Genomic DNA, 239,640 nt, shown 5'->3' on the forward strand with positions numbered 1-239,640 from the left:
GGGAAGTACTCAGCCCCAGCCCACTCAGTGGGGGAGGTGCACTGAGCAGCATCTGGGAGGCTCACAGTCCAGAGGCACTGGCTGGCTAAAAAACTGAGACCTAATCTTTGGACTATAAATGCTCCCCCTCCCCGACACTTTTGCACCACATTACTAACGGCCCATTACAGCAGTGCTTTTACTTGGGGCATCGTGTGTAGCCATCAAGACAAAATTACAAGGCATACTAAAAGGCAAAAAAACAGCTTGAAGAGACTGAACATTCATCAGACCAAGAACCAGATGTGACGGAAACGTTGGATTATCAGACCAAAAAATTTTCAAAACTGTGACTAATACGGTAGGGACTTTAATAGAAAGGGAAGACAATATGGAAGAGCAGATGAATAATGTAGGCAGAGCAATGGAAACTCTCAGAAAGAATAAAAGGGAAATACTAGAAACCAAAATCACCACAACCGAAATAAAGAACGCCTTGGACAGGCTTATTGGTAGACCAGACACATCTAAGGACAGAATCCGTGAGTTTGAGGACATCTCAGTAGAAACCTCAAAAATTCAAAAGCAAAGGAGAAAAAAAGGAATGAAAAACCAGACTAGGATATCCAAGAACTATGTATATAAAATTGACATAACATATATGTCATGGAAATGCCAATAGGAGAAGAACAAGAGAAGGAATATTTGAAAGAAAAAGGAGAATTTTCCAAAATTTATGTCACACACCAAACCTCAGATCAAAGAAGCTCAGAAAACACCAAACAAGATAAATGCCAAAATGCACACAAATAAATAAAGAACAAAAAAACTATCTAGGCATAACATATTCAAACTTAAGAAAATAAAGAAAAAAATCCTGGAAGAAGCCAGAGGGGAAAAATCAATTTTACCTATAGAGGGAAAAAGATAAGAATTAATCTGACTTCTCAGAAACCATGCAAGCAAGAAGAGGATAGAGTAAAATATTTGAAGTGTGAAAAGAAAAATAACCCACCAATTTAGAATCGTGTAACCTGCAAAATTATTCTTCAAAGGTGAAAGGAAATTAAAGACTCAGACAAATGAAACGGAGGGTTTTGTTGTAAATAGACCCACCCTGCACGCTTAGGCCATTAGACAATCACAAATTGAAACAACGATGAGATACACAATGACCTCACATCTCTCAGAATGGTCGAAATCCAAGACTGAGAACCCCAAATGCTGGGGAAGATGTGGAAGAGTGGGAATTCTTCGTTCACTGCTGGGGGGAATGAAAAATGGTGCAACGGCTTTGGAAGACAGTTAGGCACTTTCTTTTAAAACCAAACATAGTCCTACCATATGAACCAGCAATCACGCTCTTTGGTATCTACCCAAAGGAGTTGAAAACGTATGCCTATACAAAAACCTGATTTTTATAGCAGCTTTTATCATAATTGCCAGAACCTGGAAGCAATCAAGATGTTCTTCCATTAGATGAATGCATAGATAAGCTGTGGTCCGTCCAGACCATGGAAACTTATGCAATGCTAAAAGAGAAACGACCTATCAAGCCATGGAAGGACATGGAAGAACCTTAAATGCATACTACCAGGTGAGAGGAGCCTATATGAAAAGGCTGCATACGGTAGGATTCCAACTACAGGACATTCTGGAGAAGGTGAAACTATGGAAACAGGAAAAGATCAGCACTCGCTGGGGTTAGGAGGGAAGGGGGGATAAACAGGTGGAACACAGAGGGTTTTTTTTTTAAGATTTTATTTATTTATTTGACAGAGATCACAAGTAGGCAGAGTGGCAGGCGGAGAGAGAGGGGGAAGCAGGCTCCCTGCTGAGCAGAGAGCCCTATGCGGAACTCGATCCCAGGACCCTGAGATCATGACCTGAGCCAAAAGCAGAGGCTTAACCCACTGAGCCACCCAGGTGCCCTGAACAGAGGGTTTTTAAGGCAGTGAAAGAATTCTCTACAATACTACAGTGGTAGATAGATGTCAATATACGTTCAGTCGATCCCGTAGAACGTATAACACCAAGCATGAACCCTAAGGTAAGCTATAGACTTTGGGGTTATTCTGATGTGTCACTGTGGGTTCATCAATTGTCACATGTGTTGCTCGGTGGTACGGAATGGTGGTCATCGGGGAGGTTACTCTTTTTTTTTTTTTAAGATTTTTTTTATTTATTTGACAGAGACAGAGAGATCACAAGTAGGCAGAGATGCAGGCAGAGAGAGAGGGGAAGCAGACTCCCTGCCAAGCAGAGAGCCCAATGTGGGGCTCGATCCCAGGACTCTGGGATCATGACCTGAGCCAAAGGCAGAGGCTTAACCCACTGAGCCACCCAGGTGCCCCGAGGCTACTCTTATACACAGACCACTACTCTATGCACAGGTGGGAACAGAGCGTATTTGAAACTCCCTATGCTTTCCATTCAAGATGCTATGAACCTAAATCTGCTCTTAAAAAAAAATTTTATCAGTTATGAGGCACCTGGGTGGCTTAGTGTGTTAAGCCTCTGCCTTCGGCTCAGGTCATGATCTCAGAGTCCTGAGATCGAGTCCCATGTCGGGCTCTCTGCTCAGCAGGGAGCCTGCTTCCTCCTCTCTCTCTCTGCCTGCCTCTCTGCCTACTTGTAATCTCTCTGTGTCAAATAAATAAATAAAATCTTAAAAAAAAAGTTGTGGGGGCCTGAATGGCTCAGTCGATTAAGCGTCTGCCTTTGGCTCAGATCATAATCCAGGGGGTCTTGGGATCGAGTCCCGCATCGGGCTCCCTGCTGGGTGGGAAGCCTGCTCTCCCTCTCCTTCTGCCTGCCGCTCTGCTTACTTGTGCTCTCCATCTCTCTGTCAAATGAATAAATAAAATCTCTTAAAAAAATAAAAATAAATGACCTTTCCTAGATCAAAGGACATCCCAAGAGCCTGGCCGGCCAGGTCACGCACCAGCACTCCTGATTCACATGAACTGATGACTTCCTGAACACTGGCCACCGTACGGATTGTCTCCACGCAGGATTTGTTGGATTCTCACTGCAACCTGGGAGACAGGTATGGTTAGAAACTCTAATTTACGAATCTCTAATTTAGTGAGGTTTAGAGGGAATGAAATGACTCATGCAGACTCACGCAGTTAGAAGCCAAGATTAAAAATTCAGCCTTTCTGGGGCGCCTGGGTGGCTCAGTGGGTTAAAGCCTCTGCTTTCGGCTCAGGTCGTGATCCCAGGGTCCTGGGATCCGGCCCCGCACCGGGCTCTCTGCTCAGCGGGGAGCCTGCTTCCACCTCTCTCTCTATCTGCCTGCTTCTCTGCCTACTTGTGATCTCTGTCAGATAAACAAATAAAATCTTTTTTAAAAAAACTCAGCCTTGGGACGCCTGGGTGGCTCAGTGGGTTAAGCCTCTGCTTTCGGCTCAGGTCATGATCTCGGGGTCCTGGGATCGAGTCCCGCATTGGGCTCTCTGCTAGGTAGGGAGCCTGCTTCCCCTTCTCTCTCTCTGCCTGCCTCTCTGCCTACTTGTGATTTCTGTCTGTCAAATAAATAAATAAAATCTTAAAAACAAAACAAAACAAAAAAACCCTCAGCCTTTCTGAATTCAAAGCCAGCATGCTGGAGGATGATGCTCTATCGTTCACACCTGGATTTTCAGCCTCAACCCAGAGCAGAAGAGGAGAGTAGAGAGAGTAGGCGCGAAACAGAAAACTTTGTTGGTTTCTTCTTCAAGATACCAGTTGTGTTACATTATATATTAATTTAAAACAAAATCCCCGTTTATCTAGAATTTCTAGCCTATGAACTTAAAACTCATTTGAGGGAAATACCCCTTCGAAAGGTTAATGGTGACCGGGCTTCCCACATAAGCATGTGGGAAGGAGCAGGGGATGGGGGGTTGGAGGCAACACCACACACACATGTACTTATCAATAACACTCCTGGAAAAATTAACAAAGGTGTAACAGTACCTAGTTTCTTCTGCTGAATGTACTTTTCCATATAAGCTAGGCATTTTGGTCTCTGTTCCTGCTTTAACTCACTCTCTGCACCTGAATGATGTTGAGTTGCATTGGGATTTCATCTAGGAGAACTCTCTGGTAAATGCACGTGACCTTCAGGTGAATCTGATGAGTCTCCGTCAGAAGGGACAAAGGGAAAATAGCTACCGAAACAGGGATATTTTGCAAAATAGTAAGATGCTAGTTTATTTTGCACAACTCTATGCCAATCAATTAGTAAACCCAGAACTCCACGCAGAGATTGGGAAACTTACAAGAAATTTATAGTTGTCTAGAAAGATGCCATTTATCGAAATTGACCCCACCAGAGACAGGAAGCCTGAATAGATCAATTACCAAAGAAGAAACAGGGGAAAATAACTGAAAGCACCAGGTCCACATTGTTTATTAATAGAGAAATTATACCAAACCTTTAATTAAAAAAAATTGGGGCACCTGGGTGGCTCAGTGGGTTAAAGCCTCTGCCTTTGGCTCAGGTCATGATCTCAGGGTCCTGGGATGGAGTCCCGCATCGGGCTCTCTGCTCGGCAGGGAGTCTGCTTCCCGTCTCTCTCTGCCTGCCTCTCTGCCTGCCTCTCTGCCTACTTGTGATCTCTCTCTCTCTCTGTCAAATAAATAAATAAAATCTTTTTTTAAAAAAATTAAGTAGATTCTAGGCCCCATGTGCAGGTCAAACCCACAGCCCCAAGATCAAAAGTCACACACTCCACTGATCGAGCCAACCAAGTGCTCCTAAACCAAACCTTTAAAGATCACATGATTCCTGTTGTTCTCAAGCCTTTCCAGAACATAGAAAAAGTAGGAAATTTTCCAAAATTTATCTATGAAACAAGTATGTCATTTATGCCAAATGTTGGCAGGCATTACACAGCAGAAAGAAAATTTCAGACCAACTTTGTTTATGAACTATTCTAAAATCTTAAATAGAATATTAGCAAACAGAATCCTATTTTTAAAGTAAGACATTGGGAGCATTTGGCTGCCTCACTCAGCAGCCCATGTGACTCTTAATCTCCAGATTGCGAGTTTGAGCCCCACGTTGGGTATAGATATTACTTAAAAATAAAATCTTTGGGGCGCCTGAGTGGCTCAGTGGGTTAAGCCTCTGCTTTGGCTCATGTCATGATCCCAGGGTACTGGGATCGAGCCCCGCATTGGGCTCTCTGCTCGGCAGGGAGCCTGCTTCCCCCTCTCTCTCTGCCTGCCTCTCTGCCTGCTTATGATCTCTGTCAAATAATGAATAAAATATTTTTTAAAAAAATAAAATAAAATCTTTATTTTTTAGACAATTTTATTCATTTATTTGAGAGAGAAAGAGACACAGAGATAGCGACAGAGAGCAAGAGCCAGGAATAGAGGGAGAAGTGGGCTCCCCGCTAAGCAGGGAGCCTATGCGGGGCTCGATCCTAGGATCCTGAGATCATGACCTGAGCCAAAGGCAGACACTTAACGACTGAGCTACCCAGACGCCTCAAAAATAAAAGCTTTAAAAAATAAAATAAAATAAGACATTGTATCAGGTGGAATTTCCAACAGGATTGTAAGGATGGTTCAATGTGGGAAAAGTTGTTACTATATTATAATAATAGGACTAAGGAGAAATTTTGTATGACCATTTTCATAAGAAGTAGCATAGGGCATTTTTTTTAAATTGACACCCATTCATGATAAAAATGCTATAAAAATAGGAATTAATGAACACTTCCTTAACATGATAAAAATATATCTACTTCATCCCAATGAGAAAATACTGGAAACTTGCCCACTAAGCTAAGGCCACTTTCCCGCTCCTTAACACTGTGCTGGAGTTATTTGCTGCAATGAAACAAGAAAAAGCAAATTACAGCAAGGAAAGAGATAAAACTACAATTTCAGATGGTGTAATCAAATGAAGCATTTGGGGGAGTGTCTGGGTGGCTCAGTTTGCTCAGGTCATGATTCCAGCATCCTAGGATCGAACCCCATGTTGGGCTCCCTATCTCTATCTCTCTCTCAAATAAATAAATAAAATCTTTTTAAAAGGATCATTTTGTAAAAGATGCAAGTATTAAAACCAGCATGCAAAAATCTATATAAACATAAATCATTCGAAAGATACATTGGAAGAAAAAAGGTATAATGGGAGAGATGACCCTATTAGTGATTTTATAAAAAAATAAAATATAAGCATAATCTTAAAAAGAAATATCTAAAATCCATATAAGAAGCTATAAAAACACATTTGGAAGGCAAAGGCAAGCTTGAACAAATGAAAAGTCGTGTCACATTCCTGGATTGGGTCATCACGAAGATGTCAGTTGTCCCCAGGTTAATCTATACATATTACAGGATCTCAAGGAACAAAACAAAACAATAAACCATTCGTTTTCTTCTCCTGGGATTAAAAGCAAGTAGATTATAATTTGGGCAAGAAGAAATAAAACAGCCAGATAGTGCTTGAAATACAGCCAGATTCCAAGGTATTCGAACACATATACAGTCTCTGTCATTAAAATGAGACACTGGGGCGCCTGGGTGGCTCAGTGGGTTAAGCCGCTGCCTTCGGCTCAGGTCATGATCTCAGGGTCCTGGGATCGAGTCCCGCATCAGGCTCTCTGCTCAGCAGGGAGCCTGCTTCCCTCTCTCTCTCTCTCTCTCTGCCTGCCTCTCCATCTACTTGTGATCTCTCTCTGTCAAATAAATAAATAAAATCTTAAAAAAAAATAAATAAAATAAAATGAGACACTGGTCTTGTCACAGACAGAAGGGCACAGAAATAGAAGAGAAAATCCAGAAGCAGAACCAGGTACAGACTCAAAACAAAGCACAAGACACAACATTTCCAATCAGTGAGGGGGATAGAGGACTTTTCTTTCTTTCTTTTTTAAAGCTTTAATTTATTTATTGGATAGACAGAGATCACAAGTAGGCAGAGAGGCAGCAGAGAGAGGAGGAAGCAGGCTCCCTGCTGAGCAGAGAGCCCGATGCGGGGCTCGATCCCAGGACCCTGGGATCATAATGTGAGCCAAAGGCAGAGGCTTTAACCCACTGAGCCACCCAGGCGCCCCTATAGAGGACTTTTCAACGTGTGATGCTGGGACAGCTGGCTGGCCTAATGGAATTAGATATAATTAAATCCATTCCTCACACCATACACCCAATAGGTTTCAAATGAATCAGAGATTTCAATGTCAAACAAAAAACAAAACCATATGAGTATTAGAGGAAAACATGAGGAAATTTCTCTGTAACTGGGAATGAAGAAACCTCCTCTATAAATATGACTCAAAATCCAGACACAATAATGGGAAAAAATAGTAAACTTGACTGAATGAAAATAGGAAAGATTTACAAAGCTTAAAATACCATAGCCAGAATAGAAAGGCAATTGATGTACCAGGGGAAATATTTGCAGTGTAGGTCCTAGACCTACAGGGTCTACGGACCTATAGGGTTGCTCTGCCTAATACAGAAAGAGATCCTAAAAATTAGAAGATAAAAAGACAAAAATCCTATGTAAACATGGATAGTTCTCAGAAAAAAAGCAACTTCCTTAAACATATGAAAAATTGCTCAATCTCATTCATTATAAGAGATATGTGAGGGGAGGCCATTTCTCACCTTTTGGGTTGGCAAATCCACGTTTGCCAAAATATTCCAGAAATATTTGTTAATCACCTCTGGAAGATATTAGGAGACCAAGTCATTATTTTGAGAATGGGTATATATAGGAGTTGAAATTATCCTGTCATTCCTATATAAATAGTATCCTTGGGTAAACAAATAACTGATAAGGAGTAATCTGTAAATTCAGAACTGATCGAATCATACTACTTATCATTTTTACAATCCTTAATGAGCCCTTAGGCAATGATCACCCACCACCAGCGACATCTTTAAAAAAAAAAAAAACAAGCAAGCCAGATGTTCTGTTCCTCTATCTGGTATTAAGGAACATCAGCTGTGAGTAGTCCTGAAAATAAACAGAAAAAACAAACCAAAAAACACCACAAAAAACCTGACCACGCCTGTGGATCTAACTACCCACACTACAGGAAAAACAAGGAGCAGCAGAGAAATATGTCGGATGACCCCACAATGAGACAATCCACAAAATCCAAGCTGTGGGAAATTCCACAGTTTCCTTAACGCTTACACTCACTTCTCCGCTGCCTTCCCCTCCTCCTCTGAATTTTTATTATTGCGCTTTTGATTTCACGGTTGTGTAAACCGGGGACCAGAGAGCTTTGGCACTGAACACTTGGGAGATGTTGGAGAAATAAAAGAATGACTCGGCCCCATCATACAAGATCAGAAGTGGCAAAGCTAGAATGCGACTTGACCATCTTGTTCTGAAATGTTGCCCCCCGACACACACACACACACACACACACACACCCCTGATTTGTTTCTTGATTCCCCACCCCCGCCCCCAGAATGGAAGCCACGGAGCCCCTGAGTGCCTGAAGCGACAAGCATTTTACACTACACCTACTGTTTATGGGGTCTAAACAGGCTCAGAGCTCCTCCTCTCCTTGGTACAAAGACCTCCAGGGTGCTTCGTCCCCTGAGCTCCGGTAGCCGCATTATGCCCCTGGGTTGAGTGGCAGCCCAGAGAGTTTAGTGGTGCGTGAATTAGTGCCCAGTTGGGGACTAGAACCTTGCTCCCTAACTCCTACTCCAATGCTATGCCCTCCCCACAAACACCTTTCCCCACCATCTGGAAGGTTCTGACACCTTCTGGAACACTTGAACCTTCTAGGTCCCGCCTCCACCTAGCACAATACCAGCATGCCCCTGTGAAATGGCCATCACCGACTTGTACCCTGGCACTCGCTTGCTAAAGACACCTGCCACCACGCCATCCATGTTTCCAGCGTCACCAGGGGACTGCCCTGGTCAACCACAGGTGGAATTTTTCATTGCCTGCAAAACCTCCCACAGAGCTGATTTTCCCCACTCTCTCTCGAGGCACCTGAGGCCCCATGCTTATTTTGTCCCATGGCTAGTATCTGTGACAAAGCAGGCCCTGAGAGAGGGTGAAGCTGCCCTTGATTACCTCAGCAACAGAACACGCTGTGCCTGTGAATCATATAATCCCATCCCCATGGCAACAGAGAATCACAGAATCACGATCCTTTGGGGCCCGGTGGCAATAACACCCACTTTAGCCCAACCCCTTGGATGAAAACAGAAACACAAACAAACGCGCCTCGCAAATGTCATTTACTGTTCAGATAGCCTTCATTTCCTCATCTGTATTCTTTGTTTGGATTGTTTTGAATGAGTGTTGATTCAGAGAGGATAAGCCTCTGCGTGTCCATTTTGGCTGCTGATTTGGGGGCTGATTTCAAATATGAAGCTTTGTCCCGCAGCGCAGCCTGTGGAGCAAAGGAGCGTGGCTTGATTGATGGAGGTCGCCCAAGGCTGCAAGAGAAGAATGGAGATACGTTGACACCAAAGACCACAGAGCCAAGGCAAGGACTTCTCATTCATTTATCTCTTGATGCGTCTTCCTGCGGAAGAGAGCACCATCCTTCTGCCTCCGAGGTTGGCATGCAAGGAGTGACTTTCCCTGTTATCAGCTGGAGGCACAGCTGGTAATGGGAAAATATTTCTCTGCAGTCAGGACACCTCGGACTTCTGGCCTCTCACTGCAGCTCTCCAGAAGCTCACCACTTCTTCCTGGTGTCGGAAGAAGTTGGAAGAAGTGTCCTGCCTCGTCCGTGGGTCTGGGCCTCATTCAGCACAAAGAACTCTGGAATGGGACGATGTCTCTGGGCCCACGGGAGGAGCTTGCTGTCAGCCGAGATTCACAGAGCAGGGAGCATGGGGGCTTGGCACTCAAAAGATGAGTGTGTCCTCCTCCAGGCAGACGAGTGCCGGGAGGGAGGGACAGGGTCTTACTCGCTGCTGCAACCCCAGTGGTTAGCCCAATTCCTGGCATATATTAGGCATTGGGGAAAAAATATTTTCATGTGGCAGGAACATGGGGAAAGGTTGGTTTCCAGTCTTCCTGCTCTTAAAGAAGTGAACAAAACAACAAGGATAACGGGGGAGGATCCCAATGACTCTGCCCCACAGGATCCCCATAAACTTCCGCACATACATAAAGGAGGACAAACATGTCACGCCAGAGGGACAGAACTCTGGTACACAAGGAGCTCGGAAGGTGCCTCTCCATCCTAACGAATAAAAAGCTGAACAAACTGAAAACAACTTTTCCTCGGCCCATGAGGTCGTAGGGTAAGCCACTGCCCCCCAGATGAGACAGACACACACAGGCGATCAGATGAGACAGACACACACAGGCCAATGAGAGAAAGAATCAAGCTCACTCCAGCAGAAACCCACAAGCAGAGACATTGGAATTATCAGACCAGGAATTTAAAAGGACAATGATTCATATGCTAAGGTTTCTAAGGGATAAAGTAGACAGCTTATATTATTCCAGACAGTGCAGTATTGCCGAAGAAAAGACAAGCTATTATACATTTTTATCTCCTACTGTTAAGAAAGAGGATGAGCATTTGATAGGCCTCTCCGAATCTGAGAGACAACGCACGTCACCCATGAGAATAGTGCTATAATTTGTTTCTTAGGTGACTCAGGAGGCTGACATTTATGACTGCTGCCTGAGCGAGAGCGAGCTCTGTCGCACGTCCCAGCTGGGGTCCATGATGCTAGAGATAGCAACGGGACGTGACGTCTATGGCAAGCCCCTATGGAAAAGTCACAGTGCAGATACCTAGGATTCTAGAACAAAGCTCTGCTGTCTTCAGCACATTTGTAATTCAAAGGCTGCTCTTTTCATGCTACCAGCTTCTAGCCCAGACTAAGCCCTTGACCATGGGGCATCAAGTGAGTAGAAGACCAGAGCTGCCCATCACAAATTGTGCATGACTAGACCCACCAAGTGATAAAAATTGAGTGGGCAAAGCCATACTCCATGCTGGGATGGAAATGGTATTTTCTAGATTAGTCCTGAGCAGGCTCACAGGGCAAAAATAAGTTACATGAATGAAGAAGCCAGACTAGCTCTCACATTCTCCTACATTTGTTGCAACCACGCCTGTCACTCAACTTCACATCTGTGGCCTAATTGGGGTCACCTATAACCAGATGATGGAGGGGGAAACACTAAGCCTGGTTCACTGCGGGTGCCGTCTGGAAAGGGACCACCGTCCCTCTGTTGTGTTGTTCAGGGGTGACCCTGGAATCAGGCAGTGATGGGAACTCCTCCAACGGAGCAGTGTTTCTAAAGGTGCATTTGCTGGTAACAGGGTGTGCGAGGAGCATTGACCTGAAGTTAGTGTTTACACAGACCCCCTGGGAAACAGCAAACGCCTTGTCTGGTCACACAGGAGCTGGAGGGACATAATTTAATTTTATGTTATATGACTATTACTTTAATTTTTTTTAAAGATTTTATTTGTTTATTTGACAGACAGAGATCACAGGCAGGCAGAGAGGCAGGCAGAGAGAGAGGGGGAAGCAGGCTTCCAGCTGAGCAGAGAGCCCAATGCGGGGCTCAATCCCAGGACCCTGGGATCATGACCCGAGCCGAAGGCAGAAGCTTTAACCCACTGAGCCACCCAGGAGCCCCTAAAACTCTTCTTTTCTTGATCAGAGTTATGTTCATCTTAATTGTTTTTCCAAAAAAATCGGTTTCAAAGAATACTCTCCTTTTTTAATTTTCTTCTGATATCTCTGTGATTGATTCCTGAGTTGACCCTATCTTCATTAATTTTTCTTCCTGCTGCTTTGGGTTTGCCTCTAGAGTTCACCACTTAGCTGTTTTTGTTTCCTCATAAATGTGCTTAAACAGCTGCCATTATGTAATTGCCAGTGGTGTTGCACAAATGTTGATCCGAAGTGGCTTTTATTCCCATTCTGTTCTAAATATTGCTCGATTGCCTCTGGAGTTGCCATCGTAATTCTTGAATTTCAGATCCAGAAGTGTAGGCCATTTTAATGATCTCAGCTCCAGAAACTCGACTTGATTAATGACATTGACCAAGAAAGTTAGGATGAGATTAGCTCAAGCCTGACCTGAAGCAGCAGCGGGAACATTCACACAGAGCAGGAAAATGGCTCAGTCTCGACCCAGTGGCAAGTGAGAGAGAGATCTGAAAATGAGATAAACGGTTCGGAGGTCAGTCATTGCCTGCAAGGAAGACCGCCTAATGATTTAACGGTACCGGGAAAAGTTTAGCAACTGGGGCGCCTGGGTGGCTCAGTCGGTGAAGTGTCCAACTTCTGATTTTGGCTGGGGTTGTTATATCTGGGTCACGGGATTGAGCCCCGAGACAGGCTCTGTGCTGGGCGTGGAGCCTGTTTAAGATTTTTCTCTCTCCCTCTGCCCTCCCCCATCTCAAAAAAAAGATACCTTCTCAAAGCAGAAGGGTAGGGAGAGATAGTGGACCCTTCTAGAAATTTCTGGAGGAGGGAGTCTGTGTTGTGTCTCTCCATTGACGTAAATTAGGCAATGTGTGATTTTCCTGAGCATCATGGAAAAGTAAGGTCAGATAACAGGCAGGCATGAACAGATATGGAGCACTGGAAAGGCTGGTGTGGGAGATGTGACAGCAGTGACCGAGGACAAATGAGGACTTGTGGAATGCCTCTGAGCTCGCAGCGGGGACCGTGACGGGACAGTGAGGGACCGTGAGTCGCAGTGGCCTCCATCCACACCGCTGGATGTATTCAGTTAACAGCTGTGCAAAGTCAGGCTGTGCAGCCTCATGATTCCAGAAAGCTCCCGAAGTGCCATGCTGATGGAGCCAGCCCTCCAGGATTGAGGAGCAGCTATGAGTTAGGGGTGGAGGTAGGGACTAGGGGGAGGGGCAGGAGGTGAGGACGGAGGAGGAGGTTCACAGGGGTGATCAGGGCTTAGCCTAGTGTATTAAGAACATGGCCTGAGGCAGCAGGAATCGTTGGAAGACTCCAGAACAGGAGATTCCAAAATACCCACGTTCCGCCCTGGTGTGCTGGATCCAGCTCACGCCAGCTTGCAAGAGATGGCTTTTATTTTTCTTTTTAAGATTTTATTTATTTGTCAGAATGAGAAAGAGAGAGAGAGAGCACAAGCGCGGGGAGCGACAAGCAGAGGGAGCGGGAGAAGCAGGCTCCTCGCTGAGCAAGGAGCCCAGCGCAGCACTCAATCCCAGGACACTGGGATCATGACCTGAGCCAAAGGCAGATGCTTAACCAGGTGTCCCATGGCATGCATTTATTTATTTATTTATTTAGTTATTTATTTATTTATTTGGCTTTTACATTTTTAAGAGTTTTGCAAGTCAGTCGGCAATAAGTTGGTGGTTGAGATCAGCCATGGAGGAAGGATTTACCCATGGAAATCATCCAACAATGCAAGTCATCCCCCTGCCCCCCCCCACCTCCCCAGAGCAGCTTGTAAAACATTCCCCAGCAAACCACTGTGCTCTGGTACAAAGTTGGCCCCAGGGAAAACAGGAAGTGTGGACGTGTCAAAGAAAAGGTCCACAGCTGATCCTACTAGAGAAAACCCCTCATGTCATGTGCCTATCACAGCTGGGGAGAGCCCAGAACACACTTGAGCATGAGGACCAGGATATCTAGGCCCAGTGAGGGCACACATGCATGCCGGCCACACACTAGCTCCCCTGATCTAGCCAACCCTCCTGAAAGGGCTTAAGAGTTAAGTGTCCAAGAAGCCATTAAACACGATGAGGTGTGCCGCCTCTAGGGAAAACCTTGAAGATCCTGAGAAAAAGGACATGCATGCTTGCTCACAGAACGACTTTTGCTTGCACGACCCAGCCTCGGGCATTACCCAGCTCGGTCCATCCCTACAACACGAGCCTGCCCTTCAGAAAATTTAAGAAATCAGCCCTCTGCTACTGCGTTGATAGAGACCCCGAATCTTCTTGGGTCAGATGACTTACTTCTAACTCTGTCATTGGCATTGGGACCCGAGGCTCCGCCCACCCCAGCCAATCTTGTTGGTTTCATGAGCAATCTCCAATAAGAATCCTGGATCCAACTCTGGCCTTAGGGGTGCATACAGCTCTCCCTTAACCCTGGGCTGCCATCCCAGCCAACTTACCCACACATCACCAAGGTAGGCAAGGGATGGTGCTGGAGGAGCCTTCAGTAATTCTTCCAGGAATCTGGTTCCAGAGTTCAAGCTCTCCTCCCTAGGAATGTTTTTAAAGTGACGACTGCACAGTGTCCCTTCTGTGGCATTCTGCTGGTCTCCAGGTCTGCCCAGATCCAGGGACAAAGTCACACCACAAATGGCGTGGGAAGGAGGGCGGGCTGTCATTATTCTAACAACCTGTTACAGTCCTTAGTTTCCATTTCCATAGCTGAGCCCACTCTGAGAGGAACTCCCCTGGATCCAGTACCCTCAATTTGGCTCAGGACCTGGTGTTGTCCTCAACTTCTGCACCAGCTGGACCCAGAATTGAATGATGGCCTTTTCCCCAAGGTAACTGAAAAAAAAATTAACTGGAAATAAATGCTTTCTGCAGTTAAAATTTTACTTTCATAAAATGTGGTGCAGCACGCTTTCTCAAACTTACTTGCTTCCTAAGCCCTTCATGCAAATTGTGAGACCCCAAAGCCCTATCATGTTTACCACATTAGGAACTGAAACTGAGAGTTCTTTAAATGTTGACTTATTAATTCATTTAGAAATAACAATGATGAACTCATTACAAAGTAACAAAAAATGATAGCGAACTCATTACAGAGTAACATAAATTTTTATTGCTATGGAAAACGACTGTATTTTCCAAAACAGCCCCCTGACCCCCCCAAAAACATTAGAGCTTGAAGAATGGCATTGTTTTTGCATTTTTGCAAATCTCCTTAATGTCAGATTTCGGAGGAAGCCGCTGTATTTTCATATCTGCTTCTGCATTCAGTCTGTTGCAATATGTTGTTTTAGTTGAAGTGTGTGAAGAAATTATGGACTTATACATATATATGTGATGGGAGAGGAAAGGAGTATTTTAACAGCCATGTCAAATAATTGTGTATATTCTTCTTTGGGAATCTTACTAAAACTTGACAAATGGTGGTTTCTTAAAGGTCAGTCGGCTCAGTCAGTAAAGCATATGACTCTTCTTCCCGGGATTGTGAGTTCAAGCCCCACGCTGGGAGTAAGGTCACTTTTAAAAAAAAGGGGGGGTTAACTGTAACAAGTAATCTAAAACCATATCCACATACATAAATCTTTTGGTTTATCTCCCATTTTGCAATAGATCTCTTATATATGCGTGATTTTGTCATATCAGGCTTTGCTCATTTAGAGACTATTTCTTCACTGAATTATGTAACTTTTCCAAATGTTGACACATTTCATAAAGTAGGAGAGAATCACATTCATTAATATCACCCGCCATCTCATCAAAACACGTTTTAAGTATTGGGAAACTGTCAATCTCACAGTGGCAGATAGAAATATAGAATATAGAAAAATTAGAATAAATTCTAATTTTCTCTCAAAATCTCAAGTTTTATCACTGGCAATAAATACACGGTGATTTTCTTGCACTCACTTTCTAGAAAATGTCTGCCAAGTACTCGAGTCTGAAGAATCATAGTTTGTTGGCCAGTCATTCTTAAAAGATGATGTTCCAAAAAAAAAAGATGATGTTCCAAAAAAGAAAAAAAAAAGTGGCCAGTGCAGCTCGTGACTTAAATGATGATGCCAAAGCTTTTCCTCAAGACAACCACTGCGTTCTGTGCAAATTTCGCATCTCACCATTCACAGTATGAAAAAGACATACATACTCAAGTGTCCAGATTGAAGGAAATCTGTACCTTCACTGCTTTTAATAAAGCACATTCTTAAGTGAAGCTGGATTTTTTTTTTTGTCCTAGCAAGTGTGTGGTAGTAAATAATACAGTGACCATGGCTTTAGTTTGGTGCCATTGTCTTGATTCGTGCTAAGACACCCACCGTCTTACCTATCATTGCCTTTACACCATTAGCAAGAGTGGAAAATAATGCCAGATGTTATGATGAAAGAAGTTTTGACCTCAGACACTCCCTGAAGGCGGTCTTAGGAAGCCCCAGAGTTCTCCAGACCACACTTTAAAAAAAAAAAAAAAAAAGATTTTTATTTATTTATTTGACAGAGAGAGAGAGAGAGAGAGAGATCACAAGTAGCCAGAGAGGTAGGCAGAGAGAGAGGAGGAAGCAGCCTCCCCGCCAAGCAGAGAGCCCAATGCGGCGCTCAATCCCAGCACCCTGAGATCATGACCTGAGCTGAAGGCAGAGGCTTAACCCACTGAGCCCCCCAGGCGCCCCTCCAGACCACACTTTTGAGAACCACTCTACGATAGTGACGATGACTTACACCCACATAGGAAGGAACCTCACAATTGTAATGTTGAAGGAAAGAAGCCAAGCTCAGAGGAGTATGTCAATATAATTCTGTACATACATAGGAAATAAAGTGTCCAAAAACCTAGAGAACCTGGTCCATGGCATTGAACGTCAGGATGACAACTCCCCTTGCAGTGGTAGGTAGTGCCTGGAAGAGAGCATGATGGGGGCTTCTGGAGTGCTGGTCAAGCCCTTTTTCTTGTTTTGGATGACAGGGATGGAAATGTGTTCACTCTGTGAAACTGATCAAGCTCATGATATGTGTACTCTCCTATATGTATATCATCCTCAAATTAAGAGGTGTTTCTGGGGCGCCTGGGTGACTCAGGGGGTTAAAGCCTCTGCCTTCGGCTCAGGTCATGATCCCAGCGTCCCGGGATCGAGCCCTGCATCAGGCTCTCTGCTCAACATGGAGCCTGCTTCCTTCTCTCTCTCTGCCTGCCTCTCTGCCTACTTGTGATCTCTGCCTGTCAAATATACAAATAAAATATCAAAAAAATAATAAAAGGAGCTGTTTCTAGCAAGATTTCCAGTAGTACCAAGTGTAAAAAACTACCTCCTGCTGAAAATCACCACCACCAACAACACAAGAAACCTTGAAAGATGTCCCTAAATGAAAACAAAACACAACTGTCCCCAGCAGTAATCATGACCAAATATGTACAAAATAATGTGTCCATGAAGGTACTTCCATGACAATTCTTTGACTCCTTAGGTAAAGCTTCCTACGTGCCAAACGGGCAGGAGAGAAATGTCGAGAGAGAGGAAGGGATGTTCTGGACCCAATCTGGAATGTTCACGTAATGTTAGGCAAGGATATCTTCTTAACATTAGCATTAGAGCTTTAGTAAGAAAAATTTAGGACGTGGAGTACATCAGCTGCTTTTGCGCTCCCTTCCCAAAGGTCCTTCAAGAAAGAGACAAGCTGAGGCTAAAAATGACTCACACGAGAGCAGACAAGATACAGTTCTGGGAGAAGAGGGTTTCTTGCTGGAGGCCTGCTTTCTAAAAAAGGGCCAGAGTGCCAAGCCCAGGAGAGGAGCAGAGTTGATGCACAAACCATACCCCAAGTTCAGGGTAAAGCGTTAGGGACACAGAACGGCAGAAGAGAGCCTGGGGGAAGGTTGACTGTGAGGCTCTTCAAAAACTCCTCCCTTTGTGAACCCTCTCTGACAGGGGACCAGCTCACTTGTGGTGAGGGAGCCCCGAGGTTTGTGGGGGCAAGCATCTCACGCAGAAAGCCCCTGCTGAAACTCGTGGCCTCACCCTCTAGAATGGACGCTCTTCTGTACCTCATCTGTCGAGTTTCCCAAGTCAGCACATCCATTCCCTCCCTGGCCCCGTGAAGCCCTCCGAGTCTCTCCTAGGAAATGGCCAGGAGTGACCTCAGCCCGGGGCAGCCCTGAGTACGTGATTGATCCCTCAGGATGACTGTCTTCTCTGGATCTCAGCCCACTAATGACTCAAGATCTTGTCAGCCCTTTGATTATTTCAGGAAGCTGTTTTATTTCATGTGACATCTGCACCGGTTCATGTTGTCGCCCGTGGAAGGCTTGCCTCAATGACTTCACTGTTACTAAGGGGACGCAGCCGTTCTCCAAGTGGGGTTTTTTAATTTATTATTTTTTTTAAGAGACAGAGCGCATGCACGCACAAGCAGGGGTGGAGAGGCAGGGCGAGAGGGAGAGAGAGAAGGAATCTTAAGCAGATTCCACACTCAGTGCAGAGCACGAGGCAGGGCTCGATCTCACCATCGTGAGATCGGGACCTGAGCCGAAACCAGGAGCGAAACCAGGAGTCAGATATTCAACTGACTGCACCCTGGTGCCCCTCCAAGCGGGTTTTTATTTTTTTAAAGGTTTTATTTATTTATTTGATACAGGCAGAGAGAGATCACAAGTAGGCAGAGAGGCAGGCAGAGAGAGAGGGGGAAGCAGCTCCCTGCTGAGCAGAAAGCCCGATGCCGGGCTCGATCCCAGGACCCTGGGATCATGACCTAAGCTGAAGGTAGAGGCTTTAACCCACTGAGCCACCCAGGCGCTCCGCAAAATGGGTTTTTAAAGGAAGTGCACACCTCCACCGGCTTCCAACCCTTCCACGGCGCTCCGTCTGCCCCCTGGAGGAAGGCTCGGATTCCTCAGCCTGGCACTCCGAGCCTTCAGGGATTTAGTTCCAGCCTTTCTCATCCCTTGCCCCCACCTACCACCTCCTTGTCTGTTCCCTGCTTCATTGGCCAGCCCCTAGCTCCTCTGCTCCCTGGGTTCTTTCTCACCTTCAGGACTTTGCTTCTGAACATCCTTCACATTCTTTCAGCCTCTCCCCTCCTCCACCAACTTTCCCCCAACAAATGGTTGCTCATCCTTCCAGAATCTGCCTTGCCCACTATAGATGGAGCCTTCCTCTTTACCCCTCCGCCAGGAATGACTGAGCACCCCCTTCTCTGTGCCTCTACAGTTAACTGCTACATTACATATTAATGCAATTTTTTTAGGACATGCATCTTGTTTTTTTTAGTACATGCACCTTATTAACAGAGCTTTTCCCATGGGAGTACTTCCCATCGTTTCTTTACTTGGTTAGTACTGCTGGTTACCTCTATCGGTGGTAGCTGGGGCTACCATCACAAGTACACAGACTGCGCAACTTAGACAACAGAAATGTATTTTCTCACAGTTATGGGAAGGCCAAGATCAAGGTGTTGGCAGATACGGTATCTTCGGAGGCCTCTGTCCTTGGCATGAGATGGCCACCTTCCCTCTGCACCTTCTCTTCACGTGGTCTTCCCTCTGTGTCTGTGTCCTGATCTCTTCAGCCATTGTGGAGTATGGCCCACCCTAATGACCTCATTTTCACTTAACTACCTCTCTAAAGACCTTATCTCCAAATACGGTCACATTCTGAGGTCCTAGAAGTTAGGACGCCAATATATGAATATTTGGGGGACACAGCTCAGCCCATAACATCACCCTACTAAGAACTTGACACTAAGCTTATTATCAGAGAGGATGGATGTGCAGTGCTCTTACCTTCTGAAGTCTCACCCAGAACATCTGTTGCCTGCATTGAATTCAAGCCAGAGCAGGAAGGAAATCATTTCAGCACCTCCCAGGGGCCTCGTTGTCTCTCAAGATGAATGGGGCGGTGGTGATGCCTCTGTAGAGTTTCCAGTGGGCAGGCAAAGCACTGGGAACCACAGGTGTACAATCAAAATAGGCAGTTTGGTGTCCTGGGAGGCAAACCCCTCACGTGGGCATCATCCTAGCAAGGTACTTTGAGTGCCAGCAAGAAGTCTTTTGTCTTTCAGAGTTTTGTACCCACTTCCTCTTCTGGGATGGCCAATGAGCAAGAAAAGTCACAGGATCACTGTCAGGATGCCAATCTGTGTGGCCTTTCTTTCACAAGATGGGCACTCTTTCTGGTGGTACGTTATAAGGATTGTTTCTCTGGTTCTCAATCCTTCCCCCCACCCCCAATGTTGAGTCCCATGACAGTCATGGGTTTGGATTTCTGGTGGGCAGTCTGTGATGGCTGGATCTCAGGGCAATGCTGAGGCTCACATCCCCTGGTGATGTCAGCTGATTCAGGGGGCTTGAGAATGGCCTGGCATCCTTCCAAGGTGGTCACTGAAAGATAGTGGCATTGTCTGGCCGGGAGACTGCATGTGTAGGACCACACCTCACACACTGGGGTCACTTTGATGGATCCAGGAACATATTCTGCTCATTTTTTGCTTTTTGGAGCTCAACCAGCAAGACCCGATCACATCTTATTCAGGCATCTCTTTGAGACCTTGAGGGCTTTACGGCTTCTCTATGGATGCTATTTTTATCAAATGTATTCAACAAATATTTATTGAGTGTCTTCAATGTGCTGGGTGCTGGGCACTGGGCACTAGAGAAGAGTGGGGAGAAGAGAAGAGAAGAGAAGAGAAGAGAAGAGAAGAAAGAAAAAGAACCCAGCCCAGCACCTGTCCTCATTCAGTGTGCTGCACTGGAGGAGAGAGCATTAATCAAACAATAACTAATCACTAATCTATACATAATAACAAATGGTAAATGAGCTAGAAAGGGATGTTTCAAAGGGAAAACTGATCTGTCAGAGAAGGTTTCCATGACAAAAATAACTTTTGATCAAATAACTGAATGATGAACAGAAAAGGTGTAGGCACTCGGTACACATCTGTAGAGTCAGAATCTTCCCCCCAGAAGCTTCCTTTGAAAACGTGGATGTGAAAAGAGATAGAAAACAAGCAAGAGCGATGGGGCGGGGGTGGGCGTTGCAGTGGAAATCACCTGGAAATCGGCAAACTTTCAGGGTTTCAGATCAGAATCAGACATTAACAGTCTGTGTGACCTTGGGTATGTCACTCGCCCTCTGTTTCTCCCCTATTTATAATACTTTGAGATTAGACTGGCTTCCGGTTTTTCCAAAGCAGAGGCATATACCACCAGTTCTGGGCAAAATCATTTTAACAGATACATGTGTGCATGTTAATAGAATGCAAGCAACACAAAACCCTGATTTCAAAAAAACATTATGGCTCAGGAGAAGGGTGAAGTAAATAAGTAAATAGTGCTAAGACTTCCACTTCCTAAGCTGGTGAGTCATCTTCCCACAGCAAACAACTGGAAAACTGGAAAAAAAAAAAGAAAATAAAAATATATGAAACAGAAGTTTCTAGACATTGGGCAGCATACAAGACAGGACAGGATGCCCAATAGTAGGATAACAAATGAGCTGAGCCCTATAACCACCCCAGCTTCTGCCTGGAAGCAATTTCCGGACCCAAGAGGCATGAGGAAGGCAAATCTAATCAGAACCCAGGAACCTTACTGAGTGGAGGAGATAGAGATCAGAACTCAGAGAGACTCAGGCAGCTAGGAATCATAAGGCATGATTTTAGAAAGGGCAGAATCATGGAGTTCATATTATATGTGGAAGTAAGAGCACAAAAGGTAGAGGAAGAGATGGTAGTATATTCTTGTAAGGATCTCAGATTAAACGTAAAATGGTGCAACGTTTGAAGAGGGTTGTGATAAGGTCAGCATGCGTGTTATGAACTTAGTGAAATCATTAAAATAGTAAGACAAGGAAGAATAGCGAAGAAGCCAACAGTAGGGAGAAAATGGAAAACTCGACATTGCTCAATTAAATCCAAAAGAGGGCAGGAAAAAAAGAATCAGAGGGTCAAATAGAGAACGAACACAAGACAATCTGGATAGATTTAGACTCAATCACGTCAAGAATTATATTAAATTTGGGGCACCTGGGTGGCTCAGTTGGTTAAGACACTGCCTTTGGCTCAGGTCATGATCCCAGGGTCCTGGGATCGAGTCCCACAGCGGGCTCCTTGCTCAGTGGAGAGCCTGCTTCTCTCTCTGCCTCTGCCTGCCTCTCTCTGCCTGCTTGTGCTCTCTCTCTCTCTCTTTCTGACAAATATATAAATAATAAAATCTTTAAAAAAAAGAATTATATTAAATTAAAATGGTCAGAGCACTTCAATTAAGTGACAGAGATTGTGAGATTGGATAAAAATGCAAGAGCCAGCTATCGGCTGTCAACAAGACTACAGTTACAGGTGGAAGTTTCAAGACTCAACTCTCACTAGGTTCAAGAACAAAGGGATGGAAAATCAGTAAGGATGTAAATTCTAACATGGACCTAGTTGGCATGCATAGAAGGTTCCCTGAAGAACAGCAGGATACACATTTTTTCCACGTGTCCATGGAAAATGCACCAAAATTTCCCCAGCCATATGATGAGTCTTAATGAATTTTTAAAAGTTGGACAGCATACAGAATATGTTTTTTAGCCACAAAGAAATTAAATTAGAAATCAAAGAGAGGGGCGCCTGGGTGGTTCAGTCGGTTAAGCGTCTGACTCTTGATCTCAGCTCAGGACTTGATCTTGGGGTCCTGAGTTCAAGCCCCGTGCTGGGCTCCACACTAGGCATAGAGCCTGCTTAAAGAAAAAAAAAAAATTAATTGGAGAAAGATATCTAGAAAACTCCCCAACTAAAAGAAAAATTTTAAACACAATTCTGAATAACCCATGAGTCAACAAAGAAATCACAAGGGAAATAAGAAAATGTTTAAATTGAATGGAAATTTTTAAAAAATACATCAAAACTAAAATCTCCTTTTTTGAAAGTAGATTTCTGGTGGCTCAAACTCACGACCCCGAGTTCAAGACCTGAGGTGAGATCTAGAGTCTGATGCTTAACCAGCTGAGCCACCCAAGAGCCCCAAAACTGAAAACTTCTGCTCTTTTAAAAAAAAAATTAATATTTTATTTATTTATTTGGGAGAGGCATAAGTGGAGGGAAGGGCCTAGGGAGAGGGACAAACAGACTCCCCGCTGAGCAGGGTGCCCAATGCAACATGGGGCTGGAGGATCCCAGGACCCCAAGATCATGACCTGAGCTGAGGGCGGAAGCTTAAAGGACTGAGCCCCCCAGGCCTCCCTAAAAACTTCTACTCTTCATAAGACACTATTAAAAATGACAAAATGTTCCTGCCCCACCCTTGCTGGGTGCTTCTATTGCTCCCTTCTGGGGGCTAAGGATCCAGATGCCCCCCCCCACCATCTCTGCAGCTGTGGTGGTCTCAGAGAGTCAGTGCAAGAAAGTCAAGTTGAGCAATAACATGCAGAAAGGAGGGATGCACAGAGCAGTGAATGTCCCCATCAGGCTCACCCTATCAGCAGGAACAGGAGAGGTCAGGTGGTGGGGACCAGAGATGGTTTCTATGTTTACACAGTCTGGCCAATGGGAGCTTTCCTTTCATCATCTGGATGCCTGAAGAATTGTTTCTTTTCCTAGACTTTCTTCTAGAAATTTTGCCTTTCTCATTTGGGCCCTATCTGCAGTTGATTTTTGTGTGTGTGTATGAGGGAGGGATCTGTATTCTTTTTTTGTTTTCCCTCCATGGGGATAATCAGTTTGTCTCAAGAGCATATATTGTTGAGGCATCCTTTTTTTCTCCCCAGCTATCCTGTGTCAGGTTTCCACTTATGCAAGGATTTGTTTCTGGGCTCTCTGATCTATTCCACTGGTCTCTTCCTCTGTCATTGCCACACTGTCCTACTTACTGTGTATTAATAAGTCTTGAAATCCAGGGAAGTAAGTCCTCTTACCATATTCTTCATCAGAAGTGTCTTGACCTTCTTTTTTTTTTTTTTCTTCTCTTTGCATTATTGTATAAATTTTGTAATCGGTTTAACCAATTCCTCCAAAATCCCACAGGGATTTAGTTTGGGATTACACTGTATCTAAAGGCCAATTCGGGGGGAAATTGGTCTTTGGAATATTGGGTAATCCTTTTCTTGAACAGAGTATGTTCCATTTATTATTACCACTAATGATGCTTATAAATACTGTTTATCTGAGTTTTTGGTGCCTGCTTTATGCTCAGGCACATAATTAGTTTTCATATGTATATGTGAAAAAAAAAAACCTCTTCCTCTGCTATGTGCACTATTCTACATATGTTTATTTGCTCAAGCCTGTTAATTATGTTGTAAAAAAAAAAACAAGAAAGAAAGAAAATGAAATGTCAAGAGAGTGAGAGAAAATATACACAATACTAAGGACTCATATCCAAAATATAAAAAGAACTCTCACAACTCAATTATAAGAAGACAAACAACTCAATTTCAATAATGGGCCAAGGGGCACCTGGCTGGCTCAGTCATTGGAACATGGAACTCTTGATCCCAGGGTTGTGGGTTCAAGCCTCAGTTGAGTATAGAGATTGCTTAAAAATAAAATCTTTTTAGGGAGGACCTTGGTGGCTCAGTCAGTTGAGCAACCAACTCTTGATTTTGATTCAGGTCATGATCTCAGGGTTGTAAGATTAAGCCCCACGTGGGGTCTGCTTGAGATACTCTCTCCCTCTGCCCCTGCTCTCTCTCCCTCTCCCTCCCTCCCTCCCTCCCTTTCCTCTCTCTAAAATAAATCTTTAAAAAAAATAAAATATTTCTAAAAAATAATGCCTTCCTCCCAGAAAACCCCAAAAACTTCACAAGAGAAGGTGTAAAAAGGCCAGCAAGCGCAAGAAAAGATGCACCACACAATTAGCCATCAGGGAAATGCAAACTAAAACCACACCAGTACACCACCATACATCCATCACAATGGCTGGAATTAAAGACTGCTGATGAGGAGAAGGAGGACCTGGGACTCTCCTTCCTTGCCAGTGGAAAAGCAAAATGGCACAACCACTTCGGAAAACAGTCGGACACTTAATACATGACTCAGAAATTCCACACCCAGAGAGATGAAAACACATATTCTCCCAAAATCATATACGTTAGTGTTCCTAAGAGCTTCATTCAAAATAGCCCCAAACTGGAAACAATTCAGTGCCCATGCACAGGTGAGTGGACAAACAAAGTGTGCTATATCCATGCAACGGAATTCTACTTGGCAACAAAAGGAATAAACCACTGGCACACATCAACAACACAGAGAAACCTAAAAGCACGTGCTGACATAGCCTTGTCCAATGAACCCTGCAAAACATTGCTGAAAGACATAACCAAATGAAAACACATCCCAGGTGCATGGATCTGAACCACTGATATTGTGAAGATGTCAATATTACCTAAAGAAATTTATAGGTTCAATGCAATCTCCATCAAAATCCCAGGAAAATTTTTTAAGCAAACAGAAAAACCCATCCTAAAATTCATATAGAATCCTGATTGGACCTAAACAGCTGAAGCAATTTTGAGAAAGAAAAACAAAGCCCAGAGGAGTCACACTTCCTAATTTCTTTTTTTTTAAAGTTTTTATTTATTTAATTTGAGAGAGGGAGAGAGGAGGGGAAGAGGGAGAAAGAATCTGAAGCAGACTCCACACTGAGCACAGAGACCCATGTGGGGCTTGATCCCACAACCACCAAGATCATGACCTGAGCTGAAACCAAGAGTTGGATGCTCAACCAACTAAATTACCCACACTTCCTAATTTCAAAATTCACTACAAAGCTGCAGTACTCATAACTGTGTGGTCCTGGCATAAAGACAGACATACAGACCAATGGAATAAAAAGTCCAGAAATAAATTCTCAAATATATGGTCAAATGATTTTTAACAAAGATGTCAAAGCCATTCAATGGGGGAAATGAGTGTTTTCAACAAATTGTGCTGGGAAAAGTGCATATCCACATGGAAATTTTTAAAAAATGAATTACCTAATTCCATATGTGAAAATGAACTAAAAATGGATCAACCTAAATGAAAGACCCAAAATTATAAAAGTAGGAGAAGACATAGAGCAAAAGCTTCATGACATTGGATTTGGCAGTGATTTCTTGGCTGTGATACCAAAGGTACATATAACAAAAGAAAAAAGAGACAAATAGGAATTCATGAAAATTTAAAAATTGTGTGCATCAAAGACAGTATCAACAGGGTTAAAAAAAAGGCAACACAGGATAGGAGAAAATATTTGGAAACCATACATCTGAAAAAGGATTAATATTCAGAATATATAGAGAACTTCTGAAACTCAACAACCAAGAAACAAACAAATCCACACAAGAATGGCCAAAAGATTGAATGGACATCTCTCCAAAGAAAATATACAAATGGCCAATAAGCCCATGAAAAAATGCTAAAGATCTTTAACCATTACAGAAATGTAAATCAGAACTACAAAAAGATATCATCTCACACTCACTAAGATGGCTACTATTAAAAACCAGAAAATAATGAGTACAGGCAAGAGTGTGGAGAAATTGGGACCCTTGTACCCAGTCCGTGGCAATGTCAATTAAAAATAGAATTACCATATGACGCAGCAATTCCACTCTGGAAATATGCTCAGAAGAATTGCAAGCAGGGTCTTAAAGAGATCACTGAACATCCGTGTTCACAATAATTGCTAAGACATGAAAGCAACCCAAGTGTCCATTGACAGATGAATGGCTAAAACAAAATGTGTCATGCACACAATGGAATATGATTCAGTCTTAAAAAGGAAGGACATTCTGAACCTTGAGAACGTTATGCTGAGGGACATAAGCCCGTCACAAATACTGCATGATTCCACTTATGTGAGGTTCTTAGAGCGATCACAATCACAGTGACAGACAGTGGAATGGTGGTTGCCAGGGGGAGGTGGGGGTATCATTCAACGGTTACAGAATTTCAGTTTTGCAAAATGAAAAATGTTATGGAGACGGATGGTGATGGTGGTTGGCACAATGTACATTATGAATGTGTTTTACACCACTGAGGTGTCTGCTTAAAAATGGTTAAGATTTAATATTTTGTTATGTGTGTTTTGCCACAATGAAAATAATGAAGAAAATAAACATGCATTGAGCAAAAGAAACCAGACACGAAGGTACCTGCTTTGTGATCTCATTTATCTGAAACTACAGAGAAAGCAATTCTAATCTAAAGTGACAGAAAGCAGATGAGTGGTTGCCTAGCACCAGTGTTAGAGATGGTGGAAAGAGCACCATAGGTCGAGGAAGAAATACCAGAGAATATTTTGGGGTGATGGGAATGATCTCTATCTTGATGGTGGTGGTGGCTGCACGCGTGGGCATATAAATCTGTCAAAACTCAGAAATGTACACTTAAACCAGGCACCTTGTACTGCATATAAATCATTCTGCAATAACACTGATTAAAAAAAAAAAAAGCAATGTGGTAGAATAGCAGGAAATTACTGCTTCTGAAAGCAGACAGAGTTCGGGAATAATTTCCTCCACGGCCAGACTAGCACAGCTTCATTTAGATAAAAGCGATGGCAGTACTTACAGCTCTTGGGAACAAAGTGAAGATGATTTACAAATTGTGGAAGTGGCAGTCCTCTGTGATTATAAATGGTTTTACAAGCGGCCGGCACATTCCACTAATTGTAACCAGAAAACTTAATAGAAGCAGCGGTCCTGCGATGACTCACAGAGGTGTGTGAGTTGTACCCCCAGCTTTCTGGAATGCTCATAGCGCTCGTAGGGGTCATATCTTCCACCACGACTGCATGGAAGTAAAACCAGTACACACGATACGAATTTCCATAGATGGAATCCACATGCTTCTACCCAGGAAAACAGGAAAGCATCGCTTCTTGACAACAGTTCTGTCCGCAAGCAGGTATCTTCCGCCCTTTCTGATTGCTGGTGCTGATGAACATTAAGAGAAGAAAAAGAGTGACCCCCTCTTATTGACATCGGACTTCATTTCTCTTTAAACTAAAAACATGGAGCAAAAATCCCTTTACTGCCGACTGATCACAAATTATTCCATCCTTCTCTCTCTCTCTCTTTTTAAATTGAGATTAAATTTTACTTTCTGTTTGTTTCTTAAGCAGGCTCTACACCCAAGGTGGGCGCGAACTCACGCCCCTAAGATTGAGTCGTTTGCTTTACTGACTAAGCCAGCCGGGTGCTTTTTTTAAGTTTTTATTTTAATTCCAATTAGGTTTTTTTTAAAGGTTTTGTTTATTTACTTGTCAGAGAGAGAGCACACGCACAAGCAGGGGGAGGGACAAGCAGAGGAAGAAGCAGCCTCCCCACTGAGCCGGGAACCCTATGTAGGACTCGATCCCAGGACCCTGGGATCGTGATGTGAGCCGAAGGCAGGCGCTTAACCGACTGAGCCACCAGGTGTCCCTCGTTCCAGTTCGTTAACATACAGTGTTCTATTAGTTTCAGATTCCCATCCTTGTCTTGAGGAAGCAGATTTTCAGGTCTATGCTTCACACCTTGATTTTAATTTTTGTAGTTTATTTGTTGGTTTACTCTAATTTTAACTTTTTAAGAATTCAACAACATTGTTGTATTTCATGGACTCCATTTTTATGGTCATTTTCCACTTAATCAAAGTGAGACTTGTTTTCTATTTATGGAGCGAAATAAGGCTTCCTTTTTAAAATATATGTTGACAAAAATGAATTCATCTAAAGAACAAAATAATACTTATGGGTCATGGGTTTTTAAATTTTTAAAATATATTTTGACAAAAATGAATCCATCTAAAGAACAAAATAATACTCATGGGTCATGGGTGGCAAATGTTGCAGTGTTGCTGTACTGCTCATATGTTTGAGGTCTGTTAAAGACTGTTCCCTGTCCTGCTCTGCTGTCTTGTGGTTCAATGAGAGGACAGGTGTGAACTCATCAGTGGCATCCTGATAAGAGGGACCAGTGCCAGGGACACCTAGGTGGCTCAGTCGTTTAAGCGTCTGCCTTCAGCTCACGTCATGATCCCAGAGTACTGGGATCCAGTCCTGCATGGGGCTCCCTGCTCATGGGGAGTCTGCTTCTTCCTCTGCCTATTGCTCCCGCTGCTTGTGAGCTTGCACGCTCTCTCTCTCTACCTCTCTGACAATTAAATAAATAAAATATTTTTTTTAAAAAAGATGGAGCAGGGTCCACATATCACTAACAATGACCACAATTAACTAAATCTTCAGAAGCCTGTGCCATCAGACCTTACCACCCTCTTCCTTGTGCAACTGGTCTTTCCTTCTCATTCATTGAAGATTTTAGGACTTGTCTCATTCTGTGCCCTGCCCCTGTTTCTGACATATTTCTTGGTGATTTAATATCCTTTTAAATAATCTAGCTACGTCCATGCCTTTGTTTCTTGGTTCCTCCCCTTGGAGGATCTACACCTCCTCCCCACGTCAGCCATGCTCATAGTTGCCCGTGGGCTTTATCATTACCGACAAGTGCATCATCTCCAAAATCTCAGTGTCAAGCATACTCCTCTTTGACCCCCTCTTATCTCTCCAACTCCTTCTTCCCCCTGCACATAAGCAGGTTGCTGGAGAAAGATCCACATCCTTGCTGCCTGGCCTCATTTCAAATTTCGGATCACAGAACTCCACTACTGCATTGGGCTGGTCATTTCGCCCTTTGCTCTTTCCTTCACCAAACTCCCAGATCTTCTCCCTGACCTCACTATCAGCTAACATCCCTCCTTCTCCTTTCCCGAAGGTTCAGTCCCATAGTATGGCTTCTCTGAGCAGCATTTGGAAACGCCAATCATTTCCTTCTTATCGAAATACTTTCTCTCTTTGGCCTCTGAGATACCACACTCTCCTGGTTTTCCTCCGCAGCATCCTTCTCTAGATTCCAGATGTTGACATGACCCTGAAATCCATCCTCAGCTTTCCTCTCCTCCCTACCTACACTCATTCCGTAGGTGTGAGTGTACTAGTCCCATGGCTTTACACATTATCTCTATCTCAGTGATTCCCAATTTAAACTCTAGTCTTGAGTTAACATTTGTTTTTATGAAGCTGCAGACATATACCCAACTGCCTACTGATGTCTCTACTTGAAGAGCCAGTTGGCAATTTCACGTGCCCAAAACATGTTCACTTCTCCCTACTCCAACTAAAATCTATCCCTCCCAATCCCCCCTCCCGTATTTGTGACCGAAACCACCATTCACCCAGTTGCACACACCAAAAACCTTGTATTTACCCTTGACTCCTTTCCCTCTCACCTCACATCCAATCCATCTGCAAATCTCTCTGTTCCACCTGAAAAAAAAAAACAAAAACCTAATCTGATCATTTGTCCCCACTTCCTTCCTGACGGTACTAGTTAAAGTCACCATCCAATATTACCTAGACTCCTGCAGTCTCTTCCTAACTAGCATTCCTGCTTCTACTCTGAGCTCTCTAGGACCAGGGTCCTCTTTGTAAAAATCAACCCACGCCCCCACTCCCAATTCTCTAGTAGTTTCCCATTGCAGAATAAAGTACAGATTAGGTATTAAGACCTTCTCTGATCTGGCCCCCCACCACCTGGCCCACCCCCATTCCCTACCACTCTTTGTCTCATTCCCTACATTGCAGGCACCCACAGTTTCTCTAACACACCAGGCATATCCCCTCTGCTTGAAGTGTGTTTCCTCCCAGCGGTCGCCATGGCTCACCTCCTTATGTCATTCCATTTTCTGCTCAAATGTTCCCTCTTCAGAAGACTCCCTGACCACACTTGTACTTCCATCACTCTCTACCCCTTCTGCTGCTTTATTTTTCCTGTGGGTCCCACCCCCCCCACAACACTTCCTGCTTAGGCTAATATTTAGTTCGTTTGTTAGTGAGTTCGCTAGTTGGTTATATACTTACCCACTAAAACATCGCTTTGGGAGGACAGGGACCTTCCATGCCATTGTATCCCCAGTTCCTAAAACAGTGCCTGGCACACAGGAAGCTCTCCAAAAATATGCGTTGAGTGAATGATTTGCCAAAGGCAAGGGGTGCAAATAAGTGCATAGATTTCCATGGGCACCTGCTCCCTCCCAACATCCCCCCCAACACACCCCCTTTTCAGCTCTAGGGAGAGGGCGACACTTCCTGGGGTTGGGGGAGGGGCGCCTCAGTTTCCTTCGTCCTCCCACCTCGTGGGGGAGTCAAGACTCAGTGGGCGGTGAGCGGACAGAGGTCCCTCTCTATGGTCCTACTCCCCAGGCCCCTCCTCCCTAGCACCCGGCGTGCCTCTATGGTTCTTCCTGTCATTAGTCGGGAGGGGGCGCTGTGCGCAGGCGCGGGGTGAAGCCGCGGCGGGGCCGGAAGGAGTGCAGCGGCGGCCTCGGCGGCGGCGGCGACGAAGCTGTCGGCGGCCGCTCCTGGTGACTAAAAGCTGTGGCGACAGAGGCCGCCGAGCCCGCCTGGCGAGCCGGCGAGCTGAGTGGCGAGTAAGTGTCGGCTGCGGGGCGCACCCGGCTCCTCGGCAGGCCGCGTGAGGCGAGTGGCGTCTCAGCCCGGCGCCTCCATTAAGCCCCGGGGTGGGGGCGGGGGCGGGGGCCACGGCCGTGAGGGGCGGCGGGGCCGCAGAGTCGGGGGCGCGGGCCTGGCCCGGCGGCCGCCCGAACGCGAGCGGGCCCGGGGCCGCGCGGGGCGCCGCTGAGCGCCGGGCGGCTCGAGCAGCGGGGCCGGCGGCGAGGCGGGAGCCACAAAGGCGCAGGCGGCCGGCGGACCCTCCCCCGCGCCCGCCACTTCGGGAAGTTTCGCGGGCCGGTCCCTCGGCCTGCTGCGCGAGGGCGAAAGCGCGGAAAGACCGAGTTTCCCTGGCGGCACCTCGCGGGAGGCGGCGTCGGTGGAGCCGAGCGCGGCCTGGAGCGCGCGGGCGGCGATGCCCTGTGACTCTGAACTCCGGCGCCCCCAACTCAGGGGCGCCGGGCCTCAGTCCCCAGTCCTCCCGACTCGGTTCAGGAGGGCTGTCTTCTCGAGGAAGCCGGCGACTCCCACCCAGCCCTCGTGAGGACATCCAAGTGCGTCAAAACCCCGTGCAGCGCGGGGAACGCAAGCCCGACAAAATGTGCCTGGAGCGCCGCGCAGTGAACGAGACCGGCGTTCCCTCGTGGGATGTGGCTGGAGGCTGCGTGGAACGATTGTCTCAAAACTTTGGGCCACTTCAGTCCTGTGGGAGACCCCTCCCCTCCCCCAGGGTGCCTGCGGGGTCCCATGTAAACCAGCCAGGGGCCCTGTAAATAACCCGAATATCGCCCACGTGATAAGTGCCTGGGTCGAGCTGGTCCTAAGCACTTTGCTGATGCAAAGAGAAGATTTATTTACCCTGCTGGGAGCTGGGAGAGATAGGGAAGATTTTAGGACCGACCTCAATTTTAGCACGCTTGCGTGAAGAAAGACTGCCGAGGAACAGCCGTGCTTTGTTGTGTTTGTTGTATGGGTAATTTATTGGGGCTGGGGATAGGGAGTGGTGTGAATCTGAGGAGAACCTGGGGCCAGATTTGGGATCTCCCCCGTAATCCCAAATAGAGGTTAGCGGGCAGCAAGTGAAAAAGAAGCCTTCCAGCCCCTGTGGAGGAAATCTAATAAAGGAAGTTGAATTGTGAGTCAAGGAGACAAAGTTTATGAAATAGGGTAGACGAGAGCACCTTTGCTTGCTAACTCTGATGGTTTCTATTTATTTATTTTTAGATTTATTTATTTGAGAGAGAGAGAGATCACAAGTAGGCAGAGAGGGAGGGGGGGGGAGCAGGCCCCCCGCTGAGCAGAGAGCCTGGATCCCAGGACCCCAGGACCATAACCCGAGTCTCAACCCACTGAGCCACCCAGCGCCCCTGATGGCTTCTATTTAATCAGCGTTCGTTATATTCTAGACTGTATTAGGGACTTTTCAGACCTTATAGCTAGTTGTCACAGCTGGCGATGTTATTTTCATTGTCAGTAAGACAAAACATGATGCCAGTTACTATGTCCTAGACACTGTTCTAAGCATTTTATATATATTAACTCCTTTAATCTTCAGTGATGGGGGTTCTGTTCTTCTTATCTTAAAAAGGAAGAAAGTGAGGTACTGAAAAATAACTTACACAGTCGCAAAGCTTGTAAGGGTCAGAGCTGGTTCTTGAACTCAGTTTGGTTCCATAGTTTATGCTCCTAATTATTTTGCTATACCTGTGAATGATACTTACTTGAAAAGTTCTGGAGTATTTACTTGGGGCCAGGCAGTGTGCTATGTCCTGTGGCTATGGGAGTCAGTAAGATGTAGGGTCCTACATCTTTAGAACTTGTTTTAGCAGAGGAGCTAGCTATCTAACATAGCTTCCTAAGTAATTGTAGATTATTGTTGTGCCAAGAACTCTGAAGGATTGTGATATGTTGTGTGAATGAACAGTGGGGGATAGTCAGGAAAGGTCCTCCTTCTGAGGAGGTGATATTTAAGATGAGAAACTCAAGGATGAATGGAGTTTATTTGGTCAGAGGCAGTGAAAAATAGCCAGCCAGCTAGAGGGAAGAGGAAGGAGTATGGCATGTTCAAGGGACTGAGCCATGGTCCCTGCAAAATTGTGAATGGGGGAGGGGTGCAAGCTGAGGCTAGCTGTGTCAGCAAGGGTCCTCCGAGGCAGCATTTCACAGGCCTGGGATTTTGGTCCTCCCATGATGAGATTTTATGATTCACAAACCAACCTCCATGCTACATGAAGATATGTCAGACACTACTGAGATAGAAGGGGTCACGTAACATGAGTTCACAGAGGATTCACCTGTAAAAAGATTGTTGAAAACGATTTTTTTTTTCCTTTTGTGGATGAGGCTGTGCTTGCTTATTCCAGTTTCTGAATCAATTTTTACTCAACATTTGAGGAAAATCTTAGGTTATATGTTAAACATTTTAGCCAACCCAGTGAAGATTTTGAGTTTAATTTTTGGTTTAAAACCTTTCCTATTGTAGAAGGACACTGATACGAGGATTTTTAGAGCTCTTTTAAACTCTGCTAAAACTGCAGACTGATTGTTCACATAATTCTCTCTTTGGTTATGAATGCCATTTTATCTTAATTCTTTAACTTTGTCTATATATTAAAATATACACCCATTGCATTTTTTTTTTTTTATTCTGAACTCCTCACTTGCCTTGTTCCTTCTTAATGGGATTGCCATCCTTCAGTCACCCAACATCTAGGTGTCCTCAACATCTAAGTCAACTTTGACTCCTTTATTTTCTTCTTGCCTCATGGCTCTTTACATACAAAAATCCCATTGAATCTAACCGTAGTTGGTATCTGACATCTTTTTCTTTTCCCTGCTTATTGTTATCTCTAGTTCATACTTCACTGCCTCTTGTTTCCTGGGTTTCCTGCTACTAGATGTTTTTTATAGTCTTACACATTGCAGTTAGGTTGATTTTCCTAAAGTACAAGTCTCTGTATTACTTCTTATGGGTTAGAAAATAAAATTTGACCTGTACTTCAGTTATCCATAGATGCACAGAGCAAACCACTCTCAAACATATAACTTAATATGACAATTTTATTTGTCAGCAATTTTGTGAGTCAGGAGATTGGGAAGGACTAATGTGGGCTTTCTTTTTTTCCCCCCTGGTCCACATGTTGCTAACAGAGGTGGTAGGGCTGGAGGTTCCACTTCCAAAATGCTTTTTCACTCCATGCCTTGTCAGGGACTGCAGGGAGGCAGGGCTCAGCTATGTTTTATTTCTTCGGGTAGTGTCGGCTTTCCGTGTGCTCTCTCCATCAGGAGGCAGACCTCTTAATGGTAATTCTGACCTCCAAGAGCCCTAGGTGGAAGCTACCTAAAGTTGTTCTCTTAAAGGCAAAGCTTGGAGCTAGCACAGCATTCATTTTAGCTTAAATACAACTATCTGGGCGAAGCTTCCCTCACTACCTGCCCTCTCCCAACTGGAATAGTGTCTTTATTGTGCTATTTCTTTTTATTTTGTAGTGTGCTTCATTGTATGCTGAGTTTCTCTCACTGATTTTACTCCCCAAGTTTTTTGAGGCAAAAACCATGTTGGATTTTCTTTGTATGTATTCCCCATGGTGCATAACACTTTTTTTTTTTTTTTTAAGACTTGATATATTTGAAAGCGAGAAAGAACACAAGGTGAGCATCAGAGGGACCAGCAGATTTCGCGCTGAGCACAGAGCCTGATGCAGGGCTTGATTCCAGGATCCCCAGATCATGACCTGAGCCAAAGTCAGATGCTCAATGAACTGAGTCACCCAGGCACCCCACAACTGTTTTATACCACATGGCAAGATGACAGTAGTATTTGCTGAATTCTTTAATGTGTTTTAATTTTAAATAGTCATGTAGGGGTGCCTGGGTGGTTCAGTCAGTTAAGCATTCAACTTGATTTCTGCTCCTTGATCTCAGGGTCCTGAGCTCAAGCCCCATGTTGGGCTCCACACTGGGCATGGAGCCTACTTAAAAAAAAAAAAAAAAAAAAGATAATATAAATAATTCAGCATAGAAAAGTCAGGAAATATAACAGCAAAAAAAAAAAAACTACTTTAAACTTAGTACTTATAAATAACCATTATTAACTTTTTGTTGTGTTGATTTAATATTGATTTAACCTTAGTATAGGCTTACAACGAATGAATATCCAAACGACGGTTAAGATGAGGAGCTAGGATTTGAATGCAGAACAATAATCACTTACAGTCACTCAGAAAACCATGCTGGGAAACAGTGTTATGGAGTGGTACGATGTGGGCATGTACAGCTTCTTGCAGCCTCTGCCTGGCTCTGCTTCTCCCACCTTCCGCTGGAATGTTCACAGAGATTAACTCATTAACTTGGAAACCTACTACCCCAAGACCAGTGTTGCAGATGTGACAGACATATTTATGGCGATTACTCTGGAAAGCAGGAACATCACAAACCCCAGGACCATGCAGTATTATTAGCATGTGGAAGGAAAAATGGAGATGTAATACAAATAGAAGGATGAGAAGAAATTTATAACCGAAGAAAATCCTGATAAACTGATTGTTGTCACTTAAGCCTAACTCTGGTTATATATGGCTCTGATGGATGAAGAGGTCTTTGGAGCCACTCATTTACTCAGCAAATGTGCCAGACACAGGAAATACCACTCTGAATAAGATGTAGTCAAGGGCATATGGAGAAACAGTTCACATGTAAACTTTGTCACGTGTTGCTATATCCATCCAAGGAAGAGGAGATTTTTAAAAAGGTAATAAGGACAATTGTAGGAGGTGGAAGAGAATATAGAATTGTCACCTCATTTTTCTTAAGTTTTTACAATACAGTAGTACTACATACGATTCTCTGTGGGGTGAGGAAGTGCTAAAATGTATGCTAATTTTTGTTTCTAATCTGGAAGCATTATCTGATGTATTGACTATAAAGTATAGTCACAAATGTACATATGATAACTTTTACAATAAAAGGAAGAGGAAAAACTATTCTGTTAGGTAGCATTTCTCATTTCTGGATTCCACATTTGTTGAGCCATTTTCTTCAGCTGTCTGATGAAGAAGCTACTTCCAGAGGAAAAATGAAGTTTCTTATAGAAGGAAGTAAAAGTTTAACTGAATAGTTATCATGAAACTAGCAAAAAGTAACCTGGAAGAGGAAAATAAAGCCCTACCCCCACATTTGGCTGTATTGTCAACTTACTAATAAACACTGTACATCTACTGTGTACTTTTGATAACAAGCTCCTGTTTTGATGACATTTACCATTTACAAAGCGGCTTCTCATATTCCAACACAACCTTACAAGGTAAGAATAGCAATTACCATTTCATAGGGAATAATAGTAGCCATAATGTGACACTGGGCATGTGCCACACACTATGGTAAATATATTCAATTTTAAAACAACTATCCTCATTTTACAAATAAACTAGGTCCAAGAGATTGAGCAATTTATGCAGTCACTGGGTCACTAAATGGTGAAGCCAGGGTTCATGCTTAGGTAGTTTGATCTGAAGCCCAGATGAGAGGACTGAATGTCAGGAACTTTAATGACCTTTGCATAGAAGCTAGTAAGGAGTAGAAATTCCCTCATCAGACTACTTTTCTCACTGAAGTTTGGGGACATTGAATGTACCACTTGCTCATGAGGAATCTTGCTTTTAAAGCACCGCCAGTAATGTGTTTAACTACAAGCTTGACATTCTAGCTAAATTAGGTATATGTAAAATGAGTCACATTTCCCTTTGACTTCCAGTATAAAATTGAAAGAACTTTGTGGTAAAAGAAGAAACAAGAAACGTGGCTAGTGGGATTATGTTCACAATACTTTTTTAAAATTGTATTTGAAAGAAAAGTAAAGATTTGAATACAGTTTAAATGTGACATTAGAACTCTTTTACCATGCTGTTTATAAATGATGCCACTTTTATTTCAAGGGAGATTTGTAAATTTTTAAAAATTGAGATACCTTTGTCCAGTTACAGATATCAGAAAGTTTTACTGTTAAACTTAGTCTTGATACACAACTTAGTATTCTCTATATTGGAAAAATGCTGATGTTATTTGATTTTTAACTTTGTATAGGCATCATTATATGAGAAGCTAGAGTCTGGGGTCTACTTTTTCTAAAGCATGTTGTTTCTCCCAGAAAGGTGGAAAAAATTGAGATTTTCTTGAAACCAAGAACGTTGGTTCTTAATTATTTTCATTAAAACAAGAAAATGGTTCACATGGTTCAAAACACTACTGTTTTACAGAGGCTACCACTTTTTTTCTCAGAATGGCTTTTGTTCCCCTAACTTTCCCATTTTGAAATAGAGTACACACAAAGAAGTTTGACCCCAAACTCAGTTTAGGCCTGTGCCTAAACTTTATCTAAATGAAGTCATTCGAGGTATATTCTCTTACATTTGGGTTCCTTCCCTCAACCATTATGAATGGCTTAATGAATTAAAAGATGCTTGTATCCACCACCCAGTTTAAGAAGTAAACTCCCATCTCTAAGCCATATCCATTAGCCATTATCCATTAGCCATTATCCCATCCTGATCATAACTCATTCCTTCCCCCAAAATTAACTCTTAATCTGACTTTTATAATCATTTTTTCATGTTTATTTTATCACCCAAGAGTACATTCCTAGATACTGTAATCTCATTTTAAAATTTTGATGTTTTTTTTAAATCTAAGTTTCCTCTTCCTTTTTTTTTTCCTTATAATTTATCTGGTGTTGAACCTGATCCATTTGACCTATAATTCCCACAGCCTAGCTAGGTGTTCATCAGACTTCTAAAAAAATTATCATCCCCATATAGAGCCTTTTAAAACATTTTTATTTCTAATCCTTTCTCTTTAAATACTAAGGAATAAGATTTTACTGGGTGGGACTGAATTTTCGAGGGTCACAAACCACTATAACATCTTAAGATCTTTTCACACCCTTGCAAAAGCACTCCCATTGAGAATACATGGTCTGGGTTGCATAATTATGGTGCAGTTCAAAAATTTCATTTTCTGTCTAGCCTCTATTTTAAAAGGGGTTGGGTCCAGATCCTTGTCCAAACTCTGGTTCCATCTCTTTCACAAGACTGTAGATAGTGTTCTTTCCTTGGAAGGCACTTAGTTCTTGTCTCTACAATGTTAGCAGCCAGTGATATTTAAGGTCCAGATTTAGTAATCATTGAGGATTGCAAAATGGTATTTTAGTTGGATTTTTAAAATTAATACTGGAATATTTTTATAAAGAAACCATTTTCTTGTGTACTGTTTGTCCAGTTACATACAGTTTATATAGAAAAGGCAAGAAAGTACCAGATTCCTTGCCTCTATTTCATCTATATTTTATTTGTTTGCTCGCTTATTTATTTATCTATAGAGAGGAAGAGGGAGACACAGTCTTAAGGAGGCTCCACACTCAGCGCAGAGCCCATTGTGGGACTTGATCTCACAACCGAGTTCCTGACCTGAGCCAAAATCGAGACAGATGCTTAACTGACTGAGCCATCCAGGCATCCCTGTTATACCAGTTTTAAAGATAAAGTTTTGGTTGATAATATCCTTTGAAAATGACCTTTTGGAAAATAATTATGACCATTTTTATTTATGTTTTTTTAAGAGACTCATGCCATATTATTATCTTTCTTGGAGCTCAAATTGTCCCATGTTTGGCCAGTGGGAGCCTCTTCAGGATTTTCTTTTTCTGTGTTATTCTGACTGAACCCAGTCTTTGATAAGTAGTTTTTGATTGCTTTCTTGATATTTGGTATGACAAGGTATTGTAGGCTCGTTTTGTAATATTCCTGCTCCAGAATTGGAATTAGTAATTTCTAAAAAATCCTGGTTTCTTTTGGTGGGAAATAGTATTTTAAGACATAATCTAGGCATTGTTCATTGCTACAAGTAATTGGTTTTCAGGCCTTTGGGGGTGGAGGGGGGCAGGACAGAACTAAAATATTTTATGAGTTCACACTAATTCAGATTTAGGGCTATTGAGCCCTAAATCTTCTTTTATAGGTTTTTTCTATAGGCTTTTTCTTCTATATTATAAATAAGATTTCTTTTTTTACACTGAAATTCTTCATTCTCGAGGGCACAGGGATTAATAGAATATGCCATAACTGCTAATCTTTTAACTTGTTACAAAAGTGTCAGAATGAAAGTCTCAGAATGTCACAACCATTATGATTACATGACTTTAAAATTTTGCATATGCTTCCCCCCCATAATTTTTATGATTGTACTATATTGCTTAATTTTAGTTCTTATTTAATCTTTGTGCTACAAGTAATTATATATTTAATGTTTACTGCCAGCCTTTGTGGTGTTGTCTTTAGTCATTTTGGTTGCCTGAAGTTTATTTTTCTGTCCGATTCCTTAGGAAGGTCCTATAGAAACAATCAGTAATCCATAAATTCTACATGTTGATAAATTTGTGCTCCTTTTCTTTGAAATTATTTTTTGCTGGATATAAAATCTCTGGTTCATATTTTTTTTTAAAGATTTTATTTATTTATTTGACAGACAGAGATCACAAGTAGGCAGAGAGGCAGGCAGAGAGAGAGGAGGAAGCAGGCTCCCCACTGAGCAGAGAGCCCGATGTGGGGCTCGATCCCAGGACCCTGGGATCATGACCTGAGCTGAAGGCAGAGGCTTAACCCACTGAGCCACCCAGGCGCCCCTCTGGTTCATATTTTTTAAAAAAGTATCTTACACCATTTTCTAATGACATAAAGCGTCACTATCAAAGTCTGCTAATCTAATTTTCTTTCTTTTCAGTGGCTCAAGCCCAGCTCCTAAAAGGATTTTTTTTTTTTTTTCTCTTTAAAGTATGTGTGTCTTGGTAGTTGTCATTTTGGGTGGTTTTGTTTTGTTTTTTGTTTTTCTTGTTGTTTTTTAGGTATTTACTGTATTCTTTTGAAATGTAGCCTTAACATTTTTATTTTAGGAAAAATAAAATTTTTTTCTGTTACAATTTTTAGTATTCTCTTCCCTTTTGATTTATTCAAGAGCTGCTGTTTGTTATGTTGGACAGTCTTTGTCTTGCATATTTGTTCCTTATCTCTTTATTTTTCTATTTAAAGTTTTCCTCCTTTCACCTTCCAGTTCTCCTAAGCAGTATGTGTTGTGTTTATTCACACTTATGTTCCTTCTAATTTAGTCTTCACTCCTAAAACTTCTTAAAATTTTTATTTCTTTCCTGAGATCTGCCATGCCATTTCTGAGTTTTCTTGTTCTGATTTATGTTGTTGTTTTATGTCTAGTATTATTTTCATAGTGTCCTTTAGGTTGTTTTTTCTGGCATGTTTTTGTTGTTTATAGGGATGTTGTTTTGCTACTGCTTGTTTTTCTTACAACTTTATAGGAGTTTTGACATCAGTCCTTTTCTAACTCATTTTTTCAGCAGAAACTTTGCAGGCCAGAATCTTTGCTCATTTTTAATGAAATTGGGTGTTTTGGGACTTTTAGAAGGAGGGCAGTTTAGGATAGCTTTTCCAACTTCACAGAAATCCCTTTTCATGCAGTTTTCAAAATATGACAGCTGCTTCCCCCAGTGGCTTGCCTTTTCACTCTTAATAATTTCTTTTGTGAATAGAATTTTTTATTTTTAATGTACAAAATTTTATTTTTAATGTACAATATTTACAGTAATACAATATGTACTACTATGTTTCCCAACCCCAAGTTTGTGAAGGCATTTTTTTTAAAGTATCTTCTAGAAACTCTTCTACCTTTCTGTTTAAATCAAGAATTCACCTAAAGTCATTTTTGTCTAAGGCATGAGGAAGAGACTTAGTTCCTCATTCTTCCTGCCCCCCCCCAGCTTTCTAGTACAGCATACAGTAAAAACATGTTTTCCACTGCTCTGCAATGCCAATTTTGTCATAAATCAGACATCCGCATGTGAATGAATCAGTTTCTGGACTCTATTCCTTTCGTCTGTTTTTCTCTTTTGCCAATACTGCATGGTCTTAATTAACTGTAGCTTTGTATTAATAAGACTTAACTATCTAATAGTTTAAGTCTTCCACCTCTTGTTTTTCTTTATGAACGCCTTGGTTATTCTTGGCTCTTTGCATTTTCCTGTAGATTTTTTTTTAAATTTATTTATTTGACAGAGAGATCACAAGTAAGCAGAGAGGCAGGCAGAGAGAGAGGGGGAAGCAGGCTCCCTGCTGAGCAGCGAGCCCGATGTGGGGCTTGATCCCAGAACCCCGAGATCATGACCCGAGCCGAAGGCAGAGGCTTAACCCACTGAGCCACCCAGGTGCCCCTCCTGTAGATTTTAAAATCATGTAGTATATAGCCACTTTTTAAAAATCTGATTAAGGCTATATTAAATCTGTAGATCAGTTTGGGAGGAATTGACATCTTTACAAAATGGAGCTTTCCAGTCCATGAATGTGGTATGTGTCTCCATTCATTAGTGTTCTTTGGTTTCGCTCAGTGATTTACAGTTTTTTATATAGAGGTCTGGCACATCTTTCATTGCATTTATTCCTTGATATATGATAGTTTTTGATGCTACTCCAAGGAGTATCCTTTCAAAATACCATTTTCTAATTGTTTCTTACTAGTATAGCATTCATTTTTGCATATTGGCCTTGTATCTGTAGACTTTGTTATTCATTCCACTTACTCATTACAGTGGTGGTTCTATGTACCGTCACATATATGTATTTGTCCCACCGTTTCGTTCCCCTGTTATCTTCCAGTATTTTTATCCTTTTATTTATTTTCTTTTAAGTAGGTTTCATGCCCAACGTGGGACTCGAACTCGAGACCCCAAGACTGAGATCTGAGCTGAGATCAAGAGTTGGACACTCAACCGACTGAGCCACCCAGGTGCCCCTGTTTTATCTTTTGATAATCCTTCTGGAACTAATGTTTATGTGTGGTATAAGAAATGAATCAAGGCTCATTTTCTTCCTCTATAGATACCCACTTGGCCCAGCAATGTTTATCGGGAGACCATTGTTCCCACTGCATTGCAGTAGCACCTTTGTTTTTATATAGATGACCAAACGTATATGGGTCTGTTTCTGAGCCCTCTAGTCTGTTTTTCTGTCTGCATCAATAGACAATCTTGGGGCCCCTGGGTGGCTCAGTGGTTTAAAGCCTCTGCCTTCGGCTCAGGTCATGATCCTGGGGTCCTGGGATTGAGCCCTGCATCGGGTGCTTGGTGGGAGCCTGCTTCACCCCCTCTCTCTGTCTTCCTCTCTGCCTCCTTGTGATCTCTGTCTGTCAAATAAATAAAATCTTTTTTAAAAAATGTATGTATATATATAAAATCTTATCATCTGCAAATAATGCCACTTTAATTTCTTCCTTTCGGCTTGATATTTTATTTCTCTTTATTGCCCTACTGCACCTTCTACAACCTCCAGTATAGTGTAGATGAGAAATGGTGCAAACTGTCCTCAATTTTAGGGAAAAAGCTTTCCATTGTTATACTGTTAGGTGTGAGGTTTTCTCTAGTGTTTTTGAAATGTCTTCAACTTGGCAAAGGTAGTCTTTAATCAGTAGGCTGAGAGGTTTTAATCGTGAATAGCTGTTAAATTTTAATGCTTTTTCCTCTAACCTACTGCAATGATGATATAGTTTTTTCTTTATTCCAATAACATAACTTACTTTGCTTTGGTTATGTTTTTTGCATCTGTGTTCATGAGAGAGATTGGTCTTTCTTGTGCTGTTCTAATGAGCTTTTAGTATCAGAATTATGCAGACCTCATAAAATGATTCAGAAATAATGTTTGTTCTTTTTCTGTTCTCTCAGTTTTTGTAATACTAGTTACACTTCTTCCTCGGATATTTAGAAGACTTTACTGGGAAAGGTTTCAGGGCTTTTACAGTATTCTTTGTGGGAAAGTTATTAGTTACTGATTCAGTTTCCTTATTTGGTAGAGCTCTGTTGAGATTTAGTTTTCTTTGTTCAGGGGCACCTAGCTGGCTCAGTCCACAAAGCATGTGACTTTTGATTTCAGGGCCATGAGTTTGAGCCCCACAGTGGGTGTAGAGATTACCTAACTAAATAATTTTAAATAAATAAGTAAAAACTTTTCTTCACCTATGGTAAGTTGGATCTCAAAGAGTTTGTCCAGTCACAATTTTAAATTGATTGGTATAAAATTATACATAATATTCCTTTTATATTGTAGAATCTGTGGTGGTGTCTTCTTTTACATTCCTGATAATGGTTGGTTGTGTTTTCTCCCATTTTCCCTTGATCAATTATGAGGGAGGTTTATCAGTCTTCTTAATCTTGTTAGAGAAACAACTTTTTGTTTGGATTTTTCTTTATGTGTTTGTGTCTATTTTGTTGATTCCTGCTGTTAGGATTGCCTTCTATTTTTCTGGTTTGATTTACTGTGCTTTTTCTAGCTTCCTGAGATTGAGGCTTCAGTCATTGATTTCTTGGTCCTTTTTCTTCTCTAAACTAGCATTTGGATGTATAAATTGACTTCTAAACACTGCTTTAACTCCAGCCTATGAATTTTGACATATTTTGTTTTCATTACTGTTTGATTCATCCAGTCAAAATACAGGAGTTTCTAATTTTTGTCATAATTTCTTCTTTAATCCATGAGTTGTTTAATTTGCTTAATTTCCAGTATTTAGAAATTTCCTGGTTATCTTTTACTCACTGTTATCAGGTAACAATATACTGTATGATTTCAAGCCCATGAAATTTGTTGAGACTAGCCTTATGACTCGGGATATAATCCATTTTGTAAATGTTCTCTATATACTTGAAAAGAATATGTGTTCTGTAGTTGTTAGGTAGAGTGGTCTATCAGTGTCAATGAGGTCAAGTGGTCTGATAGTGCTCTTCAGATCTGTCCGGCTATAAGTGTGGATTTGTGTTACTTCCTTAAGTTCTGTCAGTTTGAGGTGTATGTATTTTTGAAACTGTATTATTAGATTCATACACATTTAATACTGTATCTTTTGTGAGTTGACCTTCTTAGCTAGATGAAATCTCCCTACTCATCTCTAATAACTACTTAAGTCAATTTTGTCTGATCCTAGTCTATTCATAGAATTTTTCATGGGTTTTGTTGTACCCCTTCTGCCCCCCCAAAAAGAAAAGATTAGTTGAAAAGAGAGCTTCAAAATAGAATTGGAGTTTATTTAAAAAATCAGATGGAGGGGCGCCTGGGTGGCTCAGTGGGTTAAAGCCTCTGCCTTCAGCTCAGCTCGTGATCCCGGGGTCCTGGGATCGAGCCCCGCATCGGGCTTTCTGCTCAGCAAGGAGCCTGCTTCCTCCTCTCTCTCTCTGCCTGCCTCTCTGCCTACTTGTGATCTCTGTCTGTGAAATAAATAAATAAAATTTAAAAAAAAAAAATCAGATGGACATCTTATGACTGAAAAATAAAGTATCTTATTAGTTGACCAGTATATTGCTTTCCATCCTTTGCTTTAAAGCTTTTTCTTAGCAGTGTTTATGTTGTCTGTTTATGTAATACAGTTTCCAATATGATTGTATTTAAGTTGTACAAGATAACGACTTACATAAATTGCGAAGTAATTACCTTGGGAAGTTTAGTTAACATCATCATCTCATATGGGTAACCCCCCCAAAAAGAGAAAAATGTGTTTTCCCTTGCGATGAGATCTTTCAGGATTTACTCTCTTAGCAATTTCCAAATAAACCCTACAGCAGTGTTAACTGTAGTCCTCATGTTGTACCTTCTGGTCCCATTACTTACTTATTTTATAACTGGAACTTTGTTCCTTTTGACCTCCTTTATCCAACTCTCCTACCTTTGGTAACCGTATGTGATCTCACTTTCTACGAGTTTGGGTCTTTGTGGGGTTTTGAGTTGTTTTTTGGACTCTACATGTGAAATCATATCTTGTTTGTTTTTCTCTCTCATTTCACTTAGTGTATAATGCTTAGTGTATAATTCATCCATGTTCTTGCAGATGACAGGATTGCCCTCTTTTTTACACCTTAGTAGCATTCTGTTTTCTAGCATTTCTTATTATTTTTTTTCTTTTTAAAATTTACTTACGAGAGGGAGCAGAGGGAGAGGGACAAGCAGATTCCATGCTCAGTGCAGAGCCCAACGCAGGGCTCATTCTCAGGACCCTGAGATCATGACCTGAGCTGAAACCGAGAGTTGGACACTTAACTGAACTACCCAGGTGCCCCTCTATTTTCTTTACCCATTCACTGGATGAACACTTGGGCTGTGTCCACATCTTGGCTGTTGTAAATAATGCTGCAGCGAACATGGGGGTGCAGATACCTCTTCAACATTAGTGATTTCTTTTCCTTCAGATACATACCCAGAAATGGAATTGCTAGATCATATGGTAGTTTTATTTTTAATTTTGGGGGGGGTTATTTGTTTTTTTGTTTTAAATATATTTGAGAGAAAAGCACAAGTGAGGTTGAGGGTGGTGGAGGCAGAGGGAGAAACAGACTCTCCACTGATCAGGGATCCCAATGCAGGACTCAGTCCCAGTACCCTGGGATCATGAAGTGAGCCAAAGGCAGAGGCGTAACTGACCGAGCCCCCAGGTGCCCTTTTTTAAATTTTTTGATGCAACCCCATACTAGTTTGCATGAAGGGAATTTACATTCCCTCCAGTAGTGTACGAGGGCTATCTTTTATCTGTATCCTCGCCAGCATTTGTTATCTCTTTATCTTTTTCTAACAAGGGGGAGGCCATCACTCTTGGTTTTGATTTGCATTTCCCTGGTGATTAGTGATAATGAGCACGTTTTCATGGACCTGTAGTCCATTTGAGTGTCTTACTGGAAAAATGTCTATCTAGGTCCGTTGCCCATTTTAAAATTGGATTATTTGCTTTTTGGCTATCGAGTCGTGGAAGTTCTTTGTATATTTTGGATTTTAACCCCTTACAAGATACTATGAGTTGCAAATATTTTCTCCCATTCTGTAGGTTGCTGTGATTGAGGTTTTTTTTTTTTTTTTAAGATTTCGTTTATTTACCTGACAGAGATCACAAGTAGGCAGAGAGCCAGGCAGAGAGAGAGGACGAAGCAGGCTCCCTGCTGAGCAGAGAGCCCGACACAGGGCTCGAGCCCAGGACCCTGGGATCATGACCTGAGCCGAAAGCAGAGGCTTTAACCCATTGAGCCATCCGGGCGCCCCTGTGATTGAGTTTTTAAGTTCATTTTATTCTTTATGTGTTCCATTTGTTATTTGATCCTTTATTCCTCTGTTCTTTTACAATAATAGGTTATGTTCTTTTATAATAATAGGTTGTTGTTTTTTTTTTTCTCCCCCCTCCCATCAGCTTTTTAGTTACGCATTCTTTTATTTTTCCCATCAGTGGTTTCACCATAAGCTTAGAATGCTACCTTCAAATATCTGGGAAGAGTTCTGACAATCCCTCATTCTTAATGTGGTGTTTTTTGTTTTTGTTTGTTTTTTTTTTTCAGACCCTTTTGAACAGATAGTCACCATGTTTAGATATTAGCAAGCACATATGTGTATGTCTGCATTTGAAAATGGCAGAGGGAAACAATAATGAAGAAGTCATTCATTTGAACAACTTTCACTGCCACAGGGGACAAGGTAAGTGTTTGTTCTCACTTTCTCCCTTTTATTATTGCTTTTTCTCTTTATGGTATAGTCATAGTTTCTTTAAAATGAACCTGTTTTGCACCATGTGGACCCCAGAGACATTTCATTTTTAGACCTCAAAACATCTGGTGTAATGGGCTCATTAGACTGGAATTTTGTGTCAGATGGTGACACATACTGGCATGAATGAAGTTTTAAGAATCTTTCATCAGAAGTGGATTATTAAAGCTATTAAGGAGCAAGCCACAATAATCTGTGAATGTGCAGTCATTGGATCTTAAGAGGTGGGAGTGTGGGAATTGTGACAGTTCCATTTTTGAAGGAATGGGGTCTTCAAAGGAGTGCTTCTCCAGGGCTGTATGATCTGAAAGTGCTGCTATAGCATTTTTGTCCCTTCATATGATGCTTAATTTTTTTTCCCAAAAAATTCTGGTTGCCTTATAGGGAATTTTAGAATATATATTCTTTCATTGTACAGTGTTTAAAATTTGGGGAAGTTCATTGATTCAAAAAGGGAAGGGAGCCTGCATTTCTGTAACATTCCTAAATGCATGTGAAATTTCCTGTCAAATCAGAATTTACATTTACACCTAGGCTGAAAGGAAAAAATTCATGCTGCTGAATAGGAAAAGTATTTTTCGCAAGTATAAATTCCATGGAAGGGAACTCCTGGATGACTCAAACAGTGAAGTGTCTGTTCAGGTCACGATTTGGGGTCCTGGGATCAAGTCCCAAGTCGGGTTCCCTGCTCAGTGAGGAGTCTAATTCTCCCTCTCCCTGTGTCACTCCCCCTCCCCACTTGAGTGCATACACATTCTCAAATAAATATAATCTTTTTTAATTTCCATGGAAGAAATTGTACTATATATTTTTTGAGGTTTTTTTCCCATGGTTAATATTTTGTGCTTATGAAGATGATTTTTTTTCCCAGTAGAGGGTAAATTATATACATTTGGCTTTCAGAGAATATTTAAAGTTGAGCAGATTTTTTTTTTAAGATTTTGTTTATTTATTTGACAGAGATCACAAGCAGGCAGAGAGGCAGGCAGAGAGAGAGGAAGGGAAGCAGGCTCCCCACTGAGCAGAAAGCCCAGTACTGGGCTCTATCCCAGGAACAGGGATCATGACCTGAGCAGAAGGTAGAGGCCCAGCCCACAGAGCCACCCAGGCATCCCTAAAGTTGAACAGAGTTTATTAAGCAAATAGAGAAAAATAAAATGCTTAAACTATGCAAATTATTAATGCAAAAGAAGTACTAATTTTTAAGGATTTTACGAAGAGTTTATTCTAGCTTGGTAGTAAGAGAGCCGTAATTTATTACGATTCAGAAAGTTTTAAATCTTAGCTATAATTTGTATATGGGGTCGTTTCCAAATCTTTTAAACATGTATATCAAATTAATGTTGTAGTTGTCTTTTAACTGGGTTTTAAATATACTTGAACAGGGTTTCAGAACAACTAATTCCTTTGGGGAAATTATTCACTTCGGAGGTATATTTTTCTGTTAGACAAGTTTTGTGTATTTTGCACTCTGCATGAGGATTTTTTTCAGGATTGCAGAGTTTTGCTTTTATGAGCCATATTAATAATTTTTATAGTGCCAACTCCTGTAGATTTCTTTATTTTTAAATCTGCTTTATGAGGTATAATTTACTTAAATAAATGCACACATTTTAAGGATATAGTTCAGTGAGCTTTGAAAAATGAAAATACCCATGTAATCACCCCCTTTATTCATGATGCGGGACATTTTTGTCATCCCAGAAAGGTTCCTCTTTGTCCTCTCTGCAGTCAGTCCTCACCCTACTCTCAGCCTAAGGAAACTACTGATCTGTTTTTTGTCACTATACAGTTTCATATAAATGGAACCATACAGTCTATATTCTTTATGCCTGAATTTTTCTGTGCAGTGTGATGTTTTGAGATTCTGCCATGTTGCATTAAATTAAATCCTTTTTAATTGCCGTGTAGTATTCAGTTGCAAGAATTCCATACCCAGTAAAAATAGACTTAAAGATGAAGGTAATGGTCGGGTGCCTGGGTGGCTCAGTGGGTTAAGCCTCTGCCTTCGGCTCAGGTCATGATCCCAGGGTCCTGGGATCAAGCCCCACGTCGGGCTCTCTGCTCAGCAGGGAGCCTGCTTCTCCCTCTCTCTCTCTGCCTGCCTCTCTGCCTGCTTGTGATCTCTCTCTGTCAAATAAATAAATAAAATCTTTTTAGAAAAATGAAGGTAAGGAGCACCTGGGTGGATCAGTTGTTGGGCATCTGCCTTTGGCTCAGGTCATGATCCCAGGGTCCTGAGATCAGGCCCCACTTTGGGCTCCCTGCTCTACGGGAAGCCTGCTTCTCCCTCTCCCACTCCCTCTGCTTGTGCTCTCTCTCTGTCAAACTAATAAATAAAATTGTAAGAAAAAAAAAAGTTAAAAAAAAAAATGAAGGTAAAATAAACAAAGGTTAAAAGTACAGGAATAGAAAAAGGTTATGCAAATAGCACAAAAAAGAGATGGTACATCTATGTATTACCAGATAAAGTGGGACACTTTAGCCAGAAGTATTAATAAATAAAGAGTTTATAATGATAAAGGGGTCAATGGACCGGAAAGATAAAACAGTTCTAATCTCTGTACACTCAGTAACATGTTGTGAAAATACACAAACAAAAATTGACAGAACTAAAAGAAGAAATGGGTAAATGCACAATTATAATGGAGATTTTAAACATGTTACTTTCATTAACAGAGCAAGCATACACAAACATTGGTGTGAATATAGAACACAATCAACAAATTTGACATAATAGACATAAATGGAGTATTGCACCCAACGTATTTAACAAAATTGGCCATTTTGGACCACAAAACAAGATCCAGGTTTCAGAGGGTTGAAATCATATAGCTTATATTCTCTAACCATGTTGGAATTAAGTTGTAAATCAATTACAGAAATATAATTAGAAAATCCCTCTATGTGTGGAACATAGGAATACATTTCAGAATGACTTACGGTTCAAAAAAGAAATCACAGTGGAAATAAAAATATTTTGAATTGCGTGATAATGAAAATATAAATTGTTGAAGCTTATGAGATGCATCTAATATCATGTTTGAAGAAAACTGAATAAATGAGGACCCCACAAACTTCTGAAAGTCAGATAGTCACTGTTTTTGCCTTGGAAGTCTTATGCTGTCTGGCAGTTACTCAGCTATACCATTGTAAGATGAAAGCAGCTGTATATGATATATAAATGAATGAGCATGGCTATGTTCCACCAAGGACATGAAGTACAGGTACCATCCCACCCCACACTGCTGGCAGGAGTGTATATTAGCACAATTGAGAAAATGATTTGGCGTTGTCCACTGAAATTGAACATATGCTTTCCTTATGGTTTAGCACTTCCCTCCTAGAATGTACCCAACTAAAATGAGTATACCAAGAGACATGCATAAGAGTGTTCAAGACAGCATTAGGGGCATCTAGGTGGCTCAGTCACCTAAGTGTGCAACTCTTGATTTTGGCTCAGATCATGATAATCGGCCGTGGGATCAAGCCCAAGTTGGGTTCCGTGCTGGGCGTGGAGCCTACTTAAGATTTTTACTCCCTCTCTCTCTTTAAAAAAAGTGTTCAAGACCGTGTTATCCAAAATAGCCAAGACTGGAACTAACCCAAATGTCCATTGACAGAAAAATAAATAACTTGCGATAGAGTCATATAGTGGATTACATACAGCAGAGAGCTACAGCACATGCCATAGCATGGATGCGTGGGCCTGATATTTGCAAGAAAGCCAGAGATGAATGTATACTCAAAAAACAAGCAGAACTAGTCTGTGGAGTTAGGAGACTATTAATGTGCTAGAAATGTATTTACTGACCTTGGTGATGGTCACTCAGGTATGGGCCTTTTGATTAATTCATAGAGTTTGACATTTATTTCATAGATTTTGTTATACTTTAATTTTTTAAAGGCTAATGTATTTATATATGGTGCGTTGGGGAATAATCTTGTCAACCATTGGGCTTCCACTCTGAGATGATAGGTTTCAAGCCAGCTTTTTCATTGGGTCTTCCAAGGGTGTCAGTAAGTGTTCTGTTCTTGGGCCAGTTTTTGCAGAGAGGAATGTACATTTCCTACCTCAGGAATCAGAGACTGCCAGCATTCTGGGAGCGAAGCAATAGAAGGCGGCCGGAGGCTTGTTCATTATGCTCTTGCACTGGCCCTGGCACTCTCTTGACCCTGTGCCTGGTGCCTCTGCCTTAGTGTCTCTTCATAGTGGACCTCCACAGGGTGGGTTTTTTTGGAATGGCCGACTGAGCTTGACATTCTCTCCAAAACCAGTGGTAAAATTAGACGAAATTGTCCGACACTCCATTCTGCTTGCTAGATGGGGTGTTGCCCAAATCAAGAATTGCTTAATAAAGCCAATTAGATTCTTCCAAAGAAAATTAAGCAAAATCGTAAAAATCAACAACAAAAACAAAAATTATTCAGTATCTGAAAATGACCAAAGGAATATAATGATCAGGAACACTCAGGAAAATGTGGAATTCTGTCATGAATTGGGCTATCTCTGGTTGGCTGTCCACCCTGTAGGCTGTGGGTGTGAGCCTTCTCCCCTCAAGCCATCATTGTTAACTTTTTTTTAATGTTGAGGAAGTGGATGCTTGAGGAAGTTAGGTAATAGCATCACGCGGCTTTCATATGGTGGAGCGGAGACTCGAACCCGGGTAGTCTGACCTTAGATTCAACAGACTGCTGTCCCTGGCTCACCACAGCTCTGTTACAGGGATGAAGTTAGATAATTGACTTTAGATTGCTTTTCAAATTGTTGGATACCGTAAAAATAAATGAGGCATTTGCCTTGAGAAAGATATTAGAGCTTTAATGGAGAAATTTCAAGATTTGTAATTGATGGTGCCTCTTTTCTCATTGTGTTTTTTTTCCCCTCTCTAACCTAGGACTCTCAAATGCATTTGCTCTTTTTTACCTGTTTTAACCTTTAATGTTCCCATGAGCCAGGCAGAAAAAAATTAACAGTTTCTGTTACCTAGTAATTCATAGACATGCTCTATTTTCTTTTTTTTTTTAAGTACCATTTTCTTTCTTTTTTAAAAGATATTTATTTATTATTTATTTATTATTTATTTGATAGAGGGGGAACACAAGCAGGAGGAGTAGGAGAGAGCGCGGCAGGCCTCCCCCCAAACAGGGAGCCCGATGTGAGGCTTGATCCCAGAACCCTGGGATCATGACCCAAGCCAAAGGCAGACACTTAACTACTGAGCCACCCAGGTGCCCCAGCATGCTCTGTTCTCAGACAAATAAAAGGAGTTAGAAACTTCCAACATAATTACTATATCCAGATAGCTTAACTCTAGCTGTACTTAAAAGGATGGGGCACCTAGGCTCAGTCAGTCAAGTGTCCAGCTCTTGATTTTGGCTCAGGTCATGATTTCAGAGTCCTGAGTTTGAGCCCCACATTGGGCTCCATGCTCAGCAGGGAATCTGCTTCTCTTCTCCCTCTCCTTCTGTCCTTCACCTGCTCCAGCGCTCACTTATGTTCTCTCTTTCTCAAATCTTAAAAAATAATAATAAAATTAAAAAATAAAAAGAAATTAGAAAGTTTCTGTTGTTTGTGGTCATAGATGATAAATGGGTTTTTGAAATATTGAACTGTGTATAAATTGTATCTAAAGTTTATGTCTAAGGTGAACAAATTAAATGAAAATTTTATTAGTTTTGAGTGAAAGTTTTTTCAGATTAGTCAGTTGAATAATAAAACAATGTTTTATTCCCTGGGAAGAATAGAGATGAGGTGGGAGACCGTGATTTCACTTTTTAAAAACTGGCAGTCAAGATTTCACCAACAGATTTCTCAGACCTAGTATAAGAAAAGGTTGATAACGTTGTTAGATTTTCTCTATTGATTCCCAAAATGTATTATTGGCAAAGCTCACCACAGAAACCTAGCTGTGAATATTTGGGCATGTGTGCTGCTTGAGGAGATAAGCTAACACTCCAGTAGCCATGAATTTGGCTTTAAGCTGGACCCTTTTCATGCCAAAATTGAATTAAAAGACTGAAGATCATGTTCATCTCCTGGTAACCATGTTCTCTGCCTCCTTTTAGACTGGATCAATCTCAGAGATGGACCCATCACCATATCTGACTCCTCTGATGAGGAAGGGGTTCCTATGCTGGTCACCCCGGCTCCTCAGCAACACGACGATGAGGACCTGGATGATGATGTCATCCTGACAGAAGTGAGTTTTCTTAACTTACCATGATGAGGCATTATTGCAAGTTAGTGATCTGATTCTTCGGCCCTGTGCTAGTGGTTTTTGGGACCTCGTAGGACAGCTTGAGAGCAGCATTTCTGTTGCACTGTGGCTCTGTGTGTGCTGTGGTCGTGCATCTCTGAGAATAGCCCCTTTCTGCTCTGACTGATGCTCCCGTAACTTTTGAAACCAAATGTTTGGTCAGTTTCTCAACTTCTGCATTATTGCTCTGTTTGTGCACCGGTCTGCACTGTTGGAATTACTAAATCCTTCTTGTAGTGTATCTCCCCTTTTTACTCTACATTTTTCAGAATCATCCTGGATATCTTTGTGCTTAATATTTTTATATAAATTTTGAGCTCAGCTTTTCTAATTCCAGTAGGTAGCTTGATGATGAAATTCAAAACAAACCTTATTGTTAAACTTAAATTTTTTATAATACTGACCCTTTCTAACTTCTGTTCCATTTGGCCTAGCCTTCCTTTATATCTCTCCGCTAGAGCATATTGAATTTTTTTTTTTAGTTTAAATGTTAAACATTTTTTGTTAAGTTTCTTCCTGGTTATTTTATCTTTTCTGTCACTTTTGTAAATGGTATCTTTTCTTCCACTGTACTTTCTAACCATTTTTTTTAAAATTTAGAAGTGTGGTGGTTTTTATATTAATTTTATATTAATTTCACCTAATCTTTATTGTCTATAGTTGTTTTTCAGTTGACCCTATGACCCTCTCAAGGGATGGCAGCTGCAAATAATGATACTTGCAGTTTCTTCCTTTCCAGTTATTTCTGTCTATATCTTGTCTAATTATATTAAATAATGCCTTCTCAAAAATTTTAATAATAGGAGTAGGAGTGAGAAAAATATCCACTGACATAAATGGGAATACTTATTAATGTTTCTTTGCTAAGTGAGATAGTAGGTTTTTGCTTGAGTTACCTTTTTTTTTTTTTTAAAGATTTTTATTAGAGAGAGCATGAGCAGGGGAGGAGCAGAGGGAGAGGGAAAAGCAGACTCCTCCCTGCGCAGGGACCCTGATGCAAGGCTGGATCCTGGGATTCAGTGATCATGACCTGAGCCAAAGGCAGACTCTTAACTAGCTGAGCCATCCAGGCACGCTGAGATACCATTTTTTAAAGTATGTTACGGAAATAGCCATCTACTTTAAGTTTTTATTGGTGAATATAGAATTCTGTCAAATTCCATTTCAGCATCTGTGGAGATTGTCATATAATTTTTCTTCGATCTGTTAATATAAATTTTTCTGCTATCTCTGGATCAACTGTGCTTGGTAATGGTATTATAATGTAATGGTAATACGCCCTTGGATTCCATTTGCTAAGATTTTATTTAGAGTTTTCTCCATAGTTCCTATGAGGGAGAGTGGCCTGTAGGTGTATATGTGTGCACCTCTGCTGTCTTTGACAGGGTTTTTACAAACATGATTGATTCTGATTTCATGAAAATAATTTAGAAGTTTTCTTCCTTCCTCTTCTTTGTGTTGACATTACTATTTTAAATAACATCGGAGTTACGTGTTAGAGATTTGATAGAATTTACCCTATAGGCATTTGGGCTGTTGCTTTTCTTGAGGACCAGTTCTTTGAAACTGACTCCGCTTCCTCTGTGGTAATTAACATGTTTAGATTTTCTGTCACTTTTGTTTTGTTTTGTTTTTTTTAAAGTAAGCTTTACACCCAGCATGGAGCCCAATGCAGGGCTCGAACTCAACAACCACAAGATTAGGACCTGAGCCAAAATCAAGAGTCAGACACTTAACCAGACCCCAAGATGTCCCCTCTGTCACTTCTTTTTTTTTTGAAGATTGATTTATTTTAGAGAGTGGGGGAGGGGCAGAGGGAGAGAGAATCTCGAGCAAACTCTGCACTGAGCATGGAGCCCAACACAGGGCTCGATCTCAGGACCCTGAGATTACAACTTGAGCCAAAACCAAGAGTTGGATGCTTAACCGACCAAGCCACCAGGCACCCCTTTTGTCACTTTAATACCAGTTTTGTTCTGTGACACTTTCCTACAAAATAAATTCTTTAAGGTATTTTTTTTTTTAGTCTATTAAAAAAAAATTAAACCTCTTCTCTCTCTGTCCTCTGAGTCTGTCTTTCTTCCTTTCTTTCTTTCTTTCTTTCTTTCTTTCTAAGATTTTATTTATTTGAGAGAGAGCATGAGCAGGGGAGGAGCAAAGAGAGATGCAGACTTCCCACTGAGCAGGGAGCATGATGCGGGGCTCAGTCCCATGACCCTGGGATCACGACCTGAGCTGAAGGCAGACGCTTAACTGACTGAGCCACCCAGGTGCCCCTCACTTTTGTTTTTCAAATACAGTTGGGGAACGAGCAATTTCAGATGGAGGGATTTAAACTCTCCAAACAAGGATTCATTTCCAGAGAGGTCCAGCACACCTCCAGTTCACCCCTGAGCTTGAGATTTACCAGAACACTTCCCCATGGTGAGTTCTAAATGCCACCTTTGGTGCCCATAGCTCCTCAGTAAGGATGTCAGAAGTGTTGTTTATCTTCTCCTCTTCAGCTGGGTCTGGAATTAGCAAATGCAGCTATAAGAGAAAAGTACTACAGTGTGGGGCTCATTTTACTGGACTACTACTTCCTGGTCCCTGTCCCACTATATCTCTGAGGCCTTCAAGTAGATGTTTGATGTTGCTTTTATATTTTGACCCAAGTTTTCTGCTTTTTACTCAGTAGAAGCGTTGTTCTGAATGATCTAGTATGTTGTTACTAGAAAAAGAAGTCCAGGGGCACCTGGGTGGCTCAGAAAGTTAAGCCTCTTCCTTCGGCTCAGGTCAAGATCTCAGGGTCCTGGGATCAAGCCCCACATCAGGCTCTCTGCTCAGTGGGGAGCCTGCTTCTCCCTCTCCCTCTGCCTGCCTCTCTGCCTACTTGTGATCTCTCTCTCTGTCAAATAAATGAAAAAAATTTTTTTTAAAAGAAGTCCATTTTTTTGTCTTTAACCATGTGCTTTCTGAATCATTGTGTGCCAATAACTTGGTTATATGTGAGTGTGTGGTTGGGTTTTGCTTTAGGGGATCTTTTTAAAGAGACTTTTAAATTTAATAGGAGCATTGATCTTGTTTATATTAAATTATTTATTTAATCACTACATCCAAGGTAGGGCTCAGACTCGTGATCCTGAGATCAAGAGTCCTTCACTCCCCTGACTGAGCTAGCAAGACACCTCTCATTTATATTTAAAATGTGACTATTAGGGCGCCTGGGTGGCTCAGTGGGTTAAGCCGCTGCCTTTGGCTCAGGTCATGATCTCAGGGTCCTGGGATCGAGTCCCACATCGGGCTCTCTGCTCAGCAGGGAGCCTGCTTCCCTCTCTCTCTGCCTGCTTCTCTGTCTACTTGTGATCTCTCTCTGTCAAATAAATAAATAAGATCTTTAAAAAATAAATAAATAAAATGTGACTATTATAATTTGTTTTTAGTTCTCTTGTAATTATTTTGCTTTACATTTTTACTCTTTTAAAAATAATCTTTCAGGAACACCTGGGTGGCTCAGTCAGTTAAGCATTTGACTCTTGATTTCAGCCTGGACCATGATTTCATGGTCATGGGCTCAAGCCTTGTTAGGCTCTACATTCAACAAGGGGTCTGCTTGAGGTTCCCTCTGCCTCTCTCCCCAGCTCATGTGCTCGCATGCTGTCTCTCAAAAATAACTAAGTTGTTTTTATTTTTTATTTTTTTAAATATTTTATTTATTTATTTGACAGAGAGAGATCACATGTAGGCAGAGAGGCAGGCAGAGAGAGGGTGGGGAGCAGGCTCCCTGCTGAGCAGAGAGCCCAATGCGGGGCTTGATCCCAGGACCCTGAGATCATGACCTGAGCTGAAGGCAGAGGCTTAACCCTCTGAGCTACCCAGGCGCCCCATAAGTTGTTTTTATTATTTATTTATTTATTTATTTATTTATTTTTTTAAAGATTTTATTTATTTATTTGATAGAGATCACAAGTAGACGGAGAGGCAGGCAGAGAGAGAGAAAGAGGGAAGCAGGCTCCTTGCTGAGCAGAGAGCCCAATGCGGGACTCCATCCCAGTACTCTGAGATCATGACCTGAGCCGAAGGCAGCAGCTTAACCCACTGAGCCACCCAGGCACCCCATAAGTTGTTTTTAAAGAATAATCTTTCACTATATATTCCTGGCATCTTGGAGGTTTTGTTTTGTTTTTGTTTTATTTATTTATTTATTTATTTATTTATTTATTTTCAGCATAACAGTATTCATTGTTTTTGTACCACACCCAGTGCTCCATGCAAGGAGGTTTTGTTTTTACTTATTTTGGGGCTGTGGTGTAGCTGGTAGTTTGAAAACTTTTTTTTTTTTTTAAAGCTTTTTATCCTTAGTTTTATTCTTTTTAGTCCTTCTGCTGTTACTTTTATAGTTTCATATGCTGTGCTTACATGTATCAGTTGATTAATCAGCTTTAAGTGTATTTTTGGACCCCTGGCTACTTCACCTCCCATTTTTTGACAATTATCTTATTTCTACTCAACCATGATTTAAAACATTTATATTAAAGAGATAATTATTATATTACTAATTTGTGTTCTTGTTTCTGTTTTGTCATTATTTTACCTGCTGTGTAGTACTAACTTTCTAATTGTGTTATTCATCTGCCATTTCTTTTTTTTTTTTAAGTTGGGTATCTTTCTATAGTTTCTAGTAGGTTTTTATTACTCAACTTTGAATGCAATTGAACTTTTCCTGGACCAGGCAGTTATGTTGGGGAAAGGCTCAGGGACCGTTGTTGGCTAGCGGGAGTTCTGTCTTACCAAAGGGTGGGTGGGTGTATGGGTATGTGTGGGTGTGTGTAGGTGCGTAGGCAGGGAGTGTTTGTGCACATGGACTTACATTTATTTAGCGTTCTCTTCTTAGGACCTGGCAGAGATTGCTGGCTCCAGAGAAGCCCATTTCAAAGTTTCTGTCCATCCCGTGTCACTGACAGCCTGCCCCCCCTACAGAGGTGTTTGTCCCCTTATAGTCTAAGATCCTCAGAAACTCCTGTCAATGGAGTGGCCGTTCCCCATGTTCCAAACAAGGCACTGGTCTTGTCCTCCTAGGGCACACCACCATCTTTGGAAAACTTTCTGCCTTTCTGAAGCTTTCTCTTCCTTGCCGGAAATCTGTAGTTCTACCTCGGTCACAGCATTTATTGGCTCCTTCTCTTATATGCTGTGATTTGGGATTGCACATGTCTGCTGGTTTCATCAAAGATTTTCAGTTCTGTGTCTCATTCTTCTGCCTGGATTGGGGTGATTTCAGAGAAGAGAAGGGACAGAGGACCTCTATTCCATTACCTTAAAATTGGACATCCATTTTAATTTAACCACTTTCTCGGGCATAAACTGTAGAATGTCTCCGATTTTTTTTTCTTTTTATGTTTTGAGCAGTGTGGCAGTGAATATCTATTAAATATGTGCCCTTTAGCTACATAAGGGTTTATAGAATAGATATAAAAAGGTTATATTGATAGATCCTAAGGATATGTATTTTTAATCAGTAATGCCAAATTGCTCTCCTCAGTTCACCAGCAGTGAATGATAGCCTGAGAGTTTTCCCACATCCTTATCAGTGTTCTGACTTACCTAACTAAAAGCTCTGCCAGTCTTATGAGGGGGTGGAGGAGATCCTTTTTTAATTTGCATTTTGCTAATTACCGATGAGGTTTAAATTGTTTTCATGTTTTTTGAACAATCCTTGTTCTGCTGTTTTCTTGTTCTTTCATTATTTCCTCTGCAATGCAGTTGCATTTTGGTGGTGTCAGGTGAAATTATAGCTGTAACTATATAAACTATATATGTAGATTTTTATAAGTTTTTAATAATTTAAATCAATTTTTAAACTTTATATATATAAATTTTATTATATATAAACTATGTGTAACTATATAAGCAAACTAGAACTCAGGTTCCAGTCTATGAATTGGCTGTGTTGATTCTTAGAGTTGTGATCAAATTTCGGTGTTAAGAGAAATGTTAAGAAGAGTAGGTTTTGTGGGGTAGGGTGTTTTGGGTTTTGTTTCTTTCCTGTCCTGTCTCCAGAGCTCAACATAATTACACAAGGAGACATAGATCCAGGAAAGAAATTGAATTATTATTAAAATTTCATTTTTTCTTAGACAAATAAACCTCAGACATCACGACCCAATCTCATCAAACCAGCTGCCCAGTGGCAAGATCTCAAAAGATTGGGAGAAGAAAGGCCTAAAAAGTCTAGAGCAGCCTTTGAATCAGATAAGAACGGCTATTTTTCAGTGTGTAACAGCTCATTGTTTGATTCTGGGGCACAGGATGATTCTGAGGATGACTACGGTGAATTTCTGGATCTTGGGCCTCCTGGAGTTTCTGAATTCATTAAGCCAAGTGGCCAAACAGAAAGAGAACCCAAACCTGGACCAAGTCATAACCAAACAGCAAATGACATCATCAACCCGAGGTCAGAGCAGAAAATCGTTATCTTGGAAGAAGGTAGCCTTCTTTCACCAGACAGCGATCCTCTGGACACTCAGAACCAGTCATCTGAAGATTCAGAGACAGAGCTTTTATCAAACCTTGAAGAATCGACTGCTATCCTGGATGATCAAGCCATCGAAGAAGACTGCTGGTTAGACCATCCTTACTTCCAGTCCCTAAACCAACAGCCCCGTGAGATAACAAACCAGGTTGTTCCTCAGGAACGGCAGCCTGAAGCAGAACTGGGCCCATTGTTGTATCAGCATGAACCCCCGGGGCTCACTTTTCCAAGACCAGCTTTTCCAAGACCAGAACCCCAACAGGATGGGATTCCAGGCCCCTCTTCTCCTCAGCCTGCCCATCCTCTAGGAGAGCTCGAAGACCAACAATTAGCAATAGACGATGAAGAGCCCGGGCCAGCTTTTCCACTCCAAGGATCTCAGGAGCCCAATTTGGAAAACCTTTGGGGGCAGGAAGCTACTGAGGTAGATCAAGAACTCGTTGCACTTTTAGTGAAAGAAACAGTAAGTTTTATTTTATTTAAGTGAGTAATTACAGACACTAAATGTACTGGGTTTTCTTTTACTGCAAAATCACAGCAGGGTGGTGGGGGCACTTCATTTTCATCAGGGATCTAGAGCTGGATACATAAAACAGAAGAAAGACTCTGAAGAATAAGATTACCTAGAGCTGCACTGTCCAGTGTGGTGGTTTCATGTACCTGTTCAAGTGCCTTAAAACTAGATAAATTTTAAAATTCTGTTTCCAGTGGTACTAGTCACATTTAAAGTGCCTGGTAGTCACATGGGTCCAGAGAGCTACCATACTGGAAAGCACAGAATAGAATATTTCCATCACTGTTTGAAGTTCTGTTGGATATCCCTGATGCAGAGTGTAATGCAGGGCTGTGGGTTCTGGCTCAGCTGCTCATTGCCTTTGAACAGGCTTTCAGACCTTTCCCCTGGGTGTTTTTGTCTGGCACACAAGCTCATGTGCATCTTAAGAGGTAGTACTTTCTCCTTTTTGGACTCCTTTGGCCTGGGCAGAGGTGTTCAGTATTAATTGAAAGAGTGAAGAACAGATACGCAAAGTGGCAGAGGACCAGGTAATCTCTAGGGTCCTTTCTGGAGTCCACACTCCATGTAGACACATTAAGTTTGGGCACAGACTTGCCTTACAGCCTCTCTCTCGTCTTGAGTTATTTTACTTTTTGCCATCTGGTTTTTATTGCAATTTGAAAGCATTCTAGTGGATGAAAAATAATGTTTTTATCCCTTTTCAGGAAGCAAGATTTCCAGATGTCGCAAATGGGTATATTGAGGAGATAATTCATTTGAAGAATTATTATGATTTGAATGTGTAAGTACACCACATGCCTTTTGTTTTTCTTACTGTAGTGAAATACACATAATATAAAAATCTATGGTTTTTACCATTTTTAAGTATACAGATCAATGGTATTAAGTATCTCCACATTTTTACACAACCATCCCCACCATCTCCAGAGCATTTTCATCTTCCCAAATTGAAACTGTCCCCATAAACAGTAACTCCTTATCCTCCACCCCTGCACCCCCAGCCCCTGGGACCTACACTTCTACTTTCTGTCTCTCTGAATTTGACTACTCCAGAAACTTCATAATAGTAGAATAACACAGTATTTGTCCTTCTGTGACTGGCTTATTTCATTTAGCATTATGTTTCCTTTAATGATCCTGTTAGAAGAGTTCTAATTTTAGTCATATACAGACTTTCTGGGTTTTACTTAGTGCTGCATGGTTATGGAATTAAGGTGTTTTGTTAATTCTGAGCACTGATACTACATGTTCTGGTCAGGTTGTTAAAAGACATTTTCTTCCCTTTATTTGTAACAGAAAGTGTTCTGCAGCTACTCTGCCTGTTTGGAGAAGTGCATGGAAATGTTTTCTTTAGTGTTTATCATAAAAATGATAAACAGGGGCGCCTGGGTGGCTCAGTGGGTTAAAAGTGGGTTAAAAGCCTCTGCCTTCAGCTCAGGTCATGATCCCCGGGTCCTGGGATTGAGCCCCACATCGGGCTCTCTGCTCAGCAGGGATCCTGCTTCCCTTCCTTTCTCTGCCTACTTGTGATCTCTCTCTCTGTCAAATTAAAAAAAAAAAAATGATAACTACAATTTTCTAAAAAATTGAAGCGTCCCAAAAAAACCAAGTAAGTCCTTCCTCTTTTACACTCTTGCCCCCCCCCCTTCTAGTCTGCAGAGGTGAAATAGTTGTAAATTTGTGAAGAACAGTAGAATACTGAAACTAAGAAAATTTTCAGTTAATACAGATCACATCCATTAGACAGAAGAGGTAGTATACCTAAAGCTCTATCCTCAGAAGATTATGCCCAGTACTATAGTACTCAGCCAAGAGTACAAGTGAGAGCTTTTCCCTGCCATGGCCAAATGGGAGAAGCCCCATTTCCCAGGTCAGCAGCCAAAGGAGATGCTCTTTTCTAATTCATACAAAGACTGTTGGTGCCAGGAACCACCTTGTCCGTCGCCCTCTATCCAGGGACAGCCACTAACCAGTTTCTGGTTTTCTGTTTGTTTCTAGGATTTTTTTTTTTTTTTTTTCTTTGAGAGACAAAGACAGATAGTGAGGCAGAGCACAAGTGGGGAGGTGAGAGAGAAGCAGCCTTCCTGAGGAGCAGGGAGCCCAACTCGGGGCTTGATCCCAGGACCCCGGGATCATGACCTGGGCCGAAGGCAGACTCTAAAACGACTGAGCCACCCAGGCACCTCTGTGACCAGTTTTTAAACCAGAATTGAGTCAGAGTTTTATAATGTGTTTATCTCTTTAGCTTCTTAATCTAGAACAGTCCTCCACTTAATTTTTTTAATGTCACTGATTTTCCTCCCAGTATTTTTTTTTTTTTAAGTAAACACTTCTTTTTTTTTTTTTTTTTTTTTTTTTTAAGATTTTATTTATTTATTTGACAGAAACACAGCAAGAGAGGGAACACAATCGGGGGGAGTGGGAGAGGGACAGTCAGGCTTCCCACTGAACAGGCAGCCTGATGTGGGGCTCGATCCCAGGACCCTGGGATCATGACCTGAGCTGAAGGCAGACACTTAACAACTGAGCCACCCCAGTATTTTTTAACATAGGTTGAAAGACTGTATGATGAACCCCATATATCCACCACCTGGATTATTATCTGGTGTTCCTCTGTAAGATTTTGTCCTTTTACTTTTTGGTCTTTTTCTAAGTTACTGTGGATTTTTAAGTTTTTATATAAGTGATATTTTACAATCAGTTACAGCCTTTTTTGTTTTTGGTACTGAATTATCCTAAGTTTGACCAGTAGGAGCCTCTTAAGATGAATCTAAGTCATTTTGACATGACCCTATTAGTCTGAGCATGTCCTTGCTTTCTGAAATACAGAGTTGCTTGGGCTTACCTTGAACATTTCTGCCCTAAACCAGGAATAGGGTTATTTATCCATGAAACCCAGGTTTTTGCCACTAGCATGTCATCACTTGTCAGCTCTTACAGGGGACATACTAAGAGAATATGGGATTTTCTAATCATATGTTCATAATTTTACATTCAAGTTTAACATTAAATTAATGTTAATTAAATTAACATTAGCCTGCTTCCTCCTCTCTCTCTGCCTACCTCTCTGCCTACTTGTGATCTCCGTCTGTCAAATATATAAATAAAAATCTTTTTTTTTTTAAGATTTTATTTATTTATTTGACAGACAAAGATCACAAGTAGGCAGAGAGGTGGCAGGGGAGCGGGAAGCAGGCTCCCTGCTGAACAGGGAGCCCGATGCGGGGCTCGATCCCAGGACCTTGAGATCATGACCTGAGCCGAAGGCAGAGGCTTTAACCCACTGAGCCACCCCGGCACCCCTCCCTCAGTCGTTCTAAATTTTATGTTTATGTGTTCCTCCACTAAAAATATAGTTTCTAGTAACATTAATACAACTTTTTATCCTACAATATACATAAAATTGTAGTAGCAGTGTTACTACCGATGACTACTACAGAGTGAAGTAAAAAATGTTTTATAGTTATTTTATGCTTAATGCGTATCTCACTAAGGCAGTACAGTTAGAACATAGGCTATCAGGGAGCCTGGGTGGCTCAGTGGGTTAAAGCCTCTGCCTTCAGCTCAGGTCAAAATCCCAGGGTTCTGGGATCAAGCCCTGCATCAGGCTGTCTGCCCAGTGGGGAGCCTGCTTCCTCCGATCTCTCTCTGCCTGCCTCTCTGCCTGCCTCTCTGCCTGCTTATGATCTCTCTGTCAAATAAATAATTAAAATCTTAAAAAAAAACCACAAAACAAAACATAGGCTATCCTAGGTGGTAGAATGATGACATTCCTCAGTTCTAGAAATTCAGTAGCCAGTATATCCTCAAATAATCCTGTTCTCATCCTCCTGTCCCACTTCTCCCCCGTCCTCTGTGGCTCTTGACCCCATCTCTTGCCTCTGTGATGTACTCTGGATGATTTCTTCAAGGCAATCATCTAGCTCACTAATTTTCTTTTTAGTGGGGTGTAATCTGCCACTAAACTCATCCACAGTGTTTTTAGTTCCATTTCGTATATTCTTCTCATTCTGGCATCCTTATTGGTAATTCTCCAGATCATTTTTCTAGTGTCATTTTATTTTGCCTATATTTTTAATCCATTTAGTTCTTTAAACACAATAAACATAGCTTCTTTGTGTTCTGAGTATGATCATTCTGACACTTGAGGTCCTTGTGACCCTTATACTGTTGTTTCTGCTGACTCTTTGTATCTTCTTTTCCTTGTGCATTTTGTAAATTTTGACCCTCAGCTCTTTCTTGGGGTTTTGATAGAAATGGTTCCTTCAGGAAGAATTCGCTTTGTCTTTCAGCACGTGCCTAGGGGCAGTGTTGGTCTAACACTACTTTATCCTTTAGATTGTTGTCTGTAAGGCTTTGAGTCATCGAGATAGTAAGAATTTAGTCCTGGATGAGGACTGGGTATAATATTCACAAATTCTCAGAGTGCATTTTGTTTCCTCTCCATCCACTCATCATCAGTATTAAGGCATGTTTCTCCTTATGGCCTGTGAGCTTTGTCTCTGTGCCCTGTGAAGTAAGGACTTAAGAAGATGATTATCATTACGTTTATTTTCTTTTTGAATATGTAAGTGACTTGGTGAGTACACTCAGGAAAATCTTGCTTCTGTTTAGCTTTCCTTATCTGGGATTTCACTTTCACTTAGGTTTGGACTCCTAAGAACTTCTAATTTTAATTTGATGTACTTTTTTTTTTTTAAGATTTTATTTATTTACTTGAGAGTGAGAGAGAGAGAGAGCATGAGAGGGGAGGGGATCAGGGGGAGAAGCAGACTCCCTGCTGAACAGGGAGCCTGATGCAGGACTCGATCCTGGGACTCCAGAATCATGACCTGAGCTGAAGGCAGTCACTTAACCAACTGAGCCACCCAGGCGCCCCAATAGTCAGCATTTTTAAAACCTTTTTTATTGTGGACTGTAATACACATACAGAAAAATGCACAAAATAAAGATAGCACGCCTAATAATTTATTACAAACCAGACATTCATGTAACTACCATCTAGAAATCCTCAAAAACAAAAGGACATTGCCACCATCTTCGAATACTGAAGATTTTGTGATTTCATGCTGTCTCTATCCTTTAGTGACTGGCTTCTTTCACTCAGCATTATGTTTCTGGGGTTTACCCATGCTCTGTATAACTATAGTTCATTCATTTTCATTGCTGTGTGGTATCCCATTTGTATCAAAATCCTATAACTTTTCCCTCTGCTTTTGATAAGCATTTGAGTTGTTTCCACTTTTTGGCTTTCACAAATGATGCACCTTTGAACCATTCTTCCATGTCCCTCCCGAGCCTCCAGTATTTACCAGATTTGGCCTTCTTTGCCATCCTGTTGGCTACTGTATTTTCTTTCTCTCTCTTTTTTTTTTAAGATTTTATTTTTTACTTGAGAGAGAGCATAGAGGGAGAGGGAGAAAGGGAGAAGACAATTCACTGCAGAGCAGAGAGCCCAATGCAGGGCTCAATTCCAGGACCCTGGGATCATGACCTGAGCTGAAGGCAGATGCTTAACTGACTGAGCCACCCAGGTGCCCCTGGCTACTGATATTTTCAAGCAGAAATTTTTTATTTCTGAATTTTTGGTCTTATTTCTCATCTTTGGGAAGATTGGTCTGCCATTACTAAAAATGAAAGTAATGACTTCATAATTACATTATTTTTAACTAATAAACTTTGTTTTTAGAGCATTTTTAGATTCATAGGAAAATTGAACGGAAATATCTAGTACATTTTTGCAATAAAAAGTATCTCGACTTCCCCTCAACTAAAAAACAACTAATTTTATTTGTATGCAAGCTTTTAGTTCTTCTTGGAATGCAAACACCGTTTTTTTCAGAGAGTTGATGCAATTCTGGATATCTTGTTTATGAAATAATGGTGACGTTAATAATGATCACCTTTAATAATAGTTATTGAGTTTTCCTCTTTGCTAAATACTTTGTTCTTCGTTTTCACATTGTTCTAAGGAACATAATTTTCTATATGGCACTTTCCCTTTTCTTTCTGTATACTCACTACCTGCTGAAACCCTAAAAGTTAAAATTCAGGGTTGGACATTATTAACAAATTCATGGTCACTGAAACATATTTCCCCATAGGTTTCCAGTGGAGTCATATCACTTTATGTTGCTGTTGGAGCTGTACGTGAATTGCTTTAGTAATGTCTCAGTGATGATGCATAATGGTGGTGTTAACTAGGCATAAGGGAGCTTACTGTTTATTTCTTTGATAAGGGGGGCTGCATGGGATTTTTCATGTATTTGTTTACTAATTGTATTTCTCGTGTGAATTGTTTGCACCTTTTCTCACTGAATTCTTTTGTTGTTGTTCATGTTTTCCTGATTAGGAAATGCAATACTTGTTTTGTTCCATTTGGAAAACATAAATGATTAAGTATAAACCCAGCACATGTAGCTAATACTGTAGGATATACTGAAGAATGTAGAATACGGATTTGAATAGGAAATGCCAAGTTTAAGTATTTTTTAATAATATATAGTAAATATTAAAGTAACCCTTTAGAAATTTAATATACTTTAATGTTTCCCGCTCATTCTACAAATGTGAATGTGTTATTTTTCAACTTTTGCAGGATTAATTTCTGTGAAATTGACAGATTCTGTGACAGTTTGTTCTCTTACCTCCTGAGTCTCATACATATCCTTTTTCCTAGGGACTTATTCTATGCCTTTAACATCACTCAGATGCAAATATTCATTCTTTTTTTTTTTTTTTTTTAAGATTTTATTTATTTGACACAGAGAAATTACAAGTAGGCAGAGAGGCAGACAGGGCGGGGGGGAAGCCATGCCAAGCAGAGAGCCCAATGCCAGGCTCCACCCCAAGACCCTGAGATCATGACTTGAACTGAATACAGAAGCTTAACCCACTGAGACACCCAGGCGCCCTTCAAATATTCATTCTTAAACATATAAAAATACTTGTGAAATCCAAAGAAAGGGGACTGTGTGGTAATTGTATTAAATCTTTTCACACCTGTAGTCTTCTGAGTTTCCTGTTACGACTTTTATCCCTGGGCTCTTGGGACCTAAGGTGTTAATTCCCACAACAGCTAAGCTAAATATTGTTAATACAGACCCAAAAGGAGGCACAAAGCAGAGTTGAGCAAGCTGGCATTGTGGGTGGCTGACACTCTCGGTTACTTTATGTGCAATCTTTAAATCACCTATAGACATAACCATCTGGTCATTTTAGCACAAGGGATTTATTCACCAGAGAACCAACCTCCTGTGCTGGTAATCTCTTTGAGCTGATTACTAAGACTTTTCACTCACATGTGGTGAATCTTAAATTAGATCGAGGCAGCAGCAGCTATCTAAGGAATAAAAGCTTGGAATACTAGCCCGGCTCATTTAGTAGCAGTGCTTTCTTGAGACCCCTCAGCTTGTCAGGTCAGATCAGGTGTGAAATAATATACATGGGTGGGGAGATTTGATTCTGACAAGCCTCCCACTGCCTTTGCCCCAGGCTGTACATATTGATGTCTTGGGTTATAGTTCCATTTCTACAGAAAAGAAACTTTGTATTTAATTACCTATGCCACTGAATATCATTTAACCTTCAAGAAAGTTCTGTTGGTAAGGGTAAAGATATTAAAATACAAATGACTTTGACAGTTCAAAATGAGAGCCTCCAGGGCACCTGGGTGGCTCAGTAGGTTAAGCCTCTGCCTTTGGCTCGTGATATCGGGGTCATGGGATCGAGTCCCACATCAGGCTCTCTGCTAAGCTGGGAGCCTGCTTCCCTCTCTGTCTCTGCCTACCTCTCTGCCTACTTGTGATCTCTGTCTAATAAATAAATAAAATCTTTTAAAAAGGGGCGCCTGGGTGGCTCAGTGGGTTAAACCCTCTGCCTTCGGCTCAGGTCATGATCTCAGGGTTCTGGGATCAAGCCCCGCATCGGGCTCTCTGCTCAGCAGGGAGCCTGCTTCCTCCTCTCTCTCTGCCTGCCTCTCTGTCTACTTGTGATCTCTTTCTGTCAAATAAATGAATTAAAAAAAAATTTTTTTTTTAATCTTAAAAAAAAAAAAAAATGAGAGCTTCCAGGGGCCTCTGTCTCAATCAGTAAAGGACCTCCGACTCTTGATCTTGGGATCATGAGTTTGAGCCCCATGTCAGGTGTACAGATTATTTAAAAATATATTGCATCACAAACAAGTTTGACTTGAGATTGAAACATAAGTAAGTAACCGAACACAAACCTCTGATTTCTGCCATGTGGAATTCCTTCTCTTGCAGTGTTTCTGGGTGCGATCTTCCTAATACTGAAAATACGAAATGAATTGGTCAGAGAAGAACCCCTAATACATGGTTGGCTTTTGTTTTGTTTTCTAGAAATTACACCTACTATTCTACTTCTGTGTCATATGCTGTAATTCTGTATCATGTACTTTAGAAAATACTTCAAAGTAGAAAATTGTAAAGGATGAGATTTTTAAAAATAGGAGTTGTAATACTTTCTTTCTGCTAGTACTCTAGCAGATCATCTGCCGTGCGCCCCACGTAGATGCCACTGGCTGCACCCATGATAGCTGTGCTGTTAAAGAAGATTCTTCACTGAGTGACCTTTTTATCTTTCCCCAAGTTCCTGATATCTGGCCTTTCATTGGGTTGTGGTAGCCGCACTTAACCAGAACGTTGTAAACAGGCATGTTTGAAATGAAGGAGGTGCTCCACATCTGGGTTGTAGTTTGTCTAGATGTGCATGTGAACAGAGTTGTTTCGACCTTGAGGCTTTTCCCCAGGGACACTAGATTCTTGGTAGTGTGGCTAATTCTCAGGTCAGCCTACAGAGGTCTGTATAACCTGCAGAAGGAGCTGCTGAAGAAGCCCGCCCACCCCCGGACTCTGTTCCCACTTCTCCCCTGTGGGGGAGAAGAAGAGCTGGAGGGGAGTGCTTTTTCTTTCCTCTTCCTGCGGGACCTGTCCTTCTGTTAAAGGCTCCACTGTTGGTACTGGACAGGAGAGACCTGGGAAGAAGGGATTCAAGAATCCTGGGGTGGAGTCATCCTAAAAACCTGCAGGAGCAAGGAAAGGGAGAGAGGTGGAGTGGGGAATCTCCATGACCCTTTGCACTGAGAAGCTTTCCTGCTACTGAAGCAGTGAGAGCTACACACCCCCCAGCCTGTCCTCACCTCTGTGGCGTCATCCCAAGAGCTCAGTATGTTGTATTTGGTTGTCGCAGGGTGAGGGACTTCGCTGGTTAATATTCGTTCAGTCGACAGTGATGTATCAGCACGTGTTATGTTACTCTATATCCTTACCTTTAAACGTGTTTCATAATAGTGATAAAGGGACAAAGCTATGCGTTTGGCGTGAAGAGAGTCTGTTCTTAAGCAGACACGGTCTGTTCCTTCAGCCTTGCAGCTGGGCAAACTGAATGTCACTGAAATTCTTCATGGGGACCGATACTACCAGAGGGTTACAAAAAGTATTAATGAATTAACAGAAGATTCATCAGTCTTACATAATACCCAGTGCTCATTACGTCACGTGCCCTCCTTAATGTCATCACCCAATTACCCCAACCCCCCAACCTCTCTCCCCTCCAGCAACCCTCAGTTTGTTTCCTATGATCAAGAGTCACTTATGGTTTGTCTCCCTCTCTGATTTCATCTTGTTTTATTTTTTCCTCTCTTCCCCTATGAGCCTCTGTTTTGTTTCTTAAATTCCACATATCAGTGAGATCATATGATAGCTGCCTTTCTCTGATTGACTTATGTCAGTGAGCATAATATCTAGTTCCAGCCACATCGTTGCAGATGGCAAGATTTCTCTTTTTTTTTTTTCTGATGACCGAGTAGTATTCTGATGTGTGTGTATGTATTATATTTACCACATGTTCTTTATCCATTCATCTGTCGATGGACATCTGGGCTCTTTTCACAGTTGGGCTATTGTGGAAATTGCTGCTACAAACATTGGGGTGCAGGTGCCCCTTCAGATCACTACATTTTATCTTTAGGGTAAATACCCAGTAGTGCGATTGCTGGGTCATACAGTAGCTCTATTTTAAACTTTTTAAGGAACGTCCATACTGCTTTCCAGAGTGGAGCGAACTGTTTTTAATTGCGAATGTGAATACATTTTCCCATCCCTTGTCTGTTACAATTTTCTCACAGACTGTAGATACTTTTCATCTAAATTTCCCAGCTTCATACAGTTCAACCAGTAAGAATTTCAGTGACTTCATGACATTGACACCTGACGAACAGGGAAGTGTGCATTAATTAGTATGTTTATTGCTTTTTAAAACTAGAAGTAAAAATAGGAATTAAGTATATCTGTTTTTTGTCTGTTTCATTTTTCTGATCTGCAAACAATTTAATAGGCCAATCATAGCATATAACGAGGCACATTATTTTTCAAACATTGTATTTAAATCAATGGCAGGTGTGGGATTTGGAAGTACTGTGAAAATAACATCATTTATTTTTGCAGACTTTGTAATTTTCTTCTGGAAAATCCAGACTATCCAAAGAGAGAAGACCGAGTCATTATCAATCCCAGTAGCAGCCTGCTTGCCAGCCAAGATGAGACAAAGGCAAGTGTTGTGCTCTTTGTTTTGCAGTCTGCCTCAAAGTCCTCTGCTTTTTTCATCTTTGTGGTAAGAAAATGCCTTATTGGGACCCATTTTTTAAAGACCAGCCAGGAAAATAGGATTTCAGAATACACTTACCCCTTCAATGGGTTTTCCCAACCTGAGTCGCTTTGGATTCTATATTTAACTTCTTTTGTTGTAACTCCAGCGTCTCTTCCCACAAAAAAACAAACCTTCCATATCTTTAGTCTTACAAAGCAAGTTTTTAAGATGAAACAAGAATTGGCCAGGATTCTTTGTATCATTTTGGTAGTGGTTGTTGTTTTTTCAATATTTTATTATGAAAATTTTCAAACATAAAGCCAGAAGAATTTTACACTGATCACGTGTGTATCTACCAGCAATACTATTAGAAGTTAACATTTTATTATATCCACTTCGTCACATACCCATTCCTCTGTCCATCAGTGCATTTCTCTTCTATTTCTTATATAATTCTTAGATTTCATTATGATACATTCTTGTGATACATAAATCACAAGAAAATCAACACACTGCCCCATACCTACATACTTCAGCATGCATTTCATCACCTAGAGTTCAATATCTGTTGATAGTTTTTCTTTTATGACTTATATATAATGTGTGCACCTGTATAACCAAATCCTGTATTAAAATAAAAAGTTTAATTTTTCTAATTTTTTTTTTAAGATTTTATTTATTTGAGGAGGGAAAGAGAGAGCAAGCACAAGTGGGTGGAGAGGCAAAGGGAGAAGCAGACTCCCCGCTGAGCAGGGGACCTTACCCCTGCCCCCCACCTGCCCCACTGATGTGGGGCTCGATCCCAGAACCCCAGTAGCATGACCTGAGCCAAAGGCAGATGCTTAACCAGCTGAGCCACCCAGGCGCCCCTGATTTCTTTTTAAATCTTAATCATCATTTTTATTGCAATCCTAACTAGCATTTAGTGTGTCAAGTGGTGAAGGAAAAGTGTAGATCAGAACTGCTTCATGGCTGCTTGATCCTTCTGCTCCCCATACTGTCTTTTGACAGTCTCTTTTATGTATGCTGTAGCAGGAAAAATGCTAGTTTTTTTCTGAACATTGTGTGGACAGAAGCTGGCTGAAAGCTCGGTTTCAAATCTGTAGCTATAATTTTTTACTGGTTCTGGCACATACTCGTCTCCAGACTCCAGACGGCTGATTTAATATCTCCGAACTACCAGTTCCTTCATTTCTGTACAGGACTGGTACCCTCTGTGGAGTAATCATGAATACAAGTGAGATGATTCTGTTTTGTAATAAGCAGTTCTTAAAGTGATGCCCCTTGGTGGGAAATGCGCTATCTGGCTTCCTAATGTCGTGCCCCCCACCCCCTGCCTTCTCGTTCCAGTCGCCTGAGATAGACTTCTTTGATTACTCTCAGTTGGTTCCTCTCGACCAGCGCTGCTTCATCCAGGCTGCTGACCTCCTGATGGCCGACTTCAAAATGCTCAGCAGTCAGGACATCAAGTGGGCCCTGCATGAGCTCAAAGGACACTATGCAATCACCCGAAAGGTGCTGTGCTTGGTCTTCTGGTGGGGTCACACCTCTTGACTGCTTCTTCCTGTGATAACAGAACGAAGAGTTCAGCTTGTGGAAATTGGGATGATTTATGATGGCAGAGCACTAAGGAGTTTGTCAGGGTGAAGATAAATAGACAAAGGTATTTACTGATCAGGAGGAACTGGATGAAAAGAAATCATAGTTTAGAAGCAGGGAAGTTCTGAGGGCACCTGGCTGGCTCAGTCAGTAGAGCGTGTGACTCTTGAACTCACAACTGTGAGTTCCACCTTGGGCATGGAGCCTACTTTAAAAAAAAAAAAAAGTTTCAAAAAAGCAGCAGGAAAGTTCTGGTTGGCCCATGAGGACATGACGGGTAATGAATGTTACTGTGGATGGCAAGATGACTAGGAGTGAAAAGTGTGTTCCGGCACCCCTCCTTGCTTTTCTCTCCAGCTGGGAGCAGGTCTCCTGATGAATGTGGCCTCACCCGAGTTTAGACCCCTTCCCCCTTATATGGCCAAGAAGATCCAGGCAGCTGTCAACAAACTCCTCTAATTGTAGGTTAATCTTGGGAAAATTACTGTGAGGGGAACACAGTTAGTGCTTCTATTTCTGAATTTCATTCCTCATGCCAAATAGGGAATGCTGTGTTGTCATTGAAAAATGAATGAGCTCCCTCCCCTTCACCCAAAAAAAAAAACAAACCAGTGGCCGCATCTTGAGGCCTTCCTAGCATCTTCATTGCTCCAGAGGTTCCTGACACCTTTGCCAAGCTCCCAGGGAGCCCAGATGAAAAGGGAAAGGGCAGCAGCAGGAGGTGGCTCCTGTGGCCCGGAGGGTGGGTTGGTCCTATTAGCAATGTTCCGGCTACTGTTCTGGGACCAGTAAAAGGAATTTGACTAGCAGATGCTTCTCCCTGGTCATCCCACAGCCCGCTCATCATTTGGGTGGGAAGTTGGTAGGATTTTGTGGTTCGCCTCTTTCTTATATCTTCTTTACCCCTTTCCTTGTCTTTCTGGTCTTATTTTTTTATAGTGTCTGCTTGTTTCGGTGAGTAGTTGGAAAATTTACAGCATTTTAAAATGGGGTTGGGGTGGACTGTTTGAATGAAAGTGGGCTGTTTAAGGGGCAGTACTATTTGGCAGAAGCTAAAACCTGTTGCATTCAGTTAGAACTTCTCCCTGCTGTATGCAAATCATGCCCAGGGGTTTTGCCCTGTGGACAGTGATGCTCTTGTGGACTGGATTTGGGAAGCACACCCAGAGATGTTTTCTAATTATGGCCATAGCACATCTTCCCTGTGCCACTCCCCAGACATGATGATAGCTTGGTCTCCTGATATATATATATATATATATATATATATGCGTGTTCACTGGAGACCATCACATTTCCCTGGATTTTTTCCCTTTGTGTTATAAACATCAAACACACGTAAAATTAGCAATTGTACTATAATGAGCCCTGCTTACCCATCACTCAGCTTCAGTAACTCTCAGCTCCTGCCCGGTTTTTCGTCCCATGTGGACCCACTTCCTCCCCCCCGTTTTGTAGCAAACTCCAAGAATTGTTTCATTTTCTTTAAATCCGTAACTATTTCAGTGTTAACCTTTAAAAGATGGATTCTTTTTTGAAAAACAAAATACCGATATCACACCTTAGAAAGTGATGTTATTAGATATCCACTCATTTTGTTCAAACTTCTCTGGATGTGTCAAAAACCTTTAGTCATATTGCGTTCCAAGTAAAAGTCTTTCTTGCAGTTGGTTGATAGGTTACTTAAATCTCTTAATCTCTTAATCCTTCCCCCTTTACTTTTTCTTGCTGCTCATTTATTGAAAAAAATCAGTTTATCTTACTGGTTTTGACAGTCTAGATTTTGCTGACTGTACCCTGTGGCATCATTAACTGGTTCTTTGGTGTACTGTATTTCTTATAACTTGATAGTTAGATCTAAAATCTTGATCAAACTCAGGTTTAATTTCTGTCCCCCCCTTGAATTTTAATTCCATTTCTGCCAGTTGGGTCTTTGACTTTGAGCCTGTGTCTTGAACATGCAGGGCTTCAGTTCTCTTGGTAAATAGCGGATGTTTTACATGGCTTGAGAATTAGATGGGTTACAGTGTAGAGCGAGCCCAGCACAGTGCTTCGTGTGTATGAGGTTTCAGTGATAAGTTCCCTTCCTTTGCACTTCCTTCCATGTACTGAGGAACAATTGTCAAGCCGCTGTATTTAGAAATTTCCCAGTAGCCCACCTTCAGTGTGATCTTAAGAGTCAGTTCTTAGAGTAATACTACAAGACCACATTCTCTGATGTGGCCTCCTTAGGTTCACGGTGCTGAATTCACTCTAGAGGGGCCTGTGACCTGAGGACCTGCTCTGGTTTGTTGCCAGCCGGTGGTATGGAGCCTTGGGGTATAGGAAGACTCTGCCCCCAGTGCGTGTGGTTGAAGATATGTTAGCTCAGCTCTTCGTGGATGAGTGCAGCTGCAGTAATGTTTCCTTTGGTTGTTAGCTCTGTAGGGACCAAAGTGCTCCCAAAAATAAATAACTTCTAACTAGAGGGAACAGATCATTATTAAAACTCATGGCAGGAGCTCCTTGTTAAAATGAATGTTGATTTTCATCAAAGTAATTTATGGCCATAAATTTAAAAATCAGTTAGTGCCAAAATGCTTATTTGTAATTTTTTTTTTTTTTAAAGATTTTATTTATTTATTTGAGAGTGAGACAGTGAGAGAGAGCATGAGCGAGGAGAAGGTCAGAGGGAGAAGCAGACTCCCCATGGAGCTGGGAGCCCGATGTGGGACTCGATCCCGGGATTCCGGGATCATGACCTGAGCTGAAGGCAGTCGTCCAACCAACTGAGCCACCCAGGCGTCCCTATTTGTAATTTTTTAAACCACAGGCTGAAGCCCCCTTCTTCACCCTCTTCCTCTGTTTTCCAGACATGACTCTTAATTTTTTTTTTTCCTAGTACTTATCTCCACATTTATGAACACATGCTTATCCTTGATTAGTTTCAGAAATTACTTTAGTTCTTTTTTTTTTTTTTAATTTTTATTTATTTATTTGACAGAGATCACAAGTAGGCAGAGAGGCAGGCAGAGAGGAGAGGAGGAAGCAGGCTCCCTGCTGAGCAGAGAGCCCGATGCGGGGCTCAATCCCAGGACCCTAAGATCACGACCTGAGCTGAAGGCAGAGGCTTAACCCACTGAGCCACCCAGGCGCCCCTACTTTAGTTCTCTTAAGGTAGATCGGGCTCTGGATCTTACACACCCATACACACTACATTTTTAGTATACAGTTTTTGTTAAATCTGTTTTTAAAGTTTTATTATTATGACTGTGGAAGTATTCACTGCTGGGGCAAGTAAGGTACTATGATAATGTCTTCTTTCTTGAATTTTCTATTTTTCTTGGAGTTAACATTGGTTTCCTCCATCTTTTCATTTACTTTTTTTTGTTTTTGTTGCTTTGTTTTTTGATGCTGTGGCTGACAAGTCTAAAACACTGTTCTCATCTCAGTTTGTCTGTTGTCAAACCTGTCCATCAACACTCAGTTCATTTTTTTCCCTTCCTCCTCCATGCCTGTGTATAGCTTTCTGCTTGGGAGTGCCCTTTGCCTTTGGACAGAGTTTGATCCTCTGTGTTCTAGATCTTGACCGCTTTTTCTGTCTTGGTTTACACACTCACACTTGGCTTATAGTTCCCTGGGTTTAAAATTATTTCTCCACCAAGTTTCTCCTTAATAATCCTGCCCCAGATACAACTGTCTCTTTCATTCAGACAGCACATTGAGTGCCTGCTATGGGCCATGCCCTGGGAGAGTCACGGTGAACAGTGCAAGGCCCCTTCCCTTATGGAGCTTAATACTAGTGGACAGCGTTCTCTCTTTTAATCACCCCTTAACTTCTGTTCCTCTGACATGTGCTCGTTCTGAGGGTCTCCACTTCCCAGCCTCCCCAGATTTCTCCCTTGTGTACTTTAATGATCACCTCGGTCTCCTTATAGGTGACAACGTCTGCATTTTTGGACCTGACCCTCACCAGGCTCCACAGAGGAGTCTGTGGCCTCTTCTCAGCTTTTATTTCATCAGATGCCCATTGTAGTATTTCTAGGTCATGCCTTAAAGGAATTTTGGCCATTGTCAAGTTATCCTAAGAATCTTAGCAGACTATATCCTTGGTTCTCAGAACCAATACCTTGAGTGGGGATTTGATTTGTGAATGTGAGCAAGCTGGAGGGAGAAATACCAGATAAGTGTAAAAGGAAAAATTATCTTCGATATCTGTTGTTCCTGTGTTCCTCCTGGTCGGTTTTTTTGAGTACTTTGTGATAGTTATCAGCCAGACCCTGAAAACAATGGCATCTGTAGAACACAGATTAGCTTCCTTCCAAAGAGCTTTCAGTCTATTTGAGAAGATTAAAGGGAAAAGAAAATTAAAATGGTGTGATGAGTGTTACAGAAGAGTGAATAAATGTACATGAGAGCACTAGGAAAGAAAGGGTGGGTGTCATTTGAACAAGGTCTTAAGGGAAAGTTGTTTTCACTAGAGAAATCTTGTGTGCAGAGGCAAAAACAAGTAACCATGGTGCCTTTGAGCAAGTATGAATTTATAACTAGCAGTTCTTAAAAGGGAAGAACTTTGATTTATAATTGTATTTGGTCTATTTAACTAGATCTTTAGTTAATATTAAGATAAGGGGCGGTTGTCGTAACTACTGAACTAAGATTTTGGAGTCTCCTTTAATTGGCCAGCCACATTTGTTTTAAGATACAGTTTTCCTGACAAGGGCCAGTATGGATTTTTTTTCCTTCTAACAGAAATAGTATTTAAATGGGACCAAGGTAATGACCTCATTTCACCTCCAGACAAAAGGGTGGTGTGGTTGAAGACCCAGTGGGCTACCAGGTAAAAGTTCTGAACTAAGTTCACATTCCCATTTCATTAGTTACTTACAAATGACATCTACCCTTTAATCACCACATTTGTAAATTTAGGTTATTTTAACCTGTCCTGCCTTCAGCAGATAACCCTGGTTCAAGGATGGAGTGCTTACCTCTAGGTAAAACTGATAGAAATTAGTGGTCTTGCCGTGGAGTACAAACATGTCACTTTAAGACTGGTACCTAAGTGTTTGTGGGAACAGAGAGTCATAGGGAGGATGTTGATCAGGAAGATGGAGAAGTAGTAGGATGGCTTCTGCTGTCAGCCAGCCCTCGGTGGGTTTCCCTGAACCGCTCTGTGAGGGCAAGGCGATGTCAGAGAGAAGAAGGAGGCTTAGTTCTGCGATGGCCTGAGTTCATATCCTAGCTTTAATTAATTTGACTGGAGCAGTGTCCTTCTCTGTAAGCCTCGCTTCCCTCTGCTGTGAAAGAAGACCTACCTCAGAGGGTTGCTGTGAGAATCCCATGACCTGAGGGGTCGCCAGACCCACACAGGATGCGTCATTCACAGAGGTGTATAAGCCCATGGCGATTCCCTTCCTGTTCCCAAACTTAAGAACTTTGGGAAGGAGGGGATAGAAGGTAGATGAGGGTGCAAAGATGATCTGTCCCTCTTCTGTAGCTAAAACACTTGTTTTCTCTTGCTTTCATTTTACCAGCGGGGGACACAGCCGTTTTCCTAAGATAAACATTCAGAATGTGACTTACTGGCAACATTCCTGTAACACACCAATATCCCCGTAACCTTTTGTTATTCACTGAGAGTATGAAATGCAAACCCCGCAGGTTGCCAAGGTTACACCCCGGGCTTTGGTCACCTTCTCTGGCCTCCAGAAGCCCATCGTCCAGCAGAGGTGCTGACATGAAACAGAATCAAATAAGTGTATCATTACTGTTACCAGCATCTCAAAGAAAAATAAAAGGTACTCAGAAAGCATGTAGCCTGAGGACCCAGGGTGGACCAAGAGGCTCCAGGAAGGCCTCCCTGAGCAAGAGACATTTAACCACAGACCTGAGTGTTGTATAAGTAGGAGTTCAATAAGCGGGGTTTGGGGGGTGTCCCTTCCTAGAATGAGGGAATACTGTAGAAGAGCTAAGTTAGAGGGAAAGGATCATTAATTCAGCCTGGGAAGCGTTGAGTTGCCAGCCTGTTGAGTGAAGCTTGTGAGACATCCAAGTAGAGAGAATTCATTTGGGTGCTTGAATGGCCAAAGGAAATGGGCTCATGAGGGTCATTGGCACTTGCAGGGTGACCTCCCCGCCTGTACGAGGTAGGCACAGGGAGAGCCGAGGCTGCCTGGAGGCCTCCAAACTTGTGAAGACCAAGCGGAGGGAGGGTGGCGAGGAGTGGGCAGAGAGGAGGCGGGACGCCAGGCGTGGGGAGCAGTCAGTGTTATCAGTACTGCTGAGAGGCCAGGTGAGATGAGGACTAAAACGTAGGGGCTGGCGTTTGCCTCCTGTTACCAAGGAGATGAGCTAATGGAAAGATGGGCTTCGGGGCCCGATTGGAGGGAGCTGGGAAATGCACACAGGGTGAGATGAGCAAACAGGGCAGGTGGCCTCTTCAAGCAGTTCGGGGTGGGGTGTTGTCGCTGGTGCCTAAAAAGGGAAGGAGGCCAGGGAGGAGGGATTTTTTTTTTTTTTTTTTTTAAGATTTTTTATTTATTTATTTGACAGAGACCGCAAAAGAGGGAACACAAGCAGGGAGCCCAATGCTGGGTTCGATCCCAGGACCCTGGGATCATGACCTGAGCCTAAGGCAGATGCTTAATGACTGAGCCACCCAGGCACGCCCCCTTTTTTTTAAGATGGCAAGACTTGAGCATATTGAAATGTCAGTTGGAAAGATTTAAAAAAGAGGGAAGCTCAGAAGGAAAGGAATTATCACTGGCATAAAACTTTTGTCCTCCAGTGTGCTGTACAGAGAGGGGACACAGGTGAAGCCACAAGGAATATGGCAGTGTTGGTGGAAAGTGGACGGGAGAGTGTTGGCCAGAGGTGTGCCATTTAGGGTATGCCTGTAGAGTGTGACTCCAGCCATCTGTTAAGTGGCCCAACCTGCACACAGCCGAGACAGCTTGCCCACTTGCTGTTTTCTTATGTTGCTTTGTCAGTAAGCGTTCGGTTCTGCCCTTGTAGCAGTTTGTGAAAGTCAGAAAGCGAAAATAATGAAAACACTCCCTGTTCACTTTGCTGCAGCCTGTTTCTGGTAAGCTGTGCAGGGGAGCTAGCTGAAACTGAGAGTCAGAATGAGATTTGGGGTTGCCTGGGTTTCCCGTATTCTTGTGTCCCATGTACAGCAGTAACTTTTCTTTTTCTAAATTTTCAGGCCTTTTCTGATGCCATTAAAAAATGGCAGGAGCTATCACCAGAAACCAGTGGAAAAAGAAAAAAGAGAAAAGAAATGAATCAGTACTCTTACATAGATTTCAAGTTTGAACAAGGTAATAGCCAACTCTGAATTTTGCCAACTGTGTGAAGCAGCTCTGTAGAGCCCTCTGCTTCCCACACAGCCCATAAAGGCTGCTGTTGGCATGGCCACCCTGCCAGGCCAGCCCAAGGACTGGCTGCGTGGCCTTCTTTGGGGACGCAGCCATATGTTTAGGAAGGGCTGTGGTTGCCACCCTCCTTCTTTCTGCCTAGGGTACACTGTGACCAGAACATCGTGTACAGTGGCAAAGAACTCATGTGTGGGAAAGTGGGGACGCTCTCAAGCTGGGGGGTGGGAGGCTAATCTTGAAGGTTTGACAAGAATTAGCTTTATCTTTAGGAAAATTACCTAGGCCAGAGATTGATTGCTCCCTGCAGAGGGACCACTTGTGCGCCTGAGAGAGTGGCTTCTGCACAGGAGAAACCAGCTCCTAAACAGCCGCTAGTGTGCTGAACATTGTGTTATTGATGACGTAACTGCCGAGAGCCCTTCCAGAGACTTTACCTTGGGTCTAATCCCTACCCCCAGGGTAAACGTGTTAAATTTTACATCAAATCTGATACAAGTTGCTTGTGTCTGAGAAAAGAGCCCACTGTCACTTCTCCTATAGATGGTGTCATAAACAGTAATATTTTCCTTTTGTTTTCTGTGTCTTTCTCTTAAATCAATACTTAGTTATGTAACTTGATTTCAGGTCTGACTAAATGGAAAATCTGTGAGCTAACTGTGGAGTTAGAAAGTTTTGGGGGTTCTGAGCTCCTCGGGATCTAAAATGAATCCCCTAGGCTCTGACTCCTGAGGTCCCCGAGCTAGTCTGTGGAGCAGCGCTCTCCTGCCGTGACACTCTTACAGGCCTGCCGGAGAACGGAAAAGTGGGGGCAGTGCGTAGGTGGTTCTTCATTCAGCTAAATTTATCCAGTTTAGACTCGGCATCCCAAATACATAGCCGTTCCATATTTGTTTCTGTCAGTGGTAGAGAATAGAAAGTACCACTTTGCAAAATGGTTCACTCCCTTGTTGGTCACCTCTATCTTTTAGAAAATTCTTTTCTATCAGGTCAAAATGTACCTTCCCAAAATTTCTTGCCATGGGTGTAGTTCTTGTCTCTGAAAAGACGTGGAATCTGTCTCTTCCTCCTTTGTCTTTCTGAGTGCCTTTCTCTGTGTGTCTCCTCTAGCTTGTCAGAATCTTTGAAAGTCTGGGTGGGCAGGGTACTCCAGATGAGTCTGCTGTGTGGAGACAACTCTCAGCACTAATATTTACGGCTTACAGATACATTTAACCTTCCTTGACAGCAGTTTACAAGTATAGATTGTCTCAGAGTCTTCCATGTGCTCCAGGAATCTAACTTTTCACCTATTCAGCCATTTTTCCACCCAAGCACCACTGTTGGGGTTACATGTTGCTTGGCTCAAAGAGGGAGTCAGGATTCTCCCTCCCACTGTCCTTTCAGTGGTTTCATGAGCTGACCAGTAGACTGTCTTCTCATGAAGAGTCTGGGTAGAATCTGGATCTAAACTGAACATCAATAAAAAATGCAACATACTATCTCTCAAAACTGACCAAGGAAAAAGACACAAATTACCAGTATCAGGAGTTTTCACCCCTTATAGGGCCTCTCACCATAGACCTTACAAACAGCCAATGCAGAATACTGTGAACAACTTTACACCCATGAATCTGACAACTTAAATGAAATGGACCAGTTCCTCAAAAAACAAAATACCAAGACTTACCCATGTTTAAATAGATAACTTAGATAGCCCTGTAGCTCTCAAGGAAAGTGAATTAATAATTTTAATAATAAAATTAATAATTTTAATAAATAAATTTAATTAATAATTAAAGAAATCTCCAGCCTCATTTGGTTTCACTGGAAAAGTCTTCTAAAATAGTTTAGAAGAATTGGGCGCCTGGGTAGCTCAGTGGGTTAAAGCCTCTGCCTTTGGCTCAGGGCGTGATCCCAGGGTCCTGGGATTGAGCCCTGCATTGGGCTTTCTGCTCAGCAGGGAGCCTGCTTCCTCCTCTTTCTCTGCCTGCTTCTCCGCCTGCTTGTGATCTCTGTCAAATAAATAAATAAAATCTTTAAAAAAAAAAGTTTAGAAGAATTAATACTAGTTCTGCATAGTAGCTTCTAGAAAATAAGAGTAGGAAGCACTTTCCAATTCATTTTATGCAGTCAGTATTAACCCAGATAACAAAAGCCAACAAAGACAGCACAGAAAACTATAGACCAGTATCACTCATGAATAGGCATGCAAAATCCGTTAACAAAAGACCAGCAAATAGGAATTAGCAATATATAAGAGAATATGTGCCATGACCAAGTCAGGTGTATTCCAGGGGTATAAGGCTCATTTAGTATTTTGAAGAGCAGTCAGTATAATCCACCATATTAACAGGTTAAAAAAGGAAAATTACATGAAAATTACATGACTGTGTTAAATGATACAGACAAGTCATTTAACAGTATTTAACACCTAATCATGATTAAAACTCAGGAAATTAGGAACTTGAGAAGAGCTTCTTCAACTTGATAACATCTATAAGAAAAATCTAAAGCTAATGTTGTATTTAATGGTGAATCCTTTTCCCCTCAGTCAGTAATGGGGGAAGGATGCCATCTGTTTACTGCTGTTCAACATGAATTGGAAGTTATAGCCAATGAGGAAACTCCACGGAATCTACTGAAAATACATCTTCTACAATCATTAAATAAGTTCAGTGTCATTGCAAGGTATAAGGTCAACCTGGAAAAACTGATATTTCTATATACTGGTAATCAGCATGTGGAGATCGCAGTACAATACTATTTATAATTACTGCCTCTCCCATTAAATACTTGGTCTAAAGCTAACAAAACATGTATAAGACTTGTCATTTAAAAAAACAAAAAACTAGAAAACACTGAAGAAAGAAACCAAAGGTAGATGGCAGTGGAGACCTGTTTTGTGATCATGGACAGGAAAACCCAGCATTTTAAGGATGTCAGTCCTCCCCAAATTGATACATAGTTCCCAGCAAAACTTTCTGGTAGCTATAGGAAAGTTTATCCTAGAATTTTTATGGAAAGGCAAGGTACTGGACTAGCCAAAAAAAATTTTTTTTAATAATTTTTTTTAAAGATTTTATTTATTTATTTGACAGAGATCACAAGTAGGCAGAGAGGCAGGCAGAGAGAGAGAGAGAGAGAGGAGGAAGCAGGCTCCCTGCAGAGCAGAGAGCCCGATGTGGGACTCGATCCCAGGACCCTGGGATCATGACCTGAGCCGAAGGCAGAGGTTTTAACCCACTGAGCCACCCAGGCGCCGTGGACTAGCCAAAATTTTTGAAGAGAGTAAGTGGGAGAAGTGTCAGGAACCTAATAGAGTAAATCTTGAGAAAGCCAAAATGAAGAGACTATGAAGAAGAGACTTTAGAGAGTGAGTAGATGATCTGGGTAGAACAGTTTTCTAGAAAACATAAATTACCATATGCACAGAAATAAAAAAGCTGAACAGGCCAATAGCATTGTCTGATATTTATCATTCTGTTATCTTTTACTCTAAATATTTGTTACTTATTGTAGATTTAGGTGCTACTCTTTTCAGCTTTTCTATATGAAGTTTTTCAAAGTAAAAAGTTTAAAAAACATTCATCAGACACATGTTGCCCTACCAGAATGACTACGATTACAAGCTGACAGTTACAGGTGGTAGGGACATGGTATGACACACTGCCAGTGTGTCATACTTTGTCATGCTTTGGAAAACTGGCATTATTTTCTAAAGCTGCAAATATGCCTATCTCTGATCCAGCATTCCCCACTCCCTCATGTATGCTCTGCTGAATTGCAGACACATTCAACAGCCCTGTTCACAGTAACCCAAAACTGTACACCCAGCTGTCTTCAGTAGAATGAATAATAAAGTGTGGTATATTCACACGGTGGTGTACTGCCAGGATAGGAGGGACCTTCCATTTGGAGCGTAACAAGGAAAAGGAAAATGAAAGTCAAGATATATGCATGATAAGTTAGGAAATGGTAAGGGGCTGAATTTTCCTGAACGTAGACTACATTATTGGAGTTAGAAATGTACTGTTGGGGGATACGTGGGGGATTGGGCCGCAGGAGGCTGGAAGGGACGCCCTGGATTCCTCGCAACAGTTGTCTGCATGATTTTGCATTGTCATATGCCTCCTAGGTGACATAAAAATAGAAAAGAGGATGTTCTTTCTGGAAAATAAGCGGCGACATTGTAGGTCCTACGACCGGCGTGCCCTTCTTCCGGCTGTGCAGCAAGAGCAGGAGTTCTATGAGCAGAAAATCAAAGAAATGGCAGAGGTAGGAGGATGGGTTTGGGTTGTATTTCTGACATTCTGGTTTGGTCTTAGGGCTTAGTATAAAACTATCCTTTAAGATTTACGTTGTCTTTGAAGCAGTTGGTGTAAATAAACTAATAAACTATAAAGCTTAAAAAAAAAAAAACCTGGGTTTTGTAAGGATATTGACGGAAGGTCACCATTTTATAAATTAGGTGCTTGTTAAGAGAATTTAATTTGGAGCTTGATGAACATAAGTATTTCACCTCCCTCAGCCTCTAGTAATGGAGAACAACCAGAGAGAGAGCCCACTTAGCTCTTCAGTTCTTCCAGTTAAACTGTCAAGTGTACAGGGCAACCTGATATATATATACTGGTGGTAGATATACCAGTTTATATACTGGTGGTTTACTACGTATTACTACATATTTAACCCACTGAGCCACTCAGGCGCTCCTGCACTCAACATTTAAAAAAGAAGTCTGTGAGGGGCACCTGGGTGGCTCAGTGGGTTAAGCCTCGGCCTTCAGCTTGGGTCATGATCTCAGGGTCCTGGGATCGAGCCCCACATCAGGCTCTCTGCTCAGCAGGGAGCCTGCTTTCCCCTTTCTCTCTGCCTGCCTCTCACCTACTTGAAATCTCTGTCAAATTAAAAAGAAAAAAATCTAAAAAGAAGTTCGTGTTACCTAAAAATGCCTTTGATGAGGGGCACCTGGGCAGCTCTGTCCCTTAAGCATGTCTCACATCGTGATCTCAGGTCTTGAGATTGAGCCCCGCCTACCCCTTTGCACTGGGCATGGGCCCTGCTTGAAACTGTCTCCTCTCTCTCTTTCCCCGCACTGCATGTGTATGTGTGTGTGCTCACTCACTTGCTCTCAAAAAAAAATAAGTAATGAGGGATTCCTGGGTGGCTCAGTAGGTTAAACCGCTGCCTTCGGCTCAGGCTATGATCCCGGGGTCCTGGGATCGAGTCCCACATTGGGCTCCCTGCTCAGCAGGGAGCTTGCTTCTCCCCATCCTTCTGTCTGCAGCTCCCCCTGCTTTTGTGCTTTCTCTCTCTCTCTCTGTCATATCAATAAATAAAAATCTTTAAAAAAAAAAATTAAAATAAAACTGCTTTGTGTGCCATTGTTTGCAGTAGCGGTGTGGATTTGGTTATTCTCCTTGATAGATGTCCGGGGTTGTTTCCATTGTTTTTGCCATTAGAAATAGTGCCATGGTGAATAACTTTGAGCATCCCGTATTTCCTACTTCTGCCCCCTAGTATCTTTGCGATACATCCCTAGAAGTGCCTCGGGTGAATCAAAGTACCTAAATACGTAGGTAATGTGTTATACATAGTGCCAGGTCTCGTCCATAGTGCTTGCGTTGGTTTGCACTCTGAGCAGTGTGCAGCAGTGCACTGGTCACCCGCCTCACCGACAAAAGATATTGTTAAACTTGGTTTTTACCGTGTGGTTTATTGTTTGCTTATGCTATTCTTTGCTATTCAAAAGTGTTTCTATATACTTACCTTTTCACTTATTCCTTCTGCACTTTGAGTCAGATTCAAGAAAGCTTCCCTTATATTTTCTAGTATTTGTTTGGTTTTCTTTTTTTTGTATTTAGCTTTCTCGTGGATTTTAAATTTACTCTGAGGTACCTTTTTAAACTACTAAATTATAACTGAAGAGATGATTATTCATAATCAAGTTCTTTTATGTCCATGGAAATAAATGCTAAATGTTTGTGGCAGCTTTGCTAACTTTGTATCTGCTTGTATTATTTTTGTTCTTCAGCATGAAGACTTTTTGCTTGCCCTCCAGATGAATGAAGAACAGTATCAAAAGGTAGTTTGAAATCTCACTAATTCATTTATTCTGGGTATTTACATGACCTGTTTTCTTTATCACATTTCCTGGTGGCAAATTGGTGTCCGTGTGACTCCCTGTTCATCTGCTGGGTTTATGGTTCAGCCAACTTACTGTGGATGCTTGAACCGTGATGGGTGCTCCTGATCCCAGACTGGATCAGAATTGAAGCACAGATGACGACATAATTGTCTCTCTTAAAAAAAAAAAAAATCAAAAAACATTTCCTAGAATCCATCGAATAGACTTTTAGAGGAAAATTCAGAATTCTGGTGCCAAAAAGTTAGAAGGAAAAGATGTGGTGTTTAACCTTAGGACCAGGTGGCTCTTGTCCACTCTCTGCCGTCCTCACCTCGAGGCCTTTTCTAGCATGGTGGGGATGGCCTGGGGGCTGGGTCTGTCTCTGCCAGTGAGAAGAGCTGGTTTGCTTCTGGTTTGCTCAGAGTACTGGGGGTTGCTGCTCTAGCTGGCTTTGTGGTCCAATGAGATACAGTGTGGGTTGAGACACAACCCCCTTACACACCTGCTTTCTAATAGGGAGAACAGAGTCCAACTTCAGCGGCTTTTTGGGATGACATCCTTTATGCCACTTCCTGACTCTCACAGTCCTATTACCATCTGAGTATAGATGTTACAGTTCTACTGACACCATGGAGCTCATGATAAGATCACTTTATACAAAGGATGACTCCAAAGAATAAAAACCCGTGAAAATTCTCACTGTCTTTAGTTATATATTGATATTTGTACTAGCACCTCAAGCTAGATTTGCAGAGCCGAAAACAGCTCTTCGTTGTCTTACGGCTTCTAGAGGTGACTTCTGACCTCAGCGTGTGTTTGGGAATGGGGGAATATGAAATCTAGCTGCCCCTCTGCCTCAGTGCTTAGCATCTCATGTGTCTCCGACGGCCCACAGGACGGCCAGCTGATCGAGTGCCGCTGCTGCTATGGGGAGTTTCCATTCGAGGAGCTCACTCAGTGTGCGGATGCTCACTTGTTCTGCAAAGAATGTCTTATCAGATATGCCCAAGAGGCGGTCTTTGGATCTGGAAAGGTAAGACTCAACAGAATATGTCCGCACACACAGGAAATGTTCACAGAGTATGAGACCCCATCTATAGACGAGTGTAAATGCCTCGTGGAATTGCCCTTTCTGGGGTGAGGTGGAGCTTTTGAGACATGCTGGTAAGTGTGTGATTCCTAGACAATGCCTGGCTGGTGTGATTGTGTTGGTTGTAAAGCAGAGCAGATTTCTTCTTGGAATGGCACTGTTCCTCTGTGCCCTCATGCCTATTCCAGGAGCTCCGCGACTTCTTCACTCATCAAACCTTTTTTTTTTTTTTTTTTTAAGATTTTATTTATTTGACAGACAGAGATCACAAGTAGGCAGAGAGGCAGGCAGAGAGAGGAGGAAGCAGGCTCCCTGCTGAGCAGAGAGCCCGATGTGGGGCTCGATGTGGGGCTCGATCCCAGGACTGTGAGATCATGACCTGAGCCAAAGGCAGAGGCTTAACCCACTAAGCCACCCAGGAGCCCCACTCATCGCACCTTTTTGTAATAAAAATGAGATCCTTACAGCTGTTTGAATGAGAGTGCATTGTTGGGCTTTTTTTACACAAAATTTTTAAAGGATTTTATACTTGTAGTTAAATGAATAATTATTGGGATGCCTGGCTGGTTCAGTCAGAATAGCATGTGACTCTTCATTTGGGGGTCATGAGTTCAAGCCCCACGTTGGGTGTAGGGGACTACTTAAAAGTAAATAAGTGAACTTTAAAAATAGACAAAAAAAGAACTAGAAGCTTTGTAAAAAGGTAACTGTCCAAGATCATATTTCTCTGTCCGAAGTTAGTGTCTGTTGATACCAGCATAACATAATACAAAAAGGTGTTTTGTTTTGTGTTAAGGAATGCTTGAAAACCAGAACTACTTTTCATAAATAACTGACCAGTAATCATTCAACATCAGTTATGCTAAAGTCAGTTGCAGTTTTAGTGAAGAATGGAGTAACCATTATGAGCAGAATAATTGTTCCCCAGAGATGTCCCCATCCTCATCCCAGAACCTGTGGTTAGTTACCTTAATGACAGAGGAGAATTAATTAAGGTTGCTAGTTGGGTGGCCTTGAAATGGGGAGAGTATCCTGGATTATTTAGGTGGCCCAGTGTAATCACAAGCATCCTTAAAAATGGATATGAGAGGCAGAAGAGGAAGTGAGACTGATGTGGCATGGGAAGGACATCTGCTGATGGCTTTTGAAGATGATGGCCAGCGCCCACTGGGGCAGCTGTCCTGAAGGTTGTCTTCCTTTTTCTTGGAAGAGTTAGTCCCTTGACTCTGTCTGATGGGGTTAGGATCAAGACAGAGGCTTTTCACACAATCCCCTTGGATTTAGTCTGTATTCCTGTCCCCTCTTCTATCACTCGCCTTCTGCCTTCCTCGAGGTCTAGACGTCCAGCCTTTTTAGAGTGTCTGGAGGAAATCAACTCACTTCTCACAAATACCACCTTTTCAGACACTGCACGATAACCTTCCTTGTTGCTCTGCACCTTACTGTGATTCGGACTGATGGAGGCCCTCTGGTGCTGTATCATAGATGGACTTTGTGGGGTTTTATCACGGTTTCCTTGTTTTGAGCATGGCCTCTTTCTTTTCTTTTTTCTTTTTTTTTTTTTTTAAGATTTTATTTATTTATTTGACAGGCAGAGATCACAAGTAGGCAGAGAGGCAGGCAGAGAGAGAGGAGGAAGCAGGCTCCCTGCTGAGCAGAGAGCCCGATGTGGGGCTCGATCCCAGGACTCTGAGATCATGACCCGAGCCGAAGGCAGAGGCTTTAACCCACTGAGCCACTCAGGCTCCCCAAGCATGGCCTCTTTCTTAACCACTGTTTGCTTCCTGTTGAGGGATGCATCAAACCCCTGAGGCTTTTGTTTATCTAAAAATTTGGTTGAGTTTTTTTTTCTTTCCTTCTTTCTTTAATTTAATTTTACCTTTTTTTTTCTTTTTTTTTTTGCCTCCTGCCCTTATAATTCCAGTCAGAACTCAGCTGCATGGAAGGCAGTTGCACATGTTCGTTCCCAACCAGTGAGCTGGAGAAGGTGCTTCCCCAGACCATCCTGTATAAATACTACGAGCGGAAAGCCGAAGAAGAAGTTGCCGCAGCTTACGCCGATGAGCTTGTCAGGTGAGTTCTCAGAATTGGAGAGTGTTGTCTGTCACCTCATTCTCCATTATGAAGACTGCCTGAACACTTTCATTAGACAGTGAAAATCTCTAACAAAGCTGGATTTTCCAGGTCTTCTGGTCTTCTGAGCATTAAGGAGATAATTTTATTAATGGGAAAATCCACATTTCACATTTTTACTCACATTCCTTGGTACCTCTTAATCACTTAGCTTATAGGTACAGTCCTTACACATTGGGTTGGAGGATGGAGGAAGGGTGACATGGGCAAGGAGTTCTCACAGAGGTAGGGGTCTATGTTTATTGAGCAGTTTGCACTGAGGCAGGACCCAAAATGGCACCTGCATTTCCTGGTAAGAGCCAGCACAAAGGAGATCCTCGGTCTGTGTTTTCATTAAAAATAAGGAGATAAGGCTGTCCAAGTTAAACTCTATTTTAAAAAAGAAGTAAGAACAACAACAACAAAAAAAACAACAAAAAATAAAACTCTATGTTATTATGAACATGGAATCAATTTAATATTCTGGGTAATATTCCTTCTGCTGTTTTGATTATAGGTGCCCCTCCTGCAGCTTTCCTGCTCTGTTGGACAGTGATGTGAAGAGGTTCAGTTGTCCCAATCCTCGCTGCCGGAAGGTAGGGAAGCATATTTTTTCCTAGATTTGTTTTCTAGATTTTGATGTTACAGACCACTGATGGCCAGATATCTGCTGGTTATCTGCCTTTTGATCTGTGAGAAGGATTTGTGTGCCTCTCCTTTTCATGAAAGCAAATGAAGTTTGGTAGTTGGTGAATCATAGTTGACATGGTTGCAGAGATGGGGCCACCTGTGGAATTCCAGTCATCTCTTGGAGGCCTTCCTGTGAGGGCAAATGTTGTGATGTAAAATGTGAAGGGATAAAGGCCTCGGCATCATGGTGGCATCTCTGTTGCATCTGGTAGATTATTCACTAACTGATCTTATAAGAATTGATTGTGTTGGGTGTCAAAGCCGTCCAGTCATTTTGCTGCTGAAAATCTTTTTAAGTAGACCGCACTGTGAGCTAAGAACATCTTCAAATGTGTCAGCTATTTACAAGCCACTTAGAGTTTTTAAATGTCTAGCATCAACCTAGACAAGTATGTTGTAAGCCATTTTCCTAAAACAGCATGATCAGGGTGCCTGGGTGGCTCAGTCGGTGAAGGGTCTGCCTTCGGCTCAGGTTGTGATCTCAGAGTCCTGGGATCGAGCCCTGCGTCGTCGGGCTCCCTGCTCAGCAGGGCATCTTCTCTCTCCCTCAGCCCCCCTTCCTGCCTGGGCTCGTGTGCTCTTTCAAATAAATAAATAAGATCTTTAAAAAGAAAATAGCATGACCAGAGTGGAACATTATAATATCTCTGCCTTGTTGCGGGAGTGAAGAAATGAAAGTAGTCATTGGGAAAGGAGGAAGAAACCAAACTAATGGACTAAATTTTATTCCTTTTGTTTTCAGCATTCACATTTCTTTGTAAAACCTGAGTGTATTCTTAGAACTTACGTGTCCCCACCCTAAGGCTGTTGCTATAACAATTGTCCCAACAGTCTCTGGCTTTTGGAACTAAGTGGAGACCCTGACTGCCATTTGTGTCCCCTGAGCGCCCAGCACTGGAATGCCTGGGGAGGCAGTAGCCAAGGGAAGGAAGGGGAGAGTGGGGGGAAAGTGGAGATGCTGGAATGTTGTAGGTCTGAAGATCAGTAGTCCCGAAGGCTCACAAGCTGGGTGGGGCCAGGTTATGCAGGTCTTGAACACCAGTCTGAGGTGTCGGAGTGGGGACGACAGGGGGACTGAGATACCAGGGAGAGCTCTTTGGCTGTTGTAGGCCAGGTCAGAGACCCCCATCACTGCCACCTCCTGTGGAGTCTCCATGAATTGCTAAGATGGAGCTGGGAACTACATTTCCTCTGAGAATTCCAAATTAGACTCCCAATAAAACTGCTCATAAACAATTTGGAAGACCAAAGAGAAGGTGAGGTCAGTATTCTCCGGAGACAGTAACAGGCAGTCATATGGGCATATGTGAGTCTGAAACAGTGTCCTGTTAGTGTCTTCAGAACATCAGCCTGTGAAGTCAGTGAAAGTGTCTGAAGCAGAAACATCAAATATTCAGCGTCCTCTCCGTGAAAGGGATATACATATGTTCTTGAACTTGGAGGTGGCCATGTAGCTTCTTTTGGTCAATGAAATGTCTATGTGGATGAAGTCAGTCACTTGGAGAAAAAGTGGTAAAAACATGATTTGGGGTGACGTCAACAAGTAAGCAGCCCCAGACCTTCATTCCCCAGCCCCCTACAGATACACTGATCGATAGTACACAGACCAGCTCCCTTTACGAGAAACTTAGAAACCAATTAAGAGGCTCCTGCATTACAGACATTGCAAAGTTGGCTCCCTTGAAGCCTGTAGGAAAATTCATGAAACTCACTTGCCAGAGACCCATCTGCACATACAGGAAACCCCTAAATCCTAGCTTCCCCCCGGATGGAAGGAGAGGGAAGACTCGAACATAATCTAGTGTTCAGACTTCTTGAGCAGCTACCCAAGGGGCTGGCTTTGGTCTTTCGTGACACTAAGCATTGACAGGAAGGGGCACCAGGTTGGGGATTGCTGAGAACAAAGGCAGCATTTTATTTATTTACTTATTTAAGTAAGCTCTATACCCAACATGGGGCTTGAACTCAAGACCCAGAGATCCAAGAGTCACATGTTCTACTGACTGAGGTGCCAGGTGCCCCCAAAGGCAACATTTTAAGCTGACATACACTTGCTCACCACTGCCCTTCCCCTTAGTTTAGTGTTCAAAGAATTGGAGAAAACCCCCAACTCCTTGCTTCTGCCTGAGGAGGGAAAGAGCTGAAGCATAGGTCCGGTGTTCTGACTTTGGGAGTACTGCCTAAAGGGCTGGTTATTGTCTCACCTGACTCACCGCACTGACAGGACCCAGCGGACCCTAGATGCCTTGAACGCTAGAGCTGGGAGGCTCGGTGCTGCCCCAGAGGACCCACGGTTCAGACAGAGACAGCAGTTGATACGGTTTGACAGCTTCTCCCTTGGAGAAGGGAAGAGTGGAGCATGCACCCAGTGTTCTCGCTTCTTGGGGGAGGAGGTTTTTGAAGGGACTGGTTTCTCTTGCCTGCTTCAGCACTGATGAGACCCACCGTGCTCTAGATAACTGGGGGCTGCTGAGAACAAAAAGAAGGTGGACTGTGTATAGCAGTCCTGCGGTACTGTAGGCAGACACCAGAGATTTATAAATATTTATAAAAGATTTATAAAAGAGATTTATAAGCTCCTGAAAATAAGCTAGCAAAACTTCTCTAATTGGGAATTTACATTTGTTAAGTCCAGAGAAGACACATCCAAAGTAAAGGTTCCCAGAATCTATAGCTAGGTTGACTGGTAAAGGTCTTTCCCTATGCAAAGCCAGGGACTGTTTCTTCAAATGTATGGATCCTGCCACAAAGCAACAAGGCACAGGAAGAAATACAATGCAGTGATTTCGTGGATATAATGAAGGCACAGACAACAAAAACCAAAATAGACCAATAGGACTGCATCAGACTGAAAATCCTTTGCACAGCAAAGGAAACCATCAACAGTGAAAAGGTAGCCTGTGGAATGGGAGAAAGTATTTCCAAAGTATTTCTCTGATAAAGTGTTAATATCCATAGTACACAGGAATTCCTATAACTCAGTAACAGTCAGAAATAAGTTAATTTAAAAATGGGCAAAGGATTCAAATAGACATTTCTTCAAAGAGGACACGCAGATGGTCAGCAGGTATATGAAAAGGCACTCAGCATCACTTGTTGTCCAGGAAATGCAGATCAGAGCCACAGTGAGGTCGTCTCATATCTACTAGGACTCTCACTGACACAAAAAGGGGAAAAAGGAAATAGTGTTGATAAGGATGTGAAGAAATTGAAACCGTTGTACATTGCTGATGAAATTGTAAAGCAGTACATCCCCTATGGAAACTAAAAATTAAAAATACGGGCAGCTGGCTGGCTCCGTTGGTGGAGCGTGTGACTTTTGACCTCAGGGTGGTAAATGCCAGCCCCACATTAGGCAGATCACTTAGAAATAAAAATCTTGGGGCACCTGCGTAACTTAGTTGGTTAAGCATCCGATTCTTGATCTCAGCTTCTATCTTGATCTCAGGGTTGTGAGTTCAAGCCCCACATTGGGCTCCACACTGGGTGTAGAGGTGGGGAGGAGGGGGTGGTAAATAAATAAAATATTTTTTTTAATTAAAAAATATAAGTACCGTACAATCTAGTGATCCTACTTCTGAATATTTGTCCATTGAAAACGGGATCTTGAAGAGCTATTTGTGCTCTTGTTCATTACATTATTATTCACAGTAGGCAAGACATAAAAGCAGCATGTCTATCCATGGACGAATGGCTAAAGGAAGTGTCTTTCCGTACAATGGAATAGTAGTCAGGATGTTGAAGGAAAGAAGTCCTGTCATGCTACAACATAGGTGAACCTTGAGAACATGATGCTAATGAGATAAGCCTATCACGGCAAGACAAATTCTGTGTGATCCCACTTACTGCAGGTAGTAGTCACTTACAGAAGCCGGAAAGAGAATGGTGGTTGCCAGGGACTAGGGGAGGCGGGAACAGGGAACTGCTATGCAATGGCTGTGAAATTTCAGTCACCCAGGATGCAAAACTTGCCGAGATCTGCTTTACACCAGTGCATATGTAGTTAGCAGTACTGTACTGTACACTTTCAGATTTGTTCATAGGGTAGATTTCATGTATTGTGGGTTTTTTTAACCCAACAAAAAAGAAAGCTAATGGTTCATTGTCCCTTCCTTCTGCCAAGATGGACATGTAGAAGTAAGTCTCTGTTTGGAGCTACTGAAGTTTGAGTTGGTTCCAACAGCATAACCTAGCGTGTCCTGACTGGTACAGATCTTGAGAACCAAAACAGATGATGGGGGTGGAGAAAAGGAACAGATTTGAAAGATAATGGAGAGATAGGATTCGAAGGACACACTCTGGCTGGAGGGGTAGGGAGAAGTCCAGATGACTGACTTCTCTGGTTTGGGCGGTAAGTGGGTGATGAGGCTATTCACGCGCAGTTGCAAATTGAGTAGACGAAGAGGGGCGCCTGAGTGGCTCAGTTAGCTGAGCATCAGACACTTGATTTTGGCTCAGGTCGTGATCTCGAGGTCATGAGATTCTGCCCCATGTTGGGCTCCACACTGGGCCTGGAGCCTGCTTAGTATTCTCTCCCCTCCCCTCTCTTAGAAAAAGGAAAAAAAGAACAGAATAAGATTCCAGGAGAGAAGGTTGGTCGATTTTGTTTTAGACATGTAGAGTTTTGAGGCTGGAGGTGTTCAGTTTGTGTATGTTTGCCTGGCACATAGTAGGTGCTCAGTAATTACTTAGAAAGTGATTGGAGTCAGGAACATGAGGCAGGATCTAGGCTAGAGGAAAATTCTGTAGTCAAGAGTAAGAAGCATTGGAAGGAGGGAGCCCTGGGGACAGGGAACACATATGGGAGCACGGAAAGCCTGAGGCAGGCCATCTAAGTTACAGGAGTTAGAGAATGAATGGTGACAGCATTTTGCTGTCTCATCAAATTCATAGATGAGTTTAGGGAAATAATTATCATTAAAGTGAGTCCTGATAGGTTCAAAGCATGTATTTACATTTTTTCAGATCCTTTTATGTCCCTTAGTAATGTTTTCCAGTAAAGAGAATGCATCATAAGGCTTTCTCAATGACAGTGTGCTTCAGAACTTGACCCTCCCTGCATATGAGAGCATCCACGTTCTGGACAGTTTCCACCTTCGGGTAATGTCTGCAGAGTTTGGCCCACCATGGAAAATAAAGTAAAAACTGTCTCTTGGGAACCTGAGGCAGAGACAGCAGGTTGGGAAGTTCCTGCCCTGTTCTTCACTGGGGAAGGGAGGGATAGCTTACAATTAGGTCTAAAGTGGTCCCTCCTTATTCGGCACTATGGAGAGTCACCACTAGGTGGCACTGACACTCCATGAGAAATCGTTTTCCTCTTGAGCAGTTGAGAAGTATGTCAGTCAGCAAGACTGTGTCTCATAAACAGAATTCTTTTAGGCTCAGTACCAAAGCAAACCACTGTGTGCATTTGGAATTTAATATCAGAGATGTCAGTGTTTTTAGAACCTGTGCTTTTACCTTTTTCACTTAAATTAATTCCCCTTATGACATCGTTTCTTTTCAGCTAGGTGGCTAAACCAGCCATTAATCCTTGTGGATTGCTTATGTTTAAGAAATGAGCCACAAACTGATTTTTGGCCCGTGTGAGACTAAGGGCATCTGCTTCCTCATTGCAGTGTCTTTGCCAGTAATCTAAACTCCGGTTAGATTTCCAGGAACTTGTCACTCTGAGATGAGGCGTTTATATTACTGCATTATCTAGAGGCGGGCTTGAATGCCTGGAATCATTCCTCTAAAATCCCTGAAGAGAATAAGATACTGTATCTTTGATGAAATGGGGAGAGAGTCTTTGTTTCATTGATATGATGGAATGCTTTTGTCAAGGCCCTCAGAGCCCTCTGTGTTTGCAGATAAAGGATTCATCGGTTTGTTTTCAGCATGGTGCTTTTAGGAATGAATTGAATGTGTTTGGTGTGGGACTGCAGAGTGTCAGATAAAAGGAGATTTGAAAATGATGCATTTGGAATATTTATTCTGAGGGTCAGAATTTCCCTGTTGAGTCTTTCTGTACTTTTCCAGAATCCTAGCTTTGCTCCATAAATTCAGAGTTTTGTACGTAGAGCTTTCCAGAAAGGTAGCCAGAGCTAGAAGGTGGAGGTTTAAGACTATTCATGAAGTAAGTGCCAAGGGAGGGAGCCCTATCAGGTGGCAAGACTTTAGTCGAAGAACTGTGAAGGACCCCTGGCTGGGTGTTCCGTAGTGAAACCAAGAGGGTGAGCGTGGCTGGACAATCACACGTCTTTTCCTGGTGTGACTTGTACTTGTTTTCCTGTGTCTTTCTCACCTTTCTTTCCTGTGTTTCTCTTGTCTCTTCCTTACTCCTCTTTTTCTACTGTTTCCAGACCCCATCCTGTCCTTTGTAGCGTTCAGTGTTATTGACTCCACAGCAGTGAAATATAACCAGAATTCACATCTGCAGTGAACCAATTTGTTGCTAAAAAACCAGCATCTGCGGCCGCCTACCGTAGCTGGATGGTTGCGTGAAGAGAATGTAAATGAGCCTGGACCAGCTGTCAGTGCCAGGGAGGCTCCAGCTGTGACAGTGGACGCTTGGCACTTACTAGCACCACTATAATTTGAGGCCCAGCCAGTCAGCTGACGCCTGTGCTGAGCAGAGGAGTTTACATTTATCTAGATCGGAATGAAGCTTGATCCTCTTGTTCTCACTATCAGGAAGGATCTTTATTTAGGAAGTTATGTTGACAAGAGCCGAATGTTTGGGTAACAAAAGGATTTTTTAAGTCCCAGAGTAAGCGCTCATTCTCTGGCGTGGAAGTCCAGGCTTCATCATGCAAGTCCACAAAAGAAGTGGGGTGAGGTGGGATGGGAATTCCCTCCCGGGGATTTGGCATGCCCCTGTTCACAAGGTGAGTCACTTCCTTCAGAGCCGGAGGGTTCCGGCGGAATAGTTTAAGACCACAGGCTGCGTGGCATGCAGGCATGTTGGGTAGGTGCCTTTCAGGGCTCTCAGCTCCCGGCATTTCCCCTAGCCACCCAAAAAAGTGACCTCTGAGGCGTGGAGTGGAGGGACAGTATTTACCCAATGATGAGAACCCAGAGGGAGGCCTCCCTGCCTCAGACACAGTCCCAGAGTAGATCTCAAGCAGCATCCCAGTGGGTGCCCTCCCGTCAATCCTGGAGCAGAGCTGGCATCGTGGCAGTGAGGTTTCAGGATCTAACTCTGTTTTTAACTTAATATTTTTGTTATTTTCCAGTTTTTAAAATTCCTTGTAGCAAACAGCTACAGTGTTTGTGTTCATCATCGGCTTCTTGATCCTTAGAAGATTTTGGTCGACAATTACACTTCGTTACTTAACATCTTCACACATCTAACACTGTGACTAGAGAGCCTGGTTCTTTCAGTGGATGTGCGTGTGTGTGTGTTCCCAAGAAGAATAAAAACAACAAAAGGCAAATACTGTTTACCTTTTTTCCTATACTGCCTTCCCAGTAAAAGTCCTATAAAATACGGTGTCTGCTGCTGTTTGCAGCACTTACCTGAAAAGGAGAGAGAGATCTACTCAAAGGGAGGAAAGGTAAAATGTATACATGGGAGACGGTTGCGCTTGGCAGCTCAGTCAGTAGAGCTTGCGGCTCTTGGTCTTGGGGTTGTGAGTTCAGTCCCCATGTTGGGTGTAGAGGTTGCTCAGAAATACAAAATCTTGGGGTGCCTGGGTGGCTCAGTCCTTAAGCGTCTGCCTTGGGCTCAGGTCATGATCCCTGGGATCATGTCCTGTGTCAGGCTCCCTGCTCTGCTTCTCCCTCTGCCCCTCCTCCCACTCATTCTCTCAATCCCTCTCTCTCAAATAAATAAAAATCTGTATACACACATGTATACATACGTGTGTACACACAAGTTAAAGAGAAAAGCTAATATAAATAAAACGGGTTTTTTTTTTCGTTTCTCCTTGGTCCTATGGGAGTAGTTTTTATTCCTATATTTAATCTTTTCTGTCCCTTGACACTGGGCATTGAGCAGTGAAAACAACTGCCTCCCCTTCCTGGCCTGCCTTCGAGGAGGCTGACAGGATGGTAAATGGGCACCGGCAGGACAGCGGGGTGGCCCCTCCAGCAGGCCGGGGCAGCCCTCGTACTTCTACCCTGGGAACTCGGGTCGGCGCTGCCTCTTCCGCACACAGAGGAGCGCATTTCAGAACCCAGGCAGTCCAGGCAGGCTGAGCTGTCCGTGTGGACTTGGGTGTTCGCCCATTTCCTTGACACGCACCCCACCCCACCCAGGAGGTGGGCATGACTCTGCCTTGCCCCCAGAGAGCATTCCGGGACTTCTTTTCTCACCCGGGGAAGCTGCTCTAGATGCTTAAAATGTTGCCACCTTCCAGGAGACAAATCACAGAACTCTCCGTTCCGAATGAAGAGGCTTTGTGTTCCTCTTCCGTCAGCAGTGCTTGGAACACACACTTGTGCTGGGCTTTATTAGGAAGTTCGGAATTTGGAGAGTTCTCTGGAAGACCGCTGTGTGAGAAGCATTCGCTGGCGTGCGGCTCTGGACCCAGCGCTGAGCCCCGCGCGCCGTGAAGCCGCAGATAGTGAGGCGCCCGTGGCTGCCGCCTGCGCTGCGGCTCAGAAGACAGCCTGGCGTCCCGGAGAAGACAAGGGATTTTGACGTTAAACCGGCTCAGGCTTTCGTCCCAGCTCTTCTGCTTCTTGGCTTTGTGACTTAGGGTAAATACGCCCCTTCCCTGAGCCACAGCATTTAAATCTGTAAAATGAGACCGGTTGCACCTACCTCACAGACGTCTGGGGAGAAGTCAGTGTCGTGCTGGGTGTGTCTCAAGGCGGGGGCAGGGGAGTAAGCGGGACGGCGCCAGCTCCGGTGCATGGCACGTCTTGGGTCAGGAAACGAGCTGCCACACAGGGAAGGTGGAGACGGACGCCAGCAGTGCGCGCAGGTGAGGAATTCCTAGAAAGGAGGAAATTGTCCCATATTTCTAAACTCTCCCTCAAGAGTGTGGAATTCCCCTAAGGTGGGCAGATGTAAAGTCCCATTAGGGACCAAAAGATGACTTCTCACATACCTTAGCTTCTCAAATCACGTACTCAGAAAACCTTTCTCACTAGCGTGCCACAGTGGAAAGAGGATAGGGTTTTTTAAGCTAAATTTTGTGCTGATATGTTCTGTAAGAAATGACTACTGTTGCTTTAGCCTGCGTTGTTCAAGTTGAGAGAAGGACCCGTGCTTCTGTGGGGAGAGCCGTGTCCTGATGAAGGCCACCTGTGCCCTACGAGTCTCAGTTTTTGGTCCACAGCACTACTGTGTCCCTCCTTTTGGGTTTCTCATTGATTTTTTTTTTTTTAATCCCTTTCTGAAAGGATTGGCATTTCAGGGAATATTTCAAGAGATGAGTGTAGGAAGGACCTAGAAAAACAATAGTTCGTTTTGCTAGAGAACCCAGAATTAGTCACATTGAAGATAAAAAAATCTATGGTTTGTCTCCATGACACATGGGTTATGGTTTTTTTTTTTTTTTAAAGATTTTATTTATTTATTTGACAGAGATCACAAGTAGGCAGAGAGGCAGGCAGAGAGAGAGAGGAGGAAGCAGGCTCCCTGCGGAGCAGAGAGCCCGATGCGGGGCTCGATCCCAGGACCCTGGGATCATGACCTGAGCTGAAGGCAGAGGCTTAACCCACTGAGCCACCCAGGCATTCCTGTCTTTTTTTTTAAGATTTTATTTATTTATTTGACAGGCAGAGATCACAAGTAGGCAGAGAGAAAAGGAAACAGGCTCCCCACTGAGCAGAGAGCCCAATGCGGGACTCGATCCCAGGACCGCAAGATCATGACCTGAGCCAAAGGCAGAGGCTTTAACCCACTGAGCCACCCAGGCGCCCCTGTTTTTTGTCTTCTTGGTAGGTACAGATCTTTGAGTCTTGACGACCCCACCCACCCACAGTTTGGCAGTCAGGCCCGGAAGTCAGGGCTGCTCACAGTTTCACTGTCCTTGTAGTGAAAGGACATACCTCCTTGTCTCTCTTTTGTTGTTTGGGTTTCTGCTAAGATATGTTGTCTGTGGTATGGAAAGAGACTGTGAATTTTTAACAGACTTGGATGGGCATGTTATTAAAGCTGACCGTTTCTTCTGGTTTCTGTGGCCACCATGAGCCATTGCTTATCAGACTCACCACAGCCTAGCCCTGTTCACAAACCATATGGGGATCATAAGCTCTGAGTGCCTATCTTTCTGGAAACCACAGTTAATTTGTTTAGTGCCTTCATATGTTTTGTTAAAATAACTTAATGGTTTTCTTGTGTGTGCCTGTGGCCTCATCAAAGGAGAGACACATTTTGATTCAAAGTCTTTAGAAATCTCATGTTAAAAATCCCTTAAGAATTGATGTCTACAAAGTATCTTTTTATAGTCATTTGCCTTTTTGTCTTTCCACTAATTGTGTGACCAGGTGTCAACATTTTAATTTAATTCATTTTACTGGTTCTCATTGCAGTGTCCTTGGAGGAGTGTGCCTGCGTCACATGTGCATGTGTGTGCATCGCGTGTGCGTGTGTGTGGTATGCACGTGAGTGTCAGAGCACAGAGCCTTCATGTCCCCTCTTTGCGTTCTCAGCACAGAGCACTGCAGGGCTTCCACCCTTGCAGGTAGAAGAGAAATTGTTGCTATGGTAATAGCACAGGCATGAAAACACCCCATCTCCCTGTGGGTGTGTGTGTCAGGGAGGAGGAATGTGGGCAAGGGAAACAGGAGCAAAGACGAATGCTTAAAGCACAGAGCAGAGCTATCGCAGGGTGGAATTTCTCATGTGTACTGTTGGATTCAAGGTCATTTTCCTATTGCTGGGTAGTGCCTGAGCAATGTAAATGGCGTTTGACTGTTCAGTGTCCTCCCTGACTTGGAGACAAACATATAGAGAATGAGGAGGCCCTCTTTCACCCCCGAGGCTGCATGGCCCTCTCCCAGACCACGATTAGAAATGCATGTCTGTATCTGTGGGCCAGTTTACTGTTCTGAGTGAAATTAACTGCGCGGACGCAGAGCCCACTGCCCTTCGTCTCCACGGTAACAGGCTCGGGAGCCAGCCCTGCCATTTCTTGAGAGTGAATGGCAGCTGTGTGCTTTGTATCTGCACCACATACCAGTGCTCCTTGAGAAAACGACCTTGGCGACTAGGATCAGCTCTGACAAACTGAGTCCAGCTTGGCCAAGGTCAGGGTAAGAAGCACAGCCTCGGCTCCTGCGCCGTTCTGTCAGAGCAAAGGCGGTCCCGGTCCTGTGAGATGGGGGTTTGGCACCTTCAATAGGCAGATGTTGACAGGCCTGCCAGTGGAGCTCTCACCAGTGGTGTCTTTCGGGGACTTTCTGCTCCTTGTTTGCTCAGTCACAGCTAGCGGGGGACATGAGGAACCAAATCCAGGGCTGCCTTACTTGGTATTAGGTGGTTCTAGGTGTGATTTGGGTATAGCTGGCTGGTATTAAGAGTCCTTGTCTTTTAGAGATACAAACTGAAATGCTTATAAATGAAATGATACGTCATCTGAGATTTGCTTTAAAATTATACTGGGCAGGGGTGCCTGAGTGGCTCAGTGGGTTAAAGCCTCTGCCTTCAGCTCAGGTCATGATCCCAGGGTCCTGGAATCGAGCCCCGCATCGGGCTCTCTGCTCCGTGGAGAGCCTGCTTCCTCCTCTCTCTCTGCCTACTTGTGACCTCTGTCTGTCGAATAAATAAATAAAATGTTTAAAATAAAATAAAATTATACTGGGCAGGGGCGCCTGAGTGGCTCAGTGGGTTAAGCCTCTGCCTTTGGCTCGGGTCATGATCTCAGGGTCCTGGGATCGAGCCCCGCATCAGACTCTCTGCTTAGCAGGGAGCCTGCTTACCCCTCTCTGTCTGTCTGCCTCTCTGTCTACTTGTGATCTCTCTCTGTCAAATAAATAAATAAAATCTTTTAAAAAATAAATAAAATTACGCCGGGCCAAAAAAAAAAAAAAAAATTACACTGGGCAGGGATGCCTGGGTGGTTCAGTCATTAAGTGTCTGCCTTTGGCTCAGGTCATGACCCCAGAGTCCTGGGATGGAGCCCCGTATCAGGCTCCCTGCTCAACAGGAAGCCTGCTTCTCCCTCTCTCACTCTCCCTGCTTGTGTTCCCCTTCTCACTGTCTCTCTCTGTCAAATAGGCAAATAAAAGTCTTTATAAAAAATAAATAAAATAAAATTACACTGAGCAAGAGAAGATGGGAGAGTAGATGGGGTACAAAAAGCTAATTGGCCCTGAGTTGATAATTATTAAACCTGAGGGATGGGTATGTGGGGACCCATCACTCATGTTTATTGCTTACACTTTTATATATTTAAAAAGTTAATTTTTAAAACATCATATTGAGAAAAAAACTAGTTTCACTTGACTTTTCTATATTTGTGTTCTTACCTACTTTGTTGCTTTGAAGGCATCTCACTTTGGGGAACTGCAAAGATCTGTACTTAGATGTCCAATTCTGTGGAATGGTCACTTTTTTAAGAGATGAGGGAAATTTGTTACATAATAGGAAAATGTTAACAGCTCTTTGTGGGAAGATGAAAGGGCTGGTCATCTTGGAGGAGGGAAGGCTGTGTGTGTGTGTCTATCTGTCTATGGTTTCTGTATTTGTACAAGATTCTTCTGTAGGAGTGGTCATGACTTGGTGTTTTCCAGCTTCCCTGAGAAAAAAAGACTTCAGCTACCCCGAAGGAAATCTAGAACGGATCACTAGACCATAATATAACCAGTGAAACAGGGTCTAGGAACCTGGGCCCCTGTGCCAAGGCCCTGTTGGAGGCTTTTGGACAGCTTTGGATAGGCTTGCTCTGGAATGACTTCCAGCATATGGTGTAGCTTTGAGGCCAGAGAAGAGACCAGATGACCTTTTGGGTTTCCTTCCAGTCCAAAGTCCCTGGTTTCCAATACTGAGGGTTTTCAAACTGGTGTTTGTATTTGCTTTCCAAAGAGAAATAGTCTAAGAGTTTCTCAGATCAAATCCCTATAGCCTCATAAAAGCACTTTTCAGTTTTATTTCATCAGAAATTCGTATGAGAAAAGCGTTTTAAGTTTCAAAAGTTCCCTATACCTGAGAAGCTGATTGAGATTCTAGCCCAAAGAGAGTGATGTAGGCCACAATTTTTCCTTCTCTTGTCTTTGACTGCAGTTTGTCCTTTCCACTTCTTCTCCCCTCTTCAGTGAGATTTTGCTGTTCCAGACATCTCCAATTGCCATAATCCTCTTGGCTCCCCGGCCCTCTCACCTCCCATAAAAGCCTCTTCCTCTTCTCTCCCGAGGCCGGCGCCCACTCTGACCTCCCCTTAGCTTTCACAGCATGGCTCTTCTCTCCAGGCAGACTCCCTGTCCCTGAGCCCTCTGTCACCATGGCCCTGTCTGCTGTGCAGCGCTTCCTTCTCCCCTGCATTCTTCCCTTGGACTCACACCTTCCTACAACTTTGGCCTTGCTTTCTTAGCTGCTCCCTCAGCATAGGCTTATGTCAACACAGGTTGGTTGGCTTTGATTGGAATTTGGTCATTCCAATCAGATTTTTATGGAGTATTGCTATGCCTCAAGAAATACACAACAGGCAGCAACAGTCCTACCCTGAGATCTGGGTCAAGGGAAGCCAACTCCCTTGTGCAGACAGCTAAATAGTGAGATGTAATGGGAACCCCTGGAGAAAGAGGGAGGGAGGGGACAGTCATTTTCATTGGGCACAGTCTGGAAACACTTTGTGAAGAGCTGGATCTTGGCCTAACAGAGTCTTTTTTTTTTTTTTTTTAAGATTTTATTTATTAATTTTACAGACAGAGATCACAAGTAGGTAGAGAGGGAGGCAGAGAGAGAGAGAGGAGGAAGCAGGCAGAGAGCCTGATGTGGGACTCAATCCCAGGACCCTGAGACCATGACCTGAGCAGAAGGCAGAGGGTTAACCCACTGAGCCACCAAGGGGCCCTTGGCCTGACAGAGTCTTAACGGGACCTGATAGGTGCAGGTAGACCAGTATTCCCAGCCCGGGAGTGACGCAGACAGAGCTATTCAAGGGTCAACCAGTAGACGTGTGTGACAGAAGAAAGTTGACTAGGAAGATGGATGGACTCTAGCTCAAAAAGGGCTCTACAAAGTAGAGGCCTGACTCTGATTCTGGACACACCAGGGTGCTATTGCAAGCCTGATGTAGAGATGGTGTGATCAAAGTGCTAGTGGAAGCATCCTGTACAGCCACAAAAGAGGACATGGGGGATGGGGAGAGATGGAAGGGTGGGTGGCAGCGGGTGGTGCCTGGAACATCTGGTTGTTTCTGGTGACCTAGCAGCCTGAGACCTGGGGATACACAGTGCTCTTGTGGTCCTTGGTTAACAAAACGTCTAATCCCAAAGCCCATTTGTGCAGTGCTGTGGACGTTTGCTAGCGTTCTTCTACCCTTCTCCAGGAGGCCTCGGTGGGAGTGAATTGGCCTAAAGAAACACCAGTCTTGGGATACCTGGGTGGCTCACTTAGTTAAGCGTCTGCCTTCAGCTTAGGTCATGATCCCAGGGTCCTGGGACCGAGTTCTTTGTCAGCGGGGAGCCTGCTTCTCCCTTTGCCTGCTACTCCCCATCTGTGCACTCAAGCACATGCTCTCTCTCGCCCACACTGACAGGTAAATAAATATAATCTTCCAAAAAAGAAAAGAAGAGAAACACCAGTCTTCTGAGGCTGACTGAGGGGCCAGAGGGGAGAGGCAGCTGGTCCAAGGCTAGCAGTGGATCCTGGGCGTACACATGCGGGAGGCCGGCTGGCACTGGAGCACACACACCACCCACGCCCCACACCCCACACCCTCCCCGCCCCCGTTGGAAGAGGAGGGAGGTAGAGGGGATGCTGTGGTGGAGGGGTCTGCAGTCCTGGCTACAGGAAAACCGGACATTTGGCCTCTCATTTAGTGGCTGCTACTTTGCTCCAGTTCCATGGCCAATGTGGTTTTCTTAATCCTTGGGTGCTTTAAATATGGAAGAAACCATGTAACCATCACAAGCTTTTTCCCACCCATTTAAAAAAAGGCTTGTTTTCCAGCCGAAAGCTTGTTGGATAAGCTTAATTTCTCTCACTCAGATAAGCTTAATTTCCCTAACTCCGATGTGCATACAGAGAATTGCCTAATTCTCCTTTTGCAACATGTTTTCCCAGCTGCTGGGAGGCCTCTTTTTTTTCTGTGAGCCTCCTGACAGAAATGCAAACAATTTAAGGCCCTCTGGTACCAACTGCTGTTTATTACCCCAGGGACTTGGATATTGGTGTGTTTTCCCAGGAATTTATTTATCTGGAGTTGGTGGCTACTCCCTCATTCTTCTGAGCCACGCAGGAGACAGGGATCAGGCTGGCCTGGGCTGGGCTTCACCAGCAGTGGCAGCTCCTCCTCTGAGCAAGGTCACCTCACTGCCCAGCTTCAGTCCCACAGCCTCATTGTGCAAGGAAATGAAGGCGTTCCTTGGATGAGATCTGATTGGAACCGTGTTTTCTGGGCCACCTCTGCTTAGATCTTCCAGCAGAACACAAATGGCCTTTTTTATACCTTGTTTTGTAAAAAGTGCTTTTCCACCAAAATAAGGCTTGACACTGTTCATAAATAAACACATCCCTTTGCGGGCCAGGCAAGGAAGGAATGCATCTGGGAGCAGTTTGGCCGGGGGTTTGCTTTTCCCCTGCTGAATGCCTGGTGTGCACTGTCCATCCAAGGGTGGCTGAGGGGAGAATGCTCTATTCTGTTGCTGCCAAAACCACAACAAATGACAACTTTCCGTTCTGTCATCTCTCTCGGCTCCACTGCTGGGCAAGCAATTCATTTTTCTACCATAAAAGGGCAACGAAGCTTGTGTAGAGCCGTGGCGCCTTCTGCACTGCAGTGAGAAAGCAGAAGACAGCCCGGGAGAGAGCACGGCTATGCATTTGCTATGCACACCTCCTACTCAGGCCAGGCCGCAGGGCGGTGGCGGCAGTGGAGAGCAGGGCATGGGAGCCGTGCTCTCTGATTGGGCATCGTGAGGTCGGAGCAGGCGTGGTTGTCCTTGGCATCTCGTACTCATCTAGTGGGACACATGAATGTGTAGTCCAGGGCTGTGCAGAGGAACTGCTCCAGGCCTGCCCAGGTGGTTCTCTAATACTGGCATCTGGTTTTCTCGGTTTGTAATATAGGCACCGGATTTATCAGGGGACCTGGGAGATCATATAACCCCGACACCTTCCTTGTATGGATAAAGGGAAGAGGTTGAGTGTAAGGTTCATGTAGTTTGAGGAAATTCTCCAACTTCTGTTTTTCACTTATACGTGGATTCTGGATTCAGGGATAGTTCTCTCATCTGTATATGTCCTCTGTTTGCCTCCGTTAGTTGTGAGCCATAGCGATCCAGATTAATAGAAATATCATTCTTACTTGGTGGGTGGCTGTGTCAGTCAGCCAGGGCATTCCAGAAAGTATGTTTTCTTTGTAGTGTTGTTGGCTGTAAAATTCATGGATCCTTTAGGTGATTGTAAATAAACACTGGTCAAAGTCAGTATAGGAGTAGGTAGAAAGCAAACATAAAGCTTTTTTGGTAACAGTAGAGTGGCTGTAGAATTCCTGCCCCATAAGCCTGGTGAAGAAACCAGAATGGGAGCTTAGCATACAGTGAGCTGGAGCCCCACGCCACAGCAGGGCCACCGGCACAGACCTCTGCCCTGGGCCTCCGCCTTCTCTTGGAGCAGCCACTGCCCTAGAGAGAGCAGGTTCCCAGGTTGAGCCGAGAACTGTCCCCACATCTTTTTGCCTAACTCCCCTGAAGGTTTTCCTATAAAGAGCTAAGGTTTGTCATTTATACTTACCTTAACTCTTTTTTTTTTTTTAATTTAAAGATTTTATTTATTCATTTGAGAGAACGTGCATAGAAGCCGCGGCAGGGAGAGGGACAAGCAGACTCCCCACTGAGTGTGGAGCCCTACGCAGGGCTCTCTGTCCCAGGACCCAGAAATCATAACCTGAGCCGAAGTCAGATGCTTAACCAGTTGAGCCACCCAGACATCCCTACCCTTACCTTAACTCTTAACTGCACATCTGATTTCATAGCGGATGCTGGAAATGAACTAGGCACATTCTTCAGGGAATAAAAACCATGTCCAAGAATCTTGCTGATCTGGAAATTTGGGAGGAAAGCAAGGATTTTCAAGTTTAAACTTTATTACCCCAATAGTACTGGTGGTCAGAATAGATTCTCAGCTCACTGGCTCAGAATCAAAAGCTAACTCAGAAGTCATTCTTGGAAGAGTGTTACACTGAATAGAGATGGCAGAAACAAGCTCAGTATGAATGATTCAGGATCACATTCCTAGACCTTGTTGGAAACTGTTAAGATGAGCTTAAATCTTACCGTTCCAGCAAATAAAGCAAGTGGGTAGGCCCTGGTAAAATGGAGCATTTACACAATTCTTTTTTAGCATGACCTATAAATTCTTTTTTTCTCAGTAGCATAAAACTAAATATCTTAATCTGTTAAAGAGCTAATTGGTATATTTTCCCCTGGTATTTCTCAAGATCTTCACTGCCCTCGAAATAAACAGAATAATGCCCAAAAGAATTTGTCTCCACTGCCTGTCTCATACAGTCTTTCCTTATAGAAACCTTGTTCTATTGTCAGCAGCAGCAAGAGAATTCCATCTTACAGAATACTTGCTCTTATTAGGTGTAATTTTTTTCAGGCTAATTTCTCAAGCAAATAGCATTTCCTTCTTGGATAGAGCCTCTCCCTCCCCGTCCATCACTGTCTACGCATGCCTGGGCGTCCTGGCCATGTGGTGACCAGCTTAGAGACATCAGCCTGCTCACTTCCTAATTTGGTCACAGTAGGCTGCAGGCAGCCTTGCCAAACTTAGAAAAACACAAACACGGAGTAGCTTTGATACAGCAAAGGGGGGTTTCCTCTTATCAGAAGTCCTACAGTTCGCCTCTTGCTTCCTCTAAAAAGAGGAAGTGACACTTGGGAGGTTATAGCTCACCCTGAAGTTCCCTCTTTAAGCCTTCTCCTCCATGCTGGCCTCTGCCCAGCTAGTTACTGTTCTTCCTTTCCTCAGCCTTCTTAATGCTTCTCAGCATTTGCAGAGTCTCATTTTATTCTTAAGGAATTGTAAGGAGTTTTCCACTTGAATGTCCATCAGCGGGAAACAGGTTAAATATGTTTCGGTGCATACACCAGGGGATGGCAGGCTATTTCTAGAAAGGGCAAGAGAGCAGACAGTTTAGGCTTTTTCAACTACACAGTCTGTGTCATAGCTTTTGTAGCACACACGTAACCCTAGACGGTTCGTAAATGAAAGAACGTGGCTGTGCTCCAGTAAGACAATGTTTATAAAAACAGGCAGCAGGCCAGATTAGGCCCATGAGCTCCAGTCAGTCAGCCCCTGGCATACACAATAAGATTTAAAAGGATGACATGGGTCCAGTAGTGCCAACACAGAGCTGCCCCCAAGATGTTGTTAAGTGAAAAAAGCCAGGTGTAGAGCGGTGGGTGGGTATGGTATGTTTATATTTGGGTCTCAGGTGAACGGAGGACAGGTGTGCTGACATGTACGGAAAATCCATGTGGAAGGGCAGTTTCTTGCATTGGTCCCCAGGAGGTGCTTCAGGGGAGGCCCACGGAGCTGGGGGAGGGGGCAGTTAGTCTGTATTACTTTTTCAGTTCAAAAAGTAATGTACTCATTTTCATCAACCCAGACAACTCCAAAATTTTAAAGCAAAAGGATTTTGTTCTGTTGGTTTTAAGGGAATTCGAAAGGTAGAAATGTGATTTTTAAACTGTGTTTACATATGTTCGACCCTGTAGCCATTTCTCCTGGATCGTTGTGGGGGCTGACTTTACCTCCCTCAAAAAGAGTTCATGGCCTCAGATTATAGGTGAGGTGGTGGGGTTTCAGGGTCAGCGGAGAGAGCTGGAACTCGGCTGCTCTCCTTCTCACTGCCCTTTCTGCAGGAGCCCCGTCTACAGCACGTGCCCAGGAACTGCTGGACAGTACACAGCCAGTGAGAAAACCGTGGCCGCAAAGTCAGGGGATAAATACAGCTTTCATTAGTTACCATTCAAGACTGCTTCCAGCTGCTTCCTTTTCCCACAGAGACTATTTCTGACTCACAAGTAAGAATGGGTTCTGATTCACCTAAGCATTACGATGACCAGTTTTAAAAATGTCTGCCCTTGATTGTGAAACTAGCAGATGAAGTTGTTACTTTCCTACTACGAAAAACAGCTCACTTTTGGTATGTGAGGGACAAATAAAAGGTTTAATAGCAAATCCTTCTCTGCTTAAAAGACAGTGAAGCTAGGAACAGCTCAGGAGTCACAGATAACAGTCAGCCTTACTGTGTGGCCCTTCCCCCACCTACCAAGCAAATATTTCTCACATAGCTGTTCTGATCCTTTTCCGTGCATAATCTGCAGGCTTGTGTGTGGTCATTCAGTTCTTTCTACGAAGCTCTTTGCAGGAAGGTCAGATATGGTACCTTTGGAAATCCCCCTTGGAGCCATGGCGGTGTGGGGGATTTGCAGATGCGGAAGCAGTTGTAACAACGCAGTCTTGTCTTCCACGAGGGAGGGCCTGGCTGCCAAACCCGGGACCTGTTCTGCATCACTTGTCTTGACTTTCCTTTAAAAGCATTAAGTGGGAAGGTACCAGTTCTGCTGAACAAGCAGGCATTGCCTTTTATGAGAGAAGTCATTTAAAACATCGAAAATATGTTTGAAAGATACTGGTGTACTTTTCTCTGACCTCAATTTCATACACTAGTAACTCTCCCGAGCCGGAGACTTAGCATGACACACTCCCTGCCAGGTAGCCAGAGACGTGTGTCCCCTTCAGAAGAGGGAGCGAGCTCCATCGAGGACACCAGGAAGTTGCGCTTTGCCATACATATTGCCCTAAAGGGACTATGTGCATTTCAGAAAATAGATTTAAATCTCTCTCTTTCCATATCTTTATCTCTCTCCCTCCCTCTCACAGACACACATCCTCTCCTCTTCCCCTACCAACACCACCTGCACACCACCCACCACCACACCCCCCACACCCCCCCCCCACACACACACCCCGCTGTAGTCTCCCCATTACTGCTTTTAACCTTGAAACCTCTATTGCACACTTACGCATCCATCCTGTTCCTGCTCTTGCATTATTAATGGGCCTGGAGCAATCCAGCCAGAACGCTGACATTACTAATTACTGCTTATAACCGAGAAGTAAGGAGCAGGGAGTAAAGTGGGTCACAAGACAGTGTCATAACAATAAAATACTGCTGTTGGGCAGAATTGCTTGGCGTCTGTGCTCTGTCGTTCGGGATGGAGGTGGGCTTTCACCACAGGCTGACCCGGTAGAGACCTTGCTGGCAGGAGGGGGAAATAAGTGCCCTTCACCTCTGTCACCGCAGGCTCTCGCTGTCTGTGCAGACAAATCTGGGGATTTGTTTTGTTTGTATTAGTACGTAAAAACCTCCAGAATTCTTGCTCTAGCTGAACAGCACGGGGGTGTGAGCCAGAAGGAACTGCGCAGAGGGCTGGCTTCGTCCTCTCGGGGCCACGTGCTGTGTGGCTTGCCTCAGCCCTTCACCTCCAGGTCTGAGTCTGCTCATCTTTTAAGCCCCCACTCCAGCCTGACTCCTGGGCGAGTGGGTACGCCTCCGTGCGTTCATCTGTGCTCTTGGAAGATGTGAACTGGGGGGACCAAACGCAGGAACGGACCTGACTCACAAAATACTGGGTGGCGGAGCATCCTCAGCGGAGGAGGACCCTGAATTTAACTCTGTCCTCAGCTAGCCAAGGCCCTTCCCGCCACCTTTTCTCTCTGGAATGAGGATAACACCAGCCCTGCTTGCTCGGAGGGTGGTGTGGTGGTGGCAGATGTCTGTGGAAGACAGGGGTTGACAGGCCCGGTGGGAGCTGCAGTGGCGGGTTCTCTAAGGTGAGGGCAGCATCTCTTCCCCCGGCCCGAGCGGCGTAGGTTTCAGAGAGAGGAGCATTCCCTGCGCCACAGCCGCTGATGAATCTCAGGCCTTTCGTGTCACCTGAGAAGCTTAGCCAAAACCCGTCTGGCTCCTGAGAACACTGACTGTGTCTGCCAGAGGAACAGGAAATAGAAAGGGACTTTAAAGATGCAAGTAAAATAAAATACAGACTTACCTGGCCCTTTGCATACCACTTTCTAGAACTACACATATTTAGATTATTTTACCTGTGTATTATCACAGGATTCCAGTCCTGAACTAGATTTCTTATGCTGTGGAAATGTCGCTTGTAGAAAGTCCAGGAGGAAAAGAAAACTACTTTGAAATAATATTTTCTATTTGTTTAAAAGTACAAAAGACCATTTTGAGAGGACACAGAGCTTGGGCTTTTTTTAAAAATAGCTTCATGAAAGAGGAATTATTGATCACTTGACAGTAGAACTGAGAGGAGGTAGGTTTCTAGGTGCCCTGCCTCCTGGTCTTGAGATGTTTTGCCTTTGTCTTTTCTTCTTTCCCTCCTTTTTTTTTTTTTTAAATACTACAGATGTGGCCACAGTTGACAGAGTATTGGAGTGAGTCACAGTTCTCAAAACAGAAAGTAAATCCTGTCACTTTTCCCCATGTGTCCCACACCAACCAGGTGCTTGAAGCAGGCTGTGTGGAAGGGCAGGCATCCCGAGGTGGCATTGTCCTGCACTGGGAATTTCTGTCTCCTCGCCTTGCCCTCCTGTTCTTCCACAAAGGATGGAGCAACAGCAGAATCCTCCATACCCTGAGCTTTTCAGATCCACTTGATAAAAAAGGGCTATTTCCTTTATTCAGTTCTTTGAACTCTTTTCCTCTGTTTCCTCATTTAATCAACATTGGAGTTCAGAGTCTGTTAAATTTTACTTTAAAAAGCACAGTGATCTGTATGGTAATGTTAGCCATGGCCATTTGGGGCCTTTGTCATACTTTATCAGAAGCAACCCTTTTTTAATAAGAATGTGAAATAGGGGCACCTGTGTGGCTCAGTCAGTTAAGCGTCTGCCTTCGGCTCAGGTCACAATTTCAGGGTCCTGGGATCGAGCCCCATGTTGGGCTCCCTGCTCAGCAGGGAATCTGCTTGTCCCTTTCCCTCTGCCTGCTGCTCCCCCTGCTCGTTCTCGCTCTCTCAAATAAAATCTTTTAAAAAAGAATGTGAACTAGATTAACTGAGAATTTTCCACCGCTAGAGTCACTAACAAAATTTTACATAACCCATCCTTAAAAAATAAGATCGATCTATAGTCACTGATCAGGAAACCTCTCCAAGAAATGCACTATCAAGTGAAAACAGTGAGGTAAAGTGTGTGCATTGTGTTTGGGTCCTCTTATATAAATATGTAAAAGGTTTATCTGTTAAGTATGTATATTATCTTTTTCTGGAATGAAACAAAAACTGCTAACGGAAGGCTTAAAACAAGAGGAGTCCACTCCCTCTTCATTTATGCCTTTTGTGTTTCTTAGTAGTGTGTACACAGGTGTCCTTGCTCTCACCAGTCATCTCTGTATTAACAGAGATTAAAACAAAACACCCAACAACTCCAAGACAGAAAACGTGTTTTAGCCAAACCCTTTCTCCTCCTGACATTCAGTGTGTCTGGAATGAACCAGTCAACAGCTCCGGCTTCCATTTCTTTGTAGCTTTTGGATATGTGAGTATCTGGTACTATATACAGTTACCACCCCACTTCATTTACGGTCTACTTTTTATAACTTTTTTATGCTCTCCTTTCAACATAAAATAATTGAAAGAAGATGAATGATTGCTAGAAATGCCTTTCAGTTTTTCACAGTTTTGTGCTTTTAACAGCAGAATAACACCCTGGTGTCCTCACTGCCCAGCAGTAGGAATCCGGGACTTGAAACAGGAATGTCTTCTGTTAAGAACACTCTCATGTCTGTTCCAGGAAATCTTGGCAGATCTTCATGGCATTTCGATGGTAAAGTTCCATCTCACTCATTTGAACTGCACGGCTCCCTCCATCTGTTAGACCTAGACTCGTGTCAGTGTCCATATTTGTCATCGTGAAGACGTGAGATTCACATAGCAGGAACTTTGATGCTAAAATCTGTGTTGTATGTCTTCTCAATTAGGGAACAGAATCAATACACAGAAAACAGAGACTTTGCTGATTGGATGTACCCATTGCTCTGATGTTTGTTTACTGCTCGAGCCACCTCTCTGGTTTCATTTCCAAAAGCTAGTACCTTCCATCCAATATAAGTAAACTTATCAGAAAAGCTGTTTTTTTCCTGCTAGAAAACAGAGGAAACAACGGGGTGATAGGCTGCTAATTATGGAATGACAGGAAGAATTTGGGACATAACCTATGTAATCTAGGCAAGTTCTTCATTCTCTTAGTAACTTGGTTTCCTCTTCTGTAGAATGGGTATGATGATACCTGCCTGTCTCAGTGGGTTGTCTGAGGATTGAAGAAGGGATGTTGGTAAGGTTCTTAGGTGGCACCTCTCATCTTCCGAAGTTGGGTGTCTTCCCTCCAAGACACACAATAGGTTGGGGTGACCACAATCTCTTCTGTGGTTGATTATCAAAGAGAAGGTTATCTCTGGAGGACGACACAGAACAATGTGTTTTAATGAGAAGATAAAATAGAAGAGAGGATCCCAGGACAACAGAAGCAAAGAACTTTTCCAAGACACTGGGGGAGGGGGTGCCCTGTCAAGACCCAAAGCGGTGAGGACTAAAGTGGGAATTATCAGTGGGCAAGTGCTGTGGAGCCTAAAAACAGTGACGATGTTTATCAAGGCTCTTTTTTCTAAAGCTCAGGATGACCAGAGATTCTAGCTATATTCTTTCTGCCGCATTTTTACAATGTGTACTTCACTGAATTTTTTACATAGTTTTCTACAAGATCGGTACTTTAAATGCATTATAATGCTATGAATGTAAAGAAGTCACATTTTGAAAATGTTTTGCTTTTGTCCAAACCTTCTTAACATACATATTTAATTACAAGGCATGAGGATTAATGGGGCTTTGAATATTTAAAGCTCTTTTCCCAAGATTAATTTGATTTAATTACCCCTGAGCTCAGCGTTTCCAGCCTTGGTGACTTGCCGTTTGGATGTGTCTGTGAGAGGAGAGGGGCTCAAGCGTGCTTCCCTACCCGCAAAGCCCCTCCCCGTTCATTTTCAGCTCATTACTTTGTCTTTTCAGTTGGGGGAAGAAAAGGTAGTATGGGAACATACAGAAGTAGTAGAAGTTGCCTCTACGGAGTTCATCTTACAGCCTGCTGTGTTTTCGAAGTAGCAGTGTTTAGTGTGCATCCCTTGGCATCCAGGACGATAAGATAACAGAACAGTTTCTACAGCCCTGCTCTTCCAGAGATGTAAAAATCCTCACTTGGAGCCCGGACAGGGGCCAGTGGACGTCTCCTCTCCCAACATTGATCACAATTATCTATCTAGTTGTGAAGGCAGAGCAGGGCCGAGAGCCTGTGGAGCAAAGAGAAGGCGGTGTCTTTGTTCAAGGCAGTTGTGCTCTTTCTACCTCAGGTTGTCCCCACCAGCAGAGACACCCTTGTGTCCACATCTGTGGTGGATGACAGCTGTGGGGAGCTTCCCTGGTTCTGGCAGCCTGAGGCCAGTGACTGAAGGCTCACTGTCTTTCTGCTGTGGTCTGGCTCCCTGTAAGAGGCAGAGTGTGGAATGAGTAGCCAGTGACAAAGGTGGCAGGGTTGAGGGGATGCACAGGTGTAGCCCACAGAAGCTGGCTCTCCGGCATGCCGCTCACCGGCAGCAGGGCCGGGCGCTTGTGCTCAGCCTGAGCGGGGGACAGGGTGTTGAAGGATGGCCCTTCCCTGCACAGCCTGGAGCGTGGGGTTGGGGAGCAGCAGCAGACTGCCCCAGCAGGAGTTCACGTTTCCTTCCTGCTACAGGAGGGGACCCTACAAAAGCTAAGGTTTTGTGCCTTGAGCAGATGCTGTTTGGGAGCCCATTGAAATAGCTGTGAAGATGTCAGTAGAGGCTGCCCTGTTCCCCTCTGCTCGGGAGCTAGCAAGGCACAGACACATGGGCCTTGAGCAGACCTGAGAACGCAACACAACTCCTAAGGCGATCTTTGCTGCCACTGACATGAGCCAGGCTTGTTTTCCAGAAACCCCAGGGGCATCACGCTCCAGGCGTGGTGGCTGGTGCTTCCTGTAGCAGGTCAGGAGTAACAGAGACTGGCAGTAGTTTGAACATCAGGATGGTTTTCTTTGTGGGTTTTTTTTGTGTGTGTGGTTTGTTTGGTTTTTTTTGTTTTTGTTTTTGTTTTTGTTTTTGTTTTTTAGTATATGTGCTGCCAAAGCGAGCACTTGCTTTTGCTTTTTAATGCACAGGCTCAGCTTAGAAAGCCCAACTAGTGGAACCCCATGTTCACCCATCACAAGTCAGTGTCAAATGCTGGCCAGGCTGAATTGCTTTTCTGCCCCCTTGTTCTTCACACATCACCATCTGCTTTTATCTAGTCCTTAACTCAGCCACAGCCAGCCTTCTCACCGTATGTAACTTGTCATACAATGTTACTATTTTTCCTTAAAAACTTCCCTGCCTTGTCCCGCACCCCACATCCCCCACAATAACTGTACAATTCATTGATTATCTGCTGCTTTGTTAAGCTCATTAAAAACTATTCCCGGGCTTCAGTGTTACCCTGAAAGAGATGTCATTACCCCCGTTTTACCAGATGGGGACACTGGGGCTTGTGGGGTGACCCAATCAGGTTGGGGGCCACTGGCGCGGTGGTGGAAGGACTCATCTGAGGCAGAACAAAAGACCTAGATATTTACTGAATATACTGCAAGGGAGCAGTGGGCAGGACAGCAGAGGGGAGGCTGTGTGCCAGGACGTGGTGATGGGAGGCTAGAGTTAGGGGAGAGTGAGGACGTATGGGAACATACAGAATTTCCCTTTTGTGGTACCTGTGCCTACTCGCAAGTAGCCCATTGGTGAGTCAGATCTTGTGGCTCTTTGAGGGTGGGTGGCCTGATGGAACTGTTCGCATTCAGCCCAGTGGTCACTGTGGGCCCTTGTGCCTTACTCATGTTTCCATCGTTCAAGCCTGTTGCCTAAAAGTGGCCTCTGCCGGGCTCAGGTTAAGTACACACCCATAGACAGCAGAGCCAGGATTGAGGCCAGCACATCTGTTTAGAAGGTTCTAGTGACATAGTTAAGATAGTGATGCCCGTGGGGTGCCGGGGTGGTATAGTCAGTTAAGCACCCAACTCTTGGTTTTGGCTCAGGTTGTGATCTCAGGGTCCTGAGATCGAACCCCAAGCCAGGCTGCACACTCAGCATGGAGTGCTTAAGACTCTTTCTCCCTCTCCCTCTGCCCTTTCCTGCATGCACTTGCACTCTGTTTTTTTTTTTCTCCCTCAAGTAAATAAATCTTTAAAGAAAAAAAAAGATGATGCACGAGTGTCTGTGGCCAAGGTTACATCTCACGGAGAGCAAGGAGATGACATTGCTCCTACCTTGGTGTGGCGAGGAATGTGGGAGGCACCGGCTGTCCCCCTCATCACTGCGTGAGAAGAGCAGCTGTCCTTTATGGGGTGCACCCAGTTTCTCATTTATCTTTGCAGAGATCCTGCCAGGTACTTATTCTCCCCATTTTTATTGACAAGGAAGCCCAGGGCACGGGACTTGCTCAGCCTCACACAGATGCCTCTGGTCCGTCTCCCTCTTCCTAACATATGATGCTGTATCTTCAGCTTGTGGTCTCGCATTTGCTTTTTGGCACATGATTGTAATCATTCTGTAAGCACCGTGTCGTGCCCAGCTTTTTTTTTCCCTTAGCCTGACAGAAACACCTTCTGCGTTCTTAAACAGTTGGTGAACTTGTGTCAGACAGATGTACTCTGGTTGAGTTCCATGTGCCCCGAGTCCGAGGTGTGAAGTGTTTTCCGCTTTTGCTGCTGCAGATAGTGCAGTGCATGGCTCTTGTACATAAAGCCTCTTCTTTCTTAAAATGGTTCCTTAGGAGAGCTCCCTAGAGTAGAACTCCTGGGTCCAAGAGAATCCATTTTCTTGAGACTTCCAAAATTCTTTCCAAAATTTGAGTTACACATAGTTCTCTTTCCTCCAGTACATGCTGCATATTTTAAAAAGAAAAGTGCCATGGTCTGTTCTTCAGCTCAGACACTGGCTACCCCGACAACTGTGAAGGGCTACTCTGTGAAATAGGTTTTGAAGTGTTTCCGAAGGATTTCAAAACAAAATAGGGATCTTTAGAGTCCACCTTTGAGCAAAAGCCGGTATGGGCCAGCCCAGAGGTACAGAATCAACTAACTTTGTGGTTTAGAAAGGGGAAAGCCCGCGCTGTGTGTCCCGGCAGGACAGCACTCGCTGTGCTCTCGGGTGACCTCCGAGCAGACAGGCGTGCTTGCGGTCGAAGTGCGGGTGCCTCTGAACGGACCCTGCTGTGAGGAGAGCCGCTGCTGGGGGGAGAAATAGTGCGAGAAGAGCGAGAACAGATTTGCCCATGAGGCTGTGTTGTGTTGTGTTTTGTTTTGTTTTGTTTTAATTAATAGCATGTATTACTTGTTTCAGGGGTACAGGTCTGTGAATCATCAGTCTAACACAATTCACAGCACTCCCCGTAGCACATAGCCTCCCCGGTGTCCGTCACCCAGCCACACTGTCCCTGCCCCCCACCCCCCAGCAACCCTCAGTTTGTTTCCTGCAATGGTCTCTTATGCTTTGTCTCCTTCTCTGGTTTTGTCTTATTTCATTTTCCCTTTCCTTCCCCTATGATCCTCTGTCTTGTTTCTTAAATTCTTCATATCAGTGAGACGTGAAGCTCTGTCTTGAGAGCATGAACATGTTCCCTCAAGGCTTAGGGTGGCTCAGGGAGTTTGTCACCTTCAGTCACCTTTGTAGCATTCTTTAGAAGATCATGCATACACCCTTTGAGGCCACCGTCTTGACTCTGAACTTGTTTTGAGTTTGATCTTTTCCCTTCCCATTCTGGCAGTGTGTCCCATTTGTAAACTCAGAACTGAACTGTGGCACAATCATTGGACGTCCGGGCCCGTGAATATTGTACTCAGGCAGGCCAGTGCTGTGACATGTGGAAGTTGTGACCAGTGAGGCTTGGGCCAGCTCGCCAGATGCAGCTGTCCCAAGTTGAGTTGCGAGATTTGTTGTTGACACGACCTAAGTAATGTAGTCAAGGAGATGTTCATGATGTGGTCAGTTGGTAGACTTAGGAAGGAGGGGGACGCCTGCCCTTGATGCTCAGGGTTCTGTCTGACCCTTAAGGCTTTGAGAAAACCCTTGGAATAAACTAGGAAGAGATGTGCACTGGAAGAGGGCTAGTGGTTTTTAGTGGTTTTCCTCCCAGAAGTGTAGAAGCTATTGGAGACACAGTGGCAGGCCCTGGAGGGATAGTGACGATCAAAATCTAAGCTCTTTCTGTGGTCTCAGTCAGAAATGGTGGTGGTTTCTGGGCACAAGCAGGAGTGGAGGGACCTAAGGTAGAGCTGGAAGGACTAGCTAATGGGTAGTAATATCCTTTAGTGTCACAGGGGAGACTAAGAACAGCTTTGTGAGGAGACCAGGTGATCCTGGATTGTTTCAGAAATGTGTAGCCCGGTGGAGCTGTAAGCCTGCTGCGTAGGGGAGCCGTCAGAGCCTGGGTGCAACGGGGAGGGTTCGGGCAGCGGGGGCTGACTGATTTTGCCTGGGAGAGTTGGATATCGTGGAGAATCGACTCCAGGACTGGACCTAGAAGGCTGCTCTAGGGCTTGGGCAGAGGAGTAGGAGAGGCTCCCAGAAAAGGGTACAGCATATTGAAAGCATTTCCAAGGGTGAGTGGGGCAGTGACGTGGCTGGGAGGGGGACAGTCCCTGTGGGAAGTCCATCCAGGGTAGGAAACAGGCTCAACACGATCACATTCAGTGTCTCGGAAGGATATTCTGATAGCAGTTTGAAGGAAGGTCTGGAGGTGAGAAGAGGTTGGAAGCAGGGAGAGCAGAGAGGGCAGCTTGCGGCTTGAACACACCTTGTGCAGCCGCACTGCCCCCCTCATTACGGGACCATCTGTCACCAGCAAAAAGGCAGACATGGGCGGGCTGGCCCTTGCGGAGCAGCTGGCTTTATCAGATTGTGATAGGAGCTGGCTCTGGATCCCGTGTGATACTCTAGCTATTGGTGGGCCAGTTGTTTGTTTTGTTTTGTTTTGTTGTGTTGTGTTTTTTGTTTTTTTTTTAAGTAGGCTCCACGCCCAACATGGAGTCCAGTGTGGGGCGTGAACTCATGACCCTGAGATCAAGACCTGAGCTGAGACCAAAAGTTGGACACCTAATGGACTGAGCCACCCAGGCACGCCTTCCCCCCCACCACCCCCCAGGCCAGTTCTAAAGGCACTTCTGTGACTGTTATCGTAAGATCAGGGGTTTTAAACGCACACACAGAAATGTGCTCCTTCTCCCGGTGCTGTGCTTGCTTGCTTGCTTGCTTTTTAAATTGCATCCTGCAACAGCACATTCCACTGGCAGATTCCACGGCAGGCATGTTCTTTCACTTGCTTGATTTCAGTGGATTGATTTTGTGATCCATTGCCACAGTACCTAGAGATCAGGCCTTGTCAGATGACTGATTATGCGGTGCAGACAGCAGCCCCCAGAAACACCAGGCAGGGGGGGACTGCCGAGGGGCTCTCCAGTCAGCTTTCCCGTCGGAAGGCCTCGGCCTACTTCCTGGCATCCTCACCGCCTGTCCCTTGGAGGTGGGTCAGGCAACAGTGTTCCCTGTGCAGCTTTATTCTGGGCCTAAGAGATTGGCCCAAAGTCCCTAGGTGGTGGCAGAGCTGGCTGTCGGTCTGGCGCTCTTGGCAGGCCCGGCTGGAGCAGCTCTGCCTGTGTCGAGACCCCCAGCCCCCCATCTGTGTGGCCTTCAGCCACCCGCATCACCCTGTGCTGCAGTCTCCTCAGCACCGGTGCGGTGCTCCCGTGGAGGGAGGTCTGTTATCGGGGCCGAAGGACTTAAGAAGGTGCTTAGTCCCTAAGCGTTGAGCCGGTGCTGGCTGTCGTCCCTCATCCTGCTGCGTGTCTAAGCTCGTCCTCCTAGATTTGGCACCCTTACTCAGATATTCGGGGCCCCCTACAGTTCCTGTTGCTCTGCTCCGGGCCATCTCCAGACCCGTGCGGGCGGAGTTCCTGGAAAGCAGCTGGTAAAGCGCCCGTGACCCCCGCGTCTCCAGATGCTCACACTCTGCTCCTCCGCGGCGTGCGGCCTCCTCGGCGGTCTCTGCGGACCTGCTGTCCGGTCCTTCATCGCTCTCATTGCTCTGTCAGCTCTCCCTTTCCTTCTGCTTTCTGAGAGAGAGAAGCCAGCTCTCACTTGCTGAGCTGGTGTCCAGAAATAGGTGTCACCCTCTGCGCGAGGGCCCTCTCCGTCCTGATTGTTGCAGACAGGGCAGGGTGTGCTGCCCCGCGCTGGAAGCGCGACGGGGTGAGCAGTCCCAGTAGCCTGGTAGCCGACGCAGAGCAGCGGCTCTCCCCACTTACGGTCCCTGCTGCGTGCTGCGGCACTGTACGTGCTGGAGGGGACTGGTCTCATGCCATCCCCCAACCCTGACATCCCCTTTTAGAGATTTGGAAACCGAAGGTGGGAGAGATGAGGCATCCACCCACCCGTGGTCACCATTGAGTAAGTGACCGAGGCAAAGTGCCCAGATCTACCCAGCGTTCCCGACCAGGCTGGTTATGTGGGACAGGTTATGTGGGGAGCCCTGTTGCACTCATCTGTCTGAATCCCACTCGTCTGTGTGACGAGATTAGCGGTATGTGCTTGGGAGGCTGTGATGCTGATCAGAGGATTATCTCGGGCAGAGGCAGACGGTTGTCTGTCAGTCCCTTCCTGAGACTGGTCACAAGCCGTTGTTCTGCAGATCCTGTTCATGAGATATGGATAAAATATTTACATTGCAGAAGCTCAGATGACTTAAAGCTGTGTTGTGTTTCTCTGCAGGTGGCTGTTTTAAGTGAGTTGAAAGCCTTATCGATGGACCCGACATGGGTAGTAGCTTTCCGAGGGGCATTGTTTTATTAGTCTAGGGAAGAGCTAACGGTTACAGCAGGCAGCCAGCAGAGGGCCTCAGAGCCTCACAAAAGAAACCTAGATTTTGGCCTGGGCTGGATGCTTGCCAGTTCTGGAGCCAGCGCCCTTTGGCTCAGTAGGGATGCATTTAGGCAAGCCTGCACTGGAGTGATCATCTCTGAACTGGGAGGAAACCCCAGCACCTTCAGGATCAAGATAGGAATCAAGCAGAAGGTAGAAATTAACAGTTAATTACAGAAGAACAGTTGCAGAATCTGGTGACCTGATAGTCCATGTGTGGTTTTGCTTTGAGAGTTGGGCATGAGATTGTGCACCATTGTATGTAAAGGAGTAACCCACTGGCTTCTTCGGGAACCAGGAAGGAAACAGGGAATTAATTGTCCAACTCCTTCACATTCTAGTATCCCCTTGCCCTGATTTTTGGGTTTCTGATTCAGTAACCCTAATGGCCTCGGTATGTGTGACCCTCCCTCCGGGCAGATTCTTTCCTGGAATGTTCTGAGCAGCTGTCCCCGGGCTGTGGACAGTAAATGCTAGTGAGGTAATGACAGACACACCCAGAATGGGATTAGCTGTTTGGCTCTTAACCCTCAGTATTAGCAATTGAATGGCCAGATTCCAGACTAGTTCTTAGTAATTTCTTTCCACTCAGAGGATCCTGGCTGTAGGTGCTTCAAACAATGCCTTTATAAGGGCCTGTTGTTATTATCATCAACTACACACTGTATATGGACCTTTCAGTCACGGTCTACATCTTACTTTTCTCTTTTCCTTTTTTTTTTTTTTTTTTTTTCCTTTATGGTAGAAAGCTTGGGGAAATGGTAAGAAAGCCAAAAGAATGGTTATATCATTAGCAGTCACGTCCTACAATGGGTACAACTTCTCTCCTGCACATCTTCAGTGAGCATTGGAGGCCTTGACGCACGTACAGCAAGTGGAGTAGGTAGTGTTCAGAGGCAGGGGGAAATGATCAGGAGAAATGTATGCTTAGCAGTCTCTAATATGTGCTTGCTCTGAAATGAACACCCTGATGTTTAGAAATGATACAAAGTAAAATCTTTTCAGCTCCCCGCACCTTATAAGCTCTGCAGGAGTATGCTGTTAGAATGTTGGGTGGGAAGGCTGTGCGCATTTAGATTCTGTAGTGGTTTCTTCTTAAGGTCATTTGACTGGGTGCCTGGGTGGTTCAGTTGGTTAAAAGGCTGCCTTGGGCTTTTAACCCATGATCCCAGGGTCCTGGGATCCAGTCGCACAGGCTCCTTGATAAGCAGGGAGCCTGCTTTTCTCTCTCCCTCTGTCCCTTCCCCCACCCCACCCCCCTACCCCACACACGCGTGTGTGTTTGTACATGTGTATGTGTACATGCGCGCATATATATACATGCGCGCACGTTCTTTTGCTCTCTCAAAAATCCTTAAAAAGGAGAAAAATCCTTAAAAGAGGAAAAAAAGAAGATCATTTAACACAACTTCATTTGATTGTCTTTTAAGAGGCATTAGCCCCAGGACACCTGAGTGGCTCAATTGGTTAACTGGGTTCCTGGGGTCGAGTTCCGCATCAGGCTCCCTTGCTCAGCGGGGACAAAGAAATAAAATAAAATAAAATCTCTCTGACAAATAAAATATTCATTTTTTTTAAAGATTTTATTTATTTGACAGAGATCACAAGTAGGCAGAGAGGCAGGCAGAGAGAGAGGAAGAGAAGCAGGCTCCCTGCTGAGCAGAGACACCCCCACCCCCTTGAGGGGCTCAATCCAAGGACCCTAGGATCATGACCTGAGCTGAAGGCAGAGGCTTTAACCCACTGAGCCACCCAGGCGCCCTTAAAATCTTCATTTTTTTTTAAGATTTTATTTATTTATTTGAGAGAGAGGGAGGGCATGAGCAGGTGGGTGGGGCAGAAGCTAGAGGGAGAAGTAGACTTCCTGGCCCACAGAGCAGGGAGCCCAATGTGGAACTCGATCCCAGGACTCTGAGATCATGACCTGAGCAGAAGGCAGATCCTTAACCAACTGAGCTGCTCAGGCGCCTCAGATAATTTTTTTTTTTTTAAGCAGCAGTAGCCTGTATATTTATATATATAAATAATGCCCGCTGGAAATAGGGACCTTGGTGAGATTGTGTCCTGCAGTCTCTGGTCCCGTGGGAGCAGCCCAGCTGGACACACACCTGGTCCTGGACCCAAGGTCAGCCTTGAAATCACAGCATCAGACAATGGCTAGAGGGGAAGCTGTTTGAGCCTGAGACCTAAGGAAGGCTGGTGGTTTTTCTGTATGTCATGGTTCTCATATTGTCCCGTGTGTTTGTGAGTCCTTTGTTGTTTTATTTTTCCCAGTTGTTAGGCCTGAAGTGCTATTCTTCCATAAAAATAAGATCTTAGATTAGACGAGCTTTTTCCGGCTCAGGGCTACTCTTTCCAGGCGTGCCTCTGCCCACCCCCACCCTGCCATGCCCTCTCTGGGTGTCCCCGGAGCACCACTGAAGCTGTGGGAGCCACACACCAGGCAGCCTGGACTGGAGCAGTGGGTCTGGAGCACTCGACACCGTTTCTTTCTGCGCAGAACAGTTCAAGGCTCTGCTGCAGGTCAGCTGTGACCCAGCTTGTCTTGTTTTTTATACCTGCCATCAACACTTTCACTGCCAGTTTTGTTTTGTGTTAAAGTTTATAGGTAGGGGACTGGGGAAAAGGGAGTTTCTTTGGAACCAGAACTCCATAGAGGAGGTGCCGGGGACTTCAGGATATGTGTGCTTCTGCCTCTCCCTGTCCACTGAGACACAGCCCGGCAAAGTGTCTCCGCAGCAGGAGCCTCCATTGCAGGCCTACGATAGCCCTGGTGCCTGAGATGTGGACAGGAGGCACCCTCTCCAGTAACTAGCTCATAATGGGCACCGAATAAAAGTCACCTCATCTAAGTGTTCCAGAGCCATTGCTGCTTTCCATGCTGTTATCTCAAAATAAAAATGAAAAAAATGAAGCTTTCAGTTAAACTGTGGGACTCTGCCATCTTACAGCAGAAGCACTAACCATTTTTGCATCCATGCTGCTTTAAAGGCTCCCCTCCTTTGCTCTTACAAATGAGTGAGCGTCAACACCTCTTTGAACAGTCTTTCCTAAGAGTCCTGGGCCAGCAGATTTTTCTCATAGGCTATGGTTTCTTAGGGTTGTTTGGGGGTTTTCTCTTTAACCGGATGGAAGAGGTTCTTCAGAACCTTCCGACTTGCTCTTCCACCTGGCCCCGAGTCTCATGCTGGACCAAAGCCCTGGCCTCCTGCACTCCATCCCCGAGTGTCCTCCCTCCCGGCTGCCCTATAATGCCAGGTCAGCCTTGCTGTTCCTTCACATCACCTAGGGAGAACCTCCAGTGGCTTCTAGAGCCCCAGGCTTCTGGCCCCTTCCTCACTCAGTAGTTAAGAAAACCACATGGGATACGTTTTCAAGCGTGGGCTGGGAGTGGTGAGAACAACGGGCCGAGCCGGGGAGTATAGCAGTTCAGTGGGTGAATGTTTCCTTGGTGCCCGGAATTGCCCTGGCTGTATCCAGTCCCGGACCTGACCCGTGAAGTGCACGTGGGGAAGTTGTGAAGTGGACACACACCCCCACCGGATCCGTGCGTGTGTAGTCCTTGTCAGCATTATGAACGAGTTTTTAGTTAGCTACCAATAGATAAAATCAGATTTTGTGAAAAATTTCAGATCTCTGACTTCTCTTAAATTTAAAACCTTGGGCAAACTGAATCTCATTTTTGCTTGGCAGCTGTGTTCTTTTTTTATTATTATTATTATTTTAATTTTTTATTTTTTATTAACATATAATGTATTATTAGCCCCAGGGGTACAGGTCTGTGAATCGCCAGGTTTACACTTCACAGCACTCACCATAGCACATACCCTCCCCAGTGTGGCAGCGGTGTTCTGGAATATTACAGTCTCCTGAAAGTTAGGGACAGAGTCCACTTCCTAACATGGCATCCGGCTTGCTTGATAAATATTTGTTGAAATAGATGTAATTAATTACACCTAAATATTGTAAACTGTTTATTTTTGGTACCGGCGAGAAGATAGAGGAAGATGGATGCAAATTTAATTCAACATGTGTTTTGTGAATTCTGGAGACCTCTCTTTATTCCCAGAAAATACAGAGTCTCATTCCTGTCAAAGTTGGTCAGTAGCATAAACTATCTCTGCACATTGCGAGCACTCCACTCTTGGGGGGGGGCGGGGGATGGTGCTTATTCTAAGGCTGGTTGCTCTGCTTCTTTTAACTGAATTTAGCAAACAGAACTCTCCAACCTGATCATTTTGTAGGGTGAGACTATTTTGACATCTTCAGTGAAGACAAAAGTAACTGGGGCACCTGGCTGCCTCGGTCGTTAGAGCAGCCCATTGTTGATCTCAGGGTCATGAGTTTGAGCCCCACATTGGATGTAGAGATTACTTGTTTAAAAACTTAATTAATTGACTGATATCAGTACAAGGTTAATGTTCCCCCAGAGTAAACACACATTTAGAGGCAGGTACTTCCAGGAAGCCTTGTGTTCATCTGGATTAGAAATAAATGGGTGACATTCTTGGTTTTCTGGAACTCTACAGTCTGTACAGTTCCCTCAGATGGAAATCTGTCCCCCCAAGAACCATGACTCAGAGTCTCCAGCACATGCAGAGATCAGGGGGCGCTGTGAGGGGTCACGACTGCTCAGGAGGCACCACCGTCTAGGGTTTGATCGACATTGAAGGCTCCTTTATTAGTTTGCTAGGGCCGCCATAGCCAAATGCCACAGACTGGGTGGCTTAAACAACAGAAACTGATTTTTTTTACATTTCACAATTTATTTTCATTTTTCTGGAGTCTGTAAGTCCAAAATCAAGGCATCAGCAGATCTGATTTCTTCTAAGATATCTCTCCTTGGCTTGCAGGTGGCCACCTTCCTCCTGTGTCCTTCCATGGCCTTCCCATTTTGAACATGCATCTCTGGTGTGTCTCTGTGTGTCCAAATCTCCTCTTCTGAGGACACTATTCAGTAGGATTAGGGTCTGCCCTGCCTTTTGTCAACTTAATCACCTCTTTAAAAGCCTTATTTCCAGATAGAAACACATTCTGAGGTACTGGAGGCCAGGACTTAAGCATCTGAACTTAGGGGAAGGGGGCACAGTTCAGTCCATAACAGCTACAAATAAATGATGTGGGGTCTTTTTACTGGGTTAGTCAGTTGGGAGAGCAATAAAAATCAGGACCAGTTATGATTGGGCTTCTAGTTTTGCCATAGACAAATCAATTAGAGTATTAGCAAACTCATCCCCTAGGTGTTTCCAGGTCCAGCCTTCATCCAGACACATAGAACAGTTGCTTCTGAGCCTGAGTAGAGCAGAGCTGGAGGAGCCTGCAAAAGGCACATGGTTTCAGTGAAGTTGTATCCTGTTGTCCATCTGTTGTTATTTTGAGCAGTTGCTGTAAGGAAAGAATTAAGAATGAAAACAGTTACTAGCAGTGCAAGAACGCAGGCTACCCTCTGGCAGCTTTCTGCAGGGCCAGGCGCTCACAGGAATCAGTGTAAGCCCTCTAGGGCAAGGGACAAGGATGGGGGGGGGGGGCGCCTTCATCTGGACCTTCATGTAGACCCTCAGCTCTACTTCCTGGGCTGGATTCTTGCCCTCCAGTAAAGCTGTAGGTGGGCTGCACATGTGGCCACCACTGCACCAGGTGGCCCTATACCAGGAACTGAGAGCTGGGGCTGCAGATGAATCCTGAAGACAGTCACATTTGCAACCTATGGTGTTAGGAGACATACTTACAATCAATATTTTGCTTGCATTTCTGCTTCCAGAGGTCATGTTTAGGTTTTTGAATGTGAAGAAACTAATGAGAAAGTGGGAGTAGGAATTAAGAATGCTTTAGGTTCAGACTTTTTTTTTTTTAAGATTTTATTTATTTATTTGACAGCGAGATCACAAGTAGGCAGAGCAGCAGGCAGAAAGAGATGGAGAAGCAGGTTCCCTGCTGAGCAGAGAGCCCAATACGGGGCTCGATCCCAGGACCCCAGGATCATGACCTGAGCCGAAGGCAGAGGCTTAACCCACTGAGCCACCCAGGCGCCCCTAGGATCAGACTTTTGTGACGGTGTTTGAGATAGTGGCATCCTAAGGTTTGTTTTATTTTGTATATACAAAAACGTATATACCCAGGAATAATCAAACAAGACAATAGAAGATGGTTTGTTTTCATCAGATAATCCGCTCAGCATTCTCCCTTGGGTCTGAATATCTCCTCCTGACAGCTGCCCCCGCATGACATGGCATCAGGCAAGCCCACCTCCCCTCGTAATTGGGTCCTGCTTGCATGGGCAGGCAGCCACAGCGCTCAGACAGGTGAGTGCTCAGGGCAAACAGTTTACATACAGTCCTGAAGCTGTGTCAGCACCGTTTACAGGACTGCTTTCCAAAATACATTGTCCACGGTCTCATCTTCAACAGTATTTGCTAAATTTGATACTGAGTTTAGTCTTTGATTTACAACACGAACAACTGTAGACTTCACTGCCAGCCCTTCCTGACACCTCACTCTCTCATACCTTTTTGGTGTCTTACTGTCGAGACTCTTGATCACCTTCTCCTTGAAACAAGATGGAGTGACGATTTCAGGGGCATTGAGCAAAAGAATGGATAATGAATGAATGTAGTCAACTTCCCTATAATTGCCAATAGCAAACTTGATCTTCTGAAGAACCCAGACTATCTGATCCACCCCACCCCCCATAGAGGTATCAAAAGGATCAGCAAAACCAAAACCTGTAGAAAAACAGGTCAGGGCTTCTTAAAGTTCACTCTGTATCAGAATCACTGGCATTTGTGTCAAAATGCAATTCTGATTGGTAGGTCTAAGAGTGGAGCCGGCTGTTCTGCGTTCCTGACAAGCTCCCCGGTGCGGACAGTGCTGCTTGGGGCAAGGGAGTAGGTAACTGTCCCTTGAGAGGACCATCTGTAGCCACCTGCCTGCCTTAAATGTTCTCCAGTGTTCTTCATAGTAGCATGTCCCGCAGAACTAAAAATCATTGATTAAGCAAGCCACTCCTTTTTTGAAGGAGAGGACTAGTTTTCAGCTGGAAAAAGAGCCATGGGAGCACGTGAGTAGGAACGTGGAGACCTCCGATGGGTGATGTTTCAGCCAAACAGGGTTGTGCTGTTTTCCACAACAAAAATATGAGAAAGACATTCATTCCGTAACTGGGCTTGTCAAACCTTGTGAGCTGGGAGAATAAAAGGAATGAGGGACTGGAAGAACAGTGGCAAGCTGGCGCTGTTCATCAGGCGGTGTTTCTCGACTGAGATCCGGGCCGGTGGCCTCTCGCCCTGCCTTCTGAGCTGGGACTCTTCCCACGCACTGCTTATCATGCCAGTGTCGATGTGACCTTGTTTTCCTTTGACCTTATTTTCCTCCCTTCTCTGACCTGCACTCTCCACTCATATCTCCTGTGCCCAAGAGAGACTTGCCTTTTTGTCGTACTTCAGTAGTAACAGGAGGGAATGACCAAAAGCCCCCCTTTGCTGTTACTCTGAAAAGGCTTTTTTTTATTTGTGTGTGTATGCTTTTTACAGGGCGTAAGGGTTTTTGTTGTTGTTTCTGCTTTTAATGAGAAGGTGAAAAAATACCGGCGTGGGCAGCAGCTTTCTCTTTGTAAGCCTGCCACATACATGGCACTTGTGAAGTATGGGACACCTTGGCTTCCAGCTAAGGTCAAGGATAGGACTTTCCTTCCAACACTAGAGAAGGGGGACTGTCGTCTGCAGCATATGGGCAAGCCTGTTACTCTTGGTTTTCTTGTCCTGCTTGACAAGAATTAAACAGCCCATCATTATTATACCTCCTCAGCTGATACCAGAGCAGAAATAGTGAATTTTGAGGTGGCCAAGAAGGATCAAAAGTGATTACGCAGCTCCCACCTTTTTTAAAGTAGTCTTCACACCCAGCGTGGAGCCCAGCATGGGGCTTGAACTCACCACCCTGAGTTAAAGACCCAAGCTGAGATCAAGAGTCGGAGGCTTAACCGACTGAGCCACCCAGGTGCCCCAAAGGTAATCACACTCTAAAATTTGCTTTACCTTCGTTCTTTCTGCTAAGACAGAATTCTGGCTCCTCATGACATCAGTGTGGAAGAAGTGTGAATTTTTTGGAGGAAAGTCATCTGAAAAACCTTTACAAGTGTGTGGTCCCCTTGATTCCCAGCCCTTTTCCCAGAGCTAACTGTGTGGCTGAGGGCGCACGAATGGTTTATAAATGGCCTTCGACTACCTGGGCATTGAGGAAGGCCCTGAACTCAGAAGAGAGCTTTGTGGGCAAATGTAGTCCAAGCAGAGTATTGCCAGGGTTCACAGCGGAAGGATTTAGGCCCTCTCATGTGGAGCTATCCCTAATATCGGAAGCCTGAGGAGAGCGTGTCGTTTGATGACCTCAGGTACAGAAGACAGCACCCAGCACTCTGCTTCAGCTCAGTGAGCGCTTGGTAAATACTGTACGTGGACGGTGTCCTCACAGGCTCTGCCCTGCACACCATATGAGCAGAAGAGCAGAAACCAAAAAACAGACATACACAGATTACACTACGCACAAGTACAGAAAACGGGCCCTGGGGAGCATCAGGCTTGTTGCTGTGTTCTAATTCTTAGTGAGATGGACACAGAAATGGCAAAGTAGTCAAAGGTTTCTCAGGAAAACGGTGATGTCAGCATTCAGAGGGACCGCTTCCAAGTGCCCGGCATCGTCACCGAGGTCATGTATTTTCTTGTTTTATCTTTATACTTTCCCAAGGAGATCTGAAGAGTAAGTCTTTTTTTTTTCTTTTTTTTCTTTTTTTTTAAGAATTTATTTATTTATTTGACAGAGATCACAAATAGGCAGAGAGGCAGGCAGAGAAAGATAGTGGAGGAAGCAGGCTTCCTGCTGAGCAGAGAGCCCGATGTGGGGCTCGACCCCAGGACCCTGGGAGCATGACCTGAGCTGAACGCAAAGGCTTTAACCCACTGAGCCACCCAGGCGCCCCAAGAGTAAGTCTTTGAGAAGAGACCAGGGAGACCGCCCATAGCATAAATAGCAACAAATTGTCTTAATGTCTAAAACCCGGGCTCTTTCTGCTATATTGTGCTGTCTTCATTCCTCAGCAGCGAGGGAAAGCCAGTGAGCTTCAAAAATAAAAATAGAGGGGCACCTGAGGGGCTCAGTGGATTAAGCCTCTGCCTTCAGCTCAGGTCATGATCTCAGGGTCCTGGGATCAAGGCCCACATCGGGCTCTCAGCGGGGAGCCTGCTTCCTCCTTTTTTTTCTGCCTGCCTCTCTGCCTACTTGTGATTTCTCTGTCAGATAAATAAAATCTTAAAAAAAAAAAAAAAAAATAGAAGGAAATCCATGGGGACTTCCTAGTTACCAGCCCAGAAGTGCACCTGAAACCACACTTCAGAAGCCATTTACTTAAATTCCTTTATGTCACTTTTTCCTCCATTCTGTCTACCCAGAGTGGTGAGTCGTAAAATCCTTTCAACAGAACATGTTTGTGTGTCTTTCTCCAGGCACAGGAACCAAAAGGCAACTAGAGAGATTGCACTGTTCAACAGAGTGAGCGGGAGCCACATTCAAGGGAAGGGCCTCTGCCGCCTCATAAAGTCCAGTTCCGAAAGAGGAAATGAACATCATTAGAGTAAGAGTAGGATCGAGGGCTCAGCAGGGAGGGTATCGGGAAGATAGAGAAATGCAGATGCACACGGCCTGTCCAGGAGTGCCAGGGAGAAAGCAGCTGCTGCAGAGAAAGAATGTGGAATGCTGTGTGCCACTCCAGCCTGCTTTACTGTCCGCTTTGTTTCCCACCCTGACCCCTGCCACTCCTTTAAGAACCTATTCTCCTGTCCCCAAGTTTTCCAGAAGTCACTGTTCAATCTCAGTATCAAGAAGGATCATATCATGTAACCCATTTTAACAACTCAATGAAGGCTCCACTCTTACACATCTACTCCCCAGCACGGCTACGGACAAGCCCAGCTTTGCCAGAAAGAGTGTATTGATACGTTCCACCCTGAATGTCTATCTAGTTCCTTGTTTGGTTAGAGCTGAAGTTTGTGGCTCTGGGAAACTGCTAGTACAAACTTGTGATCTTATATTTCATGAATGTTGCAGTTCTAAACCATTGGTAATTAACAGAATTTGAGCCAGAAATTACCTGAGTGTTAGCTAGTGGTTGGATGGGCTCAGAGTTAGGTCAGTTACTTGTACCTTTCTTGGTCCCAGGAAGCTCACCATTTGCAAGGGCTTTGGATTCTGTCACTCTAGGACTACAAAATGATGGAAATTCTGTTTCAAATTTTACAAGATAATCACCAGAGAAATGTAGGAAAAATGTGCCTCGTTACTTAAGCCGAGAGAGATAGATATAGAGTTATAAACTAGCCCAAAAGATAAAGCTTGCCAGTTGCTGATGCATATCTATTTCTCTTGCTCTCTCTTTCCTTTGTCATCTTTCCATTTTAGAAACCCAGTCTAGCACTTTAATTACCCCCTCACTGAGAAGCTTCCTGGTCCTCCCTTTGTGAGCCCTGCATATCACTCCTGGAGCACCCTGGGGCTCTGACCTGTGCCCCTGTGCATCTGTCTCCACCTGCCACGGTGATCTCATCCAAGCTGTGTCTTTAATCGCTTTCTACATGCCAGAGCTTCCCACACCTGGGCTCAGACCATACCTCCTAGGCAGTTCTCAGAAATCCCCTGCTTGATCTTTAAACCTGTCACACTTTCTTCAAGAGTAACTCCATTCTTGAGTCCTGGGGGAAAACATGCCCTCATTTTGGAAAGGTAACTTTATTTAAGTTAGAACTGTGGTAAGCTACACTTCATAACAGTCTAGGGTTATTTTGTGGGGTGTTTTAGGTGGGTCAGATATCCCCAGCTTATTCTCCCATTTTCTCAAATGAGAGAGTAAATGCAGGCCGTGTTGGTAAATCCAGGCCCCATTTGATTAACCCCATTAGTAAATACCCATCTGCTGTCACAGTTCGAGATACTGCATCTCTATACTGTTTTTAAGTCTTCTTTTATTGAGAGAGAGCTTCATTAAAGTTCACAGACTCTTAAAACAGGTGAACATAATGACACCTGGGCACCAGATCTCAGAAGACTTGTAACATGCCTGGGTCTCGCACTGCACTGACCCCGTGGGCTGGGTTTCATGAGCAAGCCTGTTTTTTGTTTGTTTGTTTGTTTGTTTGTTTGTTTTTTAAAGATTTTATTTATCGGGTGCCTGGGTGGCTCAGTGGGTTAAGCTGCTGCCTTCGGCTCAGGTCATGATCTCAGGATCCTGGGATCGAGTCCCGCATCGGGCTCTCTGCTCAGCAGGGAGCCTGCTTCCCTCTCTCTCTCTCTCTGCCTGCCTCTCCATCTACTTGTGATCTCTCTCTGTCAAATAAATAAATAAAATCTTAAAAAAAAAAAAAAGATTTTATTTATCTATTTGACGGAGTGAGAGATCACAAATAGGCAGAGAGGGAGGCAGAGAGCGAGCGGGAAGCAGGCTCTCCGCTGAGCAGAGAGCCCGATGCGGGGCTCGATCCCAGGACCCTGGGATCATGACCTGAGCCGAAGGCAGAGGCTTCAACCCACTGAGCCACCCAGGCGCCCCATAAGCAAGCCTGTTGATGAGAACTGACTGAGTATGTCCCAGCCAGAGGGAAGCTTGTCATCTGGCAAATTGAGAAAGACATAGGCACCTTTCTCCACTGCAACTAAAGACTGGTGTTGGTCTGAATGGCACTCTGCCTGGACTGGAAGATCCACCCTCAGAAAAACAATACAAGGTGAAGAGACTGGCTGAGTACCCCCACAGTCCCCACAGACCTGTCTGCCAAGACGGAGTGTACCATCCCCGCCACAGTGTTGGCCTAGTAGGTGAAGATAATCAGGTTAGGAAAGGTCCATCAAGGTCAAGCCAGAGCAGATTTTACAATAATCATATTTTTTTTTTTTAAGATTTTATTCATTTATTTGACAGAGAGAGAGAGATCACAAGTAGGCAGAGAGCGAGAGAGGAAGCAGGCTCTCCGCTGAGCAGAGAGCCCGATGCGGGGCTCGATCCCAGGACCCTGAGATCATGACCTGAGCCGAAGGCAGAGGCTTAACCCACTGAGCCACCCAGGCGCCGCCACAATAATCATATTTGAGAAGAATTTTCCACAGCCGCCTTTTTTCATCTTCCACACTGAACTGGTAGCAGGAGCTAATCTGAAAAGCCTTTGAAGCTTCCAGAATAGTTAGCATTACAGTCTGTGATGCTCTGTCCTCCGACGGAACACTAGAGATTTGCCTTCAGATCATTCTATTCTTATTTGAGACCCAGTTCTAAAATGTTTAGTTGTCTGGTTTTCAACTGTTTAACAGATCGATGGAGAGAAGGAGGAAGTGCGTCAGGTAAGCATAGAAACAGCAGCAAAAAGGGGTCGTCTGAAAGCAGGGAAGAAACCATCCAGTCAAACAGGAAGACTCCAAGGGGGCAGTGGCCTAGGGACATTCGGGGTAGGGACAGACTGCCCAAACACGTTTTAGACTCCAGTGGCTTTCCTGCTTACAGCTCAGAGTCATGGATGTACCAGAGGACCATAACTGTGCATAATCAGGAAAACATTGAATTCTGTTTTGTCCTGTAAAATTCCATCCCAGGTAGTTAAAAAAATGCAAAGTCCTAATATCTATAAAGCTGTCCAGGAAATCCAGAACCACGTATATCCCAGGATCAGAGATTCCATGAAGTCCTCTCACTTGTCAGGACCCATCTTTATGAGTATATGCTAATTCTTACAAGTTTGATTTTTTACTTTTCAGAGTTTTTCAAATTCTAAAACCGAGTTGTTTTTAGACGAAGTCAATGAAGTAAATCCACAAACCTAACCAAAGTAGAAGCATTAGTGAAAGATCCACCCCAGAATACACCTGTACTTACGTGCTTGTGCCCTGTTGGTAGTGCTTTGCCTTCTGATTCGTGAATATGGACGTTAATCCAGTTATTCTACACCTGTTTGTTTGTTTTTTAAAGATTTTATTTATTTATTTGACAGAGATCACAAGCAGAGAGAGAGAGGAGGAAGCAGGCTCCCTGCTGAGCAGAGCGCCTGATGTGGGGCTCGATCCCAGGACCCTGGGATCATGACCTGAGCTGAAGGCAGAGCCTTTAACCCACTGAGCCACCCAGGCGCCCCTCTACACCTGTTTTTAAAGCTAGGGAGATGAACGGCAGTAAGAGCACTTTGAACCAAGGTGTAGGGGGCAGGCAGTGTGCTTAGTCCGGGAGTGAGAAGAATTCTCACTGGAACCAAGGCGAGGAATCTGAGTCAGCCACACTCCTTTGTAGGGTACACCATTAGAATCAACTGTGCGAGTTGTTTTATTTTTTTCTTCATCTCAGTGCCTGCTCCTACTTCCATGCCTTAGACACCCACTTTAAGCATTTTGTATGTGTCCCCAAATTTGTGTATGCCTTGAGAAAATAGAGTGTGAGCATGTATGATTCTCATTCACGTGAATGGTGTGTACTGTAGGTCTGTTTCTTCTCTATTTTATTTTATTTATTTGACAGGGATCACAAGTAGGCAGAGAGGCGGGCAGGGGGCAGGGGGGAGCAGGCTCCCTGCTGAGCAGAGAGCCTGATCCCAGGACCCTGAGATCATGACCTGAGCCGAAGGCAGAGGCTTAACCCACTGAGCCACCCAGGTGCCCGGTCTGTTTCTTTTTTCATTGCATTTTGAAATATATTTTACAGGGGCGCCTGGGTGGCTTAGTTAAGTGTCTGACTTCAGCTCAGGTCATGAACCCAGGGTTCTGGGATCAAGTCCCACATCAGGCCCCCTGCTTGGCAGGGAGACTGCTGCTCCCCTTGCCTGTGCTCTCTCGTTCTCTCTGTCACATAAAATATATATATTAATATTTATATCTTAATTATATATACAATTTTGTGTGTGTGAGTGTGTATTTTTTTTTAAGCCCAGCTTAAAAAATTCCCCCAGCCTGTTGCCAGACCAGGCATACACAGGAATGCCACAATGGCCTTCATCCCTGCTTCTTGGGCCTGAGTGGCAGGGCCTGGTTTCTCTACTTCACTGCCTCACAGCACATTCTCAGACCTAGACTAAGATAAAAGCACATGTATGTCCAAAAAAATTTTTTTTTCTGACTTCAGCAAGGAAGGAAAAAGTGGCAAAAGTGTATATACGGTCTACTTGGGAACCCATAAAGGGACACTGAGTAGGCTGTTGGGTAAGGGACATTAATTAGCATTTATTGCTTTTCCCTTGTGGGAAACCAAATCATTGAGGGAGCAGTAGACGTGACTCGCAGAGGAAAGCCACCAAGGCAAGGCCTCACAGAGAGGCAGTGCTATAATCGGGCGGGACTTCTCCAAACACAGTCTGTAAGCCTGCTGTAACAGTACCCCAGGAGCTGGTCTGTATGCAGATTCCTGGGCCCACCCGGGACCCCAGAGTCAGGATCTGCAACTTTCATTAGCAGCCCTGGTGAGTCTTGTAGACACAGAAGAGTGAGTGCCAGGGCCAGGGGTGTGTCTGGCACTACTGGTCCAGAAGCTGAATTTCCTCCTACTGACCCAAACCAGATCCACACGTTGAGGTTGAGAGAGAAACCAGAATGCTAGCTCAGTCACAGAACTATCACATAGACACTCAAAATGGCCTTCCGGCACATGCCATCTGTCCCCACATGCACATCTGAGAGGGAGCCCATGGCCAGTTGTCACTGCTGCAGGATGGTAGCTGTGACAAGGCCAGAGATGCTCAAGCTGGCCAGTGCCCTTCCCTCGCCCTTGGAGTGTGGTCAGACTGGCACATTCCTGATTTCCCCTTTTTCTAGCCTCAGGTAACATCTTCCCATTCCTCAGATTAGTGGGAGCTGCGGCTGAGGCTGGAGTGCTCTTTTCGGTCACACATCTTGTGTGTCCTGTGTGATTCACGGCGTTGCTCCTTGAGCCCTCCTGCCACTTGTCTGTCTTCCCCAGAAAAGCCGCAGCATTTCTCATGTTAATACTGAGAACAAGGGTAACTTCTCCCTGGGGTCTGGGCGGTGAAGGCCTTTACTTTTGTTGTCTGCTTACCCTCAACACACCTGCCTAGTCCGCCAATGACGTGAAAATAGAGATGTGGTCCAGAAGCATACTGTGGGGATAGCGTCTTTAGGTTTTGCCTGAAATCTGGAGCCGCTCCCAGGGCTTGGTGACCGTGGAGTCTGAGCAGTGAAGAGCTAGCAGGCTTTGCTGGCTGTTCCTGCCAGGCCAAGGTTCCCACAAGCTCCAGGAAGCCCAGGAGTAGTCCTTGCAGTGAGTAAAGATGATATGTGCTTGGGCTTCTTTCTCCCCAAGTCCTAGCAGTGTTTACTTTTGAAGTTTGAAATGGTCTGTTATTAGATTCACCACTTCCTAATACATGGCTTTGCTGTGAACCCTCCAGAAAGCTGTTCTGCAGTGTTCCTCACTGAAAGCAGTAGCTCCGGGGTAAACCAGAGGTGGGGCCGTTTTTAAATTCCACACAGTGTTTCCTGGGAGCTCCTATTGAGAGAGAGCCTCTCCTTAGGCGCCTAGGTGGCTCAGTCCGTTAATTGTCTGCCTCCGCCTCAGGTCCTGATCCAGAACCCTGGGATCAAGTTCCACATCGGGCTCCCTGCTCAGCAGAGAGTCTGCTTCTCCTCTCCCTCTGTCCCCCCACCCCCACTCATTCTCCCTCTTTCTCTCAAATTTAAAAAGAAACTTTTTAGTTCGTGGTACCTGGGTCACTCAGTTGAGCATGCCACTCTTGACTTTGGCTCAGATCATGATCTTGGGGTCGTGAAATTGAGCTTCGTGTTGTTGGGCTCCCCACTGAGCAGGGAGTCTGCTTGAGATTCTCTCTCCCTTTCTCCCCCTGCTACCCCTTCCCCACACTCCCCCCAGCACACGGGGCACTCTTTCTCAAAATAAATAAGTCAGTCTTTTTTAAATAACAGACTTTGGGGGGCACCTGGGTGGCTCGGTCCGTTAAGTGTCTGCCTTCAGTTCAGGTCATGATCCCGGGGTCCTGGAATTGAGTTCCACACTGGTTTCCTTGCTCACCAGGGAGCCTGCTGCTCCCCCAGCTTGTGTGCTCGCTCGCTCTCTCATGTGTGCAAATGAAAAATATCTTTTAAAAATTAAAAAAAAAAACCTTTTTGGTTTATGAATGAATGAATGAATGCTAAGTTAACGGCTTTCAAACTATTTTGAATGTGACCTGCCATAAACCGTAAAACCACTGTATACGGAAATATACTCGTATATAACCAGAACAGTAGTTTCACAGAACAGGTACCTGACATATGGAGTGCACTCCAGTATCTTCTTTTCTGTTGTAGTTTGAAAAATAAATGAACAAATAAACACTGGTCATAATCTACTAAAATGATTTCACGACCCACCAGTGTGTTGCAATTCAGAGTATAAACATCATAGCTCTAAGGGACTCTGGTTCCACAAACTTGTGCTGTTGTTGTTGAGCATCTCCTGTGGGCAAACCCCTTTGGACTGGCTTAGACACGACCCCTGCCCTCCTGCCCTTTCAGCCCTCTCAGAGGTAGACAGGATGGCTCACAGCAGGAAGGTTCTCCATGAAAAGGGTATGGGCACATAGGGGTTCTTTGGGACTCACCTACTCAGGCCCTTGTGAGAGAATCCTCTTCCAGTCAACCTCTCTTTACTCTGGGCACATGCCACCAGTCCCTGTCGTCACCTCCCAGGTGATCTCCTTTTACTGGCCTTCCCACCTCACTCCAGTGGCCTAGAATGCTTTACCCCAGACATCACAAAACTCATTTCCTCAACTTCCTCAAATCTTTGTTTAAATACACCTTCTCAGGGAGGCCTTCGCCAGCCACCCACTTTATAATCGTGAACTATCTGTGCACCTCAACACCCAGAATATTTTTCCTTCCTGTAATTTTCTCCTTAGCACATAAAATCCTGTCTTAACGTATATTTTACTTATTTAGCATAAATAAGTAAACTTTTTTTTTTAACATAAATAAGTAAACTGGAGTTACCCCCAGTAATTCCCATGAAGGCAGGGGTTATATTTATTCATTTTTCTTCCCCAGTGCCCAGAGCAATAGTCATAGTACCTAGTAGGAACTCACCTATTTGTCTCCAAATTTCTATATAAATACCCACCTCCTGGCGTTGATTTTTTTTTTTTTTAAGATTCTATTTATTTATTTGACAAAGAAAGAGGACAAGCAGGGGGAGCAGCAGAGGGAGAGGGAGAAGCCCGCTCTCTGCTGAGCAGGGAGCTTGACGCAGGACTCGATCCCAGGACTCTGGGATCATGACCTGAGCCAAAAGCAGAGGCCTAACCGTCTGAGCCACCCAGGTGCCCCCTGGCATTGATCTTGTTCCTATTAAATGGGCATTCGTGAGAAACAGTGAAATCAGTATTTGAATAACTCTGTAAAGGGATTGGTATTTTTGTTACTCTGGTAAAGGTAAAATTAAACTTACTTTTACTCCAGAAAGTCTTTACATCCGACTTTATCTCAAAAGTCCTGATCCCCGGGTGCCTGGGTGGCTCAGTGAGTTAAAGCCTCTGCCTTTGGCTCAGGTCATGATCCCAGGGTCCTGAGATTGAGCCCTGCGATTGGGCTTTCTGCTCAGCGGGGAGCCTGCATCCCCCTTTCTCTCCGCCTGCCTCTCTGCCTGCTTGTGATCTCTTGTCTGTCAAATAAGTAAATAAAGTCTTAAAAAAAAAAAAAAAAAGGCCCTGATCCCCAGAACAGAGTGAAAAAGCAGACCCCTGTGATCATGATTTCGCTGGTTTTCCCAGTCTGGATTTCTCAAGCATTGCCAGAGCTCTACTGGGCAGGTTGACTCTGGAAGTCTTGGTGCCCTTTTAGCTTTCTGTCCCTAGGGGGCAGCATTAGTACAGAAACCAAATTCAAAGTCACCCGTTCCAATTTGTCACTTAATCCTAGTGAATCTAAAGGAAAGGAATGCTTGGCTTCTTCCTGACCTGCAGGAATAAGGTTTAGAGATTTCTTTTTTCAAAGTCAGCTTGTATCTAGAAATGGGAAAATACGCATCCAAGGCACACAGGTTTAAAAATTAGTATATGTATATATAACCTTCAAAAAATAAGAACAGTGTAATCTTTCCCAGAGAGGTTTTTTCCTTAAGTACAGCTGCCCAGAGGTGTTGCCTGGCCATGCCCAGATTTGAATTTCTGCAGTTAGAAATCAGAAGGTTGGGTGGCTCTGTTGTTGAGCATCTGCCTTCCATTCGGGTCTTGATCCCTGGGTCCTGGGATTGAGCCTCATGGCGGGCTCCCTGCTCAGTGGGAAGCCTACTTCCCTCTCCCACTCCCCCTGCATGTGTTCCCTCTCTCGCTGTCTCTCTCTGTCAAATAAATCTTTAAAAAGAGAAAGAAATCAGGAGGTTCTTCTGCCTCAGAGGGATGATTTACTTTGAGAAAAAGAAATCCCTACAAGGAGAGCATGACTTCTTATGGAGATGTGATGTCATGAGATAATTACAGATCATCATTAAAGAATTAATGCTCACATTGTGTTCTTTAAGAAAAATAGCCCCTGGCAGGCTTGGACTTTCTTGTTCTGGTAGGTGGAAGCCCTAGGAACCTATGGTCTGACCTCAGGTGCTAACTGACCTTCTCGAGCTCTGGGCAGTAGAGGGAGAGAGCCAGGCTGATGGATTTTTCAGTCCTGACTTTCTCACAGGCACAAGTTAATAGGCACTGCTGTTTGCGAAGCACCTCCCCAAAATGAGAGATCCGTTTCCACATACTGAAGTTATAGGTGAAAGGCAACAGAGAACATCAGAATTGAAGCAGATGGAGTGGCTTTCTCAGGCACCATCTGCAGGCATTTGACCATTAGTTTCTTGGTAATAACTGGTTTTTATAATTTTGTGCATTGGATTGGGGAAGGGAATTAGGGGAGACTGAAGAAAGGAACCACTATAAGAAAGACATAGCCTGTGTCCTTAAGGCACAAGCTGTAATGACAACCTGAAAAGGTTTTGGTTGGGTTTTGGGGGTTTTTTTGTTTTTTTGTTTTTTTTAATAATACTGATTTTTGGGGGGCGCACCTTGGTGGCTCAGTGGGTTAAAGCCTCTGCCTTCGGCTTTGGTCATGATCCCAGGGTTCTGGGATCGAGCCCGGCATCCAGCTCTCTGCTCAGCGGGGAGCCTGCTTCCCCCTCTCTCTCTGCCTGCCTCTCTGCCTACTTGCAATCTCTGTCTGTCAAATAAATAAAATCTTTAATAATGATGATGATTTTTTTTAAGTTTTATTAAATCCAGTTGATTCTTTTTTTTTAAGTAAGCTCTCTACCCAACATGGGACTTGAACTCCTGACCCTGAGTTTGAGAGCCATATGCTGTACCAACTGAACCAACCAAGCCCCACCCCCCCGAAAGTGTCTTACATAGAACTTGATTTTCTCGTGAGCTCATCATTGTACTTGCATGATTATAAATATAAAGACCTGATAAGGAGGAGATAATGTTTTGGGGGGGAAGGGGTTCATTTTACTAAAAGATTTCAAATGCCTTTTTTACATATAAAATGCAGAAGTCCCAGGAGCAAGGGTGGGAGGTGTGTTTGTAACTCCAGCATGCAGAGGAATGTGCTTTGTGTTCACTAGCCTTTATCTCTGCAGTTTGTTATATATTCACTCCCTCGTGTGGGTCAGACCTAGTGCATGACCCTGGAAATCCCAAGACACCTGAGACCTTGTGTGCTAGGCTCTAAGCACCTTGTGATCCAGAATTCTGCTGGTTTATTCACCAGTGCAGTCCCATGTGACACAAAATATAAAATTGATTAATTGAACCTTCCCGTTCCAAGTCTGTCTGTAGTGATCAGCAGAGCGTAGTCTTTGCCTGCAAGCAGGGCTTGGCTCCTTGGAGATGTGATGTAATCAGATAATTACAAGACAGAAGTGCTGTTACAGAGTAGGAGCCAAGTGCTCCAGGAGTCAAGGGGAAGAGTGCCAACTCTCACCCAGGTCATTTGGGTCTCGCAGAGCCCCTAGTGTTTGAAATGAGAACTGACGGGTTGGTGTTGCCAGAAGAAAAAGGACATCTCAGAAGAGCATTGCCAGATTGAGGGTGTTAGGCGTGTGTCACTGACTGGAGACCAACCATGCTGGCCCTGGACTCCAGCTGGGGATCGGCCATGAGGCCCCCAAGGGCTGCTTCTCGGAGCTCCTCTCCTGCTCTCCCGCCACCCCCTGCTTCCATGATGCCAGATCCCCTTCAGGTTCACACTGGAACGCCACCCAGGCTCGAGGCTGTCTTTCACACCACTGTCAAAGGGCGGCCTCCCCGCCCCCACTCATGCCTGGAGTGTTCATGGTCTTCCTGCAGAATGGACCTTTATCTACTTGTCCGTCAGAACGTAGACTGTGTGGAGTGAGAACTCATTTGTTCATTGATCATTCACTAGGAATAGAGTCTGGTCCAAGTGGCAGGCTCACTCTCAGAAGGTGTTTGTTGAAGGAGGCAAGGGAGGGAAAGGGAGAGTGTTACTATTCCTTTTAGCACAGAAATGTCTCCCTTACCAGTCTCAGTGGGAATAAAACTTAACCCAGAGCAGTGATGGAGTGATGGTGGTCTCCGGCACTGTCATTAGCAGGTCTCTGTAGAGCATTGTCCTGGCCACCTTTGGGGAAGTGAGTGGCAGGTGTGTACAAATGAAGGCCCAGGGGCTGAGTGACAGAAGGACCAAGTAAGTGGTACTTGGTTCTGGTGTGGAACACTCCCACTGAGCGCCTTTGCTCATCTAATGGGAATCTAAAAACACACTTCCTCTGGTGCCCCACCAGACCTGCAGCTGGCCAGGGGTAGCCGGAAAAGGAACTTCCTCATTTGTGTCCAGTCTAAGATTGCTGTGATTTGCAGGTTCCTATCATTATCATTAAGAAATGATATCCTCGGGCTTAATCCTGGCCCACCCTGCCTCTTGCTGGGCCATCCCCAGCTCTCCAGGAAGCGCGGGGAAGCAGGCGTCCTGCGCAGCTGCAGCTTCTGGTCCGCGCCCTCCGGACCCCGGCGCTTGGCTCTCCGCGGCTTTGCGTGCTTTCATCTGCTCTCACACAAGATGCTCATTGTAACCTCAGGGCTTGTCTCATAGCCTCGTGCCCTTGGGTTTTCCAGTAAACAATGACCTGTTCTTGCTAGCAAACACCATGCTGGCAAGCACTGAGAACACAGTGGAAAGAGCAAGTGGATTTGGAAGCAAGCAGACGGAGTCCATAGCTTCATGGCCTTAAGCAAGTTAATTTGCCTCTCTGAGCCTTCCTTTTCTCATTCACTTTTTTAAAAAAGAATGGAGGGGTAACTCGGTCAGTTAAGTATCTGCTCAGGTCATGATCTCAGGATTGTGAGATTGAGCCCCACATCAGGCTCCACACTCTGCTTGGGATTCTGTTTCTCCCTCTCCCTCTGCCCCTCCTCCCTCAAAAAAATACAAATAAATTTTAAATTTTAAAAAAGAATGGAAATAATGGTCCAGTATTTCCTTGTCAAGGTGATGTGAATGAGCTGTGTGTGTAAAGCACCGCATAGTGGAAGACATACAGGTTTGGAACCTTGAGCCAGGGCTGGGGGTTAGCGGGAGGGATGTGTGAGGTCAAGACACATGTTAAAGACGCTTCCTGAGGTGCCTGGGTGGTACCATTGGTTAAGCATCTGACTTTTGGTTTCAGCTCAGGTCGTGATCTCAGTCATGAGATCAAGCCCCGTGGTGGGCTCTGGGCTCAGCACAGAGTCTGCTTAGGATTCTCCCCTCCCTCTCCCTCTCTCTCTAACTGCCCCCCAACCCCACCAATAGTTCATATTCTCTCTTCTGTCTCTCAAATCTTTTTTTTTTTTTTAAGATTTTATTTATTTATTTGAGAGAGCATCAGAGGGGGGAGGGCTGGAGGGAGCAGCAGACTCCCCACTGAGCAGGGAGCCCAATGTAGAACTCAATCCCAGGACTTCGGGACCATGACCTGAGCTGAAGGCAGTCGCTTTAACCAGGCGAGCCACCCAGGCACCCCTAAATCTTTTTTAAAAAGAGAAAAAAGTTGTTCTCTTCCTTAGCACCTGACTGGCTCAGTTGGTGGAGTGTGTGACTTTAGAGATCAGGGTTGTGGGTTTGATCCCCAGGTTGGGTGTAGAGATTACTTGAAATTTTGGGGAGGTGGATTGGGATGGGCCAAATGGGTGATGGCCATTAAGAAGAGCACGTTTTATGATGAGCACTGGACATTGTATATAAGTGATGTGAATCACTCAGTTCTCCTGAAACCAGTACTACACTGTATGTTAACTTGAATTTAAATAAAAACTGGGGCATAAAATAAAATGTATTTTTTTAAAAATGATGCTCCCATACATACAGACAGCATTTCAGTGGGCAACTCCTCTCGAGAGCCAAAACTGAAATTCTGTCTGCTTGTCAAAATAAAGTCCTTTTCTGAAGCCATGTTGGGGAAGTGGTTCTCTTATTCCTAACAAGAAAAGATAGGCCTTTTGCCATTTCCCCAGTCACAGGCCGGCCTTACTCCTGCCAGGCTCAGTGTTGGCACAGCTTGGTTCAGGAAGTAGGTCGTAGCCTTATTGGTGGAGGGCTCTGAGGAGCTCTGGCCAGGAATCAAATCCAGACCCCAGGGCTTGTTTCCCTAGAAGTTATTTACTTGGCCCAAGTTCTAGTGGGGAGATGGCTGTAAGATCCTACAATCTAGTCTCTACCACCGGGACCCATTCCCTGCCTGTGCAAACAGCATGATCTTTTGAAAACGTAACTCAGATCATTGCATTTCCTACCCACGCCTTGGCTTTCCAGACTCTTCTTCCAGCCTCAGTGCCTGCAGCAGGAAGTAGCAGGAAGCAGGATTCACTGGCCATTCCCAAGCCCTGCCCCTTGAGCTCCAGCCAGACTAACTTCCTCTGCGCTCCTACAGTGACAGGTCCTCTCCTGCATCAGAGCCTTCACACACCCCCTTCCCCCCCTTATCTGGCAGACTTTGCAACACCCTTCAGGGCTCTGCTTCCATGTCACATCCTTAAAAAGGCTTTCTTGGGCTCCCAAGCTATTCCTCTAAAATGTTCCCATCACTGTTGTAGCCATGTCCTGTTTGTTTCGTATTTCTCTTCTTCATTAAAACATACACTTCAAGGGGTTGTTGCAGGGCGGGTGGAGGCACTCAACTCAGTCAGTTGAGCATCTGGCTCTTGGTTTTGGCTCAGGGTGCGATGGAGTCATGGAGTCAAGCCCTGCAACGGGCTCCATGCTCAGCACAGAGTCTATCTATCCCTCTCTCTCTGCTCCTCCCCCACCACCCACTTGCATCCTCTATCTCTCCCTCCCTCCGTCTCTCTCTTGCTGTCTCTCAAATAAATAAAATCTTTTTTTTTTTTTTTAAGATTTTATTTATCTGACAGAGACACAGCAAGAGAGGGAACAAGCAGTGGGTGTGGGAGAGGGGGAAGCAGGCTATCTGCCGAGCAGGGAGCCTGATAAGGGGCTCAATCCCAGGACCCCAGGATCATGACCCAAGGCGAAGGCAGACGCTTAACAACTGAGCCACCCAGGCGCCCCTAAATAAATTAAAATCTTTAGGGGAAAAAAAAGTAATGGGGTGCATGCCTGGCTCAGTTGATAGAGCACATGACTCTTGATCGCAGGGTCATAAGTTTGAGCCCCACATTGGGCATAGAGCTTTCTTTTTAAAAAAGAAAAAAAGGTAGAAAGTGAGTCTAACTTGCTTATAGCTATCCCCAGCATCTCCTACAGCATATGACAAGCAATAGGACAGTATCAGGAGTGATACTTATATACAATGTCCAGTGCTCAGTCAAGCGTCCAATTCTTAATTGGATGATCTCAGGGTTGTGAGATCAAGCCCCGTATCATGCTCCATGCTGAGTGCGGAGTCTGCTTGGGATCCTTTCTCTCCCTCTCCTCCTCCCTCATTCGTGTGTGGGTGTGCTTGCTCGCTCTTTCTCTCTCAAATTAATAAATAAAAAGAATAAGTAAGTTAGTCTAAAATTAAACTTACGTTCACACCTCTTCTTCCCACTGTCACTTAGATCTGCTGCTCCTGCATCACTTGATCCAAGTTCATGTTTCCAGCAGCCTAGCAGTGTCTTAAGTCGGAAGCCCAGAATCACTGCAGGCTTCTCTCACCCTCGTCTCTTCCATAGACTCCTCTAGTTGCTGCTCAGCCATCTTCCCACCTCTGGTCTAGCTTCTTCCATTCATCAAAGCTTTTGGAAAAACAAGCCCCCAGACCGATCGCTGGCCTGTCTAGGTCCCTTCCGTGACTTTCCAGTATCTAGAGCAGGAGATGCACAATATTGTGATTGCTCACTGCATCAGAATTGTGTAGAGCAGAATACCCCCAGTGTGTGTCGGTTACTTATTTATCACCAACTAATTTATTTATAGCTTCTGTCAGAACATACATTGCAGAACTTACTTAGATACAGAAAGTTTAAGAGGGTGGGATGAAATTATACTTAAAATAATTTTATTTAATGATGTGAAATTCTTTTGTGCTCATTAAAATATTAACATCGTGTTTCATTGTTGGAATGTTTGGGGGGTCTGGTTCTGCATTTTAGATACTTGGCTCTGATGGCTCTTGGAGCTGGGGAAGGCATTTCCCAGAGAGATCTGAGTCCTGTTGGGAGGAGTACTGTATGTGTTGCCTGCCTATGTGTTCTCATCCCTCATGATTCTTGTCTTATTCAGTCCCAAGAAGCTGCCAACTCCTTCAAGAACTCCTGTGTGACTTAGCTCCTCTCCCTCTTCTTGGCTGTCTTTCTCACGTGTGCACAAGCCTGAATGTGTGTACACTTTTACACTGAAGCGCACCGTGTGCACCCTTACCCTGGGAAAAACAGAAGTTCTCGGATTTCCTCAGTTAAAGGAAGGAAAGGCCCCAATTCTGCTGAATTTTAAGTTTGCCTGGTTTTACTGTTTCTCAGGGATCCCGGCATCAGTTTCATGGTCTTAAAATCAGTCTCTTGCTGGACTAAGTTGGTGTGCATTTGTCATCTTGACCTGGAGGTGGGGAAGAAACGGTGACCTTGACAATTGAGAGACAAGTGTGGTCTGAACACACATGGCCCTGTGGCTCCTGGAGTTTGCTGAGCATTTGTAAAGAGTCGGGTTCCTGGGCCTCATCTTCTGATTTAAGGGGCTTGGGGACTTAGAGCCCCACCATTCTTGGAGTGCCTGAGATGGCAGAGCTTGAGTTTCAGAGATTCTGTTTGAGTCAGCCGCAGCCTTATGCCCCATTTCTAGGTCAGCAGCTTCTCTGCCATAAAGAGTGGATCTAGAAGTTTCACTGGAGGAACCATTTAAAAATAAGTGAGCAGTTTCTACTGTGTTCCACTCCCTAGACAAGGCTGGAAGTCCAGCAGGGTAAGACGCAGGGTGCACAGAGAGCCAGGCCACTTCAGAGTAGGCCTGGAGGGGCGGTAAGCGAAGAGGACAGTCTGGTGAGTTGGACTCTTGGTCTCACTTTCTCTTGGGTTCCTTGCCAGCAGCAGGAAGCTAGCTGTGCAGAGGTGAGGTGATGACGGGGGCACTGCTCGCTGGTCTTTGAAAAGCTGTTGAATGAAGAGCTCTCAGCTCTCTGAAAGGGTCGTCTGAAACCAAGCTTAATCTGCTGCCTTGCCCAGAGAACAGTATTTAAGCAGCAGAAAGTGGGTGAAGGGAGGCTCTGGAGTGTTTTCTTTAAATTAGAAAAGCTGAGATCTCAGTGAGCAGTCCGAGCACCTTGATGCATCATGAAGACTAAAGGGCACCGTAAAACTTGACCAGGAATCTCTCTCTTGCGGTGAAGAACCCAGACCCACAGCAGTCCTTAGTGACCCCACCCCTGTGCCGATCAAGGTCTGATGGCTGGGTGCGCTTGTGCGGGGTGTTGGGAAGTTGCATGCAGAATGTACGCCGCTTCCAAAATGGTCCTCAGGACCTTCTCATTAGCCTCACTTTGAAGAACGTAATTATCTTTGTGTTAGAAATGTGCAAGAACGTTTCTTCTGCCTAATGTTGTTAAAGCATTTGTTGAGTCTAGGAGCAAAGCCTCACTGTGCTTGAGAGAATTACAATTCAGAGAAATACACACTGTGTTTATAAGAGAACGATGCGTTTTAAAGAAACAACACAGAAAGCTCCAAATGCTAAATTCACCCAGGTTGCTGTTCTCCTGCCTTACATTAATTGTGGGTTTCAATGTTTCGCTAGTTAGTCTCTTCAAAAGACATTTCCGTTTTATTCTCTGGGACCCTGGTCCCTTCAGTGAGAAACACTGTGGCTGAAAATCTACCCCTGGGTTTGCCAGAGAATTGCTGTGATTTTGGAAGTGAACGGTGGCATCCTCTTGCTCACAAGTGACTCCATTTGGCCAGGCCAGCTTTCTGTTACAACCGTGTCTCCCTTAGAAAATGGGTTCTTCCTTATGAAGAAGGTCCCATGAATTAATAACTGCATCACCAGGAATGCTAAAAAAAAAATGCCGCGCATTGTTGTCAAGCTGTCATTCCTGGTGGGGGTGGCTAGGCCAGTATTGTTCAAAAGGTTGGGATCCAGATACCAGCTCATCTATTCTCCAGCTGTTGTTTATCCTCCGGTTTCCCAGAATAGTCAGGCCCAAAGTCTCTTAAAAAACAGGTTTGGGGCTGCTTTACATTTTGGTGCGTAATAATGAAGTCCCTACTGATGTAGCCTCTGTTCACTGGCGGGGAATGTAGGTAGGGACCAGAGAACATCGTAGCCCTTGGAAGCAGTGGTGTGTGATATCGAATTTCTAATGGGCTCATCTCTACCCCTACCTGCCTCATTCCACTGACTGAAGCCTGTTTAGTCACATCCATCAAAGGGTTGTTTAGGTTCTTAGCTCCCCCAGCAGTCCGCTTCATTTGTCTATCTTTTTAAATGTAATTTATTTTTTAATTAGTGCACATATATAGTATAAGATTCAAAAGACGATAACAGCCTGCAGTAAGAAGTCTCCCCCCTGCCTTCCGGCCACTCGGGACAGTCAGCACTACCAATTTCCTAGGTAACCTTCCAGGTTCACTTTATAGGGTCTCCGTATTCTCCCCCAGCACCACCACCACCACCACCACCTCCATCTTTGTTCTGTAGAAATGGTACCGTCTATACTGTACATGCTGTTCTGTGCCTTGTTGAGTCATCTCGGCGGTATATGTTAGAGAAAGTTCAGTAATGAAGTGGCGAAAGCACCAATCGGAGTGTTTCTAGAATTGACATCAGGATATAATCTAGTACATCTTCGGGCGACCCCAACCCGGCCACTCCCAAATGCAAAACACTGACCCCCTCAGGCTCACTACCAGACATCACCAGTGGCGTCCCACAGATGGACAAGCCAGACCTTTTCCACTGTTGCCAGGCTCCATCTGTGTCTTGCGTTGCACGAACCGGAAACCGAGAAATCATCCTGACCCCTTCCTGAGTTCTCTCCAGTCAGTGAACTTTCCTTTCTGCCTTCACCCACTCTGTTGGTCTGGGACTTCTCAGGCTCTGTACTGGGTGACTTTCTCAGTTTCCTGAGTGTCTTTGGCATGTTCATTCTTTCCTCCCTCCAGGCTGTTGTCCACACACAGTGATCTCTTAAACCAGTTACCTGCTAATGGTGTTTCCACGCTGGACACTTCTTGAGGCCTTCCTGGCAACCTTAAGACAAAGGCCAGACTGATGGTCACATCCAAATGGCCTGGTCCCTGCAGACTTCACCGGGCCTGTTTTCACTCTCCGCAGTCCAGCACGGGAACCAGACTTGCCCAGCTTTGTCTGCCAGAGTATTCTCTTTCTTTTCCTCCGTCTGGAATGCTGTTCTCCTTTCGCTGTCTTTGACTCATCTTTCAGAACTCAGACTCCACTTCCTCAAGCCTTCACCGTTCCCCTCCAGAGACTAGATCAGTTAAAGCTGATCAGTTAAAGCTGATCCCAGTTAAAGCTGACAACACCCAACTTTTCCTTCATTATACTTACTAAGGTTGTAATTTCCACTTATGGAAATTTAATTGGGTTAAAGGTTCTTTAAATTCTTGTTGTGGATGTGAAATAGTTCCTGACACACAGAAATTTTGTAAAGTAGGAAAGCTTCTAGAATAAAAAGCAGTAATTTTTTTAAATTCATGGTTATAGGGGAGCCTGGATGGCAAAGTTGGTTAAGCGTCCGACTCTTGGTTTCAGCTCAGGTACTGATCTCAGGGTCATGAGATCAAGCCCTGTGTCAGGCTTGGCACGGAGTCTTCTTGAGTTTCCCTCTCCCTCTCCCTCTGCTCCTCCTGTTCACGCATTCACTCGCGTTCTCTCCCAAATAAATAAATTTGTTTTTTTATTAAGTTTATAGATGGGGTTAAGCTGTGGAGGTTGATATCAGTGTTTACAAGTAAGGAACGACTGAGGGGGGTATTTCTCGTAAGGACCCCTACTAATCCTAATCTAGACCATTCTTCAGTTCAACAGATGTAATCTGTGTCTGACCAACATAGGAACACTGGGCACAGGGATTACAGAAATTAAGGAGATCCAAATAGACCCTGCCCTCAAGCGCCTTACGGTAGTTCATTTTTAGAAACCCAAGATCGGAAGCTCCTGGGTAGCTTACTTGGGTAAGCATCTGCCTTCGGCTCGGGTCATGATCTTGGGGTCCTAGGATCGAGCCCCACATTGGACTCTGCTCAGTGGGGAGTCTGCTTCTCCCTCTCTCTCTCAAATGGATAAAATCTTTAAAAAAGAAAAACTCAGGGCACCTGGGTGACTCAGGGCACCTGGGTCGCTCAGTGGGTTGGGCCTCTGCATTCGGCACAGGTCATGATCTCAGGGTTCTGGGATTGAGTCCTGCATCGGGCTCTCTGCTCAGCGGGGAGCCTGCTTCCCCCTCTCTATCTGCCTGCCTCTCTGCCTACTTGTGATCTCTGTCTGTCAAATAAATAAATAAAAACAAAAAAACTCGGGGTCACATAAGTCTGTCTTCCGTGTTTGGTGGGTTTGTTTGTTTTTTTTTGTTTGTTTGTTTTTTATTTCAGGTGGTTCCTGGCATTTTGAAGGCCTTTTATCAATTGGGTGATGGGGAAACCCCCCCCTTTTTTTTTTTTTTGGCTCTAAGGAGAAGGAAGTTTCCCCCATGCTTTCTTCTCACGATTCTTATCTTTTCTCTTGAGAGATGTCTTTAGAAATATCCCTGCTGGAAGGGGAGAGCCATCTTCAGGAAAAACTCAAGCCACATGAGGGTGGTTTTGCATTTCCTGTTGTTGCACAGAAGCTTGTGTGGTGTCTCCTCACCAGGACCTGTCTTTGTGTCTCTCCTCTATCCCCAGGAAACCTGTAGGAAGTGTCAGGGACTCTGGAAAGAACACAATGGCCTCACCTGTGAAGAGCTGGCTGAGAAAGATGACATCAAGTACCGAACCTCCATGTGAGTAACCTCAGGGGCTTGCCGCTGGTTCTCAGCTCCCCCGTTAGCCTGCCCTTTGGCCAGGAGGGCAGTGAGTGTTGTGGGGAGGAAGCTCTCGGGCCATGCAGATCTAGAGTGACCTCAGGAAGCAACCGTAACCCCCTCCGTTTCCTTATCTCTTCAGCCTCATAGAGCCGGTCCTGGAGTCAGTGCCCGGTGCATGCGAGTTCAGTAAATGTTCATTCGTCTTCTCCTTCTGATCCGAACAAATAAGCAAATCACACACTTTAACTAGATTAGATTGCACTAATGTTCCTTATATCCATGTTTCCTATAGGATACTAGTGGCCTGAGACATTAAGCAAAATTATAGCCTCCAGAATGCAGAATAATGCCATCAGTAATAATAAGCACCATTACCGTTTAGCACTCCCTGTGTGGCTGAGCACTTTACAAATATTAACTCATTAAATACATTGGCTTAAATAAGGCCATTTCTTTTTCCTATAATGGCCCAGCCTTGCCAGGCAGATCTTTCCCATGAGGTCGCTCAGAGACCAGGTTCCTTTATCACGTTGCTTCACCATTCCCGAAGGTGGTATTCTCATCTACATGATGGTGACTGGAGTGTAACCACATTTGTACTCCAGCCCACAGAAAAGGAGAAAGAACAAAGCTGCCAGCCAGGCATCTTTTAAGTTGTAAGCAGTGTGTGTGTGTGTGTGTGTGTGTGTGTCCGTACATCCGTGCCTGTGACTTCTCCTACCCTATCAATCTAGACTGAGTCATGTGGCCACAACCTAGCTTCAAGGCAGACACCGTATGTAATCTCTAGCTGGGTGATTTTATGTCCAACTTAAATTCAGAGGGTGAGGAGTGGGTTTCATTACCAAGAGAATGACATGGGAAATGACTATTAGGAGCAGGGAATAGTCTTCCAGTGTCCAGCACAAGTAGGTACTATGACCCTCATTTTACAAAAACGGTACAACAGGCAGAGCTAAAGAACCTTGCACGTGATCCTTCGGGTAGTAAGTGGCATAGCAGGGCTTGAAATCTGAGCAAATGGTTTCCCAGCTGTCCTTTACCACAGATTTGATAGGCAGACTAATGACCCCACAAGGATGTCACTGCCCTCTGGAATCTGTGAGCCTGTTACCTTTTATGGCCAAAGGGACTTTCCAGATGTGATTAAGGTTATGGACCTTGAGGTGGGGAGATGATTCTGGATTATCCAGGTGAGCCCAGTCTCATCACATGACTCCTTAAAAGCAGAGAACCTTTCTGTGTTCGGAGGTACAGTAATGGACAGATCCAGAAAGATGTGAGGACTCCACCTCCTGCTGCTGGCCTTCAAGATGGAGGAGGAAGGCCTTGAGCCAGGGAATGTGGCTCTTTCTAGAAGCAGGGAGCAACCTTCAGTTGGGAGCCAGTAAGAAAATGGGTATCCCAGTCCCACAGCCCCAAAGAATGAATTCTGCTGACAGCCCACAGGAATAGCGAATTGATTCTCTCCCAGAGTAGGTGACAGCCCAATGACACCTGGATTTTTGTCGGAGGAGACCTGTGCTGGACTTCTGACCTACAGATGTGTAAAAGAATGAATTTGTTTTAAAAAAAAAATTGTATTACATTAAGCTAATAAAGTTGTGGTCTGCTACAGCAGCAGTAGAAAGCTGACACAGATTTTGGGGCCAGAAGTGGGGTACTGCTGTAACAAATACCTAAAAATGTGGAAGTAGATTTGGAATTGGACAATGGGTAGAGGCTGGAACAGTTTTGAAAACCAGGGTAGAAAAAAGCCTAGATTGCCTTGAACTAGTAGAAATACGGATTATAGAAACCTCCCCCTTGAGGGCTCAGAAGCAAGGGAGGAGCATGATGGGCAAAGCCAGAATTGCCCTGGAGAATACCCGAACCCCCACAGACAGAGCCTCAGATGAGGACTCAAAAGTGCGTGCAGAGCGTGTTCTCATGTCGGTGGCAGGAACCTCAGCTGGTTCGTCTCAGTCGTGCAGAAAGCAGAAGGTGTAGATGATGGGTCTGGACGTGTAGCTGAGGAAACTTGCAGGCTGAGCATGGCGAGAGGAAAGTGTGAGCAGGAGAGATTGAGGGGCAGGAACAAGATTTGGTTGTTCCTGAAACTCCCATCCTGCTCAGGTGACAGAAGACCCCAAAATTAAGACTTCTGCTGTCAGGAGAAGCATGCTCCTGGAGAGAAGACCAAGGGTTTGTTCCAAATGTCAGAGTCTTCAGTCCTGTAAAGGCTCTTAGGAGGTCAAGGGGGAACCCTTCCGATCCCTTCAGGCAGACAAGGGAGTCTTTTGGAGTCTCAGGCATCACCCCTCAGCCATCTCTGCAGAAACCCGAAGCCGAGGTGGGCTCTTCTAGGAACTGGCTGTGGGTAGAGTGCCCAGGTCAGCAGAAACACTGCAGCTTGGCCTGAAAGATACAAGAGTGTGGAAGGGAAGAAGTCCACCAGATGCCCAGAATTCTAGAGAAAGGAAGCAGGTTGACTAAAAACAACCCAGCTGCAAACACGCTACCTTTCTTGAGAAAAGGCAGGCTTGCTCAGTAGCGCCATGACCACAGGGTTCTCAGATCTGAAATATTAGGGAGTTTGCCCAGCTGGATTTCTAAATCGATTATAAGTGATGACTCCTTTTTTTCCTTCCATTGTTTCCCTTTGGAAAGGAAGTATGTCCCAGAATGGGTCATATCCAGTGTCTTCACCTGTACTGGATTTAGATGGTGAGATTTGGGATCCGGTCCTAGGTTGAGGTGACTGTAGGGGTGCAGGCTGAATATTAATCTGGAGGCCCGAGGGCAGACTGCGGCGGGCAGAATGTCCTAATCCCCAGAGCCTGTGAATGTCGTTACCTGACATGGCGAAGAGACCTTGTAGATGTGGTTAAGTATATGGAATAGGGACGCCTGGGTGGCTCAGTCGGTTAAGCATCTGTCTTCCACTCAGATCATGATCCCAGGGTCTTAGAATTGAGTCCCGCATTGGGCTCCCGCTTCTCCCTCTCCCACTCCCCCTGCTTGTGTTTTCTCTCTCGCTGTGTCTCTTCTATCAAATAAGTAAATAAAATTGTTTAAAAAAATAAAATGGGAATTTTATGTGCATTTTACCACAGTTTAAAAAATATATACACACATTCACAAAGGAAAGCCATCTAACATTTTGAATAGTATATAACATTTTGAATAGTATATTCAAAATGTAGGAAGTGTCAGGGACTCTGGAAAGAACACAATGGCCTCACCTGTGAAGGCCACAAAAAAAGAAGACAGGCCCCAGACAGAAATTACCAACATACTTAAAAGTGGTGAGAACAAATACTCGTAGAGCTATAGGATCTAGATTGGTTATGTAGGGGAAGGCAGTGAACCTTCCTGTTTGAACACAAGGTCAGGAGACACAGCTGCAGATCAGGCTTCTCTTCCTGTCCTGCCCAGGAACACATCCTGTAGGGCTGTTGGTTTCCTCCCTGGTTTAGAATCGAGTTCCTAAGTCACTCTTCTCCCAAAAGAGTCAACTGATTTCTCATCCCCTTTTGCACTTTTATGTTACTGGATAGGTGGTCACCACAATCCTTAAAAGCAGTCTTGTCTTGGTGTGAGTCATTCTGGCCCTACCTAGTACTAGTCTCAAGAGTGCGGGAATGAGGACTTGGATGATACTCGTGCAGCCTTGAACAGCTCCGTGACCTTTAGAGCAATCTTGAGTGGTGCTCACTCTGTGTGTTCCTCCGTTCATCTCGGAGTGCCTTTTCTCGCATCCCTTGTCCATCATCACTTTGGTGACTGACAGCTTGGTGGGACACAGCAAGCAAATGAATGCACCCTCTTCCCAAGCCTTCAGGAAAGAACTCCGTAATCCTGGTTCTTTTTTTTTTTTTTTTTTTTTTTTAAGTAGGCTCCATGTCCAACCCCAGTGCAGGGCTCAAACTCGTGACCATGAAATCAAGACCTAAGCCAAGAGCAAGAATTGGACACTTTACTGACTGAGCCACCCGGGCGGCCCAACCTTGGTTCTTTTCATCAACTTCTCTTCTATACTATAGCCATAGCAGCTACCCAGGGAGAATGTCAGCCAGCCCCAGGCCCCCAAAGTGTGACAGCCTCAAGCCCCACATCAGTCTTGAAGGTGCTCTGACACAGAAAGCTTATGCTATAGAAAATCGCAGTTGTGTCTTGGCCACAGGTTTTCATCTTGGACACTTTGGCATCAGAACCTTCTAAGTCTTTTTTTTTTTTTTTTTTTTTAAAGATTTTATTTATTTATTTGACAGAGAGAGATCACAAGCAGGCAGAGAGGCAGGCAGAGAGAGAGGAGGAAGCAGGCTCCCTGCTGAGCAGAGAGCCAGATGCGGGTCTCAATCCCAGGACTCTGAGATCATGACCTGAGCCGAAGGCAGCGGCTTAACCCACTGAGCCACCCAGGCGCCCAGAACCTTCTAAGTCTTAACAGGGAGCATTGAAAAGTATCTTCACAGATTCTGAGTAACAGAAATCATGAACATGTGTGCTATGTTAAGTTGACAATAACAAATTCACTTTATTTAAACTTTGTCTCCTTGATGATGTTTCCTGCTCAGCAAAACTTAGAACTCATTTGTTCTTCTGTAACTTGAACTGGGTTTAAATTCTTTTCAAGCTAGAGCCTTCCTGCCTTTTGGACCATTCAAAAATTAGACCTAAATGAATAGCAACCAATTTCCTAGTTCATTTTTCTATTTTTAAGCACATGATCTAGCTTTTAAGGAGCAAACTACGACCATCTTCTAAATATCAGTAATTAAAAAACACTTGTCTTGACCCTAGACTCCCCTGGCTTCCCTTACTTAGCAGAAACCTTGGGAGCCGTGGGAGGAAGAAGGCTGTTTTCTCACTGTAAGGACAGAGCCTGCAGGTCAGAACTCATCCCCAGACTGTTGAGTCTTTGCAGGGAAGCATTTCCCTGGCCACCACTCCAGCTTCCTGCTTGGAAAGAAGAGCAGTTTACAGAGCACTGGGTTAAGTCCCACTTTCAGGGCTTTTCCACTGTTGGGGTCATTCCTGCCTTCCCTAGTCTCCATAGGCATGCTTTCTGACACCTTCAAGGAACTCAACTTAATAGAGGAAGACAGACACACGGTTATAGGCCAGGGTAGCAAGTGTTGTCTTAGAGTTAGGAACAGGGCACTACAGAAGAAAGTAATTCAGCAGTGCCAGCTCTTGGTAAAGAACCAAGATGTGTCATTTTGGCTCTCCTCATCTGACCCTCCATAGCAGTTAAAGTGCTTCTGGAAACAAGTAGCTTTCCTACAGGCTTCCCATTGGCCAGGGCCTACAACTCCTCAAGGGCATGCCGACACCCTCGCTAAAAGGGGGCCTGGGAATGTGGGATTTTGACATGGAGGTGGGCACTTGCCAACAGGAAGAAGTTCTAAACTGGCTGTCGGATTGTCTCCCATCTGTGTCTCCCCATTCCACACTAAGTTTTTTAAAATCCAGGGTTGGAGGGGGCCGCCTGGGTGGCTTAGTCAGTTAAGAGTCCAGCTTTTGATTTCCGCTCAGGGTCATGAGATAAAGCCCCATGTCGGGCTCCGCACTGGACGTGGAGCCTGCTCAGAATTCTCTCTCTCCCTCCCACCCCTTCCTCTTTCTCTCCCCCAACATTTTAAGAAAAAAATTTGTAAAATCCAAAATGTGTATATAACTAAGGTTTAGGCTTGGTGATCTTCGTCAGACAGTTTGCGTATATAAAACACATTATCAAGGAAGACCTTGATACAGGGACTCCTATAACAAACAGAATAGTAATTTTCTAAATGGTAGGTGTCAGGCACTGTGCCAGGGTACTTGCTGTCTTATCTGTAATAATCCTCAAAAGATGATGAAGAAAGTTGGGTTTTCCTAATTTAAAAATGAGGAAACTGAGTCTCCAAGCAGTTGAGTACTTCATCCAGGGCCATAGAGATAATGAACTGAACGGAGTTCTCAACTCCAAAGCACAGGTTCTTTTCACTCTTTAGATGTCATCAAAAGGTCTAGGCAGTCACCTGTGGGAAGATGTACTTAGTGCCTAGCGTGCTTTTCTCTCCTCGTCCTCTTACCTACTGTCTCCATTCATGTGTTCTTTTCTCAGTGAAGAAAAAATGACTGCAGCCCGCATTAGAAAATGCCACAAGTGTGGGACTGGCCTCATCAAGTCCGAAGGCTGCAACCGCATGTCTTGCCGCTGTGGCGCCCAAATGTGCTACCTCTGTCGTGTATCTATCAACGGATATGACCATTTCTGCCAGCATCCTCGCTCACCGGGAGCCCCTTGCCAGGAGTGTTCGAGATGCTCTCTCTGGACCGACCCCACTGTAAGTGAATGCACGGCTGCTTGTTGCTTCGTAGGGAGAAATGTTGGTAAGGTAACATAATGAAAGGAATTCTCCATATACGTAACACATTGTGACTTTGGAAAATATAGGAACATGTCAGCAAATAGAAACGAGGATCAAGTGATTGGGTCTCCTGCGTGGCCCAGTGGTTGAGTGTCTGTTTTGGCTTTTGGCTCAGGTCATGATCTCAAGATCCTGAGACTGAGCCCTGAATGGGGCTCCGTGCTTAGCAGGGAGTCTGCTCTGTTCTCTCTTTCTCTCCTCTCCCGCTGCCCCTACCCCCCATTCAATCTCAAACTCTCTCTCTCTCTCTCTCAAATAAATAAAATCTAGGAAAAAACTATAACCAAGTGAGACTGTTCCAGAAATGCAGGGATGGTTCAGTATTAATAGCTTTATTAACATAACTCACCATATGATAACTTTAAATGGTAAAAGATAAAATCACATACCTATTCTTGATTTAAGGTTTAAAGAACAGTATTAGAAGGATTTTTTTTTTTAAGATTTTATTTATTTGATAGATCACAAGTAGGTAGGGAGGCAGGCAGAGAGAGGAGGAAGCAGGCGCTCCGCAGAACAGAGAGCCCGATGTGGGGTTCAATCCCAGGACCCCGGGATAATGACCTGAGCCAAAGGCAGAGGCTTTAACCCACTGAGCAACCCAGGTGCCTCTAGAAGGATATTTTTTTAACCCCATATTTCAGAACAGTCCTTAGCATGTTTTTAATAGTGAAATACATAGAAGCATTACTAAAAAATCAATATAAGATTATCACCACTATTTAGTTTTGGAACTGCTAGTCAATTCAGTTAGCTAAGAGAATAGAACATAATCTCCTGTGTTCATTGGGTACCCACTGTGTTTCAGACACCATTCTAAGCACTTTTATACATAATAATGGAAAAGAAATCTACCATTTTCAGCCTGAGAAAAGACAAAATAATCAACTGGAAAGCTATTAGAAGCAGTAGAAAGATGTCTAGATACAAAATAAATACACAGAATGTCATTCACTGTCATTCACGTTATATAACAATATAAATCATAAAATAGCCTAGAAATAGGGGCGCCTGGGTGGCTCAGTGGGTTAAAGCCTCTGCCTTTGGCTCAGGTCATGATCCCAGGGTCCTGGGATCGAGCCCCGCATCGGGCTCTCTGCTCAGCAGGGAGCCTGCTTCCCCCTCTCTCTCTGCCTGCCTCTCTGCCTACTTGTGATCGCTGTCTGTCAAATTAAAAAAAAAAAAAAAAAGAATTATTTATAAGATAGCCTAGAAATTACTTTAACAAGAAAAATGAAGAGCACCATTAAACTATGTTGAAGGACATCAAGAGACGTGAACATACAGAGAAATATGCTTTGTTTTGGGATTTTTTTCTAAATTTTTTTTTTTTTTTTTCAGATTTTATTTATTTATTTGACAGAGAGAGACAGAGAGAAGGGGAACACAAGCAGGGGGAGTTGAAGAGGGAGAAGCAGTCTTACTGCCCAGCAGGGAGCCCTATGCGGGGCTCGATCTCAGGACCCTGGGATCATGACCCGAGCCGAAGGCAGACACTTAATGGCTGAGCCTCCAGGGGCCCCATGCTTTGTTCTTAAGTAAGCTTTAATATAAACTGTATCAGCTCTTCTTAAAATAATTTTCAAGTTTGAAACTCTCTGTAAGGACAGCAGTGCAGTATGTGCCAGGACTTGTCCTACCAAAAAGATTGAGCTTAAGTGAAAACCCTGCTAACTCAGAGCAAAGGCCTGAGGAAGTGCCCCAGCCCACGGCCCCTGGAGGCCTGGTGACAGCCGGTGACTCCTCAGCTTCTCCGAGGACCAGGAAGTTGCTGACCTGATCCTGGAGAAGCCCGTTATCCCTCAGAGGGAAGACTTGGTATTACAGACATACCACTTCAATCTGAAATCTAGACATTTGCTGCAATTCCCATTTAAGTTCAGTAAGGCTTGCTTTTTTTTTTTTTTTTTTTGACAGATAGAGATCACAAGTAGGCAGAGAGAGAGGAGGAAGCAGGCTCCCCGCCGAGCAGAGAGCCCCATGTGGGGCATGATCCCAGGACCCTGGGATCATGACCTGAGCCAAAGGCAGAGGCTTTAACCCACCGAGCCACCCAGACGCACCAGGAGACTAATTTTTATTAAGCTACACTAATCAAAACTAAGTAGGCTAATAACTAGATCTGAGAGACAAAATGGAGACCAGAAACACATTAAATGAGAATTTAATCTGTAAAAAAAAAAAAACCAAAACAAAACAAAAAACCCTTTTTCTCTTTTTTTTTTTTTTTTTTTTTTTTAGGTTTTTATTAACATAATCGCTACACTTAACGTGGGGCTGAAACTCTTGACCTCAAGATCAAGAGTTCTGTGCTCAGGCACCTGGGTGGCTCAGTCAGTTGAGCTGCTGCCTTCGGCTTGGGTCATGATCCCAGGGTCTTGGGATTGAGCCCCCCATCAGGCTCCCTGTTCAGCATAGAACACCAACAGCGTGTAGCTGGGGTCGTAGACCCAAGTTACCACAGGGACGAATAGTAACATAAATGATTTGTGAATATAAAGTGGGCCATGTCTGGAGTAGTGGGATATGGTGAGGCAAACCAGAGAGGGTATAGGTCATATCCAAGGCTGCTCCTCCTTTCCCACAGATTGTCACCAGGTGAAATTCTACTCATGGTTACCATGGCTTCAGATTCTCCAGAGGAGGTGGAACTCTGGACTTTAATATGTTATCTTCTGATTTTTTTTTTAAGATTTTATTTATTTATTTATTTGACAGATCAGAAGTAGGCAGAGAGGCAGGCAGAGAGAGTGGGGGAAGCAGACTCCCTGCTGAGCAGGGCACCGGATGCGGGGCTTGATCCCAGGACCCTGGTATCATGACCTGAGCCGAAGGCAGAGGCTTTAACCCACTGAGCCACCCAGGCGCCCCATCTTCTGATTTTTAAAGATTGGCCGTTAATCCAAGTGTCTTAAAAACTTACGTTTCATACCAGCACTTCATAAGCCAAAACATAGGTTGTTAGTCATCAGACTTTACCCCTGGTTTTGAACATGTCCGGCAGGCCTACCAAGAGGCGATGTCAGGGCAGCAGGCCCGCCCAGTGTGAGAACCACAGCAAACCATTCTCCTGGCCTAACCCCAATCCTGGGAGTTCCCAGTTTTGAAAAATAGTGGGTCCTCAATGGAAACCAGCTGTGTGCGTGTCAGAAGCCACCTCCTCACTGGGCAGAAGATTGGGCAGAGGGACCCGGGAATGGCTCTGACTGGGCAGCTCTGCCACCCACTGAGAGTCTCAGCAAGCCTTCCTCCCGCCCCCCAGCGTACCCCTAGTCACTGAAGGGAAGGGCAGACTGTAAGCAGGCAGGTCACCCTTCTGTTGCTGGTTTGGTTCAGTGGAAGGAGGTCCATCCGCCAGTGGCAAGTGCTCGGCAAGGGAACGCGTGCTGCCGTCTCGGACAAACCTTCCCGGGCCCTGGCAGCTCTGCGGACTCACTTCCTCCGCGCTGTGCAGCCAGCATACCCGGGCTTCAGCATCTCTTACGTGAGGAAATAGGACTGTTTTCCTTCACTGCATCTCCTGTGAAGTTCTCTGAGTCGTCCCCCCCCACACACACACACCATGCTGCCTTCCAGAAACAAAGAGCTGAGCGGAGTTACACAGCAGAAGGTGTTCAGCTGCTGGCCTCTCCTCGGCCGGCGCTGTTTTCCTTTCTGCTCCCGCTCATTCCTGTTCCTTTTCCTGCCGCCTCCTTTTTCCTACTATGCGTGGAATGAGTTAAAGGTTTTTTGTGTGCTTTATACCTTGTTTGGGTGCCGTACCATGTGACTGCGCCCTTGTTTTCTTATTGAATCATTGTCTTCCACCCTGAGAAAGGTTCTGTATTTGCTCAAAATAACGTTCAAAAGGAAGGTCAGGCAAATACAAATCCCTCTGATTTCCTCGGGCCGCCATAGCCAGAGATTTGGTTCCATTTGTCCATTCCCATCAAATCTGGGATCAGCCCTGTTTCCTTGATTCTCACCAGGAGACTGATTGGATTCCAAGCCAGCATCTGTTGGGGCTTCTGAGAACACAAAGCTATTCAGAAGTTCAGGGAAACAAAGCATGCCCTGTCATCTAGGCCTATTCTCTGGCTTAATTAACCAGCAAGGCCAGGAAGAATCTCTTCGTCCCTTCGTGGTTTGGAGAGAAGTCGCATTTTATCCCTTAATGACTAGAGATTGCTTGGGAACCCAAACGAACTCTGTATGAGAACTAAAATGATGAATGTAACTTGCCTTCTGTGTTATCAAAATGAAGCCAAAAACATTCAGCCACAAGTCTTAAAAAGCAAGATGTCTTTTTAAAAGGAAGGGGAAGAAAAAGCAAACCACACTTTTCCGATTGGGGGGCAGAATGCAAAGCCACATGTTGACACAGAAGTGAGCAGACGTTATTTTGCCACGGAGGGAGGCATCCTAGTGCTTGACTGGGTCCGAACCCCCTGCAGCTGAGGGAGCGGCAGGGCTGGCACGGCATAGCTCGGCGGTAGACAGACGCCCTGGTGCTCTCCGGAGTACCCTGGCCGTCTGGATTCAAGACGTGGCGCAGAATTCTGAACAGCATTTTTTCTTCTTTAAACAGAAAACCAAGTCACTGTTTATCTTGGGTGTTGGTTACCAGAAATTGCACAGAATTATTTTCCACAACTTCTTTGATTTTTGGATTTAAAAGATTGTTCAATTCAAATAAAACCCTGGGGCTTTTACAACCAATGTCCAGTTTGATACCATTACCGCCTAGCCACTTGGTCAGGAGACTTACTTATTTTTCCCAAGCCTACATTGACTCGAACGTGACATTGACCTGGGCTAATATATTTAATTCTGCAGTAATTCTCTAAGGCAGATGTGTCATTTCACTTCTGCAAAGGCTGTGCTCCGTAAACGTAGCACGGGGCTCTAGCCACAGCTGCTTCTCTTGGCGTCTTAAGGCACCCACCTGCCTTCTCCCGCCTGTGGCTCCAACGCCACCCAGACTAGCCCAGGGCCCAGTGTCTCCCTGCCAGGGCTGGTTTCTAGAGGACACCACACAACTCTGAGACCCATGTCAGGAAAAGGAGGGCGTGTTGGAGGAATGGAAGGGAGAAGAGCTTTTCAGAGTGGGTCCAGGAGAGGCAAAAGGCCCATGGGAAAGGTAGACCAAAGATGAAGTCATTAACTGGATTTTTGTTTCAACATTGCTTCTTTTTTTTTTTTTTCTTTTTCTTTTTTCTTTTCTTTTCTTTTTTTTTTTTTTTTAAGTCAGCTCTGTGCTGGAGCATCTGGGTGGCTCAATCAGTGAAGCTTCTGCCTTTGGCTTAGGTCATGATCCCAGGGTCCTGGGATTAAGTCCTACTGAGCAGGGAGCCTACTTTTCTCTCTTCTCTTCTCTTCTCTCTCTCTCTCTCTCTCTCTCAAATATATAAAATCTTTAAAAATAATAATAGTAATAAGTTCTGTGCCCCATGTGAGGCTTGAACTCCTGACCCTGAGATCAGGAGTCGCATGTTGTACCAACTGAGCCAGTCAGGCACCTCTCTTTCTGTACCATTTTAAATGTACCTTCTACAAAAGAAACAAAGATGGTAATCTGAGTCCCCTGCCTCAGCATCTTATTTCGGGTCACTTATGACCGCTTCCCAGTCCACAGATGAGGAAAATGAGATTTGGGTCACTTGGTAAAAGTGGGATGCAAGCCCAGGTCTTGGACCAGATGTCGGCTCCCTTTACTCCAGAAGTCTCCACGCTCTGGAGTGACAGGTCACAAATTTGGCAGCTCACCAAGTAGGTGCCCATGGGGGGTCCGGAGCCCAGGGAACCAGCTGGGCCTCCATAGCGGGGTGGGACCATCGCTGGACCCTTTCCCCATTGAGCAAGCTGCCAATGGTAGAAGGGGGGCCTGGCATCTCCAAAACTTGACAGTGTGCTTGATCGGGTTTAGGTGTCACTGAGGACTTTATCAAGGAGGGTGGCAGCATGTAGATATGTGTCATCTTCGGCAAATGCCAGAAGGCCCCAGGCTGAGTACTTGACCCTGACGGGAGTCCAAACATGGCCACATTCCATGCTGCCTCCAGGTCCCCATGGGGGAGCTCTAGATGGAAAAGCATTTGGGTGCTGGGTCTCTGTGACCTGAGAGCCTGCTGTCCTTGCTGTCCTTGCGCCTCCCCAGCACCTCGTCCAGCCCCCCCGCCCCCGCGCCCCAGGCCATTCCAGACCCCAGCTGCACAGCATGTGCCACTTCAGGCTGCGCCTCACCCTCCTCCCCCCAATTTCCTGTTGCAGGGGGACAGCTGGAGCTGGGGGTTAGGGTCTGGTGTTGCTCGGCGATCTGCAGCCGATCTGGGAATAATTTGAAACTAAATCCTCAATCCTTTGGAAGCCTTTTATGAAATCATTGCAAGTTTATTAACAACAGCTGTGGCCACACATGACCTGGATCCCAGCCCCAACCCCACCCCCAAAATCGCAGGAGGGGAAGCAGCAGTTGACTTGGAATTGCCAGTCACCTTTTTAAGGGGAGGAAAGTTAAACGAAGAAGAAAAGTCACCCATCCTTCCTCCGTAGTCGCAGGAGGCTGAACAGCAGGCTAGCCGGCCGCCAGCCATGATGATCAGAAATGAAGAAAACGGCTCAAAGGGACTTTTCAAAGCTTTGGCAAGAGCAGCCTGGGGCCGAGTGTTCACACATCTATTTCAGGCCCTTCAGCCTGTGGTGGCGATCACTGTCAATGTCTGATTGGCAGAAACCTCCTCTTTCTCAAACCATTTGCAGCTTCTCCGTTTCCTCCTGTCCAGACCCTGCTGCTCAGGCGGAGCTGCAAAGCTTCCTTATTGCGGGCTGGGTTACAGAGTCCAGGTTTGGGCTGCTTTTTCTTAATTAAAATCTCTGGCGAACTCTACCTCACTTCCTGCCAGCAACTGCCGTGCTGAGTCTGTGTTTTGGAGAAGCCCAGCCCCTGCCATCAGCCTCGTGCCCTCGCCGTGCTCCCTGCTGCCTCCATGTGAAGCAGGCGTGTCCAAGTCCTTCGAGTCAGGCCAACACTTTGTGTCCTGCTGAGCTCAAAGGAATTCAGGGAGAGGAAATAAAACCTTCTTCCTGTTAAGATGCAACCCACTCATTTCTTCCTTTAAAGTATTCTTCCAGATCCCCGGGGCAGTGAGACTCCACGCCCCATTCTGCTGTATTCCTTTATCCTCGGCACTGCATTTGGGATGCACTGGCCCACCGTGGGTGCTGTGCTCATTCCCTTCACAGTCCTTGTTGCATCTGGTTGTGGTCTGTGGGCTCCCTGCCCAGAGTGGCCATGGGTAGTGATAAAAAGTGCTTAGGTGGTTCTCTTGCACTCTAGCCTGGTGTTTCGTTATACTCAGTCTTTTTTTTTTTTTTTTTTAAGATTTTATTTATTTATTTGACAGCCCAAGCAGGAAGAAGGGGTAAAGGGAGAGGGAGAAGCAGGCTTCCTGCTGGGCAGGGAGCCCGACGTGGGGCTCGATCCCAGGACCCTGGCATCATGACCTGAGCCACCCTGGTGCCCCCATTATACTCAGTCTTTTGAGACCCACCCTCCTGGGACATTTTGACCGCCGACTGGTGTCTGCTCCCTCCTCTTTCAGCCTAGCCTTGCTTATATGCACATTCCATGGATCCGTGTGGAAATTTTCACCAAGATTAGAAGGGACCAGGAAGCATACAGAAAATGGAAGTCATCCAGGCCTACTGGATCCATCTTAAATCACATGCCAAAAGCCAGGTGGAGGAGTACAGGAGGACGTGTCACCCTCGTGTCCATTCATTAAGGCCTGTTGGGGTGCCCAGTGTGGTGACTGCTGACAGAACCGTCTCTTCTTCCTGTGGTTCCCAGCCAGCCCAGGTGGGCAGAGGCTGACGGGGAGCTTGGGTCCCAAGAGGGTCCAGTTTGGCCTCCAACCCTGTAGAGGGCTGAGCAGGTAGAGGGGCGCTAACTGCCCAGGCACCCTGGGGGATGCGAGCCCAGAAGGAACGGCAGGCTCTGTGCTGGTCCCGATAGCACTTCTCACAACTCCGTCATCTTAAGCACGTAACTGCATCTCAGAGCTTGTTTCCTCGCAGGTAGAATCTGTCACCCCCCTCCATGGCTGGGAGAGACACTTAGGGTGCGCATGTGAACTAGAGCAAGACACAGGGAGGTGGGACCTGAGTGTGCAGAGCACAGCCTTCCAAAAGAGAACCTCGGGGTGGGAGGTGGGGTTTCTGAGTGAGGTGGGGATACAAGCACAGGCAGTGGGAAGTGGGCCAGAACGTTCCCAGGAGTTCTCTCTGGAAAGAAATTACTGGTCACTTTTTTATTTGGGTGTTGTTAAACTTTTTCTCCCAAAATTGACTTAATGTATATGAGAATCAAAAACACTGGTCCTTTGTTGCAGAAAGAGAAAATTCCGTGGGACACTGTGATATGCAAGTAAGTTGGTAGCCTCACAAGAAAGCATGTCAGGCAGGGAAATGTAGAAGTGTGTGTTCCCACTCTGGAGAGGGACTAAGAACAACAGCCCAGTCAGAGGCAACAGGAGACCCTACCACTGTGAGCTAGTAAGTCCTTTTGGGCCTCAGTGGTAGACCCTGGCCTGCACCTTGGCTTTCTGGCTCAGAGGTGAGTTTTGTGGGCCCTGGAGCTCCTGGCTCTGTCTGGGTGAGAAGACAGGAGGTGGTAAGAGGGATCTGCTGGCTTTGTCTCAAAGGCTTGGTGCAGGTTAAGCCAGTCAGACACTGGCGAATGGATCTTTTTTAAGGGATGATACGTGCATTTCTGGTGAGCTGACCAAGAAAAGAATTCCCTAAAAATTTCCAGGGAAGTGACCCTCTTCTCTGCTGTGTTGGCTGTTCATCCTCTTGAATGGAGGCATTTTGTTTTGCCCTATTCTCTTGTATTTAGTGGGAAAAGGAGATTTCGGAGTTCTGCCCATCCCAGAGAGAAGGAACCCTCTTGTATTTCAAGGAGGATAAGATGAACTCATTCTAGAACAAGGCAGTGCCTCTGATGGTGCTCAGGGCAGGGTGGGCAGAGTTCCAGGGGCCTTGCAGTCCCTGCTGCAGAAGCTCCAGTTCAGAAACCTGTGGTTTATGTGGTTAAGAGCTCCAGCCTCCAGAGTGGAAGGCCTGGGTTTAAACCTCACTGTGCTTCCATTTCCACATCTGTAATATGGGAATTAGTTAATAGGGCCTAACTCATGGAGCTGATAGGAAGATTCGGTCTCTGTGAAGTGCTTACAGCAGGAGCTGGCACATAGTAAGCCCTCAGCAAACATTAGCTTCCGTTCTTGCCGTCGCTGAGCCTGGCACTTTGTAAAAGGGAGATCATCTGCTTCTCACGTAAAGCTGCTGTAAATGGGCTCCAGGTCAGGTTGTGGAGCGTAACAGGGTCCTCAAGCCCAGCTCTCTGGAGCCCCGGAACGGGAGTTTTTCCCACCACGCCAGCTGTCTGTCCATTAGGAAGCCAGTGCTGCTTGAAGATAAGACTTGCCACGGCCAGTCGCCCCAGCTTGCCTGGATTTCCTGTGGGTGACTCAGCCCCTTCCGGGGGTGCTGGAGGTCAGGTACTTCGGCGACCTGGCCACTGCACCCGGCTCTCTCATCTGCTTTCCTCCTATTGTTCCCTGCTTCCAGCAGCCTAGGTGTGTCCTAGGTTGCAGAGTGGCAAGCCTTTTTTGCAAGTGTCCTCGTTCACCATGAATGGTGACACTTGGGGCTCCTAGAATGTTTCCTAAGGGAACACACCTTCAGAAAGGCCTCGGGAGCCCATCTGTCCCTCAGCCCAAACCCAAAGGGACCAGTCTTCGTGTTTTATCTCAAAGTAACTCTAAAGCTTGCCACATTCACTCTTTTTGTTAACATTACCTTTTTTTGTTATGGTAAAGTATGTATAAAATTTCACTCTTGACTTGAGGAGCTTTAAATGCTTAAGAGAAATTGCTTGGAAAGGAACTATTGCCCTGGATGAAATAAGAAATCTTCACCTTAGAGTCTAACATATTTAGCTAAAAATGTAATTTAAAAATACATATATTAAAAAGTGTTTTCATTGTTAGTTTCTAAATAGTGTCCTGTGACTCCAACCAGTCAGAGGAAGTTGAAATCTGAACCATCTGACCCTTATTCTAGCTGCAACTGACGGTTTACTCAGTGGCCCTAATTAACAGAGGAAGCCAGGCACCTGCCCCATGAAGAAGCCAGAGGCAAGTGTTGGGACATCTCCCAGTCTCTCCACTCTTTCTTGAAGCTTCTAGTCTTTCTTTCTTTTTTAAGATTTTATTTATTTGACAGAGATCACAAGTAGGCAGAGAGGCAGTCAGAGAGAGGAGGAAGCAGGCTCACTGCTGAGCAGAGAGCCCGATGCAGGGCTCGATCCCAGGACCCTGGGATCATGACCTGAGCCAAAGACAGAGACTTTAACCCACTGAGCCACCCAGGCGTCCCAAAGCTTCTAGTCTTTCTAAAATCTTTATTTCTGCTGTTTTCCATGAACTTCCTGCCTTTAGTAGTGAGTGATCTGTGCCAAGTCCTTTACCTACTTGAGCTCATTCCATCCTTACAACAGCCCATTTTACAGATGAGGTATCAAGACGGATGTTTTAACTCGCTTAGTGGGAATACCACAGAGCCGCTGCTCTCCCACCTGACAGTTCTCTGGATCACTCCCCCTGCCCCCATAAAAAATCTTTTTGTCCTGGACCGTCCGCTGGCACCAAAGTGAAGAGGTTTTTCAGCTCCTCCTCCTCTAGATAATTGATAGAATGTATCTCTACATGCAGACAGAGACCTTCAGACTGTGCCCACCAACCCGTACTGAGTTCTCGGAGCCCTTTGCATCAGCTGCCTCAGTGGTTCCGTTGTAGAGGACTCCATTCCCTCGTTTGGAGTGTTCACAGAGAGACTGGACGACCGGGCCTTGGGGTTTTTAATGGAGAATTTGGCATATGTTAACCTGAGAGACAGACATGGTGCCCCCGAGGGTTTCTTTCGGCACCTGGCAGTTCTCTTCTCTTCCTCCTGCCTTGCTCAGTACACCTGGCAAGGTGAGGCTGAGAAAGATTTGTGTGTTAAGAATTTCCAAATGTCAGAAAGAATGTGGAAAGAATCTAGAGACAACTGAGTTCAGTCTGTCATTCAGCACCTGAGGGTGGGAAAATGTCCGTGAATTTAACAGGGCCTCCGCTATTGCCCACAGAGCCTCCGGCCCCCAGCAATTCTGTCCTACAATTTTCTTTTTCTTTTTTTTTTTTTCTTTTTTTTAAGATTTTATTTATTTGTTTAACAGACAGAGGTCACAAGCAGGCAGAGAGAGAGAGAAGCAGGATCCCCACCAAGCGGGGAGCCCAACATGGGGCTCAGTCCCAGGACCCTGAGATCATGAACTGAGCCGAAGGCAGAGGCTTAACCCACTGAGCCACCCAGGTGCCCCTGTTCTAAGATTTTTTTTATCTACCAAAGGGAATATTACATAACTATTTACTCATTCCATCAATGGGACTTTTAGTCTTCTTGTCAATCAGAAGTCTAACCAGCAAACTTAGAACAGTGTCTGGCACTAGCCAGGTGTCCAGTACATGCTGATTTAAAGGCTGCTCCCAACTCTCGAGTCCTTGAGGTTCGGAACTGTGTGGTGAAGTCCCTGGCCGCTGTCTTGGCAGCGCTGTTAATAACACGCTAAGTAAACGTCCACACTGCGCATCGCACAGGTGGGACCCCCATGCCCTCTGCTGTCCAGGGAGGGTGCTCTCTCCAGCTCAGATGCTCTTTCAGGGGTCCTCCATTCACATCTCCCGAGTTTGCTGTGTGCCATCAGTTGGTCAGAGCCTCAGGTCAGTGTGAAAAAGCGAGCTGTCACTGAAACCGCTCCAAGCCAGGACACACCTGGCCATGGGGGGAAGCTCCAGTGCCTTGTCTGGGAAACACCTCCTCGAGTGTGGGGACTGGCTCTGCCCTCTGGCCCCCGTACTGTGCACCAGTGTCCTCCTCACACTTCCTCCCAGCGTGACTGCTCCTAAGTCGCGGAGAAGCAGCTGGAAGACCCCAGGAAACAAGCCTGTCGGTCGTTCAGTTTAAGTCCACGCAGTTGGTGATGTTCCACCGTTCAGCTCGCTCTTAAACTGCTGTGCCCTTCCTCCCACATGTGGGTCCCCGCCCCAGCCACCATTTGACTGTCAGGACACCACTCCTTCTGTAGCCTGCCAGTTACCTAGAAGCTAAAAGCCAGCTTCAGGGCTCAGCTGGCCCGAGTAGACCTTTGTCCCCCTTGAGGTCACAGAATCAGTAAGACTCTGTTGGGCTTTGCACAAAGGGGTGTGGAGCTCCTTGTTGGTAGACTCTAGATCTGAAACTCCTCCAGCCCTGCCTGCCCCAGACCCTTGGGTTATCAGTCTTCCCACCCCGAGCTGCAGAAGATTCTCTCTCTGCTAACTTTGCGGCTGAACGAACAAAGCAGGCTCTCGCCCCTCCCCAAGGTGGCCACCACCGTGCACAGTCCCACTCCTCAGCCACGGCCTTTCGGGTGGGCTTCCTCATGGGAGCCTCACCCAGTGATGAAGCAAGGAATCTGCTTTCTGGATCTGGAAATGAGTCGTCTGCTGACTAGCAGCCCTCTGGCGTCCCCCGGCTCCCAGTGGGGTCCCAGCATGGCATGGAACTGCTTGGGGCGAGCTCACCATCTTGTTGCTTTTCCTCTAGGAGGACGATGAGAAGCTGATTGAGGAGATCCAGAAGGAGGCTGAAGAGGAGCAGAAGAGAAAGAATGGAGGCAAGTGCTCCCCCGGCGCAGGCCCCGTGCCCGGTGCTCTCCATGTGTGGGGTGGGGGAGCAGGCTTCATGGCTGGCCCTCTGCCCAGCCGGGGACCACCCAGGCATCCATCCCGCTCCCCATGGGAGAGGCTATGAAAGCATAGGAGAGTTTCAGCACCCCCCTCATGGTCAGGAGGTCCCAGGGGATGAGTTTGAGTTTAGGGGGTAGACACCACCCTTGCCTCTCTGAAGTCATAAAAGAATGAAGTGGAGTTTCTGGGAGTCCCTAGGCCCTGGCTCTGAAGGAAAGTCACGGAATCCACCACTTTCCAGGGTGATCACTGAGCTAATGCTTGGTCGGACAGCTGAGGGGGGTTGGTGCGCATACACGCGTTAATCAGCCTTATTTGGCCCGGCCACCCCTTCTGTGTCCATAGGTAAGAATGATGCTGAAGGTCAGACAGTCCTGGCCTGGCCTCGTGCTGTGGGCTCTCCGCTAGGGCCAGGTGGGACTGAGCAGGATATGCAGCCCTGGTCCCAGCCCACATGCAAGCACAGTTGGTTTTGTTTTCTCTACTAAATCCCATCTCCTGTTCAGAGAACACCTTCAAACGCATCGGGCCCCCCTTGGAGAAGCCTCCAGAGAAAGTCCAGAGGATCGAAGCCCTGCCGAGGCCCGTCCCGCAGAACCTGCACCAGCCACAGATCCCCCCCTATGCCTTCGTGCACCCGCCCTTCCCCCTGCCGCCCGTCCGGCCCATGTTCAACAACTTCCCTCTCAACATGGGCCCAGTCCCAGCGCCCTACGTGCCCCCTCTGCCCAATGTGCGCGTCAACTACGACTTTGCTCCCGTCCACGTGCCACTGGAGCACAACCTGCCTATGCACTTCGGCCCGCAGCCCCGGCATCGCTTCTGACAGCTCTGTGTCCTGCATCCTCCCCAGAGCTCCGCCACTGAGCAGCCCAGCCTGTGCAAGGCCAGGGTTCTGTAGATTACCCGCCTCGCCCCCAAGGCCATGCCTTCAGAGTAGGGATCATGCACTTGGCTCTCAAAAGGATAGGCTGGCTTTTTTCCTGCTCCTTCCTGGGAAGGGCTACTGCCCCTTGAAGAGCGGCCGGCAGGCCAGTGCCCTCAGGTGCCTGTAAAAGGATTGGTCTGGCACTTGCTGGACCAGAGAGTAGGGCCTCCCTAGAGAGTTCCACTGCCCAAGCCACAGTGCAGGGACCCTCACCACAAGGTAGCTTGTCTCTGCTCTGTCAGTCCTGTCCCTGCAGACAGAGATGAGGGAAGTGTTTGGGTCCGTCGCCTCCCCCTGGCAGACCTCAGAAGTCTCTCAGTTAACCACGTAGGCCTTCCTTACTGCAGTGCAGTCTGGTTCTCGATAAAGCTGAAGTCCTAGTTGGAGGGAGTCTGGAGTTGGGAGAGAGCTGAGCTGTCTGAACCATGTTGTGAAGGCTGGGTTCCCCCTCTGCCCCCACCCCAATACTGCAGCCCATCCAGGGTGAGTACACCCTGCTGCTTCAAGCCAGTTGGTCCCAGTGAGGCGGTGGCAGAGCCTTGTCCCCAGGCCTGGGAGCACCGCTCGGGGTGGGGAGGCTGCAGTTATCTCTCAAATCCAGAACCCCAGGCCGCCACCACCGTGACTATTCTGGTCTCTCTTGTCCTTGGCCCACTCCGATGAGACCACAGAGAGCCATCTCATGCTATCAGTTCTGTTTTGTAGTTTAAAGAAATATTTGCCATTTACTCACTTTGAACTTACTGGGTTTTCTGTGACCTGCTAGAGTTTCTCTCGTTCAGTCTCTGGAAAGTCAAATCTGTTTCCCCATGCCAGGCGGCCAGTGAGGGCTGGATGGTCCTGAATCTTGCCTAACAAAAGGTCTTTTCGAGGCGCCTGTGACAGGCTTGGTGGCTTTCCCAGGCAGCCCAGTTACTGGTAATGAGCAGCTTCTCCCCGGAGGTTTGGTGGTAGCAGTGGGTTTCCATAGGGGGACAGAAGACCCAGACTACACCCAGCATCTGCCCATGGAGCTGCCCTTGCCCAAGGCCAGGTGAGTCTAGCTCTGAGTCGGCATGGGAGCCCCTGCCCCTTCCCACTCACCTTTGCCCGTTCAGCCCCAGCCCACCTGAGGCTCTGCCGCATCACTAGTCTCCGCTGTACAGAGCAGAGGCTTCTGCGGGAGCGACCCTGCCTGACCCAGTGTTGGCCTCGGTCACTGCTGCTGTGTCTCTGATGGCTGTGGGGTTCCCGGAAGTTCCCAGTACCCGCGCACAGACCGCAGTGGGGTGAGCCTACAGGCTGTGCCCCAGGACCCTGCATTCTTGTGCATAGGCACCCACTGCCATCCATTTCTCATGTATTTCGAGGATTAAAATGGGCAGAAATCTGCTAAGTTGCCTGTTCTTTGTTCTGCTTTTCCTCCAGGGAGGACTTTGCAGAGTCCTCTGCGTGTGGGGCAGGAAACAAGGAGGGGCCTGCATGGCTGGGAGCCTGTGGCAGTCCCTTGGGAGAGCCCTGCCAGGGGTGCCCTATGGAGCACAGCGATAGGTCTAAGTACCTTTACAGCATGGTCCCTGTGCATCCCCAAGGCAGCAGGGGTCTCAGAGCAGTTGAGCTTCTAGTGGACATCCCACCAAATAGACGCACCAAAACCTCCTGGGCACCCTGGCGCAGTTGACCAGCCAGGGCACAGGGCTTCATGAGGTGCCTTGGGCAGCTGAAGGGACACACCCCAGGTGGACGGCATGTGAAGGCCCCTTGGCACAGGAAGAGGCAAGAATGATTGCTTCCCCCCAAGGCCAGACTGAAGACTTGTCCTTTGAGATGAATTCGGGCTGTTCGTAGCCACAAGCAGCTGCTAGGGAACCACGGGTGCCCAGTTTCTGATGATCCCCCTCGACCTGGACTGTGGGGCAGGTCCCAGGCCTGCAGCAGCACAGTTGCTGTTTGGGGGAAGGTCGCTGCCACAAGTTTGATGCTAGCGTGACGCCCCCCACCTGTCTGTGAAGTGACTGTCCAGGTGCCTGTCATCCAGAGGGCCCCAGGCTTCTTGAGAAACAGCCTGCACTAGTGAGAGTTCAGGGGAGAGGGGACCTTCGTGCTCTGACCAGCCAGCAAATGGCTGCAAGGTGTGATGACAAGAGACCCACAGAGACTAGCCAGTCACAGGGACAAGACAGGAATCCCAGAGGCAGCCTGGCACCTTTCCCTCTCTGGGCCACAGTGTTTGCTCCCCCAAGCCAGAGACTGCCCAGCGACAGTCCCGTTCTACTTGCCTTAAACTGGAGAGAGGAATCTAGTATTTGCACTTAGCAGAAGATTTTAAAACTTAAAAAAAAAGTGTGCATGACCTGTCCACTTTGTATAAAAATAGCAAAAATGATTAGTTTATTAAATTTTTTTTCTGTACCTTCCGGTAGTAAAAATACGTCAAAATAATTCTGTTTAAACTACTGTGTGTAAAAAGCCTGTATCATATGTAACTTGGACTTTTTGTAAATAAATGTTTGTGCACTACACTCCCTCTGGTTTCATCTGTCCACACGACACTACCAGGCAGGCCCTGCCACCCCCACGAAGTTACAGGGGCTGCACACAGGCGGCAGGTTCCCAGGGAGTGATTGGGCCTATGAAGCCTCCACTCCCCAGGACCGGATGTCAGCTGCCGCTGGAGAGCTGCGGGGTGAAGTGAGACCCCCATCTCCCCTCCCCTGAAGGAAGATGGGGTGATGTCTCATGCCAGCCCTGCTTGGGTGGCTTTTTGTTGTTGTTGTTCTTTGGCACAGAATCCCCTTCCAGAAAACGTGATTCTACACTTTCCAAAACGGGACTTATTTTTCTCCCTTTGTAATCACAGAGTGCCCTCTGGGTCTGATTGGTTCTCTTTGTGCCATCCTGATGGAAAATCTGGGGGCTTCGCACTTCCTGCCACCCTCTTGGTTGTTTAACCCTCTTGGGTGTTTCAAAGGATGTATTTTCCAGGAGCAGAGTTGTGCATAAAGGGACAGGGGTGTGTATTTCTATGGCTTTTGCAAGATTCCTCGCCAGATTTCCTTGACAAAACAGTGTCAACCCACCCGCCCTGGGCTGTGTCCTCACCTTTTGCTGGCATATCTTTGTCACCACAGTCCCTCGGTCCCTCGGCTGTCCTAAGAATCGTCTCCTGGAATCTGACCTCATGGGGACACTAGAATGGACACATTTTTCCTTTAGAGGGAACTGCTGTTTAGGTCAGGTGCCTTTGTAATTGTCCTGCCCAAACTCATTTTTCCATCCTTAAAGTGTATACGTGTACACATTGGCCAATTATACATGTTTTAAAACAGAAAATTTGAAAATATAGAAAAGCATCAGTTCAAAAGTGCTTTGTTACCCAAAGGTAACTACTGATAATATATACATTTTTTTAAGATTTGTTTATTAGCACGGGGGTGTGGGGAGGGGACAGAGAAACAATCTCAAGCAGACCCCGTTGATTGCAGAGCCCGACGTAGGGCTCGATCTCATGACCCTGAGATCATGACCTGAGCTGAAGTCAAGAGTTGAATGCTTAACCCACTGAGCCTACCCACGCGCCCCTACTGATATTTTTTTGATGCATTTCCTTCCAGGTTTTCCTGCTCTGTGGTATATATAATGTCTACCCAACCAGTAAACCAGACACGCAGGTTTGTACCCTATCATGTCTTCCAAAATACGATTTTTAATTAGCTCCTCCTTCTAGAGACTTCTTGCCGCAGGCTTGTAAGCTTTCTGTTTGGACTTCTTTTTTTTTTTTTTTTTTAAGATTTTATTTATTTATTTGACAGAGAGAGATCACAAGTAGGCAGAGAGACAGGCAGAGAGAGAGGAAGAAGCAGGCTCCCCGCTGAGCAGAGAGCCCGACGACGTGGGGCTCGATCCCAGGACCCCGAGATCATGACCCGAGCTGAAGGCAGAGGCTTTAACCCACTGAGCCACCCAGGCGCCCCCTGTTTGGACTTCTTAATCACCTTCTACATACCGGCCCACAGCTGCCCCTGTCCTGCCAGTTCTTTGTTCTCATGACCCCTAGGGGTACACAGCCCCACCCAAAGCCCCAGCCGTGGGTCTTCCCTCCCAGGATTTAGTGGGAAATGACTCCTCTCCTTGCTTCCCCCCGCTTCATCAGTACGTCTTGGCAAAGACAGCCCAGAACTGATCAGCAGCTTGACTTTGCCCTAGACGATGCCAGTTAAGACCCTCACTAGAGGGGCATGGAGCCAGCACAGGCTGTCGCCAGGGTCACCAGGATCACTGGGACCTGCCTCTTCCCTAAGTGGGGGTGGTGCACTGGGCCCGAGGCCATCCTGTGGCTCCTGCAGGTGCAGCGCTGTGGGGCCCCAGGGAAAGTCACTGAAGCCAGCTGTTTGAAGCCAAGTGGGGATAATTACAGCACCTTTTCATCAAGCTAAGAGAATTCGAGAAATCCAGAAAAGAGCTTGAAGTCTCTCACGTGATAAGAGTTGTTGGGTTCCCTTGCTGCTGCCCTTTGGCATCCACTCCCAGAGGCTGTCCCAGGTTCAGACCCAGGCACATCCCCTGGGCAGCTGCCCCTCACCACCCCACAGGTCCAGTCCCCCCAACCCACCTGCCCTCGTCCTCGTCCGCGGTGCATCTGGGGCTACGCTGAGCCCCACGCAGGAATCTTGGGCACACGTGCCCCACGCAGCCATGTGTGTGCACCCAGTGGGAGCTGCCTGGGCTGGACTCACCACTCCACGGGGCAACAAGAGGCCTCTGGGCACGGAACATGGTAGGGGTGGCCCAGGCGCTGGGAAGGCAGAGATTGGGGCCCCAGCCTAGCTCCTTGTCCAGGTCCGGGGCTGGACCGCATGCAGGCTGCAGGGCCAGCGATGCTGGTGGTTCCCAGGAATCTACATTTTCAACAGCTTGTCAGTGTAGGGATCACTGCAGATCCTTGGCGGAGTCCTGGGGCAGGAGGTTTGGGAGGCGGAGGGATGCCTCCAGGGGGGAGCCCGACGGGCAGGAGCACATCTGGGAGGGTTCCAGAGAGACCCAGGGGAGCTGGCCGCAGGTGTCAGCTCTTGGACTTGCAGAGAGAGGAGGACCACGCTGCCGCTCAGCGCCGGTAAGGGCAGCAGGTGGAGCAGGGGGCCAGGGCGCTCTGGGGCCCAAGGGAGGAGGCCGTGTCTTCAATCCCGATGGGTGTGTTTGTCCAAGAGGTGTCCCACGGCAGACCCAGCCCTGAAGGCCTGGGGATGGCACAGCGAGCCAGGCTGGGACCCCGAGGGCCACCCTGATGACAGGACAGGTGGAGGGCAGCCAGGGCAGCAGAGGAAAACTGTGGGCTTGGGAGAGCTGGTGCCCCCACGGGAAGACCTGGTGCTGGGCTGCAGTGCCCACCTGCAGGCATTCTTGGAGCTTCCCCGGAACCTTGTCTCGGACCCTCCGGTTCCTCTGGGTGCCTGGGAGCAGTACCCTGTGTCCTTACCCTCCTCCAGCGCCACCTCCCCCCTGCTTCTCTGGCCTCCCATCTCCTGCTGAATAAGACCACAGCCCACGGGGCACCTGCGTGACTCAGGCAGTTGAGCATCTGCCTTCAGCTCAGGTCATGATCCCAGGATAGAGACCCGCATTTGTCTCCCTGCTCAGCAGGGAGCCTGCTTCTCCCTCTCCCTCTCTCAAATAAATAAATATCACCTTTAAAGGTGGGGAGCACAGCCCCCAGAGGCAGCTTGGGAAGCCCAGAGATGCTGCTTTGGACAGGGCTGCAGGCATGGGCTCAACCAGTCCACTCCGCTCTCAGCTGGGGTTCAGCTGAGACTGCAGCCCCCATATGGCCTCCGCGAGGGCTGCTCTGCCCTGGCCTCCCATCGATCCTGGGCCAAGCTTCCCTCCTGCAGTGCCCTAAGTGGGCACAGCGGCCATCCGCGTGCATCCTTCCCGGCCAGACCCAGCCACGGGCCCCCCGGATGGGGGATCCCTTGCCTCCCGAGCAGAAATGGAACCACAAAACCACCACTCCCAGTTTGAGCAGCGTTCATGGCCTGGGGGTGGTACACCTGTGCCCAGGACATCACCACAAGGAGACCAGGGCCGCAGCCATCCGAGGGGACTCTCGGTGTCTCCTTTCTGTCCCCCAAGTCTTGTTCTCCCTCTCTCTCTCTCTCTTTCCTCATTTCTATCCAGATTGAGGCCACTTAACAAAAAAATACCCATGATAGAAAACCAGAAAAACCGAACTGGAACAGAAGCAAAGCAACAGTATTAAAAGAGCACAGCGTAGGAAGTGGGGCTCTGAAGCCAGGTGGCCTGGCCCCCTTCCTGGCCACTCACATGGAGAAGCACATGAGTTGTAAGGGTCACCGTGGCCATGGGGTGAACACGTGCCTAGAGCTCCAAAGAAGACAGCTCTGCAGGCAGCACACGTCTCCATGACCTGCTGGAGGCCCAGGAGGGGCAGCCCCAGGTCCTGATGGGCTTCAGGGGGCCACCCGCTGCAGCTCTGGGGAGGCCTGGGCCTGGGCACCAAGTGGGCAACCCGGATGGCTCCCCACAGGGTGCCCTCACCTGCTCAGCCTCAGACCTCTGGCAACTCTGACGCCACCTCCCCCACAGACATCTCCTTTCTCTTGCCTCTGATGGGGAACAAGGCCAGAAAGGAGGCCTGGAACATTCTGGAGGCCAGGAACACTGAAGAACGTGCAGGCACACAGTTCCTGCCCAGCAATGCTGTTCGCCAGCTGTGAGCCACGGCCCAGGCCTCTGTGCCTCTCCTCCCGAGAACAGTGTCCACCAGGTCCGCCTCCCCAAAGCACCGAGAGCACCATTCTGCTCGGCTCTGCATCTCTGGCACCCAGTTGGGGCCCTGGGGTGCTCAGGAAATAGTTGTTGGAAGGGGGTCTGCAGGACACTCAGCGGGCTACTGCAGGCGAAGACACAGTGTGACCCTTGGAACCACACAGATGTCAGCTTAATTGTGTTTGGAATCCAAAAATGTGAGCAACTGCTTTCTCCACCTGTGTCCTGGGGGGCAAGTCCCCTGCTTGCTGGAGCCTCAGTTTCCCCATCTGTAAAAGGGAAGGGTTGGGCTGGGTAGCCTGAGTGGTAGAAGCGTGGCAGAGACTGGGGACCTCCCTACATGGAGGAGACAGACCTGAAAACTTGGGGACGCCGAGGACCCACAGGGCAGAGGCGTGAAGGAGGAGGAAGCAGCCAGACAGGCCACTCGGGGTCTGCAAACGGGGACCTTGTGGGGAGGCCCTGAGGCCAGGTGCCACTGTTGAGCCCCTCTAGGCCCACCTGTAGCTGCAGGGACCAGCAGCTAGCTCTTGGAGGAGACTTTATCTGAGGCCCTGAGAGATGTGGCAGCTTTTATTTACATCCTCCCAAATCTGCCAGCTGTGCTCCGGGGAAGAAGGACGCCAAGTGGCAGAGGGAAGAGGTGGAGAGGCCCCGCCCAGCTTAGGTGTTGCCCATTAGCACAGACTCACCCACAGGTAACCCTTGCACTCCTGACCTATGCAGCACCCTCACTCTCACCTCAGCCTGGCAAGAAGCTTCCAGAATGATTCCATCCAGGAGGGGGAGAACGTAAAGACACACTCATCCACAGCTGGGCGGGGGTGGGAGGGTCTTTGGGGAGGCAGTCCTGCCCCATCTATCAAAACCTCAAGTGACTTAAGAATTGCCCTTCCTTGAGCACCTGGGTGGCTCAGTTGTTAAGTGTCTGCCTTCGGCTCAGGTCATGATCCCAGGTTCCTGGGATGGAGCCCAGCATCATGCTCCCTGCTCAGCAGGGAGCCTGCTTCTCCCTCTTCCACTCCCCCTACTTGTGTTCCCTCTCTTGGTGTCTTTGTCAAATAAATAAATAAAATCTTTAAAAAAAAGAAGAAAAAGATTGCCCTTCCAGATATTTCCCCAAGAGCCTCATAGTGTCTCCTTCCTGCCCACTGTTGTTCTACGCAGCAGCATATGCCTCTCAGAACGAGGGAGAATGGACGCGAGTGTCCGTGACTGGTGCGCTGACTAGGTCGGATGGCAAGGGACAGAGTGGACCTCGAGAAGCCGGACCAAGGTCTGCCTGGGCAGGTAAGGAAAACACACGTGTCAGGTGACAACTGAAGGGAGGGGGCCATGGAAGCCCACAATCCCGAGTGCGCAAAAAAGCAGAATACAAGCCCCGCTCACTGTTGCTGGGGCTGTAGAGCAGTGCAGCCACTGTGCAAAACAGGGTAGGGAGGGTGTTAGAAGAAACGAAACTGGAATGACCGTAAGAAGCAGCAAGGCCACTCTGGGGTGTAAACCCAAGAGAACAGAAAACAGGGACTCAGATTTGTACCCGTGTTCTCAGCGGCAGCATTCATAAGAACCAAAAGCTGGAAGCAATCCGGTGTCCGTCCGGGGAGCGGCACGTACATCCGTGTGTCCCTCGGAACACGAGTCAGCCAGAACAAGGAATAGAGCTCCGACCCACACCACAACACGGGTGAACCTCGCAGACACAGGGCCAAGTCACACAAGTGGTCACAGAAGGACAGATGCCTTGTGCACCCCCGGCTCACGTTCCCTTCGCGCCCCTCCCCCCGTCTCCTGGGGTCACCACCCAAGTAAGCCACTTGGTCTTGAATGTGCGTGTCTGTTTGTTTCTGGGGGAACCAGTCACACGAGGAAGAGTGTCCATATGGGAAGAGTGCTGGCCCATAAGGGTTACGTTTATATTTAAATCCCAGCTGCACCCCGAGCTGGGAACAACTTACTTAACCTCCTGAACCTCAGTTTCTGCAGCAGTGAGTCGCAGGACACACTCCCCTGCGGGGCTGGGATGTGGGTGGTAGGAGTCATGGGCTGGGCGCCTCAACATAGCAAGTTTTTTCCCAGCCCTGAAGGCGGGAGTCCCAAAGTGGGGAGGGGGTGGGTAGTCTTCCCGGCCTCTGTCCGCGGCCTCCCGCCTTCCCTCTGTGCACATTTGCCTCCTAATCTCCTCTTCTTACCAGGACACGGTCAGATTGGAGTGGGGCTCACCTCAGCAACCTTTTTAAATCTTAATCACCTCCTGAAATACCTTGTCTCTGCGCACAATCACACCGAGAGGTGCTGGGGTTCCGACCTCCGCACACGAATCCTGGGGGACCCAATTCAGCGCATCCCAGGGACTGAGCCAGTGAATGAAGGGTAAGTACCCAGCACCTAGCAAGGGGTGTATATGAATTCTTTCACATAAAAGTAAGATTTTCCAGAAGAGTAAAAGACTGCCATCAGTGTTACTCTGGGGGTTGCTGGGATCCTCCGACACCAGACTCCGTGCTTTCATTACCTTAATTCTTTTTTTTTAAATATTTTATTTATTTATTTGACAGACAGAGATCACAAGTAGGCAGAGAGGCAAGCAGAGCCGGAGGAGGGAAGCAGGCTCCCCGCTGAGCAGAGAGCCCAATGTGGGGATCTATCCCAGGACCCCAAGATCATGACCCGAGCCAAAGGCAGAGGCTTAACCCACTGAGCCACCCAGGCGCCCTGTTTTATTACCTTAATTCCTAAGCTAACAGCAATGATGACGCAGTAACCCTCTCAGAGCACCTATCAGTGCCTGACACCAGTGGGAGGTGCCTGAAAGGTGGGTCTCCTCCTCCCGTCCTGGGGGTCAGATCCTTTCCCCACATCTGTGCAGCTTTTGTCTCCATTATTCACCCCTCCTGGAGGATCAGTCCTCCTCCCGGTTAAGCCCAGGGTCCCCACAACGGGGCTTGGGCCTCAGGGCAAATGCTCTACCCGACCCACTCCTCCCTTCCCCTGCCAGGCGTGTCTTGGGGAGGCGGGCTTCTCCAGGCCTTCTTCTGCCTGAAGAAACCGCATCTGTTCCCTTCTTTCACTGTCCCAGGGTTCTCCTCCAACTGGGCAGTCTTGCCCTGGGAACCATTTGCCCATTGCTCAAATGGGGGGAACTGAGGACAGATGGTCCCCAGAGAGTCAAGCTTCCTCTGCAGCCTTACCTACATTATGCTACAGTATGAGGTCATTGGAAGTCACCTATCATCCCTCCCAATTCTGGAAGAGGCGGCTCTGACCCTGGAGGAAGTGAGGCTCAGCCAGCTCTGGGGTGCCCTCCACTGAGGTCTCCCCAGAAATAAACAGGGGAGGAGCCTGAGCTGGGGAGGGGACCTACTTGGCAGGGGTGTCCCAGGGAGACACCCTTGGGAAGCTCAGAAGCCTTTCCCACCAGAGGGACAGCTCCAAGGTTCCCCTGCAGGGGCTTGGGGTCCCATCCCAACAAGGGTCCTACAGGACCACACCTGTGGGAACCCCAGCAGACAGGAGTGGGGAGGCCTAGGGGTAAGGCCCAGGGGTGAGGCCCTGGGATGGCCTGTGCCCTCTGGCTACACGGCTCCCTGTTTCCAGCCTGTCTGAAGCTACTTGGTCCACAGCCTTTTTCTGCCCCTGACAGGGACGGACACGTTGGCGGCAAGAGTGCTTGTCTCTCCTTTCTTTTTCTTCCTTATAAATTTCATGGAACATTTTTCCTTCAATCATGATCTTTGGGGCTCACAATTAACTGTGACTTGGAACTCAGCACTATTGCCCCTGCCCAGGCTCACTGGGCATCTGCTAGGTCTGTTTCCCCATCTGAGCAATGGAAGGCTGAACTTTTGCTCACCCTCCATGGCAAGCTTGGAGGGGACCCACCTTCACAGCTGGCGGCAAGGAAGACCTGCCAGTCGGGGTCTAGGCGAATGGAGGGGAGTGGGCACCCCTGTGGAGGCAACCAGCCTCGTTTGCTCAAACCAAGTCTCCAACTACCATCCAAGGAGGCTCTGTCCCATCTCTCCTGCAGGGCCTTTGCTTATGCTGTTCCCTCTACCCAGACTGACCTTCCCATCCCTTGTACTGTCCTCTTTCCCTGGTTGTGATCATCTCCCCAAGTAAACTGTAGCCAGCAGCCCCCAGAAAGCTCAGCCACGTAGCAGGTGCCCATTTTTTGCAGAACAAATGGAACCCACAACCTACGCGTAGCTCGGCTGGCTCAGACTAGGCTCGGATTCAGTCAGGGGACCCCCGGGGTCATTCCAGGGCAGTTCTTTCCTGCTCTCCCAGGCATCACAGGGAACCATGTCCAGCTGCCCAACTGCCCCCTCCCCAAGCTCTTTCAGTGTGCCTCCCCTCTTCCACCATGGTCTGGAAGATCTTGGCTCAGACGAATTCATCTGTTCCTTCCACATCACCGAGACTTTTCTGGCTTCCAGCCTGGCTTTAACAGGGGTAGGGGATTGGTCACCAGGACCCCACTGGGGGGCCCCAACAGCCTTTTGTGGCGCCATCTGCCCTTGTCAATCTCGAGACTCCTGCCTCCAGGGACCACCAATCACAGCACAGGCATCCTGGTTTTGTCACCAGCAGCCAATCAGCAATTCCACTGACCACTGGGGCAGCAAGGTGGGAGCAGAAGAGCCACACCCCAGGACCTGGTGATGCCCACCCCACATCCTCAATCATCCCCAGTCACCATCTGCTTATCGCTATACCCGCCAGGCCTTGCCGCTCTGAACCTTGGTCTCCTCTGTAAGGTGGAAGAGCGCTTACCCCCCCACCCCCCGCAGCTCTGGCTTAATGAGATCCTGCAGTCCCTGGAGGGCAGGCCACATGGAGGTCTGCCAGATGGAGACGGGCCCCCCAGCTCCCAGGGCTGAGGCTAGGGGTCCTGCTTTGAAGGAGTTTAGCCCATCCAGCAGACTCCTCCCAGGATCTGCACCCATCTCTGTGCCCGTCCTCAGGGGATTCCTTGGACCACGCAATCCCAGCCACTGGGGAACCTGAACCTCGTGTTTGGGGGTGTGCTTGGGGTCTCTTGCAGTGTGTGAAGAGGGCCCCATCAAGGTGCATCCATGGAGGCAGGAGGAGGAAGCTGGATCTGTGCAATCGTGCTACCTCACGCTCTATCTCCTATGCACACAGGCATGCAGTGCACCGGCCCAGCCCAAGTGCATGCTTGTTTCCAGGCCTCCGGATAGATATGGAGAAGGGAAGTTGTGGAACCAGATTCAGCCACCTCCCTACCTGGGAGATCCCACTATGCCCTTGGGACACTGGAGGCCCCAGGCTGGTCTCTGGGGTCAAAGGCCACCCCTTGCAGAGGCCTCCTCCTCTCCTAGAGATGTCCCGGCGGCTCAGAGCATCTACAGGACCCTCGACCCACCCCCCTGCATCCCCAAGACACACAAAGGCCAGCTCACAAGGCTGCACACTCGCATTATTTTATTTTGCTTTTCCAGTCTGAAGCTACTATCATGGGCATTTAGTTATACAAATGACACTTACAAAAAATAAAAGACCAAGACACCCAGAGTGAGATGCATGGCAGAGATGAACTGGTCGAGGGGAGCAGGGCTGGCAGGGGCAGGGCTGGGAGCCAGGGGCCTAGAGCCTCCCCGTGGGGCTCCCGGTGGAGGGCGACGCCCAGCTTCATCCCACCCCGAGACCCGAGGAGTCCAGTCGGACAGGGAGCACCGATCACACCGGGGGCTCTGGCTGAGGTGGTGAGGGGCTCAGCACCGACCAGATGAGGACACAGGCCTGGGCAGGCAGGAGAGAGGGGGCCGGCGAGGGCCCCCGAGGAGGTGGGGACAGGTTCTAGAGTCAGGGAAGCACCCTGCCCCCCACCAGCTAGCAGACAAGGAGGGCACCGATGCCCAGAGATGCGGTTTCAAGATTCCCCCACAGGACCCCTTGAAGATCACTCGGGGCTGCCACCAGGCTGGCCTGCATGCCTCCAACAATAATGCCTCGTTTAAAAAAAAAAAAAAAAAAAAAAATACTGATTTGGTCATTTTCTGCTTCCAGTCAGGCCAGGACGGGGTGTGCGGTGGGCAGGCCCGCTTGGTGCAGAGGGGCAAGCAGTGGGTACATGCCAGTGTCACCCCCTCCCCTTCCTGCGGCCTTCCCCTGACGCAGGGGTGGTGTGCCGGGCGGGCGGGTGATAGGCTGGGGGCAGGCACCCAGTTCCAGGGAAGTGGAGCGGGCAGAGGCTCTTGGGAGGCGGCAGGAAATTCCAGTTACCCCAGCAGGCCCGGGGGCACGGGAAGGCCTCCCAGCTCCCCCACTCTCCTCGGCCACTTTGGGGAAGTAAGGCTCAGAGTCATCTGAGGTCAGAAGAAAGGGCTACCAGCCTCGCCCATAGCAGAGAAGAGAGGACAGAGGGGTCTGAGATCCCTTCAAGGACCAGGCATGGGGCAACAGGTGGGGGGGCACCGTTTTCTCTGGGTTTCCAGTTTGAAAGGCAAGGGGCTCGCCACCACGCCAGAGCCCGCCTGGAGAAGAGAGTTATTAGCAGAAGGGTCTGGACAGGGCAGGGACAGGGCGCTGGGCAGCGGGCTAGTACTCCCAGAGGGTGGCTGGCTCAATGGTCTCGGCGCAGGCCTTCAGGACCCCCGCGTGGTCCCCCTTCAGGTAGCGCCCGCCCACCTTGATGGCCACCTTGTTGTAGTCACAGAATTCGAAGAAGAAGTCCACGGGGGTGTCGCTGCTGCTGGTAACCGACGAGTCATTGCCCACTGTCCAGTACTTGCCTGTGGAGTCTTGGGGGGGGGCGGCGCGAGACCCATCAGGCCCCACCCTTGGCCAGCTCCCCTCCCTGCAATCATGGCCTCTGGAGTTGGGGTGAGTTCTGTGTGATGCCCACCCACGCCTCCCACCCCTGCTGGATGGAGGTCTGAGCCTTTTCCCCCTACCAGGACTTTAAGTCCTATAACTCAGGTGTGGGACACCTTCCCTGTCCACCGTTCCCAGAATCCTGTTTCCCTCTCTGCTCTCCTCCCCCTTTCCTAGCTTGTGGGTCCTCCCTCCTACACAGAGAAGAGGAGAAGGGGCCTGGTGGCCACAGGATGTTTGTCCCCAGAGCCAAGTCACAGGGTGGCCAGGCTGAGCCCCAATGTGGGACAAGGGTGCTTCAATCCCTGTGTGGCCACGCTGGCCCCTGCACCCCCCCAGAGCTACCACCCCTCAGAACCCACCTTTGATGTTGTAGGCACCGTCATTGAACTCCAGCTGGAAGACATCATAGCTGGAGCGGTTGGCATCCAGGGTGCCTGTGACCTTGCGGCAGCCGATGAAGCCATGCTCCCCACGGAACACAATGATGGGACGGTTGATGAGCTTCATGAGGAAGAGCTCCGAGTCCCCTGTCCCAGGAAAGGGGAAGGGCGGTGAGTGGGATGATCGGGGCGCGGCTCAGAGAGGGAGAGCAGGGAGTCTGGGGTCGCCCAGCATGTCAGCCCTGGGATTGTGGGGGCGGTTTGGTGAGCGGCTATGAGGTGGGCAGAACCCCCAGAGAACCTGGGAGCGGGGTGCACCCACAGGTGGCTACCTGCTGTCTCCACCGAGGCAGCCAGCTGCCCGTTCTTCTTGGCCGTCACGAACTTGCCATTGGACGCACGCAGTGTGATCCGCCGATCACGCCACTCGATGTCAAAATAGCAGCTGGCGTTCCTGGGGGTGGCGGGAAGGGTCAGGCGGGGCTGCCCCCGGTTCCCCAATCCCCGGGAAGGGCCAGCCTGGGCGTGGCGGGGCACTCACTTGGTGGAGGCTGTGGACTGCACACCCCCAGTGGCCGTCAGCGTCCAGTACTTGCCCGTGTGGGTGCGGAAGGCGCACTTTTTGGTGTCACGGTCGATCTCCAGCTGGAAGGTCTCTTGGTCGGTCTCCTCGTCCTGATTGGCTGACAGGTCCATACCTGCAGGGAGAACTTCCGACTGGCACGGGGACCCCCCTCACCCCGAACCACAGCCCTGCCCTCACACATCACCTCGGCCTCCACATCAGGGGGCAGGACCCGGGACCCCAGGCGGCCGACTCTGCCCACCCTCACATCATTTTCTCCGATGCTAGAACACCTTCCAACAAACCGTCTGCACAAAGACCTTCTAGAACCAATCGGGAGAATCTTAATGTGGCCCAGGATTAAATATAAGGATTAATTATTGTTAATCATAGAGTTGTTATGTAAGAAAAAGTTATGTAAGAAAATTTTTCAGATATCCACAAATATCTCGAGATGAAATGCCTTGATGTCAGGGATTTGCTTTAAATACAATCAAAACCAGTGACACAGGGACAGATGGAGCTAGACGGCAGAATACCGCGTTTGGGGGAAAATCCATAGATTCTATCCTTCCTGCTCCCATATGTGTGTAAAAGTTTGGAATGAAACGTAATGCCACACACTCGTTTCAGAAAATGTATAAAACTCATAAATGCATAAAAAGGGAGTCACACGGGGCCACCTGGGTGGCTCAGCAGTTTAAGCGCCCGACTCTTGATTCTGGCTCAGACCATGATCTCAAGAGTCATGAGATCAAGTCCTGGGTCTCCGCGCTGAGCTTGGAGTCTGCCTGAGATTCTCTCTCCTCTCGCTCTGCCCCTCCTGGCCTTGCTCTCTATCTCGGGGCCAGGGGAGTCACACATACCCCCAATGCCCACCGCACCCGCACCCCCAGAACACACTGCAAATGGCAGGTACGCACACCCTCCTCGCCTTTTCCCTGGTGCAGACACACGTATTTTCACTACCTCGAGGGCACGCGTGCCACAGATCTCGATTTGCAAATGATCTAAGGCAACACTGTTCACACACATTTCCCTGTCTCTAAATCACCTGATGTGACAGAGGGGGCTTCCGTGCTCCCGTGCGCTGCTGCCCAGCGGCTGATCTCTGGGGCCCCCCCTGTGTTACCTCTTCCAGCTAACAACCTGGAAATAGGCTATTTGGTTCCAGCAGAACAAATTCACATTCCCCAAACGCCTGGGTTCTAAGAACCGCAACAGCAGGGACGTCCGCCCACTCTGCTGGCCATCCAGTCTCGGGGCTCGAAAGTGTGTCACCATTGGCGTCTGGACACCTTTAGGAAGATGGGATCACAGTGGGAGGTGGAAGGCGGCCCTTCAGATAAGCAGATGGAGGCTGGTGGATGGGGGAGCCCCGGTTCCCTGCCCAGGACCCACATGTAGTTCTCCACCACCAAGCGGAGGTCTGAAGGGTATGAGCCTCTCTTGACCCCCATCAGCACCAGGGGGTGGAGACCTTCACCTCCACTTCAAGGAGGAGAATGAGCCAGAGGTGCTATGTCCTTGCCCAAGGTCACCCAGAGAGAAACTGGTAAGTGCTGGTAAGCCTCAGGAGGGGAAGTGGGCAAACTCCGGCCTCCTCCTCCATGTTCTCTCTATGGACTGGCAGACCCAGGGTCCTGAATAGCTCCTCTCAAAACCCCTTGGGCTCAAGACTCCAGGCCTGCTGGGCCCTCTCAGCCCTGATCTCAAGGATCTGCTGACTGCTAGGAGGCAGGTAGTGACCCAGACCCACCATCACACCCCCAGAGACGATGAAGGTCAACAGGGACTGGGCCCCCTGGGTAGCTGAGCCACCAAGAATAGGACCATTCTAAGGCCACTCTGGGGAGCACAACGTGAGGCCAGAGTCCCCAAAAGCTGGTGGACGTGCCCCACCCTATAAGCCAGCCCACCCCAGCCCCTGGTACCACCTGCCCAATGTGGGGTGTGCTGGCTGCCCAGAAGGAGGGGAGAGACAGGAGGAAAGGCCTCCTCGGGCGTACTCCAGCAGCAGACAGGACAGAAGGGGATCTCCAGAAAACAGGGGAAAAGAGGCAGGAGGAAAGAGACCTGGATTGGAAGTCCAACCTCTAGCCGGAGGTTTAACAGAAAGTCAGGAGGCTCCTTCTCGGGGAGACTTAGCCAGGAGCAGCCCTGTGCGCCACAAAATCCATACTGACCGGCTCTTCCCACAGAAAAACAAAGGGAGGCCCCACCCAAGGGCCACACAGCCGTGGCCATCTGCTCGGCTGCTCAGACCCCATGCGCTGCTCGTACCTAGTCCTGGACGTGGTCTGATGGAAAGACCTGGGCCAGCCAGGGTGCTGCCCAAAGTGCCTTCCCCTCACTCAGCCTGTATCCCTGTCTATCAAAAGGGTCTCCATTCTGCCAGGAGGGTGGAAGGATTCAGGGCCCTAGTATCAAGCTGACACCAGGTCTTCTGACCCCAACAGGAAGGAGTACGGCAGCGGGGGTGGGAGTGGGGGGTGTCTCCTCTTCCCAACATCCTGCAGGGCCCTTCCTGGCTCCAAGGCCCTGCCCAGACGGGAAAGGCCCCACTTGGCCTTGGGAGTCTCTAATTAGAGCTGGGTTACTATGGGAACAGGGTTTTCTTTGGGATTTTTCTTTTCATCAGCTGCAGCAGCGGCACTGAGTCACAGGCCCGTAGGAGCCCTGGAGAGGCAGATGCGGGGCTGGGAGAAGCTCATCTCCTGCCTCCCCCCCCCACATCCCCCGCCCTGCCTGTCCCTCTGCCTCATGGCTTTTCCTGTCGCAAGCCTCTGAGCTATTCCCTATGGTGGCTCAGAGAGGACATTCCATCCCCCTCAGCCTTGGCAGTTCCCAAATTACCCTGGCTGGTCCAAAAGAGGCACTCCCCACCACCCCATTCAGTTTAGGGGAAGGAGCCTGGAAGCTTCTGTGGCCTCCCCTCCCCCTGCCCTCTTTCTACTACGTGACCACCTCAGATCCGTCCTCCAACCTTGCACAAGAATTACCTCAAATGCCCTGGCTCTTAGGGAGAGCTCTTACACATCCTGCAAAGCCCAGCCTGACCAGCCCTTTTCTCAGGCGACCAGCCAGCCTGGCCTCTGAGGGCCTCTGAGTGGCTGGGACAGTGCGCATCCTGAGCATGGAGGCTGAGACCAAGTGGGAAATGTGGGCCTGACGTCCAGGCGGGGTAAGACTTCCAAGGAGTACTGGGGGCGGAAGACACCCCCCCACCTGGCTGGGAAGTGCCGTTTACCCAGCCACCGTGCCATCCTTCATCCCTGCCCAAGCCAGGGCCCTCACCAGTGACATGGTCACAGCTACACCATTTCTGAGGCCCTGGGATGGACGGATTCCACCCACCTATCACATCAGTCCCCGGACACCGGGACCCCGCTCCCTGGTGGCTGAGATGGCCCCCTTCCCAGAAACAAACCCTGGCTCAGAGAATTAGCCCACGCCAGCCCTTTACAGACGGGGAAACTGAGGCCAGAGAGCAGGTTGCAGTGTCAGTAGGGAGCACCGCACCCCCGCCAGGCAGGCCTGTGCAAGCCTGTGGGCATGATTCACATCCCCCCGCCAGCTAAGCCCAGGAGCCGCCTCCTCCCTGGCTGGCTTTTCCCAACATGTGTCAGAAATACAGACACCGCCTCCTCTGCCACGCAGGCCTGTCCAAAATGGCCTCTGAGACACGCCCCCAACCACACAGCAGCCGCAGGTCTCCTTCCATCCTACCAGGAAGCCTTGGGGCCAGTTAACATGAGAACAAGAAGAGGACCCCTAGATCCAAGGCCCAAAGAGTCCCAATCTCAGCCCCCAAAGACTCCTCTCCCAGTTCTTCGTACCTTTAAACTCAGAGATGAGCCAACACTTCTGGCCCAATTTCGGACTCCCCCTGCCCCATCAGCCTGAATCACACAGTGACACTTCCAGCAAGGGCTAATAAAGAGGAGAGGGCATCTGCCCAGACTCGCTCTGCTCTTCCCCTCAAGAGGAAGTCATGAGATCCCTGACCCTCGGGGCCAGGTCCACCTGCTCCTCCTCGTCTTCCCCAAGGAAGGCACTGGATGCAGCCCAGCAGGGACGCAGCCTCCCTGCAGGGGTGAGTGCCCATCGTGGGTCCTGTGGCCCCACCGGTGGTTCCAGTCCCACCTACCAACCTCACAGGCTCTTACTCACCCATAATGGGCTTTCTGCTCCTCCCTGCCTCAGGGCCTTTACACAAGCTGTGCCTTTTTTTCCTGCAACCCTGTTCCACATGCCTGATACATGCCACCTTGTATTCATCCTTCAGGTCAGCCCCAGGGTCCTCTTCGGAAGTGTCTCCCCCACCCCGCAGTCTAATCTGAGATCTTGATGTACCTTCTGGACACCTAGGCCTCTGCGTGACACCTCTGGGATGCTGATCATGTCCCAAGAAGAACATCAGCTACAAAAGGGAAGGGTCCAGGCACATATACTCATTCGTTCACCAAGGACCATGTCTCACCTGGTAGGAGGGGCTCAAGGTTTGCTGAACAGGTGAGGAGTCCTGCCCCACCTACATTGTGGGGGGAGGGTGGAGGCCACTGTGCCCTGGAGGCTGGGAGGCCTGGTGGGGGGGGGTGTCAGAAAAGAGCCTATTCTGTAATCAAACAGACCCAGTTCTTCGAGTTGCTTACTTGCTGTGTGACCTTGAGCAAATGGCTTCACCTCTCTGAGGCAAACAGGCTCATCCGACGGAGACAATACTGCCCAAATCAATCAACAAACTGAGGCACAAAACAGCCATTACCCCATCAGACCGGACCCCACTGCCAGGGGGCTGTAAGCCCCAGCTCCACAGACCCCGCCCACAGTCAGGAGGGTGGCCTTCAGGATGAAGGCAGGAAAGTCCACTCCACCAGGACGACGACACTGATTGGGCTCCCTTCCAGCCATCTCCAGAGGCTGGGGCCCCACTTCCCATTCAGCAGAGCGGGACCCCCACAGGTCTCTCCAGCGGGGCCTCCGGCTGCAAAGAATCAACTGGCTTCCTTGCCAAAGGAGGAACGAGGGCGCCAGAAGGAAGAGAATCCGCCCAGGGGAGAATCTAAGAAGGGAAAGAGAGGGGCTCACTTCTGGCGCGCAGGCCGGTAGGAAATGGCCAGGCCAGCGGGAGGCCCGGGAAAGGACCAAGCGAGTTGCAGTCAATTGTTCCAGGCGGGACACTTGGGGTTGGTTCACTCGAGGGAAGGGGCTTCCCGAGGGAGCCGGGCTAGGGTCTCCGGGCTCACGCTCAGTCTGCCCTCCCAACGCCCGCAGGGCAGAGCGCAACAGACCCTAGACGTACGGGCGCAGGGCGGGGTGCCTGGCAGGGCGCCATCCGCGCCACGCCGTCCCAGGACCGGGACGCGAGGAGGGAGGCCACCTCCAGGGAAAGCTCCGGACCGGGGCACTAGGCCGGAGACGGCGCGGGGGGTCCTCAGCAGGGGGGACCCGCAGAAAACCGATCCCTTCCCCCGCCCCTCCGCATCTGGTTTTCCCATCTGCAGAGACCGAGCAGGACAAAGGGGGCGAGGGAGGGCCCTCTGGAGGAGCCCGCCCCCCTGATCACAAAGGCCGCGGCCTCCAGCGCGGGGCAGGCGCGGGAGGAGGGGCTGGGGGGGAAGGGCAGACACACGGGACGCAGCCCCCCAGCAGAGGCCGACCCCTCAAGGCTGCAAGTGGAGGTGCAGAAAGGCCCGGAGGGCTGGAAGGTGGAAGCGCACCCTACGGAGATCAAAGGCTCCCCCATCCCGCAAGCGCTGGGAGGTTCGTGGGGAGTGGGGGGTGGGGGTGAGCCCCGCGCGCGTAGCGAACCTCGCCTCCGCCCGTGAGCTACAGGCCCGCTGATTAGGGAGGGGCACAAGGAAAGGGGGGAGGGGCATTCCCCCAACCCAGGGCTGGGCCGGGCGATCCGCAGAATCCGAGCGCAAGGGGAGTCCCAGGCCGGGGTTCGGTGGGTGGCACATAGGGCGGCGCCTACGCGGGGACCCAGGGAGCCGAAACCCCAACGCCGGGTAGGAGGGTGCAGCGGCGCCCAAGGATGGGCATGGCCCCACCCCTAGCCCCCTCCTCCGGGCCCAAGCACACGTCCCGCGACAAGGCGGGGTGGCCAGCGCGCCTAGCGAGGGCGCACCCGGCGTCGCTAGGGACTGTAGCAGCGCCGCGGGTGAGAAAGGGCGGGAGGCCGGAGGTACGGGGGTGGGGTGCGCTTTGTGCACCGACCGCGAGAGGAGGGGGGCGGCGTCCCCACTCACCCTGGCGCGTGGACACGTTCCTCTCGTTGGCCGCCTGCAGCACGACCTGAGCGCAGCTCTGCTCCAAGGCGAAGAGCTCGTCCTTGCCCACCTTGGTGGCCTTGCCCGCCTTGAGAGTGCCGCTGGGGCCCGACGGCGCCAGGTAGCGGCCCTCGCAGTCGCGGAAGGCCACCTTGCCGGAACGGAACTCGAGCGTGTAGCCCGTGGCGGGCTCGGGGCGCGCCACCAGGCGCCCGTCGTGGCGCAGGAAGCGGTGGTCAGCGGTCTGCACGCTGTAGCGCTGGTCCTGGAAGGCCAACGTGATGAGCGAGTCGACGCCCCAGGGCACGTCGCGGTCCACGGCGATCTCGTCCGCCGGCCGCGCGCTCAGGTGCGCGTAGCGCTTGCGGGTCAGGCTGTAGATGTTGACCTGCGGGTGCATGGCGATGTGCACGCTCCACTTCTCAGCCGGCGACACGGTCTGCGCGAAGCACGACAGGCGGTCCTCGGTGCCGCCGAAGTAGCGCCGGTGCACCTCGGATTGCAGGGACCAGCGGCCGTCGTCGTGCGCCACGATGAGAAAGCGGCAGTCGGGGCCGGGCACCTCGCGCTCGCAGGTCACATTGCCGTCCTTGTCCGCCGCCAGGTAGCGGCCCAGGTGGCTGCGCAGGCACACGGCCGCGCTGCCCGCCTCGTCGGGCGGCTGCTCCAGCGTCCAGATCTGCTTCTTCTTCAGGCTGCTGGCCGACGCGTTCACCTTGAACCCGAACGCCTCGGCCGTCAGGTACTTGTTGCCGCAGTTGATGAGGCCGAACTGGATCTGCACGGCCTCAGCAGTGCCGTTGGCGGTCATGGTGGCTCGGCGAGCGGGAGAGCCCCGGCGCGGCCCGGGAGGTCGGTGGCGGGTCCCCGCGGCGGCGCCCTGCTCCTTTGTTCGAGACCGCGGCCCGGCGCGCACCCTCCGCAGCGCTCCACAAAGCCGGCCCGCGCCGCGCGGGCCCCTTTCTAGGCGCGATGACGTCAGCGGCGCGAGGCCCCGCCCCCGCCCCGCCCCGGGGCTCGGCGGGGGAGGGGGCTCAGGGAGCGCGCTGCGCGGGGACCCAAGGGGCGCGGGTGGCTGCTGGGCTCTCAGCGTGCCCCCGGTTCTGCACGGCCGCCCTCTGAAGCGCCCCCAGCTCGCGCCCCCCAGTGCTAGGGTCCCACCCGCGCAGCGCCGCAGCCTGAGGACCCACCCGGAGCTCGGGACTGGTCGGAGTCCTCCCGGTTCTAAGCCTAGCCGGGAGGAAGGGTTTGAGGTCGTGACAGAGACCGCAGAGACCACAGAACGTATCAGTACTGGGTGGGGCGGACCGGAGGCTGCTCGGAGGAGGGGGCCTTAGAAGCAGAGCTTTAAAGGAAGGAGCGCGCACTCACCCCCGGCGCAGGGGCAGGTGAGCCAAAGAGGGGTGGGGCAGGACAGGAGCTGGGGGAAGGGCCCACAGACCCCAACTCACCCAGCTCAGGCCTTGTAAGACACTTCCCTGCAGGCCACCCAGACCCTGCCCTCAGACCAAGCCCTCAGCCATGCTGGCCCAAAATAGTTCTTCAAGGTAGTGACAGAGACAAGTGACTGCCGTTCCCATTCTGGGGATGCGGAAGTCCCAGGGTTCTGGCCTTCCAAGGCGGTGGGGTGGGCTGGTCAGAGGTGGGACCACTCCTGGCCCCACAGTCTGAAGGGCGTGGGCGGGCTGGGGCCTCCAGGACCAGTGTGCCCTTCGGTGTACACCCCCAGGCTCCCACTTTCTAGGCTGAACTGGTCAAAGCCCTCCTCCTTCAGGACCCCGACTCTGTACCATTCTCCCTCGAGGGGGACGCTCCCTGCAGGCGTTCACCCCCGCCCCCGCCAGGTCCTCCCCCTTCTAGGAACACTTCCCTTTTCTAAGGCCAGGACTTTTGCTGGGACATTCCCCACATGCCAAGCAAGCTCGCGGAATGCCAGCATGACCACAAGCTGCCCACAAGTTCTCGGGGCCAAAGTCGTAGAGCCCTGAACTGGCTCCCCAACTGGTTGGTCTGGGCTGTGTCTTCCCCCAGGCAAGCCCCTCCAGGGATTTTTTTTTTTTTTTTAATCTTCCAGGGCAAGATGGTGTCACCTTCTCACCGTTGTGGCTCAAATGTGTTTCCTGGCAGGGCCTAGAACCCCAGGCAGGCAGTGGCCATATCCTCCTGCCCCACGAAACCTATTCCTCAAGAGCTGGAACATCAAAAATTTCTATTTTGAGGTTATCCCTTAGGCTTGAAACCCAGGATCTCCCTGGCTCTGTGACTTCAGGCAAATTGCTTAATCTCTCTGAGCTTCCATTGTTGTAGAAGAGATACAAATCCCCCATCTCAGGAGGGTCTCAGTGTCCCTGGGGGCATGGAGCCCAGACACTGTCCCTGTCCACCCTCAGGAGCCATTCCAGTCCCCTGGAAGCCATGCATCTAATTGGAAAGACCCCAGACCTCTGGCCAACCTCCTCCAAGGCTCAAAGGAAAGGCGGATGAATAGTTGTAGGCGTTTCCAGAAGGCTGTGTGGTGCCCAGCTTGGTGCTAGCAGGGGGACTGGAGGATGCTGAGACTCGCCTATTGGGATCAGGGCTGGGTGGCCCCTCCCTCCCGTCTGCAGTTCCCTGCCCCTGCTCTGACCCAAAGGCCCCTCCTACAACTCTACAGCCTGGAGGCCAGGAAGGGTTCCTGCCCCTCGGTCAGATCAGAGGTGGGGGAGGGTCCAGTCCTTCCCAGGCGATGCTTTGATGGGTATAAAGACTGGCAAGTCCCAAGTCCAGATGGGTTGGCAGCAGTCTGGGTTCAAATGCACATCTCTGGCTCTCGGCTTTGCCCTCTCTGAAAGGGTCATGGTGACAGCACCTGCCCCAGCAGAAATGCCGAGTAGGACAGTAGAAGCTAAAGTTGGTGGCTCATCAGGCGCCTAGGAGACAGTGCCTGGCATGTAGTCAGAGCACAGCAAACATTGCTGTTTTATTGTTCACTAACAACATGGACAGGAGGATCCTGGGGACACAGACGGATCTTCTCTGGCCCCCAGAGTCCCCAGGAATCCCCAGGACCCTAGTCTTGCGGTGACGCGAAGGCAGAGTCGTGGGAAGCCTTTAGGATCCATCAGAACTCAGAGCCTTGTGCCTATGTTGGATAAATTAAAATTGAATGTTGCAAAGGGCAGAGGTGGGAGGAGGAGGAAGAGGAAGGACCCCCGGGACCTGCCCACAGGACAAGGACAGTCCCAGTGAACAAAATCGAGCCTGCAGGTTGCTGGGGTCACTGGGGTCAGTATAGGAAGCACTGAGGTGAATTTCGATAGATGTGGAACTAAATTACTAGTATTTAAGTTGCTTTTTTTTTTTTTCCTGAATAGACGATAGGTTCCATGACTCAAATAATCAAAAACTTAAAGTGGCCCTTGTCCTCATCAGCAGTTAGATTTGTCACTTATGTGTCCCTCCTGTCTTTACACAAAGGCGAGCAACTGCCTTTGTATTCTTCTCTCCATTATTTGCTATTCTTCTATCACTTGATGTATCTTTTTATTCTTTTTTTTTAAGACACCCACCATGGGACTCAAACTCATGACCCAGGGATCAAGAGGCACGTGCTCTCCAGACTGAGCCAGACAGCCGCCTCTTACTCAGTTATCTTAACGCCATTTGGGCTTCAGTACAAAAGCGGCTTCCTTGTTCTTCTTCCCTGTTCTAGAACATTCCACAGCACTGTGGGCCGTGTTTGTTTACCTGGCGCCGTATGGATGGACATTTGGATTGTTGCGGTGGATGCCTTGCTTTGGCCAGGCCCCCCTCCCAACAGTGCAGTCCTCAACCACACACCAGCATATTTTTGTGCATCTCCTTGCCCGACCATGCCCTGTGTACCGTGTAAGGAAATTAAGGCTGTCCTGTCTTGCCTTGAATGCCTCTGGTAACGGGGAGCTCACTCCATCCTCTGTCCAGTGCCAATGCGTGTGGTATGTATATGCCGTGCACTAGCTTGCCTGGAGATGTGGGAGTGAGGAAGCCCTGGCCCACTGAAGCTTCCAGGAGCGAGGGTGTCCTATGGAGTGGGCAAATGACCACATGTCTGGATCTCATGACCATAGAGCCTTGGATGGCATAAGAGGGAAGCCTCTATCTCTCTTTTTTTTTTTTTTAATAAGTAATCTCAACCCCCAACGTGAGCCTCGAACTCACCACCTTGAGATCGAGAGTCGCATGCCTCTGTGATGGAGCCAGCTAGGCACCTGGAAGCTTCTTGGCTTTAAAAGATATTTATTATTATAATCAATTATTATTGGGAAGCCAATACAGGCACAAAATCTCAGGCAAGTTGAGCAAAAGAGCATTTCAAAAGTTGCCTGCTGGGGCGCCTGGCTGGCTCAGTGGGTTAAAGCCTCTGCCTTCAGCTCAGGTCATGATCCCAGGGTCCTGTGATCGAGCCCCACATCGGGCTCTCTGCGCAGCAGGGAGCCTGCTTCCTCCTCTCTCTCTCTCTCTGCCTGCCTCTCTGCCTACTTGTGGTCTGTCAGATAAATAAATAAAATCTTAAAAAAAAAAAAAAAGTCGCCTGCTGCTCTGCCCCCATGTCATGTGCCCTCCACTGGCCTTCTCCCTGCCCATGTTTTGGTTACACTGGGCACCTCTGTGTCCAGCACAGTCACACGGTGCTGTCGGCAGACCCTGCCTCAGGTCCCGCTGGGGAAGGACAGGAACACAGTCACTGTGTCCCCGGGCCCCACGGGAGCCCAGGTGCCACCTGAGCTGCCCTGGAAGGAGGGCATGGTGGGAACCAGACCTGAGTGGCTCCTGGGCAGGCCACCTTGTGGCATGTGCCTGATCAGGGGAGGGAAATGAGGCCACTGGGAAGGGCTGCTCAGATGGCCCCAAACCCAGATCCCCAGGTGAGGATCTTGACCCACGGAGACCCAGACCCCTTTTCCCCAAGCCGAGCAGCCTTGGGGGGGATCCCTGAGCCCACCCCTGACGAGCAGGGGTTCCTGAGACAAGATCTCAAGGTGCACCTGGCACAGAAGTCAAGGAGTAGACCCTGGCGTCCCTCGCGTCCTGGCTCTGACACATACTTGCCGTGGGACCTTCATTCAATTACTTCCCTCTGGTGCCTCGGTTTTCTTGCCTGTCAGGTGGGAGTAATGACACCTGCAGAGTTTCTCAGAAAAATGCCGAGGGAGACGTAATCTCAGCACAACATCCTATTAGAAACAGGAACCAAATGTCTTCACCTTCCCTCCCTAAAGTCCTGCACTTGAAACGGCAGGAACGCCTGGAGTTTGCCTTACAATATTCCAGACAGGCTGGCGGATACGTAGGGCTCCCTACATGATCGTCTCTACTTTAATAACTGTTTGTGGACATTTCCATAATAAAAGGCTTTGGAAAAACCTACCAAGAATAAAAATAAAAAATAAAATACCCAGCCCCCCCTCCAAGAAAATGTTGTGTGTTGCGGCGGGGGGAATCGATGGAATGTGATTTCTGCACAGGCGGGTGCGCTATGCTTCAGTGTTTTTTACGTATGTGTTGTTTTTCATGACAATAATAAAACCTGGGAGACGTTGTAAAGCCCTCTTTTTGCCTGTGCCATAGCTCTGTGTGAGAGGGCTGCCCTCCTGGTGTTGCTATCACTGCCCACCAGACCGACCTCTCTATGATGATTCGGAAATGTGTTAAGCAGACAGAGGTGAAGAGATGATGGATGGATGGATGGATGGATGGATGGTTGGATGGTTGGATAGATGGATGGTAGGTTGATGGATGATGAATGGATGGATGGATGGATGGATGGACGGATAGTAGGTTGATAGATACATGGATAGATAAGTGGAAACATGGATGGATGGATGGACTGTAGGTTGATAGATAGATGGATAAGTGGATGGATGGATGGATGGATGGATTGTTGGATGGTAGGTTGATAGATGATGAATGGATGGATGGATGGATGGATGGATAGATGGATGGTAGGTTGATAGATGATGGATGGTGGGTGGTTGGGTGGATAGATAGATGGATAGATGGATGATAGGTAGGGGAAAGAAGATGGACAGATAGGTAGATAGATGTTGGATGGATGAATAAATAGATTGATAGATGATAGATGGGAAGATAGGTGGTTGGAGGGATAGATGATAGGGGGTGGATGGATGGTGGATGGATAGATTGATAAATGATAGGTAGATAGAAAGATGGATGATAGATGGATACATAGGTAGAGAAACAGATGCATAGGTAGATAGATAGTAGGTTGATAGATGATAGATAGATGGATAGAAGATAGTGATAGATATTAGATACGGAAATGCATAGCTTTATTTCTGAGGGCCTTGTTTACATATTTGTCTTGGCTTCAGCTTCTTTCTCTGCATCTCACTTCCATCCCTTGATGACCCTTCCCAAGGAGCGCCCCCTCCCAGTCACCAGGGCTGTCTATACCACCTCTTTACACTAGGGCATGTGGGGAGTCATGAAATTCCTACGGGGCTGACGCTCCCAGCTCGGTCTGGGGTAATGACTGCCTGGACCGGTCGTGGGCTCACCTCTACCCCTTCCTGAGCTGAGCCGGGCTATCCAGCGCCTCCTACACCCCAAGCCTCCAGGAGTCCTCAAGGCAGGAATCTTCCCCAGGCTGAGAGCTGGGTGCTAGCTTGACTGGCTCCTGGGGACCCTCTTGCTGGGCTCTGCCCTTGTGGGGCACAGGGTCTGTCTGGTTGGAGAGGCAGGCATTCATTCTCATAAAAGCTCCAGGCATTGTGCTGAGAACTTTTTCTGCTTTAACCTTCTGATGAGCTGGGAGTCTTCCCTGTTTCCCAGATGAGATGAAGGGACACACCCCACAGAAGGCAGATGGGTGGTTGCAGGGGGATGGGGAGGGACTTCCTGATGGATACAGGGTTCCTTCTGGGGTGAGAGAAATGCTCTGGAGTTAGGGACAGGTGCTGGTGCATGTAGTTAATGTTACAGAAGTATATACTTTTTTTTTAAAGATTTTATTTATTTATTTGACAGAGATCACAAGTAGGCAGAGAGGCAGGCAGAGAGAAAGGGAGAAGCAGGCTCCCCGCTGAGCAGAGAGCCCGATGTGGGACTCGATCCCAGGACCCTGAGATCATGACCTGAGCTGAAGGCAGAGGTTTTTAACCCACTGAGCCACCCAGGTGCCCCAGAAGTATATACTTTTTTAAATTTTTTAAAAATTTATTTGACAGAGAGAGCCACCACAGCAAGGGGAGCAGCAGGCAGAGGGAGAGGGAGAAGCAGACTCCCCACTGAGCAGGGAGCTGATGCGGGACTCGATCCCAGGACTCTGAGATCACAACCTGAGCTGAAGCTGGACGCTTAACCAACTGAACAACCCGGGCGCCCTAGAAGTATATACTTTAAAATAGTAAGTTGTATGTTATGTAAATTTTACCCCAATTTTAAAAATCCATCACAACCAAAAAAGAAAAAAAAGAACACAACCAAATCACGCCGCTAGGTGTGATAGTATGAGGACCCAAACTCCTGAGTACTCCCTCCCAGGGGGCTGCTCCCCCTCTTGCCTTGAGCAGGGGTCACACCCCTTCCTCCCAGGCAGCTACAGCCTCCCCAGCCTCCTCACAGCTCTCTCCCAGGGCTCCCCCTTCACACCCAGCTTGGCAGCCTCACACCACACCCAGTGAGACCCTGGAGACCTCACATGCCACCCCCAACCCCTCCCCCACCCAAAGCTTCTCTTTGACTATCACCCAGAGACCAGGGCTTGGGGCTCCGCTGGCTCCTCACAGCCCCCTTGAAGCTTTGGTTCGTCGTCTGCAAAAGGGCAGGGCATGAGGCTGTCCTGGGAGCTCTGAGCCAGCATCCTCAGAGCTGCGTGATGGGGACTGGGCTTCCCATCCCTCAGAAGGAGGGGAGTGTGGCCCGGGCAGTGAAGGGCCAGAAGCTCTGTCCACGTCACAGACGCCCAGATGTCCCCGGCTCAGCCCTCCATAAATGACCTGCCTGAAGGCCGGAGCCTGTGAATGGCTTCCGTTGTTCTGCTGTGGAAGGGGGCCCCTCGAGGAAGCCTGGTACGGCCTGCGTCCCTCCAGAGTGCCCTGCAAGGGGGAGGGAACGTCCCTCCAGGGCAGGACTGCAGGACCTCTGTGCCATCCAAGGCCACAGGCTGTCCCCCAGCACTATGGGGACAGAGCCAAGGCAGGCACAAGGAGGCCATCGCCCCCTCACCCTGTCCCGGCAAACACCCCTGCCAGTCTCTGGCTGTTGCGCCTTCCGGTTACAAACAGGGCCACCGAAGCCTGGACAGAAAGAAAAGGCCCTAGTCCAGCTTTAAGGAAGGATGTGCCGTTTTCGGGGTGCCAGGATGCCGCACCGGCCAGGGGGGCAGATGCTGGTCTGGCCCTGAGGTCCAAGCGTGTTTTGCAGAGTGAGGCTGCAGCAGCAGGTGCCTGGCAAGAGCCTGGCTAATTAAGAGGGCATTAGCACCCCGAGCAGAGCCCCGGTCCTGCCAAGACATCCTTGCCAGGAGTGGGCCTGGATTCCTTGGCCACGGAGAGACCCCTGGCTGGTGGCGAGCTTTGGTCTCCTAGCACAGGCCACCACCCCACCCCTGTCCTGAAGGACCTGCACCCCTTAGGGCTCCCCCAACCTGTGCTGCAAAACCTCAGTGGGACAGGCCCGTCTCTGGCCTCAGCTCCTTCTACCAAATGGGGCGACCATCCACTGCTGCCAGGGCCTGAACACAGCCCATCCAGGTCAGCTGCAAGGAACAAGGCATCTGTCTTCCCTGGTTCAGCGAGGCCCGAGTGCTGTTCTGATCAACTCCTGATGCTCGGGGGAGCGGGGGGACAAGGGTAACAAGCGTGTCTCCCTTGTACAGCTGCCCCAGGGCGTCCACCAGGACAGCCCAAGTGGCTTCTGAGAAGGCAAGTATGATGGGGCCCTTCTCACTTAAACCTCTCCCATGGCTCCCCAGGGCCCAGCGCCCAGCACAACAAGGTCCCTGATGGTCTGGCCTCTGTGCCCCCATCCTGCTTCCCTTCCCGGTCCCTCCCCACTCACTCACACCCTCCCCACAGGGCTCCAGTGGCTCTGCCATTGTCTACTTCACCCTGCCCTGCGCAATGTGGGTCTGAACCGTGTGCGCCCACTTACATGTGGATTTGCTAAGTGTATTTTCCCTTCCTCGTGATTTTTTTTTTAAGATTTTATTTATTTATTTATTTATTTATTTATTTGACAGAGAGAGGGAGGCCTGGGTGGCTCTGTAGGTTGAGCAGCTGCCTTCGACTGAGGTCATAATCTCAGGGTCCTGGCATTGAGACCCGCCTTGGGCTCTCTGCTCAGCGGGGAGCCTGTTTCTCCCTCGCCCTCTGCTCCTCCCCCTGCTTGCGCTTTCTCTCTCTCTCTCAGATGAATAAGTAAAATCTTTTTTTAAAAATCTTTAAAAAAGATTTTATTTATTCATCTGAGAGAGAGAGAATGAGAGAGAGAAAGCATGAAAGGAGAGAGGTCAGTGGGAGAGGCCAACTCCCTAGTGACTAGGGACCCTAATGTGGGACTCGATCCCGGGACTGCAGGATCATGGCCTGAGCCAAAGGAAGTTGCTTAGCCAACTGAGCCACCCAGGTACCCAAATAAATAAAATCTTTAAAAAAAAAAATGAGGGGCGCCTGGGTTCCTCAGTGGGTTAAAGCCTCTGCCTTCGGCTCAGGTCGTGATCCCAGGGTCCTGGGATCAACCCCTGCATCGGGCTCTCTGCTCAGCAGGGAGCCTGCTTCCCTTCCTCTCTCTCTGCGTGCCTCTCTGCCTACCTGTGATCTCTGTCTGTCAAATAAATAAATAAAATCTTAAAAAAAAAAAAAGAAAAGAAAAAGAGAAGATAGAAAGAAAAAGAAAACCCAGACTTAGCTCTCCAAACAACGAAGCCATTAGTTAATGGCAAGAAACAAGAAGTCCCAAAGAGGGGAGTTTCCAGGGTTGGTTAATTCTGGTAATAGCTGGGAAAGGACCCTGGAACTTCCCCCACTCCTCTGCTATTCTTATTGAGTCAGCTTTGCCATCAGGCTGAGCCCCTCAGAGTAAAAAAATGGCTGCCAGGGCTCCAAACATCACATCATCTTCCTAACATTATCTAGACTAGGCTTTTGACAACTGATGAACCTCTTCTCGGCATCATGATTTAAACACAGAAGGCAAAATACATATGATTACAAAGGAAATCAATTATATTAAAGTTGTCAACATATTGTTTAAATGTGATATGCTAATATGTGTGCTTCTTAATGATACACTAAATAATATCTCATGGTGGATTCAAGAACTACCATGACTTGAGTCTAAATGATATTGTGAAATTTCCACAGGAAGAGTCACATGCACTAAAGCCATCAGTGACACTGTTCGTGACCAAGGCCTAGGCCCTGGGTGGGTTTGTTGCTCACTTACATAAAGGAGGGAAATGCTAAACTCAGTTAGTGACGATCAACACGTGATTATTTCCCACCCAGGTTCACAGACTCCAGACTCCCCAGTTCCAGCAGCTCTTTGCAGATGGCTATTTTTGCACATCGAAGAAATACTGGGGCTTCTGGATGGTTGGATTGTTAGAGCACATGACTCTCCATCTCAGGGTCGTGAGTTCAATCACCAGGTTGGGCAGGGAGCCTACTTAAAAAGAGAGAGAGAGAGAGAGAAACACTTTCCCAACCCCTCTAGCACATCTTTCCTGAATTCTCTTGGCCAAGTTGCAAAACGTGCCCCTCTCTGAAACCAACCCCCAAAGAATGACCTTGTGATCTAGCAATTCCTCCCTGGGTCTGTACCCAGTGAATTGAAAGCGGGGACACTGTATTTGTGGGGCCATATTCACAGCAGCGTGACTCCCACTGGCCAAAAGGTGGGAGCGACCCAAGGGTCTGTCGATGGATGATGGACAAACAGAATGTGGTCCATCCATAAATGGAATATTACTCACCCGTCAAAAAGAAAGCACACAACACAGACGAGCCCCAAGGATGCTGTGCGAAGTAGGCTAGACAATAAAGGACAAATACGAATTTGAATGCAATAGGAATGAGGTCTCTGGAGGAGTCTCATTCACAGGGACAGGAGCTGAATGGCGGCCATACCTGACTTCGTGACTTACCGTGTCACCCAGTAAACGAGACAGCGCCCTTCTGGGAGGAGACAGAAACACACACCACTGGAGTGAAAAAGGGAGCCCAAAGACACAGAGGTCAGTGCACAGACAGCCTCCGAGTGGGACCATGTTTTGTAAAAAGGAGGCAATGCTGCCGACCCCACAGGGTGATGGGGGAATGTTCTGGAAAAGGGGTTGCATCGTCTGGAGTCAGCAGAGGAGTAGGAGTTGAGGGGCCAGCTGAGGTTAGATCTGGGGTGCAGAGGAAGGGAGACAGAATGCAGAGGCCTGACCTGCAGGCCTGTGCTCATGGCGTTTATCCTGAGAGCGCTGGGGAGCCATGGGAGGGCTGAGCGAGAGTGTATGCTGCTCCCGTTGTCACCTGTGGGAAGATAGTGAGGAGAAGCCAGCCTGGGCCGAGGCTGGGGAAAGAAATGCAGCCCGCAGGAGGCGACTCTCCACACCTGGGGTAGAGACCCCAATTCTGAGGGCCTCAAGGGCCAGCCAAGCAAAACCCAGAGGATGTGCCCAGAAAGCAGTTTCTGTTTTGGGGACAGAACTGACACCATAAGTAGGGCTGGCAGTGGGGAGTGAGAGCAGGGCCACATAGGCCCCCGGGGACCTCAAGCCTCCTCGAGTCATGACCAGTGGTAATATTGCACAGCTTCCCTCCTCCAGACCCAGCCTCCGAAACAGAGCGGGACCCCTCTGTCCCTTCCTCTCCCGCTGTCCCGGGCTTCCCACACCCCAGGCGGGAAGATGGAGGTGGGAAGGGCCAGCAGAGTCCCCTTCCCTCCCTTTAGGTCCCCTAGTCTGGCGGGGACTTGTGGGGGGCGGAGGGCAGCAGCGTCCCCAGCCCAGCCTCTGTTCTAGTCTTGGGGTTATTGGTAAAACCAACACAAAATCCCAATAAAGGAGTGTCCTCAAAGCCACTGTCCCAGGACGCTGCAGACTCTGACCACACAGTGGTTTTGGGGACGATGGGGGAGATTCTCAGCACGTCTGCGCCACTCTGGAACCCACTTGAGGGCACCTGTGTGGTTCTGAGGGACAAGTCCTCCTCTCCACCATCCACTGTGCCTTCAGCCCTGCTTGGAGGGTCCCTGTCCAGCCCCAGCAGCACCACTTCAGGGACAGTGCTGTTCAGAGAGATGCACTGTCTTGCCTGGGGAGGCCCAGCGAGTCAGGACCAGGCCCCAAACCCGGGTTTCACGAGCAGCTCTCACTCTCTTGCTCCCAGGGCCTCCGTTTCCCCTCTGTGGCTGGGTGGGTGAGGCTGCCAGGTTCCCCTCCTGCTCCACAAATGAGTTTCCTGGCGCCGCCAAAACAAAGTACCTCAAGCCGCATAGCTCAAAACAACAGGACTTTCCTTAGGGTTCTGGAGGCCAGAAGCCAGAAATCGGGCTTGCTCGGGAGGCCCTGGGAGAGGATCCTCCCCACTTAGGCCAGCCTCTGGTGGCCCCAGGCAGCCCTGGGCTTGCGGCCGCAGGCTCCATCTCTTCCCTGTCCTCTCATGGTCTCCATCCTCACATCCCGCTCTACACGAATCCCCCTCTCCTTTCCCCTACAAAGACACCGCGTGCATGGGATTTAGGGCTGCCCACAATCCAGCACCTTGTGCAAGCGCCGTAGCTGGTGACATCTGCGAAGACTTTATTTTCAAATGCAGAACCTCACGTTCTGAGGTTCCAGGTGGTTACAAATTTAAAGGTGGGGGGCAGCCACAGTTCAACCCCATATAGTTCGAATGGGGGCCTCGCCCGGCTCAGGCCCTCCTTCCCCTCTGCAGCCCCTGGGACCCCAGGCATTGTTTCTGTCATTTGTGGGCTCTCCAGGGCAAGGACCCTGCTGTGGTCCCCTCAACCGATCCAGGGTCTGAATTGGTAAGTTCCCCGTGAGTACGCCATCACACAGATGCCTCTTGCTGTGCGACACCATTTACCTAAGTTCAAAAACAACCCAAACTAGTCTGGGGTAACAGCACCAAGTGACCTCTGGGGAGGTGCTGATGGAGCAGGGGCTCCAGGGGTCTGGGGGGCTCGAAATTTTCCATACCAGCCACTGGTGTAACTTGAAGTGTTCTAGCTGCCACATTAAAAAAGAAAAATCAGTGAAATCAATGTTTAGTGATATACTTTATTTAACCCATTAATATGCCTCGAATATGATCATTTCAACATATAACGCATATAAAAATTGTTGAGAAATTTTAGGTTCCTTCCACCCCTGAACAAAGCCATCCAGCTCACCTCCCCCTCAGCCCAAGTGCTCCCCACCACAGGGGCCATCCTGGGCCTCACTGGCCGAAGTCTTCGTCCACACCCTCGTATCAACGCACACGGAGTCTGAGTGGTAAAGGTCTGTGTACTTCAGGTACTGGAAGCCTCAATTAAAAAAAAAAGAAAGAAAGAAAACAAAAAAACCCTAACTAAAACTAAAAGAAAACATTATCCTTGAGTGATTGGGTCCTGAGGCCAAGGCAGGGCCTCAGCACCTCCCTTTCTCAAAGGCGCAGGGTGATGGGGACCAGAAACCCACAGGCTGGTGGGGGAAGTGGGGGCAGCCCCAGGGAAGCAGCCTGCTCCCGACTGGCCGCAAACAGGAGGCCAGGATTCCATCCGTCTGGTCTGCCGGACTTGGCCCTTATCTCCCGCCGCAGAAGGCAGCCTATTGTCTGGGGAGGAAACTAAGAGGATAGGAGGCCGTCTGCCCAGTCTGCCTCTCCCCCAGGGCGCCCCCTTCCCCACACTGCCCTTTCCAGCCCTCCCCAGCAGCCTAACCCCTGGTCCTGGAAGCATTCTGCTCCCCACCCCCCGCCCCCATCAACTCTCCCAGCAGGTGTGCTGGGGGGGTGGGCCGTGGGATAGGGTATCTTGTTAAATCGAAAGGAAGTGCGTTGGTATAAATGCATACTTGGCACAAGTTCTCAAGATAAAGCAGGAAACAGAGAAGACCCCTTCCTTTTCTCTTTGTCCCCTTCTCTTTTCCTTTCCCTCTGGAACAACTGAGTCGTAAAGCCATTCGCTGGGGCCAGCAGCTGGGGCAGAGCAAAGTGGACACCCACACTGTGGCTCTGAGCAGGGGTGGAGGTCCAGAGGCCGGCAGGTGGAGAGGGCTTCCCTGGGGGATGCGCAGGAATGGGGGCTCAGTGGAGGGGGAGAGCATCTCCAGGCAGGGGAGATGAAGGGCATCCAAGCCCATGTGGGGTGAGATCCAGTTGAGGCCTGGTGGCTGAGCCGGGGAGAAAAACCTCTGCAGGGTGGTGGTGGCCATGGGAGACAGGGGTGCATCAGAGGACTGAGAAAATAAACAGAAACATTAGGATAATGGCAGCCAGGTTCTCACTGGCAGAGAAGGTGAGCTATAAATACAGGAGAACAGGGCCACTGACTGGTTGGGGGACAGGTAAAGGGAAGACCTGGCCACTGAGGACACAGGTGAAACACACCTGGAGATATGCCACACGCATCAAGCTTGACCCCAGCAGTCCTGGCCAGTGTCCCCTGCACCTGCCCACCCTCTCCCAGAGCTTCAGAAGGGCCAACCACAGGCATGTGGGTGGCTCAGTCCATTGAGCTGGTGACTCTTGGTTTGGCCTAGGTCGGGATCTCCGGGGTGGAGCCCTGCCTCCAGCTCTGGGCTCAGCAGGGAGTCTGCTTGTGGATTCTCTCTCTCTCTGGCCCCATTGAACAGGTTCACCCTGCTCTAAGGATGCTCTGTGGACTTTGGCCCCTTCACAGGGTCTTCATGGTACCCAAAGATGCTCCATGTTTAGCCTCTACTGTGTGCCGGGCGCCGCGCAGGTCTCATCTAATCCTCACAGCTGTTATCATTCCATTTCAGAGGTGAGTTCAGAGGTAAGTTCAAGGAGGCCAAACTTGCCTGGGAGGGCGAGGTGGGAACAAAGTCTGTCCAGGCTCTCTAAATACCACTGCCAAGTTTTCTTATTGAAATCCCCTCTTCCGGGGCACCTGGGTGGCTCAGTGGGTTAAAGCCTCTGCCTTCTGCTCAGGTCATGATCTTAGGGTCCTGGGGTCGAGCCCTGCATCAGGCTCTCTGCTCAGCTGAGAGTCTGCTTCCCGTCCCCTCTCCTGCCCGCCTCTCTGCCTGCTTGTGATCTCTGTCAAATAAATGAATAAAATCTTAAAAAAAAAAAAAAAGAAAGAAAGAAAGAAAAAGAAAAGAAAAAAGAAATCCCCTCCTCCAACCCCCAGACAACTTGCCTGGGGATACCGTTCTCTCAGCCTGACCACCCCTTCCTGCTTTAGCTTATGGTCTCTGGTGTATTTGGGGAGAAACTGGAGGAGGGTGAAGCACGGATGATTACACTACCCACATCTCTTCCTTTTCCCACTCCTCATTATTAGTAATGGGCTACCTTTGACGGCTGTGTGACTTAGGGCAGATTACCTACCCTCTCTGAGTCTCAGCTTGCTCATCCGTATGAGCTTCATAATCAACTAACTAATAATGAAATGAGTCCACCCATCACCCACCGCCAGCACTACGGGAAGGAAGGGGAAGTGGATGGAGGAGTTTGGGGTTGGAGGGGACTTGTGAGTCAGTTCCACGAAGGTAATAGAGCACCAGGGCCGGGATCTAGGTAGAGAGACACGGACGGAGACCCCAAGGCCCAAGTGCATGCATTTGGAGCTCATAACAACCACGATCGCAGCTCCTATTACAACCCCCCACGTCGGAGTCCGTGACTCAGCCGTGCCTCCGGATCGACGGAGCTCGCAGCCAAGCTCCAGCTTCCGCGGAGTCTGAGCGCGCCGAGGCGGGGTGGGTCTCCGCTTTGTGCCGCTGATGGGGCGTGGCCTCCCGGAGATGGACCAATCCGAGGAGAGCGCAGCTCTGGAAAGCCAATAGCGTGCTTGTAGGCGGGGAGAGGGTGTGGGCGCCGCGCGGAGGGGGACTGGGGGCCTGGGAGCCTGGAATCAAGTCGCGGGGGATGGGATGGGATCCGAGTGATCCGGGTTCCCAACTACTCCCAACTGTAGGCTCGGCTGGGAAGGGGGCGACCCCTGCTCCGCGGTACTTCCCTCAGTCCCCCACCGCGTCCCGGGCCGGGGCGGGCGGGCTCCCCGACCCCCCAAACCCCCTTCCTGCCGTCTGAGACCGCCGAGAGCGCCCCAGGAGGCTAGGGGGACGTGGAGGTTCCTGGCGGGAGGCCGGACTCGCTTCCTGCAGGGCGTGGTTTCTGAGATCTCCAACCCGAGGCACCTTCCCCAAAGTCGCCCCTTCCAGCCCGCATCCCTCTGCTGCAGCGCTGCTTCCCGCCTCCCCGGCCGGTCGGCCCCATTGCAGTCCTCAGACAGCCTGGAGGGGTTTCTTAACAGGCAGTCCTCTTCCCAACCAAGGGGCTCTCCGGGCGCTCCTGCCCGGCATCCATCCCTTCCCTCCTTTGGACTGGTTTTCTTCCACAGTTCACTCTTCCCCTCAATTGTGAGCCTGGGGTACAGCCCTGTTCCTCCTCCCCACACCCCACTCCTCCCTACCCCACCCCTCCACCCAGACAACGATCTGTGCTCCAGGGATGGGCATGTGACTGAAATTGTCCAATGAGAAGCAATCTCGGGGCTCTTGCTTAGCCTGCTGGCTCAGAGCCTTGCTGTCTACCCCAGGTCAGTGTGGCCTTTTGAGTGTGCCACCTGAACTTGTAGCAGGCATTTGGTCACCTTGTAGACAGAGCTGGCCTGTGGAAAAGACACTGCTAAGAGAGTCTCAGAGAAATTGAGCCAGAACCCTGATCATACCGTACCTGAAGTCTCATTATCCCTAGACAGTTACAGAAGCCAAAATTCATTGTTTCAGGCAAGATTTAGTGGTGGTGTCCATTTCTTGCAACGTGAAGATATTCATTGACAATGTTGATTCCATCCTCACATCAATCCTAGGAAAATGGGTGGGTAAATACAGAATTTACGACCTATTTTCACTTTTGCACTCATGGCAGACATTACCAGTCAACTGCCAAACAATTTCCTGCTGAATCCACAAAGTCTCAGACTCTCCCATTAGCTTTAAAAAAAAAAAAAAAAATTATTTGACAGAGAGAGAGAGAAACATGGCTGGGGAGAGGGGGAGTCATGGGGGAGAGTGTGGCAGAAGCAGCAGGGAGAAGCAATCTCCTTGCTCAGTGGGGAGCCCGATGCAGGGCTCCATCCCAGAACCCTGGGATCAGGACCCGAGCAGAAGGCAGAGACTCTCAACAAACTAAGCCACTGAAGCGCCTGACTCTCCCATTATCTTAAGAGACCAGACCTTGTTTCCCAGCTCCTGAGCACCAGGAGCGTATCGGGTCTCCCCCCACTGGCTCAGTCCATTTGAATTGAATGGCATTCGGTGGAATCAAGGGCAAAGAGGATCCCCAAATTCTCAAATCTGGGGTCCTCTGCAGAACAACAGGAAGAGGTAGCCACAGTCATCCCCCGCACCTTGCCCTTTGGCCAACTGGAAACATAGATGCCCTGAGAGGGGTGGAGATGAAATGAAGTGGGGATCCTGGGTCCATCTGGGAGGTAATATTGGTCTTGGAAGGTGGAGACTGTCGGAGGAGCCAGAAGATGTGGTCCGAACCCCTTGGCTAAGGAGGCTGAGGCCAGAACGAGTCAGAAGAATTCCCACCTCTGCCATGGGTCACGGCCAAGCATCCACGTCTCCTGTGTCAGGAAAAGTCATCCAAAACCTAGAAATAGGGCCCAGAGCAGGACTGCCTTGTATAACAAGTGCATCTACAGGTGATTTAACTCTCTAGGAAACTTCTTTTTCTTCTTCTTCTTCTTTTTTTTAAAGATTTTATTTATTTGACAGAGAGAGACACAGTGAGAGAGGGAGCACAAGCAGGGGGAGTGGGAGAGGGAGGGAGAAGCAGGCCTCTAGCCAAGCTGGGAGCCCAATGCGGAGCTCAATCCCAGGACCCCGGGATCATGACCTGAGACAAAGGCAAAGGCCCAACGACTGAGCCACCCAGGCACCCCTTTAGGAAACTTCTGTTTGCCTTGCTATTTGCTTTCTTTTAAGGGCTCAGTTATAGGTTAACCTGTGGATTTGTGTCTGATAGAAAAGATAGCAACAAAAGTTGCTGGGTTGTTGTTATTTTTAAGATTTTATTTATTTGAGGGGCGCCTGGGTGGCTCAGTGGGCTAAAGCCTCTGCCTTCGGCTCAGGTCATGATCTCAGGGTCCTGGGATCGAACCCCACATCAGCTCTCTGCTCCACAGGGAGCCTGCTTCCTCTTCTCTCTGCCTGCCTCTCTGCCTACTTGTGATCTCTGTATGTCAAATAAAGAAATAAAATCTAAAAAACAAAAAAAGAAATAAAATCTTAAAAAAAAAAAGATTTTATTTATTTGAGAGAGAAAGTACAAGCTGGGGGAGAGCAAGAGGGAGAAGCAGACTGTCAGCTGAGCAGGGATCCCAGAGTGGGGCTCAATCCCAGGACATGACCTGAGCTGAAGGCAGATGCTTAACAGACTGAGCCACCCAGGGGCTCCTCCTATGCTGTACTTTTCATCTCTGGGACTTACTTTTTTTTGGGGGGGGGGGGACTTACTTATTTTATGACTCTAAGTTTATATCTCTTAATCCCCTTCGCCTATTTCATCCACTCCCCACCCCCCACCACCTCCCCTCTGGTAATCACCAGTTTGTTCTCTGTACTTAAGAGTCTACTTGTTTTCTCGTTTGTTCCTGTGTTTGTTTTCTAAATTCCACATGTCAGTGAAATTATATGCTATTCGTCTTTCAAAGGTTACTCTTGATTGCCCCAAAGGACATTAGTCAGGTTTTGTTTTTTATTGAATTAGGAATCTTATCCCAGTATTTTTTAAATACATATTTTTTTTTATTCATTTGAGAGCAAGGGGGGAGGAGCAGAGGGAGAAGCAAAGAGAGGGAGATGCAGAGCTCAATCCCAGGGCCTTAAGATCATGACCTGAGCTGAAGGCAGATGCTTAACCCACTGAGCCACCCAGGTGCCCCTCATCCCAGCATTTTTTTTTCATCCCAGCACTTTTTAAAATTATTTTTTAAAAAGATTTTATTTATTTGTCAGAGAGAGAGAGTACACACAAGCAGGCAGAGAGGCAGGCGAGAGAGAGGAGGAAGCAGGCTCCCTGCCAAGCAAGGAGCCCAATGTGGGACTCGATCCCAGGACCCCAGAATCATGACCTGAGCTGAAGGCAGCGGCTTAACCCACTGAGCCACCCAGGCGTCCCTCATCCCAGCATTTTTAAATGAATTGTATCAATGCCAGTTTCTTAGGGGGGGGGTAGGAGAAAGCGAAAAATACAGTTCCTCAAATGTTCTTTGCATCAATTTACTATCTTAGTGCTCCCTCATTAATAAGTTGAATTACATCTTTGACAAATGCTCCTTGTCTAACTGTGTAAGTCATGAGTTTAGCTTTTCTTTAAAGATTTTATTTTATTTTATTTTAAGATTTTATGTATTTATTTGACAGAGCAAGAGAGAGCACAAGCAAAGGGAGCAGGAGGCAGAGGGAGAGGGAGAAGCAGGCCCCCAGCTGAAAAGGGAGCCTGATGCAGGCTCCATCCTGGGACTCCAGGATCATGATCTGAGCCAAAGGCAGACACTCAGCAGATTGAGCCACCCAGGTTCCCTGACAATTTTTTTTTTAATTTTTTAATGTAATCTCCACCACCGACATTGGATTCAAACTCCCGACCCCAAGATCAAGAGTCCCATGCTCTACTGACTGAACGAGCCCCATGTCCCGACCTTAGCTTTTTGGAAATGATACTTTTGACACCTATCTCCCAGCCCAGGGCCCTTCCTCCCCTGACCTGCATCAGGTCTGGGCTGGAAGGGGGTCAAGAACTGGGTCTCCCTGAATTTTCACCGCCATCCCCACCCCGACCTGCCACTGCTCCCAGGTCAGAGTCATGGTCCAGCCCATTCTAACCCATGCGACTTGGAGGTCTAGCTGCCATTAGCTGGGAGGTTCAGGCTGAGGCCCCAGTTTCTTCTCAGGAGCCCTGGGGAGCTATGGATCGTGTTATGTTGGGAGAAAACAGGCAGGCCCATTGTATACCCAGGGCCCAGCACAGCCCATGGTGGCCTCTATATTTGTCAGTGTCCCTGAAACCACTCTGGGACAAAGTGTGGCCACTCCCAAGCTGGGCAAGGCCAGGGCATCACAGCCCCACACACTTGCCAGATGCCATCCTCTTGCCCACCTGAGTGACCCACTCCACTTGTTGGAACCTATTCTACTTCCCAGCTTTTAAAGATTTTATTTATTTATTTGACAGACTGAGATCACAAGTAGGCTGAGAGGCAGGCAGGGGGTTGGGGGGTGGAAGCAGGCTCCCTGCCGAGCAGAGAGCCAGATGCGGGCTTGATCTTAGGGGGCTAGGATCATGACCTGAGCAGAAGGTAGAGGCTTTAACTCACTGAGCCACCCAGGTGCCCCAACTCCCCAGCTTTTAGAATCCCCTCCCTCCTCCCCTCAAAATTCTACCCACTTTTTTTTTTTTAAGTTTTTTTTTGACAGACAGATCACAAGCAGGCAGAGAGGCAGGCAGAGAGAGACAGGAGGAGGCAGGCTCCCTGCTGAGCAGAGAGCCCGATGTGGGACTCGATCCGAGGACCCTGAGATCATGACCTGAGCCGAACGCAGAGGCTTTAACCACTGAGCCACCCAGGCGCCCCTCTACCCACTTTTAAAGCCTGGCTTAACCCTCCCTGCCCTGAGAAGCTCCCCACCCAGTTCTCTCTCCTCTAACCCAGCCAGGACATGGTCTGCAGGCCTCTGCTCTAGACCCCCATCTCAGAGGGATGCTGGGGTCCCTAGGCCTCGGGCTAGGACGGAGAAGGCTAGTTCAGTTGTAATTTGACCACAGAAATATGTAATGACCGGCGGTTATTAAACCTATATTGGCTCATATTTAAACGTATTTTTTTCTTCTTTTTTGTACAAAGGGCTTCTAAATAGGTTTGAGGCAAAGACTTCCGGAGGAGCCCCTACTCCAGGACCGGCTCAGCCCCGCCCAGCTTGGCGAAGCAGGCGCGTCTCTCGCGCCACCTGGCGGCCGTCAGGAGCTCCGCAGCCCCATCCGGAGGTAGAGACCGCGCAGGGTCCCTGAGGACTGCGGAGTCTTGGGTGGGGTTCCCCTCCTCTCTCGCGCCTAGGAGGAAGTAGGGTGTATCTCTTGTCTTGGTAGTCGTGGACAACTTTTCTAAGGAGGCATGCTGGAGCTGGGACATGCAGACAGTTATTAATTCGCATTCTCAGGCCAGCTGCTCCTGGTTGCAAGAGCCTGAGTGTGGTCTTGCCGTGAATTAGGGGAATTACATGAGCAGCGCGCCGCTTGCCGCTAACTCCAGCAAGGCTCATTCTTGGGGTCCTTATACCCATTTTATTCATTGGAAAACTGAGGCTCGGTTCTTAGCATGTTGGTCCTGGTGCTCTGGTCCACTCAAACGTGTTCCAGCCTGGGTGTTGTATGGGGGCGTTGCGCGCGCGCACACACACACACACATACACACACATGCCCAATGTGCCACCAGGAAATTTATGATTATCCTTGCAGGCCTGTTTATTGAACGATTCGCTTTATTTAGAGGAAGGGGGTTAGCTCCCAAGAGAGCTTGACCCGGCTGAGTCAGCAGGGAGTTCAGACCGGGGCACCTCTGTCCACCCAACTCCTTTCCAAAGGCCTGGGTCCCGGAACTACCAACCGCCAGCCCCCAAGCTACGCCAGTTACTTTCAGTCGGCCCCACTGACAGCCAAGCCCAGGCTCAGGGATGGATGTGCCAGGAGGGTGCTCCCTCCTTCTTCTCTAAATCGTCAGACTACATCCCACCACCAACCCGGCCTGGGGATGGGGCCTTAGGTAGCCTGGAGCCAGTGGGCCGGTGTGCTTGGTGGAACACCCCACCGCCAGAGCTTGGGGGTGGGGCCTCCGCGCGGGCAACGCCCTTCCCCAGCCCCTTTGGAGCATCCCTCACACCCGCCCCCAGCTCCCGGGAATTCTGCTGAGTCACTTGGCTTCCGCAGCAGACCCAGAGGGAAAGTAAGTGTCATTCGATTCCCTATAGGCAGCGCTCTAGCGCTCACCTGGAAGACCCGGCCCAAGTCTTTTCTGAAGGCCTCATCGTGGCCAACGAGGCCAACCCTACCTCGTCCCTTGCCGTTCTCCCCCACCCACCCTACTGGCCACGCAGGCTCCTGCCTCAGGGCCTTTGCACAAGCTTGGGCCCTCGGACTGGCACGCTCCTCCCTGGGCACCTGTAGCCTGCACATCCTTCCCACGGTCACTGCCAAAGTCTTTGCTCCAGCCGGAATGTGTCAGAGGAGAGCAAGAGGGCAGTTGCCAGCCTGACCCGCAGATCCTTGAGTGAGCAGTTAGATTGGAAAAGATGCAGACTGCTAATGGGGAGCGCCACGTGCTGCATGGTGCAAGGGGACAGGTGTGCACGACCGTGCAACTGTGTGTGAGGCTGCCCGTGCGCAGCGTAGGCACAGGCGCGCTGAGCTTGCATCCTGAGAATTCCCTGCCAGACCGGATGCCGGTCTTGCAGCCATTGTCTCCCGGCCCCAAACCCACCCATCACCGCGAGGCTCCGGCTAGGGGGCTGCAAACTACGCTTCCCAGAATCCCTGGTCGCCCCCGGAATTCCTGCTAGGTTCGGCCAATAGGAGACGCTGGGACTCTTAACCTTTTGGGTGCCGGGGACCTTGCGGTGGTCTTTAGCATTTGAAGGTAACAACATAGGGACCCCTGTCAGAATCATGCTTTTTAAAAAACGTTGAAGGCTTTAAGTTGGTTTTATCGCATCCCGCCTTTTTAAAATTGTGGTAAAATAGCATAACATAACATTTCCCATTTTGAACAATTTTAACTGGAGTTTAGTCAGAAATACTCCGTTGTGAAACAGCACTCCAGAACCTTCTCTCTTTGCAAATCTGAAACTCTCTACCCTTTAAACTTTCTTTTCCCCTAAACCCCATGGTAATCACCCTTACACTTTATGTTTCCCAGTTTGACTTTACCTGCGCGATCATACGGTATGGGTCCTTTCGCTGCCGGCTCATTCACTCAGCATTATGTCCTCAAGGTCCATCCATGTCCTAACATGGGTCAGAATCCCCTTCCCTTTAAAAGTAGAATTATGGGGCGTCTGGGTGGCTCAGTGGGTTAAAGCCTCTGCCTTCGGCTCAGGTCATGATCTCAGGGTCCTGGGATCACCCGCATCAGGCTCTCTGCTCAGCAGGGAGCCTGCTTCTCTTCCTCTCTCTCTCTCTGCCTACTTGTGATCTCTGTCAAATAAATAAATAAAATCTTAAAAAAAAATTTTAAAGTAGAACTATATCTCATTGTATGTACCTGTTGTTTACCCATTCATCATGGACACTTGGTCAGAATGATGCGCCTTTTTTTTTTTTTTAAGTTATTTATTTTAGAGAGAGTGAGAGCACAAGGGGGAGGGGCAGAGGGAGAGAGAGTCTCAAGCAGATTCCCCGCTGAGCACCGAGCCCTACTCCACTCCCTGCTGGATCTCAGTGACCTGAGCCAAAACCAAAAGTCAGATGCTTAACCGACTGTGCCACCCCCCCACCCCCACCAGGCACCCCAGGAACGACGCTTTTAAATTTGTAAAATAAAATACATAGAATTAAAAAGGGGATTTTGTGACCACAGCTCTCAGCATGTTGAAAGTACAAATGTGTGGCCTGGTAACCAATATATGCATTTCTTTCTTCGTGCATTAAATTATATATCTCAAGCCTAGAAACTCTAGGCTGTGTGGGCTCTAGTCAGGTTTCTGTCCACGAGACCTCGCGTTTTCCCATTATATTGTTCGAGCGACACTGTAGTAGAAATCAGCTGCTTCAATCCTAGCAGCCCCATGATTAGCCTCTATCAAAAACTCCTGCAGGGACACCTGGGTGGCTCAGTGGGTTGGGCCTCTGCCTTCGGCTCTGGTCATGATCTCAGGATCTTGGGATCGTGCCCCATGTCGGGCTCTCTGCTCTGGACTCTGCTCGGCGGGGAGTCTGCTTCCCCCTCTTCTCTCTGCCTGCCTCTCTGCCTACTTGTGATCTCTCTGCCAAATACATAAAATCTTAAAAAACAAAACAAAACTGTGGCTCAGTGGTTAAGCATCTGCCTTTGGCTCAGGTCATGATCCCAAGGTCGTGGGATTGAGCCCCACATCCAGCTCCCTGCTCCTAGGGGAGTGTGCTTCTCCCTCTCCCTCTGTCCCTGTTTGTGTTCCCTCTTCCACCTGGCCTCTTACCCTTAAGAGTCTCTGCTCAGGGGTGCCTGAGTGGCTCAGTGGGTTAAGCCTCTGACTTTGGCTCAGGTCATGATCTCAGGGTCCTGGGGTCGAGCCCTGCCTCCGACTCTCTGCTTAGCAGGGAGCCTGCTTCCCCCCTTCTCTCTCTGCCTGCTGCTCTGCCTGCTTGCGATCTCTCTTTCTATCAAATGAATAAATAAAATCTAAAAAAAAAAAGTCTCCGCTCAGCCTCTACTATTCGGGGTTCCACCAGCCCCCTGATATCAGGAGTCCATCCCAGTAGAATACCACCCCTGCCACCCGGCCACAGAAGGCAGCCGCACAGGGATGAGGCTGCTGCCTCACCAATATGTTTCTCAAAGGTGTGCAGGTTACCATGATAAGTCACTTCCGTTGGCCTCTTTCTCCCAGTTATCCCGTGAAAGTTCTGGCCTGTCTGCCTCACTGAATGTAGGCCACGGATGGGTTGGTTGAAACTTCAGTCTATAGACCTGGCGAATTGTCGGCTTCTGCAAGAGGGTCCCTTCAGACGAGGATGTTACGGGGTCTTCAGCAGGGAAGGTTCGATTCCTCAGCCAGCCCCAGAGGCTGCCGCACCCAGACGCTCAGGGTCAAGTGCATTCAGCTAGAGTGCAGACTCAGGGTGCCCAGTTCCCCAGTGCCACTGTGTGCATCAGGGAAGGGGTGCCTGTGTATCCTCTATACCTCAGATTTCTCATCTAAAAAGGAGGAGAGAGGAGCGCCTGCGTGGCTCAGGGGGTTAAGCCTCTGCCTTCAGCTCGGGTCATGATCCCAGGGTCCTGGGATCAAGCCCCGCATCGGGCTCTCTGCTTAGTGGGGAGCCTGCTTCCCCCTCTCTCTCTGCCTGCCTCTCTGCCTACTTGTGATCTCTGTCTGTCAAATAAATAAATAAAATCTTTTTAAAAAATAAAAATAAAAATAAAAAGGAGGAGAGAAATGTCTCCCCCAGTAGGCTAGCTGGGAAACTGCAACCAGACCTCTTGGTGGGAGGGTGATGGCTAGGTCCTGGGGCAGTTAAGGGCGCTCCTCCTGCTTGATGCTTTCCCATGGCCTCCTCTTGTGCAGCAAGGCCTGGGGTGAGAAAGAGCCTGAGGAGGTGAGGGACGGTTGAAAAGGAGGTGCTATGAAGGGGTACCTATTGTGGGCCGGGTCCTCCAGGGGGAGAATCCAGTCATTCCCTAATGTTTGGAATGCGGACACACAGAGCCGCCTAGCCAGGGAGAATGTCCCCGCTAGAGGGCACCCAAGAGGCATGTCTTCCAGCCAGTCCTGCCCCAGTCCTGCCCCAGTCCTGCCCTAGTCCTGCCTCAGCCCTGCCCCTCCTTCCTCACTCTCAAGGGCTCCCCGCTCACTGGAGCTGCTTCACAGTCCCCACCCTGGGCTCTGTTGCCCCCGGCCACACGATTTCAATGTCCCTTGCTCACACTCTCCCCAGACCCTGCCCCTCTCAGCCAGGTCACCTTGGCCTAGTCATGTAACCTTGCTGCCTTTGGGGGGGCGTCTCCAACCCCCAGGAGGATCATGGGAGGCTTTCAGCAGAGAGCCCAGATGCAGTGCCCACATATGGGAGTTCAAAAATAGTGGGAGGAAAAGCAGGCTACCGTCCTTTTGCTTTCTCTTTTCTCTTCCCTCTCCTTTCCTGGATGCCCTTTCTTAACCCCTCTTCCCTTCCTCCCTGCACCCTCCTCCCTTCCTTCCTGCTGCCCTGGGTTGCCCACAGCCCTCTGGGGCTCTCTGGACTCTGTGTCCCCAACAGGGCTGACCAACCGGCTGGCAACCCCCCATACCTGTGTGTCTTCACCACCCACAGAGGCTTCCTGATGATCCGGCCACCTGGAATCTGAGGCCAGGTGACCTGCCGGCCTGTGTCTTGCTGGGACTCTGGCCCTGAGCCTCACCCAGAGTGACCCTGGCCCCGGGGACAGGACAGTCAGGACAGGATGGGACAGGCAAGGCATGGGGTTGGCTGGCCCCATTTGTCAGAAACACAAGCCTTCCCAGCCAGGCCGTGCTAGGCCATTGGCCTAATGGAGCTGTGGGCTGAAGACCTTCCCACCCTGGCCCCCCAACCTAGCAAGTCCTCCCTTCTCCCAGGGGCGGCTCAGGAAAAGGGGAGCCCCATACAGACCGCCTTGTCGAGCACCTACAGCATACCCAGGGCTCATACTCAGCACTTGGCATACAACACTGCATATAATTCTCAATAAACCTTCCCCAAAGGGATTACTGATGGCCCCATTGTACAGATGAAGAAACGGAGGGTCGAAGAAGTTGACCACCATGTCGAATTCCCAGCCATTGTGCTCCCCCCCCACCCCGCTTTCATTGTGAAAAGTGTGCAATATTTCAAATAGGTGGAAAAGGACTGAGAGGAAGATAATGTACTCCCAGACCTAGTCATCATCTTACCGCATTTCCTTCAGCTTTGTTTTCTGAAAGGAATAGAGGAGACCAAAATCGGTGGGCATGTCCCCTTCCATGGGTCTCCTGCGTCCCCTCCCACCTCCACACCGAAGCTGTAACACTGACTCCCTCCCAAGTCCCTATAACCTGTGTACCTTTGGAGACAACCCTAAACAACCCATGGGAGTGTCCTGTGTGTGCATTCCTTTTTTTTTTTTTTAACAGTCTGTATTGGGGTATAATTTCCCCATAGTCGAGGTCACCAACCTTGACTGTGCAGCCCTAGGGCCACCACCCTAGATGTGGGGGGGGGAGCCCATCTATTCTGGGAAGGCTCCTGCCTCTGTCTCCAAGCCAAGCAGGACCTGGACACTCTGGACAGCCACGGTCCTGACCGCCCTCACCACGAGTTAGCTTTGGCTCTAAATGTAGCGCAAAGCAGACAGCAAGAGGGGTGCCCCTGGGGTTCATGCGCTCCCCGCCGGGCCGCGCAGCACCAGCGAGCGCTTCCTTACTTTGCGCTGCATGCTGTCCCATACCCCCGACCGATCCCTGCTCCAGGGACGCTGTCAGGGTGGTTTCGGCCCGACGCTCTCACATTGCACAGATGGCTTCTGGCTGCCGGCTGAGATTTCCCCGGGCAGCGGCCTGGGCCTCCCCCGCAGGCGTCTCCTGGAGGCGCCGAGCGGACTCGCAGCTCCGGCATGAACGCGCCTGCCGGGGACGCCCCCTGGCCAAGCCCCCAGTCACTGGGAGCCGAGGCGTTTCGAAAGGCCCAGGCGCACCTCGGCCCCCTCCCCGGGCCCCTCGGAAAACGGGAAGTTCGGGGAGGAAGCTGCTGCGCGCAGCCCGGCGACCCGCGGGCCGGATGACTAAGTTTGGCTGCGCGACCTGCGGCCCCTTGCCTTTTATGGCGGCCTCGTGGGTAGCGGACGTGGCCGGGCCCGGCGGGGACCGCAGGCCGCGCTTGGGGCGGGGGGAGCTCCGCGGGGGCCGCCCGCGCTCCCCCCCACCGCCAAGCTGGTCAGGCCCTTGCCTCTCTTGAACTTAGGCGGCGGGAAACTGAGGCCTGGAGAGGGGCGGAGCCCTGCCGAGGTCACATTGCTCGGTGGGGTGGAGCCCGATGGCACCCGATGGCCCTGATCCCCCGCGCAGGGCCAGGACGGGGATGACTCACCCGGGGGGGGGGGGTGCGGCGCTGCATTTATTGAGCACCCACTGTTTGTCTCCGCATCTGCGGCCTCTGAGCCTCAACGCAGCCCTTGCGGGCTCCCTGGGGAGGGGCGAGGGGGTTGCGGGCGGGAAGCGGCTGCGCCCCCCTCCCGGTTCCGGCTCTAACCCCGCGCGGGGCCGGCTGGGTGCTGTGCTTTACATCTGCACTAACTCTGGAGACGAAAAGCCTGTCCCCCGGTTAACGGACAGGGAAACTGAGGCTGGGCGCCAAAGTAACGGGCGTCCAAGGTCACACGCTATCCAAGGGACGAGGATGCCGGGGAGGGAGTATAATCTCTAGAGGTATTAAAATACACTCGACCGTCCCCCACGGAGTGTGACTCGTATGCATCTCCACAGAGCTGAGTAACAGTGTGACCCTCGGACACGATGGTCGTTCCTGATGTTCCCAGATGCCTAACCCCGCGCTCCTTGGACCCGCTTGGCTTTGGGCCTCAGGTTGTTCAAACGCTAAGTGGGGACAAAGTGCATGGCCTTCAGGCGGGTCGGGAGGAGGGGAGCGCGGTCGGGACGGTTAGTCTGGGGGCTTCCCGGGGCAAGCGCGAGGCGGGGATTTGGGGAAACCCCGCCCCCGCCGTGAGCCCCCCCCCCCCCCCGAGCCGCCCACGGCAGCCCAGCCCCAGGGTGCAGGAGGACGTGGGGGGCGGCCCAGGCCAAGCTCCGTGGCCAGGCATGTGAGTCCAACGCCCCCTCCCCGGGCGCTCCCAAACCTCGCCTTTTATGGAGAGGAAGTTGGGCCAAGTGGGCCGGGCCGGCGGGGGATGGGGGAGGGCGGGGAGGGGGCCCGCGGGGAGCTCTGGCCGGTGCTGGACACGCTCTGGGAGCGCCTGGCTTATCTGTCCGCGCGAGACTCGGTCCGGGGACGAGGGAGGCGCGCCACCGCGGCCACGTGAGCCCGAGCCGCGCCGGCCTGGTAGCGCCTGATAATAGCACCCCACCCCACCCCTCAGCGCTGGAGCCCTGGGTAGAGGCAGTGACGATGGGACCCCCCCCCCAAACAGGCCAAGCTAGCCCCAGGCTGGAAGGATGGTTGGGGACCCAGGCAGTTACCTACCTGGGGTGTCCAGATGGGCCCTCCGCCCTCTGATTTGCTTAGACCCAGCCACTTACCCCGCCCCCCCAACCTGGGAGTGTCTGGGTCTCTGTCTTGCAGTCTGATGTTTGGACCCAGATTCTGGACAGAGAATATCCTCTTTTACCCTCACCTGTCCTGTCCTCCAGCCCTGGCCCCTTGGCAGGATGGCGCAGATGCACTGTGGGATTCTGAGACCTTGGTATTTCAGCCATCTGGGTGGTCCGGAGTTCCCCCTGGGACCCGGAGCTCTGGTGTCAGGCCACTGGGCTCCATAATAGGGATGAGCACACTGAGGCCCAGAGACGGCAGGGCCCAGCGGGCTCCACAGGCTTGGCTTTTCAGCCCTGGACCATGTGAATCCCCCACCATAGGACCCCAGATGCTGGGAATGCAGGCCCAGGTGCACCCAAAGGGGCCCCCGTGAGTGACCTGGGACAGATCGTCATTCTCCTGAGTCCCCCGGAAATTCCCAGGCCACGAAGAGAGTTGCCAAGGCCTATGGAGCTGAGTATCAGATGGCAGGGTGGCAGACGGTGGGGACTCTGGTCCAGCTCCCCTGCAAGGCTCAGGCACCTGCAGGGTCACTCCCTCCTCTGGGTTGGGGGGGGGGGTCCTACCAGACCTGGCCAAGACTCCTGGCTCCGCCCCTCCTAAGTGCGGGTGATTCTGGGGGCAGGTGAGGGGGTTGCTCAGAGAGGCTGAGCTGGAAGGCTGGCACCACACCCAGCACACCCTCAGGGAAAGGTGGCTGTCATGATTAAGCCCAGATAATGTCTACAAGTGGCCCCAGGACAGGGAGAGGCGAGGCTCCAGCCTTCGCCCTTTGCTCTCTGCCCTCTGCTCAGGCGGCCCCTGGGAGTAGGCAAAAGGCAAGGTCAGGAAGCCCAGTCGGTCAGCTGATCCATGGATACCCTTCTCCTCCCTGCTCCCTCCTCAAAGCAGACCCCTTTGGGCAGGTGCCATAAAGAAGCCGCCGGGTTCCCAGTTCTTCCCTGGCGACATGAATGAACATTTTCCAGCCCAGTACCTCCATTGGGCACTTTTCTTTTAAAGTGGTTTTTTTGTGTTTTTGTTGTTGTTGTTGTTGTTGTTGTTGTTTTTTATGCAATCTCAGTACCCAATGTGGGGCTTGAACTCACAACCCCGAGATCAGGAGTCCCATTCTCTACCGGCTGAGCCAGCCAGGCCCCACGTGGCACTGTTCTAACCGCTCAACACACACTCTGGGTCCATCCTCTGGCAGCCGCATGAAATTTTCATCCCTATTTTATTTAAAAAAAAATTTTTTTTGAGAGGTCAATTGTATTGTATTTTTTAAAAAAGATTTTATTTATTTGACAGAGATCACAAGTAGGCGGGGGTGGGGGTGGGGGTGGAAGCAGGCTCCCTGCTGAGCAGAGATCCTGATGCGGGGCTCGATCCCAGGACCCTGACATCATGACCTGAGCTGGAGGCAGAGGCTTAACCCATTGAGCCACCCAGGCGCCCCTATATTTTATTTTAAAGATTTTAGTCATCTATTTGAGAGAGGGAGAGAGAGTGCGTGTGCAGTACCAGGGAGAGGGGCAAACGGAGAGGGAGAAGCAGACTCCTAACTGAGCAGGGAGCCTGATGTAGGGCTCGATCCCAGGACCCTGGGACCATGACCTGAGCCGAAGGCAGATGCTTAACTGACTGAGCCGCCCAGGTGCCCCACACCCCTATCTTAACAGAGAGATCAAGGTTCTTCCAGGTAAAGTGACTTGCCCAGGATCACAGAGAAGGCAGACATGCCCCAGCTCACCAACCTTCTTCCCTCATGGGTGTGACCTTGGCCATGTCCCTTCACCCCTCTGGGCCTCACCTGGATTTGGGGAGCCCCAGACCACAGCCCCGGTCTCCTGCAGCAGCTGACAGGAGTGAGCAGGACAGGGCCTGACCCCCCAGAGGGCTGGTGCCGAGAGCATCTGGTTGTGAAGGAACAGTGGGTCGCAGCTAGGGGCTCATCTCCTCACCTCATCCTGGTGAGCAAGGCCCCGTGCAAAAGGGAGGGAGCTGTGCGTACAACAGGCAGGGCTCCAACCTTCACGGTGGGCTTTGACGCCAACAGCTATAAGAGTATAATGAGGGGCACCTGGGTGGCTCAGTTGGTTAAGGTTCCGACTCCTGGTTGTGGCTCAGGCAGTAATCTCGAGGTCGTGAGCATAAGCACGGAGTCTGGGTGAAATTCTCTCTCTCCCTCTGCTCCTCCCCCACTCAAATCAATAAAACTTTAAAAAAACAACAACAGTATCATGAAAGCAGCCCTGCCTACATCTTGGGATTGCCACAGGGGTGAAAGCGAAATGTAGGGTGTCAGAAAAGTGAACAGACCTGGGGCACCTCGGTGGCTCAGTGGGTTAAGCCTCTGCCTTCAGCTCAGGTCATGATCCCAGGGTCCTGGGATTGAGCCCTGTGTCGGGTTCTCCGCTCTGTGGGGAGCCTGCTCCCTCCCTCTCTTCCTGCCTCTCTGCCTACTTGTGATCTCTCTCTCTCTCTGCCAAATAAATAAATAAAATCTTAAAAAAAAAAGTGAGCAGACCCACAGGTTATCATTAGAATTACTATTATCATAATTGTTCTTGGAACCCTAGTATTTCTAGTCCCAACGTCTACTCAGCTGGACGCAGAGAGAAATCTGAAATCTGAGGCTACGGACTTTGTGTGGGAGCCCTCCTGGGCCCTTTCTTAGTGTGGAACTCTCTGCTGAAGCACCACACTTGGCCCTACCCCTCTCTTGCTCCTACACCCTCTATAGCTTCCATCGCCCTTTCAGGACCAAGTCCCAGCTCCCGAGTGAGTTTAGGTTAGTTCTCTGAGAAGACGGGTGTCATCTGAGTCCCAGAGCTATGTTCTTGCTGTGTGGTTCTGCCCCAGGCTGTCCTCCTCTGGGCCAGACTGAGCCTGATAAGGTGAGGAAGGGACCTGGGACCAAGCTAGATGACGAGGAAGCCCAGAGGCCTGGCAGCTGTCACTTGGAAGGCCTGGTTCAGGTTTTGGTTCCCAGGGCTTGGTCCTAAAGGCTGGCCCAGTGAACTTGTGTCTGCAGATTGCCCAGCCCTTGTGGGCTCCCAAACCCAAGCTTAACCCAGGCATGTGACTCTAGGCTCTGTCTACGCCCACCTCAGTCTCCCCATCTGTACGACAGAACCCCAGTTCAAGGCCTAGTACGTTCCTCACAAAGGGGTAGGGACTGACAGCCCCCTCTGACCTCTTTTCCCCCAAACTGTGTCCTGGGAGGAACAGGGCATAGAGAGGCAGGCAGTGCCGCTTGGGCAACCCATGCTTGCCCCAACCCCCTTCACTCAGTTGGGCTCTTTCTCAGCTGGGGGCCTTCTTGAACCCTACAGGGTGTCGGCTCCCAGCTAAGGTTTCTATAGACTCACTTTCCAAAGCACCGAGCACAGCAGATGTTTTCAGCTCTCCCAACTTCCCCGTCTATCAAGACCTCCTTAACTGCCTCCTATTCAAACTTCAAAGCCCAGCCAAAAAGACCCCTCCCCTGGAAAGCCTTGCCAGGCAGCCCCACGCATAGTCAGGATATCAGACACTTGTTTCCCCGGGGGACTTCTGGAGCGCGAGGCTGGAGTCTGACCTGTGAGTGTTATCAGAGGCCGGGTGAGTCAGCTACAGCACAGACTTCCTATGACACCCCTCCTGCCAACATCCTCTGGAAGGTGTGAGCCCTCGGGTGGCCAGGGCCCTCCTCCCTAGGCCTATTCCTCATCAGCTTTGGCAGTCCTGGGACACCACACCCTCCTGGGACAGGATGCTCACACACTCAAGAGACAACACATCCCTTCCTGCAGCCTCTGTCGCTTCTGTAGAGAACTGGTTGGATCCTTCCTTCCTTCCTTCCTTCCTTCTGTCTGTCCGTCCACAGATGGGAGTGGAAAACTTCAATAACCATAACAACGTGCTGGGGATCCTGCTGTGACCAAAACAGATATGCTCCCTGCCTATGGAACATGGAGGGAGAACCCAAACCTATATTAACTATCAGCTGTGATGAGCATGACAAATGTGGGAGGCCTAAGAGCCCTGCCCTTGGCTAGGGATCAGGGAGGACTTCCTGGAAGAGGTGACATTTACTCTGAGATTTAAAGGATAAGCAGAATGTAGGGGCGCCTGGGTGGCTCAGTGGGTTAAGCCTCTACCTTTGGCTCAGGCTATGATCTCAGGGGCCTGGGATGGAGCCCTGCCTCAGACTCTCTGATCAGCAGGGATCCTGCTTCCCCCTCTCTCTCTGCCTGCCTCTCTGCCTACTTGTGATCTCTCTCTCTGTCAAATAAATAAATAAAATCTTAAAAAAAAAAGTATAAGCAGGAAATAAAAAAGCAAATAGGGTGTGCCTGGGGAGCAGGGTCCATTATAGACAGGGAGAAGGGCAAGTGCAAAGGCCCTGAGGCAGGCAGGAGTTTGGAGCTCTGAGGACAAGAGGCCTGTGTGTCTGGCGTGTGAGATGAGGCTGGCAGGGGTGGGCCACATTCCCAAAATACTCCCCTCTTTGGAAAGTGCACACATCCTTAGTGTGTAGCTGCGTGAATTGCCCCCCACCAAATACTTACACCCAGCACCCAGACCAAGAGACATTTTCAACTCTCAGAGGCTCCTTCATGCCCTTTTCAGTCACCACTTCCCAAAGGGCAGCGACCATCCTGACTTCAGCACCATCTCCCACCCCTGTCTGTAAAGACTGTGAACACCGAATCAAGTGGCATCTACTTCTGCATCTGGCTTCTTCCTTTTGACACGTTGTTTTTGAGACTGACGGTCTGGAGCCCACCGGTAGTCTATTCCCAGGCATGAAGGCACCACAGCTCGTTTGTCTGTCCTAGTTCTCATATGCATTCGGGGCATTGATAAATACGTATTATGTGACTCTATATTATACGTGAATATGCACGAACGTTTCTGCTTATGTCTTCTGGGGGACACACAGACTTCTTTTTCTTGGATAAATACCTAGGAGTGGAAAGGCCGGGTCGTATTTTCAGGGCCTCGTGAACAGTTTCCAAGGTGGTTGTGGAAATCCCAGCCCCGTAAGCTTCTAGCGGCTGCTTGTCCCCAGCAACACTGGGGACGCCAATCCTCCTCTCGCCCACTGCGGGGATGAGGCTACATCTCAGTTGGGCTCTTTCTCAGCTGGGGGCCTTCTTGAACCCTACGGAGGTTCAAGTTACATTTTTAAATTTTTTTAATTTTATTTTAAAAGATTTTATTTATTTATTTGACAGACAGATCATAAGCAGGCAGAGAGGCAGGCAGAGAGAGAGAGGATCATGACCTGAGCCTAAGGCAGAGGCTTTAACCCACTGAGCCACCCAGGTGCCCCCCTTTTTTTTCTTTTAATCTCAGTGTATTTTCTTTTCTTTTTTCTTTTTTTTTTTTTAATATATATTTTTTTATTTACTTGACAGGCAGATCACAAGTAGGCAGAGAGGCAGGCAGAGAGAGACAGGAGGAGGAGGCAGGCATCCCGCTGAGCAGAGAGCCCGATGCGGGACTCGATCCCAGGACCCTGAGATCATGACCTGAGCCGAAGGCAGAGGCTTTAACCACTGAGCCACCCAGGCGCCCCTACTTCTGCAGTCTTGATGCCTGCTGGGTGCTGGGCACTGCGATGCACCAGCCTACAGAGAGGGGACCCCAGGGCAAGTAGGGGGCGACAAGGGGGGCCCCATCCCCTCCTGAGCCAGACACTTTGAGGGACCTGAAGTTCACATGCTCTGAGAGGGACACGGAATGAGGCTTCGGGCAGGACTGGGTTTGGCCAGGTGGGGAAGGCCAGGCCTGAGCCTGTAGCTTCCTTCCTGGGGAGTGGCCGCGGGAACTGTCCACGCAGCTAGGGCCTGCTCAGGTCCCTTTGGCCATGGGGAGCAGCATCTCGCACCCTTCCAGACGGATCCACTTGGCTCTCCAGTGGCACACAAACTGCATACCACCAGCCTTCCAGGCCTAGGCTCTGGCTTGCCACACAGGCTGTGTGCTTCTGGGCCAGCTCTGCCCATCTCTGGGCCTTGTTTTCTCTTTTCTTAAGGAGCTGGGTGGTGGCCAGCTTTGAGAGTCTGTGACAAGCTGCTGAAAGGCCCAGAAGGCCCACCCAGACAGTGCCATCCACACATGGTTTTTCGGACCCTGGTGGGCTCAGAGATGCTGAGTCACTTCCCCGAGGACATCCAGTGGGCGAGCAACAGAGCAGAATCTTAGTGTGGAGCCTCAGTGTGGTTCGAAGAAGGACAGACTGGGGTCCCCCAAAGACGGTGTGCTGAGCTCACTATTCCATGGGGCCTCCTGGAGGGTGGCAGGGCGCTACTTCCTGGGGTACCCCACCTGCTCTGGGGCCCTCTTCACCCTGGCTACCCTAAGAGGGGATTGCACGTGCCCTTCCAGCCCCGGGCGCGGTGGGTTTATCCCTGAATCTTACCAGGGCCCGGACCGACCCTGCAACTTCCTCACCACAGGTCCTGGGTCACAGCTGTGAGCATACCTGGTGCCAGCTCCCCTCCCCACTGTCATCCCCCATGCTGGGGGTCTCAGTAGTCCAGGCGATGTCCTTAGATAGCCCAAATGATTCTCTTGGGACCCCGGAAACGAGGGGAAGGAGGGCCCTGGCTGCTGCCACCGGCCCCCAACGGAGGTCAGTCCACTGGGGAAACCTCTTCTCTGCCCGATCCATTCAACCAAAGCCCAGGACTTCTGTCCCTTCTCTGGGTTAGACCAGGACCAACCTCATCCAATCAGGACCACATCCCCAGGGGACAGGGCAGGCCAGGGATTCCCCCCCACCCCCGTGTCCCCCAGCAATCGGCACAGGGCCAAGCAAGGGGAGCCATCAGGAAGCCCAACCACAGAGTCGGCTCAGGTTGCTGGCCAGCCCAGCAGCAGCCGAGATTTCTGGCTGGGCGGGGGCTGGTGACGCAGCTACTGTGGCCATGACCGATCGGGTTTCCACTTGGACAGGCCCCAGGCCCCGAGGCTGGAGGAGCAGCGCCAGCCATGGAGTGCCCCGCGTGGAGCCCTGTGGGGGTGCCCCACGGCCAGGCAGGGGCGCTGAGCACAGCCACAGACCCAGGTTTGGCCATTGCCCACAAGCAGGCAAGGTGGTGGTCGCGTCACGGTGTGCGGTGAACTGCAAGACCAAGCCCCGTGGCCGCGGGTCTCAGTTTGTGAGTCTGAGAAATGGGGAGATTCCGGCTAGGCTGGCAGGGGTGAGGTGAGATTTCTGGGTCGTGACTCAGGCTTGGCTCTGGTCAGAGCAGGCCCTCGGGGACTCTCGGGGACTGGGGAGGCCAGGTTTAGCCCTGAGGTGTGTGAGCCTGGCCTCTGAGTCAGCCTGCCCCGCCCGCCCGCACTTTCCAATACTCCCTTCCCCCTTCTACGTTCCCCTTTCACTTCCCCGGGCCCTCCAGGAGGGGCACCCCTCCCTCTGTCCAACTCCTCAGGCATTCTAGGCCCCTGGAGCAGGCAGAAGAGTAGCAGGGAGAAGGCCACGCAGCCAGGAAGGGGGTTGAGCCTCTGAGCAGATCTCTGGGGGCTTGGCCCCAGAGCTGGGACTGCAGACCCCATGTCACTGACCGCTCGGGGCACCCTGCGGGCCGGCTGCCTTCTTTCACAAATCAGGGATAGAGGCCTAAGGGGCACAGTGTGTGTGGTACCTCCTGGCCCTGTGATTCCCACTGGGTTTGTCTGCCCACACCCCAGGGGGTCCCGGCAGGAGGCCTTGAAGTTGCCGCTGACCCCACCAGGCTTGATCCAGCCTGGGTCGCCTGGCTTCTCAGGCCCTGGTCTGCAGAATGAAAGGACCTGGTGTCCGAAGGCCACCTTGGCGTCTAGGTGGCTTTGGGCAAGTCACCAGCTGCTCCAGGCGAGTTGTGGTGATGAGTGGGCTGCGAGACCCTGCCAGGACAATTGTGGGGGAGGCTGGGATGCCTCAGCCTCCCTGTCCCGCCCCCCCCCTCCCCCGCCCCCCGCCTCCCTGCCCCAGTTTGCCTGGGAGGGTCCCAGGGTCCGGCTCCCTGTCAGCATTCGGGGTCTGTTTGGGTCACCTGGGGTTCTGCTCTGCGGAATGGGGACAGCAAGCCCTCCCAGAAGCCGGTCTGGGTCAAGAAGAACGGGCTCAGCTGGTGCATGTAGAAGGGGTGGGGGAGCCCAGGGAACCTTGTTTTCTATTTCTGAAAATTCAATCAAGTTCAAGTAAGCAAGGCTGGGAACTTCCCAGGAGTGCCCTGGGGCACAGGAAGAGAGATGGGTAGTTTTTAAGGATTTTTTAAAACTCTCCCAAGAAGTATCAGAAGTTCCCAGCTTCTCCAGGGTGGGGATTCCCCTTGGGGGGATAACTTTCGGTGAGCAGGGTAGCCTGGGGCGGACTGAGGCCCTGGGAGGCTCTGGCCAGAGGCCAGGCCTGGGTGGGGACTGAGGCCCTGGCTGCTGCCCAGGAGAGCACACAGGGCCCAGCCCAGCCTTCTTGCCTCCTCCGAGGGGGGCCCCCTTCAGCTGGTTGCTTGGCTCCTGCGGTGGTGTTGGGGGGGCACGGGGCGGGGGGTGTCTCTGACTGCCCTTTAAGGAGCTCCCTCCTTCCTGAGGAAACCTGCTGCTTTCTTTCGTAGGTGGCAGAGCGAGTTCTCTTTCACTCTCTCATTTAAGGTCTGTCTCCGGGATCACACCTGCTTTCTGCAGGGTGTTGCTGAAAACAGTGCCTAGTGCCTTTCCACTCTGGAAGCGCGCCTGGCTGGTTGGTGCTGGTGTGTTGGACGGGAGAGCAGCGTGATCCCGGAGGTTTGGCTCCTGGCTGTGCCCTTGCTATGTGATCCCAGCTGGGTTGATAGCAGGAGGAAATCACAGCAGGCTTCCTGGAGGGGGCATCCCAACCAGCTGGCCCGGAGGCATAGGAAAAGTTGGGCAGGGGGCACAGGAAACCCAAGCCCAGTCCCTCAGAAATCCTGAGGTCCAGAATATCCTTTTGAGAATGTCCTGGGAGCAGGGGAGGACGGCAGGGGGAAAAGGTGGCACAGACTGCAGGCTTGGGGCCTCAGGAGCCATGGCTGTGTGACCATAGGCTGGTGGCTATTCTCTCTGGACCCCAGGAGATAAGGGAAGTGGGACCCAAGAACTCAAACTCTGGAACAGCCTTTGGACCCAGCTCCTGGGCACACTCCAGGGGACACTTTACCAGGGAGGGGCAGCGTGAAACTCCTCAGGACCCTGAGCCTAGTGTCCTTCGTGTTGGACTCCAGTCCTGTAAAAAGGACGTGTGTTTGCTAGAGTGTTTCGTGCCTTCGTTCATCCGTGAGCCTTCACAGAGCACCTGCTCAGTGTGTGGCCTCTCCACCCTCCTGGAGCCAACAGTCCAGAAGCCACAGGTCAAGTTTCTGTAGAGAGGAGTCATCCTTGAGGACTGTTAAGTGTCCCCTGCTTGGACGCCTTGCAGGGTGGGGGGAACCACATGGATAAAAAAGCCCCAGAGAGCAGGTGAAGTGCCACTGGGTGAGCCAGGCTAAGGCTCGGGGGTCCGTGTGCGGGCTGGGTGACAGCTCGGAAATCTCCCTGCAAAGGGCAAAGTTCCCAAGCGAAGAACCTGTTCACTTCCTCTCCCAATCGTCTCCTCCCACTTCCTCCCACAGGCTCCACTTCCTCTTTTTCTCCGCCCCTCCCCCTAGGCTCGAGGCCCACCCCCCTCCCAATCCTCTGTCTTCCCAGTGTCCTTTCCGAGGGCTGAGGATACCCTGGGAGCCATTTGTTCATTCATCAGCACAGAGCCCCCGGGAGGGTGTGGTGGGAGGAGGTGGGTGCCGGGGCTCCCAGTCTGGAGGGGGAGGCCAAGCTGTGAAGGTCTTAAGTGGGAGGGCGGTGTAGGGTGCAGATGCCAAAGGGCTCCCCCACAGAGTGGTCTTCCGAGATGGGCCTTGAGGGATGCCTAGGAGAGCTCCAGGAAATGGCTGCTGTAGGCCTAGGGCCAGTAGTGTTCCAGTCTGAGGTTATGTTGGGATGGTGCCCCTGCCCCTTAGCGCATCCCTGCTGGAGAAGATGTGAGGTGGCAGCACCTAGGGCCTCCCGTCCCCGGCCCTGAGGCCCTAGTCCCAGCCTGCCTAGCACCCCTCCAGGCTCAGGGAGCAGCTACAAGGAACCCTCACCCGCAGGCAAAAAGAGGGTCGCTCCCCAGCCCCCGAATTGCAGGGCTGGCAGGCCCCAGGGCAGCTGGCTGGCCAGATGCCCGTGACTGAGATACAAGGCCAGGGATAGGGCATTCCCCGGGAGGCAGGGAGTGGACAGGCGGGGAACATTCCCCCAAACCTGGAGCCGAGATGGGAGAGCTGCAGGCAGCAAACCTCTTGGCAGTGATCTAGGGGTGCCGGTGTGGGGCTCTGAGCCTGAGGGTTCTGCTATGCGCTGGGGCATGGTCACCCCTCCCTCCCAGCTGTGGCCTCTGCAACTCCAGAGTGCCCTGCTACCAGCCACCCGTGGTGGGCAGGACCAGGCTGTACATCCATATATGGACGGAGGGGTCACTGGTTTCCACACACACAGCTTATGACGCCCTACTACGTGCGGCAAAGCCCTAGGGTGCCCAGAGACAGATCCCAGTGGTTACAGGCCTGCGCCCCTACCAAGACCACCCTTTCCGTTTTCTGTGTGAAAATTCAGCTTCCTGCCACTACCTCCAAGAAGGTGCACGGTCCTCTAGGCTGAAGCAGACATCCCTCTGTGGTCCCCCGGGGCTTCTGTCAGCCACACACCAATCGTCTTTGGCCACCCATGGTCACCATCTGGGTACCAGCTCTGCCTGCCAGACTGGCCGCTCTCAGAGCAGGGAACCACCCAGAACACTCCCAGATACCAGATCTTGCCCAATGTTTGGTGGACAGACCCAGGGCAGGAAAGGGTGACAAAGAGAGGGTCTCCTCTGACGACAGTGGGTCTTTGGCTACTGTCTGTGCCACCCCACACCCCCTCAAGCTAACTCATCTCTGGGGCATTAGGGGTCCTTGGCAGGCTCCAGATGGTCCAGGACAGAAGTTCAGCTGCAGCCGCCCATGACAGACAGACGATGGATGGTGCGCCCCAGGTCCCAGAGCTGTGCTGATCAGCCCTGCTTGCCTTCGCCCAGCAGCTGCCTGGCTCATGGGCGAAGGGCTCAGGCCGGGATCCGCTGGGTGTGACCAGGCAGCTCTTGGAGCCATGGGAACAGTTTCTCTGCTCTACAGAGCCCATCTCTGTGCGGGCCTGCAGCTGGGGAGGCTTGGAGCCCTCTTCACGGGGAACTTCCAGCCACTTGCTCCAGATGCCTGTCCTGCCTCTAAGGCCTGAGAACCCTGTTAAGTGGCCACAAGCCCCGATTCCCCCTCAGTACACCATACCCCTCAGCCCCAGGTGTCTGAGTAGTAATGCCCCTCACTTAGCAAGCTAAGCACCCCCAGCCGAAGGCCCCCACCCCGTGTCCCCAATCCAGGCTTTCTAGGCAGTGGAGTTATTGTGGATCAATGCTTGCCCTGCAACTGCTCCTTAAGCATGCACCCACAGAAACCGGGGACCCTCGCATCCATGCTGACCGTTGCCCAGCGGGGCGCTCACTGCTCATGTGACGCAGGGGGTCCCGGGGTGGAGAACACGAGAGGGGCCAGATCAGGCATTGCTGAGAGGGGCGGCGGCCCACGGGCCCAGCACCCAAGGGCTGCCAACACCAAAACTCTCTCCCTCCTCCTCTTCCTCAATCTCGCTCTCGCTCTCTCCCAGCCCGGCTCGTTCTCTCTCTCTCTCTTTCTCTCTCTCTTTTTTTTTTTTTTTGCAAAAGGAGGGGAGAGGGGGTAAAAAAATGCTGCACTGTGCGGCGAGGCCGGTGAGTGAGCGGCGCGGGGCCAATCAGCGCGCGCCGTTCCGAAAGTTGCCTTTTATGGCTCGAGCGGCCGCGGCGGCGCCCTATAAAACCCGGCGGCGCGACGCGCAGCCACCGCCGAGACCGCGTCCACCCCGCGAGCACAGGCCCCTCGCCCTCGCCGCTCCGCCGCTGCCGCCGCCGGTTTACACCACCCCCAGGTAGGTTCCCGGGCCGGCCGGGGCTCGCTGTGGCCCCGCGGCGCCTTCTCTGGGCGGGCGGCCGGGTGGCCACTCGGCCTCTGGCCTCGGCGACGGGAGAGAGCCGCCGGGGACGGGCAGCGGGGCTCGCGCTTCCCCCTCGCTCAGGCCGGGACTGCGCTCGCACTGCGCGCCCACGGCGTGCTGCGATTTAGGCTGAGGCTGTCGCGGGTCTTTGTCCGGGCCGGCGCCTCGCTGGCTCGGGCGGATGGGTGGCAGGGTGGGTGGGTGGGCGCGGCGGGTCCGCGGGCCGGGTGGGGGCTGGGGCCAGGGCTGCGCGTGCGCGTATGGGCCGGGAGCCGCGGCCGGGGTGAGGGCGGTGCGGCCGGCCGGAAGGGGTGGGGTCGCCGCGGCGCAGGGGCGCCTGCGCGCACTTCCTCCTCGCGCCGCCGGCTCCCGCGGGCGTGGCCGCAGCGCGCCAGTCCAGCCGGCGCTTTTTTGAACGAGGCGGGGGCGGAGCCAGCCCTGGGTGGGGAGGGGGCGGGGGCCTGGCTTCCTGCCGCGCGCCGCGGGGCCGCCTCCAACCAGCGTTTGCCTTTTATGGTAATAACGCTGCCGGCCAGGCCGCCTTTGTCCCCAATGTGGGCGCGCGCCGGCGCCCCCTGGCGGCTCTAGGCCGCGGCGCGCCGGAAGTGGGCTGGGCGGGGGCGGCCCCACCCGACCCCCGGCTCAAGGCCCGACTGCCGCCGCAGTTCGCCATGGATGACGATATCGCTGCGCTCGTGGTCGACAACGGCTCCGGCATGTGCAAAGCCGGCTTCGCAGGCGACGACGCCCCCCGGGCCGTCTTCCCTTCCATCGTGGGGCGCCCACGGCACCAGGTAGGGCGCCGGCCTTGGCTTTGGTCTGGGTGGGGGGCGTAGGTGGAGCCTCTACTCCCGGGGAGCAGGGTCCCTCGCGTGGGAGGGCCTGGTCTTTGGCTTTCGGGGTGGCGGTCGGTGCCTTCGGGCCCGTGCTCAGGGCGCCTCGCCCCTCCCTCCGCAGGGTGTGATGGTGGGCATGGGCCAGAAGGACTCCTATGTGGGGGACGAGGCCCAGAGCAAGAGAGGCATCCTGACCCTGAAGTACCCCATCGAGCACGGTATCGTCACCAACTGGGACGACATGGAGAAGATCTGGCACCACACTTTCTACAATGAGCTGCGTGTGGCCCCCGAGGAGCACCCTGTGCTGCTGACCGAGGCCCCCCTGAACCCCAAGGCCAACCGTGAGAAGATGACCCAGGTCAGTGGCCCACTGGCCTTCCGTGGGCGGCCACCCCATCCTTTCTTGCCTTTCTGTGCCACGCCCTGTCTCACGTGTTCTTTCCTCTGCCATTCTTCTAGGACTTTCTTCTCTGACCTGAGTCTTCTTTGGAACTCTGCAGGTTCTATTTGCTTTTTCCCCAGATGGATTCTTTCTTGTGTTTGCCTTTCTGGTTAGGCGTTTGAGGTCATAAAATGCTATGGGTTGTAGGTACTACTAACACTGGCTGGTGTGACCAAGCCGATGAGGCTGGTGTCGAGTGGCCTTGGAGTGTGTATTCAGTAGGTGCACAATAGGTCTGAAGTGAATCCCCATCCCGGGATCCCCAGCACATTGAGCTGTGTTCCTTGCACTTTTCTGCATGTCCCTAGTCTAGCCTGACCCCCTTGTGGTGGTGGTTTCCTGGGCATCACCTGGTTTCTTCTCTCTACAGATCATGTTCGAGACCTTCAACACCCCAGCCATGTACGTGGCCATCCAGGCTGTGCTGTCCCTGTATGCCTCTGGCCGCACCACTGGCATCGTGATGGACTCCGGAGACGGGGTCACCCACACTGTGCCCATCTACGAGGGGTACGCCCTGCCCCACGCCATCCTGCGTCTGGACCTGGCTGGCCGGGACCTGACGGACTACCTCATGAAGATCCTTACGGAGCGTGGCTACAGCTTCACCACCACTGCCGAGCGGGAAATCGTGCGTGACATCAAGGAGAAGCTGTGTTATGTGGCCCTGGACTTCGAGCAGGAGATGGCCACTGCGGCCTCCAGTTCCTCCCTGGAGAAGAGCTATGAGCTGCCCGACGGGCAGGTCATCACCATCGGCAACGAGCGGTTCCGCTGCCCAGAGGCGCTCTTCCAGCCTTCCTTCCTGGGTAAGTGAGCCCTGCCTGCCTTTCTTGCCCTTGGCCTCAGAGGGTCACCCTCATGGGCGCTCCCCGAAGCCAAGTCTGGCGTGTTTCCTCTCAGGCATGGAATCCTGTGGCATCCACGAAACTACCTTCAACTCCATCATGAAGTGTGACGTCGACATCCGCAAGGACCTCTACGCCAACACGGTGCTGTCCGGCGGGACCACCATGTACCCTGGCATTGCTGACAGGATGCAGAAGGAAATCACCGCCCTGGCACCCAGCACGATGAAGATCAAGGTGGGCGCTTGGCTGGCCTGGGCCCGGCCCCCTTGGGTTGGCGGTGGGTGGGGCTCCTGTGGGCGTGCCCCTCCTTCTGGGCTGCAGTCCGCTGGATCCTCCTGCTAACTTGTCCCCTTCCTCCCCCAGATCATCGCCCCCCCTGAGCGCAAGTACTCCGTGTGGATCGGGGGTTCCATCCTGGCCTCGCTGTCCACCTTCCAGCAGATGTGGATCAGCAAGCAGGAGTACGACGAGTCCGGCCCCTCCATCGTCCACCGCAAATGCTTCTAGGCGGACTGTTACTTTAGTTGCGTTACACCCTTTCTTGACAAAACCTAACCTGCGCAGAAAACGACATGAGATTGGCATGGCTTTGTTTTGTTTTTTTTTATTATTGTTTTTGAATTTTTTCATTTTTTTTTCCAGTTTTTTTTTTCTTTTCTTTTTTTTTTTGGCGCTTGACTCAGGATTTAAAAACTGGAACGGTGAAGGTGACAGCAGTTGGTCGGAGCGAGCATCCCCAAAGTTCTACAATGTGGCCCAGGACTTTGATTGTACATTGTTTGTTTTTTTTTTTTTTTTAAATAGTCATTCCAAATATCGTGAGATGCATTGTTACAGGAAGTCCCTTGCCTTCCCAAAAGCCACTCCCATTTCTCTCTGAGAAGGGGCAGTCCTCGCCCGAGGCCACGTGGGAGGGTGATAAAATTGCTTTTGTGTAAATTATGTAGTCCAAAATTTTTTTTAATCTCCGCCTTAATACCTATTCTTTTTGTTTTATTTTGAATGGTCTGCCATCATGGCTTCCCCCTTTTTGGTCCCCTCCAATTCAAGATTCATGAAGGCTTTTTGGTCCCCTTGGGAGTGGGGTTGAGGCACGAGGCAGCCAGGGGCTTCCCTGTACACTGACAAGACCAGTTCAATAAAGTGTGCACACCTTAAAGAAAGGACATGTGGCTTCTTGGGGGTCTTGGGAAGAGGGGTGGGACAGTGGGGACCAAGCTGACCCTACCTCAAAGGAAAGGGGGTTTGAGGTGTGTTGAATCCTGATACTGAACAATCGTGGGGTCAGAGATGGATAGAGGGAATTAAGGGCCCTGGCTCTTTGCCTGTCTGCTACATAACCCCATTTCTCACCAAGTTTTGAGGTCAGGTGCTTTGGGAAAGGGGGAGGCCTGGGCTGTGCGGGTGGGGAATCAGGTGGTCCTAGGCCCCAGACCTTCTGTCTTTGCTGTTGTCGTCCTTCCTGATGGGCTTGGTGCAGACTCAGGCTCAGGGTGGGGTCCCGTCTTGACTGCCAGCTCTCCTCTAGTTTCCACCCAGCCAAGGAAGGGCCTTGAGACGATTCACGATTCGATGTAGGGCAGCTCCCCAGTGTTGTCCAGGGCCTGAGGTAGGGCAGACAATGGGTCTGGTTAACAGTGGTGGGGCTTCCCTGCCCAGGGGTTGGGTTCTGCCTTGTGGCAGGTGGCTGCTTAATGTACTGTTGCGCACTCAGGACGCGGTTTCCAAGGATCTGTGGGGGCTGGGCTCCTTGGAGGGAGGCAGGGTCTGACTTTCTAATGCAGTGCTCCCAAGGCTGGCTTGCCTTCACTCTGCTAGAAGCTGTGACGGGGGTGGGGAGTGTAGAATGGAGGACAGCCATGCAGGATGCCCCTTGCTCTTGTACCCCAGAGGGAGGAAAAGGCCAGAATCGAACCCCAAGTCCAGATTTGAGGCCTGGAGGGGCCCCGCCCCTCCCTCCATGGGCCCAGGGTTCCTCCAGCTTTCTGCTGCTCCCTCTGGGCCCTGTGGCTCTCAGGAATCTGGTGGCCCATTGGCTCCCACCTCACAGAAGACAGCAGAGACCCTCATGTGGGCGGGATGTGCCTTAGAGTCCCACAGGCTTGAGGCAGGTTGGGAGGGACACAAGTAATGGTACTCCATGCAAAGCGACTCTGTTGGGGTAAGGGGACTGTTGTAAGACGTTCCAAAACCAAACAGGAGCTTGTGACTGACCCCGGGGCCCTCCTTGGCAGGTTTTCCTAGTTCAGTACACAAAACACCACAGCCGGTGTGTGGCGTGGGCTCTGGAGACAGTCCCATTCCCTCAGGGGCCCTGGGCTACCTCTCTGACCTCTATGTATCTGGGCGCCCGTCCTGGAAGAGGTGGGAGAGCAGCGTGCGTGGGACTCTTCTGTCTTAGAGGCCCAGGCAGCAGGGGCTGAAACAGAAATCCACCCCCCCAAAAACCTCCCCTCCTGGGGCCAGTTCTAGCTCTGGATCCCATTCAGGGGCAGTGATAAGCCCTGGGCTCTGCTGGAAGCTTCCACCTTGAGTCACTCCTTTCACAAGCATTGATTAAGGGCCCAGTGTATGTATGCCGGGCCGGCCTTCTCTTCCTCTTTCCTTTCTTCCCTCCCTCCTTCCTTCCTCTAGCCAACCGCTGTTTGTCCTGGGCATCGTGCCAGGAACAGGGGGAGCAGCGGAGAAGAAAGCAGATGTGCTTCCTGCCCGCATGAGGGACCCAGTGTAATGGGGGAAACAGTGTCAGGCCACCAAGCAAAGGCACAATGGCTGCTTGTGACCAGGAGGAAGAGCAGAGGCTGCGTGCGAGGGAGGTTGGGGACCGCAGAGGGATGTAGGTGTCATGATGTCTGTCGGTGGGAGGGGGTTGCAGGTGCACATCTGCATTGAAACCCAGCAAATGGCGCCTCCATAAAAATTGGGGGGAAAATAAATAACTAGAAAATACAGATGGATCTGTGTCTGGATCCTCGTGGTGAGGCCCCAGGGAGGTTCATGGTCACAGGGCAGTCATCTTCCTTGTGGGGAAACAGGCTCGGAGGGTAACACAGCTCAGATATGCCGGTGGCCTGGAATCACCCAAGGCACGGAGGGGCTGGAACCATCCAGAAACCCCTGCCAAGTGCTGCGCTGATTCACTCAGCCATTGATCGTTCAGCCTCTATCTGAATCTCACTCAACTTCTCTTTGCCCTCACGGACCTTATGGTCCTGTCCCATAGGGGCCACTGGGCACACATGGCCATTTACATTTAAGCTGATTAAAATGAAGAATTCAGGAGCGCTTGGCTGGCTCAGTGGGTAGAGCATATGACTCTCCATCTCGGGGTTCTAAGTTCAAGCCCCACACTGGGTGTAGAGATTACTTAAAAATAAAATACTACAAAAAATGGGGAGTTTTTTTTTTACACCTGAAACTAATGGAACACTGTGTGTCAACTATACTCAATACAAAATATACTACTAGTCTTTAATTTTTAAAGGTTTTTTTTTTTTTTAAGATTTTTTAAATTTACTTGACTCACAAGTAGGCAGAGAGGCAGGCAGGGTCCGGGGAAGCAGGCTTCCCGCTGAGCAGAAAGTCTGACGTGGGGCTCGATCCCAGGACCCCGAGATCATGACCTGAGCCAAAGGCAGAGGCCCAACCCACTGAGCCACCCAGGTACCCCAATAATCTTTAATTTTTAGAGCAGTTTTAGGTTCACAACAAAATTGAGAAGAAGGTACAGAGATTTCACATGTGTCCCCTGCCCCCATGTGCCCAGTCTCCCCCACCATCAGCGTCCCCCACCACAGTGATGCATTTGTTACCACTGATGAAATCTACACCAACACATCATTGTCACCCAGAATCCATAGTTTATATTAGGGTTCTCTCCTAGTGCTTACACTATGGGTTTGGTGGTTTTTGGTGCTTTCATTTATTAATTTTTTTAAGTAGGGTCCACACTGGAGCCCAATGCCAGGCTTGAACTCACAACCCTGAGATCAAGACCTGAGCTGAAATCAGGAGTTGGACACTTAATCGACTGAGCCACCCTGGTACCCTCGGGTTTGGTGTTTTCACTGCATGGGTTTGGACATGCACCCATCATGGTCATATCATACAGAGTAGTTTCACTGCCTAAAATCCTCTGTGCCCCAACTGGTCATCTCTCCCCTTCCCTGACTCCTGGAAAGCACTGATTCTTTGCGTCTCTCCAGAGTTCTGCCTTCTCCAAAATGCATAGTTGGAAGCATCCCATAGGCAGCACTTTGCAGACTGGCTTCTTTCACTTAGTAACATGCACTTAAGTTTCCTCCATGTCTTTTCATGGTTTGATAGATCACTTATTTTTAGTGCTGAGTAATTTTCCACTGTCTGGGGGCGCCTGGCTGGCTCAGTCAGCGGAGCGTGAGACTCTTGATCTGGGGTTTATGGGTTTGAGCCCCATGTTGGGCATAGAGATTGTTTAAAAATAAAATCTAAAAAAAAAAAAATTCCATTGTCTTGATGGACTACAGTTTAACGTATCCATCCCTTACCAAAGGCCATCGTGGTTGTTTCTAAGTTTTGGCAATTATGAATAAAGCTGCAATAAACATGTGTGTGCTGGTTTCCTCTGTGAAAGTCACTTTTTAAAAATTTTTAAATTTTTTATTTATTTTTTAAAGATTTTATTTATTTGACAGACCGAGATCACAAGTAGGCAGAGAGGCAGGCAGAGAGAGAGGAGGAAGCAGGCTCCCTGCTGAGCAGAGAGCCTGATGCAGGGCTAGATCCCAGGACCCTCGGATCATGACCTGAGCCGAAGGCAGAGGCTTTAACCCACTGAACCACCCAGGCGCTCCTGAAAGTCACTTTTCACCTCTACGCGGACAGCTTTAAAAGGTCATTCTGGGGGCACCTGGGGAGCTCAGTTGGTTAAGCGTCTGACTTCAGCTCAGGTCATGATCTCGAGGGTCCTGGGATCAAGCCTGTGTGGAGCCTCATGTTGGGCTCTGTGCTCAGGGGAGAGTCCATGTCTCCCTCTCCTTCTCCCCTACATCCCGACTTGTGCTCTCTCTCGCTCTTTTGAAAATAAAATCTTTAAAATAAAAGGTCATTCTCACTGCAGTGGGAGGAGCTTAGGGAAGGTATGGCTCCTTTAAAAACTGTTCTGGTGCGATGAGGTCTCTGCAGTAGAGACAGTGTGGGCTCCGACCCCAGTTTTGCTTCTCATTC

The 239,640-nt window shown here is 48.1% G+C and overlaps 3 protein-coding genes and 1 long non-coding RNA gene across 7 annotated transcripts; 2 read left to right on the plus strand and 2 right to left on the minus strand.

Moving 5' to 3' along the window:
- The first annotated feature begins 30,869 nt into the window (after window positions 1–30,869).
- Window positions 30,870–171,881, plus strand: RNF216 (ring finger protein 216). 4 transcript variants are annotated; one of them, XM_032872746.1, is made up of 17 exons: window positions 30,870–31,019; window positions 46,451–46,586; window positions 52,725–52,858; window positions 59,032–59,889; window positions 60,648–60,724; window positions 70,410–70,512; window positions 71,902–72,066; window positions 79,334–79,448; window positions 83,620–83,759; window positions 85,516–85,566; window positions 86,504–86,641; window positions 88,623–88,771; window positions 89,328–89,406; window positions 149,979–150,076; window positions 156,192–156,414; window positions 169,165–169,234; window positions 169,814–171,881. In XM_032872746.1, the coding sequence occupies exons 2-17, from the start codon at window positions 46,520–46,522 to the stop codon at window positions 170,131–170,133; spliced, it is 2,787 nt and encodes a 928-aa protein (XP_032728637.1). In that variant the 5' UTR covers window positions 30,870–31,019; window positions 46,451–46,519; the 3' UTR covers window positions 170,134–171,881. The 4 variants fall into 4 exon arrangements, with proteins under 4 accessions (XP_032728637.1, XP_032728640.1, XP_032728639.1 ...); XM_032872749.1 differs by lacking the exon at window positions 169,814–171,881 and adding an exon at window positions 169,653–169,807; XM_032872748.1 differs by having other exon boundaries at window positions 30,871–31,019; window positions 59,203–59,889.
- Window positions 171,882–182,425: 10,544 nt separating this feature from the next.
- On the minus strand, window positions 182,426–192,008 carry FSCN1 (fascin actin-bundling protein 1). Its single transcript, XM_032872750.1, has 5 exons — window positions 191,043–192,008; window positions 184,765–184,921; window positions 184,556–184,677; window positions 184,203–184,370; window positions 182,426–183,767 (listed from the first exon to the last, which is right to left on the minus strand). Exons 1-5 carry the CDS (start codon window positions 191,872–191,874, stop codon window positions 183,565–183,567), a joined length of 1,482 nt encoding a protein of 493 aa, XP_032728641.1. The 5' UTR covers window positions 191,875–192,008; the 3' UTR covers window positions 182,426–183,564.
- Window positions 192,009–196,092: 4,084 nt separating this feature from the next.
- LOC116876518 lies at window positions 196,093–218,866 on the minus strand. Its single transcript, XR_004384401.1, has 4 exons — window positions 218,394–218,866; window positions 208,626–208,876; window positions 208,115–208,209; window positions 196,093–196,104 (listed from the first exon to the last, which is right to left on the minus strand). It is a non-coding gene; the product is annotated as an uncharacterized LOC116876518 (long non-coding RNA).
- Window positions 218,867–232,106: 13,240 nt separating this feature from the next.
- ACTB (actin beta) lies at window positions 232,107–235,598 on the plus strand. The gene is made up of 6 exons (XM_032872751.1): window positions 232,107–232,237; window positions 232,969–233,097; window positions 233,261–233,500; window positions 233,955–234,393; window positions 234,488–234,669; window positions 234,799–235,598. Exons 2-6 carry the CDS (start codon window positions 232,975–232,977, stop codon window positions 234,940–234,942), a joined length of 1,128 nt encoding a protein of 375 aa, XP_032728642.1. The 5' UTR covers window positions 232,107–232,237; window positions 232,969–232,974; the 3' UTR covers window positions 234,943–235,598.
- The last annotated feature ends 4,042 nt before the right edge of the window (window positions 235,599–239,640 follow it).

This window comes from Lontra canadensis, unplaced genomic scaffold, assembly GCF_010015895.1.
Source record: "Lontra canadensis isolate GAN:19392208 unplaced genomic scaffold, GSC_riverotter_1.0 scaffold45, whole genome shotgun sequence".
In the NCBI taxonomy this organism is placed as follows: Eukaryota; Metazoa; Chordata; class Mammalia; order Carnivora; family Mustelidae; genus Lontra; species Lontra canadensis.

What these genes read in the sequence shown, in the direction of transcription:
- FSCN1 (XM_032872750.1), bottom strand. Translation starts at nt 191,874, where the DNA reads ATGACCGCCAACGGCACTGCTGAGGCCGTGCAGATCCAGTTCGGCCTC. An exon ending in GAACGTGTCCACGCGCCAGG is followed by an intron (nt 184,922 to 191,042) that starts GTGAGTGGGGAC and finishes TTCTCCCTGCAG; the next exon opens with GTATGGACCTGTCAGCCAAT. An exon ending in CGGTGCCTACAACATCAAAG is followed by an intron (nt 183,768 to 184,202) that starts GTGGGTTCTGAG and finishes CCCCCCCCCAAG; the next exon opens with ACTCCACAGGCAAGTACTGG.
- RNF216 (XM_032872746.1), top strand. Translation starts at nt 46,520, where the DNA reads ATGGCAGAGGGAAACAATAATGAAGAAGTCATTCATTTGAACAACTTT. An exon ending in CCAGCCAAGATGAGACAAAG is followed by an intron (nt 70,513 to 71,901) that starts GCAAGTGTTGTG and finishes TTCTCGTTCCAG; the next exon opens with TCGCCTGAGATAGACTTCTT. An exon ending in ATGAAGAACAGTATCAAAAG is followed by an intron (nt 85,567 to 86,503) that starts GTAGTTTGAAAT and finishes GACGGCCCACAG; the next exon opens with GACGGCCAGCTGATCGAGTG.
- ACTB (XM_032872751.1), top strand. Translation starts at nt 232,975, where the DNA reads ATGGATGACGATATCGCTGCGCTCGTGGTCGACAACGGCTCCGGCATG. An exon ending in CTTCCAGCCTTCCTTCCTGG is followed by an intron (nt 234,394 to 234,487) that starts GTAAGTGAGCCC and finishes GTTTCCTCTCAG; the next exon opens with GCATGGAATCCTGTGGCATC. An exon ending in CCAGCACGATGAAGATCAAG is followed by an intron (nt 234,670 to 234,798) that starts GTGGGCGCTTGG and finishes TTCCTCCCCCAG; the next exon opens with ATCATCGCCCCCCCTGAGCG.